Raw genomic sequence first — 246,032 nt, forward strand, 5'->3', positions numbered from 1 at the left:
TGTCGGAGGTGGAGGGAACGAGGAGAAGTGGGAGACCAAATTGGAGGTGGAAAGATGGAGTGAAAAAGATTTTGTAAGATCGAGGCCTGAACATGCATGAGGGTGAAAGGAGGGCAAGGAATAGAGTGAATTGGATCGATGTGGTATACCGCGGTTGACGTGCTATCAGTGGATTGAATCAGGGCATGTGAAGCGTCTGGGGTAAACCATGGAAAGCTGTGTAGGTATGTATATTTGCATGTGTGGACGTATGTATATACATGTGTATGGGGATGGGTTGGGCCATTTCTTTCGTCTGTTTCCTTGCGCTACCTCGCAAACGCGGGAGACAGCGACAAAGCAAAAAAAAAAATATATATATATATTGCGGTTCCAACAATGTTATATGGTTGCGAGGCATGGGCTATAGATACGTTTGTGCGGAGGAAGGTGGATGTGTTAGAAATTAAATGTTTAAGGACAATATGTGGTGTGAGGTAGTTTGATCGAGTAAGTAATGAAAGGGTAAGAGAGATGTGTGGTAAAAAAAAGAGTGTGGTTGAGAGCAGAAGAAGGTGTATTGAAATGGTTTGGTCACATATAGCGAGGAAATATTAACAAAAAGGATACATGTGTCAGAGGTAGAGGGAACAAGAAGAAACAGGGAACCAAACTGAAGGTGGAAGGATGGAGTGAAAAAGATTTTGAGCGATTGGGGCCTGAACATACAGGAGGGTTAAAGGTGTGCAAGGAATAGAGTGAATTGGAACGATGTGGTGTACCGGGGTCAATGTGCTGTCAGTGGATTGAACCAGGGCATGTGAAGCATCTGGGGTAAACCTGGAAAGTTTTGTGGGGCCTGGATGTGGAAAAGGAGCTGTAGGTTTTGGTGCATTATACATGTCAGTTAGAGACTGAGTGCAGAATGGAAAAAGGTGAAGGCAAATGACGTAAGGGGAGTGGGGGAGGAATGGGTTGTATTTAGGGAAGCAGTGATGGCTTGCGCAAAAGATGCTTGTGGCATGAGAAAGGTTGGAGGTGGGCAAATTAGAAAGGGTAGTGTGGTGGGATGAAGAAGTAAGATTGGTGGTTAAAGAAGAGAGAGGCATTTGGACAATTTTTGCAGGGAAGTAGGGAGATGTATAAAAGAAAGTGGCAGGAGGTCAAGAGAAAGATGCAAGAGGTGAAAAACAGGGCAAATGAGAGTTCAGGTGAGATAGTGTCATTAAATTTTAAGGATAATAAAAAGATTTTTGGAAGGAGGTAAATAAAGTGCGTAAGACAAGAAAACAAATGGGAACATCGATGAAGGGGGCTAATGGGGAGGTAATAACAAGTAGTGAGAAGGGGACGGAGCGAGTTTTTGAAGGTTTGTTATATGTGTTTGATGACAGAGTGGCAGATATAGAGTGTTGTGGTCGAGGTGGTGTGTGAAGTGAGAGGGTCAGGGAGAACGGTTTGGTAAACAGAGAAGAGGTAGTAAAAGCTTTGCAGAAGATGAAAGCTGGCAAGGCGGTGGGTTTGGATGGCATTGCTGTGGAATTTATGAAAAAAGGGGGTGACTGTGTTGTTGACTGGTTGGTAAGGATATTCAGTGTATGTATGGTTTATGGTGAAATGCCTGAGGATTGGTGGAATGCTTGCATAGTGCCATTGTACAAAGGCAAAAGGGATAAAGGTAAATGTTCAAATTACAGAGGTATAAGTTTGTTGAGTATTCCTGGGAAATTATATGGGAGGGTATTGCTTTGAGAGGGTAAAGGCATGCACAAAGCATCAGACTGGGGAAGAGCAGTGTGGTTTCAGAATTGGTAGAGGATGTGTGGATCAGGTGTTGGCTTTGAAGAATGTGAGAAATGCTTAGACAAACAGATGAATATGTAAGTAGCATTTGTGGATCAGGAAAAGGCATATGATAGGGTTGATAGGGATGCTTTGTGGATGGTATTAAGAGTATATGGTGTGGGAGGTGAGTTGCTAGAAGCAGTGAAAAGTTTTTACCAAGGATGTAAGGCATGTGTATGAGTAGGAAGAGAGGAAAGGGATTGGTTCCCAGTGAATGTCAGTTTGTGACAAGGGTGCATGATGTCTCAATGGCTGTTTAATTTGTTTATGGATGGGGTGGTCAGGAAGGTGAATGCAAGAGTTTTGGAGAAAGGGGCAAGTATGCAGTCTGTTGTGGGTGAGAGGGCTTGGGAAGTGAGTCAGTTGTTGTGCAGTGGCACTATGCATGCATTCCACCAATCCTCAGGCACTTCACCATAAACCATACATACATTGAATACCCTTAACAACCAATCAACAACACAGTCACCCCCTTTATTAAAAATTCCACACCAATACCATCCAAACCCGCTACCTCGCAAACGCGGGAGACAGCGACAAAGTATAAAAAAAAAAAAAAAAAAAAAAAAAAATATATATATATATATATATATATATATATATATATATATATATATATATATATTATCCCTGGGGATAGGGGATTAAGAATACTTCCCACGTATTCCCTGCGTGTCGTAGAAGGCGACTAAAAGGGGAGGGAGCGGGGGGGCTGGAAATCCTCCCCTCTCGTTTTTTTTTTTAATTTTCCAAAAGAAGGAACAGAGGGAGCCAGGTGAGGATATTCCAAAAAAGGCCCAGTCCTCTGTTCTTAACGCTACCTCGCTAACGCGGGAAATGGCGAATAGTTTGAAAAAAAAAGAAAAAAAAAAATATATATATATATATATATATATATATATATATATATTATATATTTTTTATTATTATACTTTGTCGCTGTCTCCCGCGTTTCCGAGGTAGCGCAAGGAAACAGACGAAAGAAATGGCCCAACCCCCCCCCCATACACATGTATATACATACGTCCACACACGCAAATATACATACCTACACAGCTTTCCATGGTTTACCCCAGACGCTTCACATGCCTTGATTCAATCCACTGACAGCACGTAAACCCCGGTATACCACATCGCTCCAATTCACTCTATTCCTTGCCCTCCTTTCACCCTCCTGCATGTTCAGGCCCCGATCACACAAAATCTTTTTCACTCCATCTTTCCACCTCCAATTTGGTCTCCCTCTTCTCCTCGTTCCCTCCACCTCCGACACATATATCCTCTTGGTCAATCTTTCCTCACTCATTCTCTCCATGTGCCCAAACCACTTCAAAACACCCTCTTCTGCTCTCTCAACCACGCTCTTTTTATTTCCACACATCTCTCTTACCCTTACGTTACTCACTCGATCAAACCACCTCACACCACACATTGTCCTCAAACATCTCATTTCCAGCACATCCATCCTCCTGCGCACAACTCTATCCATAGCCCACGCCTCGCAACCATACAACATTGTTGGAACCACTATTCCTTCAAACATACCCATTTTTGCTTTCCGAGATAATGTTCTCGACTTCCACACATTCTTCAAGGCCCCCAGATTTTCGCCCCCTCCCCCACCCTATGATCCACTTCCGCTTCCATGGTTCCATCCGCTGCCAGTTCCACTCCCAGATATCTAAAACACTTCACTTCCTCCAGTTTTTCTCCATTCAAACTCACCTCCCAATTGACTTGACCCTCAACCCTACTGTACCTAATAACCTTGCTCTTATTCACATTTACTCTTAACTTTCTTCTTCCACACACTTTACCAAACTCAGTCACCAGCTTCTGCAGTTTCTCACATGAATCAGCCACCAGCGCTGTATCATCAGCGAACAACAATTGACTCACTTCCCAAGCTCTCTCATCCCCAACAGACTTCATACTTGCCCCTCTTTCCAAAACTCTTGCATTTACCTCCCTAACAACCCCATCCATATATATATATATATATATATATATATATATATATATATATATATATAGAAAGTTAAGAGTGTGAATAAGAGCAAGGTTATTAGGTACAGTAGGGTTGAGGAAGGTTATTAGGTACAGTAGGGTTGAGGGTCAAGTCAATTGGGAGGTAAGTTTGAATGGAGAAATACTGGAGGAAGTAAAGTGTTTTAGATATCTGGGAGTGGATCTGGCAGCGGATGGAACCATGGAAGCAGAAGTGGACCATAGGGTGGGGGAGGGGGCGAAAATTCTGGGAGCCTTGAAGAATGTGTGGAAGTCGAGAACATTATCTCAGAAAGCAAAAATGGGTATGTTTGAAGGAATAGTGGTTCCAACAATGTTGTATGGTTGCGAGGCGTGGGCTATGGATAGAGTTGTGCGCAGGAGGGTGGATGTGCTGGAAATGAGATGTTTGAGGACAAAGTGTGGTGTGAGGTGGTTTGATCGAGTAAGTAATGTAAGGGTAAGAGAGATGGGTGGAAATAAAAAGAGCGTGGTTGAGAGAGCAGAAGAGGGTGTTTTGAAATGGTTTGGGCACATGGAGAGAATGAGTGAGGAAAGATTGACCAAGAGGATATATGTGTCGGAGGTGGAGGGAACGAGGAGAAGTGGGAGACCAAATTGGAGGTGGAAAGATGGAGTGAAAAAGATTTTGAATGATCGGGGCCTGAACATGCAGGAGGGTGAAAGGCGGGCAAGGAATAGAGTGAATTGGATTGATGTGGTATACCGGGATTGACGTGCTGTCAGTGGATTGAATCAAGGCATGTGAAGCATCTGGGGTAAACCATGGAAAGCTGTGTAGGTATGTATATTTGCGTGTGTGGACGTATGTATATACATGTGTATGGGGGGGGGGGCCATTTCTTTCGTCTGTTTCCTTGCGCTACCTCGCAAACGCGGGAGACAGCGACAAAGTATAAAAAAAAAAAAAAAAAAGTTTGTTGAGTATTCCTGGTAAATTATATGGGAGGGCATTGATTGAGAGGGTGAAGGCATGTACAGAGCATCAGATTGGGGAAGAGCAGTGTGGTTTTAGAAGTGGTAGAGGATGTGTGGATCAGGTGTTTGCTTTGAAGAATGTATGTGAGAAATACTTAGAAAAGCAAATGGATTTGTATGTAGCATTTATGGATCTGGAGAAGGCATATGATAGAGTTGATAGAGATGCTCTGTGGAAGGTATTAAGAATATATGGTGTGGGAGGCAAGTTGTTAGAAGCAGTGAAAAGTTTTTATCGAGGATATATATATATATATATATATATATATATATATATATATATATATATATATATATATATATATATATATGCCAGAGGGAATATTTCACTAATCCAACAAGAAAGATGAGATCATTTGACAACAATGGACTCTTGGATACCTTAATGACCGTCAGGAAGTAATGAGCTCTCCTCCCCACCCACACCTAACGGGATAGTGATAAGCCTCTGTCCCTCATACCACGAGAGAGAGACATGAGGTGTGTGTGAGGGATATAGGTCGTCCAGGAAGCCAAGCAGCCAGTATGGAAGAGAACGCAAGGCCATGTGAACGGGCTCAAAGCTGCTGGTGGAAAATAAGGATGATGAGGTGAGTTATTCTCCGTATCAGTGTTTGCCCTCAATACAAACCAAACTCACACAAAAGGGAAATTGTCTATTGCTTATCTTGGAAATCACTGCACCCATAAACCTATAGAAATATTGTGTTCTTCCCTCCAATTACCTGAACCACGAACATCTACATATCTTATGAATTACAAATATGTGGATGAGATTAATCAATTCTGGGGGATCAAAATCCTAAGGTACACATAGTTTTGATACAATATCTCTAATGTGCATGTAACTCTACAAAAAAAGACATCTGTGTGACGGAACAAACTGCAATGAACTGCATTTCTTTGAAGTCTGCTTCATAACTGGCAATGTCTCTAGGAATTATGCCTTCTTCACCAATTGGTATTCCGCACTAGTGTTTGAGTGATATTCATTACAATACTTCTGTAGTGAGCCTCAAGGAGTCAGAGACACTTTAGCAACTTGAGCATAACAAAGACTTTAAATACAAAGATTTGACCCTTGTGGATGTTTAAGTCGTTGTTAGGACTCGAAGGCAGGCTCGCCTGGGGAAAGGGGTCCTATTCCTGGGGCCGAACTCAAATTTTTCCTCCAAATCCCATTAAATTGTATTCCATATGTAGAGCTACAAAGTACCTCACATTCTGCTTTGTTTACAAAGCCACTGTTGTCTTCATCTGGGATCTTGTTTTAATCAGTCCTTTAAAAACAAGGGAGGGAGAAAGGACCCCTAAGAACATTGTTGGGCACCCCTCTTACTCACTGAGTTAAGCTGTGTACTTAAGGGCTTCACTGTTGTGCAGCCTCTCTTACTTAGGAGTTAATCTGTGTACTTAAGGGCTTCACTGTTGTGCACCTCTCTTACTCACTGAGTTAATCTGTGTACTTAAGGGCTTCACTGTTGTCCTAAAGATAAGTCATTGTACTTAAGGGGTTAATCATGTTAATTACATGACTTTCAAGTTTGCTGTGGGCTACAGTACCCATGCCAAACGTGACTTCTGGTTTTGTCTGTCACCAAAATCACCTGAAACCTGGGGTGAATCTTTTTTTTTCAATGCATAATTGCAATATCTCTTCCATACATGCAAAATTATCCTAAAATGGTGAGAAAGGTGACAATAAAAATATTTATGGTGATAAGTGTCAACATGATTGTCCCTATGTCCCTATTCTTTAATATGTGTATATTCTTCACTCGCCTCCACAGTGTGATAGTGAAGATGGTGGTGATCGTGATGATGGTGAAGATGGTGGCCTTGCAGGAGACAGATGAGATGGAAGCCAGATATATCTACATCAACACCGAGTCTCCATTAACCATATGTAAGGCCAGAGTCTACTTGTGTGTGCTTCCTCTACCCACAGGAAGGTTGAGGAAGGTGTTCCCTATAACTAACAGATGTAGGAGGTGGAGTAATGTGTTTCTCTACCTTACAAGGAGGTTGAGGATAGGTTTCTCAACCTCTTAATAGTTAATGATGAGCTTAAACTTTACAGGAGGTAGAGAGCATCTTAACCTTATCATAAAGGTAGTAACAGATTTCAACCTTATAAAACTGGCAAGTGTATCAACCCTATAAGCGGTAAGTGAGGTTCAACCTTATACAGACCAGAAAAGGGTTGCTTGCCTTGATAAAAAGAATGATCTGCTAAGCATGTGCTCTCCTCTTGCTCTGAAGTCTATAATTTACATCTGGCAGCCCAGGGGTAGCCCTGGGCACCGTCTTGCTCTCCTCATTCTCTGCAGACAAGACACTGGCTGGAGCACTCTGAAATGACCCAAATAATGTTTAGATAATACAAAACCTGATTATATTTTTGATAATACAACACTGAATAATCATGAGTTACAAAATCATAAGGGGAAGTGATTAAATAACTGTATAATAAGGGGAGCTACTTAAAACAGAAATGGCTAAATACCGGTAGCTTCCATGGAGACTCTCCAGACCCGATATGCAAGCCTAGGTTTGTTGTGAGACGTGTGGCGCCTGGCCAGCATCGTCGCACCGGGCCAGCATCGTCAGTAACCATGATCATCAACGTCGGCGGTGTAAGAGGGGACCACAGTGCTCGCTCTCTCTCTTGGATCTATAAAGAAATAACATATATGTAGTGGACTACACTCAGGCATCTAATTTCATTTACCAAAATATTCGACTTTTTAAAGTTAGTATCTTTCTCGTCCCTTCCCCCCCCCCCCCCCCTGTACCTTGTCTTCCTCACCCACTCCCAGTGTTCCATATCATCCTCTCGATCCTGCCCCCCCCCCTAACGATGTGAGAGATAAGAATAAACACGAACCAGCCATTACCTCCACCCCCCCCCCCCCCCCCACACACACTCATTAACTACCACGCCTCTCACGTTCACACAGCCTCCCAGCCTTCCCGTTACCATTAAACCCGGACACTTACCCATTCCCATTACCTGACCACCTACCTACCCATTGTGTATGAGAGAGAGAGAGAGAGAGAGAGAGAGAGAGAGAGAGAGAGAGAGAGAGAGAGAGAGAGAGTTGCAGATAACGAGGGTAAATAAACGGAAGGGCCAGTCTTCTTCGGCAGAAAATATTTCATGTATATTAATCCAGCTTCCTGACTTCTCCAGCCGCCCTGCTGAACGTGCCCATCTCCCTGGCACTGCCCATCCTCTCTCGTCGACACCACTACCACGGTCGTGCCCTAGTGGGTCATCCCGTCCCGCACCACAACCTGGTCTCCGACACGCCCCTGCCAGACGCCGACCTCCAACTGTACGACGACCCCCACTACCTCGCCGAGGTCGCCAGGCTCAGGTCGTACTTCATGTTCCTGCGGGTAAGGCGCACTGTTTGTTTTCGGAAGTTGAATGAGGCGACAACTGCCCACCACAAGGTCCATTCACGCGGTCGCTAACCACTTGTCGTACTGCAGGTGGAGGAGGAAGCGTGTCGGCAGCGCCTCTTGTGTGAGCTTGCTACCAGTCCCGAGGAGTACTACCCGGCGTCGGACATATTATTAAAGGAACTTCGGTAAGTCGTAACTCAAATCCACCACTTGTGTGTGTGTGTGTGTGTGTGTGTGTGTGTGTGTGTGTGTGTGTGTTAATGACGTGATCTCATTAGGGGCGCTGGGCGTCCACTTGTTCATCCTGTCCTTAAAAAAAAAAAAACCACATCCGTCAAGCGACCTTATTCCGGCAGCCCTCGCCACGGACCAGTGCAGGAGGACGAGAGGAACAGGTTCTGGCGGTACCTGAGGGCATCACGGGCTGGTGTGACGGGCCAACCTAGCCTGTGTCAGGAGCTCTACCCCTCCTGCAGCCTCACCGTCACACAGGTCCTCAACACCAGCATTCTCAAGGTGTGGCAGCTCGTGGGACGGCTACTCAACATCAACTTTACGGAGTATTAGGACTCCCCAGGATACTCCTGAGTCATGGAGGCTGGGGAAGGGCCCCTCCAAAGTATAACAAGCCTATGGAGAAAGTAATAAGACCAGCATATTGTAACTGCTGGACTTGAGGCTTGGATATAAGTACGATTGGCGTTTTGGCCAATCTGGACATGTCAACCAGGTGAACTGTAAAATTTGTGGTCCAAGATTTGGACACAAGACTAGATCACTATGTCATAGAACGTGAAAATGTAGGATCGATGTCAATAAACACTGCAAAAAAATGTTACTACTTTCAATTGTTAACAACATGATACCCTAAAATCTTATGACTGTGTCAGCTTTATGCATCTAGTAAGTAAGAAACTACTGAGAATCAGGTTTGTAACAACCTACGTAATATCAACCCACACTGGGGGTTTGACTATGACGCTTTGTGACCTATGTCCCCTTTTGCGCATGGTGTTGCCCCCCCCCCCCCCCCTGATCGTGTGATGTGGGTGGAGACCGACGCCAGATCACGTCACTCGGGTATAGTTTTCCAACCCGTCTGTTAACACGTCAAGTGTCCACGTTTGGATGGTACTTTTACTATGATCATCATCACTACCAAGACGTCAACGCACGAACCTCCACCTCCATCACATAGACGTAGGTCCGTGTGCTGAAGGCTATTCGTTTATATGTTACATCGCGATATAGAAAGATATATAAAGTTCTATTTTTCTTTAAATCTACGTCCATTTTGTAAGTCTGGAGTCATTCTAGGATGAAGGTGTTTGCTAAACTTATCCAAATAAGTCAATGGTCTTGACCAATGTTCCTTGCAAGAAGGGCGTCGCTACCTTACCACCACTTGTAAACTGGTGGAGCGATTTTTTTTTTCTTGTTTTGCCTCGATTCGTGACTGTGGGATACGTTTTTTGGTCTTCCATGACGCGAATGAGTATCGTAAAAAGTGATCACTGGAAAGAATACACGACCCGCGCCACGCAAGATCACACACAATACAATGATACAGCAGTCCACACAGGGTCGTCATTTGACGACTACGTCCCAGCACAAAAGTCGTATTCCTGTCATCTTTGGTAACGCTGTCAGTGACCGATGACGACCTCGACACACCTGACGGAGGCGGGGAGAGAGAGAGAGAGAGAGAGAGAGAGAGAGAGAGAGAGAGAGAGAGAGAGAGAGAGAGAGAGAGAGAGTCCTGGTGTCAGTGGTCAAATGCCCCTGCCGCTTCCAGGTCACAGGTCGTAAGGGAATTCAACCGTTGACAACGACTGTGCCAGACGTAAACAGCGAGGCACTACTCTTCTTGGGGAAAGCTGGCCTCCTCCTCCTCCTCCTCCTCCGTCACACACCCCATGCGTACTAGTACGGTCGCACGAGCCTCCGCAGCCGACGTATGCCCACAAAGCAATCTCCGTGGCGTCGTAAACAACCCCCCCGAGAGTCCAGATTATAAACAGATAGTTCAGGTAATAAGCTAAGGTATAAATACTCCACGTCCAAAGCTAGGTTAATCCGACAGTCAACGCGTCGAGGTACTGCGCATCCGGTAACAAAAGACGGACGCAAATACGATGGTTGGGAGGCTGACGGACTGGTGTGGGCACACGACACAATCAGGTGTTACAATAAAAAAAAAAAAAAAAGGGCTAGTTTTTGTGGCATTTTTCGCACAACTGCTTCCAGGAAACAAATCCCCGGCATGAACCATACAAAAAAAAAAAAAAAAAAAAGACCTTGATACTGATTTACGCAGTAATGCAGACCTTCCTAACCCTTGCAGGAAGCTGGCAACATTGTGATCTGACTCAGGCTGGGATGACCAACAGACACTTGATCATCTGCAGTATGTTACATTAAGGCGTTGGAGTCTTTATCAACACGAGTGTAAACCATGGTAATAAGGACGGTAGTAGAGACAAGGACCCGGAATAGCGTGGTAAGAACAACCAGAAGGCCAGGAACTCGTCCCCGGTGACGCTGAGGGCCCTGGTACACATCCTGGTGATGCTAGAGGTTCCAAGCGCCCGTTTTGGTGATGCTGAGGGCCAAGTTATCCCATCCTCTTGACGCTGGAGGGTCCAAGCTCCCGTGCTGGTGACGCTGAGGGTCCTGGTACCCATCCTGGTGACGCTGGAGGGTCCAAGCTCCCGTGCTGGTGACGCTGGAGGGTTCAGGCTTACGTTCTGGTGACGCTGGGGGAGGGGGGGGGGCTGTTACCTATCCTGGTGACGCTGGAGGGTCGAGGCTCCCTTTCTGATGACGGCGAAGGTCCTGGTACCTATCCTGGTGACGCTGGAGGGTCTAAGCTCCCATTCTGATGACGGCGAAGGTCCTGGTACCTATCCTGATGACGCTGGAGGGTCCAAGCTCCCATTCTGAAGCTGAGGGGCCCAGCTAACCATCCTTATGATGCTAAGGGTCCATGCTCCCTTTCTGGTGACGCTGAAGGACCTGGTGCCCAACCAGGCAGTGGCGTATCTAGGGTATGGCAGGTAGGGCAGGTGCCTTGGGCACCACTTGAAGAGGGGCGCCACTCAACAGGTTGGTTTTTTGACATATGTTACCCGATTGACATTTAACGGTTTGGTTTTATGAGATAAAAAAAAGAAACTCGCCTACTGTTCAACTAAAGAAATATTTTGCCACTATCAGTTGCATTACCGCTTCTATGTTACAATTTTGATCAAATAAGTCTTTAAGTCTTTAAGAGTTTATATAAATATAAGTTTGGCCTAACTCTGCAACAGTTTTTAATTACACTGTATATATTTTTATATACATCCACTGTAGGTACATTTTTAATCAAGCCAGGGGCACAATGTCAGTGTTTGCTATAGGCGGTATTTCCCCTAGATACGCCGCTGAATAGTTTGGGGTATTTTTTAGCTCAAAATACTTTTTCTCAAAACTGAAAGATAAGATATTAAAAAACTTCTATACTTAAAATAATCATGAAAAATATATCATAATGCTCTCAGTCACCGATATATACTCAATAAATACGATGCAAAGGAAAAACAAATAATTTAAAATTGACTTCATTTAACAGCTAACCTGAATGTCACAAAGACGACTAAACGATAATTTTAACACCAGATTTTTATTCAGCATGAAAAATACTTCATTTTTATTCAGCATAATTTAGAGCATCTATGATAAAATTTTCAAGAAAATACATTTTTTCAAAAAAATCAAGAAAAATCCAAGACTATAGCTTTGAATTAATTATAATAATATCAATATGCTAATCATTCGACTAATTATAAGAATTTTTAGGTTTTGATCACAGATTTTTATTCAGCATACTTAAGAGCATCTATGCTGAAATTTTCAAGAAAATCCATTCTTTCAAAAAAATCGAGAAACGTACAATGCCTTGCATTTCCCTCAGATTTTCAACTTCCTCAGATTTTAATGAAAATCTATGTATAGATTTTTACTCTATATGGTGAATAAGTATTTAAGGTCAAAAGACTGCATTTCGAAATATTATGCGTTTAATCAACACTAGGATTAATTGATAATATTCACATGCTAATTACTCAACTAATTATATGAATTTTTAGATTTTGACCATAGATTCATATTCAGCATAATAAAAAGCATATATGATGATATTTTGAAGAAAATCCGTTTTTTCAGAAAAAAAAAAAGATAATTTCAACGCCTTCCATTTTGCTCTGATTTTCAACTTACCCAGATTTTAATGAAAATGAGTGTATAGATGTTACTCTATATGGTAATTAAACATTTGCAGTCAAGGGACTGCATTTCGTAATATCAAGCGTTTAATTAACACTTGGTCATAACCCAAAAATTCGTGTAATTAGTCGAGTAATTTGCATATTGATTTTATCATAATTAACCTCTAGGGTACTTAAAGGCTTCATAATACAAAAAGCAGTCATTTAACTCGAAATACTTAATCAGCATGTAAAATAACATCTATTACCAGATTTTCATTAAAATCTAAAGAAGTTGAAAATCTGAGAAAAATACAAGGCTATATACTATATATAACCTTCCATTTTTCTTAATTTTTTTTCAAAAAATGGATTCTCTTGAAAATAATAGAATAGATGCTTTTTGGTACGTTGAATACGAATCTGTCGTCAAAACCCAAAAATTCGTGTAATTAGTCGAGTAATTACCATAATTATATCATAATTAATCTAAAGGGTAATTAAATGCTTCATAATACGAAATGCAATCATTTGACTCGAAATACTTAATCAGCATGTAAAATAACATATATACCCAGATTTTCTTTAAAATCTGAAGAAGTTGAAAATCTGAGCAAATCCTTGGATTTTTCTTGATTTTTTTTTCGAAAAATCGTTATTCGTGAAAATTTCAGGATATAGGCATTTTGGGATGCTAAATACGAATCTGTGGTCAAAACCCATAAATTCGTGTAATTAGTCGAGTAATTTGCATATTGATTTTATCATAATTAATCTCTAGGGTACTTAAAGGCTTCATAATACGAAAAGCAATCATTTGACTCCAAATACTTAATCAGCATGTAAAATAACATCTATACCCAGATTTTCATTAAAATCTGAAGGTGAAAATCTGAGCAAAATGCAAAATGGATTTTCCTTGATTTTTTTCGCAATAGATGCTTTTCAGAATAGATGCTTTTTGGTATGTTGAATACGAATCTGTCGTCAAAACCCAAAAATTGGTGTAATTAGTCGAGTAATTAGCATATTAATTCTATAATTAATCTTTGGGGTAATTAAAGGCTTCATAATATGAAATGCAGTCATTTGACTCAAAGTACTTAATCAGCATGTAAAATAACATCTATACCCAGATTTTCATCAAAATCTGAAGTTGAAAATCTGAGCAAAATGGATTTTCTTGAAAATTTCAAAATAGATGCTTTCTGGTATGCTGAATACAAATCTGTGGTCAAAACCCAAAAATTAGAGTAATTAGTCGAATAATTAGCATATTAATACTATCATAATTAATCTAAGGGGTAATTAAAGGCTTCATAATACGAAATGCAGTCATTTGACTCCAAATACTTAATCAGCATATAAAATAACATCTATACCCAGATATTCCTAAATATTTTGCTCAGATTTTCAACTTCATCAGATTTTAATGAAAATCTGCGTATATATGTTATTTTACATGCTGATTAAGGATTTCGAGTCAAATGACAAAATTTCGCATTATTAATGCCTTTAATTACCCCTTAGATTAATTATAATAAAATCAGTATGCTAATTACTCGACTAATTACACGAATTCTGAGGTTTTGACCATAGATTCGTATTCAGCATACCTAAAAGCATCTCCCCTGAAATTCTCAAGAAAATCCATTTTTTTTAAAAAATCAAGAAAAATCCAAGGCCTTGCAAAATATTGTGCTCAGATTTTCAACTTCTTCAGATTTTAATGAAAATCTGCGTATAGATGTTATTTTACATGCTGATTAAGGATTTTGAGTCAAATGACAGCATTTCGCATTATTAATGCCTTTAATTATCCATTAGATTAATTATAAAATCAGTATGCTAATTACTCGACTAATTACACGAATTTTTAGGTTTTGTCCCTAGATTCGTATTCAGCATCCCTAAAAGCATCTATCCTGAAATTCTCAAGACAATCCATTTTTTGAAAAAAATCAAGATTTTCAACTTCAGATTTTAATAAAAATCTGCGTAAAGATGTTATTTTACATGCTGATTAAAGATTTCTAGTCAAATGACAGCATTTCGCATTAATAATGCCTTTAATTACTCCTAAGGTTAATTATAATAAAATTGGTATGCTAATTACTCGACTAATTACACGAATTTTTGGGTTTTGACCACAGATTCGTATTCAGCATACCGAAAAGCATCTATCCTGAAATTCTCAAGAAAATCCATATTTTGAAAAAATCAAGAAAAATCCAAGGCCTATTATTATATGGCCTTGCAAAGTATTTTGCTCATATTTTCAACTTCTTCATATCTTAATGAAAACCTGAGTATAGATGTTATTTTACATGCTGATTACGGATTTCGAGTCAAATGACTGCTTTTCATATTACGAAGTCTTTAATTGCCCGGTAGATTAATTATAATAAGATTAATATTCTAATTACTGGAATAATTACACGATTTGTCATTTGACTCGAAATCCGTAATCAGCATGTAAAATAACATCTATACCCAGGTTTTCATTAAAATCTGAAGCTGAAAATCTGAGCAAAATGCAAGGCCTTGGATTTTTCTTGATTTTTTTTTCAAAAAAATGGATTTTCTTGAAAATTTCAGGATAGATGCTTAGTGGTATGCTGAATACGAATCTGTGGTCAAAACCCAAAAAATCGTGTAATTAGTCGAGTAATTAGCATAATAATTTTATAATTAATCTAAGGGGTAATTAAAGGCTTCATAATACAAAATGCAATCATTTGACTCGAAACACTTAATCAGCATGTAAAATAACATCTATACCCAAATTTCCATTAAAATCTGAAGAAGTTGAAAATCTGAGCAAAATGCAAGGCCTTGGATTTTTCTGGATTTTTTCAAAATATGGATTTTCTTGAAAATTTACGGATACATACTTTTAGGTATGCTAAAAACGAATCTGTGGTCAAAATCCATAAATTCGTGTAATTCGTCGAGTAGTTAGCTTATTCATTCTATTATAATTAATCTAAGGGGTAATTAAAGGCATCATAATACGAAAAGCAGTCATTTGAAATACTGATGATGGCCCATGTAACCATTCTGGTGAGGCTGGAGGGTCCATGCTCCCGTTCTGGTGACGCTGAGGGTCCTGGTATCCATCTTAGCGACGCTGGAGGCTCCAGGTACCCACTCTGGTGACGCTGAGGGTCCTGGTATCCATCTTAGCGACGCTGAAGGCTCCAGGTACCTGCTCTGGTGATGCTGACGGTCCTGGTGCCAATCTTAGTGATGCTGGGGGGACCAGGTACCTGCTCTGGTGACGCTGAGGGTCCTGGTGCCAATCTTAGTGATGCTGGGGGGACCAGGTACCTGCTCTGGTGACGCTGAGGGTCCTGGTGCCAATCTTAGTGATGCTGGGGGGACCAGGTACCTGCTCTGGTGACGCTGAGGGTCCTGGTGCCAATCTTAGTGATGCTGGGGGGACCAGGTACCTGCTCTGGTGACGCTGAGGGTCCTGGTGCCAATCTTAGTGATGCTGGGGGGACCAGGTACCTGCTCTGGTGACCCTGAGGGTCCTGGTGCCAATCTTAGTGATGCTGGGGGGACCAGGTACCCGCTCTGGTGACGCTGAGGGTCCTGGTACCCATCTTAGTGACGCTGGGGGGACCAGGTACCTGCTCTGGTGACGCTGAGGGTCCTGGTACCCATCTTAGTGATACTGGGGGGACCAGGTACCTGCTCTGGTGACGCTGAGGGTCCTGGTACCCATCTTAGGGACGCTGGGGGGACCAGGTACCTGCTCTGGTGACGCTGAGGGTCCTGGTACCCATCTTAGTGACGCTGGGGGGACCAGGTACCCGCTCTGGTGACGCTGAGGGTCCTGGTACCCATCTTAGTGACGCTGAGGGGACCAGGTACCTGCTCTGGTGACGCTGAGGGTCCTGGTACCCATCTTAGTGATACTGGGGGGACCAGGTACCTGCTCTGGTGACGCTGAGGGTCCTGGTACCCATCTTAGTGATGCTGGGGGGACCAGGTACCTGCTCTGGTGACGCTGAGGGTCCTGGTATCCATCTTAGGGACGCTGTGGGGACCAGGTACCTGCTCTGGTGACCCTGAGGGTCCTGGTACCCATCTTAGTGACGCTGGGGGGGACCAGGTACCCGCTCTGGTGACGCTGAGGGTCCTGGTATCCATCTTAGGGACGCTGTGGGGACCAGGTACCTGCTCTGGTGACGCTGAGGGTCCTGGTACCCATCTTAGGGACGCTGTGGGGACCAGGTACCCGCTCTGGTGACGCTGAGGGTCCTGGTACCCATCTTAGTGACGCTGGGGGGACCAGGTACCCACTCTGGTGACGCTGAGGGTCCTGGTACCCATCTTAGTGACGCTGGGGGGACCAGGTACCTGCTCTGGTGACGCTGAGGGTCCTGGTACCCATCTTAGTGACGCTGTGGGGACCAGGTACCCGCTCTGGTGACCCTGAGGGTCCTGGTACCCATCTTAGTGATGCTGGAGGGACCAGGTACCTGCTCTGGTGACCCTGAGGGTCCTGGTACCCATCTTAGTGACGCTGGGGGGACCAGGTACCTGCTCTGGTGACGCTGAGGGTCCTGGTACCCATCTTAGTGATGCTGGGGGGACCAGGTACCCGCTCTGGTGACGCTGAGGGTCCTGGTACCCATCTTAGTGACGCTGGGGGGACCAGGTACCCGCTCTGGTGACGCTGAGGGTCCTGGTATCCATCTTAGTGACGCTGGGGGGACCAGGTACCCGCTCTGGTGACGCTGAGGGTCCTGGTACCCATCTTAGTGATGCTGGGGGGACCAGGTACCCGCTCTGGTGACCCTGAGGGTCCTGGTACCCATCTTAGTGATGCTGGGGGGACCAGGTACCCGCTCTGGTGACCCTGAGGGTCCTGGTACCCATCTTAGGGACGCTGGGGGGACCAGGTACCCGCTCTGGTGACGCTGAGGGTCCTGGTACCCATCTTAGTGACGCTGGGGGGACCAGGTACCTGCTCTGGTGACGCTGAGGGTCCTGGTACCCATCTTAGTGACGCTGGGGGGACCAGGTACCCGCTCTGGTGACGCTGAGGGTCCTGGTACCCATCTTAGGGATGCTGGGGGGACCAGGTACCTGCTCTGGTGATGCTGAGGGTCCTGGTACCCATCTTAGGGACGCTGGGGGGACCAGGTACCCGCTCTGGTGACCCTGAGGGTCCTGGTACCCATCTTAGTGATGCTGGGGGGACCAGGTACCTGCTCTGGTGACGCTGAGGGTCCTGGTACCCATCTTAGTGATGCTGGGGGGACCAGGTACCCGCTCTGGTGACCCTGAGGGTCCTGGTACCCATCTTAGGGACGCTGGGGGGACCAGGTACCTGCTCTGGTGACCCTGAGGGTCCTGGTACCCATCTTAGTGATGCTGGGGGGACCAGGTACCTGCTCTGGTGACGCTGAGGGTCCTGGTACCCATCTTAGGGACGCTGGGGGGACCAGGTACCCGCTCTGGTGACCCTGAGGGTCCTGGTACCCATCTTAGTGACGCTGGGGGGACCAGGTACCTGCTCTGGTGACCCTGAGGGTCCTGGTACCCATCTTAGTGATGCTGGGGGGACCAGGTACCCGCTCTGGTGACCCTGAGGGTCCTGGTACCCATCTTAGGGACGCTGGGGGGACCAGGTACCCGCTCTGGTGACCCTGAGGGTCCTGGTACCCATCTTAGGGATGCTGGGGGGACCAGGTACCTGCTCTGGTGACGCTGAGGGTCCTGGTACCCATCTTAGTGACGCTGGGGGGACCAGGTACCCGCTCTGGTGACGCTGAGGGTCCTGGTACCCATCTTAGGGATGCTGGGGGGACCAGGTACCTGCTCTGGTGACGCTGAGGGTCCTGGTACCCATCTTAGTGATGCTGGGGGGACCAGGTACCTGCTCTGGTGACGCTGAGGGTCCTGGTACCCATCTTAGGGACGCTGGGGGGACCAGGTACCCGCTCTGGTGACCCTGAGGGTCCTGGTACCCATCTTAGTGATGCTGGGGGGACCAGGTACCCGCTCTGGTGACGCTGAGGGTCCTGGTACCCATCTTAGTGATGCTGGGGGGACCAGGTACCCGCTCTGGTGACCCTGAGGGTCCTGGTGACTGTTCTAATGACAAAGGTGTTCAGGTGCTCATGCTCGTGACGATGGATGGCCCAGATGTCCCTCCTGGTGACGCTGGGATTATCAGGCTCCTGTTCTGGTGACTGATAGATCCAGGTGCTCCTCCTGGTGACGCCAAGGCCTGCACGTCACCGTAACCTTGGACATCGCAAAAGGACGCAGCCTTCCCCGCCCTCCCTGTGTGGTATGCAGCCCCCCCCCCCAGACCCTCCCGTCCAGGATCTAGCTATTCTCTCATTCCGCCTTCATCGCACGGTATGTGACGTCACAACCATGAACCCTCTCTAAACCTACACCCAGCGGGTGACACGAAACACCCCCCCCCCCCCCCCCCACACACACCCAGGGAGTGTCGACAACACATGACACAGGGTCAATACTCTGCTACATGCAACATCTGACGCTGATGGTGCGTCCAGCAGAGGAAGTTCTCACGCAGGTGTTACAGGTCCTATTTCACTTATGTTAGTCCACTTCTCATAGTTACACAGATATTTAGCGGCTGTACTGAGATAACGTCAAAGTAACCTAAGCATGTTAGGGCTCACTCACGGAAGAGCCCACAGACAAGATAAGAAAAGTGGAACGAAGTGACTAATGAAAACAATGTTGTGGACAATGCTGGGCGTAACCCAAAACTTCTCCATACATTCATCAGGAGCAAATTCCAGTTAAAAGCAACTAACATACGATAGCATTCAGAGGCGAGGGTTACAGACGACCATGATGATGCACGGAGACTGAATGACAAGTACACAAGTGTTTTCACAGTAGCATACACGAGTCAGCCCCGACACTAGGCGACACATACATTACACTTGTGTCACTCATTTCAATATCCATGTAAACAAAGCACCGTGAAAATAACCAGGGAACACAGATGTGCACCTCGGCCAGTTCACTATGATTCTTTAACAAACCTGAGAAGCATATACTAGTTTTGGCCGAATGTAAAATAAGAACAGTTTCCTAAAAGAAGGTGAGAGGCGACCATGGGATAGAGTGCACTGCAATTATGTGATATACAGGGGGTTACGTGCTGTCAATGGATTGAGCCAAGACATACGAAGCAGCCGAAGGAAACTACGCAAAGGTGTGTGAGGCCTGGTTATGGACAGGGAGCAGTGATTCCAGAGCATTACACATAACAGCTAAAGCGAATGAGGCCTTTCATCATCCGTTCCATACGATATCTTGCTAACATGGGAAACGTCTAACGCGGGGGACAGCGACAAAGTAAAACAGAAAAAAAAAAAAAAAAAAAAAAATATATATATATATATATATATATATATATATATATATATATATACATTTCACTTTGTCGCTGTCTCCCGCGTTAGCGAGGTAGCGCAAGGAAACAGACGAAAGAATGGCCCAACCCACCCACATACACATGTATATACATACACGTCCACACACGCAAATATACATACCTATACATCTCAACGCATACATATATATGCATATACAGACATATAGATATATACACATGTACATAATTCATAGTCTGCCTTTATTCATTCCCAACGCCATCCCGCCACACATGAAATAACAACCCCCCTCCCCCTCATGTGCGCGAGGTAGCGCTAGGAATAGACAACAAAAGACCACATTCGTTCACACTCAGTCTCTAGCTGTTATGTAATAATGCATCGAAACCACAGCTCCATTTCCACGTCCAGGCCCCACAGAAATTTCCATGGTTTACCCCAGACGCTTCACATGCCCTGGTTCAATCCACTGACAGCACGTCGACCCCGGTATACCACATCGTTCCAATTCACTCTATTCCTTGCACGCCTTTCACCCTCCTGTATGTTCAGTCTCCGATCGCTCAAAATCTTTTTCACTCCATCCTTCCACCTCCAATTTGGTCTCCCACTTCTCGTTCCCCCCCACCTCTGACACATATACCCTCTTTGTCAATCTCTCCTCACTCATTCTCTCCATGTGACCAAACCATTTCAATACACCCTCTTCTGCTCTCTCAACCACACTCTTCTCATTACCACACATCTCTTACACTTTCATTACTTAATCAAACCACCTCACACCACATATTGTCCTCAAAACATCTCATTTCCAACACATCCATCCTCCTCCGCACAACCCTATCTATCGCCCATGCCTCAAAACCATATAACATTGTTGGAACCACTATTTTATCAAACATACCCATTTTACCCTCAGAGATAACGTTTCCTGGTGCTGCCTCGCTGACGCGGGAAACGGCGATCAAGTATAATAAAATATAAAATGTGTGTGTGTGTGTGTGTGTGTGTGTGTGCAGTAATATTTACTTAAGTAAATATACGGACTGCTTATACGTTTATATTTAAATAGTAAGCGTAGGTTTCGCAATATTTTATGTTCCCTCTGCAAAAAATACAACAAAAACCTAACCTAACGACACATCCTTCGATAAAAAGAATAAATTAAATATTTGACGGCAATTTCAATAGGAATCGATCCGTTTTCAATCTATCCCGGTAAACATCACGTAATAGACAGACTCCATAAGTGGATATAGTACAAATGCTTAAAATAAAAAAAAAAAAAAAGACGCGTACGAATGGAAAAAAAAAAAAGGACCTTGGAAAATTGAGCCAGCAAGCCAGCCAGCCAGGCCAGCGATGGGTCAGTCCAACTCCAGTGACCGACCCAACCAACCACACTGCCCAAGTTGCCATCATCTGGACTCGGCATTATACAGGTGGGATACACCACATGCCCCGTGCTGGTCGTCCTTAGATTCTCTCTTATTTACGTGAATGTATACATCAGAAATAAGTAGTGATCACATGCGTCGTATACGCATTCTTAACGTATACAAGTCTGTCGCAGAAATGTTTATTTACAACAATGCGAGTTTATGTGTACTAATGCTAATATATGTATGTTGGTATACGTCCATATGCTGCAGACTTACCAGTGCTTCACTGGAAATTTTGAGTGAAGTTTGAGAAGAGTGCGTACGGTCCGCCAAGCCCCGGCCTCCACTAGTATGGTTTACTGGATCACGCTGCCAAATGCGCTTGCTTCTGCTTGTACCTTTTTTTTTTTCCCCTGTAATGAAGAATGAGTTGTCATTTCAATCTAATGCTGTTCATATATACTTCAATTACATTCATCATTGTTAGTTCAACTATAGCTGAAAAATACTGCAAATAGATTTTTTTCGATTTTTTGAAATTGGTATTTTTTAGTAAAAAATGCTTTAGTTTCAATTTCCTTGGAGGGAAGGGGGGCTGAAGTTGTTCAATTACTTGCAGATTTCTGAAATACTTTGAATGTGTTTCTATAAAACTAACCTTACCTCAATTAAAATATATACATATTTTCAGCTTTATATTTTTCTATAAATGCGCGTTTTAATACCTTTTTCAATTTTTGAGCCCCTAGGGAGACTAAAGATGTGACCACAGAGAATCCATATCTTTTGCAGAATATTTTCTCATGGATCCAAAACTTTTCCGCACTACACCCATATATCAAAAAAGGTAAAAAACGATCCAACTTCAATTCATTCATGTACATTATGTGTTCCGTATGCAACTATTTGTATTCATATACAGGATTACTTAAGATGTATAAAAATGTTCTCTAAATTACAGACTTGCAAACACGACCAGAGTAAATATATAGGATTACTAACTGGATAACGACGATACATCAGATGGTCTACGTTACTGCCGGATAGGTTAGGCTGCTCTCAATCCACCTGTGGTGACAGTCACTACTACACAGCCAGTTCACAGCCAGCTGCTCTCATCCACCCACTGTGACAGTCACTACTACTACAGCCAGTCAGTCCGTCCCTCATCCAAAGACTATGGCGTCCATGGCACAGCGGGTGGGTAGCCTATTCTACCTGGTGGGGCCCAACACCACCACTTTTCGCCACCAGGAAGACGTGCCCAACTATATCAACGAGGTAACTGATATCATCTTACATCTTCTTGAAAATCCAAAATGATTTACCTACAAGTACTTTTCAGTCTACTAGTCTGCTTATTCTTACTTTTGTGTAGCATACAATCGTACTGATAATCAAATGTATGATACATTACTGGGAAATAGTTCAGAAAAAGATCACCTCGTTATACCAAAGCGTCGTACCGTCGTACTTAACTTTCTGTCATTAATTCTTTTCCATTTCAACTCTTAAAATCATGGAGAGACAGCCATGTTCAAGAGAGGGTCTTTTCATCTCTTCCCCACTTAAATCTTTACCCAAAAGCCAAACATCTAGTTAGTGGTTATATCCTACAACAGGTATAGATAGGGTTATTAAGTGTTAATATTAATATCCAGATATTCATATCACACTGTTCACGTCAGGGGAACACGGCAGAAGGTTATCGTGTACACGGATAAAAGAAAAATAACACGCAGACATGCACAGACTGCAGTGGAGGCAGAAGGCGGACGCACGCACGCACGCACCTGCTTCAAAATGAAATTCAATTTTGTTTGGGTTTTTCTCGAGCACTTCTAATGGGAAGGGAAGGACGGGTCGAGGGAGACTAACCTTGCCAGGGGGACTGAGCGATGAGAAGCAAATAATGCTACATGCAGTCATGCATGACCGGGACGGTGATCCTGATAACGTGTTCAAATAATGGGGATAGACTTATGTACACAACACCGCATCACAGGCCGTACAACTTACTGATGGTACCTACCAACCGGACATCGTGATAACCAGTCTCACCCTGGGGTCATAAGTGTATTTTCTGTGTGTGTGTGTGTGTGTGTGTGTATGGGGAGGGGGAAGATGGCTACTACAAAAAATACGTGGAAAAATTTTTTACCATATAAAAACATTCAGGGGTAAGCAATCCACGCACATTAATTTCTTTTCTTTTTATCAAGTTTATACCCATGGTTTCAGCTGTGAATATTACTAAGATACAGCATATAGACACAGATGAATACATAGTAGTAATAAGGGGATCACACGTCTATCACCCCTAGCCATAAAAAAAAAAAAACGCCCACTTTAATGATGATATCTACCATTCAAACGGGGGGTGGTGTTGGCCAATTACCACGGCTGAGAACGCCATGTACAATCACATCATTACAGACGAAGCACTGACCAATCACACTACACATGTTTCATTCGTTTATCAAAGAAGAAACAAGGCATTCCTAGTTCGATTGTACAGAACATAGGTTTCCTTTTCGTTGATGAAATATTTAACAGAGCGCTATCGTCGTTGGGTACCCCGGCTACGTAATATATATATATATATATATATATATATATATATATTTTTTTTTTTTTTTTTTTTTATACTTTGTCGCTGTCTCCCGCGTTTGCGAGGTAGCGCAAGGAAACAGACGAAAGAAATGGCCCAACCCCCCCCCATACACATGTACATACACACGTCCACACACGCAAATATACATACCTACACAGCTTTCCATGGTTTACCCCAGACGCTTCACATGCCTTGATTCACTCCACTGACAGCACGTCAACCCCTGTATACCACATCGCTCCAATTCACTCTATTCCTTGCCCTCCTTTCACCCTCCTGCATGTTCAGGCCCCGATCACACAAAATCTTTTTCACTCCATCTTTCCACCTCCAATTTGGTCTCCCTCTTCTCCTCGTTCCCTCCACCTCCGACACATATATCCTCTTGGTCAATCTTTCCTCACTCATTCTCTCCATGTGCCCAAACCATTTCAAAACACCCTCTTCTGCTCTCTCAACCACGCTCTTTTTATTTCCACACATCTCTCTTACCCTTACGTTACTTACTCGATCAAACCACCTCACACCACACATTGTCCTCAAACATCTCATTTCCAGCACATCCATCCTCCTGCGCACAACTCTATCCATAGCCCACGCCTCGCAACCATACAACATTGTTGGAACCACTATTCCTTCAAACATACCCATTTTTGCTTTCCGAGATAATGTTCTCGACTTCCACACATTTTTCAAGGCTCCCAAAATTTTCGCCCCCTCCCCCACCCTATGATCCACTTCCGCTTCCATGGTTCCATCCGCTGACAGATCCACTCCCAGATATCTAAAACACTTCACTTCCTCCAGTTTTTCTCCATTCAAACTCACCTCCCAATTGACTTGACCCTCAACCCTACTGTACCTAATAACCTTGCTCTTATTCACATTTACTCTTAACTTTCTTCTTCCACACACTTTACCAAACTCAGTCACCAGCTTCTGCAGTTTCTCACATGAATCAGCCACCAGCGCTGTATCATCAGCGAACAACAACTGACTCACTTCCCAAGCTCTCTCATCCCCAACAGACTTCATACTTGCCCCTCTTTCCAGGACTCTTGCATTTACCTCCCTAACAACCCCATCCATAAACAAATTAAACAACCATGGAGACATCACACACCCCTGCCGCAAACCTACATTCACTGAGAACCAATCACTTTCCTCTCTTCCTACACGTACACATGCCTTACATCCTCGATAAAAACTTTTCACTGCTTCTAACAACTTGCCTCCCACACCATATATTCTTAATACCTTCCACAGAGCATCTCTATCAACTCTATCATATGCCTTCTCCAGATCCATAAATGCTACATACAAATCCATTTGCTTTTCTAAGTATTTCTCACATACATTCTTCAAAGCAAACACCTGATCCACAAATCCTCTACCACTTCTGAAACCGCACTGCTCATCCCCAATCTGATGCTCTGTACATGCCTTCACCCTCTCAATCAATACCCTCCCATATAATTTCCCAGGAATACTCAGCAAACTTATACCTCTGTAATTTGAGCACTCACTCTTATCCCCTTTGCCTTTGTATATATATATATTATATATATATATAATATATATATATATATATATATATATATATATATATATATATATATATATATATATATATACATATATCATGTAAGGCAGAGTACTTCATCCTGAAGGTAAAAGCGTAAAAGTCTATCTTAGCTCTGCCTCGAAAGTTAGATTAAGTTAAATGCATCAAGATTCTCACTTCCATCGTTCAATATAACATAACGCACCAAGACACCGCAAATGTTGGCACATTATTCTTTGAATTCTACACTAACGTACATGCTGAACAGTTAGTCAATGGTTGGGTACCCCCGGCTAATAAGTTCAGTAATGTCTACAGCCGGGTTCTGACTTAAAGAGTGGGACTAATGCAATTCCTTACACTCTGTTCACTAGATTAATAGGGTGATTCAAGGTGTAGCATCTCCTATGAAATGAACATTAAGTAAATTTCGACTTCTACATGGTGAGAGATGAGGTCTTCGGTTCTGTTGACTGTATTCTATGTCTCTAAAATCTCTCTCTTTTATGCTTCTCAAAAACATATTTCCAGCGGTTGCTTTTTAATTTCATTACTCAATACATGTACTTGGTATCACCATAACATCTAACCACTCTTGGAAACCAAACATTACAAATGTTCAAGTCTGCCTCTTACAAATTGGGAGCCCTGTACAGATGCCGTGAACACTTCTCTTCTGAACGGCCAATCGGATCATTATATAAAGGAGTGATCTGGTTATTGTATGGAGACCTTCTCTTACATCTGGTAAGTCCTAGTTCTACATACTTGGCTGTCAAGTCCCAATCAATCAAACCAATGAAGTTTCCCATTCTGAGCTTAAAACTTGACCTATTTGCCTTATGCAGGAGTGGTTCTCTTCCCCTCATCTATAGATATTACTGTTTCTAAGCCCAAAAATTGGCTGGTTGTGTGCTGCTGCCATTAGCCAGACCACGTAGTACTACTACACAGCATGCTACTGCAACACATCATTACAAAGTGACCAGTGGTGGCAACTCTACTCTAAACCATTGTAAATACTGTTCTTATTTTGTACCTAACTTGTGTGTCCAGTGTGGTGAGATGTATGCTGGTGGAACCCCATCTAAATTTTCCTACTGTCATACAAGTTCTTTAGACTTTTGTATACTACCAAAGTTTTGCAGTTTCATCATCTGTGTTGTTCTATTCAACCACTACCCATGCCACACAAATACTTCTTTACTTCTAAGAAGCTTCTTGCTTAATTTCATGTTATAGTCTCTGTGCATCTGTGCATCTTTCATGGAAATGCTTTTAACTGACACTGTTAGAGTGGTTCAGAACATGGAGAACAAGTTTAAGGTTTCTAACCTCACATAGTAACTAGACTCTCTTAATTCTAGTACCATAATTGTTGCCCTCCTCTAGACCTTCACACGTTTCTTTAACAGTGCCAAGCTTTGGAATTCATTACAGACTAATGTCTTCCATAACAGATACGACATAATCCTGTTTCTTTTCTCTACTTTCCAATGTTCACCCATTCTAATATTCAAGGACTGGCCTCATATGGGTCTTTCGTCTGTGACATAAAGAATGTAATGCTTTTAACACACTGTAATGTAATTGATATATACAGCTGAAGAATGATCTGTTTCAGGCAGTTCCAGTGATGACATTCCTAATTACGCTGGAATCCATTATACATTATCTGGTGGGAAGACCAACAAGACTCAACGAGGCCTTCTCCTCTATGGGACTAGGAATCCTTCATGAGGCTACTGGGTGAGGAGAGTGTACGAGGGAAGAAGGATGGGGTTGGGAACATGAAGGAAGGAAGATGAGAGGGAGAACACAGCGGATGTTGAAGGACAGTTGTAATATTAATCTGTATGTCACAGAATGAATGAAATTCTTTACGGTAAAAAATGCATGAATCAGTAATATCCTGTTAGTATTTAATATAAAGCTGAATATGGTGGTTCTCTTTGCAGATTCCTATCATCATGGGTGGTTTTGCTGGGCTACAACTGGCTCTACCAGTACAGACTGTGGGACCTACCATGGGACTCTCCATACACATGGTTTGGTGCTTTCATCTTCGTTGATTTCTGTTACTACTGGATCCATCGAGCTAACCATGGTTGGTACAGCATTAAGTAATGTATAAGGTACTGGTTACACAGGTCAATTTGTCGAAATACAAGCCAAGTTCAGATAGTGCAAGCATCTAGAAATCTATCAGGTGACAAATACAGTCTGGGTTCAATCCAGTGTTGGGCTATTCAAATTTATCTTCATGACCTGGTTATCTGTGTACAATCAATAAGCCTTTGAGTCTTCCATACAGCCAAGGCTTCACAGAAAAATTCAAAGCTCCAATCAATATGCCCAAGCTCTAAATTCATCAAGCTTCTTAGAGCAGTATTTTGACTGGTAATCAATCATGACGAGGAATTTAAAGTCAGGACAAATGAAGTTAGGTATACACTTCATTCTGTCTCATAAGAAAGAACAATCTTCACCAAGAATATATTCCAAGCACCTTGTGTAAATACTATCTTGCTCTTCACACAATCAGAACTGAATATCTTGTGGGCAGTACACCAGCTCCACCATTCATCCGAAGACTTTAACTTGGCCACGTCACTGCGACTGTCAATACTGCAACGTGCAGCTCATTTTGGCTTCTACCAGCCCCTGGCACTTCTAGGCTTCCCACTGCCAACCGTTACTGTCCATGTTGCCTTCAACTACTTGTTCCAGTTTTGGGTCCACACCGATTTTGTTGGCACCCTTGGACCAATAGGCTGGGTCTTCATGACACCATCCTACCACCGAGTCCATCATGGTAAGTGTATTTCCATGAGTAACTGCTATGCTCATGCTTTGGTAGGGGTATACAAATATTCTGAAAGTCTTGCTAAAGATCAATACTAGTTCTGGCACAGTTTTATGAAACATTTGACATCCATGACAGAGAATGGATGTGTGTGAAAGAAGCCCTTTCCTTTGTCAGTTCCTGGCACTACCTTGCTAATAGGGGATATAGCAAACAAGTATGAAAAAAATATACTTCAAAAAATGTGGATATAAAAGGCTTTCCATTCTACTTCCAATACTGTTAATTCTGTAACTATGAATCAGCAACTGTATCTAATGATATTTGTTACATGTGAGGGCTTTGCCACCCTAGCTCCTGCCATGTAGAACCACTCTTGTCCACTAGTAATGCTGTGAAATGCTATTATTTGATCCTATGCTCATCCAAGGTGGGAACTGATGGTGAAACCATTGCATAAACTACTGTATCTTACTTATATTCCCATATCATCCTTATGAACTCAACTTGACAAAGAAAATCTAAAAAACTTGCAAATTAATCTCTCAAAAGACACACTGCAACCAAGTTTGGGAGGACACAGAGCAAGTCAGTACATAATGGTTGGTACATAAGTCTGGGACAGGATTAACAAATAATCAGTTTTACTGATATATGTTTCCCAAGGAGCAAACAAGTGGTGCCTCGACAAGAACTATGCCAGTGTCTTCATCATCTGGGACTGCATCTTTGGCACCTTTGAGCCAGAAAGGGAGAATGTAGAGATCGTGTATGGTCTCACCGAGCAACCCCAAACCCACAATGTTCTATGGCATGAGGTCAGTTACTGTACCATTATATCATATCAATATTCTTGTAATAACAATTATTACAATTTATGTTCATTTCAAGAGAAGTAGACAGATCTATTTTGTTCCAATAAACATTACAGCTGACACAATATTTAAAGTATGAAACAAGAAATACTTTGTATATATATATATTCCTTTGAGGGCTTTACATATCACTTTAACATGAAATCTCAACAAAAAATTATTAGCTTAATTTGATTTCAAGCAAAATATCCATCTCTAATGTTGTAGCCTCATTTCAAATCTTTACATGCCCCTACCCATTTTAGAAGGTGATGCAGGACATCCAACAAAGTGAAGCATATCCTTAATCCAATCACACTTGGTGCAGTATCTTACAATCTCAGCACTCTAACACGTAAAACTATCTCTTCCTTGCTTAAATTCGTACAAGGCTCTGGACTATCATCCAAAATAAACTGCCACTCACATTGTCTCGAAACTCCTGTATGCATATTATAAATTCTTTGCAATATTCTGAATCCTACACGAACAAAACTGTAGCAATTTAGAGTTCTCCCAATTGAAGAATGCAGCCAGGCCTTTACGCTGTCTGGCATAAAAAATGCCTAAGATACAGTCATGTACAAACTTTTCAGGAATAAGATCAGTGAAGCAATACACTTCCATTGTAACTCTTGCTCCCAATAAGCAAGCTTCATGAAACACAATAGCTCTGTCTCTTCTGTCTTCTTGTGTACTATATATTAGTAAAAAGTGTAGGTATATCCAAAGTTCAATTTCATCCTCAATAATATATTACTCCAGAACAAAAATTCTTGAGCATTTTGACACACCTGGTGAGTCATATTTGGGGTGTAATGCAAAATAGTAAGAAGCACTTTTATAACTGTGGAGTCAACATTTCACCTTAAAACACTGGGCATGGGTCGAGGGTGTGGGCATGTGATATCTCGAGGCTGTTAAGTACCTGATCCAACTTATCAAATAGAGAATGGAATAATGATAATGAAGAGATACTGTAGATACACAGAAATTCAGTTTCAATATACTGCATGCTTAATGATGCCCTTCACTTTTCTCTTTTATGCACTTTTCTGTTAGTTCATGGCCTAAACTGACATCATAGTTGCAATAACTTGTCTTTTAAAGACCATCCTCTAATCTCTTAATCACCCTCATCATAAGGTTAGCTTATATTCTGTAAATCTTATGCCTTTGCAAGTTACAAAGCTGCTTATACAGATAATTCTCCCACAGTTCTTCTATTTTGGTATGCTGTACAGCAAGGTAAGAAACATGAGCACCTGGGGAGATTCTCTGAAGGCCCTATTTTACGGGCCTGGTTGGTCTCCTGGGGCACCCCGCCTTGGGGACCCAAGCAGCTTTCAAAATGTTAAGGCTCCCAGAATCAAATACAACCCACAGCTACCCATGTGGCAGGTGGTGTATGTCTACTCTCATCTGCTTCTGGCACTAATGGCTCAGCAGCTGCTAGCTGCCAAGTACACAGTAAGTTGCTCCTCCTCTTCACAATGTACAAACTTAAACTAGCAAAAGTGGAGGCAATGCTGCCAGCATCTGCCTGATAGTGACAGTACTGTGTCTAACTGTTGCAGCTAGTAATCTTACAAACTTTTATAGTTTTGCTGTTACAAAAAACTGATCAGTGAATTGCATTGATTATAGCAATTACAGATCTATTGTAATGAATAAAACATAAAATAACCAGTAATCAACATTTAGGTGTTGGTGAAATAGATGATAAAACATGCAGTGCCAACCCATTTGACTTTAAGCCCTTAATCTTGCACTCTTAAGTACGAGCCAAAAAGATCTACAAAACTTCAACACATTGTTGAAGTGAAAGTAATAAATGATATACACTTTTATGTACTTTTTTCAATTGTTATCCAGAATATCTTAACACTGTAAGGTTAAGGTTAAATACTTTTTTAACTACTTCACAATTATGATTGGAGGGTTGGAAAGGATAATTTAAGGGGATATTCAGGAGTTAAACATTAGTCTTACTCGAACATGGACATGACAGCATCACAAATATAAATGACACTTAAAAGATTAACCCAGTGGAAGAGAACAAAGCACGAATGTTAAAGGAGTCTTTCCAAATGGGTTGAGCAGAGTGCCACAGGATTTGGTTCTGGGATCATTACTTTTCTTGATTACCATCAAAGACTTGCCTCAAGGTATAGAATCCTACCTGAATGTTTGCAGATGATGCAAAGATCCTGATGAAAGTGAAAAGCAAGGAGGTCTACATCAGCTTATAAGAGAACCCAAACAGACTCCAAAGTTGGACTGAAATGTAGGTGATGAAATTCTAACCAAGCAAACGTAAAGTATTAAGATGAGCCAAACCTCAATATGATATCACCTGGCTGGAATTAAGAAACAGGATTGTTTGTGTGAAGGACTAGGGAGTCAATATCATCCATAACCTTCCACCAGAGTCCCATTTTAGGAGAATCATTAGGGAAACAATCTATGTTCTGGCAAATATCAAAACACCTTTCAAGTTTACGGATAAGGAAACAGTTAGCACATTTCATATCCTACATAAAGCCAAAACCAGAATATGCTTCTCAAGTTTGGTAACCACACCTAAAAAAGCAGATAGAGCACATAGAGAAGGTCCAGAGAAGGCAACACAGTTCAAACCAGAATCAATAAAGTTACAAGGAAAGGTAGAGGCTTTAAATTCATCCACATTGGAAGAAAAAAAAGAGCCTTTAAGTTTTAAAAAGATAAATGATGTGGGCAGCAAACAGTTCATTGAGAGATGTGGGGACAGAGAAACTAAAGGACCTGGACCTAACATGAAATTAAGTACAAAACTTGTAAAGAGAATGTAAAGAAATAATTTTGTGTTATAAGAGTGATGGCTGAAGGGAACTTAATGTCTGAAGAGATGGTTAATGCAGAAAGCATGCCAGTGGCCTGTTAATGGTGAGGCATTAAGGCTAAGAACCGGCACTGGAGTCCACTAGTTATAAAGACTATTGCTGTGGCCATCCCCTTGAGGGAGTTCCAGTTGGAACAGGCATCCGAGATATAAATAGACAGCATGCACAAATTCAAAAAGTTTGCATGATAGTGGAGAATGTTCAAGAGATAAGGCCTCTGGAATGTAGAATTCCCTCTCCGTACAGTACAAATAGATAATCATAAATAGGTAATTACAGACCCTTACAACATTATGATAAATGGATCAACATTATGTTACCCTTGTCAAGCACATTTCATCTTATGATGACCATAGTTCTTGAACTAGGTAACATAAAAATTCAGGGTGATAGTCTGCAAACCTAAAGGGTAAATAATTTTATTATTACTAACAACAGTTGTTGCCAACAATTATGTCAAAAAATTAATGTTATCTCTACTTTCAGGCAGCTTCATGGCCAACTGTCCTCAGATTCCTGGCCTTTATTTTCATGTCTGTGGGTGTGCTCTCTGCCATGTATGACAGATGGAGGTGGGCACCTGTGGCAGAGGCTGCACGCTGTGCTATTTACATTGCATATGCTTACAACACATTTGTCACTGACATCCTTTTCATTGACACTGCCCTGTTAGTGTACTTTGTTATGTCCATGTTACTTTGGACAACTCAGAGTTTGGGTGTTCTAAGTACACACTTCAAAAGTAACAAGCTGGAATGAGGGTTGCTAGTGTATAACTTTTATATGCATCTAACATCATCGATTGGAACAAACATCAAGACTATTAACCGAGTCAGCTAGTGAACAATATCTAATACGGTAACGTGTGGGGAAAACAAAACAATGAATAACATCTCAGCCCTTTGAGAAATTTCATCATCATGATTTTTCTTCTTGATTTTCATTTCTTGTAATCATTCAATCTAACTTCTTCTAAAAAAGATAAACTGATCCTTTTGTGTATACTAAACACAAACAAATGCTGTTTGTTTGCAAGGATAAAACTGACTATATTTGCATCTTACTAAGCAAACTGATGCTACTTCACTGTGGCAGGACATGGTATCATGTATAAAAGATATATGACGGTGTGCATACTTTATCTTACCTTCCTACCCAAGGAATCCCTTCTATCCTTATAAGGCCCAAGCAGCACTCAGGAAACTGGCCATGTCCACCGGTTAGGGGAGAAAGAATGCTGCCCACACATTCCATGTGTGTCGTAGAGAGCGACTAGGAGGGGTGAGAGTAGGTGGCTGGAAATCCTCCCTTCCTGCATTTCTTTCCAAAAGAACGAACAAATCAGAGAGCCAAGAAAGGAAATTTCACTCTAAGGCTCTGTCATCTGTTCTTGATGCTACCTCACGTGGAAAATGGCAAGCACGCATGTAATTTTTTTTTCATAAGTATTCACTTATCCCGCGTTAGCGAGGTAGCATTAAGAACAAAGGAGTGAGCCTTAGAGGGTATATCCTCACTTGGCCCACCTCTCCGTTCCTTCTTTTGGAAAATTACAAACAGGAGGGGAGGATTTCCAGCCCCCCACTCCCTCCCCTTTTAGTCGCCTTCTCCGACACACAGGGAATACGTGGGAAGTATTCTTTTCCCATATATATATATATATATATATATATATATATATATATATATATATATATATATATATATTTTTTTTTTTTTTTTTTTTTGCTTTGTCGCTGTCTCCCGCGTTTGCGAGGTAGCGCAAGGAAACAGACGAAAGAAATGGCCCAACCCACCCCCATACACATGTATATACATACGTCCACACACACAAATATACATACCTACACAGCTTTCCATGGTTTACCCCAGACGCTTCACATGCCTTGATTCAATCCACTGACAGCACGTCAACCCCGGTATACCACATCGTTCCAATTCACTCTATTCCTTGCCCTCCTTTCACCCTCCTGCATGTTCAGGCCCCGATCACACAAAATCTTTTTCACTCCATCTTTCCACCTCCAATTTGGTCTCCCTCTTCTCCTCGTACCCTCCACCTCCGACACATATATCCTCTTGGTCAATCTTTCCTCACTCATTCTCTCCATGTGACCAAACCATTTCAAAACACCCTCTTCTGCTCTCTCAACCACGCTCTTTTTATTTCCACACATCTCTCTTACCCTTACGTTACTTACTCGATCAAACCACCTCACACCACACATTGTCCTCAAACATCTCATTTCCAGCACATCCATCCTCCTGCGCACAACTCTATCCATAGTCCACGCCTCGCAACCATACAACATTGTTGGAACCACTATTCCTTCAAACATACCCATTTATGCTTTCCGAGATAATGTTCTCGACTTCCACACATTCTTCAAGGCTCCCAGAATTTTCGCCCCCTCCCCCACCCTATGATCCACTTCCGCTTCCATGTTTCCATCCGCTGCCAGATCCACTCCCAGATATCTAAAACACTTCACTTCCTCCAGTTTTTCTCCATTCAAACTCACCTCCCAATTGACTTGACCCTCAACCCTACTGTACCTAATAACCTTGCTCTTATTCACATTTACTCTTAACTTTCTTCTTTCACACACTTTACCAAACTCAGTCACCAGCTTCTGCAGTTTCTCACATGAATCAGCCACCAGTGCTGTATCATCAACGAACAACAACTGACTCACTTCCCAAGCTCTCTCATCCCCAACAGACTTCATACTTGCCCCTCTTTCCAAAACTCTTGCATTTACCTCCCTAACAACCCCATCCATAAACAAATTAAACAACCATGGAGACATCACACACCCCTGCCGCAAACCTACATTCACTGAGAACCAATCACTTTCCTCTCTTCCTACACGTACACATGCCTTACATCCTCGATAAAAACTTTTCACTGCTTCTAACAACTTGCCTCCCACACCATATATTCTTAATACCTTCCACTGAGCATCTCTATCAACTCTATCATATGCCTTCTCCAGATCCATAAATGCCACATACAAATCCATTTGCTTTTCTAAGTATTTCTCACATACATTCTTCAAAGCAAACACCTGATCCACACATCCTCTACCACTTCTGAAACCACACTGCTCTTCCCCAATCTGATGCTCTGTACATGCCTTCACCCTCTCAATCAATACCCTCCCATATAATTTGCCAGGAATACTCAACAAACTTATACCTCTGTAATTTGAGCACTCACTCTTATCCCCTTTGCCTTTGTACATATATATATATATATATATATATATATATATCCCTGGGGATAGGGGATTAAGAATACTTCCCACGTATTCCCTGCGTGTCGTAGAAGGCGACTAAAAGGGGAGGGAGCGGGGGGCTGGAAATCCTCCCCTCTCGTTTTTTTTTTTAAATTTTCCAAAAGAAGGAACAGAGGGGGCCAGTTGAGGATATTCCAAAAAAGGCCCAGTCCTCTGTTCTTAGCGCTACCTCGCTAACGCGGGAAATGGCGAATAGTTTAAAAGAAAGAAAAGAATATATATATATATATATATATATATATATATATATATATATATATATATATATTTTTCTTTTTCTTTTCTTTTAAACTATTCACCATTTCCCGCGTTAGCGAGGTAGCATTAAGAACAGAGGACTGGGCCTTTGAGGGAATACCCTCACCTGGCCCAATTCTCTGTTCCTTCTTTTGGAAAATTAAAAAAAAAAAAAACGAGAGGGGAGGATTTCCAGCCCCCCGCTCCCTCCCCTTTTAGTCGCCTTCTACGACACGCAGGGAATACGTGGGAAGTATTCTTAATCCCCTATCCCCAGGGATTATATATTTATATTTATATATATATATTCCTATATTATCATTATTATTATCATTACATCCTTGGAAAAAAACATTTCACTGATTCTAGCAACTTACCTCAATATTTGCTCATATCCATTCTCTAGCTGTCATATATTTTTTTCCATCCTTGACTGCCATTTCCCACATTTGCAAGGTAGCATCAGGAAGAGGTTGATCAAAAACCTTGGGCATTGTTGGTTTTCTAAATTTCATGGACATCTTAACAGGTACTCTCTCACACAAATATACAAGCAACTGTCATTTTGATAATATTTCTGGATTCTCTTAATAAACATTTTCCAAAAAATATAGCATGATGTACATATGTAACAATCTAAATAAATATGATGTATAAAATAATACATTCATAATCTTTATGTTGTAAATAGAGAATTATATGTATTTCTCATTTACTTACCTCATTATCTTCACAGGTTTTGCTCATTATGCTGTACCACACACAGATATCATGTCGCTTCTTATACTTTTCATGGGAAGATATGTCAAATAGTCATGCACGCCACAGGATGCTCACAGTTGGAATACACAGGTACACTTTCCTAGTCATCAAAAGATATTCAGAAAGACCAAAAATTAATTCTTTTCAAAATCTAAGAATATTTGGTAAAAAATATTTCCAACTAAAACACAACTAATCTGGTGAATATAGCCATGCTAATAATGCAGCTGCAGAAAGTTTCTCTCAGTTCTATTACATCCATAAAGAGACTCAATATTCAATGGAAACATATAGCAAACAATTTACTCTAATTGCAACATACATCCATCTACCACTTTTAATTCCATTTTCACTCACACAAAATAGGTCAGTTGCCTCTAGTCACTCAGTCCATTTGTACACATTCTCAAGCCATTTCCTATGTGTTATAAGGAGACATGAACCTCCACATTACCATTTCGTACTTCTAACCATATTACTTTGCATATGATGCTGATTTGTCACATGAGATAAATGTGACATCTTCATCTGTCAACCTCGTTTTGTACCTTTGGTTTTACTGCTATGTACTTTTCTAACCAGCTTGCCACATGCTATCCTTCCCACATAATCATTCTTTAATTCTATCTAGTTAATTCCAGCTAACTACACAAGTTTTCCATCTCTGTTGTTTGATTTTTCACCTGTCCTGGTCTATAAAAACATGGGTTTCACATCTAAGATCTCTGATGCACAATCTTTCATGAAAACTTCTTGCTCAGTAAATGCAAAATTCTTTCCAGTTACTAAAGCTTTCAGTAAAGTACAGCTCAAATTATTCTCTTTTGTGAGACTCTACTCCGAGCATTAGCTATCTCACTGCCACCCTTACTGATTTTCATAGTAAGATAACTAACCTCATCAACAACTTTCAGTTCTTCACAATTCAAACTAGCATTCTAATTCTTTTAAAAGTCAGAACCTTAGTTTTACTTGTATTTACTTTTCAGTAAACTAGTCCGACATGAATCAAATAGACACCATACCATTCCACCATTCCATCCAATGCCTCCTCCAATTCAACTAACAAAACAGTATCACGTAAATAAAATACCTCCGATAACTTTGTTCTTAAATCTAAATTGTACAAAGGTTTTTAAATAACATCTCATTAATCAAATTATTCCAATCACGATAATCAATGCAAATACAACTGATGGCTCAAGTTCAAGTGTGTTGTGTTGTCTGTTGTCATGGTGGGAATGGGGGCTCCGTCACTCCCAAAAGGAATTCATGCCAAAGACACATTTATGAACCAAAGGTGGGCCTAGTTGTTCCCACCCATAGGTTACTATATAACCTCACAATAGGAGAAAACACTGATAGCACTGTGAAAAGAACTGCTCACAAATCTAACCTCTGACCCAATCCATACAATAAAAGCCATAAAAAACAATCTTGGTTATGGGTAGTTGGAATATCATCATACTGGGCTTTGGTTGTAAGGTCAAAATTGGCAGCCACTAAATCTAGACATCCATCATCACAATGAAAGTTTACTTTAAAGCAAGTGAGGATATAAGTCACTAATGCAAATACCTTGCAAAAGAAGCTATAAATTCTGAACTAATATAGGGTTGCCTAGTTTTTAGAGACCTACCTTAAATCTTACTAAGACCAGGACTAGCTCTGCCATGGACAAAATATACCTGATTCAGAAGAAAGTAGATTTAACAAACTGTGTGCCTCTGGGCAAGTGTTGTAAAATGGAGGATACTTTTAGCAAAAGAAATGTTTAACACACATTAGCACTAGCAAGGGGGAAGTTTGGAGGCCTGTAATTGACCAGGTAATGCAGGCACTGTAGTGAGTCAATAAATTTCTAGAGCTTACAACCCTCTGCCCTGATCAATCGAGTATCAGACTCCCTCTACCTCATTATCTATTAATAATACTGTATATCCACCATGAAAAAAGTTATGGAAGATAGATAAAATGAAAAACTATATCTTGATAACAGTATATCGAAAAGTATATGAGGAATAAAATAAGACTGTGGCAAATCAAGCATTCATTTTCCATTAACAAAAAAGGACTGCTGATACATATTATGTAACAAAAATAAGCAAAGTTCTCTTTGGTACACATATTACCTCTCAGGTTATGTAACTATCATGTATAGTTTGTAAAGCATGGATGGCATAAATGGCTGGTTTGTAAAATGTTAACTGGGTCTGCCACTCCAAGATTCCTTGATGAAGAGCTACACATCAGTTGCCACATCTTAATGTTACAACTTCTCAACTTCATACCAAAGATGTTTCTCACTCTGAAATAATAAAAAAACATTAGTCTACATCTCTTCATGTACACAATTTCTCATCAAACTGACACTGTTTCCAAGCTAACTCTGCATGCATAACCTTTTCTTAAACTGCAAGTAACTGAATGGACAGGTAACTGACATAAGGAAAATTAAGAAACAATCATGTGAACATTTTCCTCAAAAATCTAACTTACCATTTCTATATATTAGACACAGTGTTCTCTACAAAATTAAAAAAAAATAACACCTATGTAACTGGATATCTATACTTTTCCCATTTCAATTTTCTCTTAGATATCTAGAATTACAGACTATCTAGGTTATGTAGCAGTTAGCATTTCTGACCATTGAGCATGCACATTGACGAGGATCAAACCCACATAGGCTCAAATACTGGTCACAGCAGTTAATCCAAACAAACCCAGCTGTTCATCCTCCCCTAGGGGCTGGTCGATAAAATAATTATCCGGCATAGGCTAGGGTGTGTGTGTGTGTGTGTGTGTGTGTGTGTGTGTGTGTGTGTGTGTGTGTGTGTAGACAAGAGTAAAAACAAGGTAGATACATATAAGGTTAATATATGGGGCAACACAAATGTAAAAATCTCTCCCTGTAACACACAAACAGTAATCACATTCTGGAAGAGAGGAGGAAAAAGGAGAGAATGGTGAGTGTCAGGGAAAGTGAAAAAAATTTAAATGCAGAGAGGTTTAAGAAATTCAAAATACTGAATATCACAGAGAGGTTAAAAGAGAGTCCTAAAGGAGTTCGGAAGTCCCCTTCTTTAAGCACTTACAAATAATCACACCAACTGAATTGAATATGAAGCAAATACTAAAGGGATAAAGATTACAACCATTTATTCAAACTATGTTCCTGTTTTGAACATTACTCTATTGAAGATATTGGTCTAACTGTTCACTGAGAATATTTGTGGATGAAATCTGCAAGGCCATTTTTAAACAGAGAATGGACCCCATGACAAAGACAGAGCAATAGCCTAGCCATCACAGAGGTGACTGAGCAGTATTCATAGACTCTAAGACAACATCTGACAATGTCCAACAAAGTGGAATAACTAATGTGGTCTTCTGGGCAGCCGTAAAAGGGTCATCCCTTCAGTAAGAGAAAGAAATAAAAAAAATATATACCTAAGCAAAGAATGGCACATGTCACACCAGAGCCCAGTTAAAATCATTCAACTTTTCAAAAGAAGTAAATGTCAAGATTACAACATCCCATACTTGGACAAAGAGAAGCAACAGCTCTGATCAAGGGAAGAACAACGAGTCACTAAAGGTGTTGACCAAGGCACTGCTGGAGGCCTATATAAACATACAGTGTACTGAAAACCTTACCTTATCTAAAAGAGCCTGGCCCTAGTTTTGCAGCAAGCCTGCATCTAGCTTTGATGACAGATTCAGAAAAGCCTTATCAGCAACATAGATATACATCGTTTGAGTGTAGAAATTAAGGTTAAGTTATCCCCAGCCATCTGGAGATGTGCATTGTGCATCATCTGGAGATGTGTAACAGGGATGCGCCACTTGGCACCAGCAGACTCTCACACATCTTAATACTTCTATTATTCTTTTCCAGCAAGTTTCAACATATCTGAAAAAAGATACATCTTACAATGAGTTTTGAAAGGAAATATGTTTTTTGTTTCTGAGAAAAAATACCAAAAATGCTGAATACAAATCTGGTGTTAAGATAACGTTTAGTCCTCTTAATGACACTCAATTAAGCTGTTAAATGAAGATTTTTGAAATATTTTCTGTTCCTTTGAGTCGTATTTACTGGGTATGTATCCAATACTTACTCAGTAAACACTGTGCAAAGGAACAGAAAATATCTTAAAATTGACTTCATTTAACAGTTTAATTGAATGTCATTAAGAAGACCAAACGATATTTAACACCAGATTTGTATTCATCAGGAGAAATTCTTATAATTATTTTTACAGGAAATCTATTTTTCAGAAAAATAATAAAAATTGTAGATAAGAGCTCATGGTATTTTTCAGCTCAAAAAACTCTGTTTCAAAATTGAAAGATAAGATATTCAAACACTTCTATACGTGTAATAATCATGGAAAATATATCATAATGCTCTCAGTTACTGATACATAATCAGTAAATAAGATGCAAAACAGAAATATTCTAAAACTGACTTAATTTAACAGCTTAATTGAGTGTTATTAAGAGGACTAAACGTTATTCTAACACCAGACTTATATTCAGCATGAAAAACACTTCTTATAATGAGTTTTCAAAAGTAATCTTATTTTCTGAGAAAAATACCAAAAATTGAAGGTAACAGTGACAGTGGCGTATCTAGGGTATGGCAGGTAGGGCAGGTGCCCTGGGCGCCACTTGAAGAGGGGCGCCACTCAGGTTCACTTTCTGACATATGTTACCCGACTGACATTTTGAGCGGTTTGGTTTTGTGAGATAAAAAAGAAACTCGCCTACTTTTCAACTATAGTAATATTTTGCAGCTATCCGTTGCATTACCGCTTCTACGTTACAATTTTAATCAAATAAGTCCTTAACTTTTAAGTCTTTAAGAGTATATATAAATTCAAATTTGGCCTAACTCTTCAACAGTTTATAATTACACTGTATAAATTTTTATATACACCCACTGTAGGTACATTTTTAATCAAGCCAGGGGCACAATTTCAGTGCTTGCCATAGGCGTTATTTCCCCTTGATACGACCCTGTCTCAGTTCAAAATTCAGTTATGCATCTCTTACCTGACACAAATATATATATTATTTATGATGAAAGTATTCATATTTCTGAACTTTCCCTCTGTGAGATCTATGACCCATAAATCATTTCGTTACTGGACGCTAGTCACAAAAATTCTGTACCAAAACAAAACAATGTCATCCATGTTGTAATTGCGTTCAAGTGATCTGGTAAAACAATGTTTGATATAAAGAATTAAGTTCGTATCCAGACAAAGAAGAAACAATAATTTTTTCCACATTGCTCTTATCAGAACGGTTCCCTAAACCATAAATAAACCATAAATAGCGAAATAACTTTTTAACATTCATAAATAGATTAATAAAAACAACCGAGAAACGTGTGATCATATAGAATTATAGACCTTGACCAGCAGGCCACACACACATGAAACATACTGAAGATGTATGTCAAAGGTCTAAACATGAACATTACTCTAACATGAAGTAACTTCCTGCAATCTGTGTGTGAGAGGAATTTGGGAGTTGTCGTCCCGAACCTGTCGCCATAGTCAAATATAGAATAGTTAAGTGACAAACTACTAGCTAATATCAGTCGAACTTAAGGGAATATTCAGCAAGCTGATCACACCATCTCTACAAGAGGCCCAAACCAGAACATGCTTCTCAAGTTTGGTTACTTTACCTTAAAGACACAGAACTTACAAAAACGGTCCAGTGATGGGCAGAAAAGATGAGAATTAAGGCACAAGGAAAAAGGTCTTACGTTTGCTCACCATAAAGGAGAGAAGAGTGAAGGGTGATTTGATAACAATCATAATCATAAACGTTTTTCAACCAGCATGATGTAAATAGAGTTCTTCATAAGTTGTAGGGATAGAACATACAGAGGCTACAACATGAAATAAACGAAGATATTTGTCACAACGGAAGAAAAGCAGTATTCTCATACTGCAGGGGTGGATGAATGGAATAAAGTGAGTTTCGAGACAGTATGTATACAGCATAAATACACCCTGCCGTGCAGCGTCACAACAGGATGATGCTGTTTCTCAACGTGAGAAGTATAGCGAGTATCTATGTAGAGAATACTGATTTACTAGGAAAACTTCGGGGAGTTGCGGAGTGACATTAGTGTTTTGAAGAAAACTGAGAGAAAATGTAAAGAGCAAGGTTATTAGGTTCAGGAGGTGTTGAGGGACAAGTCAATTGGGGTGTACGTTTCAACGGAGAAAAACTGGAGGAAGTGAAGTGTTTTAGATATGTGGGAGTGGACTTAGCAGCGGATGGAGTCTTGGAAGAGGAAGTGTCACAGGGTGGGGAATGGAGCGAAGGTACTGGGAGCGTTGAAGAATGTGTGAAAGGCGAGAACGTTATCTCGGAAAGCAAAAATGGGTATGTTAAAAGGAATAGTGGTTCCAACAATGTTATATGGTTGTGTGGTATGGGCTATAGAAAGGGTTGTACGGAGGAGGGTGGATGTGTTGGAAATGAAATGTTCGAGGACAATGTATGGTGTGAGTTGGTTTGATCGAGTAAGTAATGAAAGGGTAAGAGAGATGTGTGGTAATAAAAAGAGTGTGGTTGAGAGAGCAGAAGATGGTATGTTGAAATGGTTTGGACACATGGAGAGAATGAGTGGGGAAAGATTGACAAAAAGGATATATGTGTCAGAGGTGAAGGGAACAAGGAGAAGCGGAAAATCAAATTGGAGGTGGAAGGATGGAGTGGAAAAGATTTTGAGCCATCGGAGCCTGAGCATACAGGAGGGTGAAAGGCGTGCAAGGAATAGAATGAATTGGAACGATGTGGTATACCGGGGTGACGTGGTCACTGGATTGAACCAGGGCATGTGGGGCGTCTGGGGTAAACCATGGAAAGGTCTGTGGGGCCTGGGTGAGGAAAGGGAGCTGTGGATTCGGTGCATTACACATGACAGCTAGAGACCGAGTGAGGTAGCGCCAGAAACAGCCAAAGAAGGACCACATACACTTTCTTCATCTCGACCTCCGACATCACAACCGGGACCGCCGGGCTCTCTTCCTTTCCTTTTCTTTTTTCTCTCTCTTTCCGTCACATCCATTCTCTAGCTGTTATGTGTAATGCACCTATACCACAGCTCCCTATCCACAACCAGGCCTTACAGATCTTTCAGTGGTTTCCCCTGGCCGCTTCACGTACCTTGGTTCAGTCCATTGACAACACGTCGGCCTCGGTATATCACATCATTCCAATTCTCTCTACCCCGTGCACGCCTTTCACTCTCCTGCATGATCTGGTCCCAATTACACATAATCTTTTTCACTCCATCCTTCCATCTCCAACTTGGTCTACCCCTTCTCTTTGTCCCCTGCACTTCTGACACATCATATCCTCTTGTCAACCTCTCCTCACTCATTTTCTCCATATGTCCAAACCATTCTAGTTAACCCTCTTCAGCTCTCTCAACCACATTGTTCTTATTACTACATCTCTCTTACCCTCTTCTTAGTTACTTGATCAAACCTCCTCACGCCACATATTATTCTCAAACACACCTACTATTCGCACATCCTCATATGTAGCCCATGCCTCACATCCATATCACATCGGTGGCGCAACTATACCATAAGACATACCCATTCTCCTACTCCTAGACTAACTTTCCACACATTCCTTAATGCTGCCAGGAGTGGGAAGAACCCTTCCTCACTCACCATCCTACGATTCAATTCCACTTCCATGGTGCCATTCGCCGCCACGTCCACTCCCAGGTATCTAAAACACTTCACTTCCACCAATTTTCTTTTCCAGCACAATGCACATTCCAAACAGACTAGCTCCACCTAAAGATCTTGCTTTCCTTCACATTTACTCACAAGTTGCTCTCACATGCTCTCCCAGACTCAGTCACCAACATCTGCTGTTTCTCAGTCGAATCAGCCACTAATATTGCCATGAGCAAAGAACAACATACTCACTCCTTGACGCCGTCTCATCCCCTACAGACTACTTACTTGCCCCTCTCCAGGATCCCTGCATTTGCCCCTCCTAGCATCCCCAACTACAAACAAACAGCCGCGGTGACATCGCACATCCCTGCCGCACACCGACCTTCACGTGGAAACACTCACCCTCCTCGCTTCCTAGTGTTGCACATGCCTTTCACTATTGATAAAAACTTCGCACTGCTTAAAGTGGCTTTCCTCCCAGATCATATATTGGTAAGACCTTCCTCGAGGCATTTGTATCCATCCTCTTATATGCGTCCTCCAGATCCATGAATGCCACATCAAAATCATTCTGTTTTTCTAAGTATTTCTCACACACATGCCTTACTGTAAATATCTGATCTACATATCCTCTACCACTCCTTAAACCACTCTCTTCGTCCCCGATCCGATTCTCTGTACATGCCTTCATCTTCTCAATCACTAGTCTCCCATAGAACTTACCAGGTACACTCAATAAACGTGCAGTTCGAACACTAACCATAGTCTTCCTTGCCATTATACAACCATCTCAATATATATATATATATATATATATATATATATATATATATATATATATATATATATATATATATATATATATATATATATATATATATATCGAATAGTTGTTCACTATTATACAGTCCCATAGGCTAGCGGATAGCATTCCTGCCTCTTGCACAGGGGTCCCGGGTTCGATTCTAGCTGTTGGAGGTTTCTATGTTCTATGAAGGTGCGCGTTCATATGCACTTTATTCGTATATACATATATATATTGAGAGCCATGATGGGGCATTTTTGACCATGAGGCTCGATCATCCTCAGTGGACAAAAAAAAACTACAACTTCTTACTCCAAAGGTGTACATCACTTTTCTGCCACTGATTGTAGCACAACCTTGTACCTACAGGAGCGCCAACATGGGAAACCCAGGGACACAGCATGATCATGGTGGTGGTGGTGCTGGCGGCCGCCATGAATGCAAAGCACAAGGGCTCAGCCGTCATTAGGTCTCCCGCCACCATGCCTCGCCTGCAGCCTGTCCATACTGGTGAGGGAGGGAGCAGCATGATGCTTGTAATACAGGTGAGGGAGGGAGCAGCATGATGCTTGTAATACAGGTGAGGGAGGGAGCAGCATGATGCTTGTAATACAGGTGAGGGAGGGAGCAGCATGACGCTTGTAATACAGGTGAGGGAGGGAGCAGCATGATGCTTGTAATACAGGTGAGGGAAGGAGCAGCATGACGCTTGTAATACAGGTGAGGGAGGGAGCAGCATGATGCTTGTAATACAGGTGCGGGAGGGAGCAGCATGATGCTTGTAATACAGGTGCGGGAGGGAGCAGCATGATGCTTGTAATACAGGTGAGGGAGGGAGCAGCATGATGCTTGTAATACAGGTGCGGGAGGGAGCAGCATGATGCTTGTAATACAGGTGATGGAGGGAGCATTATGATGCTTGTAATACAGGTGAGGGAGGGAGCAGCATGATGCTTGTAATACAGGTGCGGGAGGGAGCAGCATGATGCTTGTAATACAGGTGCGGGAGGGAGCAGCATGCATTCCATCAATCCTCAGGCATTTCACCATGATATATACATACACTGAATATCCTTACCAACAATCAAAAACACAGTCAGAGGAAAGTGAGTGGTTCCCAGCGAATGTCGGTTTGCCAAATGGCGTCCTAGCTATGTCTCTTCGTTGTATATCAACTGACATATTTCTTTTTTGTATCTCCCCTGATGATGTGATTATTACACGAAAGTGCACTTGGGAACTTATCTTGTTTCATTTCCCCTGTGGACTCATAGGAATGTACTTGATCACGCACTAAATTGTGATCCTTTCCAATATATGTTTACGAGTGGTTGGGCCATTCTTCGTCTGTTTCCTTGCGCTACCTCGCTGACGCGGGAAAAAGCGATTAAGTATAATATATATATATATATATATATATATATATATATATATATATATATATATATATATTTATTTATTTATTCCCTGGGGATAGGGGAGAAAGAATACTTCCCACGTATTCCCTGCGTGTCGTAGAAGGCGACTAAAAGGGAAGGGAGCGGGGGGCTGGAAATCCTCCCCTCTCGTTGTTTTTTTTTTTTTAATTTTCCAAAAGAAGGAACAGAGAAGAGGGCCAGGTGAGGATATTCCCTCAAAGGCCCAGTCCTCTGTTCTTAACGCTACCTCGCTATCGCGGGAAATAGCGAATAGTATGAAAAAAAAAAAAAAAAAAAAAAATATATATATATATATATATATATATATATATATATATATATATATATATATATATAAATGTAAGAGCATATTCATGCATGTGAGAATGGTATTATGTATTATGTATGACATATCAGAAACGTCGGCAGCTTGTAAAGTGGTGGGTCACATTGGAGCAAATGCCAGTGATGCGAATGCGGCGATGCAGCAGCATACTGCAGTTCTGTACAAGTGAGACTAAAGAAAGTGGGGGGCTGAGGCCCACTGCTTTTCAAAGTGGTGTGTAATTACTATTTGCTAGGTGGGTGATTACTATTTGCTAGGTGTGTGGGTGGGTGATTTCTATCTGCGTTTTACGGGATCTTTACATTCGTGTTGTCCCATCTTCTCAATCTAGTATGTGTACCACATCTGTCCTCGTCTGTATGCGCGCACACACATACATACACGCATGTAAACAAATCCCTGTGTCAGGTGCCCATATACGTATGTATAATGAGTATGCAGTGGCGGTGGAGCAGTGGGGGAGCCCCCTACTTCGAAAAGCAATGGGCCTCAGCCCCCCACTTTGTTTAGCCTCACTTGTACAGAACTGCAGTATGCTGCTGCATCGCCGCATTCGCATCACTGGCTTTTGCTCCAATGTGACCCACCACTTTACAAGCTGCAGACGTCTCTGCAGTATCAATTAGGCCCATTTTAGTATCCTCATGTTATAGGTAAATCATGCCTAAGTCGAGGCTAAGTCGACTGAAAACTTAACATATTTCATGTCACTTGCCTGAGGAGCAAGATACTTTCTGTCCTTGTTAGCACACCTGCTGAATATGTGTATAAATGTATCCATGAATGCATTCACAAATTCTTATAAATGAAGAGTATCTGTATCTTACATAAATAATCACTTGAAAAAAAATCTAGAAGAAAAAAAAATTCTTAAGTAAAAATCGCAAACATACGATCTAATTTATGACAAAGGCTTATAGCCAAGAGCACACCACCGCCTCTCAAGACGTAGTTCCCATCACGGTCTCGCGAAGGTAACATCGCCCCGGGATCGTTAGTGAATCTCCGTAGCCAATCACGGCTTCTGGTGACAGCCACCACTGCACCCAGATCAGTTCACAGCCTGCTGCTCTCATTCACCCACTGTGACAGTCACTACTACACAGACAGTTGATAGCCAGCTGCTCTCATCCACCCACTGTGACAGTCACTACTACTACTACAGCCAGTCAGTCCGTCCCTCGGGCACCCAGAAATCGTAAAACCGTCGCTCATCCAGAGACTATGGCGTCCATGGCACAGCGGGTGGGTAGCCTGTTCTACCTGGTGGGGCCCAACACCACCACTTTTCGCCACCGGGAAGACGTGCCCAACTATATCAACGAGGTAATTGATATCATCTAAATCTAATGCAGATTTAGAATTTTTACCAGTTAAATCCTTATAGCTGTCACCTAACTGCATTGTAATACCATAATATAGGATCCATGCGCAGTGAATGTTATGAGCAAAGATTGCGAAAGAATATCAAAGGGTCGTGGCTTCGTACTCGAGGATCTTACTATCGTATCATAATGTCTTGATCAAAGACTCAGATAGTCTTTGGTCTTGATTATAAACTTTGGGTCTTGCTCAAGAGTTAAATGGTAAATTTTCTTGGCTGTTGTGCCCTCAACACACTCAGTGAGAGCCAGTTGTATATGAAGAACTAGTCTTCTGTCTCTCAGCTAGTGTATTTTTTTTCATACTATTTGCCATTACCCGCATTAGCGAGGTAGCGCTAAGAACGGAGGACTGAGCCTTCTCACTTGGCCCCTTTCTCTGTTCCCCTTCTGGAAAATTAAAAAAAAAAACAAAAAAAAAACGAGAGGGCAGGATTTCCAGCCCCCCGCTCCCCTATTAGTCGCCTTCTACGACACGCAGGGAAAACGTGGGAAGTATTCTCTCTCTCTCTCTCTCTCTCTCTCTCTCTCTCTCTCTCTCTCTCTCTCTCTCTCTCTCTCTCTCTCTCTCTCATTTCCCGCTCTTGCGAGGTAGCGCTGAGAACAGAGGACTGAGCCTTTGAGGGAATATTCTCACTTGGCACCACCTTTTTTTAAACTAAAAAACGAGAGGACACACACCCTCATCTGCTCTCTTAACTATACTCTTTTTTTTATTTCCACACATCTCTCTTGCCCTTACATTACTTACTCGATCAAACCACCTCATACCACATATTGCCGTCAAGCATTTCATTTCCAACACATCCACCCTCCTCAGTACAACCCTATCTATAGCCCATACCTCGCAACCATATGACATTGTTGGAACCACTGTTCCTTCAAACATACCCATTTTTTCTTTCGAAGATAACGTTCTCTCCTTCCACACATTCTTCATCGCTCCCAAAACCTTCGCCCCCTCCCCCACCCTGTGACACTTCCGCTTCCATGGTTCCATCCGCTGCTAAGTCCACTCCCAGATATGTAAAACACCACTTCCTCCAATTTTTCTCCATTCAAACTTACATCCCCATAAACTTGTCCCTCAACCCTACTGAACCTAATAACCTTGATCTTATTCACATTTACTCTCAACTTTCTCCTTTCACACACTTTTCCAAACTCAGTCACCAACCTCTGCAGTTTCTCACACGAATCAGCCACTAGAGCTGTATCATCGGCAAGCAACAACTGACCCAATTCTCAGGCTCTCTCATCCACAACAGACTGCATCCTCGCCCCTCTCTCTAAAACTCTTGCACTTACCTTCCTAACACCCCATCCATAAACAAATAACCCTTGGGACATCACACACCCCTGCCGCAGACTGACATTCACTGGTAACCAGTAACTCTCCTCTCTTCCTACTCGTACACATGCCTTACATCCTTGGTAAGAACTTCTCACAGAGAAATCGCACCCACTTAAGTGAAAATTTTGTATGGTAATTATAGCAGACTAAAACCTATAACGAATTTAGTACAGCAAAAGTTTTGGCGGCCATTGTGGAGAAATACTTTTGGGTAGTGACTGGTAGATATCTACGGACGGAGGCGCACATATTACCGGCCATGGACTTACGCAAAAAAATCATCGTGTGCTTTTAAACATGATACTTTTTTGTTTATCCGACTGGCACAGTATTCCATATGTTAAAAGTCTTAAGGAAAAAACACTTATCCTCATTCATTGTAAAACCAGCGCTCTTGATTTTGTATTAATCACTTGACTGATCAAACTTTACATAGTTGCTTATATGGAGAAGGTAGAATCCTTTAATCCTTTTTAATGTTTACATCAAATCACTATTTTAGTATATTTGATAATTCAAGTATAAACGGCTCTCATGGAGTCCCAGGAGCATAATTGTACCTCTACTGTTATACTCTTTTAGTTCAAATACGGATTTTGAGCTTTTAACTCACAGCACTACTCTGGTTATCGACAAAATTAAGTATCACATATTCGGCAAGGAAAATTGTATTATAAACTTCTAGAAAGCAAGGAAAAATGTATTATAAACTTCTAGCAATCAATATATAGAGACACTCATACTCACTTCCTCTTGAACCAACAGGCAGGCTTGTAAATATTTATATTTCTACGAGTCCACGGGGTAATGAAACACGATAAGTTCGCAAGCGCACTTTCGTGTAATAATCACATCATCCAGTGTGTGTTTGTGTGTCGTTGGTACCTAAGTACAAGACAAATGAAGACTGTATTAATGTCGGCACCATTACCGACTTCCCTAATTAACATCACCAGCTCACTCCTGCGTATCAAGTCATGTGAGCTTTGCTTTTTTCTCTCTCTCAACAACACAGCCCCGAGAGAATCTAATGATTTGTTCGTGTTTTCCGTTCCTTTGTCTTCAAAAATATAACCTTCATAACTTTCAGAGTAATCTTCCTTATCTCATCAAACAACTAAGTGTAAATGACTGGCATTCAAATATTTTCATCCATAGTCCTAATCCAACGTTGTAAACTAATTAGTAAATTGCAGTACACACAATCATATATATATATATATATATATATATATATATATATATATATATATATATATATATGTTGGGGTGAAGAAGGTGGTGAGAGTAAGTGAGCTTGGGAAGGAGACCTGTGTGGGGAAGTACCAGGAGAGACTGTGTACAGAATGGAAAAAGGTGAGAACAATGGAAGTAAGGGGAGTGGGGGAGGAATGGGATGTATTTAGGGAATCAGTGATGGATTGCGCAAAAGATGCTTGTGGCATGAGAAGAGTGGGAGGTGGGCTGTTTAGAAAGGGTAGTGAGTGGTGGGATGAAGAAGTAAGAGTATTAGTGAAAGAGAAGAGAGAGGCATTTGGACGATTTTTGCAGGGAAAAAATGCAATTGAGTGGGAGAAGTATAAAAGAAAGAGACAGGAGGTCAAGAGAAAGGTGCAAGAGGTGAAAAAAAGGGCAAATGAGAGTTGGGGTGAGAGACTATCAGTAAATTTTAGGGAGAATAAAAAGATGTTCTGGAAGGAGGTAAATAGGGTGCGTAAGACAAGGGAGCAAATGGGAACTTCAGTGAAGGGCGCAAATGGGGAGGTGATAACAAGTAGCGGTGATGTGAGAAGGAGATGGAATGAGTATTTTGAAGGTTTGTTGAATGTGTCTGATGACAGAGTGGCAGATATAGGGTGTTTTGGTCGAGGTGGTGTGCAAAGTGAGAGGGTTAGGGAAAATGATTTGGTAAACAGAGAAGAGGTAGTAAAAGCTTTGCGGAAGATGAAAGCCGGCAAGGCAGCAGGTTTGGATGGTATTGCAGTGGAATTTATTAAAAAAGGGGGTGACTGTATTGTTGACTGGTTGGTAAGGTTATTTAATGTATGTATGACTCATGGTGAGGTGCCTGAGGATTGGCGGAATGCGTGCATAGTGCCATTGTACAAAGGCAAAGGGGATAAGAGTGAGTGCTCAAATTACAGAGGTATAAGTTTGTTGAGTATTCCTGGTAAATTATATGGGAGGGTATTGATCGAGAGGGTGAAGGCATGTACAGAGCATCAGATTGGGGAAGAGCAGTGCGGTTTCAGAAGTGGTAGAGGATGTGTGGATCAGGTGTTTGCTTTGAAGAATGTATGTGAGAAATACTTAGAAAAGCAAATGGATTTGTATGTAGCATTTATGGATCTGGAGAAGGCATATGATAGAGTTGATAGAGATGCTCTGTGGAAGGTATTAAGAATATATGGTGTGGGAGGCAAGTTGTTAGAAGCAGTGAAAAGTTTTTATCGAGGATGTAAGGCATGTGTACGTGTAGGAAGAGAGGAAAGTGATTGGTTCTCAGTGAATGTAGGTTTGCGGCAGGGGTGTGTGATGTCTCCATGGTTGTTTAATTTGTTTATGGATGGGGTTGTAAGGGAGGTAAATGCAAGAGTCCTGGAAAGAGGGGCAAGTATGAAGTCTGTTGGGGATGAGAGAGCTTGGGAAGTGAGTCAGTTGTTGTTCGCTGATGATACAGCGCTGGTGGCTGATTCATGTGAGAAACTGCAGAAGCTGGTGACTGAGTTTGGTAAAGTGTGTGGAAGAAGAAAGTTGAGAGTAAATGTGAATAAGAGCAAGGTTATTAGGTACAGTAGGGGTGAGGGTCAAGTCAATTGGGAGGTGAGTTTGAATGGAGAAAAACTGGAGGAAGTGAAGTGTTTTAGATATCTGGGAGTGGATCTGTCAGCGGATGGAACCATGGAAGCGGAAGTGGATCATAGGGTGGGGGAGGGGGCGAAAATTTTGGGAGCCTTGAAAAATGTGTGGAAGTCGAGAACATTATCTCGGAAAGCGAAAATGGGTATGTTTGAGGGAATAGTGGTTCCAACAATGTTGTATGGTTGCGAGGCGTGGGCTATGGATAGAGATGTGCGCAGGAGGATGGATGTGCTGGAAATGAGATGTTTGAGGACAATGTGTGGTGTGAGGTGGTTTGATCGAGTAAGTAACGTAAGGGTAAGAGAGATGTGTGGAAATAAAAAGAGCGTGGTTGAGAGAGCAGAAGAGGGTGTTTTGAAATGGTTTGGGCACATGGAGAGAATGAGTGAGGAGAGATTGACCAAGAGGATATATGTGTCGGAGGTGGAGGGAACGAGGAGAAGAGGGAGACCAAATTGGAGGTGGAAAGATGGAGTGAAAAAGATTTTGTGTGATCGGGGCCTGAACATGCAGGAGGGTGAAAGGAGGGCAAGGAATAGAGTGAATTGGAGTCATGTGGTATACAGGGGTTGACGTGCTGTCAGTGGATTGAATCAAGGCATGTGAAGCGTCTGGGGTAAACCATGGAAAGCTGTGTAGGTATGTATATTTGCGTGTGTGGACGTGTGTATGTACATGTGTATGGGGGGGGGGGGGTTGGGCCATTTCTTTCGTCTGTTTCCTTGCGCTACCTCGCAAACGCGGGAGACAGCGACAAAGTATAAAAAAAAAAAAAAAAAAAAAAAATATATATATATATATATATATATATATATATATATATATATATATATAAAGGGGGCCAGGTGAGGATATTCCCTCAAAGGCCCAGTCCTCTGTTCTTAGCGCTACCTCGCTAATGCGGGAAATGGCGAATAGTATGAAAAAAAAAATATATATATATATATATATTTATTTATTTATTTATATTTATTTTTATATATTTATTATACTTTGTCGCTGTCTCCCGCGTTTGCGAGGTAGCGCAAGGAAACAGACGAAAGAAATGGCCCAACCCACCCCCATACACATGTATATACATACGTCCACACACGCAAATATACATACCTACACAGCTTTCCATGGTTTACCCCAGACGCTTCACATGCCTTGATTCAATCCACTGACAGCACGTCAACCCCGGTATACCACATCGTTCCAATTCACTCTATTCCTTGCCCTCCTTTCACCCTCCTGCATGTTCAGGCCCCGATCACACAAAATCTTTTTCACTCCATCTTTCCACCTCCAATTTGGTCTCCCTCTTCTCCTCGTTCCCTCCACCTCCGACACATATATCCTCTTGGTCAATCTTTCCTCATTCATTCTCTCCATGTGACCAAACCATTTCAAAACACCCTCTTCTGCTCTCTCAACCACGCTCTTTTTATTTCCACACATCTCTCTTACCCTTACGTTACTTACTCGATCAAACCACCTCACACCACACATTGTCCTCAAACACCTCATTTCCAGCACATCCATCCTTCTGCGCACAACTCTATCCATAGTCCACGCCTCGCAACCATACAACATTGTTGGAACCACTATTCCTTCAAACATACCCATTTTTGCTTTCCGAGATAATGTTCTCGACTTCCACACATTCTTCAAGGCTCCCAGAATTTTCGCCCCCTCCCCCACCCTATGATCCACTTCCGCTTCCATGTTTCCATCCGCTGCCAGATCCACTCCCAGATATCTAAAACACTTCACTTCCTTCAGTTTTTCTCCATTCAATCTCACCTCCCAATTGACTTGACCCTCAACCCTACTGTACCTAATAACCTTGCTCTTATTCACATTTACTCTTAACTTTCTTCTTTCACACACTTTACCAAACTGTCACCAGCTTCTGCAGTTTCTCACATGAATCAGCCACCAGCGCTGTATCATCAGCGAACAACAACTGACTCACTTCCCAAGCTCTCTCATCCCCAACAGACTTCATACTTGCCCCTCTTTCCAAAACTCTTGCATTCACCTAACAACCCCATCCATAAACAAATTAAACAACCATGGAGACATCACACACCCCTGCCGCAAACCTACATTCACTGAGAACCAATCACTTTCCTCTCTTCCTACACGTACACATGCCTTACGTCCTCGATAAAAACTTTTCACTGCTTCTAACAACTTGCCTCCCACACCATATATTCTTAATACCTTCCACAGAGCATCTCTATCAACTCTATCATATGCCTTCTCCAGATCCATAAATGCTACATACAAATCCATTTGCTTTCTAAGTATTTCTCACATACATTCTTCAAAGCAAACACCTGATCCACACATCTCTCTATATATATATATATATATATATATATATATATATATATATATATATATATATATATATATATATATATATATATATGAAATTCTCTGATTCTCGGAATCAGTGAAATCGTAAACAGAAAATTTGTCTGTGAGCCATCGATTCATTTTTACTCTATAAAAATTGATACGTAAATGGCTTCTTAGCGGTTCGTGAAACAAAAATTATTCGATTTAGTTACTGTAGTGATACAAATGATATTTTTCTTCAACTCTTATACCTGTTATAGGAAAAATGTTCTACGCATCACACTGGAGGAGGGAGGGAGCGTCTGGAGCCAGAGATGACTTACATCCTAACAAAGCTGGGAAAACCCACCCTGTTACCCACAGTACATGCTGTATGTACATCACGTGGCATTACCTGGCTGGTGTGAGTCTCTCATTCTACACACATACCACATCGCCAATAGAGGCCTAGGGCAGAGCCATTTCCTTTAAACCCTTGCACAAACAAGCTTTTCGTATGAGGGAAATATACCACATCGCCCAAGTTCCTTCTATCCAGCCCTTGCCTCCCCACTCCTACATATTCAAGCCTCACTATCCTACCGTAAGGATAGACCTATTCTTTATGAAACTACAAAACGATACATATACAAACAATGCTGTTAAGAGGCACATATGAATGATGAGCACGTCGCACATAAACACACCTAAATCAAGGTGGGAGGAGACCACTATTTAATGATGGTTGTACGTACCTTGGGCGTCGCAGTGAAGGCTGTACCTTCCTTGGCGTCCATCACTGCAATACAGGAAGTTAACAAATTTTCCTTGAGTACCGCAACGCTTCTTGCACACACACACTGCTTTAATTGTCTTCTGAATCCATGTTTAATCGTCTTAGTACGGAGACGACGAACGGCATGCAGTTTAACAGTAAATTTGCAGTCGTACGTCGTGGCCTGTCATAGCCGTTAAATACTGTCCGGATGTTGACACGAGATATCCCGTCCAACATATAACAATATATGATATATATCTCCAACACTAAGGATATACAGTAAAATGCATGTCATAATATACCTTTCCAACAGATAAAAAAAAATTAGACGAAACTGTCTGCATCTTAGAAACCGGTCTTTTTTTTTTTATTGAAACCACCTTTCTAGAGACCCCTGTTGCATTGCGGTTGCAGAACAAATGGAAAGCGAAAAACTCATCATTACTGGATTACTTGCAATGAAAGAATTACAGAAAGAAATACAGAGGATATTCACTGTGGCAACAATACTGTTACAATAGAAAACAGTTGTAATGTTATAAAAGAAGCTAGTGATTAATCTCATATTACATGATCCTTTCTATGTAAATACATTTTCATAGTAGATGACCATTACAACCAAATACCGTCGCGTTTGTAGCTCACTGTACCTTACATTTTTTCATATCATGACCCACAAGTCAGTTTATCTAAGCAGCCACAAAGTTGATACATGACTATAAGTGAAATATGTTGTCTAGTCAGGAAGCGATCGAAATTTAAAGTTGTGTACTAAACACTTCCTTTACATCATGTGAAGTAATGGCAATGGAAATAATACCTATGACGTTAGATATATATCATCAATTACAGCTGCCAGCTGAAATGTCGCTGGAAGTGGCTAAATCATATTGTAATAGATCTAAACAATAAATGTTATTGTTTCGAGTAATATTTTGGGGGATACTTAGATATTAGAGTTTAGATTAATAGTTCTAGTAACATACAGAAGGTAATGAACACCAAATGATTCTCCATCATATAACTCTGTTAAAATGTAGTTCAACACCTCTTCCTGCTACTAGTAACCTCTGCAAGTTACCGATGAAACAAAACACTAGATTTTCATAAATTTGTTAAAGTAATCGGTTGTATTAATTCGTTAGAGGAAGATGACCTAGTCATCATATCAACTTCAGGAAGTACGCACGATGGCATTTTGCCAAAAGGCAGGGCTAGTGTGCAGCACCCTTTGAAGGAAAATATGCTGTCAGCAAAAATCAGTCTGCCCCTCAAATATTTTCAAAGGCGATAACCGGCTAAAGTTTATTGTAGGTAGCTTATGATACTCTCAGGGTAAAATCATAGTATATCTGGTCACTATAACCAGTTTTTGAGTGTGAGCCTGGTAGCCAGCCTCAAAGTTCCTTAGGCTACCTTGAGGGAAGGATACTCTTTCTTTACTCTTCCAGACTGCCACTCCATTCCAGGAATTTTCCCTCTGGGTGCTGTATTTCTTCTCCTTGTGCTTCAAGATGGTTGGCCCTTACCTTTTAAAGGAGTAAACCTGCATTCTTACTTGGAAGCAAGAAAATATGGATACACATGTAAGATTTCTAAGTGCACTGTGTGCACAATAAGGCAGCTGCTTCCTGCAACACCTTATTAATGCCTCACCTCATTCAGGAGATCAAGACCCTATGGACACAAAGCATGGACCTAGAACACTTCATTAACCTTGCCAGTTTCATGCACAGACGTTTGCAGATGGTAATCAAGGCCAAAGGAGAGGTGACAGGACTAAATCATATATGTGATATTAACTTTGAAAATTTATATGAAGGCAGACAAGGTTATGCAGACACTACAACTATGAAGAATAAGTCATGTGACCTAACATGTTGTCTGGTGTTATGCATGCGATATGCAGATACCTATAGTATGTTTATGGGCTGAGTGTGAAAAACTCATGTATGGATGAGACACAAAGAAGACAGCAACCTGAGCCAAATAAGTAAAACCTGACAGCTGCTAATCTGATAGTTCATCGCATAAGGATTTTTTTTTAAGACAGCTGATATGGTGATGATATAGACTTTGATGTATTATCTTTTCCAGGCAGTTCCAGTGATGACATTCCTTGCCCTGTTGGAATTGACAGTACGCTATATGATAGGGAAACCAGCAAGAATAAACGAGGCCTTCTCCTCCCTAGCAGTAGGGGTCCTTCACGAGGCTACAGGGTGAGGACATTGAGTAAATACATAGGGAGGGACAGATAGATCACAAACGAGGGCAGATGGAAGAGCACAGTGGATTGTACTACAAACCTCTGAATTATGTCAGTCTGTGTGTCATAGTACAATTTGATGAAGTTCTTTGGGGCATTTAAAAGACACAGTAACAATATACTGATTACACTGGTCAGTAATATTCTACCAACATTCAATTTACTGACTGACATGATGATTACCTTCATACACACAGATTCCTATCATCATCGATTGTCTTACTAGGATATGAGTGGCTTTACCAGTATAGATTGTGGGACCTGCCATGGGACTCTCCCTACACATGGTTTGGTGCCTTCATCCTTGTTGATTTCTGTTACTACTGGATCCACAGAGCAAACCATGGTATGTACAACACTAAGTATTGTATACTGTATTAGTTACATAGGTCGAGATGTTCTTTTGTTGTAATAATAATGGCTCAAGCACCAAGCAGTCCGTGTATGGTGACAGATTGGGTTCAGGTTTAATACACCTTGGTCCACTCAAATTCATCTGCATGACCTGGTTATGTGTGTGTAATGAATAAGCCTTAAAGTTCTCCATATAGCCCAGGCTTCAGAGGATGGAGCCAATGCTGCAACCTGAGCTTTAGATTTATCAAGTTTCTTATAGCAGTATTTTGACTGGTAGTCCAATATGACAGCATATTTAAAGTAATTTCTCTTTCATAACAATGACAGTTGTCCAATCAAGAATAAACCCAATGTACCCTGTATAAAGACTACCTTGGTTTTCACACAATTAGAGCTGAATATCTTGTGGGCAATACACCAGCTTCACCATTCATCTGAAGATCTTAACTTGACCACGGCACTCCGAGTCTCAGTACTACAGCGCGCTGCCCATTTTGGCTTCTATCAACCTCTAGCACTTCTTGGCTTCCCATTACCCACTGTTGCTGTTCATACTGCCTTCAACTTCCTGTTCCAGTTTTGGGTTCACACTGAATTCTTTGGCACTTTTGGACCCATAGGCTGGATCTTCATGACACCTTCCCACCATCGCGTCCACCATGGTAAGTATATTTCCAGGTGCGGTTTGAGTTCATGTTTTGGTATAGAGTTATAGAGAACTTTATAAAAATCTTGCTAAAGGATGTCACCAAGTCAAGCATATGTAAAGGAAAGTGGAAATGAGAAAAGGCTTTTCATTCTACTTCCAGTATCGTCCATGCCATAACTATTCATTAGTTGCTGTATAATATTGGTTAAATATGGGATCTCCTGCTACCCATGCTTTTCCCTGCATAACCACTATTTAATACAAACATTGTGAAATGCTCCTGTTTGATCCCTTGGTCATCCCAGGTGGGAAGTGATGCTGAAACCAATGTATTAACTGAAGTACTATTACCATAATAGTTTCATAGGCTCTGCTGCACTGAGAACCCAGAGATACAGAAACGCCTCCAAATGATAACATTCTAAAGACATTTTCTTTCCATATGATGACCAAGTTTATGAGCAAGACACTGAAAAAGTATATATATATATATATATATATATATATATATATATTTTTTTTTTTTTTTTTTTTTTTTTTTTTTTTTTTTTTTTTATACTTTGTCGCTGTCTCCCGCGTTTGCGAGGTAGCGCAAGGAAACAGACGAAAGAAATGGCCCAACCCCCCCCATACACATGTACATACACACGTCCACACACGCAGATATACATACCTACACAGCTTTCCATGGTTTACCCCAGACGCTTCACATGCCCTGATTCAATCCACTGACAGCACGTCAACCCCTGTATACCACATCGCTCCAATTCACTCTATTCCTTGCCCTCCTTTCACCCTCCTGCATGTTCAGGCCCCGATCACACAAAATCTTTTTCACTCCATCTTTCCACCTCCAATTTGGTCTCCCTCTTCTCCTCGTTCCCTCCACCTCCGACACATATATCCTCTTGGTCAATCTTTCCTCACTCATTCTCTCCATGTGCCCAAACCATTTCAAAACACCCTCTTCTGCTCTCTCAACCACGCTCTTTTTATTTCCACACATCTCTCTTACCCTTACGTTACTTACTCGATCAAACCACCTCACACCACACATTGTCCTCAAACATCTCATTTTTTTTTTTTGTCGCTGTCTCCCGCGTTTGCGAGGTAGCACAAGGAAACAGACGAAAGAAATGGCCCAACCCACACCCATACACAATGTATATACATACACATCCACACATGCAAATATACATACCTATACATCTCAATGTACACATATATATACACACACAGACACATACATATATACCCATGCACACAATTCACACTGTCTGCCTTTATTCATTCCCATCGCCACCTCGCCACACATGGAATACCATCCCCTTCCCCCCTCATGTGTGCGAGGTAGCACTAGGAAAAGACAAAAAAGGCCCCATTCGTTCACACTCAGTCTCTAGCTGTCATGCAATAATGCCCGAAACCACAGCTCCCTTTCCACATCCAGGCCCCACACAACTTTCCATGGTTTACCCCAGACGCTTCACATGCCCTGATTCAATCCACTGACAGCACGTCAACCCCGGTATACCACATCGATCCAATCTACTCTATTCCTTACCCTCCTTTCACCCTCCTGCATGTTCAGGCCCCGATCACACAAAATCTTTTTCACTCCATCTTTCCACCTCCAATTTGGTCTCCCACTTCTCCTCGTTCCCTCCACCTCCGACACATATATCCTCTTGGTCAATCTTTCCTCACTCATTCTCTCCATGTGCCCAAACCATTTCAAAACACCCTCTTCTGCTCTCTCAACCATGCTCTTTTTGTTTCCACACATCTCTCTTACCCTTACATTACTTAATCGATCAAACCACCTCACACCACACATTGTCCTCAAACATCTCATTTCCAGCACATCCACCCTCCTGCGCACAACTCTATCCATAGCCCACGCCTCGCAACCATACAACATTGTTGGAACCACTATTCCTTCAAACATACCCATTTTTGCTTTCCGAGATAATGTTCTCGACTTCCACACATTCTTCAAGGCTCCCAGGATTTTCGCCCCCTCCCCCACCCTATGATTCACTTCCGCTTCCATGGTTCCATCCGCTGCCAGATCCACTCCCAGATATCTAAAACACTTTACTTCCTCCAGTTTTATATATATATATATATATATATATATATATATATTTTTTTTCTTATACTAATCGCCATTTCCCGCATTAGCAAGGTAGCATTAAGAACAGAGGATGAGGACTGGGCCTTTGAGGGAATATCCTCACCTGGCCCCTTTCTGTTTCTTCTTTTGGAAAAATAAAAAAAAGAGGGGAGGATTTCCAGCCTCCCGCTCCCTTCCCTTTTAGTCGCCTTCTACGACACGCAGGGAATACATGGGAAGTATTCTTTCTCCCCTATATATATATATATATATATATATATATATATATATAAATGTAAAAAGTATATTATTATTATTATAATACTTTATCGCTGTCTCCCATGTAGGCAAGGTAGCACAAGGAAACAGACGAAAGAATGGCCCAACCCACCCACATACACATGTATATACATAAACGCTCACACATACATACATATACATACACAGACATATACATATATACACATGTACATATTCATACGTGCTGCCTTCATCCATTCCAGTCGCTGCCCCGTCACACATGAAATAGCATCCCCCTCCCCACTCCAGTGAGGTAGTGCCAGGAACAGAAAAAAAAATGGCCACATTCGTTCACACTCAGTGTGTAGTTGTCATGTGTAATGCCTGAAACCACAGCTCCCTTTCCACATTCAGGCCCCACAGGCCTTTCCATGGTTTACCTCGGAGACTTCACATGCCCTGGTTCATTGAACTTCACAATTATCCAGTTTTAATGAAGCACGTTTCCCCAGGTGCAAACAAATGGTGCCTGGACAAGAACTATGCCAGTGTCTTTGTCATCTGGGACCGCATCTTTGGCACTTTCGAGCAAGAGAAGGACAACGAAGAAATTGTGTATGGTCTCACTGAGCAGCCTCAGACCCACAATGTTCTTTGGCATGAGGTCAGTATCATAATATCATACTGTAGCATTACTTGTGTAGTAATGATTATCATTGTTTATGTGTATTACAACAAAAGGACATCTCCAGATAGGTGGAAAGTTTCCCCTTTTAATTGAACATTCAGGCCAAGAAGGCTTTTGATGTAGCCAGTCTGAAGTATTTTGAATATATTTATTTGCAGTTTTATCATTTTTTTCACATATATAAATGTGACAATGAAATAAGCTTGCTTTAACTTTCAGCAAATAATAATCAATGTTAGGTATAATGTCTTCCTTCTGTTCAAACTAAAATTTTCTGTGGTAGTGAAAGAGAAAGTTGATTGACTATGTCAATAAGAATTAAGAAGTGAATCAACTTTTGGATCAGTTGCTTCCCTAAATCCTTATCTCATGACATTAGCAAAGTATAGGAGAGAAATACCCTGACAAACTTTGCCTTGTAGTTGACTGTAGAGACGAAAATCTCCAGTGTTGTAGCCTCATTTTGAATCTGAATACATACCTTTGCCTAATCTTATAAGTGAAACAGTTCATATAAAAGAGTAAAGTACATTCCAAATTCACTCAGACTTCTACCTGTGTAGTATCTTACAATCGTTGTTCTTCAATATATATATTTTATTTTTTAATTTATTCTATTTTGCTTTGACACTGTCTCCCATGTTAGCGAGGTAGCACAAGGAAACAGACGAAAGAATGGCCCAACCCACACACATACACATGTATATACATAAGCGTCCACACACACACATATACATACCTATACATTTCAACGTATACATACATATACATACACAGACATAGACATATATACACATGTACATATATATATGTGTATATATCGTAGATTTCCTTGCTTAATTTTGTACAAAGCACTTTATAGCCAAGTCATCTCAGCTAAATTTTCACTCTCATTGCCTAGCAAATGTTGTCTACTGATTGCAAATCCCTTGATAATCTGAATCACAAAAAAGTAGTATGTCAGAATTTGTCCACTTGAAAATTCCAGTCAGGTCTTTCTGCTCTTTGGCATGAGAGAAGGCCAAGATAGTCATGAACAAGGAAGGTATTCAGGGTTGAGATTAAATAGGCAGACATACATACCACACAAGTGGGCTCAATACACTTTCAGTATCACTCTTGCTCCTATTGGGTGTGTTTTATGAAACACAACTGCTCTGTTAGCACATTTTGTGTATACAACGTTATGAGTGTGGATTGCCGTTATGTCAAGTTCATTTTTATCCTGAGTAACAGTGTTCATGGGAAAATCTCAGGTATCTTGTGTAAGGAGGTGGTATGAAATGAGATACTCACCTCACTTGATGAATAAGTTTGATATGTAAAAAGAAAGGAAGCATTTTTATAACTGGTGCCCAATCATTTTATTACGTTAGACAGAGGTTACAGATGAGTGGATGTGATGTTTGAGGGCCATTGGTGCCTGATCAAATGGAATGGAGTAACAATAATAGATAGATGGTTGGATAAACTCTATCCATTATTGTATGATTTTTGGTATCTTTCTTTTTTGTTATTTGTTAAGACACTTTTTACTGTTAGTTTATGGCCTAAAACCAAAGCAAATTTGATGTGGATTATGTTTTACAAGATCATCCTCAAATATGTCAATCATTCTCATCATCAAGTTAGTTTATATTTGGTAAATCTTAATGTCTTAGCAAAACATAAAGCTGCTTCTAAAGATAATTCTTCCACAGTTCTTCTATTTTGGGGTGCTGTACAATAAAGTAAAAAGCATGAGCACCTGGGGAGATTCTCTGAAGGCCTTATTCTATGGACCTGGTTGGTCTCCAGGGGCACCTCGCCTTGGGGACCCAAGCACCTTCCCCAACGTTAAGGCCCCTAGGAAAAAATATGACCCCCAGCTACCCCTGTGGCAGGTGATATATGTCTGCTCTCACTTGCTCCTGGCACTACTAGCTCAGCAGCAGGTAGTTGCTCAGTACACAGTAAGTCTCTCTTCCATATCACAGTATACCAACAGGAGTACCCACTCATGGGGACCTCCTGCCTCCATGCATCATAAGTAGGTTTAGTTATGGTAGAAAAACCTACAGTGGAAAATCTTCACATACTTCTTTATAGGCCTGTGAACTTTATTCACTAAAAAATGTTGTATACTATAGTACACTCTTTAATGGTGTGCTTGACCTATGAGACAAAGTGTGTTCCCTAACTTCACCATTATGCATAAACCAACATTTCAGCTTCCGGTATTCCTCCATGTGTTGATTGTAATAATTCAATATCGCAATTATGATCACTGATAATAGTCACAAAAAATTCTCATTTCTGTTTTCAGACAGCTTCCTGGTTGACTGTCCTCAGATTCCTGGTCTTTATATTTACATCTGTGGGTGTGGTCTCTGCCATATATGACAGATGGAGGTGGGCACCAGTGGCGGAGGCTGCTCGCTGTGCTACTTACATTGCATATGCCCACATTACACCTGTTACTGACAGCCCTTCCATTGACACTGTCCTGTTGGTGTACTTTGCTATGTCCATGTTAGTTTGGTCAACTCAGAGTTTGATTGTTCTGAGGTCTAACTTGAAAGGTATCAAGCTGGAGTGAGCATTGCTGGTGTAGACCTTTCAGGGGCAATGAACACCAGTGATAGATACATATGACTATCAATCATGATGAAAAGACATTTATAGTTACTTCGTTAATAACAACATTCACTTTGGAAAAGCCAGGTTGCATTATATTTTATCCCTATGTAACTTGCTAGTGTGTGGAAGAAGAAAGTTAAGAGTAAATGTGAATAAGAGCAAGGTTATTAGGTACAGTAGGGTTGAGGGTCAAGTCAATTGGGAGGTGAGTTTGAATGGAGAAAAACTGGAGGAAGTGAAGTGTTTTAGATATCTGGGAGTGGATCTGGCAGCGGATGGAACCATGGAAGCGGAAGTGGATCATAGGGTGGGGGAGGGGGCGAAAATTCTGGGGGCCTTGAAGAATGTGTGGAAGTCGAGAACATTATCTCGGAAAGCAAAAATGGGTATGTTTGAAGGAATAGTGGTTCCAACAATGTTGTATGGTTGCGAGGCGTGGGCTATGGATAGAGTTGTGCGCAGGAGGATGGATGTGCTGGAAATGAGATGTTTGAGGACAATGTGTGGTGTGAGGTGGTTTGATCGAGTGAGTAACGTAAGGGTAACAGAGATGTGTGGAAATAAAAAGAGCGTGGTTGAGAGAGCAGAAGAGGGTGTTTTGAAGTGGTTTGGGCACATGGAGAGAATGAGTGAGGAAAGATTGACCAAGAGGATATATGTGTCCGAGGTGGAGGGAACGAGGAGAAGAGGGAGACCAAATTGGAGGTGGAAAGATGGAGTGAAAAAGATTTTGTGTGATCGGGGCCTGAACATGCAGGAAGGTGAAAGGAGGGCAAGGAATAGAGTGAATTGGAGCGATGTGGTATACCGGGGTTGACGTGCTGTCAGTGGATTGAATCAAGGCATGTGAAGCGTCTGGGGTAAACCATGGAAAGCTGTGTAGGTATGTATATTTGCGTGTGTGGACGTATGTATATACATGTGTATGGGGGGGGTTGGGCCATTTCTTTCGTCTGTTTCCTTGCGCTACCTCGCAAACACGGGAGACAGTGACAAAGTATATAAAAAAAAAAAAAAAAAAAAAAAAAAAACTTGCTAGAATATGTTCATACAGTAAAAATTTCATCTTCCTTTATAGATCTGGTGAATTTCAAAATGATCAAAATGACTAGTGTTATCTTAGTAAAGTTGTCAAGCATGAATATTAGAGCTGCCTATCTATTCTGATCTGTACTTTTTAAATCGTCCTGTCAATACTAATAACAAGATTAATTTTCATCATTGGTGAATCTGCTTTAAAAGATTATCTCTACAGTCATATTTGCAAGTCAACTATGTGATTCACACACTTACATATATAAAATACAGAATGCACCTTAGTCTTCTTTAACCTTTCTACACTTTATTACCAGTGTTACTGGACTCTGCCTGCAGGTGGTTACACTATGAGCAAGGAAGCACCTTCAGCAAGGCTGTATCATTGTCAAGGGACAGCAAAGAGGACAGGACCATCTTGTTGCAAAGGAATCCATCAATGCTCTGCTCCTATGTGAAGCACAGCCTCAGAAATGCAAGAATTCCATAAAGGCATCCTGGGACTGAATTACATTTCTTTCAGTTAATGCTTTCTAAATATGCTTTTTATTCTACTTTGTCTAAAGAATGGCAACTGCATCAATTTGTTTGAAAAGAATTAAGAGCACTAAGAGCTTACATAAAACAAATAATGCTAATAGCACAGCCCAAAAAATACTTACATTCTAATAGAAAAGTGGCTTCACACAATTCTGTTTTATTGTGTACTCTAAAAAGGACCTTACCTTTTATTGGTTAGCTTTTACAAATCTTGAAGTCCTCAGGGCTAAAAGTTCTAAAAAAGGTCTGTTCATAAGAAATATCACATTAAATTTTCAAGTGTATTATAAACTATGAAAAATATTCATTTTTACATCCCAAAAGTCTAAGAATATATCATTCAGTATAGCTATAGATATAGATTTAACTTATTTATTAAACATTTTATTACAAAGTTCTGTATTTTTCTTGTTCATTACATACGTTTTTCCTGATACAGGCAATAATTTCTTTTTGTACTTCTTTAGCATGTAATTACTGCCAGGGATGCGTTCGAGTTTGCGCACATTGTTTATCACCTCGAAATTCGGTTGCACCTGAAATGATGATGAATTATCAAGAATTTAGGTAATACCCACAAGCTTTACAATAAATTTATATAGACTTACTAATTTAGTTAGGTAAATACTGGTCTGATAAAGGTACAGTACTGTAACAGTACAGTTGCTGGAAAAAGGAAATATCCCACTTCTGTGTATGATTCCTAAGAAATGCCAGTATTTTTAACAGAATGTGTGCATAACACCCATGTACAAAGGCAAGGGGAACTAAAGTAAATGCTTATATTACAGATGTATAAATCTATTGAGAATGACTGGTAAGATTTATGTAAGAGTGATGACTCAGAAGGTGGCATGCACAGAGCAAGACTGGGCTGGAGCAGGATGAGTATAGGAATGACAGACGATAAGGACCAAGTGTTTGCTTTGAAGAATATGCGAGAGAAATACTTGCAGAAAGAGAATAATCTGTATGTGGCACCTACATACCTATAAAAAGCTTATGGCTAATAAAAGATGCCCTGTGGAAGTTCTTATGAACATACTGCATGGACGAAAAGCTACTAATGCTGCAAGGAGTTTTTAACAAGAGAGTAAGGTGTGTGTACAAGTACAAAGGAAGGAGGATTAGTGGCTCCATGTGACGATGAATCTGTGTAAAGTGGGTGTCATGTGAAGAGTGAGGAATAATGTGAAGGTCTTGGAGCGGAGATGGATCTACAGCATGCTGTGAAGTGAGTCAGTAGCTATTTAGAGATGACACAGCTCTGGTGGCACATTTACTTCCCTCACCACCCAATCCAGTCCTGTAGGTAGCAGTTGGCAGGCAAACACCAACTAAGGAGGTATATCACCAGTATTACGTCCCTGGGTATTCAGGGGGTTAGAGATGGCTGTGTAGTAAGCTAGCACTTCAGTGGTTGTCCAGCTGCACTCCTTTGACCCAGGTAGATGCCTTTTCTTTTTGATTCACCTACACATGGACTGCTGGTATTCTGCCCACAAACATACAACCTCACCTTGTCACAAATAACAGTTAACGACACATAACACACATAACTCATTCTTAACAACTAGACTTTCCTACTATGAGTGCTCTGCACTAGCAGTGCCTTTTGGCAAAATGGTAGGAGCGATAAACAGAAGCAGTAGGTAGGAATGTTAGAGAGGAGCTTTAGGTAGAAAAATTGGGCAGAGGTAGAAGGTAGGAATAGTCAGTAGGAACATTAAGGAGGAACCTCTGCAAAGACTATTAGTGTTAGCCTTTACCAGTGGCCTGTTAAGGGTGAGGCATTAAAGGCTAAGAAGTGGCACTGGAGTTTATTAGTTATGGAAAATCTATTGATGCAGCCACCCCACTTGAGGGAGTTCCAAGTGGGAAGAGGCATCAGAGATACAGAGAAATAAACAGATAGTAGGTTGAAGCACTACCTGGTTGCATTAGGCAGAAGTACCAATTTGTAACATGAAGCTGGAATATTAAATAGACACGTTAAGTAGTAGTAGTTAGTTGGAAAATTAGGTAAGAGTCTCTGAAAACATTAAACAAGAATCGTCCTCTGCCAGTAGCCTTTTCAATGCTAAGAAGCAGCACTGGAGTTCAAAAGTTATGGAGGCTCTTTTGCCTTGGCCACTCCCTTGAGGGAGTTCTTACACAGAACGGATATCAGAGATATAGATAAGAGATATACCATCCAATCCATGAACATTAAACACCTATGGTGACATCAAACCCCCTTGACACAGACCCACCTTCACTTACAATAACTCACTCTCCTCCCTTCCTATTTGCATACACTTATTACTCTCCTAGTAAGAACTCAATGCATTTAACAGCTTTCCTCCTAAACCATTTACCCATAATACCTAATATAAGGCCTATCTGTCAATCTCTATAGGCATTTCTTTGCTGAGTCAACATGTAAACAAGACCTACACTTATAAAGGTTGGCTGTGGGAAGAATGATGATAGAATTCTTTCTAACACCATGCTGGTGATGAAAAAGACTTTTCTGGACAACTAACGGTAAAAGGTGTCATATGGACATTAAACAAGAGCTGGGATATTGAAAACATCAACTGATAGAGGCTGCTGTATCATAAGAGACATCACTTTACATCAGTACCCATGTCTCAGTTAAAAGTCATTTAAAATAATCACTCCATCTCTTTTACACCTCTTCTTTTCCTGTTAACACTCTTCAATCTGCTTCCCTCAGTGGCATTTCCATTCGTTGTCTAATTCTCCTAACACTGATCACCTCCTTCCAAAATATTTTTCGACTATCTAAAGTTCAATACTTCCTCACCCCATCTCTCACTTACCCTCTTTTTCACCTCCCACACCTTCCTCTTGAACTCCTGCCCCTTGCTCTTGTACATCTCCCAATTACTCACAATTATTCCTCGCAGATGCCTTCCATAAAATCTTTACTCTTTCACTATCCTTATTCCACCATTCAAAACCCTTTCTCATATAACCACATCCAGTCTTCTAAATCTTACACATTCCTACACACTACTACACTGCAACCTGAAATACTTTGCACTCTCTTTATTTCATTTACTCTCATCCTTCTCATCCTATGTCATTTCTCATTCCGTCTCTCCTCATATTGATGTAAAAATCACAGTATGACTTATCACACACCATCTGCAAGTAGTCACCTCTGATAAGACTGTATCACTGTCAGTGGGTAAAAGAGAACAATATACATATGATCCCCAACTTATGATGGGGTTACGTTCATATAAACCCATCATAAGTTGAAAATACATTAAATAAATTTGATACTGCTGTTTACATTCATGATCTTGTGGCTGACTGGATGCTGTGGCTCCCTGCTGCTGTGCAGCATGTCACTAGCCTGGGAAAAGATCAAAATCCAAAATTTGAAGTATGGTTTCTACTGAATGCGCATCAATATCGCACCATTATAAAGTAAAAAAATCATAACTCAAACCAATGTAAGTCGGGATCATATGCATACAATAGTCACAGACCTACTTGCCCCAAAGGAGCCCATCTATTCAGCTCTTCTGTGGAGTGCATCCTTGAAGCTATGAGACCTTCAGTTAAATAATTGTAATAATGTAGTGCAATATGGTTAATTTAATTCATTTTTATATTATCTTACCATTTGAAGACACATGATGACCTCATCATAAAAGTCAAGATCTGTAACAAAGTTCAGCTGTGTCTGTGCTCCAGTGTTGAACTCTATAAGAGTTTGTACAAATGAACTGTCAACTCGTGCCACTCCTTGTATAACCAAGGCTGCTCTGTAAATCATAAGATATGGGTTTTGTATTAACATTTTCCCAAACATTATACATATGAAATTAGTGAAATCCTAGCATAACGTAAAAATACTTTCTATACTTATACATATTACAATGCTTCCCACTTCACTGCAGGTAAGCCCATACACAATTTCTTCTATACAACCATTTACCTCTGATTTCCATACCCTCTTCTTACTCTCATGCTCTCTTTTTCTCATTTTCCACCTTAATTCTTTTTAACAGTATTTGGCATACAGTGTCAGCAAAGAACTTGTTTACCTCCCTATACATTTTAAAAGGTGATGTCACATTCACATTTGAATACTAAATTATGTCTCTTTTGGCCTTGATTACCATCTGCAGACATCTAGGCATGGAACTGGCAAAGTTTCTGAAGTATTCTAAGTCCATGTTCTGGGTGCTTAGAGGCTTGATCTCCTAAAAGAGGTGAGGCTCTGATGGTCTGTTGCTCATTCTTTTACCCATCCCTATAAATCTGCAAAATATTCCTGAACAAGTTGTACCTCTCTAGTCCAGTGCTCTGTGGTCAGGCAACTCCCATGGTCTGGCACGTTTTGAATCTGCCACCAGGGCGGTACTGTTAGCAGCGCTAAGGTGCCAAAATCTGTTTACACTGCAGCCGAGCTAATTAACAGTCTTGTTAATTTCTTAAAGCCCCAGGACAAGTGCATAATGCTGATGAATCTCCCCTGTATTAGTATCAAATGCCACAAAAAACCCTTGCCCAAGATATTGAGGAGTCTCCATCTCAGGGTAAGGATTCCAAAGATTGGGTAACAATTCTTGAGTGCAGCAATGCTGCAAGAACACATAAAACCAAACTCATGGTAACTGGTAAGAGTGTTCACCAGAGGACCTTTAAAAGGGTCAATTTCTATTTTCCAGCATTTTCTGTAGCCTGGTAATTGTCAGGTACTAAGGATGCTGAATTAAGGAGGTGCAACCTGTAAACATTTTACCATTCCTAATTTTAATGGATAGATCAGGAACATGCATGCACTTTCTGAGTGAAATATTTGCACAGTTAGAATCTTCAGTCCTAACTCATATTTATCAGTAAACTATCTTACTCATCTACACTTTTGATAATTCTTTGTATTCATTCTTTCATCAGGACCACACCATCTCGGCACATTTACTTTCCTGAAAGCTGCTTTCAAACTGCTATAGCAAAGATAATTTGTCAATGAAATCTTAAGGGATATCTACTTACACAATCAGGGGTAAAATTATATGCTCAATGAACTGAAATGAAAAAACCACCTAAACTTTTTTGAAGAAAAACTGTTTATATTTACCCAACTTCAACAAGACTATGAGCATTTCGATTCCACAGAGAAATCTGAATCTGCCCTGCAAAATCATATGAAATGGCACCATTGAGCATAAGTTCAGCATTCAATCCATTCTGTAATGGCACCACTTGGGTATGATCTTGAAGGAGCAATGAACCCTGTAAGGAGAAAATACATTCGACAATAAGGTATAAAAAGAAAAATTGTACCAACTCAAATTCTCAGCAAATTTTTTTTCTTATTATGACTATGTTAAAGGCATTGTTGTTGACAGTACAGCTCATATAAAAAAGGGAGATCTGATGTCTTAACAAATAAAACATTTTAAAGGTGACCTCTTTAATTTGCATACCTGAAGAGCAGTTGTTCTTTCTGAGCCTGTGCCTGACCAGACATGTCCCATCAGTTCACCCTGCCCAGTGAAAAACACAAATGGACGCAGCTGTGTATCCATGAGGGTTATCTCAATACCAGCATTTGCTTCTTCTCCATCATCCACTGCACCATCGCCACCAAACATACTTAAACCACCAGAAAAGATACCAAACTATGGGACAAGCGAAAAAAAATAGTGGTTAAAAGGGAATTACATGTTACACTGCATTTAAATATGTGTGGTTAAAAAGGAAACACATGTCACACTGCATACAGATTATCATCATTATCATAATCATGCTTAATCGCTGTCTCCTGCGTCAGTGAGGTAGTGCAAGGAAACAGACGAAAAATGGCCCAACCACTCATATACACATATATATATACATAAATGCCCATACATGCACATATACATTTCAATGTATACATACATATATATACACAGACATATGCATATATATACACATGTACATATTCATACTTGCTGCCTTCATCCAAATCCCTGAATCATTACTTTCAATTTATGGTATTTCTGTGAACGCCATAGATTTCCTTGAAAAACTTAGTATAAGGATGGACTGTTGACAAAACTAACCCCCCCCCCCTTTCTCCATCAACAGCAGTGTCCATCAAGGTTGTGTCTGATCCCCTGCACATTTTTTTCCTTTTTATCAACGATTTCCTGTCTTCCACAAATAACCAAATGTACTCATAAGTGGATGACTCAACACTGCATTCAACCACATTCTTCAATTCCGCTTTCACTTGACCTGCATCTCATCTTGACACAACTTCCTCGATGAACTCAGACTTAAACAGGATATCTCCTAACAACTCTCATATCTAGACCCTTTGAGGATTCTGTAATTCCACCTCTTCACTCAATGAACATACTTGGTATTGCTGTAAAATCCACTCTTTCTTGAAAACCCAACATTATGGATATAGCTAAGACTGCCTCTAAGAAACTGGGAGTCCTGCTTAGAAGTAAAAATTTCCTTTCTTCTCAATAGTTGCTTCATTCGTGCAAAGGACTGATTCATCCTTGTATGGAGTACTGCTCTCACATCTGAGGTGGTTCTAGTTCTGCATCCTTACCTGACAGAGTTGAGCAAAAAGCAGTCCGGCTTATAAACTCTCCCAGGATAATGTCAAAATTTGACTCTTTTGCCCTAAGCCACAGCATTGGTTTACTTTCCCTCTTCTATAGGCACTACTTTAGTTTTTGCTCCCATGAGTTGGCTGCTTGTGTGCTCCCACAATTAAGTAGACCACATAATACTCAGAAAGCTGCTGCATCACATGATTACTGTGTGGCCACTGACAACTCAAGGGAGGGTTGTTCTGAAAAATATTTCTTTCTATTCACCTTGAAGCTCTGGAACTCTCTACCTTCTCTTGTTTTCCCAACAGCTATGATCAAGTACATCTTAAATGACAGGTTTTTCACTTCCTCCAAACTTCATAAATACTTTCCTGTGTTTCTTCTTTTTCCCTATCATAGCCCTCTCAAGTTTCAATTAAGGCCTGGCCTTGATGTGAACTTTCGTCTGTGACTGAAACCTTAAAAATAAAAAAGTGATAACTAAAGTTGAGGGATTCTTTAGCTGAGTAAATCCTGAACAATAATTTCTCTGTACATAATACTCTTCACTGCAATGGCTCCCAAACAACAGTGTGCAACTGGTTCATCGCATTAGCCTTATTTCTTGCGTGGTTCTGCAATTTGTTTATGGATGGGATGGTGAAGGGTAGTAAATGCAAGAGTCTAGAAAAGAGGGGTGAGTATACAGTCTGTAGGGAATGAGAGGGCCTGGGAAGTGAGTCTGTTGTTGTCTGCTGGTGACATAGCACTGGCGGCAGATCTGACTGAGAAACTGCAGAAATTAGTGACTGAGTTTTGAGTGTGTGAAAGGAGAAAGTTGAGAATGAATGTGAATAGAAGCAAGGTTATTAGTTTCAATAGGGTCGAGGGATAAGTTAGTTGGGGTATAAGTTTGAGGGGAGAAAAACTGAAGTAAGGGAGGTGTTTTGGATATCTGGGAGCGGACATGGCAGGGAACAGAACCATGGAGGTGGAGGTGAGTTAAGCGGGGGAAAGGGGCGAAGGTTTTGGGAGAGCTGAAGAACGTGTGGAATGAAAGAATGTCATCTAGAAAGGCAAACATGGGTTATGTATTAAGGAATGGTAGTCCCAACAATATCATATGGATGTAAGACATGGGCTCTTTCATCCATCCACTTCTGATATCTATATTCTCTTTGTGAACCTTTCCTCACCCATTCTCTCCATATGTCCAAATCATTTCAGCACATCCTCTTCAGCTCTCTCAGCCAAACTCATGTTACTGCCACACATCTCTCTTACCGTTTCATTATTTACTTGATCAAACCACCTCACACCACTTATGTCCTCAAACATTTCATTTCCTACACATCCACTCTCCTCGGCACAGTCTACTTTATAGCATTTGTCTAGCATCCATATAATACTGTTGGGATTACTATTCCTTTAAACATAACAATTTTTTTCCCTCTCTTCGGTGCATTATTACATGACAGCTAGAGACTGAGTGTGAACGAAAGTGGCCTTTGTTGTCTTTTCCTAGCGCTACCTCGCGCACATTTGGGGGACGGGGTTGTTATTTCATGTGCGGCGGGGTGGCAATGGGAATGAATAAAGGCAGACAGTATGAATTATTTACATGTGTATATATGTATATGTCTGTGTGTGTATATATATGTATACGTTGAGATGTATAGGTATGTATATTTGCATGTGTGGACATGTATGTATATACATGTGTATGTGGGTGGGTTGGGCCATTCTTTCGTCTGTTTCCTTGCGCTACCTCGCTAACGCGGGAGACAGCGACAAAGCAAAATAATAATAATAATAATAATAATAATAATAATAATAATAATAATAATAAATATATATAAGTACATAAGTATGTGTATGCGTGTATAAGTATACATGTGAGTATATGAGTAGATGTGGCCTTTCTTCATTTATTTTCTGGCTCTACTTCACTGACACAGGAAATGGCAGTCAACTAAAAAAAGAAGTTAGGAAAGAGATTCACATTTTTCTGGAAAGAAATGTAGAACAATACCTTTAATAAACATCTTTTTAAGTAATGCCATATTGTACAATCTACTGAAATTCAGAGTATTTTCTGTTACGCTGAGATTATAGTTGACAAGTGGTAGATACAGTGCAGGATGTACAATCTACTGAGGTTCAGAGTATTTTCTGTTACGCTGAGATTTTAGTTGACAAGTGGTAGATAAAGTGCAGGATAAACACGTTAGTTGTATGGAACTTTAAAAAGGTTGGGGAATGCTGCTCTAACAAACATGGATAATCAAGCCATTCATCACCAAGTATATCAAATGAAGACATAACTGCAATGAATTAAAGATGGAGGTCACTTTATACATACTATAAAATCAGCCTCACATGCTTTAATGCCAAAGGGCCAATTAAATAGTAATAGATGAAGCCAAACTGCAAAAATAATCAAAAGCACCTCAGAAAAATTAGTCAATTCTTAAAGTGACTTGATGTTAAGAAATTCTAATGGAGAGCTTCAGTCCACTTCAACTGGATCACCTTATGTTGACTGACCTTGACAAAGAGCTGAATCATTATCATCAGCTTAAAAATTAACGTTTCTAGAAACTGTCCTGAATTTCACAGGTATCCAGGCAAATCTAAGAAATCCTAGGTGTGAGAAATGCAATGGTATATCTAGAGCCAAAGTTTGAGATTATGTGGTGGAAGTTCCAATGATATCTACTACCTGGACAATTTCCCAAGGCCTGCTGTAAGCAGGGTAGTTTGGAGGTAGTATCTTTTTCCTATACCAATTTCAAGTGATTACAAGGCCACTGATGTTTCATCATGTAGTTATGACCTCTGTTTTATGCCTAAATTCACATTATTTTATTCAAATACAGTATAGCATTACCTTAAAGGTCAGTTGTTTATTAACTTACTGAAAGTAGTCTCATCTGAGCATCCTGACTCTCCACAAAAACATCAACTGTAGACCTCTTGAGAAGGCCCCCTTGGATCTCTAACATGTTACTGAAGGAGGAGTTGGCACTTTTATCTTGAGACAATGGCCGTGAGAATGCTGATGAAAGGCCACCTTGACCCAGAATGTGATAATTATTATATCTGGGATCTTTTACAATTTTCCTAAGCATCTGTGGAAAAAAATAAAGAAATTCTCATAAAAGTCATTTCTAGCTTTAAATCATCATACAAGCATTAGACAGTAATATGTTTATCTTACAAGGAAATAAAGAGTCCTGACCTGTGCTAGTCTTCAGGAAAAAGACTGGACCCTACACACTATAAAACTGATACTCACAAAAGGTACAGCTATGGAGTTGAGCCTTCCTGTGCAGGCAGCAATATGGTGGAAGACACAAGAAAGCTGTATAAACAGACATTGCATAAAAAGAACATATTCAGTTTAACTGAAATCACTTGGTCATTCTACAATACTCTCTCTACAGAAAATTCTTTTTCAAAATTATAATGAAGATGGATATTTCTTACTCTCCCTGGGATTAGGGGAGAAAGAATACTATCTGTATCTACGGCTAGTCATAGAGGGCAACTTAAAGGGGCAGGAGCAAAGGTTGGAGACTGTCCCCTTCTTGAACTTAAATATCTAAAAGTGGGAAGAGAAGAAAGAGCCAATGAAGGAGCACTCATCCTTCTCAAATGCTCAGGCTGGGTATCTGATCGTGTACGAATGAAACCAGGATAAAATGAAAGGTGAGGTAGGTAGTATGTTTGGGGTGAATCCTGGATGTTCTGGCTCTTATAGATACTGTGCTCAAAGGGAAAGGGAAGAAGCATTTGGGAATGTTTTAGGATAAGAAACTGAAGTTTGTTTAAGAGTAAGAACAAAGGAAGGGGTGGAACTTCTATTGGAGGAGTTGTGGGAATATATTAGAAAGGTAGGAAGTGAATTCCAGACTGATGTTGGGGTGAATGAAAGTGAATCATGAAAAGCGAGTTATAGTCAGTGCATATACATTTAGTAGTGGGAGAAGTGAGGAAGAAGAGGTGAGAGTTTTGGGAGGAGCTAGGTGAATATCAGAAAAGACTGAATGCAAGAGTCGGTTATGTCACAGTTGAGGGTATAAGTGGGGGCATGGGCTATACGGTGTTAATGAAAATAGTTATGTGCTGAAAAGGGACTGGTGACTGTGAATATCTGGATAAAAAAAGGTATATACAATCCATGGGATAAGGGGAAAAAGAATACTTCCCAAGTATTCCCTGTGTGCCGTAGGAGGTGACTAAAAGCGGAGGGAGCGTGGAGCTGGAAATCCTTCCCTCTCGTTTTTAATTTTCCAAAAGAAGGAACAGAGAAGGGGGCCTAGTGAGGATATTCCCTCAAAGGCCGAGTCCTCTGTTCTAAACGCTACCTCGCTAACGTGGGAAATAGCAAATAGTATTAGTAGTAGTATTTAACATAAGTATAGAAAGGTGAGTCAAGGCATAAGGTAAACAGGCAATACTGAATTATATAATAAAAGACAAGCATGAAAGGGAGAGACTGCTGGATGTGAATTTGCTGAGGGGGCAGCTGGTGGGATGTTTGATCATTTCTTGGTGAATGTGACTATGAATACGTGTGGTAGCTTCAGGAAAAGAGAAAATGAAATGGGCAGGAAGAGGGTGGTAAAAGTGAGTGAGCATGGAAATAAGGCCTATGAAGAGAGATACCACGAGAAACTGGATGAAGAATGGCATAAGATGAAAGTAAATTAAACTAGGGGAGTGGGCAACAAATGGGATGTATTTAGAAAAGCAGCTTACATGTGCGAGTGAAGAGTCTGGTTTATGGAAGGAAGGATAAGGGCATTTATGAAAATGTATTAAGTGGTAGGATTTCAAAACGCATTATTTCTAATTCCCATACACAAGTACTGTTATCGAATAAACTTTCAGTATCATCATCACCTACATAATCTGTTACGATGTCCTCTGAAAAATTTTAAAATATGATTAATTAGTCATCAACTGACTTATGTCATCACTTCCTCCAACTCCTTAACATTCTTCAAACAGCATTATTCTGGTGATTTTTCAAGTTCCACACTTTACTTTTCCTGGTTCCAGTCTTCTCTGTTTCTCAATGTATCTATCTACCTATATCTGACGCCTGTTCCCAACTGGAACTCCCTCAAGACAAGGCCATGGCAAGAGTCTCCAAAACTAGCGAAGCCCCAATACTGCTTCTTAGCCTTTAATGCCTTGTCCTTAATGGGCTACTGGCAAAGGGCAGCTCTAGTGTGGTGTCTGTAGAGGCTCCTACCTAATGTTCCTACTTTCTATTCCTACCTAATGATCCTGCCCAAAGTTCCTACTTACTACTTCTACCTAATGTTCTTACCTAAATGTTCCTACCTACTACTTCTATCTATTGTTCCTATCATTCTGCCAAAAGGCAAGGCTAGCACATAGTAATCACTGCAGGAAAATCTAGTTATAAAAACTGAGCTGTGTGAGTTTAGTGTTGTTAAACACTATGAATGACAAGGAGAGATTATATGTTTGTAGACAGAGTGCCAATAGTCCACATGTGGGTGAGGCTGAAAGAAAAAAGAGCTACCTGGGTCAGAGGAGTGCAACTTGACAACCAATGAAGTGCTGACTCAATGTACAACCATCAAGAACCTTCCAGATAATCAGGCAGGTAGTATTAGTAATATATCTCCTTGGTCATTGGTTGCCTATCAACTACTTCCTACCACCTCAATGTATCCTGAGTTTCTATTTCTTTGTAAGCCATCTTTTATATTTAGAATAATAAACTAAGACATAAAATTCTAACTTACTATAACTGCATTTGCCTTCAGTACCACTGAGCATAAACAAAATCCCACACTATCCAAGACAGGTCATTATCACATTACATCTCTTTCAATAAGTATGTAAAGAACAAAGTCTATATATCTATATGCAATCTCAATATACTACTGTATGTGAGGTCAATAAAAATTCCTAACAAGCATCATGGTCAATGAACCTTCCTATATCATATTTTTCTATTACACTTAATCACTGTTTCCCGCATTAGCGAAGTAGCGCAAGGAAATAGATGAAGAATAACTCAACCACTCACATACACATATATATACATAAACACCCATACACACACATATACATACATATACATTTCAACATATACATACACAGACATATACATATATACACATGTACATAAATAAAGGCAGACAGTATGAATTATGTACGTGTATATATGTATATGTCTGTGTGTGTATATATATGTGTACATTGAGATGTATAGGTATGTATATTTGTGTGTGTGGACGTGTATGTATATACATGTGTATGGGGGTGGGTTGGGCCATTTCTTTCATCTGTTTCCTTGTGCTACCTCGCAAACATGGGAGAAAACGACAAAGCAAAATAATAATAATAAAAAAATATTCATACTTGCTGCCTTCAACCATTCCTGTCGCCGCCCCACACCGAGTATTTCTGGAGGTTAACTTAATGACTTCACACTAACCCAGACAATGCCAAAATAGTTTGTACATCTAAACTTAAGTCATCACATTTCATCTAACTTCTCACACAGGGAGATACTCACCATAATTAATGAAAACAGGTAATATAAATTTTCAATTAAAAGTAGGTCATTGTAGAGTATCACAAACAAAATAAGAACAGGAAAACTGTAAAGGCACATGGTTAAAAATGACAATACCATAAGTCTTTCCATACTATCATCATTTGGCATGTTACTGATAACTAACAGGTAATCAAAATACTGTGCAATTCTTTTTACCTGTTGTAAATGTTTATCGCTGTCAGCCAAGTCTATTATTCTACCCAAAAGCAATGTGTTGAGTTCTTTGGTGTCCTGAGAAGACATGATCTGGAAGAATGATTCAAAGCTCTCTGCACTGGGCTTTTGTCTTAGAAGGATATCAGCTGCCATGGCTCTTACACTAGAGTCATGCTGATGATGTAGTTCCAGGAAGATTCTCTCAATTCTTTTACACACCTAAGGAACATTAAGATTTAATTGGGAACACATAATAAACAACTATCATCACTATAAGATAAATCTATTATTATTATCATTATTGCCTGTTCCAAATTGGAAATCTGTCAAGGACCCTGGGTTGCCACAGCAATAGTCTCCTAAGTACTGTAGTGAATTCGAGTGCCACTTCTTAGCCTTTAGTGCCTCACCCTTAACAAGCCACTGACAAAGGGCAACTCTAGCATAGTGTTTGCAGAGACTCCTACCTAATCATCCTATTGACTACTTCTACCTAATGCTCCTGCCTAATGTTCCTACTTACTACTTCTACCAATGTTTCTACCTAATGCTCCCACCTAAATGTTCCTATCAACTATTTCGTTCTATTATTGATACCATTTTGGCAAAAGGCAGGGCTAGCACATAGTGCTCTGCAGGAAAATCTACCATTATGAGGCATGAGTTGTGTTGTCAAGTGTTATGTATAACAAGGAGAGACTGGACATTTGTGGACAGAATGTCAGTAGTCCACATATGGATGAGGCAGAAACAAAAGACAACTACCTGGGTCAGAGGAGTACAATGTGACAAGCACTAAAGTGCTGACTCACTATGCAGCTTCATTAACCCTACTGATACCCAGGAAACTAGTAGTGATAAGATTCCCATTCCTACACCATACATCAGATGCCTTCAGCCTCTCAGTAAACTTCCACACAGTCTTGAATGAAATCCAGTGTGTTAGAAGGAAAAAGAAAGCTCAATACTAACATAGCACTTCTAAATTTATTGCTTTGCACAAAGATGTGGGATTGTCAAATGAGACAGTTTTGGCATCTTCACCTGACCAACAAATTCTCTCTTTTGTGGTCTAACTCTTCTCCTTGTAATTTCAATTATACTACTATATATCTTGAACAACCTACCAGGTGTTTCCAGGCTCTGCCTTCATAAGGTTACATCATGTACGATAAGCTATCTATGATGAGGTTGTATTACTGTCAACGAATTAAAATGAGTACAATCTCATCAAAGAACTTTTCACAATAAAGAAGTCCATTGCTTTCCTGGTACTGACTGTAGCATAGATGTAGGATCCCCATGAAAGGGGCCCTTCAGTTATATATAACAACCTACACACTTTATGTTTTTCATCTATGATTTTTTTAGTGATCTGTTTTACGCTACTTATCCTTCCCATATTTCCATCACTTTAATCCTCCTAAAGCTGAAGAAACTACAAAAGTTATCCATCTTCATTGCTCTTTACTTGTCAAGGTTCTGATTTCCAAATATCAAATTTTAAATAAATAATTCCTCATGCAAACTCCATGCACACTAAACTTAAATTCTCTAAAAGCACCATATATTTCAGTTAACTTCAAATTATTCTCTTTTGCAAGACCGTATTCTCATCATTTGCCATCCCACTACCACCTCCCTGAATTTCACTACAAAGTGTCTTAACTCATCCACAACTTTCAGTTCTTGCCAATTCAAAGTGATAAAACTTTATAGCATCTCATTTCTTTAAATATCAGAACCTTAATTTCACTCATATTTACTTTTCAGCATTCTCTTCTGACATGCATCAACACTAAAAACCATCAACTCATCCAACTCCTTCTCTGAATCAGCTTACATTACAGCATCATCTAAATAAAACAACTCTGGTAACTTCAAGTTTCAAGGAACATAAAGCCTTTTTTAGTCCCTTGAGATTGTTTTTGAATAATCATACTGATGATGATCAATACAAATACAGCTGATTCCTTAATTTCAATCATGCTGTGTTATCAGTTTCTATCCTAAAGTTCTTGAAAATGTATGAGTGATAAGAAATATAATGCACTAGCAGCTGTGGACTTAAACTGAGGGAAGGTTATCATACCTTGCTATTAGGTAACTCACAGTCTTACGCTTTAAATGTCCATACAATGTTGGAAACCATTACAAAAGGGACGAATGTAATAACTGAGGTGAGAAAAGATCAGCTCATCAGAGCACACATCTGAACATAATTACAGAACAATTTTTTTTTTTTTTTTTTTTTTTATACCTCGTCGCTGTCTAGTTATGAATAGCTAGAATATCACTTTATCTGTTTGGGGGATATAAGTTCATATATGATGGTTGTTCTGCTGTCGATGAAAAACTATAGATTCATCAGTTCATTGGATGAGGTTAAATCAAAAAGTAAAAAATCTAGCTTTCTGCTGCAAATACAAAATATAAGATACATATTTCTAATTGTCAGAGGGGCAGCTAGTTTTACGAGACCTACTCTAAAGCTTAGTATGGTCAAAACCAGTTGCACCATGAACAATAAGTATTTGATTCAGAGAAAACAAAATCCAACAAAAATATCTGATTCTAGTCAAGTTTTGAGGAAAGGAGTATTTTCTCTGCTCGGAGACATCTAGTACAAGATGCTACTGGCAATGGGCAGGTTTGGTGGCTTAAAATTTACTTAGCAAGTTGGGCACTGTTGATGTCTAATAAACTTTTAGGAATTTGGCTAATACCTGTTGCTTACAAACCTTTTCCATGATCAATGAATTATGGCTCTATCTAGTTCATTCACTCAAAAAAGAATAATACAAATACATCCTAGTCAAATTTTGAAAAAAGAAATTATGAAAGTAAGATGGGTAAAAAAATTTATACTGTAATATTCCTATATCAACAGGCAACAAAACCAAATCAAGGCAGATCAAATGCGCATCACCTATACAACAAATAAGAACAGCTGATACAGCACATAACAAAAATAAATCAAGCTACTCTTTGGTATACACATTACCTCTTTGGTTATATAACTATCAGGCATGGTCTGTAGCGCACGGATGGCATAAATAGCTGGCTTGCGGGAATTTCCTTCAGCAAATTCAAGTAATACATCAACAGTGTCTGCCATTCGAAGATTTTTCAATGCACGGATGTACATTAACTGACAAGACTCAATGCTGCAGTTTCTCAGTTTCTCAACAAGAAAGTTTCTCACTTCTGAAACAATCTAAAAGATTTCTGTAAATATTTCTTCCTGGGAACTACATCTCAACTAATTCTAAGTTACTTCAAAGATAATTCTGCATACACTACCTTGTTTTAAATTGCAAACAATTGAAAGGATATGCTGCTGACAAGAGGAAAATTTACTGAAAAACAAATAATACTGAGAAAGTTTTGCTCAACACCTGACAAAAGTTATGGACATAAATAGGGATTATGTCAACTATTCACCCACAATCCAATATACCACTTCTACATATTATCTACAATGTACCTTGCAGAATCATCTAAAAACACATTAATCACAGGATATCTACACTCATTTTCAAAGTGAAACAGATTACAGTATTAGCAAGAAGACAGACAAAAAGGCCACATTCGTTCACACTGTCTCTAGCCGTCATGTGCAATGCGCTGAAACCACAGTTCCCTATCCATATCCAGGCCCTACATACCTTTCTCACTGTTATTTTCATTCTTACTCTTCTATCAATCTATATCTCTGAAGCCTGTTCCAGCTGGAACTCCTTCAAGGGGGTGGCCACGGCAATTGAGTCACGATAACTAGTGAACTCCAGGGCTGCTTATTAGCCTTTAGGGCCTCAACCTTAACAGGCAACTCTAACTAAAATAATTATTTCAGTATTCTGCCTAAAATACTGACTTTCCCTTCCTCTGAGACATTACTCAACCCCTTCTCTGTTCACCTACCATCATTCATTCAGTCCCATGAACTAATGCATCTTCATTTTCCTAATCCTTCCATTTTAACTTATACAACCCAGCATGATCTAAATGACTCATCCAGCATCTAAACAGAAAGTAATTTTTCTCAAAAACCTCCATTTTTATATAAAAACTCAAAAAGAAAATTACACAGTCACCTGCTCCAAACTAGCATCCTTAAATATTTGAAATCCAATCTTAATATGCTCTCCATAATCAAAAGACAGAATACAAAATGCTGGTACACTTATTCAAAGAATTTGCAAATTGTTTTAGTCCCAGAGATAAAATCATAATTTCTAGATCTCATCTATCAGACTCAAAAACTGTTCTGGCTGCTCAACTATGTTGAATCCTTTTTACACCTCTTACACAGGGGAATGATAAAGTCATAATATATTGATAAACATACTGAAACAGACTATGACAAGGAGAGAAATATATAAGACAAGAATGAATAAATAAAAAGACATATGAAGATAAACAGACAAATAATATAGCACAAATGTACACAAAGACATCACTGTGTATATACAAATTTGGACACATATAAAGGATTAGACTGACAATGGAAGAATTTAGAAAAGACAATAATGGATAGTGCAGCAAAGAGGATGGACAAAATGAAAGAAAGCCTAAATATGATTATCATCTACCAGGGTATAAACTTTAGGATTCTCTGTATGGGAAGGACTTGGGAGTTCACTTCCTAACTTGCCACTAGAGTCCCACATTAAGAGAATAGTTAAAGAGAAAAAAATTTTAATCATTAACAAAATTTAAGGCCAATAATATGTACAGCGCAGAAATTATTCTACATCTTACATGCTACAAAAAGTCTGAACACATGGGACCAAAGCGATTCAATAACATGCTCAAAACACTTATTTTGTTACAAATTTACAATACAATTATAAAAATTAAGCTTACTGGTTGTTTACTCTTTTCAGGCATTCTGGAGAAGGTGTGTGTCAGAGAAGCAACAGTTAACACCAGAGTCTCATACAACTTGTTATTTTTGTAGTCCTTTTTAACATGCTTCAGTACATCTGCATAAGATAAACATTACAGTTTAGATAATAATTATACTTTTAATTGGCACATTTTATGAAAATATTTTAGCTGTATCCACTTACATCAGTACTTTCATATTCTAGGATACATGATCAATTCATGATCTCCAACAGCAGTGGTCTATCAACTATCATGTAAATATGCCCTTTTCCACTAAACTTCTAACATGCTGGAATTCACTGGTGAGTATTAGGTAAATTTAGATCACAGAGGGTCCAGTTGTAAATATAAAACCCATTACACTATACACCAGCAGTCCAACCTACACTTCCACTTATGAAAACTTGCCTCAGTGCAATATCCAAAGGATACAGCCACTACATATTATCCTTACAAACTCAACACAAAAACTTCCACTAAATACACTGACGGTATTTTCCAGTATTTTCCTATCAAAATCATGTCTCCATCTATTCTTTTGAACATCCACCCTTAGATATGGGTTTCATCCTTATTAATCAATTCATATGGATAAATTTTGAAAATTTCTTACATTCTATACAGTCCTAATCTTTTTTTGCTGGTTTCAACTGTAATATGACAACTTCCCTAGCAGTGAGGGCTAGCATATTCTGGAACCTTTGAAAAGAAACAATACAGTTATAACAGTGAAAAAAACTTTCATCCACACTTAGCTAAAGGACTAAAAGTCTCTCTCTTGAACTGGTAAAAAAAAAAGCCTGTTGGTGATCTCATATAAATAAACTATTCATTTACAGTTACTCACTCTAAACATTATGGTGCTTTAGATTCCATTTAAAATATAAAACTCTAAAACTCAATATCTTAAAAAGTTTTGTCTCTTATGATATTCTTACAACACAAACGAGCATTAAGTAAACCCATTCATAAATAATCATTCTTCTCTCCTCCTCATTCATGTATGTATTAATGCATATTCAATGAAATATTCACTTCAGGATTATATTCTCTCTTTACTCTCACTCCAACAAATATGCAAAATTCAACGGGATAGTTTTAATTTCTTATCAATACTAATGAGTTTCAATGACATACAAAGATCTGAGCTTCAAATGTTGGAAAAGTTCAAGCATGAATGACTTCTCTTCAAATGCAAGAAAAATTCTATTAAAATTCATAAAAATCAAAGTAAAAATACCAACATCCATTTGCAAATGCAAATCTAATCTTCTAGCAATCCTCAATTAGGTGACTACTTTATCACAGAATTAAGATCAATGCTCAGTAACTCCGACAAATGAACATAAACTCACAGAAAAAAGTCATTCATCAAAGAGAGCCAGGGTCCAACCCTGCAAGGTTTCTAGCTAAATGGCCCATATATATAGTAACTATGTACAATCATGACAAATGAAAAGAAAGAACAGATGTCAAAAACAAAAACTTCCTTCCATAAGGAGGAAGATACAGTGAAATCTTACTTTGAATAACAATTTCTGCAGGATGAGTAGCTAAAGAGAGACTAAGCAAGTACCGTTCAGGATGATCAATTGGGCCATTAAATTTGAGCACAGACATGGCTGCTTTATGTGCTGGTACTGTTTGGGCAGCAGCTGCAATGTCCAATAACTGTGGCCTGCAATACAGTATGATAAAATATAAAAACATTTCATACATTATTTGACTGTGGTTTCATGGTATAAAATGCTCTAAAAAGGTCATGATAGTTCACATAATCAACGACAATTCACCATTCCCTGCCATAAAATACATTTTCCTGAAGAACCTCTTGAAATGAACGATATAGTCAATCCTCACCCCAAAATTATGAAACATCCTTTCATATCAATACTCTTTTCTTCGCTCTATTCTATTACCTTATCCTTGCTGTTCTTCCTCTATCTGTCAATCGATCAATCTATCAAGCATGTCTATATGAAGCACTGCAGATCAAGTTCATACCGCCTCTCATTTCCTGTATATGTATTTTCAAGCAAAGTCATGTGTGCCAAAGTGAACAAAGGCATCTACAATATGCAAGCACACTTCCAAATTTTTCGTTTTATATACCAAGTTAATTTGTCAAGAGAGACTTGTCTCCATTCACACTTCCATTATCAAACAAAATATACCTCAACTTTACACAAAGAGGATTGTAGGGAACTGCTGTGAGAGACTGAGTGGAGATGTGCAGTAAAAGCATGAAAGATAAAAGAAAGAAAAGTTTGAACACTTGAGGTAAAGTCAAATGTCACTATGCTATAGGAGAGTGCTTAGACTAAACTAAACATAATGAAATTAGAGGGAAAATAAATAAAAGGAATAAACACAGATATGGTCATTTATACTTGTGTTGATTTAATTTTCTCATACAAAGGAGGCTGGAAATAAACTTAAGGGCCAAAATTAACATATAGCCAGGTGAAGTCAGTTTTATGACCAAAGTCAGAGCACAGACAGCAGAGTTTTTATGAGGTGCCAGCAGGAAACTAACTAAATAAAAGACAGATGCATAAACTACAAACACTAAAACTATTGCCAGTAAACTCTAGAGAAAAAAAAATACGGATATGGATGGGAAAAGCAATAAATACTAATCTAGTTTGAAAAACATGACAGACTGATGTAGACACAAGCTTAGAAATAAGGATGAAGGGTGCATGAGCAAGAATGTGATATTCTTAACTTAACCCTAGGTTCAGCTTGGGGAAAACATATGTGACCAAAGGAACGTTAGGACTTCAAAAGGGGCCTACTAAGATATCCCTATGCAGCAGATAGTGTATTTCAATAAGCATTACAAGTTTCATGTCAGTCTTTGGACTTCAGATGGGGACCAGAGCAAGATATCCCTGTAAAGCAAACAGTGCATATCATAACATAGCAAGTGAACCCTGTTCTAGACTGCATGAGATATGTGGTTACAGCTCTGAAAGATATGAAAGTTTGCTGAGAAATTAAGAGTAACAAAATTTTTTAAAGTATATTGTTTTTGCTTCATAAATTTTCATTTTTTAATAATTTTTCAATGGAAAATGATATGATAACAAAGATGACTCAAAAGGAAATAAAGACACACTTGAGGTAAAACTGAGATTGTAGAGTACTAATGTAAATGTGTACTCACATGTAATGTTTAGTACTGTTAAATCTTTTTCAATCAGCCACATATAACTTCTAAATATTTTCATACATGTTCGCCATTTAGCATATTCACAAGGTATTGCCAAGAACAAACAAAGAAATAGCCTCATTTGCTCACATCCACTCTCTAGCTGACATATAAAATGCACTGAAACAGAGCCTCTAAGCTATCTTACATAAGGCCAAAACTTAAAAATATGCTTCTCAAGTTTGGTCACCACACCTACAGAAGCACAAAGAGATGGGAGGGCAACAAAGATGGAACCAGAATTAAGAGATGAGTTATGAGGAAAGGCTAGAAGCCTTAGATTTTCCCCAACATGCAAGAGGGAAGAGTGTGAGGTGTCCTGCTCACAACCAGCAAGTTTTTAAGCCAGACTGGTAATGAAGACACTGAAAAGTTCTTTGAGGAATGTAAGAATAGGACAACCACAGGATATGACATGAATTTAAGCATGAAAATAAGAGCTTTTATAGTACAAGAGAGGAGGAATAATGAAATAAAATGAGAGAGAATGTGGTGAATATAGACAGCATGCAAAAGTCTAAGGTTATATGATAGTAGAGAATGTTTGAGAGAGAGGTTCTCTAAATTCAAACTCATAATTCAACCATGTATAAAATATACAAAAACTGCTTACAAAATCTTAGAATTTTTCTTGTCTTTTAGAACAGCCTTGATGGTTTCTAGGTCACTCTCTCGGACCTTCCTTAACAAGCGACTGAAAGCAATAGCTGATCCCTGGGTTCCAAGTTTCTTCGGATTCAGTGTGTTGCGGAAATTGTTCACAAGATCATTAAGCTGCAGAAAATACAAATATCATAAATAAACAAATATACAACAATACAGTAAGTGGTGCTTGGTATTCATCTGAAAACCTTTTTTAAAGTCACAACTCTAGAAAAATACCAAGAAAACAGTAAAACATTATTCTCTACTTTAGTATAAGATCTGGAAAATGATTTAAGCATTGCTGGAGGAAAAACATACTAAAGAAACTTTCACTTCAAGAATTCTGTCAAAGAATTGACATACTAAAGAAACTTTCACTTCAAGAATTTTGTCACAGAATTGACAGTAAGGAGCAAATTGAATCCAAACACTAAGTACACTAAGAGCAGTGAAAGAGTCACATTTCTGATTGCATGAACTTTGTGAAAGACTTATGTTTTTATGTTCTCAAAAGGACCCAATGGTTTGCTGCTATTTACATTCTCCTGAATGTTACTGGATATAGATAAGGCTTACCTCAACTTCAATAACCACTTGTAAAAAAGTAAATGAGTGAAAGCAATCAATTCTAAACAGTATCAACATACAATTCTAATTCAAACATGAAGTACATTAATTCTATGCATAAATATAAACCATCTTGCATAAAATAACAAAGAATTATTTCATGAAATGTTTTCCCCTGTTAGGTCTCACCTGCAATATGAATAACTTAAGTGTAAGAATACATTCTATATACATCTTAACAATGATTTCTTAATGGCAAACAATTTCTAATATAAGAAAGAAGTTTTACAAGGAATCTTTCTGTTCTCTCTTTCATACATATTTGCTATTTTCAGCATGAGCAAGGTACTGCCCAGAACAGATGTATGAGCCTTAAAGGATAAAAGATCCTGATTTGACTCATTCCTCTGATTCTTCTTGTGGAAAGTAATACAGAATGGGAAGATATCTTGTCCCCCTAACTCCTGCCCCTCTTTATCTCCTACAACATGCAGGAGATACATGGGTAGCATTCTTTCTCCCCTTTCCAACTGGAGAAGAAATAACATTTAGGTGTATTAAAGTTTCACCATATCCCAAGGTCCTTCATATCCACATTGCAACTAACATGAAGATGACACCAAGCACTTACTACTCAATGGACCTACGCATTCTGCATATACAATATCATAACTAGTCCCAACCAATGAATGTGGCCAGCTTTCTGAGTGCTGCAGGAGCCTCATAAATATACAATAGATGAACTCCTGGGGCTGGGAAGTATACGTATCTTTTTCATTCCTGTTTGCTGTTTCACATGTGACAGCTCACCCCATATGCAAGACCTCAAATCTTACAAAAGCATTATCTATATGTTCATACTGCACAAGCAACACACTGAAGAACAAAGCTTTCACTTTAAAATACTTTATATAACAAAATTGACTACTGAACTGCAAGGGCTCCTTCTTCCCCAAATATTGATGAGGTCAACAAAATTGAACTAAAAGTAAGTAACCCTTTAGAGCTACAACACAACTTAAAACTAAACATACGGATACAATTATCCCTATCTGTATGCCATACCTTGCAGGTAGCAAGTAACAAACTATCAAAAATGTACATACAAATATAAGGAATCAGAACGTATATTATAGAAAATGCTATCTAAACAGTACAAATGATGAAAGAAATTTCTAATAAAACATATACACTATCTATCATCCATCTTTTATTCCATCCCCATTCAAACAGAATGATCACGTGCATATAGCACCTTTGCTCACTTTTATACCTTCAATTCTATGTCCAGTCCGGTGTAGTGAACATAAACTTCCACACTAACAAATACAAAAAAAGATATAATCTTACAGATTTGCATGTTATGCATTCCTTTGGGTCCGGGTTGGTTGCCAGCTGGTCAGTAATGAGGGTCTTTTTTAGCTTGGAAGAAATAGACTTAATAGCCTCTGCAACATTTTTTCCCATGTACTTTGGAGTACTAATTTTTTCTCGCCCTGCAGGAGTAGAGATCATATTAAATTAACAAAAAAGTTCCAAAGAAAAATTAGCAATGGGATGATAGAGTGTAAACATGCACAGAAGCATCCTTGTGAGGAAGTGGCCACAACACTTGGTAATTAAAGAAAATGAAGTACATTTCAAGAATGTAAATAACAATGTAAATCTTTGTAACAGACATGATTAATTAGATACTGAGAGAACACCATTGATGTATGTCTCAAAAACAACATTCAGAAAGTATCAAAGAAATATGGGCAAAAGAGTACAGCTGGTAGCAAGCCAAAGTAACATGGGTAATTACATAAAGATATATATAAACAATCATTCTCTTTTTTCTTTTCATCTACCAATCCCTGATGCCCATTTCCTCTGGAAACTCCCACCAACGGGATGGCCACAGCAAGGGTCTCCAATTATACTTGTCCCTACATGATTCCCTAGCAAACACCATTACAGGCATTCTTCCTCCATTCCTTTTCCTCTGGCACTCCTCCATTCTATTTCCCTATATCAAAGGTGGTCTCCCTCTCACACCAACTTCTATAATCATATCATTATAAACTCTCCTTGTAAGCTTCTCATTTTGCATTCTTTCCACATACTCAAACCACCTTAAACAATCAAGTCTCATCTACTTCAATGTACCACAATTCATTTCCTTTGCATTCCCTGCCATACCAAATCTTTCATACTCCCCCTCATTACTTTCTTCATTCCATCCAGTCATACCACATGCTCCTCAAAAAACTCATTTCCACAGCCACAATTCTTGACCTCTGAGACTCATCTATTTTTATGCTGCAAAAGTCAGGGTTGGGAAGACTATGCTGTACCTCAGTCCTTTCTTCACTTCCGTGCATACACATCTACCTTTTATCATGCTATCAAGGGACCCAATGACTCTTCTACCCTGTACTGCTCTCACTTATCTTTCCTTCCATATCACCATACGTACTCAACATAGTTCCCAAATATTTAAATTCTGTCATCTCTACCAGTCTTCCTCTTCCCATATCTATAAAACATTTTTGAGGACTTTCTCTCTTTCTATAGGAGTTTACAAAATCTATGCTTTCACTTTGTAACATTTCAAACTTCATTACCTTACTTTTACTTGCATTTACCTTCAAATGCTTATGCTATTTCCCTTGTTAACAAGTCAGCAACAGGAACAGATACAGAACAGCGTCATTTGTTCATATTCACTCTACAATTATGTGTAATGCACCAAAATCAGACTCTTGTCCAAAACCAAGTCCCAGACCTGTCTGTGGTTTCCCCTAACTGCTTCATATGGCCTGATTCAGCCTGCTGGCTGCATATTGCCCCATGTATAACAAGTCACTCCAGTTCTCTCTAAATCATGCATGCCTCACACCATCCTGCATGTTCAGGCTCCAATAACTCAAAGCATCCTTTACTTCATCATTCCATTTTCTCTTTAGTCTCCCCCTCCTAAGTGTTCCTACAACATCTGATGCATATACTCTCAATAAGTCTCTCTCTACCCATCCTTTCCATATATCTAAACCATTTCAGCACAACCTCTTCAGCTCTCTCAAACATACTCCACTTACTACCACACTTCTCTGTTACCCTTTTATTCCATATTAGATCAACCCTCCTCACACCAAATACTGTCTTCAAAAATTTGACTTCTAACACATCTACCCTCTTCCACACTTTTGCATTTAAGGCCCATTACTTCCATCCATACAACACTGTCAGGACTACTATATCATGATATACTCATCTTTGCCCACACTGACAGGGCCTTTGCCCCCTCCTCTACCCTATGGTTCACTTCATTTCCGAAAGTTTCATCTGCTGCAATATCCACTCCCAAGCAAAACAATCCACTTCCTCCAGGTTTTCTCCAATCAGACTCATACTTGAACCAATTCATCACTTTTACCTGCTAATTTTCAAAATCTTACTTTTATTCACTTAAACTAGAAACTTCCGCTTTTTGTTTTTTCCTTTCCTGAGTCTGCCACCAGAACCGTCATTTGCAAACAGCATCTGATTTACCACAGTGTAATACAGGGTGCAAGAATATTCAAAATCTAATTAATGAAACTTCTATAATTACAACCAAATATCTTAATTAGTATATAAATGACAATAACATAATACATGATCATGATTTTTCCCTTCCCTAAATTTTCAAGTCATGCAACCTAATCCCTAAAGAGATTAAGTTACAGTATAGGGAGTCGGCCTACATCATAGTCAATCCATTTTACATGTGCATAGAATTAGCAAAAATAGTCCAACTTGGCTCTACAATGGATAGATTTGGGAGGAACAAGCACCCACTTTACTTTGATAATTGAGCCTCTAAACAACAATTTACTTGCTCTTAAGAAACACATATGAAATATGAAATTTTTTCTGCAACTGTATGCATACTACATAATCTGTATTACTATTTATGTACCCTGGAACCCAGTTTTCTAAAAGAGCTTCTTCAGGTCCAGGGCTGCATTACTTTCTTGGACTCTTCTAGAGTGTGAAGTTCCTTATGAAGACTGTACTTCCTTTCATCAACAGATTATACTATACAGCCTCACTGAGGGATACTTTTCACTTGTAGTGTAACCATATGCTGGGGGTGTCAGACACACAAAACATTAACTTCATTCCTTGGGTCCACGGTGAAAAATTACAATAATAGATTTACCCTTAAGCTGGAGCACCTGCTTGCTCATGACCTCAGCTCCTGACTGTTTACGTGCCTCCACTCTCAAGAAATGCGTCTCCATTGATGTGGCCTTCCGAATAATTTTCTCATCAGCATTCAGAAGATATGATGTGGTTGCCTGACAGTCAATTTGTGCACCCAATACCTACAAAAATGAGAGTACCTATACAGTATGTTATGAATCAAAGCACCTAGTCTGATTGTAAAAGGTTCCCTATGGTACATTACATAAAAACTAGACTAATATGAATGCAAGATGCCTTTCTGAGTACAAGTGACAACCAATTAACTACGGATTTGGAAGAATAAATAAACACTTTACCAAAGGTAATTTACTGAATGTAAGAATACAAGTAATGTACTGTAATACATTAGTATTTTTTTCTTTCGTCAAATGTACTTGAGTTAGTGGGGTATTGACCAATTTGTGGTCCCTCAGAGACTTCTGTTCATTAACCAAGCTATCATACTGATGCAAGGTATTCTTTTACATGAAGAAGCTCTGAAATATTCAGAAACTTCCCAGATTTACAGCTACCCTACTAGGTAAAATATTTTGAAAGTTTCTACACATTGAGGTATATGTAAACAACTGGTCAGGAAAAGCAAATGCATGAGGCAAATTCCTTCTTCCTAGCCTGTTTCAAAACTCCTCAGTATCTACTAACTGTTTGATCACTTGTGATGATATTCATATCATTGAATTTATCCTATTGAAGATGAATATCGTCTACATTCAGGAGAGAAAATCATTTACATGAAAATTGGCTGCACAATAATGAGACTTTCACTTTAGCCATATGTTGTTACACAGACAAATTTAACTATCTACCATATTAATCCCCATGATCATTTTCATCATACCTTGTTGGTGTGGTTGAAATAAACCACAGGAAAAACATTTTTGCAGTTCTTCTTCAACTTTGTGACCTTTGTCGAGTCAACCAGTGAGTAGACAACATCACATTTTCCTGAAGCATCTACTTCTGTTTGCTTTACATTTTTCACCTGGTGCTGTTGAAGAGTTGTCGACAGATAAATATGATGCTCTTAAATTTCCATAGGAAAATAATTAGTACCTAGAATTTTTTGCATCAAAAATGGCTGGGAGCATATAAACTTTACAAATACATAACTAAACATGTGGTCTGCATCATGAGCATCCATGCAATGGGAAATATACTATAGCACAACTGCTCAATTAGATGTAAAAAAGCTAAATTTTCAGATCTTCATTTAAAATGACACTCTGGTTAACAAACTTTGCATTAGAAATAATCCTATTCTCTGGTGTTTGCAAGGAAACTTCATGAATGACTAGAAACACATTTACTTAAAAACATATCAGAGGATGAAGTTCCAAAAAAAATATACGATAAAAATTACCTTTCCTAAATTACCATTGATGAGAGAGAAATGGAAAGAGTTTAAGCCTCCAATAGAGATCAAATGGGATAACAGCTACCACCAACATAACATCAAGCAACCTCTAACAAAAACTTACAATAATATTCAATATCATAACCTAAAAAGTAAAAACATGAAAGCCAAATAAGAAATAAGAGTTACTATACCTGAAACAGGCTGGAGATGCCTTTCATAACATTTAGAACAGATAATTCTCCTCCATCAATATGATATACATTATTTATTTGGCCATTATTCCAGTGCATGAAGAGGGGATGTAATTTATAGCTCTCCAACCTCGATGCCTTGTGAACAAATCCCTCAGGAGATGGTCCTTGGCGAGCCTTGACCGATAGCTTTGGGTTTACAACCTAGGAAAAAAGAAAGATTCTTTTGAAATTAAGAGGCTTACCTTTGTATTTAGACAAACTAGATGCTGGTTCATTTGCTAAGGCTAATTTTTCTTTGTAAGCTTGCACTGAGAGCCCAAGATTCACACCCATAAATCACTACAGGGACAACCATACCTTCAGACATACCAACCTTTGCATGAACACACAGTGGTCTCTCCTTTCACACACTCCTCAATGCATTCAATACCTTTGCCCACTCCCCTATCTCATGACTCACTAGAGCCCTTATGATTCCCTTCAGTGCTTTGTCCACTCCAAGGTACTAAAAGCAATCAACTTCCTCTAGGTTCTCCCCCTTCAAACTCACACTTAACCCATCCTGTCTCTATCTTCCTGTTAACACCTCGATATTTTATTTAATTCACATTATCTCTCATTTTCCTCTTACATACTCTCCAAAATTCAGACGCTCTCTCAAGTCTACCAGTAGAGCCTTGTGAAAAGGATTCTGAGTGATTTGGGCCTGAACAAGCAAGGAGGTGAAAGGTGTGCATGGGATAGACTGAACTGGAACAGTGTGGTATACAGAAGGTGACTTGCTGCCAATGGACTGAACCAAGGCATGTGAAGCAGCCAAGGGAAACCACGGGAAGGTACGTGGGGCATGGTTTGGATAGGGAGATGTGGTTTTAGTGTGTTACACATGACAGCTGGAATATGGATGTGAGCAAATGCAGACTTTATTCGTCAGTTCCTGGCATTTCCTCACTAATGTGGGAAACAGCGATCAAGTATGAAAAAGAAAATTAGAAAATTACGTTCTAGTTAACTGTAATAACAAACTTATGATGATTCTTTCTTAGAATGTTGGAGAATTTCCTATATACAGAGTGCAGTGAGTATTAGGACTGCTGCAGTCAATGGGTTAACTTTATCAAAAGGAGATGCATATTGAAACCCCTGAATTATTTCAGCTTCCCATACCACTGGTTGATGTCAAACTGTTTAAGTTGTTGCAGTCTATCAATTCATATCTCTAATACTCACTGCCTGTGGGAACTTCCATCCAGGGGGTGGCCATGGCAAAAGGGTATCCACTTATCCCTGTCCTTACATGCCTCAATTACACCCACCATTACATGCATTCTTTCCCTCCAGTACTTTTCCACTCTATTTCTCCATGTCACAGGTTGTCTTCCTCTCACATCAACCCCTTTAATTGTACTGTCATGCACCCTCCTTTTTAAACTCCCTATCTTGCATTCCTTCCACATGTCCAAACCACTTTAAAGTATTATGCTTCACCCACTCTACCACTCCAAAATTCATTTCCTTTGCATTCCCTGCAGTTCCATAAGATGAGATTTCTTTGCAGCACATACTTTCTGAATTTCTGTGATATGGAAGACCTTGTGGAGGTTAAAGCTGCTGTGGCAGAGGGCCTACTTTGGTTGCTCCATGAACCACACCATGTCAGTTGGGTACAGTCTCACTGCCTGGCTCTGAAGAGGAATTCTGTCCATGACTGATACCTTTCAATTGAAAAAATCTATTGGGGAAGAATTGATAGGTCTCTGTGATGGTGCTCAAGTATGTATCCCATTTCCAATGTAGCATTTCAGTCCAGGGATACCAAAAAATTCACTGTCCAAAACATTGTATTGTGAAGTCAATAATGAATCTTTTTGGATTTCATCAGAGCAATCTTTCTGGACATCCAATATGTGCCCAAACAAACCAAATCATGGATTCTACAAAATGTGTGCAAAAACAAATATGTGTAGAGAGAACTCAAGTAAAGTGAGGGAAAGACTGATACTCATCAAAGAAATATGCACAAGAAATATTTCATGAGACCAAGATAATGACAAAATTAAGACACCACACTTCTACTTAAGATCTTAGTCAACAAGAACTTCAATCAGTTCTAAGGATGCAATACTCACAGTCAGTTGAAGAATCTGCTCATGAACATTAGTGGGGTGCTGCCAAACTGGAGTCACTTCAGCAGTCAGCTCTACCCGAAACCCTACATCCTTGGTGGTGGAGACAGGTAGTGCCTGGGGTTCATTTAGCAACACTGATGTTTCATACCCATACCTGTATAAAGTTCCCACTTCATACTGTCGAGTAAATGCTGTAAAGAAAAAACATTGATAACCATCAGCACTTCAAAACTATATGGACAGATGTACAAACAGTTGTGGAAATTTACATGTATATATGTCATACATCTATCTATCTATATCTCTGATGCCTGATCTCTCAAGAACTCCCTCAAGGGAAAAGCCATGGTAAAAGAGTCTCCATAGCTGAACTCCAGTGCCTTACCCTTAACAGGCCAATGGCAAAGAGCAGCTCTAGGACAGCATTTCCAGAGGCTCCTACCTATGTTTCTACAAACTATTTCTACCCTATGTGTTTACCTTACATTCCAACCTACTACATCTACCTAATGCTCCTACCTAGTGCTCCTATCTACTACTTCTACCTAATGCTTCTGCCTAATGTTCCTACCTTCTTCTTTCTATTGCTCCTACCATTTTGCTAATAGGCAGGGCTGGCACATAGCGCTCACTGCAGGAAAAAGCCAGTTATGAAGTGTGAGTTGTGTGAGATCAGTGTTGTCAAGTGTTATGTGTAACAGGTTAGATTGTATGCTTGTGGACAGAATGCTAGCACTCCCATGTAGGTGAGGCAGAAAGAAAAAACAGCTACAAGTAAAAGGAGTGCAACCTGACAAGCATTGAAGTACTGGCTCACTATTACATATGATAATCAAAACTGAAATGTTCATTTATTCAAAAAGGTTGTTGTGTATACATTAAATCATTTTTCTTTCATAAAAGCCATGAAATGAAAAATTAGTAACAAGAAAATGCTTAAGATTTTATCATGATGAATGCATGATAATTGCTCCTCAGACTCAGAGTTGAGACCTGACAAGTTTATGAATCCAAGAATATACCTTTGTATCAAAACATACAGTTGCTACTTCTAATGCAAACACAAGCACAAAATCAGAGCAATGAATAATGTTACATCATCACTAAAAAAATCTAAAGCCTATTCATATATTCAACATTTGACATCCATAATATCATGCCCATGAGAGCAACAGCACCTAGGAACAACCATACAAAAACTCATTATACAAAGTGGATCAACGTGGCACATTAAAATTCCTATAAGATGCAAGTATGCTTGCAGTACCTAAATATTGGTTATCAAAACAAACACACACATTCATTTCCCTCTGTTCAATTTCAAAACACCACAATTCAAACATGTAATAACAAAAACATGATGGCCATAACCATATTTTCCACTCTATCATGGAAACCCCATATAATCATCACAAAGTCTGCTTCCCCATTGCTGGGTGTTGTACAGGTCCCATAATAATTTTTCTTGTGAGCTGCTTTTTCATATCTACTTAGTCTTTTATTCACCCAATGATGGAGTACTGTACTGCTCACACAAATGAGGTAGCTCACCTACTACCTGTCTACTAACCTGGGTAAAATCAAAAGCTTTCAGTCTCATCATTCTCCTAGCTTCACCTTTCACCCTTCCCTTTCTATATGCTGCAATGTTGCTGCTTTGTTTTTCTATTCTACAAGTATCATTTTGGCTCCTGTTCTTGTGACCTGTCTGCATATCTCCTTGCCTTCAAGGCCTAACCTAAGGTATGCATTTGTTCACTGCTTGCCACAGCATATGTGTGGAGACCAACCATTTGAGGATTGGGTGTTACAATAACTTCATCTTCCCTAAAAAACTGACTATGGAATTTTCTGTCTTCTTCCATCTTTCCCTCTTCATACAACCTTTCTTATTCTAAGAGTCAGATCTACATACATCGTGGAGAAACTTAAGCAACCATAAAGAATCAAAACCACTTACATATACAATAACAGCAATAGTACAAGTACTATCACAAGAATCTCAACCAACACAATCACTGTGATTTATCACAACTAGTTAATTGAACCTACAAATGTAAAATCTCACCACTTATATCAGTACCACCACCATCATTACAATAACAAGTGCCAACAAAAGGAGTGTATGACAAAAAACTTTAAAATTAGATTGTATGGGAAGGATGCAAAATAGGACTTGTCAAAGGCTCCCTGCATCTGGCATTTACAGCTTTATCAAATGAATTCACAATGCAACTCTGTAAATTGCATTAATGCAAATCTTTGCAAAGGTACAGTGCAAGTGTCAACTTATATACTGTAATTAGTGCTATAATGATTTCATTAACAAAATTCTTCTCTTAGCAGTAGAGTGCTGGAATGGAGAAAACATACAAATGTGGACAAAAAATTCAATCATATAATTTTAGACTGTCCTAATACAGTAAAATGCAAGCAATTTTACTTTGGCAACTCTAACATTCTATGAGAAAACAGAATAGTGTACAAAAATGTGTAGAAACTGTCGATCCTTAAGTCCATAAAACCACAGAATGTACAAAAATCGTTATAATTAATCTTATCACTGTATTTGGAATGAAAAAAGTACAACAATAGTTTCCAACTAAAAATATATGAAGCTGAAAAATCTCTATACCACAGCAATAAATCATCTAAAAAAAATCTTACCACACATTTTTATACTGAAAATCAAATTACAAAACCTAATATACACCATAGTTTTCCAAGCAAATTTTGTATTTTCAATAATTTCAGGAGACAAGGCTTCCACAAGTTCTATTCTGGGAAGCTGATATCTTTCACAAGGAGTTCTGTTCTGGTTAGCTGATATCACTTGACTTTCACAAGGAATTCCACTCTGGGTATTGGGATCACCTGAACCTCTATCAAACTTGCTTGCATGACCAATAAATGGCGCGATCACTAACAAACCAAATACTAAAAGTAGTATCAAAACTAGTAACGCCACAACTAACCAACACAACGAAATCACAGCCTTCATCATTATCATGATCACTGCTACCCGTATAATTACAACCACATAACCATCAATCTATCACTAAATTCACAACTACTACAAGTAGTGCTCCTATCCACCACTACATCCACTACCCAGCATTATCAAATATCACTATCAGCACCACTATCATCGCAAGTCCCTTTCACACCATCGTCAATTACCAACTTATCGCCATCGTACAAAACAATACATCGTCTGTAACAATTACCAAACTTCTGCCTCTAATAATAACAGTAGTACTGACACCATCAACATTACCTGACCTTCACTAACATCAATGGCATTACCAGTAAAATCTGCACCATCACCTGTGGCTGAAGTACCACAACTGTCACTACCTTTAGCTACAATACCATTACCAGGGTCTCTACGACCATCAGTGACGCCAATGCTTTCAGCATCAACGATACTACCAAAGATTTTCTCAACACTACCATCATCTCTAACACCACCACCATTATCTCAATCACAACCGTTACCACAGCCACCAAAACCAACAACTCTAACATCATCACCAATTTCTAACAACCCGATCACCATTAACTCCACCACCACCACTACTAAGCACCATCAACACCAATAACGAGTACCGCAACTGATACTTTTAGTATACTTACATTACTAAGTTCACCCCGTCGAGTACTATATAAACCACCACCACTACCCGAAGGACTAAACCATTACCAGCATCCCCATTAACAGTACTTTACACACCATCACCATAAGGTCAACACACGGCAACTTGACCATTACCATCCCGAAGTATGACCCACCTGGGTAGGAGGAAAGGAGGACGAAGGCGTGAGCTGGGGCAAGGGCACACTGCAGGGCGCCCCACACGAGCCAGCCCAGGCCGCCCACGCCCACAGTGAGGGCAGCTGTAACCTGATAGCGCAGCATGAGCACCAGGGTTGTCACCACGCCCACCAGCATACCCACATCGACTCCGCTGTTCTGTCCACAATGGTTACCACTCAGATCCACATGTTCTTGTAGCACTACAATCGCACTTCCCTGTCTGCTCACTACTGCTCATGCGCCCATGTCTGCAGTCTCTTCATTAACTTCGTCTTACCATACACTATTTGTCACTCCCCTAATATGGCACTGACCGTTTCTCATGGGGGTTAAAAGAGGGGTCATCTGCCCATTTTTACTATGTCCAGAACCACATACTTCACTATCAATTGCACAGCCTTCCAGGTAAAACTGATAATCATATGGTAGTCCTTAAAAGAAAATAGCTTTAAGCAAAAACCAAAAAGAAAGTGGGCAGACAGTTCAGCAAAACTGTGCTACCTGATGTAAAACAACACACCATCAAGTTCCTTAATCTTCAATGGTACTGGTTATGTTCCAAACAGTGTGTCTACATCCAATTATATAACAGGATAACCCTAATGGAAATTGTACGATATATATATATATATATATATATATATATATATATATATATATATATATATATATATATATATGGAGGGAGTGCGGAGGCTAGAAATCCCCCCCCCCCTCTCGTTTTCAGTTTTCCAAAAGAAGGAACAGAGAAGGGGGCCAAGTAAGGATGTTCCCTCTATGGCAGTCCTCTATTCTTAACGCTACCTCGCTAACGCGGGAAATGACAAATAAGTACGAGAGAGAGAGAGAGAGAGAGAGAGAGAGAGAGAGAGAGAGAGAGAGAGAGAGAGAGAGAGAGAGAGAGAGAGAAGTAACCTCACCTCTGATTACTATAATGACGACAGGAAGACATTAACTTCAACATTCACCTCTGAATTTCTTTCAATGAACAGATCGTCCCACCCGATTCCTCTTATGTTTCAGTAAAGGCATGAACATAGCCCACAACTTCGGCAGGTTCCACAATGTTTTGCCACGGTTCAGCGGACGCCCGCAATCAACCAATCTCACAAAATGCATTATTCATTAAAACATTCAGAAAACTATTTCACATCCTGATACATGTCAAAATTTACGTTCCACCATCCACTTGTGCAAGTCTTCTATGTGAGTCAAAATTTCTCACCCCTTTTCTTAAACATACACATTTTCAAATTTCTTTCTATCACATACATACTTTTTCACCTGCTTCATTGATATAAAAATTCCTGTCCTAACCATGCTTGTTCTTCCTTTATGTGGTTGCAAAACTCGAACAAATACATACCTCCTTACATCCTAAAACATCCCACTCAAATGCTATATTATAATCACTTCATTTCCTAAGACGTTGTTATCCTACCATACACCTTCCTACACGTAGGAAGCCATTTATACTCCTATACTTCTAAAAACATTCTACTTCAATCACATGTGAACAATGGAATTACCTATCTCCCACACGCGTGCGTCGATCAGTTACATCTAAGTGTTGAGAAAATCAAATTCTATAATACTTCCTTACAATAATCTTGACTCCCTTCACATCTAATGAAATAAACACTATCTTCCCCAATTCATTTCCTACGAGACTAACATAAACTCCCACATTAACCGCGCAATGGCGTTGGGGAGGAGAGAGGATCCAACAAATCTCGAATACTTCTCATGCTGACCGATGAGGAAGGCCCTCCCAGGTCATGAGGATGTGGTGTAACAGCAAGAGACAAGCATTTACCTTGCACGCGTCACCTAGATAATAATACTAACTGAACTGAGTTCCTCACCGCTCACTACCACATACGTCTGGCCGCCGAGTTCCTGCCCGACGACCTCGCTGCCATCACACAGGCTAATATTATCGTAATGCTTAATTTTTGTTTACTAAGCAAAAGACGGGTATATAAAAGGTAAGACTGCATATTCTTTCCTCTATGACTATTTTTTTCTTCTTGTGCTGTCGTTGGAATCTGTTTCATACAATCACATATCAATCATGATCAAATAACTTAAAATACTATCTTACTTTCAAGTCAAAATACCTTAAATCGTAAAAGCTGACATCTAGCTATCTTTTCTAAGTGTTCCAGAAGTTGATAAAGACAGATGTGCTAGACACCAAAGATGTGAGTGATAAACAAAGACAATACAGATATCTGCGCCCATTGCCTTAAAATCGTATACAGTATACATCAAATGATGTAGGGTAATCATTGCAATTACACTAAAAATTTCTATAACATGCTACGCTTTAGGATGACATGAAAGACTGTCAAAAGGAGACATGCAAAATGCTGCCGTTTCTCTTTAAGACTGACAATCTACTAGATTTCTTTAAAAAGCGGTGACTATGAGTGATCACCTTTTTCTGAAGACGGAGAGCTTTGCAAGTATGCACATATACGGAGACATGTTCCAAAAAACAGGGATGTATGAAACACCAGTTTTACAGCCCTCTGCTCTTTCATTAACAAAATGACACGGAGCTATTTTCCCCATTAGGAAATCAGTTCCCATCCTTGCCGGTATGGCGAACAATTTCTGTTGTTACTTTTTTCCTATGACAGTAGCAAGACGTTGTAACTACTCATGTGCGAGAATGACAGAAATTACCTTATATTGACGAAGAATATTACAAAATCTGTTCAGCTTCTCAGTTACCTTGGGCGTTCCGGTAAGCAAATCTACCCCATCCCATTCCTATCAGTCTAAGAAAAGAAAGTTCAACCACAGAGAAAATATGACACAAAAGAATTTGTTTGTAATGCCAGTTTGAGGGCGCCTCCTCCTAGTCATCGTTGGTCGGGAAGATCCTAAAACAGGAAGAAAACGGCTTCTGTTGTTTTTAATGTTTTTCTTCCATGTTTATACCGACCACAAACTAAGCCCTGGCTCAGGCCCCTAAGATGAGTCCCATTTTGGGGGCCCCTCCACCCTTCAATCCCCCCTAAATTATAAGCTCTGGAGGGGCGTGGACACGTGTCCCCAAAAAATGAGAAAATCAAGGATGCGTGGAGACAACATTTCCTGCTTTCTGAATGCTGCCACATAACGTTAGGTTGGGGCCTTACGCTCTGATCTTAGATCACCACAAAATGCATCTTTTCTCGCCCCATGGTCTACAACGACCACCCATCAAACCCTAAACAGTATAAACCTCACCAGCTTCCCCTCTGGCCTAGCCTCGTCACACACCTACCCTAATTTAGTCTAAGCCACACCAGTTTCCCAACACTCAGTAGGTCGACCATTCAACGTATCAATGCGCCACCGACTCACACAACTGACTAACCTTCATGTTTTCTGTTTGTTCTCAACTTTACTCAAAAAAAAAATCCATTCGATGGATTCTGGAACTTTTTAGAGCACGAAATGAATCCTTTGCGGTGAAAAAATAATAAATCATTATCGATCATGAAAATATACTCAAAAGATGAAGTAAATAAATCCAAAAGTGTAAATGACACAGGCTACTTAATTCAAAATTTCACTCGCCGTGAAAGTTGGTGTGTTATGATCACGGTTCAGCACCAACATTTTTCTATGAATTAATTCAACGAGAAAGGGAAGGAATGACGCTCTTGAGGATGCTGCAAATATCAGCTACTGTTATAACTACTGCTTCTTATACTACCAGAACTCTCGAAACTACTGCCGTTCCACCTGTTAGTACTACTACTACTTCCATGTTACTACTACTACCATGGGGTAAGTCAAAGTGTACATGGGAATCTAAGGTGTGTGCGTGTGTGTTACACAGGTCATCAGAAGTAAAGATTAACAACGAAAACCATAAAATGGCTACACACAACCAGGAATATTCAGCCCGACACGAAGACCCCGGGCAACGCTGGCCCCAGGCCTCGCCTCGCTGGGCTGCCAGACACGCCCGACCATGTAAGACATAAGGAATGACAGCTACAGGTACTGTGCTTGCCCAGTGATCCCAGGCAGCGCCAAATTGGCACCTCTCTTAGGGCCTTCCTTCCCTTAACCCCACCAGCACCACTTTACGGTCCCTGAGAACGACGGTACGACCCCTGAGCAGACGGTAAGGTCTTGGCGAACGAGTCTGAAGCATGAAACTATGACTCATACATACGATAGGTTACACCATTGTAGTAGAGTCGTACAGTCGTTTCGAAGGCCATACCGTCGTGCTGAAGGGTCGTAAGGTCGTGCTCAAGGTAGCACCGTTGTGTTTCAAGATCATATCGTCGTACTCGAGGACATAAAAAAGGGGTCACCACCTTATCCTCCACACATCATATGGTGTTAACTATATCAAAAGTTTGGCAACATCTAACCTTAGTTTAAGTTAGGAGTTAAGATTAGTGCAGATGTCTCGTAACATCCTGGTTATCCCCACAAAAACACATTCCATGCGTTCAGTTGCCCAATCCTTCCTTTCTCCTACATACTGCCCTTCCCTTAACTACTGTGACTCAGGACACAGCCCATAAAGAACATACGTTCGTTCTACGAACAGCCAGGCGGGTACTACGAACGGCTGGTACAGCGTAGTATAACGTTACAGTTGAGGGTGGTTCTACGCTGTACCGGCTAAACCAATCACGAACCCCCTACCGGTACCTGACGCTCCGCTTCCCGGTACACCTTCAGTTACATAAATTACTCGGTACGAACACACACACACACACACACACACACACACACTTCTCTAAGTCTCCTATATTTTCAATATCATTGTTCCTAACCTCCGAGCGTGAAACCTGACCTGATCCATTACAAAGAAAAAAACCCACATAGATTTTGAAATATAAAATCACTTTCAAATCTTGACATTAGAATAATTACGAAAAATAGAACTCATACTAACGCACCCCTCCATCACGCAAGGACAGACTAGATAAAATCATGAGACACATTAGCATTACACTGGGCACTGAAAGCACCGTGTGCAGGAAGGCTGGTAACGTGCAACTGGGTCATGAGCTAGCTGAGTCCCGTCAAGCAGTGATGACATGACCTCTGCTGCATCTCTCTAACAGTAAAACTAGTCTGACAATACAACCCTTCGTCTGTCTCTCAAGCACGAGTATGTACCACCCACCGTTGTCCAGCCCTTGAGCTAGAGGGTACGACACGATCACACTGGCTGTGCTCGCCCACCACACGCCAGGAGGGACAGTAGGGGTCTCCTGCAGTACGGCTGCTGGGATGAAATCCCCAGCCTGCGGGTGTAGCCAGCTTCTCACATCCTCGCGGTGGGCGTCAGTAACCTCTGGCTACCCGTAAACCACTGTACGAGGCAACCATGTATTACCCCTCCCATACCACGGCCCCAACCCCACCCCCCTAAAAAAAAAATCCATCCCTGACACTAACAGATGCCGAGATGAGTCATATATATATGTATATATATATATATATATATATATATATATATATATACTCGTGTTTGTGGTCACACAGTAAGTGAAACCACCTCAGCGAGGCTGTTATCATTCTCAGCTGAAGAGCGAATTATGGTCTCCAAGACGAATTTCTAGCTCCACAGAGGTCAATAATTTCCCTGCTTCTGGCTATAGCGCAGCTTCGAAGCTAAGAGGGGTCCTGGGATTATAGTAGTAGTAGTAGCAGTAATAATAATAATTAATAATATACTATACACAGTCGCCAGACTTCGACTACAAGTCCACAGAGAAACACACAAAAGCAACTGAACTTCAGTCTCCTTTATGCACAGCTTATCACAGTATGAGGCGCACATAACGTACAAATATACACATAACCTAAACATATGTTTCTCCGGCCATGCGAATGGAGGCGGGAAAACACGGATAATGTGAAATGATGTTACGACGGCAGAAGATACGCGGAAGGAAAACTCATCCCAACAATATAGAATAAACGAAACAAAATGAACGAGACGATGACTACGGGAAAGGGGGAGAAAAAAGTGTCGAACATCTGTGAAAAACGTCCGTCCTTGAACCTGGGCAGCAAGGTCGGCCGAGCAGCAGCGGACTGGGCGGGTAGCCTAGCATAGCTGGGCATTCCGGGAAAGGAACGCAATATTAGAGGGTCGAGTAGGGACAAAGAAAAGCGAACAAGAGATAAAAGGATATGGTTAGAAAAAGGAAGAGGAACATAAGAAGGAGGGTGTAAGGGTAGGTAGGGGAGATTTCATTAAACCACCAGTCCTGTCCAGCAAAAACACACTGTGCATTCTTGTACGCACACTATTTACCACTAAACCCAGTACTATGAACTCCAGTCCATCTGTGTGTACATTAAATGGTTGTGATATATATATATATATATATATATATATATATATATATATATATATATAGAGAGAGAGAGAGAGAGAGAGAGAGAGAGAGAGAGAGAGAGAGAGAGAGAGAGAGAGAGAGAGATGCAACAATCACTACTGGAAAGAGAAAATAAAAACTACTTTCGTTTATTACATCCTCAGACAAAGTGGCCCACTCTGTCTGAGGATGTAATAAACGAAGGTACTCAGTTTTTATTTTCTTTCCATTGGTGATTGTTGTATATATATATATATATATATATATATATATATATATATATATATATATAGACTGAGTGTGAACGAATGGGGCCTTTTGTCTTTTCCTAGCGCTACCTAGCACACATGAGGGGGGAGAGGGATGGTATTCCATGTGTGGCGAGGTGGCGATGGGAATGAATAAAGGCAGTGTGAATTGTGTGCATGGGTATATATGTTTGTGTGTGTAAGTGTATATATATGTGTGTACGTTGAGATGTATAGGTATGTATATTTGCGTGTGTGGACGTGTATGTATATACATGTGTATGGGGGTGGGTTGGGCCATTTCTTTCGTCTGTTTCCTTGCGCTACCTCGCAGACGCGGGAGACAGCGACAAAGCAAAATAAATAAATAAAAATAAATCTCTCTCTCTCTCTCTCTCTCTCTCTATATATATATATATATATATATATATATATATATATATATATATATATATATATATATATATAACCCGGTTTGCATTGGACTTTTTTCCCTGTGGTAGTGGCCATCTGTAGCATACCAAGCATTTATCAACAATAATCAATTCAAACATGTTATTCTCGATGGCATCCAGTAGAGATGCAAATACTAAACATAGTAACAGACAGTAAGATCTGGTCCTGTCATTACGTACACGAGACAACAGTATTACCAATGGCTCCTACCGACCTGTCAACTTACCTATATATTTTCTCCCATATGGATTCCTGTAAATGATCATGTGGTCTTAGTGAATATCTTAATTCCATAATCCCTCGATCACGACGGTGCGACCCCCGGTATGATGGCGTGGCGTTTGACCTGACCCCCCTTCCACAAGGTCGCATCATGGTGCTCAGGATACTAACCAGGTCACTTTACTCACTACTCACAAAATCTTAACATCTTGCTACCCAGCCGGCACATGAGAGTCACCTCAGTGGTTCTTATCTGCACGTTTCTAAATATATCCAGTGATCTACGATCATGTGTTGGTGCTAGGCTGGCAAAACCACACACACCAGTGCAGAGGCAGAGAGGAACGGTGAGAAGCTTATAAAAAAAATAATGCTCGGAGGGAACATATTTCAGAACGGAATTCGAATACCCTGCAATAAAGCTTAATATAAGACATAATGGAAGCTTTCCCTATGCCCTTCCCTCATCACAGGCGCACTACGGTCTTGGCGGACCAATTTGATCCTCCGTCCCTTGGGGTCGTCGAAGCGTAGCACATTTCGGATATGCTCGTCCGTTGACGTGGCGCCCTCTGGCGTCTGCCTGATGACCTCTCGCCTTCCAGGAACAGTTAACGTGGAAAGTTACTTAGACTATGTGTCATCCTGGTCTGCCCTGCAGGAACTGAACTACATTCTTCAGTTCGTACATGTTTTCTTATCCGGGTGAGATGGGAATCAAGGAATTCAACTAAAATCATGAATATGTCTTTAAAATATGAACGTCAAAGTTAAGGCACTTGCCCTAATCTATCGCCAGCCCACGCTACACTATTACGCAATGTATATATACATTAGAGCAAAGAACCCTATATACCGACATCAATCCACATCGGTTCTGGCCTCCAATCATCATCAATAAATGTCTCAAATCCTTTGAATCTACTCAGTGATCATCCCGGCTCTCGAGACAACTGTGTTGTTATAATTATGCTACTCCAAACCTTTTGTGTGTCAATATTCATTAGTCCCTCTTGCAGGCTCATTTACTGGAGTTATTGCTATAAGATCTGACCTCTAATTTTCCCAGACTCCATAATAGGGACAACATCTATATAGTAACAAACGAAGTACATAGGGTCTTTTTCTTCCACATTTTCAATACACGTTAATCATCTGTGATCTGGGTGACATTCAGCTATAGTCACCTCGCACCACAGTTCTTTAACGTCATTAAAAATCACACTTTGAGACCATGGGATTTTATCATTTAAATTCTTGGTGCAACACGATCAGGGAAATTACCTGATTTTATAATACTGTTGGCATGCCTTCAGTTACACTTTTATAAACATATAACAGTATATCATATGTATTTACAAATACACACATTCTTACTGCTACTTCTAACTATATTTAATACTTATTTTCAACTCAGAAATATGCACAGTCTGATTTTGGTACATATATATATACCTTGTTTTAATCTAACAAAAACCCTAAATATATTGAATATTCTGTTTCTCACAAGTTCAGCCACACACATGGAAATGTAAAGGTACCCTAATATACCGTTTATATAATGCTGACAGCATACAGAATACACAAACAGGCCACAAATACATAACGAAGGCAGAGTCCCAGCTGGCAGGTACACTAGTACGTCAATACACAATTTTCTGCATTGCCTAAAGCATCGTTATCACACCTTCCGAGGTTTTACGGCTCCAACACACTGGCACACTGCAGCACGACAAAGACGCTATCACAATGTCAACCAGATTCACAAACATCATTTGCACATGATGATAATGTTTTATATATCAAGTTCACACACATACGCGTCGTCTTCACACATTTGCCACTTAACCAACAAGTCTTCTAATACACTTTTGTCTCTAAAAATCAGGAACAAACAGCGCCCAGCAGACAAACGAGTCATACATAGACCAGGAGCATACGGGCTTGTGACGTCTTCTCGATCTCGGCTCACCGGTCTAACTGTACTCCAGCCCTCACGGCTCAGTGACCCAACCCTAAACCTGGATGACGTGGCTAAGGTGCCAGGTATTGCATTACTTCCGCTCTTTTCCATATCCATCTCACCGACGAGAACATTTCCTTACTGATAGATCTCGCGGTAGATTCGTGACGCCACGGCAGAGTGGTACTCACTGATGTCAGTCTCAACTTACCAACGTAATCTAAAAAAAAATAAGATCATGCATTCGCCTGCACACACACACACGGAGGGTTGGTCACATAGGACGAGTCTTTAAGAGGCCTCATAAACATCCGGGTCTTGACGGTTGGCAGTGTGGTTACCATGGTTACTACCCCCCCCTCCCCCATCCTCCCTAATCATGTCGCTGATGATCACTGTAGCAACCTGAACCCCCAGACAGTCACAGTTGCTTAAGCACCTCAAAATGATACAGTATATAGGGCTCGTGCAGCGTTAAGCTGCGCTCCACGCGGGAGCAGGGTAAGATGGGCTCCTCTGAGGTGGGAAGATCCCCGACGGCGATGCGCCATATTCCTTTTCGTCTGGTGACGATGACACAGCCTCGTCGAAGAGAGGCAGTCAAAAAACGCCTGCAATATATATATATATATATATATATATATATATATATATATATATATATATATATATATTATTTATTTTATTTTTATTTATTTTGCTTTGTCGCTGTCTCCCGCGTTTGCGAGGTAGCGCAAGGAAACAGACGAAAGAAATGGCCCAACCCACCCCCATACACATGTATATACATACACGTCCACACACGCAAATATACATACCTATACATCTCAATGTACACATATATATACACACAGACACATACATTTATACCCATGCACACAATTCACAGTCTGCCTTTATTCATTCCCATCGCCACCTCGCCGCACATGGAATACCATCCCCCTCCCCCCTCATGTGTGCGAGGTAGCGCTAGGAAAAGACAACAAAGGCCCCATTCGTTCTCACTCAGTCTCTAGCTGTCATGCAATAATGTCCGAAACCACAGCTCCCTTTCCACATCCAGACCCCACACAACTTTCCATGGTTTACCCCAGACGCTTCACATGCCCTGATTCAATCCACTGACAGCACGTCAACCCCGTTATACCACATCGATCCAATTCACTCTATTCCTTGCCCGCCTTTCACCCTCCTGCATATTCTGGTATGTTTGAAGAATAGTGGTTCCAACAATGTTGTATGGTTGCGAGGCGTGGGCTATGGATAGAGTTGTGCGCAGGAGGATGGACTGGAAATGAGATGTTTGAGACCAATGTGTGGTGTGAGGTGGTTTGATCGAGTAAGTAACGTAAGGGTAAGAGAGATGTGTGGAAATAAAAAGAGCGTGGTTGAGAGAGCAGAAGAGGGTGTTTTGAAATGGTTTGGGCACATGGAGAGAATGAGTGAGGAAAGATTGACCAAGAGGATATATGAGTCGGAGGTGGAGGGAACGAGGAGAAGTGGGAGACCAAATTGGAGGTGGAAAGATGGAGTGAAAAAGATTTTGTGTGATCGGGGCCTGAACATGCAGGAGGGTGAAAGGAGGGCAAGGAACAGAGTGAATTGGAGCGATGTGGTATACCGGGGTTGACGTGCTGTCAGTGGATTGAATCAAGGCATGTGAAGCGTCTGGGGTAAACCACGGAAAGCTGTGTAGGTATGTATATTTGCGTGTGTGGACGTATGTATATACATGTGTATGGGGGGGGGGGGGTTGGGCCATTTCTTTCGTCTGTTTCCTTGCGCTACCTCGCAAACGCGGGAGACAGCGACAAAGTATAATAAATATATAAAAATAAATATAAATAAATAAATATATATATATATATATATATATATATATATATATATATATATATATATATATATATAAAGTGCGACAGGCAGAGTTGCGGAAAAATATATAATAGCTGCACTCGTTAACAATCACTGTTTTCCCCCAATTTCCTTGAGACCTGCAATTCTAAGAATTCAGGAAAGGCACCGCAAAAAGGCATTCTGGGGTCCAATTAGCTTTAAGACTGGTTTACGCGGTTACTACATATTATATATATATATATATATATATATATATATATATATATATATATATATATATATATATGTATAATCTTGAAGGGTGTTGGCTAAGGGTGCGCGACCAAGATCACGCCCAGCTAATCCACCTGTGTGGAAGGTATATCACTTACGGTTCATTGTACAGTAACGTAACCTCGTGTACTCCACGTCACGAGAGCAGTCGTACTGCTTACATTCTCAACTATAATTACTTGTCTGCTACGTTCTCTGTCCCATCCACCATCATAACAAACACATAGACCTACTTTAAACAAAATAACTGAAAACTTAACATGGTCGGATCTTGGGCAGGGTAGAATGCGCAGTGCACATGAGACCCTCGATAAGATGAAATTGAAATAAAAAAAATTATTGGAGATAAAGTCACAATGTAACAGTTACTGTAGCACTTGGCTTTGGCGGGGGGGGGGGGGGATTAAAGAGAAATTACCGTCATGAAGTGTGTAGCGGCGGGTGCTCGTCATGCGTAGTGATAAAAACTTCTCATCTTAATTTTGACTTGTTCTTGGTCAGTTGTATGTCACTTCTGCATCTGGAGGCATTACGAAATAAAACTATCATAAGATGCAGCTTTTTGCTCCAATCTATATGATGTCACGTTGTGCTGTGAAGTCCAAATTGTGGCAGATAGGGAATGATAACAGTTGACACAGGATACCCGGTCTGTCCCTGGCCCAGGGCCTCCACAGTCCTCAGTCCGGCACTGCACCAAACATACAACTTGTGATAGAGCTTGACTGATAGACAGGCATCAAGTATGTTCAAGAGTGGAGATGTACAACACTCACATGTACTCTACTACATGCACATATATAAAGCGACAAACAGATCAAACCACAGACAGGTACATATAGAAAGAAACGAAGAGTCTACGATACAGACAGAACAGACAGACAGACAGGCAGTTACCTGGCGCCTGCTGACATAGCGTGCCTGGAATGAAAGAAAACATCCAACAGCGTTAGAGACGTGCAGCTATAATGATACAGGATTTAATACAAGGCAAGCAAGCTTGTTAATGAAGTTGGTTGTGTGCAACAATGAACAATAAAGCACTGCATTATAACAAAACTTCAAAAGTTCCAAGATTAATTAATTCACAGAATCTATCTTATAATCTTGCAAATACAGAAGATCTACAATAAAATCACTGAAGATACATGAAAATGTGTATGATGCAAACTATACTACTGAAAACGACAAATAACTAAACACAAAGCCAAGGAAATCGTAACATTGCCACAACTATGGAGACACACTTAGGCTACAATGCTCTGTCTGGCTATGTGGTGGTCGAGAACTATTGAAGTAATAGATATGTGATAGGCTACTTCAACCCCCCCCCCCCCCCTATCGATAAGATGTGGACTGGCTTTCACGTATGAAGCACCGGCTTGTTATCTGAGCGGTCTTGGACGCTGATACATCGTGGATTAATAATCTTCCTTACCTAATGCTACTACCTGCCCATTGCGTCCCCTTACCAACTGGAAATTACCTGCCCATAAATGAATCCCTTATACCTACTGCCACTACCTCTCCGTTAATAAGTTTCCTAACCCAACGGAACTACCTGCTCATTTATGACTCCTCTTACCTATTGCAATTACTTACCCGCAATGTTATCTAACGCCACACAATATGGAATGATATGATGTTGTCTCATACAGAGTTGATTGGTTGAATATCTGAGTTTTGGAAATTTTAACTGCCTAGGTCATCATAGCCGTCAAGGCCAAGTAATAACCACCTTCACACGTTAAATATAATTTTAAGACCGTGTTAAATCTCACGTGTATATGGCCTTTGCTACAATTTCTACCAATCCCAAGAACTTCGAATCGAAACATACAAATTTCATGACGTTAAAATATGGATTTCCCTTTGGCAGCACGAACACGAACGCTGATTCTGTGAATACAAAAGTGGAATATTGCAAAAAAAGAAAAAATAAATACATGACATTTTCTTTTCTATAAGAAATAACACATCATGTGACAGCTGAGGGTGTTCCACATTCATCACCATGTGCATTGTAATCTGATATGACAGCGGAAATGTCTGTACTTAAGCTGGATATTTTGTGCTTCTAAATCTTTCACAGAAAAGTTTTCCTGGGAGGTCTTAGGGTTCATGGGCGTGTTAAATACCCAGCAATGTATTCATGAAGGATTATACACACGTACATTTGCAAGACAAATAGAGATACTCCAAACAGCAACATAAACCTTACTATTTCATTTGTATGACTTAGCTCATATACTGTACGTTTCTCATGGTTCAGACCTGTACCTTTATCTAGCTTGGCCCACACATTAACTTCATGCTGCTCTATCTCCTACAAACCTTGGTGCTTCTGATTACATGCCTAGCGTCTCAGCTACCTATATCCTAGTGTAATGTACTGTACTCTACGCATAACCCAGATCGTTCGCTCACTCTATATACAATATAATCAATGATCACATTCAATGTATACTTTAAGTTATTGTAAGCGGCCGACAATCCCCTTCAAGACCATAGCTCAAGTTTTTACACACTAGTTTAGATCTGGAAGCCAGAGCCTTCGATCACAGTTTCTCATTAATCCTACAGACTCAAAATGGACCTTGAATCCTTAAACAATCCCGCACCCAAGAAGGTCACACCAGCGCTTGACCGTTGAGATAAAGGCCGGGCTCCCTAGCGATCTCCACACAGATAAAGAGATAAGGTTTCCAGCCTTACCTCAGACAATGATAACTCGCAACCAATCCCAGCTCCTCTACAGCCATTTGTTCCTACAGTAATCATCCTGAGGAGTGTGCATGGCCACGGCCATACCTCAAGTACCATGCTATTATTGTAAACACAGTGATAACATTACACAGCTCTGTAACTCTGAACTAGCGTACCGTAAAATTTATCTCAGCGTACAGCGTTGCCTACTCCATAACGATTCATAACATAACCTCATCTCACTCAACATAATCATACTCTACTAACTTAAGTTTACCATACAGCTTAATATTTACGCGTCGTGTAGTAGCCTAAGCCCCAACTACATCTAATCTCAATATTGGCCACAGTACAGTGCATCGTTTTACCTCACGTCCAGGACTTTGCAGCATCAGTACTGGGTTACTAATTACCTAATTTCATACCTTGTTATCCTCTTATCAATACTGAAACACTCCCTAACCTCCGTGTACTATGAAGGCAAACTAGTGTAATAATGGCAATGAGGTAAGGCTTACCTCGCATGTCTATACAACCCACCCTAATGTACGATGAAGCCATGATAAAGCATAGCGTAAAAACTAGCTTAAGACTACAGGTATTCTAGAGATATGAGAGCAACTTCGAATCCAACTGAATGTGCAAAATATTGTACAAGAGAACATGCTGCTTTAAACAAACGACAGAAAAACTCAGTTTAACCCATGTTTTGCTGTCTGATTATTCAAACACTAAACTATGGCCATGTTATGAGGTTAGAGCTAGGAATATCAATTACAAATAGTATATAAAAAGGGCACAAATGCCCTAAGTAATGGACGGTCTGTCTGTCAATCATCTACGCAACTGTTTCAGTTTACATAAAGTGAAACACATGAAACCAGCCATGCACTTGTGTGAATTCTGCAGAGGCGTCGGCTCCTACACAGCGAATAATGTACAATATACAACAAACACGTTATTGCCAACAATAACACAGATGACTATACGAAAATACTAACAAAGAGAATTCAAGCTTTGCCAGATATCTCTTCATCCCTCATCTACCACCATAGCATACTTTGAGGTGGTATCAGCCTTAGATCTTTGTGTATCTCCCCTCTTGCCCCCACCACACACACATACACCGGGAGAGGGTGTTCAGGCGAGGAGTGGTGGTGGAGTGCGTGGAGTCAGCAATATCAGTCTGGGTCTGCTGACCCAACACTGGGCCCCCAGACCTGTTCCCCACCTCTTCCTTCACTTTCATTCCTTCTCTTCCTTGCCGCATTCCCGAGAGCTCTGCAACAAGTTCCTCTTAAACTCTTGTCCCCTAAACCTTTCCATCCAATACACAAAGATGATTTCCGTGGCTTTATCTTCAGACATCAGATCTGATCTTTGAACCTCTGAAGGACAAACTTGAGCCGAGCTTGGATCACGCCAGTTATAACTGCTGTGGTACTCTATAGTACATCGTCTCATTTCATTTTCTCTACACAGTACAAAAAAAAAAAAAAGCTCAATGAACATCTGGAAAAATCAGCGATTTATTAATTTGCTTGGTGGTAACTTGGAGATGAATAAAGTCCTGGATTATAATATCTTCATGATTACGATATACTGCCGGTGCTCTCCTACCGTCTATTTCCTTGTCATCTACAGTATAGTCATGGAGTTCTTTCCTGAACAAAAGAAATATTTTGTCATAATTCCATGGCATAATATTTTGAAAAGTACATTTGCTCCACTTACAATTCGCCTTTGCATAAATGCAAAGGTAGTGGAAATATATATATATATATATATATATATATATATATATATATATATATATATATATATATATATATATATATATATATATATTCCCTACGGCAAGGTTGCGTGAAGTTCACCATGGCTTTTCAATTTGTCTGTGGATAGGGTGATCAGGGAGGGATCTGCGAATCTTTGAGAATGGTGCGAGTGCGTATACAGTCTGTACGGGAAGAGAGGGCCTGAGAAGTGTCAGTTGTTTGCTGATGATACAGTACAGTTGGCAGATTCGAGTGAGAAACTGCAGAGGTTGGTGACAGTCTGGAAGTGTTACAGGATTTTTTTTTTTTTTTTCAGTGAAGGCTCCAGTCACGGACATAAATTCACTTGAAGGCCGGGCCTTAATTACAGAGATTATGAAAAGGAAAAAGAAGAATCACGGGAAAGTATTTACGAATTTTGAAGGAAGTGAAAACCGTAATATTTAAAAGGGAAAACATAAGGTATAGAGTTCCACAGCTTCGAGGTGTAGGGAAAGAAACACTTAACAAAATGGCCCAAAATTCGAGTTGCCGACAGCCACACAGTAATCATGAGACGCAGCTGCTTGCCGAGTACCGCGCCGTCTAGCTAGAGGCGGGAGCACACAAGCAGCAAGCTCTCGGAAGCAAAAACAAAGGTATTACCTATAAAAGGGAAGCGAACCAACATTGCGGTAGAGGGCAAGTGAGTCAAGTTTGGAAGTTAGAGTGGGAGAGTGCGGATTTATCAGCAGCTATTGTCGCAGAGAGGTCAAAGTACAATTTTACTCATTACTCAAATCTACCCCACGAAAAATCAAATGCTTAAAACAAAACTTTCCCCATATTTCAAATTTGCACAATGAAACATTTGATTTGTATTATATTTTACCCAAGGTACAGATTCATAAACTGCGAATCATTAAATGTCTATAAACAAACGACTACCTTTATTACAGGAAGTTATGTATGCATCCATGTTATGATCCCAAGAAATAAAAATCATGTCTCCGTCAGATTTTTTCATAAATTCATAAACTCTGGTCCTGAAGCACTCCAGTCAATCCCCAAACCCCACCACCCAAATGAACCGCCTCAACGTAACATATTCCACAAACATATAATTTAATTCTCAGGACGCATTTATTTACTGAGATGAATAAATAGTCCACCATGCCTTAATTACTCATACTAAGGCAGAATTAATGCTGGACTGGCATTAGGTGGTAAAGATATACATGAAGAGAAGAGTCTTGTTGACTGTGCCGCCAAGTCGCTCCAACTACATAACAAGCGCAGTGCGCTTCTGAATAAACAAATCACTTAAGTGATTAGGTGAAATGTAGGCAATTGTACAGTTACGACTTATTCACTTCCAGTTTCATAAACGAATACTAAAGAAACATTATTCTCTAACATCAATGCTATTTTACCACCGACCGCAACCTGACCCAATCACAAAAATCCCGATGCTTCCCAAACATGATCCTGCTAATTCAGGACTGTCGCCGTTACAGTTTGTACTACATCAATATGAGGCACAAGAAATTAAACATGTATCATTAAAATTTTACGAAGACAAGTGTTTGTTAATAAGCAAGAACCAGGAGGGAAACACTCACCAAAGAATGTGAGAAACACCAGGAGTATCCCGCTGGAGTGATCCATGACGACAAATCGTCCTGCAGCTAACAGGGGCCAGGTGACACTTGACAACAAATCAACTCTCCTCCGGGTCACCTCCAATAAACCAAACAGTCCTTTTCCAACTACACACACCACTACAGATCCTTGTAGTCCCAGAACCCGATTGCAGTACTCATCTGTCTTCTGAAAGGATCAGCAAATCATGCTCGGTGTGGGTGTACCGAACCACACGGAGGGATCGCGCACACTGACCACCTCTGTGCATCTGTCTGCCAGTCGCCAGTGCCTGGCCACGAGCGTAAGGCATGACCGGCAACGTGTAGCCACTTACATATCATTACTAACTTAAGATTACATTTAACAGTTGCCATATTAGATGATAAGAAATTAAATAAAACTTTCTAAACGTACTCAGGATAACTTTTAGAGACGATAACACAAATATGACAAGACCCAAACGGTATCAACAATCTTTCCGTTTACATGTGACTGATTACGAGAATAAAGGTGGCTAAGGCTGGCCTAGTGGTAATATATGATATCGTCCGTGAGAGCAAGACAAGCGAAGGCGAGAGATAACAGTGTGGCCAGACCATCCCCAGCACTTGATCTCGAAGTACCCTCCCCAATGAGACAGGTCGTCAGCAGACTGTGTGGGCCACGTCAGCGTCATTACCCAGCTACCTATCCCGGAGACTCTCGAAAACGGTTCAGATCAGCTATTATTTCAGTCACTTGGCTGGGATATCAACAGACTAAGAGGTTTTATCGGGTTAATGACTGACACTATCATTACAAATTCCATACTATATGACTGCTGTAATATTCCTGTCCTATAAAAAGATTTTACCACTGTCCATATATATATATATATATATATATATATATATATATATATATATATATATATATATATATATATATATATATATAAGCACACAAGGAGTATCCAGAAATAAAGGCAAACAAGAAAACAAAATACGAAGTGCCACAAGTGCTTTCGTATAATTACATTATCAAGACTGAGTAAAGATAGAGACAACCAGAATATAACACACAGCCGCCACTGGGCAGGTCAGGCAGATGAAATAAGGAACAGGTGAAGGGATTAGGTTACAGGTCATTCGACGGCCTCACCTCTCTTAGGTTAACCTATGTTCTGCACAATATATAATTTTTTTATCGTTTTATGATTTATGTAAATCATTTTGATCCATATTTCTATTAACTGTGTTTGATGAGAGACGATTCAACATTATTTCTATCCACTTATTGCATTAGGTTCTTGATCAAGAATGATGGGATGTAGCGCGCATGTGCAATACGATTCAAAACAAACAAAATTGCAGTATCAATTGGTAATGATGTCTCAAATCATTACTAAGCAAATTTCCTGTTTTATCAGGATTATGCTAAAAAAAAAAAAAAGTCTGAGAAATACGAGAGAACGCAGGACCAACAGGGAACCACTGAAGATCACAGGAGACATCTGGAATGCCAACAGAGCTCACTCCTCGGCTAATGCCTGCTTGCTCTTCAATGAACAAGGAAAGTTATCCATAGAAAAAATGCATTCGACTTTGGCCCGTTTTCTCTGAAGTAGGGTAAATACGCCTCTGCCGGCAGGCAGCGCTTTCAGCAAAATCTACAGTTTCACCTTCAATTTTCATTAGTTAAATTTTTTTCACGGTGCAATAAGTAGCTACCACTACTGACAAGTGTTGCTCTCACACAGGTATCGGAAACAATTCTTACAGGCACAATCTGACTCCTCATAAGAAAGATTTAAATAGAGAACATTGAGGAAACGAGAAATATCATATACGACAAATTCAGTTTCTCGGTTACTTTGGTCGCTTACATTCCGCAACTATACCCCGTCCCACACCTTCCAGCCTGTAATTCGAAAGTTGAACCACTGAAGAAAAATATATAGAAACAGGTCGTGATGCCAGGCTGAGAGCGCTGCTTGAAGGCAGTGGTGGGTTCCGTCCCTACAGTAAGAAAAGCGGCTCATTATAGCATTTTTTTCCTTAGGCAGCCGTTCATCGCTTCTCCCACATCGCTACCAAAACAGCAACTTTCAACCCTAAGAGTGCACTACCCGGTAAGATGTACACGATGTATTACAATTATGATCTATGATCACCTATGGTGACTACTGGTTGAGCTTACAGATAATAGTGAAAAGTCGGAATTTCGGGGGTAGGGGATCGTACCAGCAGCTTTCCGTGTATTTCAGTATTAAAAATATATACAACCATCCGTGACGTACAATTTTCAGGTACAGATGACACTAAATTTGCGTCTGTGATAATCATGTCGCTTATGAAAAGAGTGTAAGTTCTCAAGGGCAAGGGGTATAAGCTGCTATCACAAGTGTTGGGATTACATAAACATGATAATCTTAACTCAAGAGGTAGTTGGGTGGGCCTTATCAAACCATGTTACTTCATGTCAATCAATTACCCACACAATATATATTGTGTTTCATTTTCCCCGTGGACTCACAGGAATATATATATATATATATATATATATATATATATATATATATATATATATATATATATATATATATTATACTATTCGCCATTTCCGCATTGGCGAGATAGCATTAAGAACAGAGGACTGAGCCTTTGAGGGAATATCCTCACTTGGCCCCCTTTTCTGTTCCTCTTTTGGAAAATTAAAAAACGAGAGGGGAGGATTTCCAGCCTCCCGCTCCCTCCCCTTTTAGCGCCTTATACGACACGCAGAGAATACGTGGGAAGTATTCTTTCTCCCCTATCCCCATGGATATATATATATATATATATATATATATATATATATATATATATATATTCATTTATCATACTTTGTCCCATTTGTCCGTGATGATAGCATGAAGGCGAAATCGCACTTCTGTAGTTCATACAATTCTATTTAACGTAATTTTTCTATACATGACACATGTTTCTAGAGACAATCCACCATATCAAGTGCCAATACTTAAAAAAGTTATTTAAATCCCAACATCAGCCTTAATTCCCGCAGTCCAACAACGATCTTTATAAGGTAAGCTCTGTCTGCTTTGGTCATAACCGTTTGTTAGGGTGTGTTATGGGAGGGTCACGTGGCGGGCATTGACCTGGGTAGCTAGGTGTCTTGAACAATTTTTCTTTATATTTTTGTGTTTTGTCAACTCTCAAAATGATTTTGCTGAAGCTAGGATTCAAAATGATTTTGCTGAAGCTAGCATGGGTTCTTAAATTGCCTGGGGAAAATTAAAATTCTTAGTATTAGCATTTATAACATTCAATGACCTTGCGTGTGGCATAATCAGCAGAGGGTTATAAAATACCGGGATTTTCAAGATCTATGGGGTGATCATTTTCATGACAATGTTTAGCAATCGCATTTTTGTGGTCAACCCTGCGAACTGAATGGCGGTGCCAGTAACGCATCTCCGTTACAGATTTACCAGTCTGGCCTACGTAAATATGTGTACATGCCTTGCATTTGACGCTATAAACACTCCCAATTGTTGCATGATTTGGCCTACTATTTGTCAAGGTTTTGCTGGTGTTATTTTACTGGAAAGCATCATTACAAGTACTGTCTTTTAGAACATGTCTTAGATTAGCCAAGTTGGAAGAACAGGGCACTAAACATTTAGACTTATCCTTATCTGTCACATCTTTGTTACAAGAAGTGTAAAATGTCCTCCTAGCTTTCCAGTAAGTTTTGTTCACAAACCAATTGCGATAATATACAGCCTAAAGATACGTTTTATATGACTACATTCATCTACCAGGCCTATGGGATCACATATCCGTAGTGCTCTCAAAAATACAGACATAACATACTTTGGTTGTCAGGTTCGATAAATCACTTTCTGCAATTTCCTCAACCCAAAACACCTGTTCCCACTGAAGGTCTCCCTTGATTTTTGAATAATGGAGAATATCTCAAAAGGTAGTGATTTGCTGTATAAATGAGGGTCATATTTGTGCAAAACCAATTAAAAAACCATCACAAAAACAAATTCAACTTCTAAAAAGGTGGATGTCCAAAACAATAATATTACTAATTTTTCATGGCTACAAATTAGCACTACCAGTGAATCATCAACTGCAAATTCACTACAAGTGAATAATCAAATACAAATATGATTAAAATTCCAGTTTGGGAGGCCCATAAAATTGTTTTGCAATGATTGTGTAATGTATGGAGAATATATTAAAACTGGTGGAGCATGAACTCAATAATTACTTTTCTTTCTAAGAAAATATATAAATGAACAGTAAGGGAAAATGTGGTTTTTAATTAATGTAAAAGTTGGTGGTACACTTCTAGAAATCATCAGTACCCATGAAAAACCTATCTTCCCCAAGCAGCCGAGGTTTATCTTATTTTGTAAACAGTTGAAATAAGCCAAAAATACTGATGTCTGTGCCTTCCCACAACATGGTATGAATATGCACCAACAAATGTAACAACCTTTCCCCTCTCTTCTAACCATCTGATCAATATATAATAAAATCTCAATTTGCAGTCAACTTTTCTACTTTTCAGTACCTTATTCTTCCCTAACTCTACTTTTGAAAGAAACTGCATCCAATTCTTCTCCACCATCTCATCCCACTCAACCATTACCCTCTCCTATATCTTCCTCTCACAAAGTATTCCAAATACTCCATCAGCTACAAATGGGCAAGGAATATGGCCCCGATATCATGTTCAAAAGGACTGTACCTCTGATCTAGTTTTGATCATTGCCAGCCTGTCTTGTATCACTCCCAAAACCCCAACTATATCCTCCAGTACTAAAATTTTTGTAAATCAAAAGTTTTGGAAACTCTCCTCATCTCATTAACAGCACCTGCTCTACATATTCAGAATTCCCTCATGGTAGCAATTTACAACAAATTAAATTTTTCATTGTGTTACCATTTGAGAGCATTTTTCTTTTTGAGAAAAAAAAATATAAATGCAGTACATCAATACAGTAACAGGTTACCTATGTTTGTGGTAGGATTATCAAATGAATAAATGTTCAGGCTGCATTGTCAGACGTAAAGTGCATCCCATTAATGGTATAATATATGCACATATAATCATGGGATCATGTTAATGGTATAATATATGCACATCATCATTGATTCACGTTATAATTCCCAATGGTGGGAGTTCCATTATTCATTAGTTTCTATGGTCTATAGATTATTTGTATGTATCTACATACATTTCCTTTCCTGCTTAAGCAGAGCAAAAATGAGGTACTATCCCACACAGCATTTTGATGGCTACTGACCAGCTGTGTACAAAAAAATTACTGGTTTTGTGTAATCTTATGTGCAAAAAAAGAGTATGTATATATTAATATATCTCATTTTTTTCTTTACAGCATATCTCTACCACATATCACTGAATAAAACGCCCAAACTTTTACAATAATTTCTGTTATACTGGTAAGAGAGGCATTGAGGTGAAAGAGAGCAGGTCCTTGCTAGCAGCACAGATCCTCATTATTTGTATTTGTTTTTTCTTGGTGTAATTTCATTTTACACATCCTAATCAAATTAAACACTTCATAGATTTTTATAAGGTGTATCACTTACATATTTTACAAATATATGGATTCTTATAGCTTATGTAAATGCTTATCATTTACACTAAAGCATTCTTTACCTGAAAAATGAAAAGAACAGCCTTTTCATCAAAAATATGTAAAATAATACAAGAAAAACAGTTTCTTTTCCAGTAAAATTGACTGCAATAGTTACTGTGTACACTTCACCTCTGCCATGAAGATAGTTATAATTTCTTTGAGGATGTATGGGTGACTGTGATGCATATTTTCCAGCTGTATTTAAGTTTCAAGTGACATCTATGTATAAGATATAGAATCATACATCAGACGAGTATTCAAACAAGGGCATGTAAGTTTACAGCCACAATCATGGTGCAATGCATTAGATTATGTCCTGTAACAATAGTGCCACAGCATGGTGAAAGGGTTAAAATGTCAAAAGCGACAAGACAACAATAGTCAATGCAAAGTGGTAACAATAACTCATCAAATGCAAGTCATATAGGGAGAGGCAATTCTCATGTTTCCATTGGAATACATAAAGTCCAATGAAATATACAACAAACAAAACTGATCCTGACTAACCTTTCCATACATAAGCAATCCTAAGAATACCCAGCGCCAACTATTCTTCAAAGATGACAATGGGTGATATGTGAAAAGAGCATTGTTGCTCCAAGTAAATGTGAGGGGATTTGGTGAGTGGGGCAGGTCTACAGGATGCTGGGGTGTGTGTAGGTTCCTGAGAAGCAAATCAGTTGCTATTTACACATGACACAGCTCTGGTGGTAGAAAGAAGCTCCACAAACTGGTGACTGATTTTGAAACAGTTTATGATAGGAAGAACATGAAAGGTAATGTGAGCAAAGGGTAATGAGGTGCACAGAGCAAGGAAGTGAGACTTAATGCTTTGAGTGTAAATATGAATGGAAAGAATCTGCAGGAAGTGATGCACTTTTGGTAAATGGCAGAGGATGTGACAGCAAATGGATAGAACGGAAAATAAAAAGGCTTAGGTACTGGATGTGTGTGGAAAGATCACTGCCTGATAGGCAAAATGTAATTTAAGGTATGCAGTAATAGTCCCTACATTGCTGTATGGATGCAGGTCTTGGGCCCTCAATGCAAAAGAATAGAAGAGGGAGGAAGTTTTGGAAATTAAATTCATGGGTATAACAGGTGGTTTGAAGAAAGATGATAATATTGGGAATGACTGTGTAAGAGAGATGTGGTAGTAAGTGCAGTCTGATTGCTCTAGTTTTGAGTAAATCAGTGAAGAAAGACCAACTAAGAGGATCCACATGTCAGAGGTGGAGGGGGAAAATGGGGAGAGAGAAGGATGAAGTGTATGAAGCTTTGGGGTGTCTCATGGTCTGACTACTCAGGAAGGTGAGAGGTATGCAGGGTATACAGTGGAGTTATGTGGTATAGAAAGGATAATGTGTTGTCAATGGGCTGAACCTGGACTTACGAAGTGATCAAAGAAAACCACAAAACTGGTCTATACAGAGAGGCTGTGGATGATTACTCTGGTTTGGGCACAATATACCTGACAACTTGTAAAAGCATGAATTAGTGAGCAGGTACAGTATGAAAAAACTACTATTATTGTTTAAGGTTAAAGACTATTTAATACATAGCTAGTAAGTGTATCAAATAAAAACTAAACTAATAATAGGAATATCACATAAAATCATGTAATTCAAGCAAATGGTGAATGTCAAACATAAAAACTTGATCCTTATCTTAAGGACTATCCAATAAACCCAAAGGCTTATTTTCTGAAGTCTAAAAATTACTTAGTTACAAAGATGTGATTCTAGAGAATTTCAAAAAACTTCAAGAAACATAAAAGGTATTACATTTTGTAATTACTCACATGAACACATTCAGATGCATTGGACAACTGGAGGATAACCTAACACTAACATTCCAGACATTAAAATATATATATATATATATATATATATATATATATATATATATATATATATATATATATATATATATATATATATATTTCTTGAGTATAGGTCAAAAAGAGTACTTCCTGCGTATTCCCTGCATGTCGTAGAAGGCGACTAAAAGGGGAGGGAGCAGGAGGCTGGAAATCCCCCTCTCCCATTTTTACTTTTCCAAAAGAAGGAACAGAGAAGGGGGCCAAGTGAGGATATTCCCTCTAAGGCTCAGTCCTCTGTTCTTAATGCTACCTTGCTAACGTTAGAAACGGCGAACATGTATAAAAAGAAATATTTTGATACAGCAAATGTTGTCTTTACATTAGCTGTCTGGAGAGACCCACAGGTTCCAATGACTATTTGAAATTACTCTTTACTTAACATTCATCCCACATTTTCCATCATCTTATGTGCCTTACCCACTTGTGTTTACTGCTGCAGCGACAGAAGAGCACAAAATATCAGTTTTATCAATTTCTCACCATAAATTTTCATTTTCTGTTTTTTTTTTATTCCGAGCTTAGTTTATCATATATGATTTATAAATACAGAAGTCAACTAGGCCTATTACACTCTACATATCTACAAGTGCTTGACTCATTTTAAAATTTAATAACCCTACATTTTCCCCTGCTCTTCACAGCCCTCCCCACCTCTTGTCTTATTCCTTGTCAGAAAATTACTTGTGTGTTTGCTGCCCTTCTAAATCGTCCTCTCAGAGATTCCTACTCAAGCATGAATGGCATACTATACTAAATATAAAACAAACACTGACCAGAGATTATGTATATATCATTGTCAACTTGAAAAGCAATTTTATGAAAAACTTTACGTTCAATATCACTCCCTAACACCTCATCAACAAAAGCATTACAAACACCATTTATCTATCATCATTAACCCTAAATAAAGTTCCATAGCACAGACCAGGTTTGTAAACCCTTTAAAACCACCCATACATAGCCTAGACCCAAATCACGATAACACATTCATGAACCAACATATCCTAATCATACCAGTCCCATACCACAAGCTTATCCCACCGCACGAGTCCCGGTCACCTCTGTCCACTATCCCGCACTAATGCTGTACGTCACTTATTTCACAAAGTTCGTAAAGTTATAAGACACATTATCTCTATGTCCAAACTACTGTGTATCTGTGTTGAATTTTCATGACATGTCAATACCGGCAAATCACATGACAGTATCGTTTCAGTGTCTCGTTAGTTTTTTCGTTCCTTCGTCACACAAACCACACACTAATACACCACCTAACCACGTTTCAGTTGATTGTTTGGCGAGACACTTCCCAGAAATCACGTCCGATATGTAATATTACATTCATATAAGCTAAGTTCTGTGTCCACAAATCGAGCGATTGAAGATCGCACCAATTTACGTCATTAAGTCTCGACCAATCATGGTGCACCACTCTTAAATTCGTCGTTCTCATTGGTTAAAAGGATATTGAAGTTAAATGGATACGAAGAAAACGGAAATTGTGTTTACATGTGACGTAGTGCTTCTCAACCTACTATCTATGAGTTATGCACTGGAAGGCATTCTAATTGAAAGACTCTTACTAATATGTAATCAATATATCAATATCAGGATTCTTGTATCAAAAATTATCCTCATTGTTTGAGATTTATTTGAGTGTTTTACTGTTTTTGAGAAACACTACGTATTGAAGTACACGTATATGTAGGATGGTTACCATTTCGGTTACCTTTGAATTATAATTAGTGTTTTGGACTTCCTTCACCATGAATTATAAGAGAATATTAGTATAATCTTGATATATGCATTGTATTTCAAGTGAAAGAGATTTTAAGAGCTATATTCATAACTTTACCTTTCCTCAACAGGAAAATTGTGTTGTGGTTACTGTCCGTGACCAATGAGAGCTCTCGTCGTGTATTTACAAATTACTTACAGATTTATTGTAAATCTGTAATATTTTACAGCGTGATAAGGGAATCTGGTTAGTGCTCATTGTTTCTTGATATATTATGAAGTAACATGCAGCTATAATTCATATGATCATCTATTCTGGGTAATTATCTATTTCATTCAATCCGATTTATATTAAATGGATCATCTCAACTTCCGTCCAGCAGATCATCAAAGGACACGACACCCAGTTTCCTACGAAGAACTTGTTACCCTCAACCCATGTAAATATGTACAATAATACATAGATACATAAAACCATTTGAATTTGTGTACTTTATTTGTATTACGATTTTGGCTTTATATTCGTCTAGCAATCGCTTGGATTATGTGTAAATTTATTTTTTTTATTATTATTATTTTGCTTTGTCGCTGTCTCCAGCGTTAGCGAGGTAGCGCAAGGAAACAGACGAAAGAATGGCCCAACCCACCCACATACACATTTATATACATACACGTGTATATATATATATATATATATATATATATATATATATATATATATATATATATATATATATATATATACTGGTGTTCTTCGAGCCCAGTTGCGAAAATTCAGAGGACGGACAATAAAACAGCATCCTACCCCCAAGAGCCTACCTTACCCTGTTCAGGTGTGAAGCGCACCCAAGCAGCAGCAATCTCATGACAGGGATCCTGGAGTTCCATAACTAACAAGCTAGCAAAGAATGTTTTATGACTCTTAAAAATATGCAAACGTGAAAGACATACTTATCACATATTGTTGATAAATACACAGTACTGGTTATTCTACAGCGTAGTCAACATTCGTGGCTCTTCAGAACTTTTGTGTTTGCACAGGCGATGAAAGACTTGACCTCGACCTTGATGCCGCTTGAGGGGCGTGGCCTGTGGTCGACTTGTTAAATGGGGCCTTACTTGGACTGGCGAGTGGACGGTTGTAGGTAATAGACGTAGGCAGGGTACGTGACGTCCACATGTGGGCGTGGCTAGGTTTGTAATCGTGGTCATGATACAGGGGCGTGGTTGTAATGTGATCAGATGTGGGCGTGGTTATGATTGAGGGTGATCAGATGCGGCCGTGGTTATGATTGAGGGTGATCAGATGTGGGCGTGGTTATGATACTGGATGATCAGATGTGGGCGCGGTTATGATGCAGGATGATCGGATGCGGACGTGGCTACGTGGCTAGGCTAGCGTTGGTGGTCGGGCCAACAGGACGGGGATGCGGTGATTGTTGAACTGCATGGCGGAGGTGAAGGCTCTCAGGCCCAGCAGTCTGAGGACGGGCAGGCAGTGCCTCTGGTCAGCTACCATGTCCCGGAAGCTCGTCCTAAAACGCCACACACGTGCTTGGTACTTCAGGATCCTCGTAGTACCATACGTACCCCTGGCGTGACTTGGCTCTTCGCCTGACCTAAGAGCTGAGGGCTGCCCGACCCGTGGTTCTCAGGTACAGCAGGTGCCGCGGCGGGAGCGGCAGCCGCAGGGCGGTGAACAGCTGCCGAACGGAGGCCTCGAAGTTCTCCAGCAGCGCCTCATACAATACCATCCTGAATCTGCGGGAAGAAGGCGGGCGGTCATAACTATACCGAAGAAAATTTCGTGGTTTTTAGAGTATAGCTTGACAGACTTGTGTCACTATAACCAAAATGCCCATTATCTTCACATGACACATAATTTGTATATCTAGATTTATCATATCAATATTTCATTATATATATATATATATATATATATATATATATATATATATATATATATATATATATATATATATATATATATATGACCACGCACTTTCATATAACACGTAAGTCTCCAAAAAGACAAGGGTCGAATCAAGACCTTAGGCGTAATAAGCGAGAGCGTTACTGCGAGGCTATAAATTGTGCGGCACAGGCTCACTTATGTGGGTAGTGGCGGAGGAAGTGAGGCAGGAGGAGCAGGTCTTGGTGGAGATGTGAGCACACAAGACGAGGGTCGCGGCAGGCAGACGATGCTTTACACCACGGGAGTCGAACCCTGGATCTACATACCATTGGACAAACAAGACCCGTCAGACATTGGATTAAACGTTGAATAGATGACGATGATAATGTTAGTTATAATAAAGATATCACGAGCTTAATAATAATAATGATGAGAACAACGGGAATTGTAATCATCAGTGCCAGGTTGTCTATTCTCATCATGTGTTGGGTATAATACAGTGCCTTACTGTATAGGTGAATGACCAGCGCTTCCCCATGAATATGTTGTGTTACTGGATGATCATAACACAGCAACTTGGTTAGTGTGCTACTGGATGATCATAACCCAGCAACATGGTTAGTGTGTTACTGAATGATCATAACCCAGCAACATGGTTAGTATGCTACTGGATGGTCATAACCTAGCAACATGGTTAGTGTGTTACTGGATGATCATAACCCAGCAACATGGTTAGTGTGTTACTGGATGATCATAACCCAGCAACATAGTTAGTGTGCTACTGGATGATCATAACCCAGCAACATGGTTAGTGTGCTACTGGATGATCATAACCCAGCAACATGGTTAGTGTGTTACTGAATTATCATAACCCAGCAACATGGCTAGTGTGCTACTGAATGATCATAACCCTGCAACATGGCTAGTGTGCTACTGAATGATCATAACCTAACAACATGGTTAGTGTGTTACTGGATGATCATAACCTAGCAACATGGTTAGTGTGTTACTGGATGATCATAACTTAGCAACATGGTTAGTGTGTTACTGGATGATCATAACCCAGCAACATGGTTAGTGTGTTACTGGATGATCATAACCTAGCAACATGGTTAGTGTGTTACTGGATGATCATAACCCAGCAACATGGTTAGTGTGTTACTGGATGATCATAACCTAGCAACATGGTTAGTGTGCACTACTGGATGATCACCACCCGTCTGCTGGGTGTGTTGATAAACAACCATTATCCACCCGAGGTCAGTGGATGGTTATCATCATGACCCGTGTGATGAAGGGGTAGTGATGCACATCCTCCTACCATCGTTAGGTTGTCATGACTTACCTGAGGACAGCACGAGGGTCGCGCACCAGGTACACCACCTGCAGGTCCAGGTCGTTGTCCTCCAGCAGTGGCAAGACCCAGCGCAGACCCAGCCTCAACACCTGTGACAATGATGCTGCAGGTCAAAGTTGGGACATCTCAGTCCATCATCCTCAGATGTAAACTAAAGATACATGATTGCATCACCTTGTTACTGTAATTACAAGAAGTCTGTACCCTGTTACGGTGGTTGGTGGGGCGCTCACCCCTTGACCACACTGTGATCTCTTCTGAACTCAAAATTTCTCAGAAGCTCAGACTATAAAGGCCAGAAGAAATAGAACTCCGGCTGAATCGCATCCCGCTTACCTTGGCAACATGAAGGCTTGAGTTCCGGCAGACTTGGCTGACGACCGTGGCGTTGAAACAGGATAAGGTTGTGTTCCCTTGGTTCTGGTAGCACCTGGTAGCCAGCTTGGTGTTCCAGCGGAGGTACCAGGGCTGGCGGACCAGGTAGGACACCTGGTGTGGATGAGGGTCAAAGCGACAGCGGAATACGTCCTTCAGGAAGGCTAGGGCAGTGCGGGTGGCCGGAGTATCGTGGTGTAGCACTGTAATCTTCCATTGGTGTAGGGGCTCGTAGCTGTCACACAGGGAGGAACACCACGAGTTACGACTCGGTAATATATGCCCTAAAGACCTCGAGCTCAATGGTTCGATCCTCGAGCTCGATGGTTCGATCCTCGAGCACGACAGTTCGATCCTCGAGCACGACGATTCGATCCTCAAGCACGACGGTTCGATCCTCAAGCTCGATGGTTTGATCCTCGAGCTCGACGGTTCGATCCTTAGGTATGATGACGTGGTCGTTGCTTGAACGTGTTCAAGGGCCGTACGGTCGTGTTCAAGGGCCGTACCGTCGTGTTCAAGGGCCACACGGTCGTGCTGAGCGTGTTCAAGCTTATACAAACGTTCGCTATTTCCGGGGTGATTGAACATTTAGCTTACTGGATGAAGCGTTACGTTGTACCGGCAGGACTCACACACAGGGGGAACATACTACCTTGTGACCCTCACTGGTGAGTCGCACGACCGACATGTCACCCTAGGAACAGCACAGAAATCAATGTTGTGACACACACACACACACACACACACATACACACACACACACACACACTGAGGCTACAGGGGGATGGACGCTTAAAGAAAATGGGTTGTGTAAGAATATCTCAATAGTAGAGAGGGGAAATCAATCTAAAGAAAATTGTGTGTGCGTGTGTGTATGTGATTGCCTTAGATTATACATTAGAGGAAATATTCTAAAAGAAAGTGGAATGTGTATGGATACCTTGAATCATATTGTGCTAAAGGGAAATATACTTAAAGGTGGGGGTGTGTATATATCCTATGGGTATCACACTACAGAAAAACTATATCATTTACTTAAGGCTTATGATATATTGCAGGAATGAACTACAGAACAGAGTCTGTTGTTAAGGTTTTGTGATACTAGTAACAAGTATAGAAGTGGAGACATTAGTATTGTGTAACATCTACATCTTTAATATCTACATTTTGTGGTAAGTTGAAGGTAGAACTAAGATAAATGTAAAGTGGCTTTTTGATTCATACTTGAATACCTTCTAACTCTACCTAGTCCACTTGATAATCTCATCACTCTTTACTCCACCTACTCAAATTTCACTTTTCGTCACGAATATGTAATTCTTATTTCTGTTTCTAAATTTACCCATGCCTCCCTCCCTCCTCCAGTTTACTCTTTCCTTCTTCATACCTGGCTGGTGTTCGCTCCCCTCCTCCTCCGTGACCTCTATTGACCTCACCTGTAGAAGGTGTCGGGGTCGGCTGTAGCCAGCAGCTCCCCCAGGAAGGATGACCCGCTCCGCCACGTCGACAGGAGCAGGATGACCCGTGGTGACCTCTCGCTGACCTCTTCACCATCCTGGATAGGATCTACGCCATCTTGGGCAAACTGGGTCCCTTGCGTCTCATTGTGGACATAAACTCGATCCTCGTGGACATATTGGACCTCACCTGTGTCACTCTGGACATGAGTACGACCCTCTCGAACTAAGTGCGTCTCGTTGCAGTCAGTTTCTAGACCTTTTTGAGCATATTTCCCGAGCGTCTGTCCGTGGCGTGAGTATATATGGACGTGTCCGTGACTTACATGGCCATTCTTGCGACCTTCCTGGCTGTTACGGTGAGAGATTTGGCTGTTTTTGTTAAGTTCTTGTTTGTTCTTATCGTCGTGAAACTTCTGGCCATCTTCAGATATGACTTTGTTTTCGTCGTACAATGCCAGGTTGTTTTCATCGTTCGTCGTTTCGTTGTGTAAGTCGTCCATATTTCCGTCGTCGACGCAAGTCGTTCTAGAGCTGTGGTGCGCCCGGCCCGGCCCGCTATGCGTCTGCCCCTGGTGTGGATGCTGGCGGCTCCGGCGTGGACGGTGGCGCCGAGCGAGGGTGGTCAGGTTGTGCAGTGACGCTCTAAGGTCGTGGTCATGCCGGGTAAGGTCGTGACCTCCCTGGGTAAGGTCGTGACCTCCCTGGGTAAGGGGGTGACCCAGTGTCTCGTGCTGTGGCTCCGGCGCCGGACCTCGCAGACCACAGCAGCACAGCAGACACGCTGACGCCCCCCACACACTCAGCGCCGCCAACACCCGCATCCGCATCTTCCACAGCGACCTCATCTTCGCCTTCAGGGTACCCGCCTAACCTTCAGGGTACCCACATGTCAAAGCCACCCAGATAACTATCCTCACTACAGAATACTTTCGTTACTGAGTCCGAACATGTGTGTGTGTGTGTGTGTGGCTGTGTTAGAAATGGATACGTGTGGATATCTTCTTACGGGAGGAGTACAGAGGGAGGAAAGAGTAATATCCACACTGCCATTACGAAGACATGCCACCGTCTTCCCACTTCCAGAATCCACTCAGTTCTAACACTGTTCTTATCCACACCATCCACGTTCACTCGATCCACGCGTGACAGGTTCCGTGTTACGTAGTATCCACATTGACATGTTCCGTTCAGCCAAATATCCACATTCACTTTATACATTACGTGTTAGCCACATCAACTGGTTTGTATTACCGGGTATCCACACCAGCGCCATTCATATGACCACATATCCACAATATCAACGCAGTGATGTCTTTCAATATCCACACACTGTAACGCTACCAGTTCTTCTTAATATCCACATCCTTAAATATCCATATCACCAGTATATTCTCTAAATATCCACACGTAGTGCTAACATACCGAATATCCAAATTCTCTCTACTCATACCATAGAATATCCACATCACAAATATCCATAGCCATGATTATCCACGCAAGCAATACTTGCAATTCTGAATATCAAGCTTGCTTATCCACACATTGCTGAGTATTCATACCGCCAATATCCACACCTGGGAATACCTAAAGCAGCGAGTATCAGACAAATTATGTCACTGAATATCCACAATCCATTACCTCAGTACAGCGTACCCACTTCACTTGTGATCCACACGGGGATACGTCATCCACATATTGCCCACAATACCAAGTATCCACACACTGTCCACATCAGCAAGAACCAACATTACACAGTATCCACATTTGTTCATATTACTCAACATCCACACAGCGGAACACACGGGAAAACCCACATCATTGAATATCCACATTACTGAATATCTGCACCATCGAATATCCGCATCATCAAGAATCCACATGGCCCAGCCCGGTGAAGTACCCACATATATCCACGCTACCGCTCATCTTCCCCAGAGAGTACCCACAAATAAAAGGTATCCACACGATCGAGTGTCTTCTCTTGCTCCTCAGGGGAATATCCACATTGCCTACACTAACGAATATCCGAACGGTCGAATATCCATTTTACTGAGTACTGAGATCACATGCTAATCTATAATCCGAATATCCACACTTGGATAATCATTACTTAATATCCATATTACATTTTCCACAGACAGAAGCACCCGCATGCGGCACTACCTTATCTCTGATGTCCACACAAAGGATACATGGCAATATCAATATCCAAACCTCTACGAATATCCACATATAATCCACCGCATATCCACTCACACCAGAAAACATCCACACCTAAAGGAAACCACGTCGTTAGATATCCACATTTAAGGCTGTCACTGATGTCCGGTACCCACACTCAGGTGTGGCTGACGTCAGAGTACCCACAAGCGGGTGAGGGGGCTGACGTCAGAGTACCCACACGCGGGTGTCAGGCGAGTGGGGCTGACAGCTGAATATACCCACACGCGGGCGTGGGTGCTGACGTCAGAGGACACACACGTGGGTGGGGCTGACAATTGGTGGTTGGGTGTGCTGCTGACCTCGTGTGCTGACGTCTGGCCGCTGCACCGCATACTGTGTTCCGCACTTCTGCAGTGACGCGTGTACCCCCCCCCTCACACCCCAACCCCCAGCTGGCGGTCTCAAACCCCCCCCCCTCACACCCCACCCCTGTCTACACTGGCTTAGGGGTTGGGGGTGGGGGGGTGGGGGGGGTGGGGGGTTGTCAGCTGACGTTACCTCAGCCTCCTGGTCGGGATGGTCTCGTCTCTCTTCAAAATCATCAATAAATAATAAATCTGTTCCATCAATGAGTCAGGTCTTGAGCTGTTGTTAGGGTGGCACAGTGTGTGTGTGTGTGGGGGGGGGGGGGGGGGTTGAGGAGGTAGGGGCCGGGGAGGGGCTGGGGGAAGGGGAGCGCTGTCATGAAAGAGAGGGGGAGGGGGAGGGGGTGGGGGGATAACAGGAGAGGGGGTGATGAGGGGGGGGTAGCGTTACCATCAGGTGGTCGAGGCTGTCGCCAGCTGACCACGTGGCTTGGCAGGTCCACCATCACCACTACCTACTGCCACTTACCTTGCCACTACCTCCTCCCACTTACCCTCATCAATACATTAGTCTACCACCACCACCACCACTGCCACCTACCACCTGTCATAATCAATACTTCTTCCTACCACCACCTACCTTTACCAATCATGGTTGTAAACGTTCAGACTGTGGTTGTAAACGTTCAGACTGTGGTTGTAAACGTTCAGACTGTGGTTGTGAACGTTCAGACTGTGGTTGTGAACGTTCAGACTGGTTGTGAACGTTCAGACTGTGGTTGTGAACGTTCAGACTGTGGTTGTGAACGTTCAGACCATCGGCAATATTCAATAGACAAAAGTAAGCTCCACAGTGATGGTCACAACCATCACATACTTCATATATTGTAAACAATCAGGCAAGACCTCGCTATGTTACCATGTGTGTGTGTGCGTGTGTGTGTGTGTGTGTGTGTGTGTGGTTATCCACTTGCATCTCTACCCATAAGGCCGTATATATAATCATTTCTCTATCTTGAAATCTAGAGTATTTTCATGCTAAGTATCTATGTCCATCTATGTGTCTGTGTATCATCTCGTCAGTTTACATAGACTTTTTGTTCCCCACATCTACCACAGCATTTCCCTGGTAACAACTCTATGAACAAATTTAGAATTTTAATCAAATTCTTTTGTACAAAATTACAGTGTTAAATTTGGTATTGTTCTACGTAAGATAACTATATTTGCTTTGTATAGAAATAATGTTGATTAAAACTTTTAAGTAATAAGAAATATAATCACAATTATAATCATTGTTGCCAATTTGATCAAGGTAATTGTTTCCAATTACATTATGGTGATGAATGCCACTGAGGTCTTAATAATCATGCCCATTAAGTACTAGTGATTAAGTACATATTATTAAGGATGTTTAGAAATACATAATATAAACAACAATGATTGTCCATTGCAACATCATTATCACACATTATAAAAGCTTACAAAAATCTCTGACAACACACAATGTCAAATTAAACATAACATGGTTGAAAAATAGGTTTGGGATATCTCATTACACTCAATATCACAATCTTACACGAGACATATTGTCTTTGACATATATATATATATATATATATATATATATATATATATATATATATATATATATATATATATATATATATATATATATATATATATATATATCTCGTGCCAAAATATCACTTTTCCTAAAATATGGCGTATTGTGAAGTATTATAAAATAAATCATATTACAAAACTTAACAAAATATTAATTAAAATATTTTCTTAAAGTAACAAATTGTGATAATTAAAAATTTTAGATGATATATTTTGACAGCAGCCAGCAACGTCAAGGTTGTAGCACATTCGCTGATGATCAAATAACCAAGATATGAAATATTTATCCAGACCAACATAGATCGTAAACAACGAATTTACATTTTGAAGGTCTATAATGGAATGGCTATCACCACTTCATCATTCTCTAACTGCACAACATCAACGCGATCATTACAGAATTAATGAACAGCATCGCAAAATATATCATAAAAACGTAATCCATTTTCATTGCAAACCCCCCAGGTTAAACCTCACGTTATACGCACTACATATGTCATTACACCAAACAGCGGCTCTGTTTCAGCTTCGTTGTTATCGGAAAGGACATGGCATGACTGACCGTCTTTAATTCATCGTTATACGACTCTCTTTCCTCCTTCATGTAACCATTCAGTCTCTTGAGGTCGACGGTACGACCCTTTGACCACGACAATCGATTCGCCAGCACGAAGCCACGACCCTGTGATCGGATGGCGTGGCCTCCAACTCGACCCTTGGAGTCAGGTCAAAGACCAGGTCATCAGGGCCAAAGGTCGTCCCGTCATGGTTAAGGAAGACTAAATTACAACCAAGCGATCATGCAGCCAGTTACAACATCACAACACACGAGTGACTGTTTCCTCCCCGCCTCAGTGTGGAGTTGTGGACCAGCGACGTCATCTGGCGGGGCGAGGCGTCAGAATACTGGGGCACAACCACTGGGCCAGCAGCCTTACTGATGCTCTGGGAAGGGTTGGGGTCTTCTGATCTCAAGCCCCTGTGACGTCCTTGAGGGTCAGAAGACCTGTCTAGAAGCCCTTGTGACGTCCCAAAGGACAAAGGGTACTGGCAGAATTGACAGGTCCTGGCGTCTGTCTAGAGGAAACAGGACGCGTGTGAGAGTACCTGTCAGGTCCTGGCGCCTGTCTAGATGACAGGTGGCGCGAAAGGAACTCCCAAAATGACAGGTCCTTGTGCTACCGTAAGTGACAGGTGTCGGACGAGTCTCTGTGCAGCCCTAGAAGACAGGAGGTCCGCCCGTGGTCCTGACGGAGACGGTGACAACAGGCACGACCAGCAGGAGACAGCAGGCCAGGAACAACAGAGCCAGCAACACAAGGAACAACACAAGCACGGTGGTCAGGGAGTCTTTTAGCTCTAGTCTTCTGTTCTGAGATGCATTCGAGTGCTGCGGATGCGCTCCTGCAACACTGTGTGACTCTGGTTTGCCTGAGTTATTGTCACTAATGATTTGTGTCGTACATTCCTCACCTTCCCTCGGTCCTTCACTGCTGGGGTCTTGGTGAGGGAGATCTGTAGGAGGAGCTTCTCCTGCGTCAGGTACAGTCTTGCAATCTTCACTTAAACCTTTCTTCACCCCAGGACTCAGACAGCCAATTATTTTCACCATTTTCGAGGATATATTAGACGTTTCCTGACTATGATGATCAAATTTCCCAGGGGAATCACCGATGGCGTTCTGCAGGGAGGTAAAATTGTCCCACAGGAGTTCCAGCGTCTTCTGCACGACGTCCAGACTGTGGGTCACGTCCAGAGGCGGCCCGGGGCTGTGGGCTGCGTCCAGAGGCGGCCCGGGGCTGTGGGCTGCGTCCAGAGGCGGCCCGGGGCTGTGGGTCACGTCCAGAGGCGGCCCGGGGCTGTGGGCTGCCCCAAGAGGAAGCCCGGGGCTGTGGGCTGCGTCAAGAGGCGGCCCGGGGCTGTGGGCTGCGTCCAGAGGCGGCCCGAGGCTGTGGGCTGCGTCCAGAGGCGGCCCGGGGCTGTGGGCTGCGTCCAGAGGCGGCCTGGGGCTGTGGGTCACGTCCAGTGGTGACCCTGGATCGTCCGTGGGGTCCATGTCGAATGGATGCTCAGTACAGTGGCTGGGACAACTGTGGTCGTCAAGTTTCTCTGCAGCTCTTGCGGGTTCATCATCATCTCCAGCGCGCGGGTGAACCACGTCCTCCCTCAGCATTATGGATGCTCCTGGAATGATTCCATTTGCCTCAGGATCATCCAGGATCAGCAGGTCTGGATGAAGGGAGCTGAGGAAGGGCTCAGCCTCCCCGTCATGGTCCACATCGCAGTTGTCTCTGGGTCTAACGGTGTTAAATAAGTCTGGATCGTAGTTTTCTATTTCCATTCTCTTCTGACTTCTTAAACTCGCCCGTTGTCTGGTCTTGGGCGCTCCGCTCGTGGCCTCTGACACACTACCGTTGGTGAAGTTTTTCAATTCGTCGTCCGCCTCGTCGTGAGCGAGTTCAAAGGTCCCCGTCAAGTCCCCGAGTACCACCGTCCACTCCGTCTGAACCAGATGTTCCTCTGCTTCTTTCACCTCGGACATCGAGTCCTTCAGCCTCACATTCCTCGTCGCTTCATTCTTCTGGTCGTCATCGGCAGCTTGACTTTCTTCCCCTCTGGTTTTGTCCCGTTCTAGGTCATCCTCTGACCTATGGTAGGGCTCAGGAAACGTGTATACCCCATGTTGCGTGTGGCTGTGCCCAGACGTGGTAGTGCCGAGGTGGTGTGATGTCCCTGGCAGTGCACAGAAGGTGACCTCCCCCGGGTGAGTGTTGAGGGCCTGGACGTGGCAGTCAACGCGCTCCATCCGCCGATGGCACTCCTGCAGGGTGCGCCGCAGGTGGTGTAGCCGGGTGAGCACGTCCCCGTCCCCTCCTCCTCCTCCTCTGACGTGGTGTTCCACCATCGTCACGTCCACCCCCCAGGTGACTCCCACCTCCCTCACAATAACTGGTCGTCCCGCGCCTTCCTTATCTTCACTATCATACTCGACTTACTTCACATCTACGGTAGTCCTACTCTAATTACTTCACATCTACGGTAGTCCTACTCTACTTACTTCACATCTACGGTATTCCTACTCTACTTACTTCACATATACGGTATCCCTACTCTACTTACTTCACATCTACGGTATTCATACTCTACTGCTCATCTACTCTATTCATACTCTACTCACTTCGCATCTTCACTATTCATACTCTAAACTTAATTCACATCTACCCTATTCATACTCTACTTCGCATCTTCACTATTCATACTCTACTTAGTTCACATCTACCCTATTTATACTCTATCTACTTCGCACACTTACGTTTTCCATGTGAATCGCTTATTTTACACAGTGTTTCTGTAGATATTATCTTAGGGCAGGAGGAGGTTTGTCACTGTAGCTAATGTTCAAGTGTCACTTTCAGTTAAGCATGTAATAATCCTGATGTGTAGAGTTTCTTTACTCCTGCGTCTCATTTTTTTGTTTACATCACATTTCTCCTTCACATAAACTTTTTCACAATAGATACTATAGGTAAATACATGGTGGAAATAGATTGTTTTTCACATGAGTTTCACATAACTACAGAGCATTTCCTGAATGACATCGACACGATAATATGTTTCCAAGAATATTTTCTTCACTTTACTTCACGTGAAATATTTCATTCCTTGCTCGTTTCCATATAAATATGCCTTTGTTTATCTTTCACAACATCCGGGCGCCATCTTGGACTCGGTGGCTGGGGCCGTCATGGGCACCCAAAGGTCGGCAGCAGCAATGGCTGGAACCTGCAGGATCAGGAAGGTTCACATGTCAACCACCAACTTGGTTTGTTACATTAATATCTAAACCTGTATAACGAGCAAATAAAAATCATTATGATGTGTACAATACCACAAAGACTTGGGTACAACAGACCGACAAAGGTTTATGTAGCTCCTCTAAAGACAGAATAACGTACCACAAATATATATATATATATATATATATATATATATATATATATATATATATATATATATATATAAACCTTAAAATTCCCAGACAGTACCGCATACCTAAAGGTTTATCGTTTACTGTATTACAAATGAAAATGTGCAAGACATGCCTGTATATCGATAAATCTGTATCATCCAAAGCTAAAACTATTACAATATCTTTTGAAAAGTTTCGTCACTATGGCACAACTGAGCACTGCTTCATAACTTTGAAAAATAACAAAACAATATACAAATGAACTTTCACGCAAGTAAAAACGCATGATTATGAACGAGCAAAGATGGGCTATCATATAAAAAAAATCCTTTATTTTTGGGAATAAATTTCAGCAGTCAGGACAGCGCTGGAGACAGAGAGATGTAACAACCTTACAGCGGCTGTTACACTGCAGTTTCCGGTAACGTGATCAGTGACATCACATAATGTCACATCCAGCCCTCTGCAATATGAGCAGATGATACACAGAACTGTAGTTAGGAAAACCATTTTACCTTTCAGTCTACGACTGTGTGATGTATGGACGTGTCTTCGGAGGCGAGGGGACGTGTGGGCAATGATATGATTAAGGACACTGTGGTATGAGGCGGGTTGGTTATGTAAGGAAAGAAATCAGACAAAATGTATAGACGTTTAACCTACGATGATTTTTACATAATGTTAGTTCCACGATAAAAGGATTAGATAATTATCGAGGGTGTAGAAATGTTCAAAGATTGTATTTTCCATATATTCCTTACCAAAAACATGTAATACAAGTGATTCTCGATTTAAATGATTCATGGTCGTTGAGGTTAGCCATCTGCAGAAGTGTCTGATGAAATGATAAATGATTCTCGCGGAAAGATCCTCAACAGAAAACGGAGTATTAACAGAAAGGAAACTCGGTACACTGATACCGGTTAATGTTCACTCATTTTAAGGCTGAGGTAATTGAAATATATATATATATATATATATATATATATATATATATATATATATATATATATATATATATATATATATACTATCCTGGGGATAGGGGAGAAAGAATACTTCCCACGTATTACTTGCGCCTCGTAGAAGGCGACTAAAAGGGAAGGGAGCGGGGGACTGGAAATCCTCCCCTCATTTTTTTTTTTAATTTTCCAAAAGATGGAACAGAGAAGGGGGCCAGGTGAGGATATTCCCTTCAACAGCCAAGATTCGAACCGAGGACCTTTTCCGTTGAAGTCAGGAACGCTAACGGATAGGCTATGATCTAAACCGAAAATTGTTTGGTTTTACTCAAATATATTGTGTTGGGGTAAAATGTCATCTCTTGGTAATGGCGTCAAGCTTTACCATAGACGATGTTTGTTCAGTGAATGATAATGGCGAACTGATAAGTCCATCCGTCTTCCCCGATAAGTGTCGTCGGTTTCATCTCTCATGCTGAGATTGATCCAGTTCTAATGGTATGTTTGCAGTTACTCAATGTTACGATTTCATTCATATTTCAAATAGTACAAAGGCCCCCTAAGAAATTTTTACACAATTGCTATTCTCATGTATGGCATTTATGTGTACTGAAAATTGTTTTGGAGCAATAATTAACCATTTCAGCTGAATCTGATAACAGAGAATGAGTGTTACGATATATATATATGTATATATATATATATATATATATATATATATATATATATATATATATATATATATATATATATATCAGTTAACTGAATTTCGAAGCGTAGTGGACATATACCAGCCGGAGTTCCCCTCGACCAGCAAGTTTCCGGTAAAGATAACGACTCGGGGTCGGTTGCCGTACAGATCCTTTCTCTTGTGTCTGACGTCGAGTACATAATCACTCAGAATTAATGATTATATTATTCCATCTCACTTGTTACAAAGATTACCTTTTTTTTCCCCTTGAGGTAACCCACACTGCGTTGAATCTTGCAGGATCACATTACAGTATCGCTTTTCACGGAACATCATGGATGCGCGACAGTGTTTACTTAGCTTAGGTGGACTTGGTCATGACTTCATAATGGCTATTCATGTTTTCACGTCTAGTTGTATTAGATTCGCCTTGTTTCCTCCAGGTACAGGCCTTAACCTTATAGCAGTCGATCCGCAGTTTTATGAAATACGCAGCATCTACCTGTTGAAGAGGATATATATATATATATATATATATATATATATATATATATATATATATATATATATATATATATATATATCCACAGAATAGCCGGCTCACAGCCAAACCAGCTGTTTAGATTCTTCTTTAGGACTGGCGTAGGCTGGGGTGTAAACAAATATTTATTGACGTTGATATGTTTAGCCAAGTGAAACTGAGACAAGTAATGACTTCATCGCATGAGGATTGGATCCCTTTCCTCTTGGAAACATACTTCTTTCCAAATCAAATTTCATATTACATGTTACAGGTCGTTTCAATACCTTCCTTATGTCCCTAAGATGATCAAGTGAAGGTCATTTCCCTCGGATAAAAATTCGAACCCACTGATAATTTCAGCCTCGTCTCCTGACGCGTTTCCTCCCAATAAAACAATTTAGCGCTCGCTATCTAACATTCTACATCAAATTATACTAAGATCTTGATCAAATAACAACGTTCAATTACCTTAATGAATCACTTGTAAACGGTCGTCGTTGAAATGGGGACGAAAAATTGTGGCTGGAGTGGAGTAGTCGACTTGATGTGGCCGTAACAGAAAATATACTGGAGTGGAGGACGCGCGCTACGGCCCATCCTCAAAACACAGACACACGCACACACACACAACGTCCTGTCTCGTCTGTCACATTTCACGCTTCTTAGTTACGTTCCTTTATTCTTTAAAGATGAAGACTTTATTACAAGTACAGAAAGACGGGTACTGTGTTGAGTCGGTAAGTTTCGGGTATCAGGAAAAGGCTAGTTTGGTATAGATCTTAACATGATTGTATACTGATACCACTCATAACTGGTGTCTTATTGACATACCTCCCCTGAGTACGCTCATACAATACAGACGCACACAAGTAGGCAGCCTCGCACAAACACACGTTTGTGCATCGTTATCGCCTGATACAATCGCGGGAGAGCCTAGCACATGTGTATAAAAATGTAAACTGAAATGGACATAGAATTCATACACTCACTACGATACTACATACACTCGTGAATATATAAAAAGACAAACAGATCCACACAAATAAAGACATAAATTGCATGTACGAATGTTTTAGCCTATCATGCTAAGAAAATACAAAATGCAAATAAGACATTAAAGCATAAGTTAAACAAGAAAATAAACTCACACATGAACATGTACACACATACACACACACACATGCATAAGCTTACACGTGTAACAAGCAAGCAAAAACTGGTTTCGTACCTAACGCACACAAACAGGTTTCTAATATGTATACAAGGTAGATGAAGAAACATCCTGATGAACAGGAATACATGCTCCATAAAATAAAGCAGTACTTGAAATACAGAATAACACTAAAAGATTAGAGTATGATGGGTTTAATACTGACCCCAAGCTGGACTTAAAAGTTCCATTAGGGTTTCTGTAAAAGAGTGCCCCAGTCTAGGTGCTGTTTGGCAATCTCATAAAAGTCAGGTCAGCCTTACAAACGACCATCAAATATGGTCTTGATAGAGGCTGGAGAAGTGACTCACTGCAAATATAACTTTACGTCAGTAAAGCACGGAAAGGAGTGAATAGAACATTCTGTAGTATGTTTAACATCTTTCGCTTTTGTTGTCACAGATTCATTGTGAGTTGATGAATGTTACTTCCAGTCATACACTGAATGCTGCAAATGGGGAGAGTAATAATGATAAAAAAAAAAAAGAAGCCAGTTTGCTCAACACGTAAGTCTCCCGACGCCCAGTCCTGCTCTCGATTGGAGTTCGTCTGACATGTTTACGAAAGAACTCTGAAAGAAGAATTCCTACTTTTAATAACCTAATACTATCCTCCAAGGATGATGTGAGGCGGAATCTCTCTGAATTCTCTGCAGTCTAAGGTATGCATGGATGAATGCATTTCCGCGTCACAACCTGGATTCGATCCATTACATGAAAATTCCCGAGGCACTCATACAACTCATCCAAGAAATCACCTCTGTCTTCTTCATTCACCTCACTATCAGATTCATGAGCACTAGCAGTCATTCACCTCTCATATTCCACTTTCATTCTCATCCACATCCAACTAGAAGTTACTTCCTTACACTGCTGCAGCTCCTCTTTCATCTGATGTGTCACGTCCCCCACTACTCACTAACCCCCACGTTTTATTCCCCGAACATTCGTATACTATTCATCCCACCCTCAACTTAATTTCACTCTGAGCCACAGCATCCAGGTTCCTCTCAACAAACACCATTTACCTCTTTTTTCCTACCCTGTTTACATCTACACACATTCAAACACCCGAGCCTGAGCGTCGAAGAGAAATCCTCGCTTGGTCTTATGAACCTGTTTTTGTAAAATGATACAAGAAGGGGGTCGTTTTCAGTCCCTAACTCAATCATATCTTAGGACAAACATGTGATACGAGCATAGTTTTCCTCTCTATTCCAAGGAAGAATTGAAATTTGTGAATAAGGATTGCAAATCGCGTGAATTACACTTTTGAGATGGGGAGAAAGGTCGTATTTGTGGTCTGAGTCCCAGATAAACACATGTATAAGAGGTAGGAAGGATAGGCAATAACCGAGGCCTTGGAGGGGAATGTATGTGCAGTACTGGCTCACTGCGCCATAGTCACTAACCCTTCCAAAACGCACCTGTAATATGCTGCTGGTGGGTGGTTGCCCACCACCTGCTGCTCTGATGTGAAGGTGGATACTACAGGGACACTAATGTGAATGTAAACAAAGTCTTTGAAACGGTTGTGTGACTTAGGAGTACTCGAAACATAATTTCTACTTAAGATTTGTCCTTTTTCCTGTGCCAAACTATCATTTATCAATCTGAAATCCAGATGATATAACAATTAGATAAAAATATAAGTGACGAACTTTTCCTTTAAAATTAAATTCTTTTTCTACTTCGCAGTCAAAACTTGTTAAAAGCGTTCGAACACTTCCATCTTTACGATACTGTAAAAACGTTCCATTTATTCAGAGTCCACAGTAATATGGTCAACCAAACTACGTTTATGAAATAAAAGTAAAGTACTGAAAACTTTTTTTGAATAATCATAATCTTCAGGAAGACCTGACCATGGTTGAATTAAAAACTAATAAACACGATCGTATCGGTCGCCACCCAGCTGATTGAGCGAAATAATAACAAGTGCAATTCGAGCTCCAGAAAAGAAAAGAAAAAAATAAGAAAAAAATTGAATAATACCCTTGAAACAGAACCATTAAGAAATGAAAAAAGGCTTTCTCATTATATCGTAATTAGAAGAGTGAGTTGTCGGAAAACCCTTTAACCTGTATGATGTGAACTACCAAACGAGTGCGCAGTAGTAACGTATGAAGACCAGTTTAGGCTAATACTACTTCAATAAAGGAAAACGAAATTGATAATTTGATGTACTTGGCACATCAAGCAAAAAATCAAGAATTATATCATTGTCTTCTTTAGTTAGGGATAAGTGCAGTAGTTACCTAAAACAGTGTTAGGTTGTTAGGCTAAATTAGGTAGGTATGGTGTAATTGTGGCTTCGGTAGGTTAGGTCAGGCCCCTGAGGTTAATATTACGCAGGTTTCCAGGTCAAGTGAGGTTTCCAAGTCAAGATGAATAGGACGAGAAGGATGAAACCAACCTAAGGATTAATACTGCATGTGTATTAATTCAGTAATTAATTTTGCTCCACCAAAACTAGCTTTGGGAATTAACTGCTAAGGTTTTGGATTAGTAATATGGAGGTGTTATTAGAGAAAAGTAAAGTTGCAAATTAAGGGCACCTCTGAATAAAGATTTTGCTGAAATGTATATCAATGGACTCCTTATGCTTGTTATTAAAGCAAATGAAATTATGGAAATCCAAGAGGATTCTTGTAGATTAGTTAGATTATCTTATGTAGCATATAACAGAGAGGTACGGCATGGCTTCATCAGGATGAAGATCAAGAAGCAAAATAATAAGAACATATACAAAAAATTTATGCAATATTGATGTATGTGATTTTGAGCTTAATATGCACCATTAATTTTCCCTCTGATCTTTGAAATGCGGTACAAGAGATATATGAAGATCCAATTTAGGGGCTGTGCAGAAGTAACTTATGAATTTGGGTGAAAGGCCTATCAATATATTCCTAATACTTATTAGAAATGATTAAGAAAAGGTAAGCATGATTTGGAGCATTGTTTTTTCCCTACAACAATTGATAGACATGCCATGATGATGAGGTAAATAGTAGGTAAGTGAAATCTATGTCTATCTTATGTCTATATCTATATAGTGTGTGTGAAAGGAGAAAATTGAGAGTAAATGTGAATAAGAGCAAGATTATTAGGTTCAGCAGGGTTCATTGCACATGATCTTACCCTCCATGTTGCCTCTTACTTTGGTAATATGTCTCAAGTAGAGGTGCAAGTGTGGCAGTGAAGAATGGATTAAGGGACAGCATAGTCCTTTTAACCCTGGCTGCTGTCAAAACATAGATAATGGGATGAGTCACAGAAGTCAAGTACCCAGGCTGTGTAAATGATTTATTTTAGAGGAGCATGTGGTATGATTAGACAGAATGAAGAAAGTAATGAGGGGGATGTATGAGAGATCTGGTATGGCAGGGAATGCAAGGGGAATGAACTGTGGAGTGACGAGTGGGTGAAATATAATATATTGAGATGGTTTAGGCATGTGAAAAGGTTGCAAGAGAGGGAGTTTACAAGGAGAGTGAATGATAGTACAATTAAAGGGGTTGATGTGAGAGGAAGACCACCTGTGACATAGGGATATCAAGTGGAGGAGTACTGGAGGGACAGGAATGCATGAAATGGTGTATGCAAGGGAGAAATGTAAGGATGGGGATGAAAGAATTTTTTCTGTGTCCACCTCCTTGATAGATGTTCCTGAGGGAATGGGCATCATTGATAGTTAGACAGACAGAAATAATTAGGGCTAGGGATATTTCAGATGAAGATGCCATATGAATTTATGATGGATGTAGCAGAACTGTTTTTATGGGACAGTAAAGGTATGAATGGAGAATTTAGTTTTAAAAGATAATATAAAAAATGAAAAAATGAGATATGGCTTTGTCATTGTAGAAGTTCATGTTTTAATCAGACACTAGACATAGATTGAGGATTTTTAAGAGTGAACTAAGAAATTGTATGTATCTGATCCATCCATGAAAATTAATGGTAGATATTTTTTCACGTAATACCATAAGTGTTATAAAAAATATGTGCAGTAGGTGTAAGGCATGTTTAGAAGTAGGAAGAGAGGACAGTGAATGGTCTCAAATGAAGGTTGTTCAGCAGGAAATGGTTATCTAGAATGGGGGAAAAAATCATGAGTATTTTAACCATATAAGGCCAATATTCTGATGTCTGACCAGCTGTTCAGATCAAAGTTACCCATTGTTAATGAAATGCAATAATATCTAATAATTCCATCTCACGAGATGATGGTTAGACTCATCATCCTGTGATCTTCCCTTGAATATACTTGACACAGAATATGTGAATAATATATGAGTTGAAAGAGTATGGAAACTCATTACTGGTTATTTTCCAGACTAAAAGAAGTTTGACAGCATAAATGTCATTGAAAGATGTCTGCCAGAACTGGTTCAGATGTTAAATCCCAGGAACAAGCAGTGAGGTGGATGCAAAGTGAAAATCTTAGGGGGTCTTCAAGTTTCTTAAAAAAAGACAGTACAGTAAGTTATGCAGACTGCTGATTATCCTTGTTAGATTTAGATGCTAATAGATAGTACATATTTGAATTTTGAAGTGGATGTACATTTCTATAATTACAAGCTTTGACTAAATGTTAATTCTTAGAGTGATTGGATTATCAAGATGCAGTTGATTGCAAGTCATTCCATTACTTAGAAAGAAATTTGTTAAAGACAAAGAAGTTCATAATAATCTGACTTTTAATGATGTACATTTTTTCTGGTCTCTTTCCCACAGAGCTATGATACCAGGAGAAAAAATGTTCATTTTCAAGTTCTACTTCAGGAAAAAAGTGAAGAGTTTGTCCTTATGGATGATTGGTTGTGTATTGATTCCAGCTCAAGTGAGGATGATGAACCATCTAATCAAGGAGAAATAACGCTGGCATCAGAAAAGGGGACAACTCATACCAGTGTACCCTACGGTGGCCAAGTACAAACATTGCCAGTTTTGAATTTTGCATTGAATAAAACTACAGATGTAGAGGAAGAAAACATTGTATCCGAGTTCAATTTATGTGAAAAAATGAGGGATCCCTTATCATCTTGTCTTCATAATGAAAAACTAATATTAATGAGTCCAAAGAATACATCCCATTTATCCACAGAACTTAAATCCTCAAACTGCGCACCAATTCTTTCCTTTAAAGAAGCAGCTGACAATATTCCTAGTGTAGATGTCATGCGAGTGACTAATAAAGCAAGTACTTCCAGTGCTGCATCAGGAAAAGGGAGGGCAGAGTCATGTTTGATTTTGGATGCTTCAGAAGGCTTGAGGGGTAATTCTGATAATGAGTGTATATCTTCTGATTCTGATAATGAGTGTATATCTTCTGATGAAATTGAAGTTGTAGACGTGATAGAATCTATGCCAAACAGCAGTTTATCTTGTAGTAATCCCAACACTCATAAAGTTTCAGGAAGGGAAACCACATTTTTTGAACCCTATAATGTAATGTCAGATGTGTCAGGTTCCTTTGCACCAAAGAATTCGAGTAAAACAGAATCTTTCTGTATTTTACCAAGACAGACTTCACTTAGTAACCCTACTTGTGTTGCATTACCAGAGTTGAAATTTGATAGGTCTAAGGTAACATCTGTACATGAAACCCCATTAAGAACTGAGTGCGCCTCTATCAAAAAAAATTCTGTTGGTTTAGAATTGTCTGATACATCAAAAACAAAAATTTCAAGAGCTGCAGTAAAGGCTGAAACTTTGTGTAATATGGTTCCTAATTACGGTGACCACTTTGAGAATGGTGATTTAATCATTATTTCTGATGATGAAGATGATATCGTTACAGAACCTCAGAATTTGGAGGAGACATCAGACAGTTCTTTTTTATGTGTGAAAAATTTGTCTGTCAATGCATCTCAACTTTCTAGAGAACTGCCAGTGAGTAAGTTGTCAAATGGTGATACAGAAAAAATTTTGGAACATCAGGCTGTTTTAACTCATTTCAGATGTATCTATGATGTAACAGCGAGTAAAGCTAAAGATATAGGAAGTGATGTAAAGAAAAGAGATATCTTGAGTGCAAATGCAGATTCTCAGTGTTTATCAGGAAACAAAAATGCAACGTTAGAGGGTGACATGCCATCTAAGTTGAGTAATTTTGTTGAAGACCAACAACCTCCAATTTTGTATGAGGTTAGTAACCATCAGCCATCTAACCAAAACAGACTCAATAGATGTCAGCTGTTACCCATGTCACACAAATATGATCATCAGCAACCATTTACTTTAAACAAGGTTGATGACCCCCAACAACCCAAATTACTCATGTTTAGAGATCATCAAAAACCATCCGCTGTAGACAGGCATGATAACTTTCAGAAGTTATCCAGTTTATACAAGGTTGATGACCATCAACAGCTCATAAATTTAAATAAAAATGATGTCAACAAGCAATCATCAGTTGTACAGGGGTTAGGTGACCACGGTCAACCATCCAACATAAACCGGGTAGATGACTACCAGCAGCATTCTAACCTTCTACAGCAATCACCTTTAAGCCAACTTCAATGTTCAAGTGATGCAAAACGAAAAATGAAAGCCTCAAAGTTTGAAGAACAAACAGGTTCCACCAAATCAGCAGTTCATAACGCACCAGGTGGGAATTTACCAGAACTCTCGTCACTGATAAGTGAACATCAAGAAACACAAGTTGAAGACCCCACAGCACAAAAGATAGCTGTCAGAGCTACAAAACAACAAACATCATCTTTGAAAAATAAAGTGAAGCAAGTACCTTATGGGAATTATACAATTCAAAATTTTGGCGCCGAGAGTGAAACCAGGGAAATTCAAATTACAAGAACTAAAGAATGCCTTACTTCACCCATGAAATTAACTCAGAACCAAACACCATCTGGAAAACTTGAAATACAAAGGAATTCAGTTTTGAATATGACAGAAAAACATACACCTGTTCTCAAACAAACTGCCCTTGTGAAACAGACATCATCAGGTAATGTACTACCACCTAAGGTTCCAGAAACTTGTTCATCTCTAGTTAAATCTTCAGATAATACATCATTTACAGTACCATTCAGGAGTACAGCAGCAGTGGAAGCTGTACTTAATCACTCACCTGTATGTGAGACTTCAGACAACTGTTTACCTTCAGTTATGGCTCAGAGGGTTAAGGGGAAGATGGGCCATTGCACTAGGTTAAGCCCTGATAGATCTTCAATAACAACCACAGATAAGGTTTCAACTACCAATAAAATGCTCAGTAACACAGCCAAGAATGAGTTGTCAAGTAAGGCTAAAAAGAACAGTGTATTACCAATTCATGCTTCAGCTACAGTAATTCCACTGTGGATGCCAGCTAATGTTAGATCACCAGGTAATGCCCAGGAGCATCCATCTTTCTCATCTCCAGTTGAGGCTCAAGTGCACTCATCTTCCTTATCACCAGTCAGTGCTCAGGTGCATTCATCATCCTTATCACTAGTTAAAGCTCAAGTGCACTCATCTTCAGCACCGGTTAAGGCTCAGGTTCACTCATCCTCATCACTAGTTAAGGCTCTGGTGCACTTATCACCAGTTAAGGCACAGGATCATTCATCTTTCTCATCACTGACAGCTACAAAAGTACCAGTGCAGATACAGTCAACATCAGATCTCTTAAAAGTGATTCCAACCACCAAGACTCGGGTACAAGAAAATTTAAAAACAGATGGAACAGATATCTGGAATATACCCAAGGGTGATTGTAAGGGACGAAAGGTAGATTTTGTAAATAATGATGATGGTTTTTCTCCATTATCATCCACTAGAGAGAAAACAGTAAACTCAGCTAAATGTGTCATTTTGTCATCAACTGGAGACAGAACAAACATGAATAAAAATAACATTTCTTCACAACAGCAAACAATGGAAATGGAACCTTCAGAGCTAGTTACATCTAAAATGATGGAAGCTACTTTAGAAAGCCATCTTTTTAAGACTAAGAAAAAAAAGAGACATAAAGGGACTGAATTGAATATTTCATCTAGCTTAGACCCTACACCCATTAAGACTAAGAAAAACAAGAGACATAAAGGGACTGAATTGAATATTTCATCTAGCTTGGACCCTACACCCATTAAGACTAAGAAAAAAAAGAGACATAAAGGGACTGAATTGACTATTTCATCTAGCTTGGACACTACACCCATTAAATCTAAGAAAAAAAAGAGACATAAAGGGACTGAATTGAATATTTCATCTAGCTTGGACCCTAAACCTAAAATTTATCAAGCAGCAGTAGTATATGAGAATTTTCACTCTTGCCAGGGCTCCAGGAAAGGATATTTGAAAACAAGAGAATGTACTCCAAAATTTAAAGAAACGAAAATTACCCTTGAGAGTAATGTAAATGGATCTATTGTCCCTTCCCCAGATTCTACAACATTAATTTCTGAACAAAAAAGGATCACAGAAGCTGCAAGAGTCATTAGCCATAACAGAACAATTGATACTCATAAACATAGTGAAAATTCATTTGTCATCAAAGGTCTTGAAACAATCAGTAAACTTAGTTCCTTAGGTCCTTTAGATTCTGCTGTAGAACATTTATTAGTTCAGTCAAGACGTGTGGTAGCAGAAGGTAAAGATCCCCTAGAACTTTTCCTGGTCATGGACAACTTTATGGTTCTGGATCTCATCAGTCAAAAGGTCTCTTCACAAATTGAAGGAAAACTACTTGCACCAGACATTATTGGCAGTAGTAAGGAAGCATTGAAAATGATGGACTGGCTATTAGAAGCAGCAAGTCAATTAAAATCAAAAGAAAAATTCATAGGGTTAGATATTGATGCTATTGCAAGAGCTACTATTGATAATAATGCACATCAAATTATAGCATTTATTAAAAAACTTTTAAAATACCAAGGCAAGGAGGAAGCTAAAGTGGAAGATTTACACAATATCTTCATGGCCGTCACTTCTATGCACTGTAAATTGACAACTGAGCCTGATCTTGCTAAATCTAAAATACCTGATGACAGTTCTTTAATTAAAAGATGGGATTATTAGAAACTTAGAAACATTAAACAGTTCTTTGAGCCTTAGCAAATCAGAACTGCTCAAATGTACATGGTAAGTACACAGCTAAGAGAAAAAAAACTAGTTCTGCATAGACTACACTTTTAACTCTTCCACTCACCTCTTTTACAAAAGCTGTACAGCCAGCAGAGTTTCCCCAGTCTGTCTCAGTATTGCCTTGTTTCATCAAAACCAAGAAATTATCCTGCATATACTTTACCAACACGCACACACGTTGGAAGACAAAGTACGAGAGAATTTTCTTATTGTTTAGTCCCAGTGATGGTGATGAATCAGTCGGCTGCAGGGCATCAGACACTGCAGATCAGAAAACATTTCTAGCGTGCAGCTCTAATGATTTGTGGACATGTACTAAAGATATGCAAATCAGTTCCAAAATAAAAGTGTATCTTTTACCATCTGAGAGAAAGAAGACATTCATCAGAGAAATCATTTTACAAAATGAGCTCAGTATTTGATAAATGGATGTTATATGATGAAGGATTTAAACAAAAACTTTTAGTAGTTCTAACACACTTACATTGGAGAATTCACAGTAGATTGAATTTACACAATCAAAATGCTGTGGGAAAATCAATGGCACCAGACAGAAGCAAGAACGTAACTCGTACCTGAAAAAGCTAACAATAAGAGTAGGTTTGCTACCTGACTTCAAGCAAGTAAATCGGGTCCCTTGGGATGTGCACCCCAAGTGATATGTTACAGACAAGGGAGAATAGTAACAGAAACCATATGAAGAGAGAATGTTAAAAAATGAAACAAAAAGAAGTAATCCCATAAACTCCAAGAATTCAGAATTTATCCATTATAAATATAATTTCACTCCCTTTAGCCACTAAGATAATTGGCTTGTGTGAAGAAAAGGGGTTCAAGTGGATTTGAGAAATTTGAACTTCATCAAAATTATGAACAGACTAATGTTCCTCTTGTACAAAACTATAAAGCTGCTCACGTAGATGAATAATACATGGAACTAAAACACACCAATGGATTGTACATATTCAAGACAAAGTTAAATAAAACCACAAGGTTTACAACATACAAACAAAATTCCTAAAGGAATTAAATAATTCTGATTAGCCTTTGGGCTCAGAAGGAATGAGTGAGTCACAATATATCAGCTGAGGAAGACTTGGATCTTTATGATATATTTCATTTGTTGATAAATTTCCTATCTGTCTATACCTCTGATGCCCGTTCCAATTGGAACTCCCTCAAAAGGGTGGCCACAGCAACAGAATCTCCATAATTAAAGAACTTCAGTGCCGCTTCTTAGCCTTTAGTGCCTCACCCATACCAGGCCACTGTCAAAGGGCATCTCTAACACATTGTTTGCTGATGCTCCTACCTAATGTTCCTAATGACTACTTTTATCAAATGCTCCTACCTGCTACTTATAGCTAATACTCCTACCTCCTGCTTCTGGCTAATGTTTCTACCTCGTACTCCTATCTAAATGTCCCTACCTACTACTTCTATCCACTCCTCCTACCACTTTGCCAAAAGGCAGGGCTAGCACATAGTGCTCACCTCAGGAAAATCTCGTTACGAAGAATAAGCTGTATGAGTTAGGTGTTGTCAAGTGTTACAAATAACAGGGAGAGATTGTTATTTATCTATCATACTTTGTCGCTGTCTCTCGCGTTAGCGAGGTAGCGCAAGAAAACAAGACGAAAGAATGGCTCAACCCACCCACATACATATGTATATACATCCACGTCCACACACGTACATATACATATATATACACACACAGACATATACATATATACACCTGTACATAATTCATACTGTCTGCCCTTATTCATTCCCGTCGCCACCCCACCACACATGAAATGACAACCCCCTCCCCCGCATGTGCGTGAGGTAGCACAAGGAAAAGACAACAAAGGCCACATTTGTTCACACTCAGTCTCTAGCTGTCATGTATAATGCACTGAAACCACAGCTCCCTTTCCACATCCAAGCCCCACAAAACTTTCCATGGTTTACCCCAGACGCTTCACATGCCCTGGTTCAATCCACTGACAGCACATCGACCCCGGTATACCACATCATTCCAATTCACTCTATTCCTTCCATGCCTTTCACCCTCCTGCATTTTAAGGCCTCGATCTCTCAAAATCTCTTTCACTCCATCTTTCCACCTCCAATTTGTGTTTGTAGATATATTTGTAGATATATGTACAGAGCATCAGATTGGGGAAGAGCAGTGTGGTTTCAGAAGTGGTAGAGGATGTGTGGATCAGGTGTTTGCTTTGAAGAATATATGTGAGAAATACTTAGAAAAGCAAATGGATTTGTATGTAGCATTTATGGATCTGGAGAAGGCATATGATAGGGTTGATAGAGATGCTCTGTGGAAGGTATTAAGAATATATGGTGTGGGAGGCAAGTTGTTAGAAGCAGTGAAAAGTTTTTATCGAGGATGTAAGGCATGTGTACATGTAGGAAGTAGGAAGAAAGGAAAGTGATTGGTTCTCAGTGAATGTAGGTTTGCGGCAGGGGTGTGTGATGTCTCCATGGTTGTTTAATTTGTTTATGGATGGGGTTGTTAGGGAGGTGAATGCAAGAGTTTTGGAAAGAGGGGCAAGTATGAAGTCTGTTGGGGATGAGAGAGCTTGGGAAGTGAGTCAGTTGTTGTTTGCTGATGATACAGCACTGGTGGCTGATTCATGTGAGAAACTGCAGAAGCTGGTGACTGAGTTTGGTAAAGTGTGTGAAAGAAGAAAGTTAAGAGCAAGGTTATTAGGTACAGTAGGGTTGAGGGTCAAGTCAATTGGGAGGTAAGTTTGAATGGAGAAAAACTGGAGGAAGTAAAGTGTTTTAAATATCTGGGAGTGGATCTGGCAGCAGATGGAACCATGGAAGCGGAAGTGGATCATAGGGTGGGGGAGGGGGGGAAAATTCTGGGAGCCTTGAAGAATGTGTGGAAGTCGAGAACATTATCTTGGAAAGCAAAAATGGGTATGTTTGAAGGAATATTGGTTCCAACAATGTTGTATGGTTGCAAGGCGTGGGCTATGGATAGAGTTGTGTGCAGGAGGGTGGATGTGCTGGAAATGAGATGTTTGAGGACAATGTGTGGTGTGAGGTGGTTTGATCGAGTAAGTAACGTAAGGGTAAGAGAGATGTGTGGAAATAAAAAGAGCATGGTTGAGAGAGCAGAAGGTGTTTTGAAATGGTTTGGGCACATGGAGAGAATGAGTGAGGAAAGATTGACCAAGAGGATATATGAGTCGGAGGTGGAGGGAACGAGAAGTGGGAGACCAAATTGGAGGTGGAAAGATGGAGTGAAAAAGATTTTGTGTGATCGGGGCCTGAACATGCAGGAGGGTGAAAGTAGGGCAAAGAATAGAGTGAATTGGATCGATGTGGTATACCGGGGTTGACATGCTGTCAGTGGGTTGAATCAGGGCATGTGAAGCGTCTGGGGTAAACCATGGAAAGCTGTGTAGGTATGTATATATGCGTGTGTGGACGCATGTATATACATGTGTATGGGGGTGGGTTGGTCCATTTCTTTCGTCTGTTTCCTTGCGCTACCTTGCAAACGCGGGAGACAGCGGCAAAAAAAAAAAAAAAATATATATTTCCATATCCATCCTACTGCAGAGTAACAAGCCTTTATGAAATACCTTGAAAACTTAAAAGCTACATCACCTGTCATCTATCACACTTTACTTTTTAAGGTCCTTGATAAATGAGGGAGTTTGTGATTGATGTTGTGAGAAGATTCATATTATATGTGCATGTCAGTTGTAACTGCAATGTGTCTTGCTATGAAGTGCAAAATAATATTTAGGATATTTTAAGGGTGTTCATATGACAGCCATTTGCCTTCCCAGGAAGTGCAAAATGCTTGTATTTCTTTTTACTAATGAACTAGGTCTTTGATTTAAATGATGCACTGGTGATTAAATTGTAACATTTGTACAGTTGTAGGTTAGCCTAAATGAGACATAGTCTATTAAACTGCTCCTTGAGTGTACAAAAATTTAAACAAGATTAAATGATTATATATGTTTTTGTGATTGCTTTTATCTGAACTTGACCCTTTTACATTACATGCTTTATTCTTTTCACTCTTAACTAGATCATGAAGATCATTAGGAAAGGTGGTTTATTCTTCATTCAGTTTAGCACTGGTGAGTGTTAATGTTTGCATGCAGTCAAAAATAAAAAATATCTTATGGCTCAGATCGCACATAAAGTACTTAAGATTGTACACTTCAGACATGTTGAGATCTAGGAGGTATATTGGCCGGCCCATCTCCATATGAGCTCATTGCTTTAAAAGTTAGAGCAACTGCTAATTTAGCTTTCCTGCTATCTAATGAGTATCTAATCCTGCTTAATTTTACATGTAACTGCCAAAAGGCAGGGCAAATGCGTAGTGCTCACTGCAGGATGTTCTAGAGTTATGAAGAAAGGGTTGTAAGAATTAAGTGTTGTCAAATGAATGCAAGAAAAAGTAAAGTAATGGTGTTTGAAAGGAAACAAAGTGAATGTATAGATTTTGCAAAACCACAGAGTGAAAGAAGGGTACTAAACTGTACTTTGGATATGGGGGAAAACGGGAAGAGGAGAGAGAATTTACGAGTTCGGATGTTTTGGGTAAGTTTGGTGATATTGAAGGAGAGATAAGGGAGAGAGCAGTACAGAGTATAAAAGTCATTGGGTCCATTAACAGAATAATGAAAGGTAGAGATGTTAGTATGAAAATGAAGAGAGGATTAAGGGACAGCATAGTCCTCCCATCTATGATCTATGCAACTGAAACAGACCTGGAATGAGTCACAGAGGTGAAGAATCCAGGCTGTGGAAATGAACTACATGAGAGAAGCTTGTGGTATGGCTAGATGGAATGAAGAAAGAAATGAAGGGATGTATGAGAGATCTGGTATGGCAAGAAATGCAAAGGGAATGAATTGTAGAGTAGGTGAAATGTAATACTTTGAGGTGGTTTTGGCATGTGGAAAGAATGCAGGACTGGCAGTTTACAAGGACAGTGTACAGTATTACAATTAAAGGGGTTGATGTAAGGAAGATCATTTGTGATATGGGGAAATACAGTTGAAGAATACTGGAAGGAAAGAAATGGTGGAAGAATTTGTGGAATGATGTATGCAATGGAGGCATGTAAGGACAGGGATAAGATGTGACATTTTTGCCATGGCCAGCCCCTTGTGGAATTTCCCAGATGGTATGGATGTCTGAGATATTATAGATAGAAGTGTTACATGAGACAAGGAGAGATTGTATCTTTATGGACAGAATGCCAGCAGTCCATGTGTAGGCGAGGCAGATAGAAAAGACAGCTACCTCAGTCATTGGAGTGTAACTTGATAACCACAAAGAACAGAAGTGCTGGCTCATTACACAGCATCACTAACCCTCCTAATATCCAGGCAGGTAGTTCCAGTAAAATACCTTCCTGGTTAGTGGCTGCCTACCAACTACTACCTACCTTGAGGTTACTCTGCAAGTGAAGTCACCTTTGGTGAGGTGGTATCATTGAGAGCAAAGTCTCATGAAAAACTTATCACTTCAAAGATGTTTACATTTCCCTGCTACTGGGGTTTGTACATTATACATAACAGCCAGAGTGTGAATGGATGCCACATGAGGTTGTTGTCTGTTTTATTCTGATCCTATGATGCTAAGGCATGATAAGAAGTTGTCATAAAAAACTACTTAGCCCCATGGCTTCCTCTCATTGAAAGGTGCAGCCCTGTCAAACCTGCTTTCATTAACCAGTAATGATAATATTTATATCAGTGCAAAGAAGCAAAAGCATCACCTAAAAATCTGATATCTAACAAATGCTTAAAATGTGCAGTAATGCTGCACATAAACAGTAGAGGTTGGGAAACAACTTGGATAACACTAATGAAACTTTACCTGCCAGTGTCCAGGAAATTACTGGAATATATGGAAGATACAGTTTTATGAGACAAAACACTAACTAAAAATGTGACAATGATAGTACTGACAAATAAAAGATTAGGATTAACTAAAGTCTTGGAAACATTGAAAAGGATTTTATGTCTTGAAAACAAAACTGATTTGTATATTGCTCCTTTATAAAGAAAATCAACAATAGAAACACTTTGGCAATAGTATCCAATGCAGGTGCAACACAAGCCCAATAATTATATTCATGAAACATAAATCCTTCCATAATTATAAAGTAACACCAAGGAAAGTATAAACAGACCCAAATAACCTTCAAAAATTATAATCACTAGAAAAGGATCCAGCCAAGGTAATGTTTTATTCATTTTACACAGTATAACCATTTCTAGGTAAAGTGACAAACAAGATGTTAAGGTAAGCATCAAGAGCATTCTCCAGTCAATGATGCCATAGGAATTCTCGAAACATACAAGCTCAGCAACGTCAAGCGTTGAAAACAGTCTTTGTACCTTCTCTCTAAAGCAAGTGTGATACCAATATGTGAACTTTTGGGTAAAACTTAGACACCTCTTTAATGTTCTTTAAAAGTACCAGCTCCTTCTCTCAATAACAGTAACAAAATGTTTCAATCAATGCAAACAGTCATCAGTTTCCTATAATCTTGTACAGAACACCCTTAGAAAAAAACTTATATCAGTACTTTTTAATCTGACAATAAATATCACTTTCCATGACAAAAGAACTTGAACCTTCAATTTTATCTGCAAAATCAATCCTAACATATGAGAATGGTATTATTATTCAACATTTTATCATGAATCTTAACAAAAATGTATAAGGCTCAATACTAAGTGCACAATTTCTAAGAGGAAGACCTTAGCAAGTCCTGGGTGCTAAAACTATGACCCCTTTTATAAATATATATATATATATATATATATATATATATATATATATATATATATATATACAGAGAAAGAGAATGTTTTGCAATAAAACTTCAATGTAAAGGTATGAAAAATGATGTGCTAATTTTTCACATAGATTTTCAAAAGTAGGAACTAAGGGAGGATTATTCCTCAAAAACTCAGTCCTCTGGTCCTGATGCTACCCAGCTGAGGCAGGAAAAAAGGAATGGTTAGATATAAATATATATGTGTATATATATATATATATACACACGGAGAAAGAATACCGCCTATGTATTCTCTGTGTTGCAGAAGGCGACTGAAAGGAGTGGGAGCAGGTGGCTGGAAATCTTCCCTTCCTGTATTTTCAAAAGAAAGAATAGAGCAATGAGCCAAGTGAGGATTTTCCTTCTAAGGTTCTGTTGTCTGTTCTTAAAGTTTGCTACCTCGTTTACGTTAAAAATGATAAGCATGTATGAAATACACATATATATTTTCTTTATATATATTTGCCATTTCCCACATTAGGGAAGTAGTGTCAGGAGCAGATGAATGTGCCTCAGTGGGAAAAATCCTCACTTGGCCAGCATCTCTGTCCCTTCTTTCGGAAAAGTAAAACTTGAGGGGAGGATTTCCAGCCCCCCCCACCCCACTCCCATCCCTTTTAGTCACCTATGACACACTGAGAATATGTGGGAAGTATTCTTTCTCCTCTATCCCTATGGATAATATATATATATATATATATATATATATATATACGAATATAGTGCATATTAACACACACTTTCATAGAACACATAATACCCTCTAACAGACATGATTTGAATTCTGGCTGTTGGAGCATTATGTGATATATATATATATATATATATATATATATATATATATATATATAAACTCTTCTCCACGTTGTTACAGTTGGTTCTGCCAAACCACCAAAAATATGCAACAGGACATGTGAAATACCTTGCAGGAGGAGTAACCTGATAGAAATTTTTTGACCTGCAATGCACTTGGCATGATACATAGCACTTCAAAATCATCTCAAACAATAAGTGTAAATGATTAGATAAATATGTACTATATAATCAACACCACCAAGCAGTTAGCAAGCAGGCCATCTTTAGGAACAGACTCCCGTGAAACTTTCACATAAAGAAATATCACAAGAGTCATAGTATCAGAGACCTACTGGACCAACTTGCATAAAGGTTTCAGCTTATCAGAAAATTAACCTTTGTTGCCAAAGACTGTAAGGACATTCACATCCTTAACTGGCCCACTTGATTTTTGTCAGTAGCTAATGCAAGAAAGCCCGCTGCTTGTAGCGCTTGATGCTTGTGTAAACAATCAAAAACAGAACACAGTAAGTCATCAATCAATGATGGAATACTGAGCTTAAAAATTAACCAAAAAGTCAATCATGGTAATGGATAATGAAGAAAAAATCTTCAAGGAAAATTATTCAGTTTTTAAGGATATGGAACATTAAATGTAGCCCAATACTCCGCTCTGAATAATAATAAATTCTTGCTGTGTGTTTTTGATAATTTACACAACGGTTTAACAAGAGATGTGTTTAACCTTCAGTAACAGTGCACAACTTCACAGAAATATTGGCATGATTCACTCCAGAGAAGTCTAAAAGCAGTCTCTCTAGTATCCAATAAGGAAAACTGCTAAAACTGGGAAGGATAAAAATCACAAGATATGCCTGGTCAATCTTGATATATAACAAAAATTTCAATAAACTCCAATCTTAATTATGATGGGGGAAAATATAACAATTTACTCTAAAGTATTCAACAACTGACAATAATTAATGGGAATTATGAATGCCAAATGCACTGTTTAGGCTATCTCTACTTCATTCCATAGAGACAGGCTCACTTTCTAAAATGTTCCATAGTACCATCATTAACTATTATTGCTTCTTAAGCTCCTTTCCCACAGAATATGAAACTATCTTATTCCAGTCAATCTTGGTACGCGTAACAGGCAGCTGACGGCGCAAGGCCTTGAATGTTGTGTCTGACATAGTTTGGTAGTTTTCACTGATGGCCGTCTGATAATCATTTTCTTCTACCTCTATGAAGTGCACCAGATCTCGGGCAGTTTCTTCCTCACTCTGAAAACACATAGATCCTATCAGCTACAGTTCCCATAGATTAAATGCAGGAATCATAGGTGAGATTAAGACAAATAAGCAACACACCATATAAAATCAAGTATCAAACCCACGGCACTATTTTCTGTAATTAAATTTTTGGTGAAACAATGGAAGAGCCCCCAGTTATGAGGTAAAGATAATTTCTTATCTGAATAACAGGAGGCATTACATATAACTTTAGTTCATTAGTATGCCTATCAGGAGGCATTACATATAACTTTAGTTCATTACAATGCCTATACATTGAAAATGCTGAAAGTAAGCACTAGTAAGATCAAGAGTTTTGTTTTAATAAGAAGAGCAGTAACAGTTCAGTTTAAATGGAAAGGAATTAGATACTGAGTTTAGGTAGTGGAAAGGAATACTTAAGTTATTAGAATCATGCACGAGAAAAGAATTAGATGTATGACGAGATTTCTGGTGATAGTGTGTGCATAATTACCTATTTGTAATTACCCAATGTTACTGTGCAGGGAATGAGTTTTACACTTAAGGGGCCCCATCTCTTGAACATTCTCTACTATCATATATCTTCTTAAATTCATGTATGATGTCTGCAACAGCTACGTCCTTAGTCATTACATTTCACTCATCCACCACTCTTAAATAACAAAAATGTACTTCTTTATATCATTTCTAACAAGTTACTTACTTTTATGTTATCTCCCCTGGTTGCCCTTTTCTCTACGTCTCTCAAAGAACTATTCACTGTCCACATCATCTATCTGTTTTAAACACTTAAAGGTTGTGATTACGTCACCCCTCACTTTTCTCTCCTCCAAGGTAGGCAAATTTAAAACCTTTAGCCTTTCCCTGTACTCACTTAATTCTGGTACCATCTTTGCTCCCTCTTCTGGACCTTCTCTACTTGGCTTTTGTAGGACATGGAAAGCTTACTAAAGATTTCATTATACATATACTTAAAAGTTATTCTGATATTTGCCACTAGACAGTTTGTCTCCTGAACAGGTTAGGAGGCAATGTAAACCCAAGTACTTCTAACACACAGAATCCTGGAGCTTATTGTCTGCTATGAAATAGTCATACTGAGGCCTTCTTTTAATCTGGCCCATCCTCATTACTTTACATCTGCTTCTGTTGAATTTCATCAAACATGTATCAGACCAGATCTGGTAAGTGTGTGTGTGTCTGTGTGTGTGTGTGTGTGTGTGTGTGTGTGTGTGTGATTAGTATTTGACTACTATTTCAGGGTTAAGTGGAGAGAGTTATACACTTGTGCTGCCCTATCTCTTAACCTTATATATATGTACCATGTCTTTGCACCTATCTGTGTATACACATGCACACACACACACACCCCAGCCTAAATCAGGTACCCATTCATCAACCTTCCCTGAGGGGGGATGAAAATTTAGATGTGGTTAAGCTGACTGTTATCCACCCATGTGTGTGAAAGAAAATTGGCAGGATGGAGTGGTTATTGCAGTTTAAATGTACAGATACAAAACCTTAGTTTTCCAAGGCCCAGGTAAGTCTTAAAATAGAAATGAGATGGAATACTTATTCAGTACAGTCGTAATCAAGAAAACACTCAGGATGAAAATTAAAAAGGCCTGTGGTGCGAAAAAATCATTAAAAAGACACGTGGATAAAAACCATTCAAGATTTTGACCAAATAGGATGAACAGCAGATATGTTGATGAAGACGATACATGGCATTTAAGATGAAGTTCAACTTGTTTCCAAAGGATAAGAGCAGATTCCATAAGGGCACTGCTTATGACTAAACGTGTAGCATGGCAGATAAAAGTTGGTAAAAAATATTTATTCATTTATTTATTTTGCTTTGTCGCTGTCTCCCGCATTAGCGAGGTAGCGCAAGGAAACAGACAAAAGAATGGCCCAACCCACCCACATACACATGTATATACATACACGTCCACACATGCAAATATACATACCTATACATCTCAACGTATTTTTATTATTATTATTTTGCTTTGTCGGTGTCTCCCGCGTTTGCGAGGTAGCGCAAGGAAACAGACGAAAGAAATGGCCCAACCCACCCACATACACATGTATATACATACACGTCCACACACGCAAATATACATACCCATACATCTCAATGTACACATATATATATACACACACACACATACATATATACACATGCACACAATTCACACTGTCAGCCTTTATTCATTCCCATCGCTACCTCGCCACACATGGAATAACATCCCCTCCCCCCTCATGTGTGCGAGGTAGCGCTAGGAAAAGACAACAAAGGCCCCATTCGTTCACACTCAGTCTCTAGCTGTCATGCAATAATGCCCGAAACCACAGCTCCCTTTCCACATCCAGGCCCCACAGAACTTTCCATGGTTTACCCCAGATGCTTCACATGCCCTGATTCAATCCATTGACAGCACGTCGACCCTGGTATACCACATCAATCCAATTCACTCTATTCCTTGCCCGCCTTTCACCCTCCTGCATGTTCAGGCCCCGATCACACAAAATCTTTTTCACTCCATCTTTCCACCTCCAATTTGGTCTCCCACTTCTCCTCGTTCCCTCCACCTCCGACACATATATCCTCTTGTTCAATCTTTCCTCACTCATTCTCTCCATGTGACCAAACCATTTCAAAACACCCTCTTCTGCTCTCTCAACCACACTCTTTTTATTACCACACATCTCTCTTACCCTACTATTACTTACTCAATCAAACCACCTCACATCACACATTGTCCTCAAACATCTCATTTCCAGCACATCCACCCTCCTGTGCACAACTCTATCCATAGCCCACACCTCACAACCATAAAACATTGTTGGAACCACTATTCCTTCAAACATACCCATTTTTGCTTTCCGAGATAATGTTCTCGACTTCCACACATTCTTCAAGGCTCCCAGAATTTTCGCCCCCTCCCCCACCCTATGATTCACTTCCGCTTCCATGGTTCTATTCGCTGCCAAATCCACCCCCAGATATCTAAAACACTTCACTTCCTCCAGTTTTTCTCCATTCAAACTTACCTCCCAATTGACTTGACCCTCAACCCTACTGTACCTAATAACCTTGCTCTTATTCACATTTACTCTCAACTTTCTTCTTTCGCACACTTTACCAAACTCAGTCACCAGCTTCTGCAGTTTCTCACATGAATCAGCCACCAGCGCTTTATCATCAAAGAACAACAACTGACTCACTTCCCAAGCTCTCTCATCCACAACAGACTGCATACTTGCCCCTCTTTCCAAAACTCTTGCATTTACCTCCCTAACAACCCCATCCATAGACAAATTAAACAACCATGGAGACATCACACACCCCTGCTGCAAACCTACATTCAATGAGAACCAATCACTTTCCTCTCTTCCTACATGTACACATGCCTTACATCCTCGATAAAATATAAATATAATTTTTTTTCTATTCAAACTATTCGCCATTTCCCACGTTAGTGAGGTAGCGTTAAGAACAGAGGGCTGGGCCTTTGAGGGAATATCCTCACCTGGCCCCCTTCTCTGTTCCTTCTTTTGGAAAAATAAAAAAATAATAATAAAAAAAAAAAAAAAAACGAGAGGGGAGGATTTCCAGCCCCCTGCTCCCTCCCCTTTTAGTCGCCTTCTACGACACGCAGGGAATACGTGGAAAGTATTCTTTCTCCCCTATCCCCAGGTGATAAAAATATAAATATAAATATATATAGCATAAAAAACAAAGAGAAAAGAACCTGACCATGAAAGAGATGGAAAGACTCAGTAAATGCACCGTTCAGGACTAGAGGTGTAGCATGGATGATAATGATCAGAAGATATGTGGTACTGAATTAAAATGAAGATAAAAGAATCTGACAATGAAAGAGATGAATAGATTCACTAAAAGCACTATTTCAGTAAAGACGAATTTCAGATGAAATATCTGATGATGTATAATGGAGAACTGTGTGTAAGGGGGAAATTTAGTCTTACCTGATGAATCAACTTGGTGTGCAAATTGAAAAGTTAAAAAGTATTTATACCAGCATGGAAGCCCATGCTCACTTTAATAGAATGGTCATAATTAGATGATACAGGTTGGTGACAAAGGTGGTACACATGGATTCACCAACTTGGAGAGGTGTCATGGACATTATAAACCAAAGATGGTTTGCTTTACATGTTTTGAGACAATAAACAATTTGTATTGTCATACCTAAATGCCTTTCCAGCTTTAAAGTTGACATCAGGCAGAGACAATCAATGGCCTCTTTGCACACATACATCTGAACTCTTGCTGTAATGTGAAATGCAGTAAATCCATTCTAAACAGTTAAGCAACATGGACTTCTCCAAGGCTTGTCTTGACCAAATTATAACATGTTCTCAATGACAGAATTTTGACCCCAGATACCAAATCACTCCAAACTCATTCTATCCAATGCATATCTTTTGTACTCCTGAATATTCATGCTCATGTATACCAAAATCTCTTTCATGGCACCCTTCCATCTCCTGCTCCCTTGTGCTCACCTCCACCTCCAAGGCCTAAGATTCCTGTCTAACCAACAATTTTGAGATAATAGCTTCTAATGTATCCATCTTTGCTCTACAGACATTGACTTCTTTCATGCTCCTTCCTGCAACCAGGACTTAAATCCCCTCTTCCACCTTGTTACTTACTTCAGCCCCCATCCAATGCCATCTCCCTTTCCAGGAACCTACCATACTCTTACTCCTTGATCCTCCCCATTCAAACTCATATTCATACCTTACTGTCCCATCCTGTTGCTGCACCATATCCTTACTTTTCTTCACATCTATTTTCAGATGTCTCTCTGTACACTTTTTACCTTATGTCACCAACTTAAGGAGTTCCTCTCTGGGGCCTTCCACCAGAGCTATTATCTGAACAAAGCAAATACTTCACCTCCCATGTCCCCCATACCATGAGCCTACTGCATACCTACCCCTTGCTCAAAAAGCATTAAATTTTCCTCCTCTCTACCTACGAGACTCATCCTCAGCAGGAACCACTCACATTCCTCACTTCCTACTTGCACATGTGCCTTCTTCCCCTGGTTGAAACTCCTAATTGCATTTAGAAGTTTTCCATTCATCCCATATATATGTAGCACTTTCCATAAGGCATTTCTGTCCATAAATGCTACATAAAAATTTTCTCTCTTTATCTCTGGGGATAGAGAAGAAAGAATACTTCCAACATATTCCCTGCATGTCATAGGTGACTATAAGGGGTGAAAACAGGGGCTGGAAATCTTCCTATCCAGATTTTACTGTTCCAAAAGGAATAGAGAAAGGCACTACATGAGGACCTTCCATCTAAGGTTCAGTCCTCTGTTCTTGAAGCTACCTCGCTAGTTCGGGAAATGGTGGATATGTATAAAAAAAAAAATTACTCTCATTCTCCAAATATTTTTTACACATTCTTCAAAGCAAAAACCTGATCCACACACCCTCTACTGCTCACTCCTGAAACCAAACTGCTCATCCTATGGTTTCACTCACTGGTAATTCCATTCTTGTGTAACTTTGCCAACACCGTCCCCTTAATAATCACATATCTATCCTGTTTCACCTCACCACACCTCATTACCTCACTTTTTTTCATTTCAACTTCCAACTTTTTCCTTTACAATACACTCCCAAACTTTGTCACCAGCATCTGAAGTTTCTCTCTCGAGTATGCCATCAGAGGTAATAACAAGACAAAATTATGTGGTTTTCACTTTACAGCTTTTGATGAATTACTGGCATAATACATTCTAAAGCTACATATTTTAATCTTATCTTTCTTAAAATAACTTTTTTTCTGTCTAAACACAAAAATTAGAACTAATACTAAGGCTTCTCTTCTGCAACTGGCTAGATATTTATTGGTCTACTGCATAACCCTGATTTGCCTCTGACTACCTGAGAGAAAAATCAATCTTGCAAAAATTAATATACAAAAAGGAGAAACTTACAGTAACTGTGAGATTACCCTTGACATCTTTTGATGTGACTAACTGAACATTTCCATCTTCATAATAGTGGACTTGCACTTTGAGGACCCCCTTTAGCTCCACGCTGCCACCTCCTAAAGTCACTGTCCACGTTGACCGCCACCGGCCATTCCTGCAGTTGTGACCTATATCTTTAATATCCCATCCACAGTTATTGCATAAAATAAATATGTGGGATGTTCCTGTTGTCATGAATCATTCCTAAAGCATGTTACACAACACTTCTGTATAGTGAAAAGATTTTATTTGTATTTGTGCAAAAGAGGAGCTCTACTTTGTAGCTTCTCTTGGAGTTAAAGCCAAGCGAAGCACATCTTCATGTTCAAGCAGTACTCTAAGAATATGAAAATAAATATTTATACATATAAAAATGTCAAACATATCTACATAACAGGGAATGAGAAACTACATGATTTTCAGTCTGATGGTTTTCAGAGTATCTGTAGGGATTTGGGACTAGAGGCCCTATTAAGAGATCAAATATTGCCCTTAAAGTTTCTTTTACCACAAAAAAAAAATCACAGAGAATTCTTACATGTATGTAATATGTTCATACTGTCAGGATATGATATGACAGTCCTGTTGAGGTATGTAATACGTACATGCTGTCAGGATATTTACTATGTAAGTACTGTCAGGATATGTAGCACGCAAGGAGTCAAGATATACAATATGTATGTGCTGTCAGGATACTTATGTGCATACTGTCAGGAAAGACTAACAATAACATATACATTCAGAAAAGTAAAGGAAAAAAATGGATGTTCTTGATCATAGCTTCAAGATCTTGAAGTCATACGCTGAATGATATGGTAAACTATATTTTTCATATGTTTTTCAACAATTCTCTTCAACAGGCTCTTACCTAATGCATAAATGAATAATTAACAACAGCACTTAGCATATATCATCAACTCCTTGAATATAAATTCAAATATTTGTAAAAATTTTCAATTTTGTTACAAGAAGCTTAATGTCTATAGGGATACACTAAAAACTATGTACTGACAAAAGGAGGAGAAAACCTAAATACATCAATAAAAAGTATAATAGGAAAAAAGGATGTGCTATGATAGAATTTAAACTAATGCATGGCTGTACCTGCTTACCAATAATTTTTAGGTTGAAACTGATGATCTTCTATACACATGGTAAGTGTTACTGCTGAGCCCTGCGCCCTTGCAAACACAGCACAAACACCATGGGGGTAGTGGTCACTTGCGTACTGAATTAACTGTGTCTCTACTGCACTCCTCCAACTTTCTGTGGTTGGGTCACTCTCACATGCCTGTAAAATACAAAGTTGCATTAGGTATCATAACATCATTTGTAATCCTATCTCATACATTTCCCAAACCTAGAGCAAAGTGACACATAAAGTTCTCCAACCATCCAAGTTTTTTCTTTTTATGCTAGGTGAGATGGCACATGCAACTGAATATCCTAACCAAGACCATCTTATTAATGATATTGCAGTAGAATATACTAAGAAAGGTTACTGAAACTGTTACTGACTGGTTAGCAAGGATACTCAATGTATGTATGGATCAGGTGAAGGGAATAAAGGTCAGTGTTCAAACTACAATGGCATACATTTGTTAAGCATTCCTGGGAAATTATAAGGGAGGGTACTGATTATAAGGGTGAAGGCATGTACAGAGCATCAGAATGGGGAACAGCAGTGTGGTTTCAGAAGTGGTAGAGGACGTGTGGATCAGGTGTTTGCTTTGAAGAATGTGTGAGAAATACTTAAAAAACAAATGAATTTGTATGTAGCATTTATGGATCTGGAGATGGCATATGAAAGGGTTGATAGAGATGCTTTGTAAATGGTCTTAAGAGAATATGGTGTGGCGGATAAGCTTCTGGAAGCAGTGAAAAGTTTTTACCAAGGATGCAAGGCATGTGTGTGAGTAGGAAGAGAGGAGAGTGATTGGTTCCCAGTGAATGTCGGCCTGTGGCAGGGGTGTGTGATGTCCCCATCATTGTTAATTTGTTTATGGATGGGGTGGCTACAAAGGGAAATGCAAGAGTTTTGGAGAGAGGGGCAAGTATGTTTCTTAGAAACATCCTATCTGCATATTTTTTTTTCTTTCTTTTTTGCTTTGTCGCCGTCTCCCGCGTCTGCGAGGTAGCGCAAGGAAACAGACGAAAGAAATGGCCCAACCCACCCCCACACACATGTATATACATACATCCACACACGCAAATATACATACCTACACAGCTTTCCATGGTTTACCCCAGTCGCTTCACATGCCCTGATTTAATCCACTGACAGCACGTCAACCCCGGTATACCACATCGATCCAATTCACTCTATTCCTTGCCCTCCTTTCACCCTCCTGCATGTTCAGGCCCTGATCACACAAAATCTTTTTCACTCCATCTTTCCACCTCCAATTTGGTCTCCCACTTCTCCTCGTTCCCTCCACCTCCGACACATATATCCTCTTGGTTAATCTTTCCTCACTCATTCTCTCCATGTGCCCAAACCATTTCAAAACACCCTCTTCTGCTCTCTCAACCATGCTCTTTTTATTTCCACACATCTCTCTTACCCTTACGTTACTTACTCGATCAAACCACCTCACACCACACATTGTCCTCAAACATCTCATTTCCAGCACATCCATCCTCCTCCGCACAACTCTATCCATAGCCCACGCCTCGCAACCATACAACATTGTTGGAACCACCATTCCTTCAAACACACCCATTTTTGCTTTCCGCGATAATGTTCTCGACTTTCACACATTCTTCAAGGCTCCCAGGATTTTCGCCCCCTCCCCCACCCTATGATCCACTTCCGCTTCCATGGTTCCATCCGCTGCCAGATCCACTCCCAGATATCTAAAACACTTTACTTCCTCCAGTTTTGCTCCATTCAAACTTACCTCCCAATTGACTTGACCCTCAACCCTAGTGTACCTAATTACCTTGCTCTTATTCACATTTACTCTTAACTTTCTTCTTTCACACACTTTACCAAACTTAGTCACCAGCTTCTGCAGTTTCTCACATGAATCAGCCACCAGCGCTGTATCATCAGTGAACAACAACTGACTCACTTCCCAAGCTCTCTCATCCACAACAGACTTCATACTTGCCCCCCTTTTCAAAACTCTTGCATTCACCTCCCTAACAACCCCATCCATAAACAAATTAAACAACCATGGAGACATCACACACCCCTGCCGCAAATCTACATTCACTGAGAACCAATCACTTTCCTCTCTTCCTACACGTACACTTGCCTTACATCCTCGATAAAAACTTTTCACTGCTTCTAACAACTTTCCTCCCACACCATATATTCTTAATACCTTCCACAGAGCATCTCTATCAACTCTATCATCTGCATATTAAGTATGAGAAAAATTTTTCCACATAATTTGGGGTAAGCTATCCATCCTTATGCAAAAAAGTTAAGAATTCTATCACTACAGTAAGGGATACATAAAGAACAGTTCAAACCTTCATATCTGCCGCTTCCTTACGCAAGTGGTCAAACTTAAAAGTAAGTTTTGCCCTAGGGTCAAGAAAACGGCCACCACCGAGGTCATTGTGTTCTGTGACAAGAGCATAGTGATTCTGTCCATCTAGCCTGACTGGGGTCAGCTGGTCTTTGTTGTATTCAGCAATTGCACGAGCGACACCCTCCCGAAGGAGTGTGTCATTGTTGACGAGCGTTCGCACATCTGAAAGCAGAAAACAAGTTTTGTGTTGCAAAAAATACACTTAAAACAGAAAAAGACTTAACATGATGAGCAAAAGCATAACCACAAAGCTGATAACTACAAATACCTGCCCAACCAAAGGAGGTTAAAAGGTAGGATGCAGTGTACATAATGTTAAATAACAAACCATAAATAGCAAATAAATGAGCACAGGAAGTAAACTCTTTCTTTTGATAACATCATACATAAAAAAAACACTTCCACGGATGATGGCCTCACAAGTTTGAGCCCACTGCAGTAAGTTACAAATACCTGGACAAATCAAATGTCAATGATTAATTCACGTAATCCAAAGATTAACAAAAAATTTAAACACTAGATGTGGCTGCAGTTTACAAAAGGTTAAGTAAAACAAAACGCAACACTCAAAACAAAATCATTATGGCTTCCCCCACTACATGCTCTCCCAGATACACACTTCTATTGCAGAACTTGATCAACACACAGTCTTGTATATAGCCCATGCCTCGCAACCATACAATAAGGTTGGGAATGCTGTACTTTTAAACAACAATGATCTCTCTTTCCTTAGATTCTTCAGTGCTCCCAGAATTTCTGCCCTCTCACCCACCCTGTGAATCACTTCTGCTTCCATGCTTCCATTCACTACAATGTCCTATCTATCTATCTATCTATATCTCTGATGTCTTTTCCCACCTGGAATTCCCTTAAAGGATTGACCAGAGACCAGAGCATTAACTTGTGAACTCCAATGCAGTCTACTCCCAGGTATCTAATACACTTCACTTCCTCCAATAAATATAGCAACAGGAATGGATGAAGGCAAGCAAGTATGAATATGTACATGTGTATATAAGTATACATCTGTGTATATGTATGTATATACTGATGGGTATATGTATATGTGTGTATGAGTGGATGAGCCATTCTTTATCTGTTTCCTCACTGATGCGGGGAAACACTGATTAAGTATAATAATAATAATGACAATAATAACTGATGTGCTGCCAATGGATTGAACCAGGGAATGTGAAGCATCTGTGGTAAACCATGGAAAGGTCTGTGGGGCCTAGATGTGGAAAGGGAGCTGTGGTTTCGGTGCATTACACATGACAGCTAGAGACTGGGTGTGAACGAATGTGGCCTTTTTGTCTTTTCCTGGCCCTACCTCGCTGGAGAGGGGATGATATTTCCTGTGTGGTGGGGTGGCGATGGGAATGGATGAAGGCAGCAAGTATGAATATGTACAAGTGTATAAATGTATATGTCTGTGTATGCATATGTATGTATACCTTAAAATGCATATTTATATATATGTGCGTGCATGGGCATTTATATATATATATATATATATATATATATATATATATATATATATATATATATCCCTGGGGTTAGGGGAGAAAGAATACTTCCTACGTATTCCCTGCGTGTCGTAGAAGGTGACTAAAAGGGGAGGGAGCGGGTGGCTGGAAATCCTCCCCTCTCTTTTTTTTTTCCAAAAGAAGGAACAGAGAAGGGGGCCAGGTTAGGATGTTCCCTCAAAGGCCCAGTCCTCTGTTCTTAACACTACCTCGCTAACGCGGGAAATGGCGAATAGTTTGAAAAAAAAAAAAAAAAAAAAAAAAAAAATATATATATATATATATATATATATATATATATATATATATATATATATGTGTGTGTGTGTGTGTGTGTGTGTGTGTGTATATGAGTGGTTGGGCCATTCTTTGTCTGTTTCCTTGTGCTGCCTTGCTGACACGGGAAACGGCTACCAAGTGTAATAATACATATATATGAAATGTCTGAGGACAACACACCCACATTCACCTTGTGTGGTGTGGAGGCAACAGGAATGGATGTAGGCAGCAAGTATGAATGTGTACATGTGTATATATGCATATGTCCGTGTATGTATATGTATGTATATGATGAAATGTATATCTATGTATATGTGCGTGTACAGGCGTTTATGTATATATATGTGTATATGAGTGGAAAGGGAGCTGTGGTTTCGGTGCATTATTACATGACAGCTAGAGACTGAGTGTGAACGAATGGGGCCTTTGTTGTCTTTTCCTAGCGCTACCTCGCACACATGAGGGGGAAGGGTGTTGTTATTCCATGTGTGGCGGGGTGGCGATGGGAATGAATAAAGGCAGACAGTATGAATTATGTACATGGGTATATATGTATATGTCTGTGTGTATATATATGTATACATTGAGATGTATAGGTATGTATAGGTATGTATATGTGCTGTGTGTGGATGAATGTATATGCATGTGTATGTGGGTGGGTTGGGCCATTCTTTCGTCTGTTTCCTTGCGCTACCTCGCTAATGCGGGAGACAGCGACAAAGCAAAATAAATAAAATAAATAAATAAATATATATGTATACATAACCTAAGCTGTGGTTCCGGTGCATTATTACATGACAGCTAGAGACTGAGTGTGAACGAATGGGGCCTTTGTTGTCTTTTCCTAGTGCTACCTCGCACACATGAGGGGGGAGGGGGATGGTATTTGTATTCCATGTGTGGCGAGGTGGCGATGGGAATGAATAAAGGCAGACAGTGTGAATTGTGTGCATGGGTATATATGTATGTGTCTGTGTGTGTATATATATGTGTACATTGGGATGTATAGGTATGTATATTTGCGTGTGTGGACGTGTATGTATATACATTGTGTATGGGGGTGGGTTGGGCCATTTCTTTCGTCTGTTTCCTTGCGCTACCTCGCAAACGCAGGAGACAGCGACAAAGCAAAATAAATAAAATAAGAATAAAAATGTTTGAGGACAACACATCCGCATCCACCCTTCTCCATACAACCCTATCTATAGCCCATGCCTTACAGCCATATAACATTGTTGGAACTACTATTCCTTCAAACATATCCATTTTTGCTCTCCAAGATAATGTTCTCACCTTCCACACATTCTTAAACACTCCCAGGACCTTTGCCCCCTCCCCTCCATTTCTAAAATGTTATATGCAAATTTCAAATAGTCTTATATACTTCCTCTAGCAAATGCTTTAAATATCATGAATACTTCAAGGTCTAAAGTTTCCAACCTACTTTATGATTCACATACCATTAAATACTTCATTGAATTCACCAGGAGGAGAGTGTAACACAAAATCTGAGGCAATCCGCACCTGCAAATGAAAGTCAAAATGTTATTGCGCACAAAGAAAAATTAAGGGGACCAGTATCAATTATCAATGTATAGAATGACTATTGTATCATATGTAATAATATCTTGTCAAGTGGTTCAAGAAATAAAAATTCATCCTTCATGCAACTGTTTTTCATCTGTGAATAAATTACATAAGAGCAATAATAAGAAAATACTACTGATAATGTGGGCAACACGATTCAAGAAAGCAAAGCTTTATCTTTAAAAATTACTGGTAGATGCTGTATTGTTCTAAGGATAACAAGAGAAAAACTTTGATGAATTACTGTAAAACAAGATTACAAATCTGAGATGAACGATCACACTGTCTGGAGTAAATACTGGATTTACACTTCTAGATGACAGCATATCTGTTCCAAAAATGGAACAGACAAACTAGACTTACCAAACTCTTCATGATTGCTATTTTTAAGTACTGCATTACTGAGTTAAAGGAAAATATATATGTTTATTGGGGAAAAAAAAGCCTTAAGAATAAAAGAGTCTGGAGATAGCCATTCATGAAAAAAAGAAAGAGATGGCATTTTAAGGAATGAAATAGTATCAATTACTGATTGATATGGTAAAATTTGTAAAGCACTAGAACCACATGGTTATTCAGAGCTTTTAAGCATGAGAAATAAGTTTAAAAACTTAAAACTATTTAAATTTTTCTAAACATTTTTGTTTCCTTAAAAGATACATAACAACTAAAAACTATCCATACTAAACTATACACTGGCTTCCTTTAACAAATTCATCATTTACTTAACATTAACATAAATGAAATTTCTCCATTAATTCTATTCCTTCTATAGTTTCATATTACACAATCACATAACATGTGTAAGAGTGGTTGGAAAGTTGAGCATATGTTTCAGTATGCATGTGAGTGTGTGGTAGGGCTGTGTGATGTCATCATCGCTTTTTAGCATATATATATGGATTAAGTGACAAGAAAGATGAAGCAAAACTAGGGAAAGGGTGCGCAGATATGGAGTGCGGTGATGAGGTAGGTAGCTAGTGACAAGCCTGTTTGCAGGTGACACTGTACTGTCTGCCCAGAGTGAAGAGGAGTTGCAAAAGATTGTGTTGTATGATGTGTGTAACCAAAGGCAACTGCAAGTACAAGTAAAAGTATAGATTTGCAAAGCCTTGCATAGTGAAAGAAGAAAGTGTACTACACTGTGTTACAGATATGGAGGAAGAAAGGCCAGATAAAGTGAGAGAATTTAAGTTTTTAAGAGCTATCTCGGGCGAGTTTGGTGTTATGAATGGAGAGATAAGGGAGAGAGCAGTTCATGGTAGAGGAGTCCTTGGGTCCCTTAAAAGAATAATGAAGAGTAGAGTTGTAATTGTGAGGGTGAAGAAAGGCTTAAGGGACAGTAATGTCCTCTTGATCCTTACCTATGCAGCTGAAACATGGCATAAAAAAAATATAAGAGTCATATCTGACTCTAAAGATTCCTTGTTTTTTGGCATACCTTTAGTGCTTGTTCCTTGGTAATAATGCAATTACAGGTGTCATATATTGGGGCAGACCTCTTCTCCATTAAGTGCCAGTGGGTCAACATACTATGAGTAGTCCTCGGTTAGCAAAGAGGAGCACAATAATTTAACAACTTTCTGTATCCTCTGCAGTCTGTTATTCTTTTGGATTTCCTTGCCAGTTTCATTAACCATAACCATCTATTCTGCTCATACAATCACTGAGGTATAACTCATGTTTATAGATTACTGGTTATAGCTGCTTTATACTCAGCATTGGCTATTTCACTACTGCTGATACTGATATGTCCAGCACACCAGCAGAATTCTTCAATTTTAAGCTTTCAGAGAGCTCATACAATTCAATCTTGAAAATCTTAAACTATGGGATACACTGGAGCAGAGTGTGATATAGCTTGGAGCACACTCTGAAAATTGGAATAGACTGTAAATTTCTTTATAGGATATTAATCAATTAATTTTAGGGTAGCCTGAATACCATAGAGTTCTTAAGTAAATATGGAAGCTTCTCTCGATATTCTTGCCTTCAAATTCACCACATTTTCAGCATCAATGACTACTTTTCTACTGTCTGCATGAACAGTATCAAGCTGAAGCAAAACTTTTTTTCTATATAAGAGGAGCAATTATACTTTCTCATTTTCATCTATTCCCTGCAGGAATGACATCAGCACTATCACACTGAATCAAGAGCTTCTGGGCTAGATAAATTGCACTGTAATATACAAAAACATCTTCCTGAAGCCTCTACAGAATTCTTGTTAGATTCGTTTCATCAAAAATGGAGGCTCATTGTACTCCCTTGTAAGAACAGTCCCCACTTGATATTGATGATGGGTTCTCATAAAGCACAATTTAATAAAAAACCAGGTAGTGGATTGCATTTTATCAGAGGATCCGACAGGATAATGGGAAGTTACATTCCTTGGGGAGATTTCACAAAGATGGGGTGAATTCAACCTGTCTAACTTCTTGAAACTCACTACCAATTATCTTATTACTTGATACTAAAGAGAAACTTTTAACAAGAATGTAACTAACACAGATGGGTCATTTAATCTAATACCCTCATCATTAAGGTACGGCAATGGAGTGGGGAAAAAATGTTCTCAACTAGATTCTTTACTCTCTTCCAGACTTTTTCAGGTTGGGTACTGTAGATGATGATCTCCAAATACTCTCTCAAAGTATCAATGGTTCAGGCATTCATTGCCTTAATTTTGTAGTCACCACAATCAAAGAGTAACAAATTGGGTGAGCAATGAAAAAGCTCAATAAAATGTAGTTTTGGGGTGCATTCTAGTCACATTACAAAAAGTATAATGGTATCAAATCACTCATTTTGTTTAGCAGAGTACAATTACCTATTTGTACTGCATGGAGAGGGAGTTTAACACTTGTGGGGTTCCATGTCTTGAAAATTTTCTATTATCAAACAACTTAAATCTCTGTAGGCTGTCAGAATTATCCACGTCCTTGGTAATTCCATTCCATTCATCTACCACTCCTATACTAAAAAGAGTACTTTACATCTTTTTTAACAAGGTTCTTGCTTACTTTCATGTTATGCCCTCTGGTTGCTCAATCCCAACATCTTTCAAAGAACTGTTCACTGTCCATGTAATCGATATGCTTTAAAATTTAAAGGCTGTGATCAAGTCACCTTTCACTCTTGTCTCTTCCAAGATTGGCAAATTTAAAGCCTTTTGCCTTTTCTTGAACCACAGCTCTTATAATTCATGTACCATCTTTTCTGCCCTCCTCTGGATCTTATCTAATAGATATATGTGCTTTTAAGTGACATGAATCAACTTGAAAAGTGTTTTCTAGTTTTAGCCTTATGTATGACATGAACAGCCTACTACATATTTTCTTATCCATACACTTTAAGTTATCAAGATATTTGCCAGAAGGCAACTTATGCAGGGTCATGAAGTAGGCAAACGCTGCATGGCAAAAATATGACAAAACCGAAGAAAATAAAGCAAAATAATGTAACCTACTTACCATGCTTACCTTACGTAAATTTCTAGTTTGGTACCACCGGTTTATCAACCATGGGATCTACAAGAAATTCTTATGAAAGTGGCTAATAAAGTGATGTGGGTAGATGATTAAAGTCAATACTTTTCATTCTACTGAAATAAATGTTGATAGTGGTTAGGGCAATTAAAAAATTAAATTTTTCGTGAAACTTCTAGATATCAACAGAATATTTCAAAACTTCACCCAACTTCACCTAGCTGATGATATTTAGCTTAAGTTTCGTTATCTAAAAATATGACTTTTGATCTTTATTTACAAATAACTGCTGCAAATAGAGTGCATATGAGAAGACAGAGTGGATTCCACCAGATTCAGTTCACATTCATGGCAATGATCCATCTAAAACATTATGAGATTCTAGGGCTTCCTAGCCTAGTAGAAGTTGTATGAGGTATTCATACAATCTACTAATATCCTAAGGTGCTTTTGCTACTTTTACGTTAAAACTGCCCTCTTGTTCCTTGATCCTCCTACTGGTGTGTGTTCCTGAACTAACAACAGATTTGAATGTACGCAAATAATGGCGACAACTGCTTTTAATACAAAGAGCTTCCATGAAATACTTTTCTTACAAAATAAAAAATAAAGTAAAAATCTGCTGCTAAAAGCTGGGTGAAGTTTTCACTTGTTTGCTGACTGGAAATTTTTCACCTTTATATCACTGAACCCGACATTTTCCCTGATCATCAAAGACCTCACCACTATCAATTCTTATCACAATAAACAAAAAAAGTAATTACAGTATTCCTGTGTCCTCAGTTTTACCTTATTCACTACTCAAGTCCAACCACTCCATTAGAATTCCTATTAGATTCCATGCTTTAAATGGTGGCATGATGAAACTGGAACATAACCTTATCTCATTACAGAGGCTACAGATCTACATCCTTCATAACGTTAATTTACATATGATTAGTTTAATGTGATTAGTCTGGGATAGTTTAGTTGGAAAAGTCTGATTTTCTTATCATTTTCTAAAAATAAATGGTAATAATATCCCACCATATACTAGGTGAAATGATCAACCTAACGAATACCGTTTGGTCTTTCATTAGGTGATAAACACACACACACACACACGTGCTAAAATCTTACAATAGCTCAACATTCTAAGTCTGCTAACAAGAACGTATATACATCAATTACAGTTCAGTGGCATCAACCTAGATTCCAAGGTTCACAGGTACAGCAAGTGCACCCAACCTACAAGCCACACACAGAATTGAGAAAATATGAAACGGAAATATCATTATAGACAATGCGCAAGATATATTAATGTGAGCAGCCTTAAAGGCTGGGAATGGAGAGTGATAACAGCCGCCTGGGGACATGCAGGTGACAGGACCAGAATGTAAACAAACGCCTCTCCTCATATCTATCGCCCACTTTCATCCTTTACAGCTTCACATAAGTACCTTAATTACTTATCTAAGGGTTCACTCAGACATCAGCTCCCACCAGTCTTGGTACCCTGCCCCTCTGACCTACTATAGCTCAGCAAATATCACTTTTTGACAAGCCGGTCTGGTGTCCGACGGAGATAGGATACGCCCACAGGTGGTATTTAGGAATATATGAAGTGATTCCGACCAAAATCTCAATGCTCACCTAAACATTACTGCTTTAAATGTTCATTAGGATGCTCCACATGTGATTCTAACACCAAAATACTGAGAAATAACTCAACCTTTTCCTCATCGGGGAGTTGGTCTCCAAAGTCTGACGCCATGTTGGATTTCCACTGCCCGAACTTCCGCTACGTGTTTCCTCTCGCACTCTTTACCATAAAAGGCATATGTGTCTGACCTAGTGTATGATATATATTACTAATCAAACAACCATTGACTATCACCCAATTCTGCTGTCATAGATATATAAAGCAAAATGTTTTGACAGGAGATAGGAGTTTTCTCTATATCATATGGCCGGAGCGTTTTCTATGGTGTTATCAGCCATGACTCATGGCAGCCATATGGTTCCTCTCCCGATAACACTGCTTTTATCAACACACCTACAAGCTATAACTGACTAAAACCATGATTCCTGGACAGCATAAAGTATATCCTAATGATGTGAAGGTTTCATGTGTCGAATGTATCGCAAGGAAGGATGTTCTGACAAACGCTGGCAATAATCTACAACGTAAGTGTGTTTAGACGTTAAATCATACTTAAGCACACTGAATCTTATCTCCAGCAACTTCCCTCTGCATTTATCTGAAATATTAAATAGATAGCAATAACAAAGAAGGTCTACCACTTATTAAATTAAAGGTCATTTTCTTTTACTTTTCAAGCTGTCAAAAATCTTAGGCTTATCTAGAGACATTGAGAGAATTTCCGATTAAAAGAAGCCTATTAATGTACATTGAATTACAAAAGAAAATGTCCCCAGAGTCTTTGTTGACGAAATGTATGTAACTTTAGGTGAGTATGAAGGGTCAAGGGAACAGGTGCCGAGGTCGGTGAGTCAGTCAGTCAGGTGCACGTGATGGCTCTTATAATGTGAGACTTGGCCATACTTACGGCTAGCACTCGCTTAAAAAAAAAAAATCGTTCCAAATAGCATCTTATTATGCATCTCACGTATATGCACTCGATTAAAGTGTCAGTTGGATGTGTGTTCTCTACAATACACTATAATTACAGGGACTTTTTAGAGTTGGGAAGCAGGGGGTACATTGCTCCCGGGCCCGGGGGTCCAAAAGGGAGCCCGGGAATTTCCTGGGATATCAGAAAATGTTTGTATATATTGAAGACTATTATTCACATTTTGTGCGAGCCTACATAGTTAGAATATCTTTAAAGCACATGGCATAAAACTAGTTAAAATATCTTTAAAGCATATGGCATAAAACCGGAGTGGATAAAAACAGGATGACAAATGGCGAAGGGAACGAGAACCGAAACTTTGTACCCCCTCCCTGATAAAATTCCTCTGATTTCATGACCTTGACCTGTACACCCATTCATTGTACAATAAATCTGCTACCAGTAGAAATGAACTGACCACTGTATCTTGAGAAGTCTTGGGTTATTGCGAGTGGACATGACTCCATTTCATTCATATGATGTGATTATGAATATGCTAATCAGACTCAACAATGGAATTTAACATCCTGACAACTTGAGCTAATGCTAACAAGGCACTATATGAATACCTTGCTGAAAGCGTTGTATGAAGGAAAGTAGAATGTATCATCATATACATACCTTATCTTCTTTTCCAGGAGTCCCTTCTGTCCCTGTGAAGCTCCTGCAACACTCAGGACACGTTCACCGGTCGGAACTACAGGTCACAATGTGCTGTGATGTACTATGTGCTTGTGTGTGGACGAGCACAGGGCAATTTAGTGGTTAGAGATGTCTTTCCCGCCGTTGCCTCGTGGACATAAAGGATCGTGGAAAATGTGATGTATATATACCTATATATGACGATAAGGTCACAAATTTATAACTTATAGTAATAGAATGACAACTTTATTTCAGTTTTTGGGCATGAATGTTGCAATTGTTATATAAAGGGTGAATGAGCAGCTTAGATCCATCCAAGAACCATCACCACCGTTGGCACCACCGTTGTTTACAACCCGCGTGTCCGTCGTGCTGCAACTTCCGCCACGAAGCTGTAAGTTAAACATTTATCAGCAGGGATGAAAGGCCTGATATCATGTATTGTTTTAGAATGTTTTTAATAGTCATTAGCCGTAACACAAAGTATCTACTCAAGTGATCTGATCCTTCGTTAGGGTGCATTTTGACTTGCAGGGCTTCAATGCAACTGTCTGACGGTGGATCAAACTTCTCACCTGTACAGGCTTAGATATTCGTATTTTCACAGCTTTCTGGATAATGACTCTACAGAAAGGCAAAAAATTATTATTCATATTATCACACCCGTAAAGCAAATCATAGATACTAATCTGCACTTTTCCTTAAACGCAGGCTTATAAATAGAGCTTCCTCATTTTGTCCTGAAATGCGGGCTAAGCGTCAGGTTTATATTGTACAGGAATAAATATTAAGCATCAGAGCTTCTTTATTAGGTGCTGGAATGTAGGATAAGAAACAAAGCTTCTTTACTGGGTGCTGGAATGTAGGGTGAGTCAAAGCCTCTTTACAGGGTACTGGAATGCAGGGCAACTATTAAAGGCGTATTTATATAGAATATATCAATAGTAAAACATTACAGTCTGTTTGAAATGATCGAAGTAATTCAAGGTTTTACTTGCCATGAGTAATGTTTCGATAATTGTGTTAAATTTATGATGTAAAAGATTAAAGATCCTGCATTATGTATCATTCCGTACGAGAGAAATTATTGTTTTCGTTTCTTTTGTTATTTTGAACCTTCATAATTTTTCTTTCCAACAATCGTCAGAATGTCGTGGCTTTGCCTTTGACATGATTTTTTTTTTGTGTGGATTCAAGTGCATATGGTGTCGAGGATGTAGTGAAGATCCATTTGTCAAGCGAAATGTGAAAATGCGTTCGTCGGTGATGAAGTGAACAAGTGAACTAAGGATTATCGAGGGTGTAGTGAAGATGCAGATGGCGTCTCTCTCTGTAGTGTGTTGTTGGATGAATTTAGTATAGGCTTCAGCTGCATCAGTTGCGCTTCGCACTAACAAGACAGACAAGTTCGTTCTTCCCTGTTCAAGTCCCTCGTTCATGTCCCTGTCTGCCATAGACTTTCACATTATTGGGCGTTTTTACGTTTAAAAACTCAAGACTTATGACTGTTCTCTTGGGGTCATGCAGTCTGCTCCTGTAACTTAAAAACTGAAAAAACTGAGGACCAATGTCTAGCCTAGCCAGACATTACTGTGGGTTAGCAGATCCACTCTCGCGCTTCCCTGTCCTTGCTTGATATTAATCACCATCTCCACACGCTCTTTATTTGTACGTCTTATTTGTTTATCATCGAAATTTTCTCATAAATTCTTCAATTTATTATATTTACGAGAAGTCAGAGAAGATGATGGAAAGGTTAATGAATATACTGTCAAGTGAAAGGAAAAAAATCTGCGTAGGTTGAGCACAACAACATTATAAAGAACCCTGAGTAAATGGTAAAAAAAAAAAAATGCCCAAGAAGCCCAAGACACACTTGTACGATGTGCATGGCGGCAGCAAATAACTATAACTTAGTTCCCTGCAGGAAACGCTACGGGCTACCCCTGCCCAAGGGGAAAATTTCGACATCAGCACTTTATAGGTAACTGTGTGATAACATGCAGGGTGCTGCATCACTAGCTACCTGCAGAGTATCATGTAGTGGAGCCATTCCGTCGTTAGGCCCTTCCTTCTCCCCAGCATTCAAGAGCAAAACGCCATTTTTGCCCCCAAGAAACTAGGCCTTTTGAGGACCTCTTTGGTATAATTGTGAATTGTAATATTCTTAATGAGCTTTCTGTCATGATAGTTATTATCTCCACGCACACTAATGTGGATACGCCTTAGTCTTGCTGTGGAAAGTGAGATGCAATATGGATGCCTTCATGGCCTCCCCGAAGCTGTCTGTATTTCCCGACCGGAACAACTTTTTTTTTGTCAGTTTCCGTACCTTCCCCTTGACGAGATTAATAGTTCCTTGCACCAGGTGACCGACTGTTCCCAGTCATTCCGCCTTCCACCTACTCTTTCATCAGGTATCCAGTCAAATATTCTAGAATTTATTTTGCGTCATTCCGGAAAGCAAATTGGCGAAGGGGAAAAATTAATATTATAAGACAGAAACAGGGGGAAACATGTAGTGACTCAGTTTTACGTGAAAATAATATGAAGAAAAATTGAGGTTAATGTTAGTCACATATGGTACTGTACCCGTGTTCTGTATGTTGCCTCTTGTGTGAGATTCAACATAAGAACTCGTGTGTATGTCCTCATACATTTACTTTTTTCCCTTCAGGAAATGAAACAAAATTTGGCTGATTTTCCTGCTTTCCCAGAGAAAGCCATGATTGTAGTATTTAATAGGTGTCAAAATCGGAGCGCGTACAACTCTATACCACACACACACACACACACACACACACACACACACTTAAATGACAATGGCCCACTGTGTACAGCGATTGCGCAGCATACTGAGAAGAGCTGATACAAAACTCGTATGTGGAGAACTTCCCTGATCTGGTAGTGGGAGCCTGAAATGTAGAAATAATGATCTTAGGTTGGTCGTTGGTAATTGTGATTAACCTTTCCTTAAGAAAACACCAGTAGTTTAAACTAATCAGGTGTTTGTGATACTGTTTATCATGGGTATTTACATTGCATATATATATATATATATATATATATATATATATATATATATATATATATATATATATATATATATATATATAATCTATTTCTGTTTGATGGTTGTGTTATGTTGACATTTTATAGCCAGCACCTCGGTGTGTAGCAAGGGTCGTGGGTCATTTAGTACAGCAGGTTTGGTGTATAAAATACAGTGATATATTTGTTGTCAAGTGCCGAGAATGTTAGATTTTGAGAGACTGGTAACTGGGACTCATTTTATGTCCGTTAAAACATTTAATGTGGATTCAGCTTTTGTGTTTGGTATTATCAGCTAAAGGTTTGGAATATGAACAAAATAGATTATATGATAACTGAAAATAGCTATACTCATATTGGATCCGATGAATTCACGTGTTATAATCACAGGCAGTTATTTTGTGATCACTCCGACCCATCCAACGATGGGCAAGGAGGCAACACACCAGTTTGTCATCACAAGGCCACCTCCTTACGGTTCCTAGTTGTTTGGTTGTTAGTCCTATTTGGTTGGTTGTATTGGTACTTAGGCACATGAACTGCAAGGGTCATTAAGACCGTCAACGTCAAGCTGTATCAAGTAGCAGAAAAATTTTTAACGTTAAAGATAATTTTAAAACCACGTCCATTCACAATCCATGGTGGCTCTGGTGTAGAGTTATTTGGTCTCAAACGAAGTCAGCCGCACCAGCCAGTTAGAGGTGGGTCATGCTTTTGTATTAGACAATTGTAGAATGAGCATATCTTGTTGTGACATGATTCGAGAATCAGGTAGGGTGAGGCTTATCTTGGATGGATTAATAAATATATATCTTTCTATGACCATAATGACACAATCCTAAATTTACTTGACTGGTTGCCTTAGTTATTTTGTACCATATTCCCTCACAAGTGCAAGTATCCTTATGTAAACTTGATATTTTGTTAGCAAAATAACATATGCAGCTGATTTAACGTTACCCTCCAGGTTAGTTCAGATGAGCCGAAGCGACGTTGCCATGGTTATCTCTGAACGAGGCACCTCCCCACGGAGGAGGCAACATCAAGCGCAGTCACGTCTAACCACTGGGGAGGACGAGTCGGTGGTCTCAGGGGGCTGCTTTCCTACACGGTTTTACACGGGGATCGGACTCCACAGCACCAGGTACGTCAAGGGCTTGTCCGTCACCTCAGACTGAAGCATTATTCCTGATTGTTTCACTTGTGTCAACAGTCTTTCAAAAGATGGGGTGGGGGAGGGGCATCTGCACTTTGATTAGGTGCTTCATTATGAAAGTCATTATGAACAAGTCTGGTTGGATAATGTTTGCGTTTGTTTAATGGTGGTTTAAGCTAGGATACCGTTGCACATTCCTCGCAGGTTTACATCTGTCAAAGATTTGAACTCTCCAGACAAATGTATCCTGCTTTGTTGACTTTTCATTGACTTTAGAGCGTAATATTCTTTACTTTTTGCCTTACATTCTAGGTGACGGTGCACATGAAGTGAAAGAAATTGTACGTAAATAATGGGAATGACCTTTGACACCACTACTGATTGTAATCTTGCTTTTAGTTCCTTACACATGACTGCTTGTGTGTGTGTGTGTGTGTGTGTGTAACTAGTTTATTCAGATTATATGGTGACTATTCTAACTAAACTGTGAAAACAAGGTGAAGTAGCTGATGGGATATCCCCGTACTTGACTTTCATCACTGCTACATTATGCACACTTCAAAGTGAAGGACCTCAGCCCAGCGACTTGGCACCACCGCTCGAGCCCTCATCGCCTCCCTACCTCGGCCAACCCCACAGTTTATCGAGGTCAATTTAACCTTTCAGACTCGTCCTGTTCAGAACCTGCCCAAAAATTTCCGTAGACGTTTACATTCAGCCCCGGAGTTTTAGCAGTTCCTAGTGGCATCCCTCAGGAGAAATGATGGACTGGAAATGTCTCATAGTTATGGCACTTGTTCCCTCAAAACTAGTACATCGGCACGATATTTAAACGCAAAATTAATGTTCAGGCCCCATTGCGGTTTCTCATCTAAGTTCTAACATTGTTCAAACGTGGAAGAACTTTGTTCACTTGTGCAGTTCTCCACATGTATCGTTGATACGCCAATAATATCATGTGCGACCTTGAGTCAAGCCATTAGGTGAAATAAATATAAAACAGCATCTCTTGTATTCACCGAAGACTTTGGGATAATCTTCAAGTTAAAAGTTTTACCTGATAACCAGTAAGGGGCAGATGACTATTAACTGTAACGACACATCCATTTGTATTGCAATCAGTTTTGTATCAATATCAATATGCATTAAGTAGATATTTTTTTATGAAAACCTTTCCGTTAGACCCGCTAAAATACCAGATTGCGTGACGGGTATGTGTGCTATGGGTTGATTTATTGTTATCAAACAAAATGTTGGGGGACAATTTATTGCGAGTGCTTTCGCAAGCACAGATTCTCCTACGTCAGTGTTCTCAGAAAGGCCTGGCCTGGGTGTTGGCGAAGGTAAACAGTTATGGCGGCCGGAAAGGTCTCCACCATGACTGTATCGCCTGCGGCTCAAACAACGTTGAATGGCTGATAGAGCGATTTGCTGTTTATTACCTCACTCTTTGGTGATTATGCAGACTGTGTCAGCATCGTTACTAATTTTCACGTAAAGGTTAACGCTGTAATGCTAAAATGAGCGAAATTGACATCTGTATTTTTAGGTACTCAGTTTAATGCCTAAAAGCTGTTAAGTTTGGAGATGTTGAACTAGACGCCAATTACAAACATCCATGGTATAATTTCTTATGCTTATCTGTCATTTCCTTGTGCATAGTTGCCTTACAGTGTTTGTTTGGATGTGGTGAAAAACATATATGTGGACCAATTTCAAAACTGGATGATATGGTAGCAAGGGTTGTTAAGCCGTACTCAAACATCACTGACTGACTAAGAAGGCATCATGTCACTCGGAGAAACCAGATCGACTTCATATAGAAAATGATGATTTATCCTCCAAGATTAACACACTAGTCTCTCCCACCGTCTACAACACTACCCACTTTGTAATGATTGACCTAGGCTGTTACCTTTTGTACACAGTTGTTAACGACCATTCGTACCATGCAAACCATTAACCAAAATTGTAGTCAAGCTCTTAGGCCTAACCTTTTACTTGTGACCTGCTCTGTGATTGTGACAAGCCAACGGATGGTGTTATGTGTTGTATATTTGTATTTTGTACATCTCTTCGCCTCTGTCAATAGCATAGGTTGTCATGTTGTCTGACGTAAGGACCTTTGCCCTTGATAGTTAATGTCTTTTGTAGTTTAACATACTCTCTGGGATTTAGGACAGGTTTAGCTGTATTATTTTGTACTTGCGACAGGCTCATTACTTTGGACTTTACAGGTTTAGAATATTACCATGGACTTCACATAACTTGTTGCTTGTTAGAAGCTCTGTGATATTAATTTTGACTTATCATGTGTTTGAAAACATAGATTTCGAATGTAGCAAGTGCAGCTGAGAACCAGCAGAAGTGTTACTCTTAAAACCAGCGGCTACTCCGTTTTCTGTGATGGCTTTCAGGAGCTTTCTAGGAAATCCCAGATTACCCTGTGACTCATCTCACCTCCCGTCCATCAACAACCCTTGCCTCACACCCATTGCACCACGGAGCGCATGGATTCCCGGGCACACACACACACACACACACACACACACACACATAGCATCATGCCTGAATGTTTGTGGTCATTTTGTGGTAATTACGTTATCTAAAATGCCTGACTCAGATTTCAGGAGCATCCGCGAAAGAATAAGCATTCTGATGTTCTGCTGCTCTTCATTTCTCTCTCCTACATTCATCCTCTGTTGTGTCTATACTGACAGTTTCGTAATATTTTGTGCCTAATAGATTTGTCAATCGGTCTGTTATCTTTAACTCATTAATGCTTTTCCGTTTGTTAACTCTTTTGCACTTTGTCTTTTGTAAGAGATACTCCTTATATTGATCAGTGTATTTTGTGTTACTTTCGGAAAATACTAGAGGCGGTCAGTCAAGTAATGACCAGTTACTGAGACAAGGCTAGGTAAGGCCTGTATTGTCTTTGACGGAAGTTTTGTTAACTTTATTTCGGTGAGTATGTAATCAATTTGTACCTACATGTCACATATTACTAACCAGCTTGTACTTATGTAAAAAAAGAAAAAAAAGATTACGGTGTTTTGTATAGTAAATAAACGACGTAATGGTACAATAAATCCAAGTGTAGTTAACGTAGAGACGCTTCACCTTGGCCGGAGGAAGCACGTTGTTCATTGGCCAAAGGTGCTTCCTGCTGATTGGCCGGCAATTACAACCGCTCACTGTCCTGCTGGGGCTATGCATCCGGGTGGATGACATCCAATAACCTCTACGTATCAGTCTGTGAAAGCAAAATTATTATTTTCTAGGATAAGTTTAACCTGACTAATAGTTTTTTTTTTATAACATAGCCGTACATTGTGAATAACTGGATTCTGATATTGTACGTACGTGCATAATTATCTTGAACGCTGCTATACTGCATGGGAACGAACGCAACACACAGACTGCGTTGCCACGACATCTTTGGCTTTTAATCTTTCCTTCCTCAATTATATTTTTTTCTTTCTTAGACTCCGTCTTGAGAAGTTGGCTGTTTTCGCTCAATAGCCAGATTCCTTGTTTTTCTCCCTCCAGCTTTACCGGTATATTTATATGTAAACTTCACCGTATAGGACATGCAAAGTTGTCTGTACCTTCAGTGTAAGTTTATAAAGACGATGAGATATTATAGTAGAATTAGTTTCATAAATTAATTTTCTTACAGCTGCTATTTTGTTAACGTTACTTGGCATGTGCATTGGCTAACCTGAAGACAGTTTGTGGTGGTCAAGGGAGCCAGGCTTACTTTAAGATGTGGTAAGTCCGAGAATTATGTGACTTTAATGCTCTTGTCAATGCAGTGTGCAGCGAGAGTGTAGTGGTGTTGATATGATTGATACTTGGGACTTGTTATGAACCTGAAGCTGAACTTGCCTGTTAATTTTGTTTGACCCCTGAAATATGACGGTACGATCTCTTGATTTAGCCATTAAGGATTAGGTGCTTAATCCTAATGTATTTTGGTTTTGGTGGTGATACTGTTGGTCCATGAGGAAGGTAACTAACCCAAAAATCATGTTTATTACATGAGACAAGTCTGAGAAGTCTATTTATGTCAGTAGTAATACATTCCTCCCTAGCTAGGGGCAGTAGGTTTACCCCTGGCAAGGATGTGCTTCAAGTATTGGACATGATATTCACTACGGTACGATCATTTCTTTAACGATTTTTTTTTTTGTACAAAATCTCTAGTTAAGCGATAGCTTGTTATAGAAACATGAACCCAGAACTATCATTTCCACGTGATATTGACCAGTATTCACCGATATGCCAGCCTCTTTGATTTGATAACCTCTTTCCCCGTGTGTGGCTGACTGAATTTGGTTTCCGTTTGACCGAGTATCAATGTACTTCCTTCTGTAGCAATGAATTTTGCTGCTCGCGACTATGGCAAGTCGCACGAACAGTTGTGATCTAGACTTTCTTGACGCAAAGGAGGTGGGAATTCTCTTCTTTCTCTCGTCTTTCCCTCTCTTTCTATATTGTTCCACCTTTACAGATCTAATAGCCAGGGAGCTATAATGAATTTACTCATTTTTTTTTTGTATTTTTTTTTTCATTATAGTAAAGTTCTTCCATGTGGTAGCAACGTAACCTTGCTATCTTGATCATGGTAACGCCATACCATTTTTTTCTTGGTAACAATGTAACATTTTCCCGGGCAGGAGTCACATACCTGCGCGGAAAGTCGTGGATTAAGACACATTCTTCTTACCAGAGCATAACACCGTGCGCCAGAATAGTTTGTGCGTGTTGAACAAAGCTTGAAGGTGGGCTGGGTAAGAATAGGTGGTGGTAGGATGGCACGGGGTGTTGCCAGCGCAAGGTCCATATAAATATGCTCCACGCCAGATACAGATTTGATGTTTGAGGGTTATTTCTTGTACGACTTTGTCACGAAATATATATAATTCGTTACATATGCTTCTATGAATAAACAAGTGTGTATGTGTGCTGCCGTGTGTGTGTGTGTGTATTATTATTATCAAGGATTAAGTTTAGCGTACGGGAGGAAGTGTGAGTTGCCATCTCTGAACCTTACCTTTACATCTTGAAATATAGTTTTAACTTTACCAATTTTCACCACTTCTTCAGTCAACTTGCTACATTTGTCATCACTGTTGCAGTATAGGTCTTCCCAATTGTTTTCTTGTTTCACGTGACTTTTGATTCAACTATTCTGCTTATTATACTATAATTGCTCATTAACCCCGCCATCAAACTCAATAAGGAACTCTGTTATCGTGTCCCATCTTCTGGTCTGGAGTTGGTTTAAAATTACCATCATCTCTGTGTTTGCTGGGTGTGATCAACCTTGTGATGAATATTGTAATTTGGGTCTGATTTTTTTCCCCCCTATTTCAATTTACTGCTAAGTACTTGAGGTAGTTTGATAGTGATGATAGCCTACAGGATTTGCTTCGTTCGCCACAGACAGTGCCATGTGGTTGTATAGTAATATATAGGATTTTACGTTAACTTTTAAATCCTTCTTCTGTCGTACCCTGAGTCCATACTCCGAGTCTGTATTGGTTTTAGTGACTTGTCTTTAATTCTTTGCCTGTACTTGGATAGTTTCTTGAACCAAGTATCTTACTTCGGCAGGAACTTGTTCACGTCTGTCTGTATGTCAAGATAATTTCAGTTACTAAACGTTTGTTTCTCTGTAAGTTCGTCATAAGCACAGGTATGATCCGGGTTCCTCTTGTAAGTTATGTACATATGTCAGGAATAACATTGGTCAGAGGACTGACTAATAAAGTGGTCAGAGGACTGACTAATAAAGGGCAACAACACTGGATGCATTACCTCGTTTGGCAAGAAACATTTCACGCGCGCGTCTTCTCTTCCTCACCGGTGAGGTAAATCGCTGATCCATGAAAGGAGCCTTTTATTACTTCCTGCCTCAGTCTACACTGGTTTTACTATTCTTATGAAGAAGAACGACGTTGAATACCTTTTGGCCGGTAGTGATGACGTCTTTCTGTGATAACCCCATTCCTGTTTTCCATGGGGAATCATTTCTTCGTTTGTCATCTACTTCATGTCTCGGTATCTCCACCAGTGAACAGAGCAGTAGATCCTTAAGGGTGAGGTCATGCTCAAGGGTCGTACCATCGTGCTCAAGTGCTCGTACCGGCATTCTCAGGGATTACACTGTCATGTAGGATGGTACCGGCATCCCCAGGGGAGGAGGGAGGTACTGTTCTACATCAGTAAGTGGAATGCGGGGGTCTCGTGCGAAAACTTTCTAACGGTGGAATATGTGCGTATGATACGTGTACACGTGTGTACACGTCAGGTACAGCTTGGCCAGGTATGCCAAGACATGGTATTTGTCGAACTCATCGTGAGCGAGTGTGTGTAAACCTAGTATGTCAGGTTTGGTGAACTTATCACGAGCGAGTGTGTGTAAACCTAGTATGTCAGGTCATGAGCGAGTGTGTGTAAACCTAGTATGTCAGGTCATGAGCGAGTGTGTGTAAACCTAGTATGTCAGGTCATGAGCGAGTGTGTGTAAACCTAGTATGTCAGGTTTGGTGATCATCGGCTTTACAAACGTGAATAATTATCGTTCAGAGAAAACAAGTTACGTATTATTATTTTAAAACAAGTTACAGTTATTATTATTTTAATGATTAATGTTATTGAAGTAGAAACAAGAAGGGTAGGCATTGATGTGTAGTTGATATGTTTATGTTTTTGTGAGATATCATTGTGGAGTTGTGTGTTATGGGACGTTAGGTGTTTGTGGAAGGCCACATGGTGTCTTTAACCCCTTTATTACGACGATACGACCGTTAGGTTTGCTGGCACGACCATTGACCTGGTCATTAGGTCGCCCTCAAGTGTCTTAACGTGGTCGTGAGTAAGGGAACATACGTCTGCCTTGCATGAGAAACAAACCTACTGGCGTTTGCTTCTTTGAATATGTGTTCTCTGCCTTCATCCATGGTTTTCTTGTGTGTGTGTGTGTGTGTGTGTGTCCCACCAAGAGGAATTAACCTCAAAGACATGATTAAAGGACCAGGACAAGGTTAGTTATTACAGGTCGGCCAGGAATGTACCAACCAGCGGGTGGGTATTACTCTTGTCCGGTTACAGAGAGCTTTGCCCTCCACGCTATTCCTTCACATAGTATGGCTTCCCATTTGTCTGTATTTTATGGTCGTTTTTTCTATTTTTCCTTAACGTTATTGTCACTTCCTTCAGCTGGAACACGGAGTGAAGCTAGCGAGATATATTGATCACGTTCGGAAGCCTGTCTCTGCTGATGTTTCATGTTGTATTGATACATATTCTGGAGGCGTAAGGTGACGAGAAATGTGACCCCAGTGGTTCACACGCCCTCCCACCTCCCCATGGGGTAATGATACCAACCCCAGGAACACAACAATGCGACTCCTGAAGCACGGAAGATACATCACTTCAGCAGGAAGGTACGATCCTTGGGTAAGATGGCCTGGTCTCTGACCTGACCTTTAGAGGTCGTATCAAAAGCCGAGCTATCATACCTAAAGGACTGGACCTCCGAGGGGTGGTGGGGCAGATATGGGCTTAAAAGAAGGACAGGGAAAGAATACTGGACGTTTAGAAAATGGAGTAAGTGGTTGTTGATGGGTCAGGACACACACCACCACTGAGTTGGCCATGGAGCCAGTTCATCGCAAGGTCATGAATGACGACCTCAGAAGACTGGGTGATGTCTGAGGTCCTGCAAGCCATCTGTTGGTCTTTGAAGTCGTTGAAGTAAACTTCCGGTGTCCGTGTCACCCCGTCAGGAGCCGTTACTGTAGGTGTCGGAGAGGCAAGTTCGAAAAACCCCGTGAGCACACGACGGTACGACCCTTGAGTTCGTTCGATCGGTCCGACTCGTGAACATGATTCCGTGGTCGGTGACTTGACCTCTGTGTCGGTGACTTGACCTCTGTGTTTAGAGTTAAAAGCAAGGCTCTCATACGCGAGGGTCGTACCGTCGTGGTCCAACGTCGTACCGCCATGTTCAAAGGTAGTAAGGTAACTAGTTCTCAAGGAACTGATTGGTTATTTTTACTCAGTTATTTGTTAAGGGCGACTCGGATCTCTTATGTAACAAATGTACCGAAAGCAAACGTCATGTGTATAAAGATCGACATCGTGTTGTGTTCTGCTACGTTAGTGTAAGTTATATTTTGGTGGTCGATTCACAAGATGTAAGGTTATATGACCTGAACCCTGAACCCCTAGTTACACCCTTCCAAGCTAACCAGGCAAGCGAGGTCATACGAAAGCGACTGCCTGAGGGAGGCAAGGGCTGGCGCCAGGAGCTAAGTTTAAAACTTGTCTATTTTCATGAGGTATGGATGGCTCTTACACCCCAGGCTGCTCTGCAGTTTGGCCTCGTCCCATACGCTAAAACGAGCATAATTCTGTAAACTACATGTTTGTCTCATAATGAGGCTTTATTCATAAATTCATGAGCGAGAGCTGTGGAACTCGCATTAAACCTTTTCATCAACTTTGCTGAATAAGTTGTATTTTTTTCTTTTGGCAACTCAGCAGAACAAAGTATTGTTTGAGTCCCAACGTTATATAGAGCTCTGCTAGATTAGCTATGTTGTAGGGGAAGTGTCACTGGACGCCCTCCACGTAATTTTGCTTCGCTATGTGGTCGGTGCTCGCCATGGTGGTGTACGGGTAGCTGTGCTATGAAGCGTTTCTGAAGACTGATGATCACTGTCACTGCATCTTTTATTTTTCCCCTGCTTAATTGTGTTTGTCTTCTGAAATATCTGACCTGCCCTTTGCGTAATTATTTTTCCATGTCATGAATCCTACATGTAAAATCAGAAATCCAGGTTCAGACAACCTTTATCATGTACAGCGGCATCACATTCGGTTCCTGCGTGTGACGTGTGACGTGTTATTGTGACGGTACCTGGGCTCGTGTCCGTCCCAACGTGTTCAGGTTATACTTCCGGCGTGTGGAGCAGACCTGCCCCTCCCCCCGTGCAGCATGACCACCATGTCTGGCGACACCTCCTTCCTGGGTTGCGCGAGTTACCATTGTCCACGCGCGCCTGTCCCAGGAGTTTTACCTAGCATGCACGCGCCTGTCCCAGGAGTTTTACCTAGCATGCACGCGCCTGTCCCAGGAGTTTTACCTAGCATGCACGCGCCTGTCCCAGGAGTTTTACCTAGCATGCACGCGCCTGTCCCAGGAGTTTTACCTAGCATGCACGCGCCTGTCCCCAGGGAGTTTTACCTAGCATGCACGCGCCTGTCCCAGGAGTTTTACCTAGCATGCACCGCGCCTGTCCCAGGAGTTTTACCTAGCATGCACGCGCCTGTCCCAGGAGTTTTACCTAGCATGCACGCGCCTGTCCCAGGAGTTTTACCTAGCATGCACGCGCCTGTCCCAGGAGTTTTACCTAGCATGCACGCGCCTGTCCCAGGAGTTTTACCTAGCATGCACGCGCCTGTCCCAGGAGTTTTACCTAGCATGCACGCGCCTGTCCCAGGAGTTTTACCTAGCATGCACGCGCCTGTCCCAGGAGTTTTACCTAGCATGCACGCGCCTGTCCCAGGAGTTTTACCTAGCATGCACGCGCCTGTCCCAGGAGTTTTACCTAGCATGCACGCGCCTGTCCCAGGAGTTTTACCTAGCATGCACGCGCCTGTCCCAGGAGTTTTACCTAGCATGCACGCGCCTGTCCCAGGAGTTTTACCTAGCATGCACGCGCCTGTCCCAGGAGTTTTACCTAGCATGCACGCGCCTGTCCCAGGAGTTTTACCTAGCATGCACGCGCCTGTCCCAGGAGTTTTACCTAGCATGCACGCGCCTGTCCCAGGAGTTTTACCTAGCATGCACGCGCCTGTCCCAGGAGTTTTACCTAGCATGCACGCGCCTGTCCCAGGAGTTTTACCTAGCATGCACGCGCCTGTCCCAGGAGTTTTACCTAGCATGCACGCGCCTGTCCCAGGAGTTTTACCTAGCATGCACGCGCCTGTCCCAGGAGTTTTACCTAGCATGCACGCGCCTGTCCCAGGAGTTTTACCTAGCATGCACGCGCCTGTCCCAGGAGTTTTACCTAGCATGCACGCGCCTGTCCCAGGAGTTTTACCTAGCATGCACGCGCCTGTCCCAGGAGTTTTACGTAGCATGCACGCATCTGGACCAGGAGTTCCGACCATCAGTCATGTAGACGTAATTTGCCTTACAGAAACTCCTGCACTCACCGCAGATGGTACGTCAGGTGGCGTGAGTGAGGACATCCTTCGCGTGCGTTGTATTCGTTGTAGAATTAGAATGGTTTTCGGATGTCAGCGTTTGCGTGTTACCGTGAACTGCCGCTTCCGTGAGACCTTTTAAGGGATAGGAAACTGATGGACATTTCACGCGTTACTCGTGTGTCGTTCAGCATTCCCTGCATTTTGCTGTTGATCGGACAAGCGAGGCCTGTGTACCTCCTTTCATCTTTGCCTTTTCTCTCCTCACGGTTTTACATAACACGGAACCAAACCCAACCTCAGGTAGCAGAGATGCAGCCTAACCGCATTGAGTATGTTTTCTCTTTTTCTCTTGTGTGTGTGTGTGTGTGTTTCTTGTTGATACCTCTTCAGTACTGGACAGACTCAGTGGTGTTGAAAGTTGGGAACGACATTCGTCTTCAGTTTTACAAGCTAACGATGTAGGAAAGGCTCTGTAAGGAACATTTCAAGTTCTGTAAGATTTACGACACAAGTAAGGCGTGGTTCCCAGCAGCAATCAGCCCTACATTGTCAAACTTGTAGGTTTAATGTAGACATGATAATCAACGGACGAGAACATATAGGATCTGCAGTGTTGCAAGTTTTCATAACAGATCAGAAAGTGATAATGTCCGGCGATGTTTAGCATCTGTCATGGCAGAAGTGGCATCCAGCGCTCTGCCTCATTGCGTCTCGATCCCAACAGTTGAGAGTAATGTAGGTTCCTGATGTACTACAGTACTGCATCAGTCAAGTGTAGATTCACAGGTAAATTATAAATGGTCATAGAGCTTCAGTTATAGTAAGTGTACTTCCCATACATTAATTTTTTTGTTGTAATTTTATAATCAAGAATCCAGCGCAAACTGTGTTACGGTAGAAGGTAGCGTGCGACGCTAGGCTGTGTGGGATCATGAGAGTTAAGTTACTTATGGTTTTACCAAAATACGTTATTCGTGCTAGGCTGTGTGGGATCATGAGGGAATACTTCCTCATGGTTCTACCGGTATACAGTAGTTGTGGGAAGTGTGAACGTTAGGTTTTTAGTGTCATTCAGGTCAGCGTGTTAAGATTACGGCTGGAAGTAAAATGTGATGATAATAAAGGAATTTTTTTTTTTAACTAAAGTCCTGCTGTGATTCGTTTTATAAAAACTTGACATTGGATAAGCATCATTCTGATATACCAACGTTTGGTTAAGTGAAGCCTGTATACCTTCACGTATGACGTGATAGGCTACAAGAAATGTGAGTAGATGACGGAACAGAACAGGGACTTCTCTGGTTTCAGCAGGAGTACGGGAGTACACTGGGGAAACTGAATGCAGAACTGGGTGTGATAAGTAGATTTGTGTGTAGCAATCAGAGAAGACTCTGGGAACTTCCATAGCACCGTTGGTGGGGTTAGGGAGCCACTGGCAACAACTGGCGGAAACAAAACAATGGACACCAGAGGCGTTAAGAACTGCCAACACAAGACAATAGGATTAACAGGAACAAAGCTGTCGACATGGCGGGAAGCAGGCAAATTATCGTCAGCGCTACGGAAGAACCAGCAGGTATCATTCCCTTCAGCAGGCACACAACAGAAGTGAAGTTTGCAGCTGTATTCGCACGGGGCGGAGGGAGGAGGGGGAGGAATCAGAGCAACGGAGACAATTAAAGCAGTGTCAGGGGAGGATCATTAGCTGCAGGAAGCAGACAAGGGGAGGGGGCTTACGGCAGGAGCAGAAGACTCGTCAGCAGGAGGTATGAGCGGGACCGTCGAGTTATGTGGTGACAAAGGTACGCGGTGTGTGTGTGTGTGTGTGTGTTAAGGCAGGAGGCAGTGGTGGTGGTAGGCCAGCATAGCATCACCCTTACACTAGATCACATACGGTCTCTCCTCGACGCTCCGTGACAAGGGCTTCCCGAAATCCTGTTAGTCTAATGGTGTTATTCCCTTCTCACGGTTTGCCCCCTCTCACCCCGGTGGCAGCACCCCCTCCCGGCCGGCCCTGCACCCGCAGGTTGGTTGCCGCCACCAGTCGCACAGTGGCGAGGTTGCGGCCAGTGGCGGAGGTGATACGTGCCTCCTTCTGCTGCGCCTTCTGCGTGTGTCAAGGGTACGGCAAGGTCGTCCGTTAGGCTCTGGTGGAGCAGAGCTTATCACTGATCACTGAATTTAGATAAATTACGTGACAAGTGCTACCTCTTGTGTAGATATTGGAAGTGGAAAGTTCATGAGGCGTTAGTTCCTCCTATTATATCCATGTGTTGAAAATCACCCTTGCTGACAGTATGCTGGAAAGGCCCGAGTGTGGAAAATGTTGTATACCACCGAAAAATATGTTTGTGAGACGGTGCAAAGATGTGCATGTCAGGTACATGTGTACGAAGTGTTCGGAACATTCAACTCGACATAATAGTTCCGTCACACGCCTGCCTGCCTGCCACCTGACTCCGTGCCTCCTCCTCCTCCCAAATAACCATGTTTATTTGTCATTATTTTGATAAGAATGTAATATGTAGGAGGAAGTTTGTGGAGGTAAGTAATGTATCTCCGAGGGTGGTGGGGTGGGGGAAAGGGCAGAGAAATGATGTAGAATTTACGGTTGTATGTGAAATAGTCCCCAATAGTTTGAACTTGTCGCTTTTCTCTCCCCCCCCTCCCCCTGTATAGTTGCTATATAAAGTTACAGGTAGTGACAGCGCAGCCGTAGTTCATTGCTGTAAGGTGTTGCTGTAGTGTTGGGGTTGGCGGTGGTGGTGGTGATCGAAGTCAGTATCGTTGGAGCTGGTGAAGAAGTCTTAAAAGTTCAGTCGCGCGGCCCGGGGTGAGGCCGGTGTGCGGGCGAGGCTTCCACTTCCCCCACACACACCATTCCAACCTGGTTCTCACTTCATGGCTCATCCTGCTGTGAAGTTTTCCACTCATTAAGTTTCTTTCGTTTACGTGAAAATTGGATTACAAGATTGTAGAAGTGAAGCTGAAGCTGTTGTAGATGAAAGGGCGAATTGTTAAGTCCATCATAATGGTCGGGGTAGCATTATGAGCGTTAGACATGGAAGACAACTGTCAAGACATTCTGGGTTAAAAATTGTCTCTTGGAATTCTCAGACGGAGGTGACCTTTTTCTAAGCTTACAGAAGCTTGTAAACTTCACGTTGGCAGTATATTGATAGCTACCAGCAATGCTTGAATATCACAATCAGAAAAAACAACTAATTTTCAGCTGTATTATTCGTTGATTCAACTGCCCATTATTTTGGGCAGAGTTGTTTGGTTTCTGTTGTTTGACACACCCAGTAGTATATCATGTTCTGATGATGACATTTATCTCAGTATTATTACGTTTTTTCTTTTTACTTTTATTGATAACTCATACACCTGGATATCAGCCTCATGTTTTACCGTTTTAGTAAAAACATTTGAGGTATTTCTTTTTGTTACTTGTTAACCCATTTATGGTTTTATTCCTGGTAATCTCGATATTGAGTTTTTCTCTTAGTAGGTGTGTGGTGCTGGTAATATTGCTTGTGGCCGTATGGTAATGGTATTATTGTTAGTGGTTGTATAGTAGTGGTAATATTGTTAGTGGGTGTATGGTTTTGGTCATACTGTTAGTGGGTGTATGGTTGTGGTCATACTGTTAGTACGTGTATAGTGCAGGTACTATTGTCAGTGGGTGTATGATGCTGGTCCTATTGCCAGTGGGTGTATGATGCTGGTCCTATTGCCAGTGGGTGTATGATGCTGGTCCTATTGCCAGTGGGTGTATGATGCTGGTCCTATTGCCAGTGGGTGTATGATGCTGGTCCTATTGCCAGTGGGTGTATGATGCTGGTCCTATTGCCAATGGGTGTATGATGCTGGTCCAATTTTCAGTGGGTGTATAGTAGTGGTTGTAAGACATTGGTGATATCCTGTTCTTGCCTTTGTTCTGCTGGCTGATGGTTCCTGGTGATGGCAGCTACTTTCTCTGTGTGGATGAAGTCGCCTGATTGATGGAAAGCGATCAGTGTTGTTTGTGGTGTGTGTGTGTGTGTGTGTGTGTGTGTGTGATGAGGGTGGATGTGACTCATGGTGGTGGTGGTGGTGGGGGCATGGGAAGAGGGCAACGGCTCTTCTGCAACACCTTTGATCTTGCTGGTGTTGGCGGAGGGTAGATGGGTGCGTGGTTATCATTGGAGAAGATGGGTATTGGTAAGGGCGTGGGTGATGCTAGGGGCGGGCGTGGTGATGGTGGGCGTGGTGGGGCTAGGCGTGGGTGGTGGTAGTGGTGGGGGCGGCGGTGTGGTGTGTGTGAGTGTTGGCAGGTTGCCCACACGTACGTACATACCATGCTTGGACAGTTTACATGGTCCGCTGTGAGGAGTATGCAGCCTGTGTGTGTGCTTCATGGATTAAGTGTTTCGTTCCGTATGTGGCTGCATATGTGCACCTTAGCGTGCGTGATGACGATGTGTGCATTACAGGCAGAATTTTACACTCGTGCTGACCCGTCCCCAAACGTTGCGTGCGTGCGCCATGTCTACATCTATGTACACACACACACACACACACACACACACACACACACACACACACCAGCCTGAACCAGGTACCCATTTATCGTCCAACTCCGAGGTGAGGATGAACACCTGGGTTGAGTGTGGACCGATTTCTGCGCTCAGAGTATGTGTCATTCTGTAGTGTGGTTGGGGGTGTCTTATATTCTGGTGGGGCTGTGGTCGCTCCCCTCACCTCTACCATATGAGGACTTTCAAAATTGGTTACCATGAGAGACTGGTTCCCAGCCGTCGCTCTCTATATCACGCATGAGTCTTCTCTCTTTCCCTGTAGCTCAGCTCTCAGCAGTAGTCTCTCTCGCTGGGGTACCTCTAGCGTCGCTGTCAGTGTCAAGTGCGGGCACCAAGCTGGCGACACATACTCTCATTTGTTTGTAAGTTATGTGTAAGACATCATCTTGATCACGTTGTACCTTGGGTTGGTAAGTTATTATGATGGTGACCAATTTATAGGTTAGGTTCCCTCGTAAACTTTATCATAAGTCTCTTGTGGCAAGCTAGGCGCTACATGTACCGCAAGTCGTCCTCGCGGGTATTTTATTATTCTTTACCTCCTGCAGGGTGGTCGTCACACACTTACCTCCTGCAGGGTGGTCGTCACACACTCACCTCCTGCAGGGTGGTCGTCACACACTTACCTCCTGCAGGGTGGTCGTCACACACTTACCTCCTGCAGGGTGGTCGTCACACACTTACCTCCTGCAGGGTGGTCGTCACACACCTCCTGCAGGGTGGTCGTCACACACTTACCTCCTGTAGGGTGGTCGTCACACACTTACCTCCTGCAGGGTGGTCGTCACACACCTCCTGCAGGGTGGTCGTCACACACTTACCTCCTGCAGGGTGGTCGTCACACACTCACCTCCTGCAGGGTGGTCGTCACACACTTACCTCCTGCAGGGTGGTCGTCACACACTTACCTCCTGCAGGGTGGTCGTCACACACTTACCTCCCGCAGGGTGGTCGTCACACACTTACCTCCTGCAGGGTGGTCGTCACACACTTACCTCCTGCAGGGTGGTCGTCACACACTTACCTCCTGCAGGGTGGTCGTCACACACTCACCTCCTGCAGGGTGGTCGTCACACACTCTGGTCTGGCTTCACTGTTCCTCACCAAAATTACGTTACGTACAGTTTTAGATAAAGCCGCGCATGTGATCATCTGCGTTGCTTTTTTTGGAGGGAGTGTCAGTCACTTTGAACTCGTCCTGATTTCCCTCACAAGCTTCTTGGTATATCCTTAAACATATGTAGACATGAATCAGGTTCCTCACATTAGTCATTTACAAAACTCGGAAGTGTCATCGGCCCCAGCACCAAGCCCTGCAGGACGCTTCCAGTTTCTTTTGTCCAGCTGTGAAAGGTGTCTTTAAGACGAGTCCTTTGTTCCCTCTGTGTTGGGTAACATCTGTTCCAGTGAGGGAACCTTCCTGTTACACACTTGTCTGACGTTCTTTTAGTTTTTTTTTTCCTTGACCAGTCGTGAATGGAGAAACTCGTGTGCTTCTTTTGTCTGCCCAAAATCACCGTGTGAACCCACAATTCGGTAATACTTTCCCCTTGTCTATTTTCCGTTTCATAATTCTTTCGATATTTCAAGTAAGGCCCGGCCTCGGTGTGGACGTTTGTCCGTGACTGAAGATCTTCATCATAGAAAAAGAAAAGATATTCACTCGCTTGTCTTTTCTTGGTCAGGTGTCCACTGTGTCGTTATAGTTCAGTAGATATGTATTACATGGTTTTAACCCCTCAGAAGATGGCTTCCTTTACGCACTAATGCTACTGGCCTGGAATTTATAGCATTTTCCTGTCGCCTGTCTCACAGAGAAGCCCAGCGTGTCTTCTCTTCCGTTCCAGTGGGTCTGATCCCTCGTCCAGTAGTCCTCGAGACCCCTCTGTAGTGGCCCGTTTAAGGGTCTAGCACACTCCTAAAGTACTAGGGTCCGTCTGGGTCATGTGTGTCTGGTCTGTGTCCCTCCCTCACGAGTCCACGTACGTGCCTTCTGATGTTCGTAGGGGTTGGCTCGTTGTCCACACTCTGGGGCACCGTCCACCTCCTCCGCTCCATCCTACACTTCACCCATCCTCCCGTGTGTGTGTGTGTGTGTGTGTGTGTGTGTGTGTGTGTGTGTGTCCGACTCTGCAGTCACCTGTTGCTTAGTAACACCCCCCCTCCCCTCCACCTCGAGCACGACCCCCGGGTGTGACCTGACCTCCCCCCCAAGGCCAGGCTGTTATACCCAAGGATCGAACTATCGTGCCCTGTGGTATGAGTCCCCCTAATTCTGTTGTGTACTGGACACGTCCTCAGTGTTGTGACCCACTGTTATGTAATGTTCACCGCCTCCTGCATCATCTTGAAGTCTGTTTACATCATTTTTGTTCTTATCTGTTCATGCCTGGTTGCCCCACCGTGTTCATTCACGTGCTCCCGGCTTTATCAAGTCCCCACACGCTTCTGGCATCACTGGAGAGAAGCGAATGAAGGTCATATGGATTATCCAACATGGCCTACCATGTATACCTATACCTAACAACATTGCCTACCATGTATACCTATACCTAGCAACATTGCCTACCATGTATACCTATACCTAACAACATGGCCTACCATGTTTACCTATACCTAGCAACATGGCCTACCATGTATACCTATACCTAGCAACATGGCCTACCATGTATACCTATACATACTTTTGAAGCTTGCGAAGCTGATGACGTCCAAAGCATGATTACGGGACGGCCAACACACACACACACACACACACACACACACACACACCACTGGTGGGTCATGCACGACAACGAGAGTCAGGCCACCTCCTGCCCTAGACTGTGTGTGTGTTGTCATGGACCGTCAGACGCTCGCCCCGAGGGAAGAATTAAACGTTGACCCAGGTGGCCAGGTTGTGCTCTGACGTCACGCGGGTAAACAAAACGGAGACAGCTTGACAAAACGGATCAATTTCAATATTTTTTTTATATCCACACAATCTCCCCTCTCCCCTAGTCACATCCACACAATCTCCCCTCTCCCCTAGTCACATCCAAACAATCTCCCCTCTCCCCTAGTCACATCCAAACAATCTCCCCTCTCCCCTAGTCACATCCAAACAATCTCCCCTCTCCCCTAGTCACATCCAAACAATCTCCCCTCTCCCCTAGTCACATCCAATCAATCTACCCTCTCCCCTAGTCACATCCAAACAATCTCCCCTCTCCCCTAGTCACATCCAATCTCCCCTCTCCCCTAGTCACATCCAAACAATCTCCCCTCTCCCCTAGTCACATCCAAACAATCTCCCCTCTCCCCTAGTCACATCCAAACAATCTCCCCTCTCCCCTAGTCACATCCAAACAATCTCCCCTCTCCCCTAGTCACATCCACACAATCTCCCCTCTCCCCTAGTCACATCCAAACAATCTCCCCTCTCCCCTAGTCACATCCACACAATCTCCCCTCTCCCCTAGTCACATCCAAACAATCTCCCCTCTCCCCGCCTCACACCCACATAATCTCCCCTCTCTCCTCCTTACATCCACACAATCTCCCCTCTCCCTTCCTTACATCCACACAATCTCCCCTCTCCCTTCCTCTTCCTCTCCCCCATGTCTTTACTTTCCACTTTGGGAAAGTTTGGCCTCAGTGATCCCATTAATATCCCAGTTGGGACCCGCCACACCATCTTTGAACGTGTTTTTTTTCCCCAGTTCATTGCAGTTCATTCGGTATTTGTGTACATAATTTGTAGCGTTTGATCCTTTTATGAAAATATCTGGATCCTTAAATGAATATATATATATATATATATATATATATATATATATATATATATATATATATATATATATATATATATATATACTATGCAGCGTGCTTTAGGTTCTCATTTAACGAGCAGTTCCTTAGAAAAGGATGAACAGCTGGGACGGCTGTGAGCCGGCTGCCCCGTGTGATACAGACTCTTAGAAACCTGGTGGCTATATATATATATATATATATATATATATATATATATATATATATATATATATATATATATATATATATGTATGTATGTATGTATGTATGTATATATATATATATATATATATATATATATATATATATATATATAGAGAGAGAGAGAGAGAGAGAGAGAGAGAGAGAGAGAGCTAACACTTATTTAGCTCACCTGCCGGAAGAGGCATGTCTGGCACTGTACACCACAACATAAGGTCAGAAGGAACGCTTCCTCTCTCTCTCTCTCTCTCTCTCTCTCTCTCTCTCTCTCTCTCTCTCTCTCTCTCTCTCTCTCTCTCTCCTTCCCCCACCATGTCGTGTCGTGCGGTGGTGGGGGAGTCATTATTATTGTTACCCACGCAGTAATGGCGGGAGATCAACACTAACTCGCCTGGTCACTCTACCACCTGTTGCCATCTGTCTCCCCGCACAGCAGCTGGTGATGCAGGTGTTGTCGCTCCTGCAGGGGGAGGGGGGACTGCAGGAGGACAGTCTCCCCCCTTCCTCCTTGGCGACTATCCTCCTTCCCTCATTACCCTCTGCACTGACCGACTCATCCACCACCATCTCCCTCACGTGTGTCCCCAGCACCTTCCCCCACGCGTCCCCACTTGTGTCATCTACTTGATTAATGAGTCAGAAAGTTATGCATACAAGGAATAGAGTGAATTGGAACGATGTGGTATACCGGGGTCGACGGGCTGTCAATGGATTGAACCAGGGCATGCGAAGCGTCTGGGGTAAACCATGGAAAGTTTTGTGGGGCCTGGATGTGGAGGGGGAGCTGTGGTTTAGGTGCATTACACATGACAGCTAGAGACTGAGTGTGAACGAATGTGGCCTTTGTTTATTTCCTAGCGCTACCTCGCGCGCGTGCGGAGGGAGGGGGGGTTGCCGTTTCATGTATGTCGGGGTGGCGACGGGACCACGTGGATGTGGGCAGCAAGTATGAGTGTGTACATGTGTATATATGTATATGTCTTGTGTATGTGTATGTATGTGTACGTTGAAATGTATAGGTATATGTGCGTGTGTAGGAGTTTATGTATATACATGTGTTTGTGGGTGGGTTGGGCCATTCTTTTGTCTGTTTCCTTACGCTATCTTGCAAACGCGGGAGACAGCGACTAAGTATGATAAATAAATAAAAAGAAAAATCAGTGTGTGTGTGTGTTTAACGACATAATTGCAGTCGGGAATAACTGGACAATTATAAGACAGGAGGGGAACACAGCAGGGGCCACCTACCTGTGTTAACTGTTGGGAGCAGTGGTGGCTGCAGTCTGTGCTGGTGGTGGTGGTGGTGGTGGTTAACTGTACTGGCAACAGTGGTGGCCGCACCTGTGGTAAACTGTTGGTAACAGTGGCAACCACAGCATCCAGTCATCATCATGTGCGAGGCGGGACTCGACCCTCAGCCGCTAAGGCTACCGTTGTATTGAGAGGAGCCATGATGACGACCCTGGTCACTATGGTATATATGTCAACAATACGTCTGGAGATTTGCCATGCCGTCTCGATTTCCATTTTCGTCGTCATTATGTGTATGTCTTAACCGTTTTCTTTTCTTTTTCCCGGAGCATTGTATCTGTTGGTGAGGTTGTCATGGTGGATCACAGTGAGGCGAGTTAGTGAGTGTGTGTTGATGGAATGTCTTGGTGTGGTAGTTGTGTGAGTGCTGTCGGGTGACGCTAGGAAGACGTCACACAACATATGTTCATGTTTTGCCTTAACGAACCTTGGCTTAGTGAAGAGGGACGAGTAGCAAGATAGCTTTCAACTGTGTCAAGGAAGAATTCATAAATATAAAGAAAAAGAGAAATCAGTGATGCCGAAACGAAAGATATGGGATGTTCGTTGGACAGTGAATTAAGACAAAATAAGACGGGAAAGAGTCATTGGAAGATACAGCTTTGGACAGTAAGTTGTCGACCCGTGTTAGGCTAAGACTTTGGACAGTAAGTTGTCGACCCGTGTTAGACAAGGACTTTGGACAGTAAGTTGACCCGTGTTAGGCAAGTTGCTGGGCCCAAGTCCTCATGTTATGCGAGGGTTCGTCGTTGTGAGGCAGCCACGTCGTGTTTGGAGTGCGTGACGCCGGCCAGGAGTGTCCAGTAAAGTGTCGGGTGTTGACGGATGATGATCCGGCCAGTTTCCTGCAGAATGTGTTATTGTGGCGACGCATGAAGAGTGCGTGGTGGGTGTATACGGCGGGTGCAGTGTGGTGTGTTGCGGGTGTAGAGTGCGTGGTGGGTGTATACGGCGGGTGCAGTGTGGTGTGTTGCGGGTGTAGAGTGCGTGCGACTAACGACACCCGAAGAGGAAAGTAGAGTCCGTTGTAGAGTCAGGTCAACCCCCCCCCCCCCCCCTTTCCCCAGGCAAAAGAAGACGACGCAGCCTGCCGGTTGGGGGCCGTTTAAACCCCCCCTTGCTCCCCCCCCCTGCCCCTCCCTCACCGCATATTATGTGGTTTGAGGTTTAGCGGATTGGTGGGGGTGGGGGGGCAGGTAGGTGTGGGGAGTGGGAGGGAAGAAATTATAGTTTTGCAACATCACCAACAAACCACGAACACACCTCAGTCTGCCTGCAGATATATATATATATATATATATATATATATATATATATATATATATATATATATATATATATATATATATATTTTTTTTTTTTTCATACTATTCGCCATTTCCCGCATTAGCGAGGTAGCGTTAAGAACAGAGGACTGGGCCTTTGAGGGAATATCCTCATATGGCCCCCTTCTCTGTTCCTTCCTTTGGAGGTAGCGCAAGGAAACAACAAAAGAATGGCCCAACCCACCCACATACACATGCATATACATAAACGCCTACACACACGCACATTTACACACCTTTACATTTCAACGTATACATACATATGTACACACAGACATATATATACACATGTACATATTCATACTTGTTGCCTTCCTCCATTCTCGTTCGTCACCCAGCCACACATGAAACAGCATACCCCTTCCCCCCCGTGCGCGCGCGAGGTAGCTCTAGGAAAAGACGACCAATGCCACATTCATTCACACTCAGTCTCTAGCTGTCATGTATAATGCACCGAAACCACAGCTCCCTTTCCACATCCAGGCCCCACAAAACTTTCCATGGTTTACCTCAGACACTTCACATGCCCTGGTTCAATCCATTGACAGCACATCGACCCCGGTACACCACATTGTTCCAATTCGCTCTATTCCTTGCACGCCTTTCACCCTCTTGAATGTTCAGGCCCCGATCGCTCAAAATCTTTTTCACTCCATCCTTCTATCTCCAGTGTCGGCAATACAGTTAGAAATGATTGTTGTTTATAATGATAATTGAACGTTTGGCAGCGCGACGTCGTCTGACCCGCCGCGTCGCCCGTTGCCGCTATTCGTGACGTCACGGTACCATTAGTCAGTCACAAGAGGGGCACATGTGATGTCTTGATAGATATGGCCAATTAAGATGCAGTAGACCTCAGTGTCTCATATCAGTTTAGCCAGTCGTGTGTCACATCTAGGGAAGTCTGTAACGTAACGATGATGGTAGTTAATGTATGGTGTGTGACGTACTAAGGTGTTTTTGCCAGTCATAACCGTTATGTTCGCGTTTTGGTGTATTTCGTTCGTCAAACCATCACGGTTCTCCTGACGTCAGGTTTATTACGTCGTGGTCGGACTGACCAATCACAGGTGCCCAGAAACCTTCCTGGAACCAACCCCGGGTCCAACACGTAACGCTTATACTATCGTACTTGATCAACGCTACTGTTTTCCTCTGCCGTCTGCATGATCATCGATCCCAGGTTCATTTGACTGTCTTCTGAGCCTTATGATAAACCCAAGCTTATTTAAATGTTCCGCGTCTCAGCCATGAAGGTTTGTTTGATCGGATGATACGTTATATAGTTTTAATTCTAAAGGATTGTTCGCCCTTTACCGGGTTAACGACGTAGCGCCAGGAACAACACACCAAGTAATGGCCTCATTTGGCCACATCCATTCTCGTTGTGTTCTCTCGCTCATGGTAGATTTTAGGTGATCATTGCTGAATTAACTATCCTCTTTTCTCCTTGGTTGAGACAGTTGAGGTCCTGGGTAGACCACCATATACATTTTCCTTCAGTTTAGCTGCTCTAGTGAGCGGTTCACTCGGCCTCTCGTGGTCAGTTGTATGTTCTGTTCTCACGATTTTCCTCGTGACTTGATCCTCAAGTCTCGTCTCTCCAGTTTGTGTATTACTTATTGTTAGGTTGGTGACCATACAGTATACACAGCGGTATTCACCTTTATGTACACATGACGCATTTTCATCATTATCTGTTCTGTCTCTCGTGACGTTTCGCATTATCATACCACACATTACTCGCTGAGGTTCAATAGTGCCGCTTTCTCTGCCTGTTCTGTGAATTGTGTGTCATTAATGATGACACAGAGACTCTTGTCACTTTCTCCGTTGGGCGTCTAAATATGGTGTCACTATACAGTTCTGGCCTCTGAATATGATGTCACTATATAGTTCTTGGTTCTAAGACTTGCTTGCTGAAATTTATCTTTGCTGAATTCCATCAAGGTCACTTGTCGTCCCATACATTATTATACCTCAGTAAATTAGCTCATCTTTTCTGTTCCCATCATTGTGTTTACCCGAGCAAGTGTCATCAGGAAAGCACCTCACTGTATTTTCTTCAACATTTATATCTTTATTGAAAAGAAAATGGCGTGTGAGACGTTTGCTTGTGGTACCCCTGAGAGGGCATTATCAGATGCTGTTATGTTGACTGGTACTTTAAAGTTTCTTGTTTTAAAAAACGTTGATTCGTCTGTTCGTCTTATTCTTCATATTTTGTTTCGCTTCTTTCTCAAGTAACTCCATTACATAAGCCAGCATACTGAGATTTTAAACAATTATACTCATGCAATTTAAAAATGTATGTTAAATCTATTCTTTTGATTGATCAGTGTATAACACACATAGTTTTTCCCACGGAGGTAATATTACTGTGAACATCAGGATATTGCAAGCCTTATCTGGCAGCAGTTCAGGAAAAGTAGACTATTTGCTTGGACCCCTGGAGGTGTGGGAAGGCCAGCCAGTGTGTGTAGCTGGGGCGGCGGGCGGGAGCCTTCCACAAGCATAAAATCTTATGGAATGTTCGTGTTGTATCTAGTATTAAGTGGGTCGGGTGGATTATTTAAGTTTCAGCTCTCAGACAACTGTTTTACACACAGTATATTAAGACGAGGTAAATACAGCGAGAGGGAGCCACTCAACGAACGTGCCAGTACACAGCTGCCAAGTTACCAGTTTTGGCGGGAGATGTGGCTCGCTTTTGGCACACTCACTCGTGTCTTTGCTTAGTTCTCTGTGTTCCTATCTCTCTCGGCCGCCATTTTCACCCGTAATATTTTTCAAAAGTCTTGTAAATCTATATATTTTTTCATAATTTTTATTTAGTTATGATTGTTACCCCTTGGGTCGTATTACTACCCTTCGTAGGCCACAACAATACAACTCGACAGCAACAACAGAACACAACATCAGCAGAGCAATCTGTCTGTGTGGTTGTAAACCTTCGTTGATTTCCAGTCACCACTACAGTTCCCCCCCGCAGTCACAAGACATTGTTGGCCGTGTTCACATCCCCCATCCTGGATACCCCAGTTTGTGATCATGACTAAATGTGCTGCTCAGGATGAGTTCGTATTTCATCGTTGCCGTCACTATGTTTCCTCTGTGTAGCTGTTTACCATCTGCCGAGGCTATGCTCTCCCCAGTATGGATCGCTGCACCCATATCTGGAGTGGTTCCTCCTCCACGTCTCTCTTGGAGACATCAGAAGCTGTGTTATCTCCTGAGGCACCATCTCTCTTTAGTCAGACCCATCCGGCGCGCTCTCGTGTTCCATCCCTCTCCATCTCTGTTCCTCAGGTCGCCTTTGTTTCCCTATCTATGTCCACTGTTCTCGTAAGATGTCTCGATGTGTTTCACACATTTACGTCTGGATCCACGACACGCAGTTGGCTCCTGCAGACCGTACACACGAAGACTGACCTCTGTGATAACTTGATATCCTGCTACAGCGAAGCCGTGGAACATTGTACCTTTTATAGTTTCTCGTTTTCTATAACCTCTCCAACGTTAAGAGTCAGGTCTGCAAACACCTGAGGATCTCCGTAGCAGGTGTGTGCCCGTGTCAGATCCGCCTCGTGTGTAGCAGATGTGTGCCCGTGTCAGAGAGTTACAGCAAAATAGCAACAACAAGAGCACAAGAGGAGCAATGAGACCCAAGGTGAATATCATGACACCTGCCAACAGCCAGGACCCCCAGCTGACTCCCCTGCCAGACAGACCCCTAGCTGACGCCCCTGCTAGACAGACCCCCAGCTGACGCTCCTGCTAGACAGACTCCCAGCTGACGCCCCTGCCAGACAGACTCCTTCAGGTGGTGGCTAGTGTTGGTGATATTTACTTTGTCGTTTGTAGCTATAGTCACCAGTCATACCACCAACTACCATTATCGTAGTGATAATAAGAACAAGAACTGGACACGGGAGTGATGCAGTAGGCGGTGGTGAGGTCAGTGGGCGGCCCAGGTAACAGTGACCACATGTGACCCCCGGAGTTGGTACATGTACGGCACGACCCTCGAGCACCACGCTACGACCCTCCCTCTGCTGTGTTGTACTGCCGTTTGACCTGACCCTTAAGGGCACGGTCAGGGTCAAGGCCATTATACTCAAGGGTCGTATACCGTCGTGCTCAAGGGTCGCACCGTCGTACTCGGGTCGTACCGTCGTACTCAGGGGGTCGTACCGTCGTGCTCAAGGGACGAACCGTCGTTGTCCTCAAGGGTCGTACCGTCATGCTCAGTGGACAGGATATCTCAATGAGATAGACGAAATCTGGTGAAGTTTAATGCCTCCAAGAGCCGGTCTCTACCCTTTGTCTATCGAAAATTCCTCAATTTTATCCTTTGAGTTTTCTGTAATTCCATCTCTTGACTCGTTGAACGTACTTGATGGTGCTGTAACATCCACTCTGTCTTGGAAATTTCACATTACGAAAATAGCTAAGTCTGCCTCCAAGAAACAGGTAGTCCTGTTTCGATGTTGAAATTTCTTTTACGAACATTTGCTCCGTTTATGCAAAGGATTGATCGGTCTTTGTATGGAGTACTGCTGTCACATCTGGGGTGGTTCTAGGTCTGCATCCTTACTTGTAAGAGTTGAGTCAAATGTTGTCCGACTTACAAGCTCTCCCAGGCTAACATTCCAACTTGGCCCTTTTGCCTTACGCTGTATTGTTGGTTCACTTTCCCTCTTCTACAAGTGTTATTTTGGTTTTTCCTCCCGAGAGCTGGCTGCGTGCTGTGTACCCCCCCACCACTAGCTAGACCCACAATACTCGGCAAGCTGCTGCGTCACATGATTACTGTGTGGCCGCAGGGAATTCAAGGGTGGGCCATTTTGATAACTGTTTCTTTCCCTACACCTCGAAGCTTTGGAATTCTCTTCCCTCTCATATCTTTCCCAATAACTGTGACCTGGCATTTTAAAAAATTAAAAAAAAAAACGTTTTTCACCTCCTTCACTTCCTCCAAAATTCGTAAATACTTTCCCTTGTCTCCTTCTCCCTTTCATTAACCTCTTTCTATTTTGATTAAGGCCCGGCCTTGATGTGGACTTCAGTCCATGACTCAAGCCTCCATCTTAAATATTTGTTTATCTGTTCTCTGTATATGTAAACTGAAAAGCTCACTGGGAAGGACCGAGCGTGTCAACCTCACACTTCACGACCAACGAAATTACGAACATGGAAAGTGTGGACGGGTTATTGACGGTTCCCACACTGACGCTGGGAACGGCTGGGAAGCCTCAAGGCTGTACTCCAGGGGTGGTGGCACAAGGTAAACACAGACCATTACTTACACTTAGGAAATCGTGGAGGGCCTGGTTCACAGTGTATCCGTAACTGTCGTTACCTGATGACATAAAAGGAATGGAAGACTTAAGATAGCTTCACTGGAGACATATCTACCAAGTGGAGGGTTGTGGAGGGTTATGTAGTCGTCTGGGCTGCGGCCTGGAACAGTATGAGTGATCAGAGGAGCGCTTGGGGGAGCTATGGGGGTGGAGAGGAACCTCGAGAGTCACGAGTGCCGGGCGGGGGAGGTCGTGGGCCGCCCAGCCCACGACCCACATTACCCAACTCAGGAAATGTAGCAAGTCCTGGTGGGCCAGCCAGACCCACTGCCTCCACACACTCTGCTGTCGTACCTTACACGTGTATGATGAATGCACAGTCATTATATATCTGATGAACAGGTGTATGATGAGTACACACAGTAATTATATCTGATGAATAGGTGTATGATGAATACACACAGTCATTATACATCTGATGAACAGGTATATGATGAATACACACAGTCATTATACATCTGATGAACAAGTGAATGATGATTACAACAATCATTGTGCATCTGATAGAACAATTGAATGACGAATGCAACAGTCGTTATACATCTGATAATCAAATGAATGATGAAAACAAATCATTATACATCTTATGAACAAGTGTATGATGAATGCATGTCACCATACATACCGGGATGCACAAGGTACTTATCTTACTCAGTCTTCGTCCACGTTGATGTGTGACATGTGATGGTCATGAATAATCTTCATACTTCACTTCGTCACACTCCCAGCCAAGGCTAGTGGTTCATCCCCTACATAATGAAGACCCACAAATAGCCATGAAATAATGATAATAAGAGTAATAATAACACTAATGATAATAATAGATAGAATCTCTGGAGTACAATATATATTCAGGTAGAAAACTGTAAAGCTTTCTTAAACGTCTGATGGCTCTCCAGGTTAACTGTATAGAGGACTCCCCAGGTTAACTGTATAAATGAGAAGCGAGCATGTGTAGCCCCGGATAAAACCAGATAATAGTAGATAATAAAACGAATTTAAGAAAGAAATGAAATATGTAAAAAAAGGAAAACGTCAACATGCATGAAACGCTCATGTAAATCAGATGAATGAACAGGTGTGTTGAGATGTACGTGGTTACATAAAGAAGGTGTTTCAGAACACCTTAATGACCATGATAATAATAGTTGTTATCGTTGTTATGATCATCACTAATTGTATTTCCCTTTGAAGATAACCTACTTTATTTTTCTCTCAACCAGTGTTCAAGATATCACGTAACTTCGCTTTATCGCACAGGAATCTTCCTGCGAGGGGCAGACTGTGCTGCTCCGGGTACGATAACTTGTGGAATTTTCTTGACATCGTCCATTTCTGTCATTATCGAACAGCAGCTTCGTTTTATCTTATGACCTCGAGTGTAGCGGTCACATGTAGAGTGAAGGTCTGATGCCCAAGCAACTAATCAACCCCTTGAGCACGACGGTATGACGAACTGCCCTTTGACCTGCCTGTTATGAGGGTCAGGTCAGAGGTCATTCCCTGCTATACCCAAAGGGTCGTACCGTCGTACTCAAGATAGTAGTGCAGTAGAGGTCTTTTTGGTGTGGGGAAATAGTGCTACAGTGGACGTAATGGTAGGCTTAGTAGTAGTGTAGTGGACATAGCATTGTGTGTGTGTGTGTGTGTGTGTGTGTGTGTGTGGGTACTGGTGGCTACTGCTGGTAACTGTAGGAGGAGGATATTAGGTACGAGTATCTACTGTCATGCCAGCACCCTTGTCACCGGTGTCAAGTGTCTGTAGCCAGCTACCCTAGCAGCCGTGCCGTGTCAGGCTGTCACCCTTGACACCAGGTAAGGGGGCCTGCCTTTGCTCACAGTCTGGTGTGCGGGCCAGAGATACCCAGATCCCTGACTATCATTAATGTCAACAGGCAGGAGAGTGTGGCAGTGACTGTACTGAACTGCCAGTCACGAGTTAACTGTATGGTGGGCGCCGACATGCTCACACACTCTAGCAGTTGGAGAGACAGTCACGCACTTATGAGACAGTGGTCGGAAAGTGGTCAACCAAACTGTTAGTGGAGGCGACGTTGTGTCATTAGTGAACCGCTTCGACACCAGGCAACTGTACCGAGCGATAAAAGAAAACGAGAATAACTGAACTGACGGTTCCTGGAAAATTTTGTCGCACTTTCGGTGGAAGATATACCGTGAGCAGGAGGTATAGTGTGAGCAAGTGTCCCACACGATCATACTAAGGTGTAGCCGGTCGAGGAGCCGCAGGTGGTGAGCCGGCGTTACCTCCCTCCTCCCCCCCAACAAGCAACCATGGCCAACAGGGAGATCAACATCCGCATCCCTATACCCAACCTCACCGCCATCTGCTGCTGGACCGCCGAGAAGACAGGTGGGTTACCTCTCTCTCTCTCTCTCTTTCTCCACTCACTCACCTATCCATCTTCTATCCCTTCCACCAACCCATCCACCCCGTCATCCTCCCTTCCATCTATGTGCTCAATCATTCCTGTCTCCCCAGCTAACCCTGTCCCTGTCTTTCGTGCTAATATTCATTTGTTATTGCCAGTGCTTCCAGTGTGTGTCGCAGGAGGGCAGCACCACACGACTCGCCACTACACAAACCACAGAACATTGATTGTTACCATTTCACTTATGCTTAAGCTCCACATGTAAAGCTCTAGAAGTTTTCGACTGAAATCAGGTGAAATATTCGTTTGGTAAGAAGGAACTGATTGAGATAATATGATCAAAGGAATTATTAGAAATATTACTATCCGAATGTCAGCAGATTTCGCCAAGATACGACATTTCTAAGTGTTGATTTATTATGGAAATCGAAGAGTTAAATGACTGAACAGGATGCTGTAGGTTAAACGGAAATGGGTTAATGTACAGCACTAGTAATCAGTCCACGAGTGGTGTGCAGTACTTATGTACTTATGGTGGCAGAGTAGGGCTCTAGTTAGTATGGTCGCATTGGACGTGGGTACGACATATAAGGGTCTGATGTACCCATAAGTGGAAGAAATGAAGAGGTTATTTTTAATTGTGTGCGTTCGTTTGGAAGGTGATCGTTGGCTGATGGAGGCCTGGGAGTTGGGGTGTGGTCGAAGTAGGGGGAGGGACGGCTATAAGTGTGATAATACTGCTGATGGCGAAGGTGAAACCCATTATTGTTGTTCACTACGATTACTTTCAAATGTCATCTTCGGTCAGTAGAAAGGATATTTGTTTGTTGACATATTTGTTGATGTAAATATTTTGCAAATATACCTTTCCGTGTGCAACCAGCGTATATATATATATATATATATATATATATATATATATATATATATATATATATATATATATATATATATATATTATCCCTGGGGATAGGGGAGAAAGAATACTTCCCACGTATTCCCTACATGTCGTAGAAGGCGACTAAAAGAGGAGGGAGCGGGTGGCTGGAAATCCTCCCCTCTCGCTTTTTTTTTTTTAATTTTCCAAAAGAGGGAACAGAGAAGGGGGCCAGGTGAGGATATTCCCTCAAAGGCCCAGTCCTCTGTTCTCAACGCTACCTCGCTAATGCGGGAAATGGCGAATAGTATGAAAAAAAAAAAAAAATATATATATATATATATATATATATATATATATATATATATATATATGTGTGTGTGTGTGTGTGTGTGTGTGTGTATTTCGCCGAGTTACCGAAGGTTGCTTAGGTTATCATCATGTATGCGTCGAGTATAATGTGGAAACGATTAATACAGTCCCGGAGTCGACTTTCCATCTTCCTGGAATATACAACTCCTGCCTCCATGCCAGGCAACGGCAAGAGGAATGATGGAGAAGCCGTGTGATCACAGCGGTGTCTTTGTTAATATATGTGGCTTCGATCTTGGTTACTACCGAGCTCGAAATGTGACGCTCGTTACAAGTGATGGCAAGCTGGGGAGGAGTTGCCAGTTTGGGATTTGCTTAACGGTCGTCCACATATTGCGTTGTGTTGCCCAATCTGGATGATGATGGTTTTTGTGTCGTTAAATTTTATATATGCAGACATATACTTGTGTATATGTAAACTACTTGATACGTATGGATCCCTACTATGAACGTATACAAAAAAAAAAAAGATACATTAGTGTGATAGTCTCCTAGAAATCAAACTGAAATGTTTAAGTATAATGCGTATGCAAAGTTAGGGTGTAGTGGGTGGCGTCACTGGAGACCAGTGTCGCACAGCCAAGCTTTTTAACTACCTGAGCACGACGGTACGACCCTGGTGCAGCACGACGGTACGACCTGTGGGTATGAGGATGGCCTGGTCTCTGGCCCGGTACAAGAAGTCAAAGATCATGTCATCATCCCTACGGGTCGTACCCACATGTATCATCATTCTCAGTTGGTTGAGATTGGGAAGGAATGTCTGGTATGCCCAGCAAGATGTAACAATGTTTTCAAATGTAGGCATCAGACTGTTATGGTACTAAACTTAAAGAAAATGTTGGCTTAGTTCTTACAGATTTTATTCACGAAAGAAACCCACTATAACCGTCTCATTGTCAGACCATCCCAGTTCAATTACTGAAATAGCAATGATCAGCCCCATTGAGTGACCAAATTAGAAATGAAATTAAATAAGCTGAGAGATTGTAACAGCTTGGTTCGATAAGATGCAGTCAATTTTCCATTTTCTTCTGGGCTGTAACACCTTTTTTTTTAATCTCCGATCGAGGCAGAACAGGCAGTCGATGCTGTTTGTGTCGTTTTGCACATACTAACTGTGAGAGATTACGCAATAACATGCTAAAACAACGATTATTGTACCTGGAATGAAAATGAACTTCAGCCTAGTCTTATCGTGAGATCCCAGTGAGGTAAGATGTTTACCACCGCAGTAGGTTGAGTTTACCCTGAAATCGTACAATCCTGCTTAAGTTATTAAAGAAAATGGAGCCGTAAGGGGAACTTTCACAGTTGATCTCGACAGGAAATGCCTTGATTTGAAAGGCCAGAGGTCAGAACCAATCAACTACGTTTTGGGTTTTCATTCTTTCCATAGTAACAGTACGAGATAAAGGCGTTAACATTACCTCTGTGGACCTGTTTATCTAGAAATAATAACGGCAGGATTCACTTGCCCCCGCCAATAGGTCATGAACACCGTGTTTGTATTCATGTTGCTTGCATGTTGTTAAGGCAAGAGATGGACATGTTGACAAGAATAAGAGTTGTTGTTTTGGGGCCAGTTGGTTCCTTGCTTTCCCACAGAGGAAGATACCATATTTTATTTTCAAAAATTATTATTTCCCAGAGTAAACGGAAGGCCATTGCCTCAATATTACCAGCTTCGCACGGAAAAGTACCACGCAACAATTGGATGTTTACTTCGTTTTTAAAGCTTAGCAATCTCAGTAATTCTTCACAGTAATTGATAACGATATTTTCTGATCTTTTCAAAACCTGAACTCTACTCAGTACTCAAGTGTATCCTTCCGTTTTGCAAAGCACATTTTACATCCTTTGTCATCGTGAAAACTTGTTCGTTATTCCCATACACTATTGTATCCTAGAATTAATTCAGCCACGTAAACTTATTCCTGTTCTTTCCATATATTTCCTTATATTTCATCGTACCTATGTGCACCCCTTTCACGTTCTTTATTATCTTTTTCTTGTACTTTTATGTTCTCTAGATTTTTCTTTGACTATTATTTCGTTGATCAGTAGGATTATTTATTGTTGAGTACCATTGCCATATTCGTGGACGACTTCATTTTCAGGTTAGGAGAGAAAATATTTAGTTTTTCTGTGATGTCTGGTGATACTTGGCACATCATTATTAACATCCATTAAATTTCACAATCTATGAGTAATATGATGTTAATGTATGGACTATTTAAGGTGTTCCCCAAAGTGCGGGCCGCACGGCTCAGCTCCGTTCCCTCTTGTCAAATATTTCCTAGTGAGGTGGTTTGACCGCAGCTTCGCCCTCCCCGGTGCCTTCAGTTACTGATCCCAGAGCTAACTGGACTCTTCCTCACAGACCATGGGGTCATATACCTGACATCACAGGTTAATAGGTGGAGAGGTTCTTTATTCGTGTTCGAGTACGCAGATAACGTCTTGAGGAAATCATAATTAAACACTTAGTTTCGAGAAATTGCTTTTAAAGTTTTGAGGTATTATAAGACCTTAAAAAATATCTTATGCTTAAAATGTATAACCAAGCCAGAGATTTTGGAGCCTTTGATAACTGGGATGTACACCTTTATGATAATATCGACCCACATTTTCCCCTAGGGATAGAAAGACGACTCATTGATCACATAGTGGTATTCTTTTATTATGGCAGAGCAACCAGCACAACGCGACAGAGAGTGTGTAGGGAGAGGCTAGTGGGGAGGGAGGTACGTGATTCATCCGCCATGACTCAGTCATACAGGATAATGTCGTCGCCACTGTGGCCGGCCGGCCGGGCGGGCGGTCGGCCTAACAAAGGATGTTAAGACCAATGAATTAACTTTGAATGAAAAGAAAAATTCCTTCGTCACAGCACAAAGTATTGTATCCAGTTACATACATCCCCCCCCCAAAAAAAAGACTAAAGATATACATATATATACATGATATATGATCCCATAACCCGAAATAGCCTATCCTTCATGCACATGCACTCGCTCGAGGGGCGGGGCCCCACGAGTATACAGCTCCCTCCTCTTAGGAATACGTACTTACACTTATATTTGTTGTTATTATTATTATTATTATTATTATTATTATTATTATTATTATTATTAATATGAACAAATCGTAGGACCAAATGACGAAGGGGTCTTGAGAATATATAACGCAATAGCAGGGGTATGATGGACACCTTTGAAATGGTAAGTTCTTTGAGGATAGTGTACCCACATCACTGATGATGATACATACAACCTTTAACAATGGTGACTTTGTCACAACTCGTGGTGTAACCTCAAGTAGGCGGAGTCGGCAACACACACACACACACACACACACACATTTTTTTTTTTTTTTTTTTTTTTATACTTTGTCGCTGTCTCCCGCGTTTGCGAGGTAGCGCAAGGAAACAGACGAAAGAAATGGCCCAACCCCCCCCCCCCCATACACATGTACATACACACGTCCACACACGCAAATATTCATACCTACACAGCTTTCCATGGTTTACCCCAGACGCTTCACATGCCTTGATTCAATCCACTGACAGCACGTCAACCCCTGTATACCACATCGCTCCAATTCACTCTATTCCTTGCCCTCCTTTCACCCTCCTGCATGTTCAGGCCCCGATCACACAAAATCCTTTTCACTCCATCTTTCCACCTCCAATTTGGTCTCCCTCTTCTCCTCGTTCCTTCCACCTCCGACACATATGTCCTCTTGGTCAATCTTTCCTCACTCATTCTCTCCATGTGCCCAAACCACTTCAAAACACCCTCTTCTGCTCTCTCAACCACGCTCTTTTTATTTCCACACATCTCTCTTACCCTTACGTTACTTACTCGATCAAACCACCTCACACCACACATTGTCCTCAAACATCTCATTTCCAGCACATCCATCCTCCTACGCACAACTCTATCCATAGCCCACGCCTCGCAACCATACAACATTGTTGGAACTACTATTCCTTCAAACATACCCATTTTTGCTTTCCGGGATAATGTTCTCGACTTCCACACATTTTTCAAGGCTCCCAAAATTTTCGCCCCCTCCCCAACCCTATGATCCACTTCCGCTTCCATGGTTCCATCCGCTGACAGATCCACTCCCAGATATCTAAAACACTTCACTTCCTCCAGCCTCTCACCATTCAAACTCACCTCCCAATTGACTTGACCCTCAACCCTACTGTACCTAATAACCTTGCTCTTATTGACATTTACTCTTAACTTTCTTCTTCCACACACTTTACCAAACTCCGTCACCAGCTTCTGCAGTTTCTCACATGAATCCGCCACCAGCGCTGTATCATCAGCGAACAACAACTGACTCACTTCCCAAGCTCTCTCATCCCCAACAGACTTCATACTTGCCCCTCTTTCCAAAACTCTTGCATTTACCTCCCTAACAACCCCATCCATAAACAAATTAAACAACCATGGAGACATCACACACCCCTGCCGCAAACCTACATTCACTGAGAACCAATCACTTTCCTCTCTTCCTACACGTACACATGCCTTACATCCTCGATAAAAACTTTTCACTGCTTCTAACAACTTTCCTCCCACACCATATATTCTTAATACCTTCCACAGAGCATCTCTATCAACTCTATCATATGCCTTCTCCAGATCCATAAATGCTACATACAAATCCATTTGCTTTTCTAAGTATTTCTCACATACATTCTTCAAAGCAAACACCTGATCCACACATCCTCTACCACTTCTGAAACCACACTGCTCTTCCCCAATCTGATGCTCTGTACATGCCTTCACACACATATATATATATATATATACCTGGGGATAGGGGATGAAGAATACTTCCCACGTATTCCCTGCGTGTCGTAGAAGGCGACTAAAAGGGGAGGGAGCGGGAGGCTGGAAATCCTTCCCTCTCATTTTTTTTTTTTTCTTTTTTTTTTAATTTTCCAAAAGAAGGAACAGAGGGGGGGCCAGGTGAGGATATTCCACAAAGGCCCAGTCCTCTGTTCTTAACGCTACCTCGCTAATGCGGGAAATGGCAGATAGTTTAAAAAAAAAAAAAAAAAAAAAAAAAATTATATATATATATATATATATATATATATATATATATATATATTTTTTTTTTTTTTTTCATACTATTTGCCATTTCCCGCGTTAGCAAGGTAGCGTTAAGAACATAGAACTGGGCCTTAGAGGGAATATCCTCACCTGACCCCCTTCTCTGTTCCTTAATTAAAAAAAACAAGAAAGGGGAGGATTTCCAGCCACCCGCTCCCTCCCCTTTTAGTCGCCTTCTACGACACGCAGGGAATACGTGGGAAGTATTCTTTCTCCCCTATCCCCAGGGATATATATATATATATATATATATATATATATATATATATATATATATATATATATATATATATATATATATATTGAAATACATTGCGGCAGCTTGTGGCAACAGAACTTTGAAATCCTGCTAAATACATACTTGATAGGATAACTTGGTTATAGCACCTGTATTTCCTCGGGTCTATTATTTTCGTAATGCCAATAATCTGATGGAAGAATTTCTGAAGGAATAAGTAGGTTACTGTTATAATATCTCCATGATAAGAAAATAAAATCGGAAAAAAACGTCTAAATTACCGGTTAGTTCTAGTCTGTCACCAGTAAGCCAAGTGTGTCTGATGTGTTGTTCACCAGTGTAGAAGGGAGCCGATGGTCTATTGCTGTGTATGACTGAACTGTGGGTGAGGCGGTATGCATGGCCAGAATATTTTAAGGTGCGTCCCTGGGCGACCTTTAGGCCGCCATGATTCACCCTCCACCAACCTACCGCCTCTTTCGTTGTCCTACGTTCGGTACTCAAGTTTTCATTGTATTTCATTTGGTTTCATGTGTGATGAATTTTTATTAGCAACAACCAATCAAGACCAAGAAAAGAAATCTGAATTGAATTGCAGTTGCTCATGGGAATCAAAACCTATTTCAGTTTTAAAGTTATGTACATTTATGTAGCACTGAAGAAGAAAAGCCACATTAAGACAGGATCCGCAAAAAGTATCAGAATTCATGAAGGGAATTGAAATCCCTTAAAGGAATCGAATGTAAAAGTCATAGTCTGAAGAGAGTTAGACTGACAGCATCCAGAAATTTAATTACTACAAATTTACAGAAAATTCGAGTCTTTAAGGAATGGGAGTACAAAAGAAGAATGGAATCCTTAGAAAAGCAGGGTCAGGTTGGCCAGGTCTGGATGGCTTATCACGGCAGTGGTGTAGACTTTTTAGGCCAGTGCTATCTAGCTGGGCAGATGAAAGGAGTTTATATATATATATATATATATATATATATATATATATATATATATATATATATATACAGGGTGTCCCAAAAAAATTTACTCACTTTTTGACACCCTACAGCTGATTTCTAGAAAAAGAAAGTTCTATTATAGGGTGTCAGAAAGTGAGTACATTTTTTGGGACACTGTATATATATATATATATATATATATATATATATATATATATATATATATATATATATATATATATATGCACCAATAATCACCCATCTCTCTCCATCAACTTTCAGTTTTACCCATATTAATCGAGAATTTACTTTCTTACATTCTATCACATACTCCCACAACTATATTATCCCTGGATAATAGGATAGGGGAGAAAGAATACTTCCCACGTATTCTCTGCGTGTCGTAGAAGGCGACTAAAAGGGGAGGGAGCAGGTGGCTGGAAATCCTCCCCTCTCTCTTTTTTTTTTTTTTTTTAATTTTCCAAAAGAAAGAACAGAAGGGGGCCAGGTGAGGATATACCCTCTAAGGCCCAGTCCTCTGTTCTTAACGCTACCTCGCTAATGCGGGAAATGGCGAATAGTATGAAAGAAATATATATATATATATATATATATATATATATATATATATATATATATATATATATATATATACATACGTCCACACACGCAAATATACATACCTACACAGCTTTCCATGGTTTACCCCAGACGCTTCACATGCCCTGATTCAATCCACTGACAGCACGTCAACCCCGGTATACCTCATCGATCCAATTCACTCTATTCCTTGCCCTCCTTTCACCCTTCTGCATGTTCAGGCCCCGATCACACAAAATCTTTTTCACTCCATCTTTCCACCACCAATTTGGTCTCCCACTTCTCCTCGTTCCCTCCACCTCCGACACATATATCCTCTTGGTCAATCTTTCCTCACTCATTCTCTCCATGTGCCCAAACAATTTCAAAACATATATATATATATATATATATATATATATATATATATATATATATATATATATATATATATATATGTGTGTGTGTGTGTGTGCGTGTGTGTGTGTGAATGATTACACATGATCATATGCATGACAGCACAGAAGACAGACAAGAAAGCTACGGAAATAAGATGTTATATCGAATCAGTTAACTGTAGAAAGGCTGTAGACATGAACCACACACACACACCAGTCTCATGATAACCCGTCACAAGATAACCTCACGTACAGTTCCTCCTCACCAAGACCCTCTTGAGTAGTCAGCTCTGATTACCTGACGTCAGGAAACTGGATACCGCTAATTGGTCAGTGAACTCTCTCTCTCTCTCTCTCTCTCTCTCTCTCTCTCTCTCTCTCTCTCTCTCTCTCTCTCTCTCTCTCTCTCTCTCTCTCTCTCTCTAGTAGTAGTAGTAGTAACAGTTTGATAATCACTGCTTCGACTTTAACGATGTTATTATCAACATAAGTCTCATTTCATTACCCAAGTGTCGTACCATCCTGCTCTACGATCGTACCGCCGTGCTCAAGGGTCGCACCGTCGTCATCAAGGGTCGTACCGCCGTGCTCAAGGGTCGTACCGTCGTCATCAAGGGTCGTATTATCGTGCTCAAGTGTCGTACCGTCATCAAGGGTCGTACCGTCGTCATCAAGGGTCGTACCGTCGTGCTCAAGTGTCGTACCGTCGTCATCAAGGGTCGTACCGTCGTGCTCAAGTGTCGTACCGTCGTCATCAAGGGTCGTACCGTCGTGCTGGTCGTGTTGAATGGACCATTCATCTGGTACCAACAGTTACCAACACATTCTTCAGTATCTCGTATAATATTACTCTTGTTGGTGACTAGAAGTGAATGTTTACCATACATGTAACTTCATGTACAAATTTCGTTGTAAATATTAATTGTTTTGTGATGCTTTCAGCATTTTTATTAACCTTCGTCTTATTTTATTAACTATTTTAATATAATGGCCTACTATATATATATATATATATAAAGTACAAGTGTTTAAATGTCTCGCTTCGTAAAAGGTTAACTTAATCCCTAAACTTGACCTAAGCGAAGTACATGGGTATCCACTGCAGGTCCGTGTAACCTAGGTTGGCTTTGGGGTTAAGCATGGCTTTTTACATTCTTGTGTTGGCTAAATACCCTCGCTGAAGGTGGGCTTGACGGGAGGGAGGCCAGGTAATAGCCTCATCTGGTGGTAAATGTTCATTGGGTCATTTAGAACTTGCCCTTGCCCGTCATAACGGGTGTGTACTGCATTATCATGGATCTAGTGTTCATTTTTGCATGTCGGATTCTGTCTCTTATGTTGCTGAGGGCGTCTGTTATCTGTGATTGTCTGTAGTTCCTGCTTGTGTATCGTTTTACTCGCTGATCAGGGATGTCTGTGCTGTGCTGTGTGAATTGTGAGTTATCCTGGGTTATTTTAGGGATAGTAAGTGATGTAGTGTGTTGTTCAAAGTTGTTGCGTATGTAATTTTGCATGTGTGGGCATATACAACCGCACTAACTTTTATGTAAATATTCTTACCAGAAAGTTCGCCGAAGCAGTGAATTAAGATATATATATATATATATATATATATATATATATATATATATATATATATATATATATATATATATATATATATATTTAAAACCCAGAGTTCCGTTGATATATGACGTCATCGATGAGTATTGAGAGGGGTCGTTTCCGGAGTAAGGGTTGTAAGGTTGCAGGCCACGGGCTCAGTCCTCACTGCTTCACATGAACAATGGAATGACACACGTCGACATTTATAACGATGGAAAGAAATTAAACAACTGGCCAAATTTCAGCCAAGACAAGTGTTAGCGAAGCGGCTTATGATCTAAGATTACTATGGCTTCCATACCGAGAACGGATGGAAGAATTTGAGTTTTGGATTATTCAGGAAATATGACTAAAATTAGAGGAAAACACATGAAAACGGCGAAACTTTCCTAAAATCCTCACAGTTTGTCGAAAGTCAGATGAGCGGATAGTTGACGATGTCTGTATGTATGTAACTGGTGTCTATTTACATATTGAAATAAGTATTCATTCGAGTGCTGTCTTAAACTCCTACCAGTTTCTTTCTCTTGATAACTTTAGAACCCGTGTTATTTTACACATGTTTTATCGTCTTGATTTTAAAACGGGAACATGCGAAAATACTGTTTAGGAGACAAGCTGGGATTATTATTATTATTATTATTATTATTATTATTATTATTATTATTATTATTACTATTATGCATCCTCATTATGGGTCTCTGCAACTTCGAGGCCTCTTTGGAGCAAGTTTCTTGAGGATGTTGTAATCCTTTTTATTCATTAATGAAAGCAGTTTCATTTTCCCCATGGACTCATAGGATTATATATATATATATATATATATATATATATATATATATATATATATACATATATATATATTTTTTTTTTCTTTTATACTATTCGCCATTTCCCGCATTAGCGAGGTAGCGTTAAGAACAGAGGACTGGGACTTTGAGGGAATATCCTCACCTGGCCCCCTTATATATATATATATATATATATATATATATATATATATATATATATATATAATATATAATATATATTTTTTTTCTTGTAGTTAATGTAAACAAGTTGCATTACCGGATTAAAACTACTTTTGGTGGTGTGCGATTGGCCTTAGTGACCCACTTCTCATGGAAGTGTACTCTCTCAACATTACATATGCAGTGGTTCATGCGACATGACCTCATCAGAATATGAACGAGTACCCCTAAGTGACTGATGACTTAAGCTGTGTAGAAAATGGGAAGTGGTAAGAGGTAAAGGCAGCTTTGAAGTGGAAGATGGCTGTAGCAAGAATGTCTTGGATTTGTCTTTGTTAGAAATGAGTAAGGCCGTCGGAAGCAACAGTTAACCATATGAAGTTACAAGTTGTATTATAGATAACACCCACTACTCCCATAGTATTTGCACTTTCAGTTCTTTGTGAGAAAACTGAAAGTGTAGCGAGTTACAACGCCAGCAGTTTCGAGGTGCAATACTGCGTTTTACATCAGATTTATCTACTCTTCATGGCACAGTGTCTCTTTCCATCGGTGCTCCTTAGTAGTAACACAGCAAAATACTTCTTTTTAAACGGTTGTTATTTTATTTAAGTAATGTCATGTAATCCTTTGTATTAGGTGATTCATCATACATTGTAAACATAATAATGTTGCCAGTCTTTCATTTCAGTAAACGGTTAAGATCAATAGATTACAAGTTGTAACCCTGATTGCACTTGAGTGTAGATAAGCATTGTGTACTACTGTTTCAGAGGAAAGCAATAAATTGGTTTGGATATATTATGAAGTTAAGACTTAAATGGTGTAGTAGATTAAGTGTAGGTTAAGGTGAGGTTGATGGTGCGCGCGTCTCACTTGTTCTGATGTGGAGGGATTGTGGGAGTGACGTCACGCATTCCTTCTCCATTACGCCCAAAACCCCCCAAAGGTGTGGTCCAGCAGCCATATTGGATCCCGGACGCGTCGCCTTCCCCGATAATCCGAGGTATAGCAGGGCGTTTGTGGCTTATGAGAGGCTAGGGCCAAGCCAGAGTGGAGCACTGAAGTGCAGGAGGGTTTGGGTCGGACCGGGGACTATACGACAAGTGTGATAACGCTTCTAGTTGTGAGTGATGTGCCAGGCCTCGAAAAGTTGGTTTGAGCTGTTGCCACTGACCTGTTGGACTCGGGGATATTGTGAGTGGTGACCGAGTGAAGAGGCTGCCCCTAAAATTTGTCGGTGCAGGAAGGCTGATACTGCTGCGAGGTGACCGTTTAAGTGGTTTGAAAGGGAACTACGGTGAGGAAAGGCTCTTAAAGTGGGGTAAAGTATAGTGTTGGGCGGGGCGTTCCCCACAATCTCTCAAGATGCCGACCATAACGGCTGTCTAGTCTCTGATCCCGTCTCGCAAGTCCCCCCACCCCAACCTTATACCAGGCTTTCCCTGCTGATCTTCGTATGAAACATAAAAAAATACCCTTTATTATGATCACTGCCATTTTGGAATACCTAAAAGTTTTATTGTTCGGTGAAAATATTTTGAAAATTCGGATTTCTGCACTAGATAGTAAGATGATGAGACACGACAGTTAAGCCTTTTGTGCTGACCAGTGTAATATACGGCTGTCCAGCATGATTGACATTTTTGGGTTAGGGTTTTACAATTATAACAAGTTGTTACATGACCAGCAGATGGAGTGGTTGCAGCATTCAGAGTTTGTTTTATCGCAAAATTATGTTTGCAATTTTAACATTCCTCAGTGTCTAGTATAGTGAGTTATGAACGTAACAGATGCGCAAATAATTTTATTTTTTCATAGCACCGCCGACCTTAAGGTTGGGTTAGGTTTGGTGCAGGATAGCTGGGGCATTAAGCCTATGCTGGCTCATTTAGTGCCCTACTGTGTGACCAACGAGTCTGATCAATGGTTTGATAATTGGCATTAAAGTTATCCTTTTTAGGTGAAATTGCCGCCATGCACACTTTATTTCATTGTGTATGATGCAGGATCTTTGTATGTAGTTCTTTTAACCTTTCGTTGTCCCAGTGTCGAGCTCAGCAAAGTCATTCGGAATATGTAGTTCTAATCCATGTACAATCTTGTGTACTTCAGTCATGTCACATAATCGTAATCACGTCTCATGTCACAAGATTAGTCTTTTGTTGTCTTTCCCTGTGATTTTTTGCAAGTTCCTTTATCATTATCAGCCTCTTCTGCACATATTTTAGTTTCATGTGTTAACTTTTGATTTAATTACCGAATCTTGAATAACTTTCTGGTTAAAATGCTTCATGGCTCATCAGCATATTTAACTCATTCTGGTGTAACTGGCACCATATTCAAATGCTATGCTTTGTTTATTGGACTGGTAATGTGTCAGTTTAGGGACAGTGCAAAAATAACGTGGATTTTAAGGAAATTCATACCATTGGACACCTTGTGTCTAGTAGGATTAATTTAGACTTGCTGAATACAACCAAGATCTAACAGCAATGGACTACTGGGTCTTGATGAGGCTATTTTTGATAGTGAAAGAGAGCAGAAGCTAATGGATTAATGAGGTAGGAGTTGAAAGATTTTTAGAGAGAGAGATCTGTAAACTTACTGCGTTGCTGAGCAGTTGCAATTAATGTTGGTTTTGGAATTGAAGTGAAACATTTATCAAGTAGTTTGTTACACGTATCTGTGGTATTTCTTTCTGCTATTGTTACAACCTAGTAAGTCATTCCATATGCCGTATGATTTAGAGTAATATTTTTTGGAAAGTAGCAGGTTAGCTGTGTTGCGAACTAAGTTTAGATATTTAATGAATTTGCTTTACAGTGGTTTTTTTAGGTTATTTTGAGAACAGAAAAGAAGTAGATTACAAGTTGGTTTTTTGTATTATTTTGCATAGTTAAATGAGCTAGTGGTGATTTTGTCACTAAAGGAGATAATGGTGTGATTTATGAGTATTTGGGAAAATACGGGGTTGATTAATGTAAACAATGTGAAATACCAGTCAAAGATTATCAAAAACTTAGTAGTCTGTACCTAACGTCTCTTGTAGCAGAGATTTGATTCAATATTCAAATCAGGGTGGACTAGACACACCTATGTTTGAGCTTTGTGCTATCTTTAGATGAATGGTAGCGCAGGTGACAGATTGGGTGACTACATATACAGCCACCTAGCCAAGCTACTGTTCCTTGCAATACCTTTTAGCAGACCTAATAGTGTTGGTATGTCTTTGCTATAGATCTCGACAACTGTAGGAGGTTATGCGAGGTTTTCATACATTCTCAGTTTTTTAATATGTATGATTTAATTTTAAAGTATTGTTACTTTTACATTAAACAACCTTACAAGTTCCAGAATGTTTGCATTTCTCTGTAAGGGGGTTTCTGTTCATCTCGTGTGAAATGTGGATCATTTTTCAATCAGAACCTTAATGTTTTCTTATTGGAAAATTATCCACGTTTTGCTTTGCTGGCTTAAGACTTTATGTGATGTAGGGATGTTATTGCCTGTAACTGTCTTTGAATAAATTGTTACCTCGACAGCTCAATAACAGTACTGTAGAAGCTTCATACTTACCCTATAGTTCTAAAACATAAGTATTAGACATTGGTCAGGGAAATCGTGGAATAATCTTTGGGGCTTGCAATGATTGCATTGCATTATACATGACACGGATATGAACCAATGAAGCCATTTCTGGTTCTGCCTTGATGGAAAAGAGTGAACATATATGAATAGTTAGTTGGCAGATGATAATATCTTGGCATGTGAATATCTAGAATGAGCTCCTTTGGTAGTTTTCCCTTGTAGTTAATTAGTAGTGGAATGTTTAGCAGTGCAAAGTGCCTCCTGCTTACGAATGTAAAAGGATATCATATGAAAGAACCACAGCGGATGTGGTTATTTGCTCAAACTGAAGTGTAAAGCAATATATATGTTGGTAACACACTTTTGGAGTTCATTTATTTTGTACATTTTTAACGTTAGTGTTGTATTCTCAAGATTGGCCCACAATTATAACTTATGTTGGTGGTGTATTCTCAAGATTGGCCCACAATTATAACTTATGTTGGTGGTGTATTCTCAAGATTGGCCTACAATTATAACTTCTGTAATTGGAATGAGTTATTTCAATTGCACTAGTCTCAGGTTGTGTGGGCCTTTTAATTGTGTGTGCTTTTAGTGATACTGAAAAATATCAAGGAAGGGAACCATGCCAAATAGTTGGAAAGAGAGAACCCATTTTGCACTCATTTGGTATGAAGCTAAAGGAAACTGTCATCGATGGAACTAAATAAAGTAACTTATGGACCTGGGTCTTTCCATTCTCTTGTGTTAGTTGTTGTTATTATTTGAAAAATCTTTCAACATCATTTTATTTCCAGTATTTTAAGAGTACTTCTCTCTCTACAGAATTCATGGCGGCCATCCGGAAAAAATTAGTAATAGTAGGGGATGGTGCCTGTGGTAAGACATGCCTCCTCATAGTGTTCTCCAAGGACCAGTTCCCAGAGGTCTATGTGCCCACTGTGTTCGAAAATTATGTAGCTGACATTGAAGTTGATGGCAAACAGGTAAGCATTTAGATAACATGATTACACATACACAGACATATGTTCTTTTTCTTTCTTTTAAACTATTCGCCATTTCCCGCGTTAGCGAGGTAACGTTAAGAACAGAGGACTGGGCTTTTTTTGGAAAATCCTCACCTGGCCCCCTCTGTTCCTTCTTTTGGAAAAATTAAAAAAAAAAAAAAAAAAACGAGGGGGGAGGATTTCCAGCCCCCCGCTCCCTCCCCTTTTAGTCGCCTTCTACGACACGCAGGGAATACGTGGGAAGTATTCTTAATCCCCATCCCCAGGGATATACAGACATATATATATATATATATAATTTTTTTTTCTTTTTGTCGCTGTCTCCCGCATTTGCGAGGTAGCGCAAGGAAACAGACGAAAGAAATGGCCCAACCCATACACATGTATATAGATACACGTCCACACACGCAAATATACATACCTACACAGCTTTCCATGGTTTACCCCAGACGCTTCACATGCCCTGATTCAATCCACTGACAGCACGTCAACCCCGGTATACCACATCGATCCAATTCACTCTGTTCCTTGCCCTCCTTTCACCCTCCTGCATGTTCAGGCCCCGATCACACAAAATCTTTTTCACTCCATCTTTCCACCTCCAATTTGGTCTCCCACTTCTCCTCGTTCCCTCCACCTCCGACACATATATCCTCTTGGTCAATCTTTCCTCACTCATTCTCTCCATGTGCCCAAACCATTTCAAAACACCCTCTTCTGCTCTCTCAACCACGCTCTTTTTATTTCCACACATCTCTCTTACCCTTACATTACTTACTCGATCAGACCACCTCACACCACACATTGTCCTCAAACATCTCATTTCCAGCACATCCACCCTCCTGCGCACAACTCTATCCATAGCCCACGCCTCGCACCCATACAATATTGTTGGAACCACTATTCCTTCAAACATACCCATTTTTGCTTTCCGAGATAATGTTCTCGACTTCCACACATTCTTCAAGGCTCCCAGGATTTTCGACCCCTCCCACACCCTATGATCTACTTCCGCCTCCATGGTTCCATCCGCTGCCAGATCCACTCCCAGATATCTAAAACACTTTACTTCCTCCAGTTTTTCTCCATGTAAACTTATCTCCCAATTGACTTGACCCTCAACCCTACTGTACCTAATAACCTTGCTCTTATTCACACTTACTCTTAACTTACTTCTTTCACACACTTTACCAAACTCAGTCACCAGCTTCTGCAGTTTCTCACATGAATCAGCCACCAGCGCTGTATCATCAGCAAACAACAACTGACTCACTTCCCAAGCTCTCTCATCCCCAACAGACTTCATACTTGCCCCTCTTTCCAAAACTCTTCCATTCACCTCCCTAACAACCCCATCCATAAACAAATTAAACAATCATATATATATATAACAGAGAAGAGGGCCAGGTGAGGATATTCCCTCAAAGGCCCAGTCCTCTGTTCTTAACGCTACCTCGCTATCGCGGGAAATGGCGAATAGTATGAAAAATATATATATATATATATATATATATATATATATATATATATATATATATATACATACATATCCCTGGGGATAGGGGATTAAGAATACTTCCCACGTATTCCCTGCGTGTCGTAGAAGGCGACTAAAAGGGGAGGGAGCGGGGGGCTGGAAATCCTCCCCTCTCGTTTTTTTTTTTTTTAATTTTCCAAAAGAAGGAACAGAGGGGGCCAGGTGAGGATATTCCAAAAAAGGCCCAGTCCTCTGTTCTTAACGCTACCTCGCTAACGCGGGAAATGGCGAATAGTTTGAAAAAAAAAAAAAATATATATATATATATATATATATATATATATATATATATTGACTTTGCCATTTCCCGCGTTAGCGAGGTAGCGTTAAGAACAGAGGACTGGGCCTTTTTTGGAATATCCTCACCTGGCCCCTCTGTTCCTTCTTTTGGAAAATTAAAAAAAAAAAGAGAAGGGAGGATTTCAAGCCCCCCGCTCCCTCCCCTTTTAGTCGCCTTCTACGACACGCAGGGAATACGTGGGAAGTATTCTTAATCCCCTATCCCCAGGGATAATAGAGGATGTGTGGATCAGGTGTTTGCTTTGAAGAATGTATGTGAGAAATACTTAGAAAAGCAAATGGATTTGTATGTAGCATTTATGGATCTGGAGAAGGCATATGATAAAACGAGTTGATAGAGATGCTCTGTGGAAGGTATTAAGAATATATGGTGTGGGAGGCAAGTTGTTAGAAGCAGTGAAAAGTTTTTATTGAGGATGTAAGGCATGTGTACGTGTAGGAAGAGAGGAAAGTGATTGGTTCTCAGTGAATGTAGGTTTGCAGCAGGGGTGTGTGATGTCTCCATGGTTGTTTAGTTTGTTTATGGATGGGGTTGTTAGGGAGGTGAATGCAAGAGTTTTGGAAAGAGGGGCAAGTATGAAGTCTGTTGGGGATGAGAGAGCTTGGGAAGTGAGTCAGTTGTTGTTCGCTGATGACACAGCGCTGGTGGCTGATTCATGTGAGAAACTGCAGAAGCTGGTGACTGAGTTTGGTAAAGTGTGTGAAAGAAGAAAGCTAAGAGTAAATGTGAATAAGAGCAAGGTAATTAGGTACACTAGGGTTAAGGGTCAAGTGAATTGGGAGGTGAGTTTGAATGGAGAAAAACTGGAGGAAGTGAAGTGTTTTAGATATCTGGGAGTGGATCTGGCAGCGGACAGAACCATGGAAGCGGAAGTGGATCATAGGGTGGGGGAGGGGTCGAAAATCCTGGGAGCCTTGAAGAATGTGTGGAAGTCGAGAACATTATCTTGGAAAGCAAAAATGGGTATGTTTGAAGGAATAGTGGTTCCAACAATGTTGTATGGTTGCGAGGCGTGGACTATGGATAGAGTTGTGCGCAGGAGGATGGATGTGCTGGAAATGAGATGTTTGGGGACAATGTGTGGTGTGAGGTGGTGTGATCGAGTAAGTAACGTAAGGGTAAGAGAGAGGTGTGGAAATAAAAAGAGCGTGGTTGAGAGAGCAGAAGAGGGTGTTTTGAAATAGTTTGGTCACATGGAGAGAATGAGTGAGGAAAGATTGACCAAGAGGATATATGTGTCGGAGGTGGAGGGAACGAGGAGAAGAGGGAGACCAAATTGGAGGTGGAAAGATGGAGTGAAAAAGATTTTGTGTGATCGGGGCCTGAACATGCAGGAGGGTGAAAGGAGGGCAAGGAATAGAGTGAATTGGAGCGATGTGGTATACCGGGGTTGACGTGCTGTCAGTGGATTGAATCAAGGCATGTGAAGCGTCTGGGGTAAACCATGGAAAGCTGTGTAGGTATGTATATTTGCGTGTGTGGACGTATGTATATACATGTGTAAGGGGGTGGGTTGGGCCATTTCTTTCGTCTGTTTCCTTGCGCTACCTCGCAAACGCGGGAGACCGACAAAGCAAAAAAATATATATATATATATATATATATACATATTCATACTTTCTTGCCTTCATCCATTCCTGGCATTACCCTGCCCCACAGGAAAGAGCATTGCTACCCCCTGCTTCAGAGAGAGAGTGCCAGAAAAGAGAGTCAAAAAGTCCACATTCATTCACACTCAGTCTCTAGCTGTAATGTGCAGTGCACCAAAACCACAGCTCCCCTATCCACATCCAGGCCCCACAGACCTTTCCTTGGTTTACCCTAGAAGTTTCGCATACCCTGGTTCAGTCCATTGACAGCATGTTAACCCTGGTATACCACATCGTTCTAATTCACTCTGTTCCTTGCATGCCTCTCACCCTCCTGTATGTATGTTCAGGCCCTGATTGCTCAAAATCTTTTTCACTCCATCCTTTCACCTCAGAATTAGTCTCCCGCTTCTTGTTCCCTCAACCTCTGACACATATATCCTCTTTGTCAATCTTTCCTCACTCATTCTCTCCCTATGTCCATGACTGGAGCCTTTAACAAAAAAAAAATTATCCTGTGATTGTGAGATCATCTTAATATGAGAGGATTTTCAGACTGGTAAGTATGGGTTGATGGGTGGTGTACTTTTCACAAATACAGTAGATGATTCCAGTAAATTTGCTTTCTAATGGACTTCAATGTATCAGAATTTTTGGCTTCTAACAGACTCATCACACCCTGCTGGACTAAGTTTGGGATCTATTGGACATTTCCTTAAAAATCTTTTACATTGCAAATTTAGTTAGATAAAAGGACTAAGTTTGGGTTATAATGGAATGGTAAGGAGAGAGTGACACTTTTGTGTATCACCTTGCTTTATGTTCTACTAATGTATCAAGTTCACTTAACTTGTATACATCAAGTACTGTGATTTACTAAATGGTGCATTTTCTTTATTTACATATCCATGTATAGATTGATTAGAAATTTCAAGGTTAAAGAAGACTTACCTCCAGTCTGCACAAAGTGCCCACTTGGTCATCTCAGACAAACATAGTGCCTGTGGTATCATGCAATGGCAGTGTATTTTATGGTACAAAAGTTCATCTATTTATATTGAATCATGACAGATAAGAAAGATTACTTAAAAGCTGAAAATTGTAGTGCATTATGAGCATAGGGAGAGTTGCTTAAAACAACTTGGGTATGCCTCATATCTGACGAGGAGATTCAGATGACCCTAGAGCTATTTTCTTATGGTTAGAGTAGTCTTTACTACAACCCTAACACCTCAGCCTTAAGGGGATAAGGTAGGTTTTCATTTTTTTTTTTTAAACTATTCGCCATTTCCCGCATTAGCGAGGTAGCGCTAAGAACAGAGGACTGGGCCTTTTTTGGAATATCCTCACCTGGCCCCCCTCTGTTCCTTCTTTTGGAAAATTTAAAAAAAAAAAAACGAGAGGGGACTAGTTCATTTATTATTGCTCCATGGTAAAATTTTAAGAATCTGCCAGAATTAGGCTTCTGGTGGACTACCATCAATCCCAGTTTGTATAATAGAATGGGGATTTACTTTACATACACATAAACACTGCTTGCCCTTGAAACCTGTGCTTGTGTAGTAGCATTAGGAGCACATAATTGAATCCTTGAAAGTTTGCTAGGTTTGTCATGTTCCTGCTTATAGAAGGCAAAAATACAGGAGAGGATTTCCAGTCCCCAACTTTTGTTCCTCTTGGTTGCCTTCCTCAGACAGTAGTAGATATTTAGATTGTATTATTTCTTCCTTGTCCCAGTGGGTTTAATGAATGGCTTTTTTTTTTTAAATATTTTTGTAGCTTTTTCTTATTTTTTTGGTTTTGCCATGGCCACCCCCTTGAGGGAATTTTTTAATGTAACAGACATCAGAGATATAAATAGATAGTATTTGTTATACATTGCCCTCGAGCAAAGAGGAGGTTGTACTTACTGCATCTCAAACTTCCACTCATAAAGAAAAGCAGAGTTCTTCACATGAATATGCCTTCACCCTGCATAGTAAGAAATTAAATTTTTGAGTTTTTTTCTTGTACTTGTGTTGATTTATAATGAAACCCTGATCTGACAGATGAATTGGGAGGGGGGTGGGTATATGTTGGAAGCCAAATCCCATTAGGTCCCAGATTTTTCCTTAGGGCATGAAATTCACAAATTATCATATGAGCCATAAACTTGGTTTAACAGCATCGTGGTCTGCATAAGGGCATGAAATTCACCAATTATCATGTGAGCCATAAACTTGGTCTAACAGCATCGTGGTCTGCATAAGCCATTTTGAAATTCACAGCCTGAATTCTTAACCTCTATACTCATCAAGTGTCCTTGTTTTGGCTTGGGTTACAGGTAGAAGTAATATGAACCCTCAGTTTGGACACTAAAAAAGAAAAATTTACAAATGAGGGTTGATGAAACCTATGCAGCTGCATATCATCAGGCTGCTGCTCATTGTAAGAAAAGATGGGAGTTGGGTGAAATTCTGCTTGATAAGCAATTGCCCTATTTAAAACTCTATCATCAGTGATAGAAGGCAATCCTTGATATGCAGATGCAATGTTGGGAGAAGCTGCTTTGTGATGAATATTGTTTGTACGTCAGTTGCTTTTGAATTGTAATTTGGACTTCAGGAAATACAAGATTTTTAAGGGCTGTTCTAGATATAGTATCATAAACAGGGAGATATTTTATATTACTTTATATCACAGCCATATCTTTATAAAGAATCTTTAAGAAATTACAGGCAACAAAATACACTTGCATTTGATAATCAATAATAAAACATAAACTACTTGCAAGTTATTACAATATACCGCAGAATACAAATGTTCATGAAAACACTCCTTAAATAATACTTGTTCTGTTCCTTTGTCATTAGCTTGATCCATTGTGGTGTTTCCTACGTTCCCTCCGATGTCATTCTGATTCATATTATTCTGTTGTATTACCTGTTTCTGGAAGAGCATGCTTCATTGCTATCTTTCTGTATCTTTGAGACCTTCCTTTGGGAACTCCCTCAAGGGGGTGGCTACAGCACACTGTTTTCAGGGGCTTTTACCTTCTGTTTCTTCTGACTACCTATAATGTTCCTACCTACTACTACTACTACTACTACTACCAGATGCTTCTATCTGATGTTTCTTCTGACTACCTCTTGATAATGTTCCAACCTACTACGTACATGTAATATTCCTACCAACTACTAATGTCTATTGCTCCTACCATTTGGCAAAAGGCTAGGCCAGTGCACAGTGGTTAATGCAGGAAATTCTAGAGTTATAAAATGAGTTGCGTATAGTGTCAGGTGTTATGTATGACATTGAGAGGTTGTATGTTTGTGGACTGTGCCAGCAGTCCATGTGTGGATGAGACAAAGAGAAGACAACTACATGGGTCAGAGGAGAGCAACTTGACTGAATTGCTGGCTCATATCAGCTGTTTCTGGCAAGCCCTGATACCCAGGCAGATAGTACTAAGTAATATACCTCCTGGTTGGTGCATTCCCACTAACTGTTACCTACTTCTTTGTTATAACAGATTTCAACCAACTTTTTTTTCCCCGCCATTTCCCATGTTAGCAAGGTAGTGTCAAGATCAGAGGACTGAGCTTGAGAGGGAATCATCACTTGGCCATCTTCTGTTATTTCTTATTACAAGTGTTTAGAAATAATGTCTTCATATTCTATGTTCTTAAAGTCCTGTTAACATCATAAAAAGATCTCTGAAACTATACACATACAATTCTGACCCAAGTAATATATTATGATATATAAACATGACTTTCTCGAGATGTACCTTGTTGTGGTTACATCTCATAAGGTATAACTTAAGCCTTTTGAAATTAGGGTTCTGCCAGATTCAGTGCTGCATCTAATTTCCCCACCAATACAAAAAAATGATCAGTAACTTGATAATCGAATAAAGCCAGTTATAATATTAGCTTTCACACTGGCAAGAAAATGTTGAATGTTTTTGTGATGGACTGGTCTAGACTGGCACTTATCCTCCAGTTGGATTCCAACAATATACTGCCATATCTGGTGGGCAGATGCCAGGCTTTTGAGCCTTTTCGTTTTTAAAGTATTAATTGCCTAAACTCCAGTACTGGTGTTAAGGTTGTAAAGTATGTTTGCAAGTTTTCATGATAGTGAGGTAGTATGTGGTTTATAAGGGTGTAAACACATGAATGTTTGGAAGTGTGGAGCAGCATTTTTTGCTTAGAGTAAAGACTAGTTGGAAGATTGACTTGTATGGGTATGGATGGGTTCTGCAGCAAGCAGTGTTCCTGTATTAAGATTATTTTAGATATGAGATGCGGTGGGAAGGGAAGCTACTAATTAAAAAAAATACATGCAGATATGCTAGTAAATGACATAACCATTTTGATTCATATGCTTCATAGAGGTTTCCAAAAGTTAACAATTAGAAATGTGATTCCATAGTAATTCTAGTAGTATCTGCTGCTCAGATTGCTTTGGTTGGGTATGTATACATACCATATTGTGTTGGATGTTGTGGCATGCACACAAGCTGTTATGTATCCGATTTGCATCTTTGAATTTGTATACCTGACACTATATCACCTAAGACCATCCCATCTTTCAGGAAAAAAAAAATAGATAAATATATGTGAAATTGTACTTTTACAGGTGGAGTTAGCATTATGGGACACAGCAGGTCAAGAGGATTATGACAGACTGCGGCCCCTCTCTTATCCTGACACAGATGTTATACTTATGTGCTTTTCTATCGACTCTCCAGACTCCTTAGAAAACATCCCAGAAAAGTGGACACCAGAAGTCAAACATTTTTGTCCAAATGTTCCAATTATTCTAGTAGGAAACAAAAAGGTATGTGGTACTACTTTTTCATCTTAAAATGAACCAAGTGATAGTTTCATGATTTAGCATTAGGGTAGTAGATTTTGTCTGCACCATAGAAGTTTGTGTTTTGAATTGGGCAAAGTGAAATGAGAAATGCCCACCTCATGTACTGACTTATTTAAATTAGGTTTCTAAGTTTTACTTGTTAGTGTGGGAAAATTCTACATTTTAAATGAGAAATGGACAGTTTAGATAATGTAGAAGTAGTGGATGTCTTTTACATAGATATTCTTACGAGTTGTGAAACTGAGAATGTGTTTAGTTCAGTATGTCAAAAGTTTTTGCTGAGAATCATATTCTTAAAAATGCTGATTTTATAGCATGGAAGGGAGTAGTGCTGAATTAGTTATTGAAAAAAACAAATGCAATGGGTTATAGATTGAGCATAGATGCAAGAGTAAGTGTTGTTGAATTGCAGTGTAGCATGGATGCAGTTTAGCTGTGTTTAGCACTTATTCTGCATAAAAGGCCATGTTACCGATTCGTGATATTGGATGTTGACATTTAGCAGTTTCATGAAGTATGGCACTGTAATGTCAGTTGTAATGTGTTAATATTTATGTCGAGGCAGTGGGAAAAATTCTCATTGTTTGTGGTATTGTGGGTAATTGATAATGCTTTGGTGTTAGAGACAAGCCATGATTACCATTGTTTTCATGTATATGATTTATTTCATTGGAGGAATAATTTTATAGTGAATTGCATCTTCAGGCTTTTTTTTTATATTATTCCCAAATATAATTCATTGGAATTTATAGTGACTGCTAAAATCTCTTCAAAGGCAGTTGATTTCAGAGGTACCGTTTGAGATGGCACTTGAAGTGTAGTAGTCATGTATCATTTTATCTATCATCAGTAATCCATTCCCAGTTCTATCCAGTGGATTAGGTACAGCTTTGAAAATTCATTTGCTCACAGCCTGTAGTTAAAAGGCTGTGTACACATTTAAATTATTTTTTTACATTTTGCTTTATGTTGAATTTTCATGATACCAACATCTCCATTTCATACCATTGAATAACTAGTCTGTTACTTTAGTTTCCTCTTTGAGTGCAAGTTTTTTGAAGTGGAATTTTATATTTTTTAATTTGCTTTAGGATCTACGAAATGATGCTACAACCATTAAGGAGCTTCAGAAGATGAAGCAAGAACCAGTGAAGCCTGAGGAGGGTCGTAATATGGCAGAGAAGATAAATGCTTTTGCCTATTTGGAGTGCTCAGCCAAGACCAAGGAAGGTGTTCGGGAGGTATTTGAAACTGCTACTAAGGCCGCACTCTCTGTCAGGATTAAGAAGAAGACTAAGTGCACCCTTTTGTAAAGGTTAGTAAGGTGCCTTGCAGTTTACTACATTTGTAATAGATTTTCTTTACATTTTGTGTACTAAAAAATATGATAGCTCGTGCAGAACCTCCACTTCAAGGTATCTAATGAATTATGTTTGTGTTTTAATGGGGATGGGGTATTATTTGAAAATGGACTGAGGGGTGGTTGTGGCATGATAATTAACCATGGAGAAAAGAACATGGTCCAGTAAGTGTGAGCAGATGATGCTCTTGGCTAATCAGAGGAAGGGTTGAACTGAATGGTTTGTTTTTTGATGTAAGAGGAGGATGCTGAATGTGAATGCAAATAAAAGTACGACAGACTAGTTTTTGGAAATTATGAAATCGGAGTATAAGAACAGTTTGCTTAGTGATAACTTGGAAATTGTAGATAACGATGTATTTGGGAGTGTAGTTCATTAAGAATGGTAAAAAAAATCTGTTCATGCAGGGGAAAAAACTTGGAATTGTACCAAAATATATTGGGGAAAAGAAAAGATATGTGTGCAAGAGGCTTGAAAAAACAAGTGCTTGTTATATGGATACAATACCAATGCTAATATAGATCATTATACTTCAAGAAGTAAAAAGAAGGATTAGGTATTGAAATTAGTAAACTGTAGTTGTAATTTTTTTTTTTTCCCCTAATTACCTTCCATCTTAGTGAGGCAGCATCAAGAACAAACAAACAGCAGCCTTATTTGCTCTCATCCACTTTGTACCAGAAAAAGGTTGAAATTTCAGTAAGACGGATATGAGTATCAGTTACATAGAACGACACATTGATGAGCATCTTTTTGGATGGAGTAGTCATGTAAAACATATGGCAACTTTTAGGTTGGTTAGGAAATATATAGGAGTGCAGATGAGTGTACAGAAGTAGTTGACTAGAACTAGGGTTATTTCAAGATAACATCCCAGAGAAAAGATTGGGGATTGGAGGTGGTGTGACTGGAGAAATGTATCTGTTGTGATGAATCAACTCCTCACAGATTAAATAGGAAGCTCTTTTATACATTAGTGTGGAAGTGGTTTACTCTTGACACATTGGCCCACTTTATAGGAATAGACTTATTGATGGTAGAAATTCTCATTAGCACTGATGATTTTCATATCTTTACAGAGTATTAGTAATGAGATGAGGAAGGAATGTACAACGCAGTCTGCCAGAGTGCTACCTGGAGGCCAATAATTGTACTGGCTCCCCTCGCCTCGCCTTCCTTTGTAGTGCCTCGGTCTTTTTCCAGGAATTCAGTGTGACCAAAGGCAGTGTTTGCTGTTTCTTTGTTGGCCCTACATCATCATGCCAAGTTAATGACAGCTTAATATTTTCCATGATAACTTGGAAAATGGAAATGTCTTAAGGTTTATAAAGTTAAGTTTCTGCTTATAGAACAAGGAAAATGCCTTAGAAAGTGAATACTAGTAATATATGAAGTGATATTTCAACGGTATGTGGAAATGAGGCCACCATTTACCTGTGTTACTCAGGAAGGGAGTAGGTTGAGGAGAGGGTGTTTCAGTTCAGGCAAGAGGGAGCAGTGAAATCAAGATGCTGGAATTGGCTTGATGTAGTGTTTACAAATTGAAGAGGAAGGTATTATCTTAAGTACATAAAAATGGGTACCATTATTGTTTACATTCAGCAGGGGATGCTTTATCAAACCTTCATTAGCTCAAAGGTGAATACTGAGAAAGTCTCATGTTGGTGAGCAGTCAGTGATATTGTGGCAGTAGAATATAGTTGGGAACTAGAATTGTGGCTTATTTTTGTGCCACTTTATTTAAATGCTCTTGCTAAGAGGATTTGAGATAAGGGTTGTAAGCCAGGAAGTTCATTACCTATTGTAATGATAGATATTGCACATGCCTGATGTAATATCTATTCATTTAGATTAAAGCTTTTGTATAATGAATTTAGGCTCTGGTCTAGGACATGGGGCCAGTTAATCTAGACTGCGTTGGACTAGTAAAGTTTATCATGGTGTCCCAATGATAATACTTTTCACAATTGTATAATTATTTGTTAATGCTATAAAGTTGTTCTTGTACTCCTTTGTTCTAGTAAGTCACGTTTTCTTTACAGTAGTCAAAAGATATTGAAATCATGCTTTTATTTACTTCAGTACTTTGCTTTTTTCATTTTCTTTCCCAGCTGCATTACTGATGTATGGTGACTGCAGTACGACCAATGCCAAGTGAATATTATTTTGTATATGGTTCATTTGGTAACCTGGACAGTGGCTCTACTTATAAGTCATGCTTGATCAATGTCTTTATAAGTGTGCAACTTATCTGCCAAGAAGTAAACAAAAATACCATTTGCCACATGTAGTTAGATTTTCTACTTGGAAATTTATTTTGAATTATACAAACTGCTGTCTCTTTTAATATCTTCCAATAAATTATGTTAGCAATTGTCTTCATAGAGGATTAAATCACTCCCAAGTCATAATTTAATGTTTCATATTCTGAGTGTGATTTTTTATATTGATTCGTATGTAAGTACGTACTGTTGCTTGAACCGAGTTTCTTTGGAACTTGGAGCTTGAAAGTATGTACCAGCTCTAAAAGGAACTTTGCTTGGTAGGGCATCTCCAGGCTACTGAGAATATTGGAGTGCTTCATGTGTACCCCACATTGTTGATGGTTTTATGAAATGAGCACCGTTGCTTAGTGTATTTAAGGAGCCTGTATTCATAGAGTGCTTCTTGCAAGTTTCATAGTTGAGAAAAAAATTTATTTCCAGCTCAGTGGCTTGTAGAGCCTGCACCTTATATTGCTGAATTGCTTTTTATGTGTATTTGATGCTAACAGTAACATTATGAAAAGGACTATATAAGGTTAATAATGAATAGCTCTTACATCAACAGTGTACATCATGTTCAGTTTACCCTTTTGTAATAAATATGTATCCTTTTACTGAAAGCGTTTTTCTTTGCCCAGTAATTTGGCTTTCAATTTGTAAGGCAAGGTGGTAGAAATGTAGTTACAAATTGTGTCATCCATCCCCATGGGGAACTGACTGTTCCTGGCTTTTGCTGTGTGTGTGTGTGTGATTCGTTCACCGTTTCCAGAAAAGAGGTCTGAGCCAGGCTTACATTGAGGGACATTATAAATACTTTAGCCATTCAATATGTGGTGTGGGTAAACCATATTCTTGTTTCCCTGTTACTTTATCCAAAGGTAAGTTGCTTAATATGTACGTAGAAGTTACAGAGGAATGAGTCTAGATTTTATGGATCTGGAGAAGGCATACAAAAATTGAGTGGAATGCTTTACGGGATGTGTTAAAGACATTTGGGTTAGGGGAACAACTCTTGGATTGTGTTAAAGCCTTCAATAGAAGAGCAAAAGCACGTGTAAAAGTGGATGGAGAGTTTGGCAAAAGCTTTGGTATACATGTGGGTGTCTTTTTTTTTTTTCACTGTCTCCCGCGTTAGTGAGGTAGTGCAAGGAAACAGACGAGGAATGGCCCAACCCACCCACATACACGTATATACATTTCAACGTATACATACACAGACATGTATATATATCCATACTTGCTGCCTTCATCCATTCCCGTCACTACCCAGCCACACAGAAAATGGTGCGAGGTATGGCTGTCTGATATGACCTTTTTCCTTTTATTATTATACTTAACTGCTGTCCCCTGCATTAACGAGGTAGCACAAGGGAACAGATGAGGAATGACCCAACCCACTCACATATACATGTATATACATAAATGCCCACACATGCACATACATTTCAACATATAATATACATATGTACATATCCATACTTGCTGCCTTCATCCATTTCCATCGCCACCCTGCCACACAAAATAGCATACCCCCTCCAGCGAGGCAGTGTCAAGAACAAAGAAAGGTCACATTCATTCACACTCAATCTCTAGCTGTCGTGTGTAATGCACTGAAACCACAGCTCCCTTTCCACAATCCAGGCCCCACAAACTTTCCATGGTTTACCCAGACATTTCACATGCCCTGGTTCAATCCATTGACAGCACATTGACTCCAGTATACCTCATCGTTCCAATTCACTCTATTCCTTGCACGCCTTTCACCCTCCTTTATGTTCAGGCCCCGATTGCTCAAAATCTTTTTCACGATGGTTATTTAACATACACATGGATGGCAAGGTGTGTGTGGTGATGAGGTATGGTGGCTAGAGACAATCCTGTTAGCAGATGATAGTACTATTTGCTGAGAGTGCATTAGAGTTATAGAGGGATGTTTTTTATCTTATCTGCAGCAGGGGTGTGTTTATAGATGTGGTGGTCAGGGAGGTAAATGCAAGAGTTTTGGAGAGAGGGGAAGAGTATACAGTTTGCTGGGGATGAGAGGGACTGGGAAATGAGTCAGTTGTTCGCCGATGATACAGCTCTGGAGGCTGATTCGACTGAGAAACTGCATTAGTAGATGACTGAGTTTGGAAAAGTGTGTGAAAGTTGAGTGAATGTGAATAAGAGCAAAGTTATTAAGGTTCAGTAGGGTTGATAAAATTAATTGTGATGTAAGTTTGAATGGAGAAAAATTGGAGGAAGTGAAGTATCTTAGATATCTGGGAGTGGACTTAGCGGAGAGAAGCATCGAATTGAGTCACAGGGTAGGGGAAGGGGTGAAGATTCTGGGAGCAATGAAGGAGAGAACATTACCTCGGACTTCAAAAATGGGTATTTTTGAAGGAACAGTAGTTTGAACAAAGTTATATGGTTGCAAGGCATGGGCTACAGATAGGGTTGTACGGAGGAGGGTGGATGTGTTTGAAATGAAATGCTTGATGACAATATGTGATGTTAGGTGGTGGTGGTTTGATTGAATAAGTACTGAAAGGGTAAGAGATGTGTGGAAATAATAAGAGTGTGGTTCAGATAGGAGAAGAGGGTGTGCTGAAATGGTTTGGACATATGGAGAGAATGAGTGAGGAAAGATTGACAAGAGGCTATATGTGTCCGAGGTAAAGGGAACAAGGGAAAGTGGGAGACCAAACTGGAGGTGGAAGGATGGAGTGAAAAAGATTTTGAACGATCAGAGCCTGAACAGGAGGGTGAGAAGCGTGCAAGGAATAGAGTGAATTGGAATGATGTGGTATATGTTGACGTGCTGTCAATGTACTGAACCAGGGCATGTGAAATGTCTGGGGTAAACCATGGAAAGGTCTGTGGGGCTGTGGTTTCGGTTTATTACACATGACAGCTAGAGAATGAGTATGAACGAATGTGGCCTTTTTTGTCTGTTTTCCAGGCGTTCCCTGGCTGAAGCGGGGGTAGCGATATTGTTTCATGTGGGGCAGGGTAATGCCAGGAATGGATGAAGGCAAGCAAATATATATGTATATGTTGATATGTAAATGTATGTGCATATTATTTATTTTACTTTGTCGCTGTCTCCCGCATTAGCGAGGTAGCACAAGGAAACAGGTGAACGAATGACCCAACCCACCGACATACATGTCAACACACACAAATATACATACCTATACACCTCAACATATACATATATATACACACAGACATATATACACATGTACATAATTCATATTTTTTTTCTTTCTTTTTTTTAAACTATCTGCCATTTCCCGCATTAGCGAGGTAGCGTTAAGAACAGAGGACTGGGCCTTTGTGGAATATCCTCACCTGGCCCCCCCTCTGTTCCTTCTTTTGGAAAATTAAAAAAAAAAGAAAAAAAAAATGAGGGAAGGATTTCCAGCCTCCCGCTCCCTCCCCTTTTAGTCGCCTTCTACGACACGCAGGGAATACGTGGGAAGTATTCTTCATCCCCTATCCCCAGGGATAATTCATAATGTCTGCCTTTATTCATTCCCTTCGCCACCCCGCCACACATGAAATAACAATCCCCTCCCCCCGCATGTGCGCGAGGTAGTGCTAGGAAAAGGCAACAAAGGCCACATTCATTCACACTCAGTCTCTAGCTGTCATGTATAATGCACCGAAACCACAGCTCCCTTTCCACGTCCAGGCCCCACAGAACTTTCCATGGTTTACCCCAGATGCTTCACA

General features: G+C 40.5%; 9 protein-coding genes and 1 long non-coding RNA gene across 29 annotated transcripts; 5 read left to right on the forward strand and 5 right to left on the reverse strand.

The window, feature by feature from the left end:
• The first annotated feature begins 5,134 nt into the window (after window positions 1-5,134).
• Window positions 5,135-9,074, forward strand: LOC139757637 (uncharacterized). The gene is made up of 5 exons (XM_071678310.1): window positions 5,135-5,420; window positions 6,621-6,736; window positions 8,024-8,232; window positions 8,329-8,426; window positions 8,598-9,074. Exons 1-5 carry the CDS (start codon window positions 5,356-5,358, stop codon window positions 8,806-8,808), a joined length of 699 nt encoding a protein of 232 aa, XP_071534411.1. The 5' UTR covers window positions 5,135-5,355; the 3' UTR covers window positions 8,809-9,074.
• LOC139757639 (uncharacterized) lies at window positions 6,654-41,497 on the reverse strand. Of its 2 annotated transcripts, XR_011714690.1 has the most exons (7): window positions 41,353-41,497; window positions 39,952-40,207; window positions 38,424-38,599; window positions 36,250-36,391; window positions 21,547-21,683; window positions 7,337-7,504; window positions 6,718-7,182 (listed from the first exon to the last, which is right to left on the reverse strand). It is a non-coding gene; the product is annotated as an uncharacterized lncRNA (long non-coding RNA). The 2 variants fall into 2 exon arrangements; XR_011714689.1 differs by having other exon boundaries at window positions 6,654-7,504.
• On the forward strand, window positions 21,246-33,596 carry LOC139757636 (alkylglycerol monooxygenase-like). 2 transcript variants are annotated; one of them, XM_071678308.1, is made up of 8 exons: window positions 21,246-21,330; window positions 22,232-22,551; window positions 27,073-27,197; window positions 27,407-27,555; window positions 27,994-28,263; window positions 28,921-29,072; window positions 30,327-30,578; window positions 32,480-33,596. In XM_071678308.1, the coding sequence occupies exons 2-8, from the start codon at window positions 22,450-22,452 to the stop codon at window positions 32,750-32,752; spliced, it is 1,323 nt and encodes a 440-aa protein (XP_071534409.1). In that variant the 5' UTR covers window positions 21,246-21,330; window positions 22,232-22,449; the 3' UTR covers window positions 32,753-33,596. The 2 variants fall into 2 exon arrangements, with proteins under 2 accessions (XP_071534409.1, XP_071534410.1); XM_071678309.1 differs by lacking the exon at window positions 21,246-21,330 and having other exon boundaries at window positions 21,690-22,551.
• A 6,026-nt stretch (window positions 41,498-47,523) lies between the features above and the next one.
• LOC139757635 (alkylglycerol monooxygenase-like) lies at window positions 47,524-65,546 on the forward strand. Its single transcript, XM_071678307.1, has 7 exons — window positions 47,524-47,916; window positions 57,392-57,516; window positions 57,761-57,909; window positions 58,313-58,582; window positions 61,438-61,589; window positions 63,314-63,565; window positions 63,919-65,546. The coding sequence occupies exons 1-7, from the start codon at window positions 47,815-47,817 to the stop codon at window positions 64,189-64,191; spliced, it is 1,323 nt and encodes a 440-aa protein (XP_071534408.1). The 5' UTR covers window positions 47,524-47,814; the 3' UTR covers window positions 64,192-65,546.
• Window positions 65,547-66,074: 528 nt separating this feature from the next.
• Mtp (microsomal triacylglycerol transfer protein) lies at window positions 66,075-126,577 on the reverse strand. Of its 6 annotated transcripts, none has more exons than XM_071678298.1 (18): window positions 126,542-126,562; window positions 117,640-117,847; window positions 112,452-112,475; window positions 96,363-96,553; window positions 94,231-94,434; window positions 93,521-93,670; window positions 92,636-92,801; window positions 89,800-89,945; window positions 87,851-88,011; window positions 85,547-85,701; window positions 84,000-84,118; window positions 82,135-82,347; window positions 79,131-79,349; window positions 75,286-75,498; window positions 71,261-71,455; window positions 70,912-71,066; window positions 69,445-69,589; window positions 66,075-66,343 (listed from the first exon to the last, which is right to left on the reverse strand). In XM_071678298.1, exons 1-18 carry the CDS (start codon window positions 126,545-126,547, stop codon window positions 66,176-66,178), a joined length of 2,838 nt encoding a protein of 945 aa, XP_071534399.1. In that variant the 5' UTR covers window positions 126,548-126,562; the 3' UTR covers window positions 66,075-66,175. The 6 variants fall into 6 exon arrangements, with proteins under 6 accessions (XP_071534399.1, XP_071534401.1, XP_071534404.1 ...); XM_071678300.1 differs by lacking the exon at window positions 126,542-126,562 and adding an exon at window positions 126,217-126,240; XM_071678303.1 differs by lacking the exon at window positions 112,452-112,475 and having other exon boundaries at window positions 126,479-126,577.
• LOC139757638 (carbohydrate sulfotransferase 5-like) lies at window positions 100,312-134,637 on the reverse strand. Its single transcript, XM_071678311.1, is given in 7 exon segments — window positions 100,312-100,610; window positions 127,891-128,579; window positions 128,581-128,700; window positions 129,050-129,172; window positions 130,200-130,300; window positions 130,548-130,821; window positions 132,026-134,637. Coding segments are annotated over 6 exon segments (1,737 nt in total). The 5' UTR covers window positions 132,895-134,637; the 3' UTR covers window positions 100,312-100,610; window positions 127,891-128,329.
• Window positions 134,638-136,010: 1,373 nt separating this feature from the next.
• Window positions 136,011-145,083, reverse strand: LOC139757634 (uncharacterized). Of its 2 annotated transcripts, none has more exons than XM_071678306.1 (2): window positions 144,986-145,083; window positions 136,011-139,986 (listed from the first exon to the last, which is right to left on the reverse strand). In XM_071678306.1, exon 2 carries the CDS (start codon window positions 139,106-139,108, stop codon window positions 137,423-137,425), a length of 1,686 nt encoding a protein of 561 aa, XP_071534407.1. In that variant the 5' UTR covers window positions 139,109-139,986; window positions 144,986-145,083; the 3' UTR covers window positions 136,011-137,422. The 2 variants fall into 2 exon arrangements, with proteins under 2 accessions (XP_071534407.1, XP_071534405.1); XM_071678304.1 differs by lacking the exon at window positions 144,986-145,083 and adding an exon at window positions 142,818-142,973.
• A 381-nt stretch (window positions 145,084-145,464) lies between these two features.
• Window positions 145,465-152,732, forward strand: LOC139757630 (uncharacterized). Of its 3 annotated transcripts, XM_071678294.1 has the most exons (4): window positions 145,483-145,614; window positions 146,397-146,500; window positions 147,901-148,045; window positions 148,302-152,732. In XM_071678294.1, exons 3-4 carry the CDS (start codon window positions 147,938-147,940, stop codon window positions 152,586-152,588), a joined length of 4,395 nt encoding a protein of 1,464 aa, XP_071534395.1. In that variant the 5' UTR covers window positions 145,483-145,614; window positions 146,397-146,500; window positions 147,901-147,937; the 3' UTR covers window positions 152,589-152,732. The 3 variants fall into 3 exon arrangements, with proteins under 3 accessions (XP_071534396.1, XP_071534395.1, XP_071534397.1); XM_071678295.1 differs by lacking the exon at window positions 146,397-146,500 and having other exon boundaries at window positions 145,465-145,614; XM_071678296.1 differs by lacking the exon at window positions 145,483-145,614 and having other exon boundaries at window positions 146,443-146,575.
• A 5,915-nt stretch (window positions 152,733-158,647) lies between these two features.
• Window positions 158,648-179,820, reverse strand: cpa (F-actin-capping protein subunit alpha). The gene is made up of 6 exons (XM_071678297.1): window positions 179,727-179,820; window positions 174,401-174,464; window positions 171,074-171,297; window positions 168,706-168,884; window positions 167,558-167,708; window positions 158,648-161,576 (listed from the first exon to the last, which is right to left on the reverse strand). The coding sequence occupies exons 1-6, from the start codon at window positions 179,766-179,768 to the stop codon at window positions 161,373-161,375; spliced, it is 864 nt and encodes a 287-aa protein (XP_071534398.1). The 5' UTR covers window positions 179,769-179,820; the 3' UTR covers window positions 158,648-161,372.
• A 1,792-nt stretch (window positions 179,821-181,612) lies between these two features.
• Rho1 (ras-like GTP-binding protein Rho1) lies at window positions 181,613-242,926 on the forward strand. Of its 10 annotated transcripts, none has more exons than XM_071678324.1 (6): window positions 181,613-181,666; window positions 185,291-185,467; window positions 230,216-230,376; window positions 238,448-238,648; window positions 239,779-240,002; window positions 241,128-242,926. In XM_071678324.1, the coding sequence occupies exons 3-5, from the start codon at window positions 230,221-230,223 to the stop codon at window positions 239,998-240,000; spliced, it is 579 nt and encodes a 192-aa protein (XP_071534425.1). In that variant the 5' UTR covers window positions 181,613-181,666; window positions 185,291-185,467; window positions 230,216-230,220; the 3' UTR covers window positions 240,001-240,002; window positions 241,128-242,926. The 10 variants fall into 10 exon arrangements, with proteins under 10 accessions (XP_071534425.1, XP_071534419.1, XP_071534421.1 ...); XM_071678318.1 differs by lacking the exon at window positions 181,613-181,666 and adding an exon at window positions 214,177-214,652 and having other exon boundaries at window positions 185,348-185,467; XM_071678320.1 differs by lacking the exons at window positions 181,613-181,666; window positions 185,291-185,467 and adding exons at window positions 197,609-197,646; window positions 214,177-214,652.
• Window positions 242,927-246,032: the final 3,106 nt, after the last annotated feature.

Source organism: Panulirus ornatus, chromosome 27 (genome assembly GCF_036320965.1).
Source record: "Panulirus ornatus isolate Po-2019 chromosome 27, ASM3632096v1, whole genome shotgun sequence".
NCBI classification, from domain to species: domain Eukaryota; kingdom Metazoa; phylum Arthropoda; class Malacostraca; order Decapoda; family Palinuridae; genus Panulirus; species Panulirus ornatus.

Coding starts and splice junctions, on each gene's coding strand:
- LOC139757637 (XM_071678310.1), top strand. CDS start 5,356: ATGGAAGAGAACGCAAGGCCATGTGAACGGGCTCAAAGCTGCTGGTGG. Junction 5,421..6,620: donor TGGAAAATAAGGATGATGAG/GTGAGTTATTCT, acceptor TCGCCTCCACAG/TGTGATAGTGAAGATGGTGG. Junction 8,233..8,328: donor CGTACTTCATGTTCCTGCGG/GTAAGGCGCACT, acceptor GTCGTACTGCAG/GTGGAGGAGGAAGCGTGTCG.
- LOC139757636 (XM_071678308.1), top strand. CDS start 22,450: ATGGCGTCCATGGCACAGCGGGTGGGTAGCCTATTCTACCTGGTGGGG. Junction 27,198..27,406: donor ATCCTTCATGAGGCTACTGG/GTGAGGAGAGTG, acceptor TTCTCTTTGCAG/ATTCCTATCATCATGGGTGG. Junction 30,579..32,479: donor TGCTAGCTGCCAAGTACACA/GTAAGTTGCTCC, acceptor CTCTACTTTCAG/GCAGCTTCATGGCCAACTGT.
- LOC139757635 (XM_071678307.1), top strand. CDS start 47,815: ATGGCGTCCATGGCACAGCGGGTGGGTAGCCTGTTCTACCTGGTGGGG. Junction 57,910..58,312: donor GATCCACAGAGCAAACCATG/GTATGTACAACA, acceptor TCACACAATTAG/AGCTGAATATCTTGTGGGCA. Junction 58,583..61,437: donor CCACCATCGCGTCCACCATG/GTAAGTATATTT, acceptor ACGTTTCCCCAG/GTGCAAACAAATGGTGCCTG.
- Mtp (XM_071678300.1), bottom strand. Junction 92,802..93,520: donor ATTTCAACCACACCAACAAG/GTATGATGAAAA, acceptor TCATTTTTGTAG/GTATTGGGTGCACAAATTGA. Junction 79,350..82,134: donor ATAGTTATATAACCAAAGAG/GTAATGTGTATA, acceptor AATGTTCCTTAG/GTGTGTAAAAGAATTGAGAG.
- LOC139757634 (XM_071678306.1), bottom strand. CDS start 139,108: ATGGTGGAACACCACGTCAGAGGAGGAGGAGGAGGGGACGGGGACGTG.
- LOC139757630 (XM_071678295.1), top strand. CDS start 147,938: ATGTCTGCCAGAACTGGTTCAGATGTTAAATCCCAGGAACAAGCAGTG. Junction 148,046..148,301: donor TCTTAAAAAAAGACAGTACA/GTAAGTTATGCA, acceptor TCTTTCCCACAG/AGCTATGATACCAGGAGAAA.
- cpa (XM_071678297.1), bottom strand. CDS start 179,768: ATGGCGTCAGACTTTGGAGACCAACTCCCCGATGAGGAAAAG. Junction 171,298..174,400: donor ATTCAATGAAGTATTTAATG/GTATGTGAATCA, acceptor TTCTGCTTTCAG/ATGTGCGAACGCTCGTCAAC. Junction 167,709..168,705: donor TTTCAACCTAAAAATTATTG/GTAAGCAGGTAC, acceptor TCACAACTGCAG/GAATGGCCGGTGGCGGTCAA.
- Rho1 (XM_071678318.1), top strand. CDS start 214,574: ATGGCCAACAGGGAGATCAACATCCGCATCCCTATACCCAACCTCACC. Junction 214,653..230,215: donor CTGGACCGCCGAGAAGACAG/GTGGGTTACCTC, acceptor CTCTCTCTACAG/AATTCATGGCGGCCATCCGG. Junction 230,377..238,447: donor TTGAAGTTGATGGCAAACAG/GTAAGCATTTAG, acceptor GTACTTTTACAG/GTGGAGTTAGCATTATGGGA.